The following is a 245315-nucleotide window of genomic DNA, read 5'->3' as shown; positions in this document are numbered from 1 at the left end:
GCTGCTTCTCTTGGTGGCGGAGATCAGCCTCACGCACATCTTGCGGCTCCTGGGCTCTGAGAGAAAGGCTGAGGAAGACCCTGGAAAGGCTGCGTCCTGCCTTCCGCCGCGTGCGTTCCCTTGAGCGAAGGTTTTTCATTTCCATTCTGTTCACAAGCCCTCATTTCTCTGCCCTCCTCAATCAAGTTACCAAAGCCGCTTCCAAAGCAGAGACCCACGGATCCTCGCTTAGGGAGGGCGTCGTGAGGCCTGGGTGGCCGCATTCAAGCCCAAGTCCTATGTCCCAGGCACGCGGGGGCCTGTTAAAGTCTTTCCACGAAGCTTTGTCTTCTTACGCGCGCGGGAGGGGATGGGCACCAGGATCCAAACCCCTGCTCCCGAGTGTTGGCAGGGAAGGGCGCTGGCCAAGGTCCTGCCGTAGACTTGTTGCAAAGCCGGCTGTGTCTGGAAGCCTGCCTCCAGCCGCGGGCACTTGGTGGGCATGGGCCCAGGCCTCAGTGTGGCCACCTTCTCCGGCGCTCTCGGCTTCAGAGGACCCAGGTTACAACGCCAGGGTGTAAAGATTCCGTGGTTCAGCTGTCTGCGCGCGGGGAGGGCAGCTGCGCGGCTCTTGCTCCAGAAGTGCAGAAGGGAGCTGGAGAGATCAGTTCTTTGTTTAAATCCACGCCAAATCCTGCAATGTTCTGCTTCAACCCAGCATGCTGGGTTGCAGAACTTCTCTGCCATGGATAAGTGGTCGAAGACATAAAGATTCTTTAAAACAAGCTTTTAAAACACTCACAAAGCCCCAAAGGAAGAAACAGATTAAAACACAGGGAAGGTAGAAACCACAACACCTGTACTTAACATATATATATATTTTTTAACGCGGCATAAAATCCCACTGTTTAAACTCGATTAAATCCCACAGCTCTGGAGTACTTTGAATCTAATGGTGGTATTTAGATTTTTTATTTAACACACCCTACTTCACTGCACTCAGGGATCTGATTTGTCTTCCCTTAATGTGGTCCCTCCCTCGACGGCAATTTGCTTCATAAAGACTTTGATTTCGAAAAGGAGCCCACTCCCCCCACTCCGGGGTTTGGCACGGGAGATAACAAAAGAGCTCAGCGAGGTAATAATTACAGTCATTAGTTCACAAAGGAGGCAGCCACAGAATGGGAAGGGGAGGGGGCAGCACTCTGGGGAAAAGCTTTAGAAGACTCTTTCTCAGCAGGGGGCGAGAGACCCAAGCTCCGGGTGCTGCTCTCCTGGGCAGGTTTCCTGGGTTGACCTATTTTTTTTTTGTCTGTGGGTTATACAGAGATCGAACTGCAGGTCTCCCAAAGAAGAATGTCTGCTGCAAGTTTTCCCTTGAGTCTTCTCAGGGCTCAAATGTCAAAGGGCAGAAAAAGGGAGATGGAAAGAGAGAAAGAAAAAGGAGAGAAAACAAAGAAATTCAAGAGAAAAAAAGGGAAATAAAAACACTGAAACCTTTCCCCGTGTGTTTGCGATTCCCTTTTTCAGTTCTACTCAAAAAGGGGGTGGAGAGTTTAGGGAGGGCGTGTATTGCCTCCCAGTCTGGGCTGGGCTCCAGTTCTCTGGTCCACTGCGGGTCACCTCGGAAGCTTGACGAGGCCTGGCAGCGCAGTGGAGCTCAGCTTTCTCCCCCAGAGGGCCTCCCGGTGGTGGGTGGATGCATGGGTTGGGGCGTGGGAACTCGATTCACCTCGGGTCCCAGAATCTCTCCCCTCCTTGACAGTGGGGAGTGCACCCTCGTGCTGGTTTCACTGGTGCCCGTGCTAGGCCCAGCCTGCAGCCCGTCACAACAGCTCTCACCCCAAGGGCTGGCCCCCAAGCAGAGGCGGCAACCAGAACCCAGAGAAGGAGCAGGGCCTAAGTGCACTTGAACTCGGAGCTCCGCCCTGCCACAGCCGGGAGGTTCCCCTTGAGCTGGTCTCAAAGTGAGGAGGCTGAACGAGTTGTATGTCGGGGAACTTTTCGGCTTCAGCATTTTGGGTTGGAGAGTACCTCACATCTGGTGGGAGAGCTGAGCCAACAAACACTCACCCACCCTCACTCGATTTCCAAAAATTTCCCCCAAGTCTCCTGGTTCTGGGCGGCAGGTGCGACATGCCCCATACCCCAAACCCGTCTGTGAAATCACCTCACCCTCCTTCCTGACGCTCTTCAGACAGCGTAGACACGGACGGGGTCAGTGCCACAGAAGAGCTTACCCAGGTTTTAAAACGAGATGCAGTCAACTGGGGAAGGCAAACCTCTATCCAACCCGTCACCCTCCCCTCTCTCTCAAATACACCAAATTTCGCAGCCGAGGAGACTGCCTTAAATCTGCAGACTAGGAGAACCTAAAAAACTTGACAGTTGGCTCAATAGGGCTAAAGGAGTGTGTGCTGGCGGGAAGTATGGGGGGATCTGGGGGATCGACCAGAGGCCATGTTTGGGTGGCAAGGCCCGGGGTTTTAACGTACAGGGTATGTTTGTTTGGGACGATTGGAGACGGGGGCTGTTCGCTGGAGACAGGCACCGTCGCCCTCCTGCCTGGGCACCTGCACCCGCGCAGCTGGACAGAAGTCGTCTAGTCCTAAAGGGGAATATCAGTGGACCAGCCCCGAAAGCCACCGACTTTCCAAGGCACTTCCTTTATTTAATAACCTCAGTAACCGCGGGAAGGGAAAGCGCGAGTGTGAGATGAAGTTCCATCTTCCAAACCTTCCCCCGTCCTCGCCTCTCCTCCCCCCCGGGCTTTGTTTTGCTCGACCCTCGAGTGTCCCGCGGGCCTGGGAGAGCCGTTTCCAAGGGAAAAGAAATCTGTGAAGTCAAGCAAAACGACGGGGAGGGGTCGGCGAGAGCTCAGGCGCAGTCGGGTCCACGGGAGTTGCAAATGGGTGAACAAAGAGATACACGGGGGTCAGGGGCTGGGATGCCCCGACTGGCGGGCTGCTGGGAGTGGAGGGTGCCGGAGAGCGGAAACACGGCGGCCGAAGAGCTCTCACTTCTCCGCCTTCGAAGAGGTTGGGCCGGGCTAGAGGGGCGAGGGCAGCGGGCAGCCCGTGCCAGGGTCAGGGCCTCGGCTTCAGCTCCCTGTGTTGCTAGCGTCCGAGGGTCTCCCGCTTTGGCCCCTGCAAAGCCCCGCAGTCTGCGCACATTCCCACGGGGTGGCCCCCAGAACAGCCGGACTACACCTGCTGCACGAGGCGCTGCCGCTGGGAGGTCTTGCGCAGGAGCCTCCTGTAGTCGTAGGGGTTGGCTGCGGAGTCCTTTTCCTCCTGCTCCTGTTTCTCCTGCGCCCAGCACCTGCAGCGAGACCCAGAGTCAGCGGCGCCACGCGACAGCGCCGCCCCGCCCACCCAGCTAGGCGGTTCCACTCCTCACACCTCCCACCAATGGCCGACATTTAAGGGCCGCACACCCAGAACGTCAGGATAGTGGCCAAATGCAACCGCCTAATTTTCTCAGGTTTTCAGTTTTCCCCAAGCAGGCAGGGGAAGCTGGTGACTCTGTCTTCAGATGACAGCTAGGGAAGGCGTCAGAACGTGTAGTTGAGAGAGCTCAGCTTCCCTCCGTCTGCAAGAACTCACAACCAATAAACAACTATTTGTTTTAGTACCTTAATTTTCTTTAAACACATTTTGGTCAAGCAGGAAAGTGCAAAGTGCCTAAATAGACAACCGTCGTTTTGCATTTTAAAACCGCTCAAACATTTTTCTGCAGCACTCCTCCCACATCTGATCCACCATTGCTAGCTGGGCGTCGTGGGGTCAGCTCTTGCAACCAGGACCTACCCCTGGGAAAGCCTCCCAGCTTTACCGTCAGATCCTGCAACTTGCCTGAGGAAGAAGGTGCTCCCTTACGCAGCTACACAGATGTATTCATTTACTTATGCCTACTAAGTGTTAGCCTTCAGCATAGGCTAAAGGTGAACTAAAGTCCTCGGGCTCACGGACTTTAATCTAGTATGGGATACTAGATTTAATCTAGTATGGGAAGGACCACAGACAACCTTCATGTGCCACGTGGTAAGAGGGGCAATGCAGACAAGTAAGGCAGGCTAATGAGATAAGACTGATGCGGTATACAAGCAATTACATTGAGGGTGACCAGGAAAGGCCTCTCTGATAAGGTGACAGTTGAGAAGAGACCTGAAGGGAAGAGGAGGGGTTGGGCAGGCAGATCTCTTAGGGAAGAACAGTCATTCCAGGGCAATGGGTCAACCAGTATAAAGGCCCTAAGACTACAGCATGTATATTGTGTTCTTGGAATGACAAGGAGGCCATTGTGGCTTGAGCAAGGATTGAGAGCAGGAGAAATGAAGGGACAACTGGCAGATAATTGAGTGCTTTGGGACCATGGCACGGATTTGAATTTTACTTAGAGCTAGACGGACATCGGAGGGACATGAGTGGAGGAATGGTTCATTAAAGGATATGGTTGCTAGAGTAAGTAAAGTAAGGAGGTCTGTTACAAGATACTGCAATGGTCCCAGCCAGACTGACAGTGGCTTGGATGAGGCTTACAGAAGAGGAAAGAACTGATCAGGTTTGAAAGAGTTTGCTGATTCATCGGATGTGGGGTGTAAATGAAAGGGATCAAGAAGGTCTCCAAGGTTTGGGGCGCCTGGGTGGCTCAGTGGGTTAAACCTCTGCCTTCGGCTCAGGTCATGATCTCAGGGTCCTGGGATCGAGCCCCACATCGGGCTCTCTGCTCAGCAGGGAGCCTGCTTCCCCTTCTCTCTCCACTTGCCTCTCTATCTACTTGTGATCTATCTCTATATATCACATAAATAAAATCTTTAAAAAAAAAAAAAAAAAAAAAAAAAAAAAAAAAAAAAAGAAGGTCTCCAAGGTTTTTGGCTTAAAACTGGAAGGATAAAGTTGCCATTTAATGAGAAGAGGGCAGGTTATAAGAGGAGTATATTTGGGGGAAAGAGGAGGATAAATATTTGGGTTTTGGTTTTGCAAAGTCTGAGATATTCATTAGATAGTCAAGAGAAGATGATGAATAGGGAGTTGGATTTATAAATCCTAATCCAGAGTAGAGATTGCAGTTTAGGAGTTTTAGGTACAGAGATGATATTTAAGGTCATGACAGTATGTGTTGATAAAGCAAAGGACTGGGACATGCTCATGAGGAGAGGTTAGTGAAATGAGGAGATATCAGCAAAGGAGAACGAGAAGGAGCAGCCTTTGTGGTAGGAGGTAAATCAAGGAAAGTACCGTCTTAGAGGCCAACGCAGAAAATGAAGAAAATTTCAAAAGAAAAAATGAGAAATGCTTCTGATGGGACAAGATAAGGATTGAGAATAGATCGTGGGATATGGCAGAACTGAGATCATTTTTGACTTTGGTAGGGACCGTTTCAGTGGTGTGGTGGGGAGGGAATCCTGTGAGCAGTGGCCCATGAGGGAATGGGAAGCAGGAACATTGAGGAGGAAGGACGGCTCTCATAGAACTCTCTTTTGCTATCATCAAGAGCAGGAATACGGGGCTTGGAAAGGGGAATGAGTCCAGGGAGTTTTTTGATGATGGGTCCAATTGCATCAGTTCACAGACTGTCAAAAATGGTGCCGTAAAGAGGACAAACACTCAAGATGCAGAAGAGGGAGGGGACAGCTGCAGGACGATGTTCTTGATGGATGGAAGGACCTGGATTCAGGGCACATAGCAATGTCTGGCCTTAGATAAGATGACAGACGTCCTCCGTAGTAAGCTGAGGGAAGTCTATGGGTAAGTGGTAGATTTGGCGGTGGGAGTATGTGTCTGTTCTCTATTATTTCCCAGTAATATAGGAAAGAAGGTGAAAGCAAGGAGGTTTTGAAGGTTTGAGGAGAGAGGAAGGGGTCTGAAAGAGTGGACTGGGAAAGCGGCACAGCGGAATTTTAGGGAAATATTGCAAAATAACTCTAAGGGCCTGCCCCTGATGTGTGCTCATGTAACTTGAGTGAGATTTGGTTGTGTTCTTCTCTAGCCCTTTATAGCTGTGTAGGTACAGGGATGGATTGGGTAGAAAGTTGGGTTTACCCAGTGCTGGGGTTTGTGGGTTGACTATAACTGAGGGAGAAAAGGGTCACTGAAGGTATATGCCAAGCAGTGAAAATAATAATGAAAGGATAGGGTCAGACTTCTGCTTGTAGATGAACATGCCCTTATTCTGGTCCATTCTGAATAGGGAATTGTAAAAAAAAAAAAAAAAAAAAAAAAGACACCTTTGGGAAGGTCTTTAGGGCATCTTGAGCTCAGTGGATACTTGACAGGGAAGGTCTTTGGGTAGCATCATCATGGGCATCTACGGGGCAGCTGATCATTCTCTTCTGATTAACTTGAATTCTCATGCCTATTCAGCTCATTTCTGTTATGAGAATATTGAGTATCAACCCTCTGCTAGGTACACCAGACACATTATCTCGAATTCTAAGGACAGTTTGGCAAGACCTGAGGTTCTCCTTAGCCTTGATCTGCATATGAGGAAACAGACCAGTTCTACCTGATAGAGCAAGTGAGGAGTGGAGTGAGGGTTCAAATCCACCGCCACACCACTCAGATCCGTACTTTCCCCACTATATTCCTGTCTCTTTGCTGCTGGTGCTTCCTTCATGATTTTCCTATCCCTTAACCAAGGCACTCTTGTTCCAGTTTATTTCCCTCCCCCATTACCATCCTCCCTGTAGCTCCTTGTTATAATGACGACCTGGCTATGCCTTCAAAACCCCACCTCTCTCATTATTGCTCAACACAGACCCCACTAAGATCCACCTTGGGAGGACAGGAGGGGACATCAGTTCTCTTGTCTTCTAATGACATTCTCTAATCACTACCTGCTACTGCTTTTACTCATTTAAAATTCAGGAGACTCAACTTCATCACTGCTGTGGTCCCTGATTCCCAGACCCACTCATACCTTCCTGGGTGATATGAGTACTTGGTGTGTATGTGTGTGCACATATTAAATACATGACATGTAAAGTATTATCAGAATAATATATTCATAACTATATAAAATAATATACTTATTTATATATGATATATATTTGTCATAATTTAATGTATATAATAATTATATATATTCTTTCTGCAATAATATCTTCCAATATAAGTCTGATGCCAAGTTTCTCTGTCCCCAAATGTCTTTTAGAGCTATTTTTTTTAAATTTTCTATTTTATTTGTTTGTTTGTTTTAGAGGTAGAATTCAGTGATTCATCAGGTACATATGACACCCAGTGCTCATTACATCAATTGTTTTCTATTTTAAATCCAAGATCCCATCAAAGTTTACTTAGGGCACTTGTAGTTTTGTCTTTGTAGTCTTCCTCAGCTCAGAAAAATCCCCTCTTGGAATTACCTTGTTTAGCTTTGTTTGATCATTTACTCTCTCTGTGGAGTCAAGCTCCTTGGTGATAAGGATGACTTTGTGTGCCCTGCTGTGTCCACGCCTTCCTCAAGCACACAGCACAGGGCTTTGATCGTGGAGGCAACAGAGTAGTGATCCAAGTTGTTGACTTGAAACTCCAAAAGGCCTGTGTTCAAATCATGGTTCCTTCACTTTCTATCTGGGTGACTTTGCAGTCATTAAACGTTGTCAACTTAGCGTCCTCATCTCTAATATGGTGCGCTAAGAGATACTGCCTCAAAGTTTGCTGTGAGGATTAAATAGCTGAACAGCATCGTGTCCAGGCCAAAGGAAGCACTCGGCCAATGGAAGCTTCTAGCATTCTCATTCTAGTGAGTATTAACTACACGTCCACAGACACCGCTGGAACCCCAGGCTGTATTTCAGGGACATAATGTTTTTACAGCAGATGTGTGTCTGTTGTTGGGGGAAGGGGAGAAAGAATATACTAGAGAGGAGGCAGATTGGGTTGTTAAAATGGGAAGCAGGTAAGTCAGTGGAAAACAATTTGAGCAAGAAGTGAAAAACCTTGGATTTTAGTTCACTAATGCAATGTGTAGCTTGGGGCTAGTCGACTACTTAATCTTTCTGGGCCCTTGTGTAGAACCCTGTGACTAGACTAAATTCTAAGCTGCACCAGTATGTTACAGTTCTTGACCTCAAGATGCAAGAAACACATCTCCTTTTGGAGACAGGGGGCAGAAATCAAGTAGGTTCTGGAAAAGCAAATGAAGATGAAGAAAGCCACCATCCATGGAACCACTCCCCTATGCCACATGTCCTTCCCATTTTGCTTAATCTCTAGGACAACGCGGTGAGACAGTTATGAGTGAATCCTTTTCCAGATGCGGAAACAAGCCTCAACAGGTCTGGTACTATTGAGCAAGGTCCCTCAACTACCAAGTGGCAGAATCAGGATCCAAATCTAAGACCCACTGACTCTAAAACCTCTTAACTACCAGGTCATACTGTATAAAAGAGATGGGGAGGGTTGTGAGTGCCCGAGGCTCACAGGAGCTTGACTTAGGATTTGGAAGAACAGCTTTCCATTGGCTGTCATTACTCCCCTTTCTTGAATACCACATTTCCATTTTACTTTGTGCCCTCAATTTCAAAACTTCACAAAGAATTTTTTTGGGGGAAAAAATTCCCAAAGTAGTAGTAAGTAAGCTACAAATGGTCTAAGATACTTCGTGTCAAATAAAGTTAGAGGCGAACTGAGACGTCAAGTCCAAAACATGCATTTCGGAGCACCTAGGTAGCTCAGTCAGTTCAGTGTCTGCCTTCAGCTCAGGTCATGATCTCCAGGTCCTGGGATCAAGCCCCGCATCGGGCTCCCTGCTCAGCAGGGAGTCTGCTTTTCTCTCTACCTTTCCCCCTTTGCACCTCCCCACCGCTTGTTCCCTCTCTCAAATAAATAAATAAAATCTTCTAAACCCTCCCCAAATCCCACATATTTCTATATGAATCTCTCTTCCAGATATTATTCTGGTCTGATGTCATGGATTCTGAGAAATTATACAGCATAACTGGGAAGGCAATAAGAGTTCAAGATTACACTGGTTAGAACTTAAACACAGATCTTAGATGTGGTTTATTGCTTGTAATCAGTATGACCGTTTAATTTATCATCCAAAGTGAGGTATTTCTTAAATTAAATTTTTTTAAAAAAGATTTATTTATTTATTTGAAAGAGAGAGCGAGAGAGCATGTGCACATGCAAGTTGGGGAAGGGGCAGAGGGAGAGAATCTTCAAGCAGACTCCCCGCTGAGCACAGAGCCCACCATACGGGTCGGGGTCGGGGGCCCCATGGGATCAAAGCCCATGGGATCCTGACCTGAACTGAAATCAAGAGTCACCCAGGTACCCCTAAAGTGAGTTACTTTTAAGAGAGGGTGCTATTAACAATGACATCAAGAAAATAGGTATGAAACTGGGTTGTCTGAACACCTACCATAATCTTTGAGTTTACTTTTAATGCATCAGTCTTTTTTTTTTTTTTTAAAGATTTTTTTTATTTATTTATTTGACAGATAGAGATCACAAGTAGGGAGAGAGGCAGGCAGAGAGAGAGAGAGAGGAGGAAGCAGGCTCCCTGCCAAGCAGAGAGCCCGATGTGGGACTCGATCCCAGGACCCTGAGATCATGACCTGAGCTGAAGGCAGCGGCTTAAACCACTGAGCCACCCAGGCGCCCCTTAATGCATCAGTCTTAAGAGGCAGTATTCAGTGAGAATATTTTGCTCTAGTCCAAACACAATGGCAGTGCTTTAGAAACAGAACTGGGAGTAAACCAAGGAGAAGGCTGTTCTTTAGGAGGTCGCTGATTACCTTTCATTAGCATTAAAACCTTGATGCTGGTGTTCTCCCTGTTGTCTTCCTTCTCTTAACCCAGGGTTATGTTCCTTCGGTGCCGAATGACTGGGCAAAAATTCCTTATAATAGAAATCTTCCAGGTCTAATAATTTTCCCTGACTGTAAATAAACACATAAACACATCATAGTTTCAGTCTACTTTTCCACTCAATCTTACAGGATACTGGTTTTCTTCTTTTATCTTGTATAATTTAGAAGTAACACATCCATGCCAACAGAAACAAGAGGAGTCCTGGCATGCATACAACAGTGTAAACCATAAGTTAACGAGAAAAAACGAAACCCTCATCTCTCACTTTTACGAGAACATTAGCTGCTATAGCAGGTTTTCCTGGCTTCATCTCATTCACCTTGGCACAAAACCAGAAGCTGCTAGACAGCCAGTGACTGCAAAGTTCTTGTTTGGCCACTCTAGGGCAGGTTTACAATGGACCCTGGGGCCAGTCTGAGAAAAGCTAACCTTTAGGTGCCAGCACACAGAATCTTCCAATTTCCTCAGCCATCGTTAAGTACGCCGATAACAGTGTTTCATGATCTCACCTTCCTTCCTTCATAGGTTACTTCCTGTCCTCTCCTTATGGTTGGCCTATAGTAGGCCAATTTTTGTGCTAAATTTTAATTCCTGCACATGATATACACACCGGTGTGTGTGACCATCTTAATTCTTGGATTTACCCATAATAGTTCTGGTTCCTGCGGTGCTCAGTCCCTGTAGTCTGATGGGATTTCATACAAGCCAGACAGGTAGAGGTCTGGAAGACGACCACATGTTACAGTGTTTTTGGGGCAAAGTGCTTTTCCAGTGACAGATACCGATTTACAAATGAACTTTCAGAATGCCACAGATGCATAAGTCAAGCGCTCAGTGTCCACTGGTGTTTACTAGAAGAACCCTCGATTGTCCTTAGCACTCTCTGGAAGTCTGTTAATTGCAATAAGGTTTTAACATTAAAATGCAAAAGGACTGGTGGGCTGAAACGTTACAGGAAAAGGGGACTAGTGTGAGTCTAAGCGGCCGCAGGCGACACGAACCTTGTTTCCTGACAGATCCATAAACAGTACAAGGAGTGAGATTTAGCATGTGTTGAAGAACAAAAAGCAAAGGAGTTTGGGGAAAGAAAGTTCATGGACACAAGCATGTTCAAACTGTCTGATCAAAACCACATCAATGGACGAAGAAAAGCAGATTCTGTATTGGGACAATACAATTCGTTCATAAACCACTGGAGTTCTTCATGTATGCCTCGCACTGTGCCAGCTCAATATATTCCCAATAGGTAAGATGATCTTCTAAATGACATACAAAGCGTATGTTTATAATATAAGTAAGTGTATTGATAGGATGTTACTTTCCAAATCTATCCACATAAGACAGACGGTTTTTTTAAAAGGTGATTTTCAATCATTATTTGAACATATGGAATTATATTTTGGTTTGATGACACTGAAATCTAGAAATAATAATTTACCTATCTTTCCTTGGTCTTCGTTTTTCTTCTTGGATTGACTTCTAAAGGGAACAGAAAAAAATTAAAAATCAATACAATAATAGGACTGAAATAATGTAATGAATAGAAAATAATTGATATATTTACTATAATCTTAACATATAAATATATTTGTTCCTATAAAGCCAACTTAGAAAGGAGCAAGTGGATACAATGTTTTAAAAATCGAATGAAATACGATTCACTCAAAATTTGCTAATTATGAATTTGTGATTATTTTTTTTACCAGGTCTGGACTGTAATTAATCTTTGCATTCCATGCCAAAGAAAGAGTTTACCACATAGTGGCCAGTATACACAAGATTACCTAAGGCATCTACCCACCAATGAGAAAACATGTATCAGAATTCCTGGAAAACCCGTCTATCACACATACAGCTGTGAGTTAGGCAGGTTGATTCCTTTGCATTCTTGCCTCTATGTCAATGTTGTCCCCTGGCAAAGCAGATGGGTGGACAGCGAAGGCAGGTGTAACAGTCCACAAAAGAATGGAAGTGTGACTTCACTAACCCACAAAAGCCCATTTATGGCATAAAAGTAAGAGCACAGATGATACACGTGTTCCTTTGCAAAATCTTCTCCCAGTTGAGAACTTGGTGTATCAAGGCACAAATCATAATATGTAAGTCTGGATTTAATTGGATACATTTTAATCAAGACCTCAGTCTGAAATCTAAGGAAAGGTACTTCAGTTTACGTTACATACAAAGCAATATCGCCTTTCGAATTGTAACTCCAGTAATGTGTTTCATTACGTGTGCCAGTGCAAGGTATCTGGACCCACCTATTTATATGTTGCAAGAGCCTGCCTGACTGTTAGGCTGAGACAACAAATAGCACTCACCTTGAACAAGCTAAAGATACTGCAATATGCAAATGTTAAGTCGCACGATAAAAATGCAAGACAATAAAAATGGCAACTGACAATTGTTTGTGAATATTGAAGGTTGTGCCCAGTATTTTTAGGCACACTAAATCATTTATTTTTCTTATAATTTATCCTTGGTCATACACAAAATGTCAGATGAGTCAAACAGTTCATAGTTTCATCTCTTCTTGGTTGGTGTTTTAGTGGGTGGAGGAGGTAGAATGGAATGCTTAAATGTATCGAGTCTAGGAGCGGACCATTCAAGAAGTAACCATGTAAGGGCAGGAGACCAATTACATCCCTGTCCTCCTTCCCATTTCCTATTACAGTCTTGATCCGATGCCCTGGGCCAGGAGGTGCTCACAAATAATTATACTGCTGCTGCCATAGGTACAATGGCCCCCAAGTGAATGATCCCTGCACCCCAGGTGGTGTTTTTGGGGGTTGTTGTTGTCCTAATATGACAAAGGTCTTGCCTCCTTGATCCATTATCTGAAAAGATGTCCCTTGTTCTTGGTAACCATTTTCTATAACCCAAAGTTATGCTTAACTTTGGTTATGCAACAGTACGGCATTCTGTTGAGTGATGGAGATCCCCTTTACACCACCACGAATCAAATAACCTTCTGCCCTTGAATTCTGAAGCTGGTGACGACCCCTTTTTATTCGGGATCTGCATTTCCCTCTAGGAGGCGGTGATTATATTTGGTTCTCAGTTACAGGAATTCTTAGTAGAGGGAATACCATCCAGGCTTATGCTTATATTTCACTCTTGGCTGCGCTAGAATATTCTAGTGAACTATCATTCAATACTATATTTTTTTCCAAAAATATTTAAGGTGGTTTATCATGGAAGCAATTACACAAGCAAGGTAATAAAGTGGAAATTGTAAATAAGGAACAAAGAGGCCAAAAGTGTTAGGATGGAGCCTTACGTTTGTCCCTCAGTGTCCTGACGGCTGGGGCCAAAGGGACACACGAAACCGCACTCTTCATCACGAAGACAGAAGCGAACTGTCCCTCAAGGGAGAGACCTTAATACTAATTTTATCACCTGGAGTTTATATTAGTGACATTTATTTAAAACAATGTTTTCAACGATAGTTCTGAAATGACAAATCACTAACTTGAAATTTGAAATGAAAAGAAAGAAGCAAATGTCCAGTGGCAGTTTCTTGCAGAGCTAGAGTAAAGAAGGGACTGCAAGAAGGAGATAAAGATGGCGCAAGGAGAAGATGTTCTGGGGAGGCTATTTCTTTTTTTTTTTTTAATTCGTTTATTTGTTTATTTACAGCATAACAGTGTTCATTGTTTTGGCATCACACCCAGTGCTCCATGCAGTACGTGCCCTCCCTATTACCCACCACCTGGTTCCTCAACCTCCCACCCCCTCCCGCCCCGCCCCTTCAAAACCCTCTGGTTGTTTTTCAGAGTCCATAGTCTCTCATGGTTCATCTCCCCTTCCAGTTTCCCTCAACTCTCTCTCCTCTCCATCTCCCCATGTCCTCCATGTTATTTGTTATGCTCCACAAATAAGTGAGACCATATGATACTTGACTCTCTCTGCTTGACTTATTTTGCTCAGCATAATTTCTTCCAGTCCCGTCCATGTTGCTACAAAAGTTGGGTATTCATCCTTTCTGATGGAGGCATAATACTCCATTGTGTATATGTACCACATCTTCCTTATCCATTCGTCCATTGAAGGACATCTTGGTTCTTTCCACAGTTTGGCGACCGTAGCCATTGCTGCAATAAACATTGGGGTACAGATGGCCCTTCTTTTCACTACATCTGTATCTTTAGGGTAAATACCCAGCAGTGCAATTGCAGGGTCATAGGGAAGCTCTATTCTTAATTTCTTCAGGAGTCTCCACACTGTTCTCCAAAGTGGCTGCACTAACTTGCATTCCCACCAACAGTGGAAGAGGGTTCCCCTTTCTCCACATCCTCTCCAACACACGTTGTTTCCTGTCTTGCTAATTTTGGCCATTCTAACTGCTGTCAGGTGGTATCTCAATGTTGTTTTAATTTGAATCTCCCCGATGGCTAGTGATGATGAACATTTTTTTCTTGTGTCTGATAGCCATTTGTATGTCTTCGTTGGAGAAGTGTCTGTTCATATCTTCTGCCCATTTTTCGATATGATTATCTGTTTTGTGTGTGTTGAGTTTGAGAAGTTCTTTATAGATCCTGGATATCAACCTTTTGTCTGTACTGTCATTTGCAAATATCTTCTCCCATTCCGTGGGTTGCCTTTTTGTTTTGTTGACTGTTTCCTTTGCTGTGCAGAAACTTTTGATCTTGATGAAGTCCCAAAAGTTCATTTTTGCTTTTGTTTCCTTAGCCTTTGGAGACATATCTTGAAAGAAGTTGCTGTGGCTGATATCGAAGAGGTTACTGCCTATGTTCTCCTCTAGGATTCTGATAGATTCCTGTCTCACACTGAGGTCTTTTATCCATTTCGAGTTTATCTTTGTGTACGGTGTAAGAGAATGGTCAAGTTTCATTCTTCTACATATCGCTGTCCAGTTTTCCCAGCACCATTTATTGAAGAGACTGTCTTTTTTCCATTGAATATTTTTTCCTGTTTTGTCGAAGATTATTTCACCATAGAGTTGAGGGTCCATATCTGGGCTCTCCACTCTATTCCACTGGTCTATGTGTCTGTTTTTATGCCAGTACCATGCTGTCTTGGTGATCACAGCTTTGTAGTAAAGCTTGAAATCGGGTAACGTGATGCCGCCCGTTTTGTTTTTGTTTTTCAACATTTCCTTAGCAATTCGGGGTCTCTTCTGATTCCATACAAATTTTAGGATTATTTGCTCCAGCTCTTTGAAAAATACTGGTGGAATTTTGATCGGAATGGCATTAAAAGTATAGATTGCTCTAGGCAGTATAGACATTTTAACAATGTTTATTCTTCCAATCCAAGAGCATGGAACAGTGTTCCATCTTTTTGTGTCTTCTTCAATTTCTTTCATGAGTGTTCTGTAGTTCCTCGAGTACAGGTCCTTTACCTCTTCGGTTAGGTTTATGCCCAGGTACCTTATGGTTCTTGGTGCTATAGTAAATGGAATTGATTCTCTAATTTACCTTTCTGTATTTTCATTATTAGTGTATAAGAAAGCCACTGATTTCTGTACATTGACTTTGTATCCTGCCACATTACTGAATTGCTGTATGAGTTCTAGTAGTTTGGGGGTGGAGTCTTTGGGGTTTTCCATATAAAGAATCATGTCATCTGCGAAGAGAGAGAGTTTGACTTCTTCCTTGCCAATTTGGATACCTTTTATTTCTCTTTGTTGTCTGATTGCTGTTGCTAGAACTTCTAATACTATGTTGAACAAGAGTGGTGAGAGCGGGCATCCTTGTCGTGTTCCTGATCTCAACGGGAAGGCTGCAAGCTTTTTCCCATTGAGGATGATATTTGCTGTGGGTCTTTCATAGATAGATTTTATGAAGTTCAGGAATGTTCCCTCTATCCCTATACTTTGAAGCGTTTTCATCAGGAACGGATGCTGGATTTTGTCAAATGCTTTTTCTGCATCAATTGAGAGGATCATGTGGTTCTTCTCTCTTCTCTTATTGATTTGTTTTATCACATTGATTGATTTGCGAATGTTGAACCAACCTTGCAACCCAGGGATGAATCCCACCTGGTCATGGTGGATAATCTTTTTAATGTGCTGCTGGATCCTGTTTGCTAGGATCTTGTTGAGAATCTTTGCATCCATATTCATCAGTGATATTGGTCTGAAATTCTCCTTTTTGGTAGGGTCTTTGCCTGGTTTGGGGATCAGGGTAATGCTGGCTTCATAAAAAGAGTCTGGAAGTTTTCCTTCTGCTTCAATTTTTTGGAACAGCTTCAGGAGAATTGATTATTTCTTCTTGGAAAGTTTGGTAGAATTCCCCAGGGAATCCGTCAGGTCCTGGACTCTTGTTTTTTGGGAGGTTTTTGATCACTGCTTCAATCTCATTACTAGATATCGGTCTATTCAGGTTGTCAATTTCTTCCTGGTTCAATTTTGGGAGTTTGTAGTTTTCCAGGAATGCATCCATTTCATCTAGGTTGCTTAGCTTATTGGCATATAACCGTTGGTAATAATTTCTGATGATTGTTTCTATTTCCTTGGTGTTAGTTGTGATCTCTTGGGGAGGCTATTTCTTGAGGAGGCCTTTGCTTAGAGGACTCTCAAGAATCTGTCCTCAGCCAGCTACACTCCAACCCCTCCTCAGAATTTTAAAATTCGTATCCGTCACATTATGGTGGACACAATCTTACATTCCTTTTGGAAATACACAAACACTTTATTTACTTGGATGGCTTCACAAGGATGGAGGAGGAGCCAAAATGTAGAAGAAGAAAAAAACTATATCCCAAGAGCTAAACTACCTACTCCTCTTACCTACCTACTAGTTTAGGGAAGATACTAGAGAAAATAATAAAACTGGAAGGACCTTTGAAGTGATTGTGTTTAGTTCCTCAGTTTTGGAGGAAACTGTGGACCCATCACTTTTGCTGATGGCTGCACAGCTGAGTACTAGAAACAACAGGGTGTGTGTGCTTCCCTCACTCTGATTTTGGATATAAAAATAGCAACATTTCAGGGGCACCTGTGTGGCTCAGTCAGTTAAGCATTAACTCTTAATTTTGGCTCAGGTCATGATCTCAGGGTCCAGAGATCAAGCCCCATGTGGGGCTCCCTGCTCCATGGAGTCTGCTTCTCTCTCTTTCCCTCACTCCCTCTGCCCTTCCCCCTGCTTGTACTCATGCCTTTCTCTCTCAAATAAACAAATCTTTAACAAAGTAGCAATGTTTCCTAGATGTACGAGATTAAGAGCCTCACATCATAGAAGAGAGCTGGTATTGGTTTTGGGTAGTTGGAATGACCATGGAAAGAAGGGACCTCCAAGGAGAAACAAGAACTATACGAAAAGGTGAAGCAACAGGACACAGAGCTCTTTGTGTGGGGAGGGGCAGGGGCTTGAAAGTTGGAAAAATTCCAACTATCTGTAACTGCTAGTGAGTCCCTGCCTTCACAGAGCACATAGTCTGGAGTGGAGAGGCAGACAGGAGGAGAGAACATGTATATTTCTTCATCTCTGAAGAAAATGAAGCAGGGCCAAGAGAATACAGAGAGATGGGATGCTACCTCGTGAATCTAAATAAATACAACCATTTTTCCCTCAGTGGCCTTGGGTCATGAAGAAAAGGTTTACAGTGTGTAGTATAATTTAGAAAGAGTATCATGGAAACAATTTAAAATTACAGGAAGTGTTTTTGTTTTTGTTTTTCGAAACACAGATCTTTTATTATGTGTGAATCATGAATTCATGTTCCTCCTTCAATTCAAATGCTTTACCGGAAGTGTCCATAATGCATAATCTTCACTTATCGCATACCTCATTCCCTAGAGCCACATTCCTTGTGTCTGTGGGTGTCTCTGTGTGGTATGGTTGTTTCTTATATGAGGAAGGGGTTAGGCATGGCAGTTTTCTGGGGGTTTCCAATGCCATAACCATTCTTTCTTTCTTTTTCAGAACTATATCCAAATCTTTGTTTCATTTTCCTCAACAGAAATCAGGTACTTGGTTTGTATTTTACATCTTCTCTTTTTTGGATGCAGTTGGTCATACTACATATAATAAAGAATACAACTCTTCTAAAGTCTTGAGATTTATAGATCACACAATCCCGTCCTATATCCCATTACAACCTCTGGAAGAAGTAGACCATGGTCCATCAGTAAGCCACTCAAGATGGCCCAAAGGAGAGCTTTCAGTTGATCTTCAGGGTCACTTTAATTGTCCGAAAATTTGATGTAAGGACAAATACCGTAATGAGTCTGGGAAACAGGAGTGTGTTGTCATGTTCCCAAATGACAGCTGGAAGTAGTAAGAGTTTTCCACAGCTAGATAATAATAATAATAATGATTTCAACAACAAAATGAAGTTGAGTTTTTTTTTTTTCTTCCCTGCTGTCATCGTTCATTCTACCCACAGGAAAGTAAAAATGCCAACTAAAAAGGCAGTTTGTTCCAGAGAAGCAACTGCAAACATGTTGGAGAAATCCTGCTTCCTGGTATATCTGATGAAATCATCAGGTTCAGTGTTCTGGTTTGAATCTTGCAGCCGCCACCACCTTAGGAATGTTTCACAAAGTAAACAAAATGTACAGAATATTTCCTGCACATTTGTTTTAGTACTGAAGAGAAGATGCCTCTAAGACCTGGGCTTTGCATAAAATAGCATTAATCAAGATGATAACAGGATCATACTCGATACATCTGTCTACAGGTTTTCTGGCAGGATTTGCTGACAGTTATCTTCACTCCACAGTTACACAGTTGTCTTGGTACAACTCCCTGGCCCCCTAGTTGCATTCAATGCACTTGTACTAGCAGCAGGCCAAAGCATCCATGGCAATGGCTGCCTCCCTCTCTGTGTTCCCCTTGCCCAGCGGTTACCACTCCACCTACTGGTGCTCATTTCCATGCAATCACAGCCAACCTAAAATTCCAGAAAGTGTTTTTCTGGTTAAAGCATGTGGGTCCCACATCTAGAGCTATAGATTCCGCTCTGCGTCAGGTCCCAAATTTGGGTAAGGGCCAGATAAAGATGACCATGTTGTATGTTATCGCTTATACTAATATCCTGGGTTTCGGTGCTTTATTTTTCATGGAAGCCACAGATTTCAAGACTTAGGGTTATAAAAAGAATTCAAGCCCTTAATAGTTGAAGAGGTATGAAACCCTCTACATTGACTTAAAAAAGAGTAATAGGAAGGCAAAGTCAACTTCTGGAGGACAGGGACTCCTCTGTGAGGGTCAGGATCTGGTGCATGATTCCCGCTGAGCAGGTGGTTGTCGGTAACAGACACTGCACCTTATTTCAATCTCTTATCAGCTCTCATGTCGAGAGTGGCGTCCGTTGTTGAAACCCTTGCAGTCAATGGTCATTCTGGCTGCAGTTAATAAAGGTCACTGAGCACCATTTACCACTTCCATTCAGGGTTAAGAGGGAACGTCTGGTAATTTCTAATCTGCTCTTCTTTCCATTTCACCACATAAACACATGTCAGGCTATATGCCTCCTTTTGGGGTGAACAGTGTAGAAAAAAGTCTGTTTTCAGGATTTTTATAATGTAAGAGTCAAATGGACCTATCTGGAACTTCTGCCTCCTTGATTTACCTTTTTTTAAAAAGATTTATTTATTTATTTGACAGAGAGATCACAAGTAGGCAGAGAGGCAGGCAGAGAGAGAGAGGGGGAAGCAGGCTCCCTGCTGAGCAGAGAGCCTGCTGTGGGGCTCCATCCCAGGACCCTGGGATCATGACCTGAGCCGAAGGCAGAGGCTTTAACCCACTGAGCCACCCAGGCACCCCAATTTACTTTTGATTGTATTTTGCTCATACTGCTTTGTGCTTGTCTATACCACAAATATTTATTGCACGCCGACTATGTGTCAAGCTAAACACAACAGGCAAACTCCTTGACCTCATGGAAACCACCTCGGTCACTCTTTGGCGGGATACAGTGTGGTGACATGGATGTGTGGGCAGCTTCGGGAGGACAAAGGAAGAGCTCCTTTGGGATTTGGGAGTATCAGGAAGGTTTCCTGAAAAAAAGACATCGAGGCTGGGGTATTTTGTTCCCGTAAGGTGAGAACAGGAAAAGGAAGTGGTTCTGGGCTGAGGACAGAGCATGTCCGGGAACAACTGCCTACTGACAACATGAAGCTCAGGTATAGGTTAATGAGAGGGAATGGCTGGAGAGGAGAGAAAAAAGGGGTGAATGAATGTCAGGAGGCTGGGAAGGTAAGCAAGGCCCTGACGTTGACCAGCCCTTCTATCACAGGACACTAGGAAGTCATTATGAGGTTTTCCATCAGAGGGTGCTGCCACCAGATGTTAATTTTAGAAACCCTACTGTACAGTGTGAAAGATGCATTAATGAGAAGCGGAGCAAAACAAGAGAACTGAGAGGGAGGACAGATGCAGAAATATCAACTGGGAATCCTGGGCACATGGTGTGGAGAGAAATAGAAATTCAGGAGATACTTGAGAGGTAGGTTTTTGGATATGAAATGAGAAAGGGGGAGGAGTCAGGATTTTATTCTGATTGCTGTTTTGTAAAAAGAGCTGGTCGTTCATTCGCAGGGACCACATGTCACACATTTCTATTTATATGAATTGTTCAGAACAGGCAAATAGAAAATAGGTTAGTGTTTGCCTAGGGCTGGAGGAAGGGGATGGGCAATGACTGCTAATGGGCATGGAGTTTCTTTTGGGGGTGATGAAAATATTCTAAAACTGATTATGGTGATGGCTCTGCAACTCTGAAGATAATGAAAACCATTTTATTGTATATTTTAGGTGGGTGAATTGTATGGTATATGACATATCTCAGTAAAGCTGTGTGTGTGTGTGTGTGTGTGTGTGTGTTGTGTGCGCGCGCACGCGTGCGCATATCCATGTATAGTATGAAAGACAAACACTAGCCAGTTTGAGATCTGAGTGTGGAGCTTGAGAGAGATCTGGCCAGAGGCGACAATTTGGGAATCGGTAGTAACTGAGGTCATGAGATTGTCCAAAGGTAATGAGAGGAGAAGAGAGCCTAAGGTTGAGTGCTAGGCAACACCAATGTGGAAGGGGAGCCTTCCAAAGACACTGGAGAGAAACCCCCAGAAAGAAGAGAGGACTAGGAGACTGTTTGACTTGGAAATCAAGTGGGAACTCCATTTTTTGCCCAAAAGCTAGGAAAAATTCCAACAGATGGGAAGCATTCTCTGGGTGTGTGGGGGAGAATCCTTGCTCTCTCCTTGTGGCAGTAGGGTGGAAGAGGGAATAAGCATGGCAGAGGGAAGGATCAGCAGGTGCAAAGGTCTGAGGAATGTGAGAGAAAAGCCGTGGCTGTCGGGATTTCCGGTAGTTAGCCGTGGCTAGTGGACATGCGGCCCGGAGAAGGGGCTGATGAGTAGTCCTGAGGTCCATGAGGAGGGCCTCTCCGGCGTCTGGACTTCCTGCTTAAGGAACTGCTGAGCTCTCAGAAGGATCAGCAAGGAGGAACACTCACAAGATGGTCTAGAGAAACATTTTGGTAGGGGCTGGAGATGCCAAGGTTGGCAGCCTGAAATATTTTAGTCCTCACCTAAAATGAAGGTGGTCTAGAGTGTCACCCCTGGGGTCAGAGATACGGCATGCGTGGGAGGGAGCCTTGGCCAGGAGAAGCCCTGCTTTAGGTGACAGATTGGATGTCAGGAATGAGAGAGAGGGCAAGATCCAGGACGATTCCCAGGTTCTTGGTCTGGGTCACCAGTGGATGATGGCGGCATTTCACGGAGAGCAGGAGCAGGAGAGGAAGCACGGGCTGGCAGGTTGCACACAGGGAGTAAGCAGGAGCTGTGTAGTAACCTCTTACTGCACATAGCTAATGACCTGAGCATAGCGGATGACCCCGGCAGCTCTGGGGTGCCTATCTGGGTCTGAGTCCTGACCAGCAAGAGGAGGACACCACCTGAAGGGCTATTCATAGGATTAGATGTCACAGTGTGTGAACACCCCTCCTTCTAGGCCTGGAATTTAAAATGTACTTAAGTAAATGTCTTTCTTCCTCTTTCCCTTTCTTCTTTTCCTTAAGCTCGCCCTTTGACCAGAGGTGGCTCTCTGGAGAGCTCCTGTTAACGACCACTTCTCTTTCTGGGTTGGTATTTGCATCTCAGCTCAACTAATGTACGCTCAGAGAAGACTGCTGGAGGACGGGGGTGGGGGTGGGGTTACAGGACTGTGGGGGCAGGCTTGGACCAGGACAAAGAGGGGTGTTAGTGGATGCTATGGCTCCCATCTGGTAGTAAGAGTGAGCCACTTACATGTAGCAGGTAATAGTATGTGGAGTCCTCAGGGCTATTTAATGTTTTGGGTTTCCGGGGCCGTCTTGGGGGTCTCAATATTTTTGGCTCTTCTTCTTTAGAGATACCTATGAGAAAGGTGATCATAAACAAGCATTCAATTACAAGGACGGTTATCAGGCAATGTCTTCTTTTGGGGTAAGTAAAAAATTATATACATACAACTAGGGCTCAAGATGGTAGAAAGAGGAAAGACCTTTGTTCCCCCAAACAACCTTTGTCATATCTCTTGCCACACATTCCTTCTGACTGTTTGGTGGTCTGGGGCTTTGACAGGTAAGGGAAAGGAAAGAAGGGGAAGAAAAGAAATGCATAGTTTGGTAATGTGGAATGGCATACAGAAATTCAGAGGATGATGGGGAGAGGAGTTGAAGCTACCAGAAAATTCTTCAGAAGGGGTATTATGTCACACATTTAAAGAAGAGTTAAGAACTTCCAAATTCATTCTATGAGGCCAGCATTACCCTGAGAGCAAAACCGGATAAAGACATCACAAGTAAGAAGAACTACAGGCCAGTATTTCTGATGAACATAGATGAGGAAATACTCCACAAGATACTAGCAAACTGAATCCAACAATACGTTGAAAAAAATCACTCCCTACGATCAACCCAGGGATTTATTCCTGGGGTTGCAAGGGTGGTTCACTAGTCACGAATCAATCAACATGATACATCACATGAATAAAAGAAAGGGTAAGAACCATATGATCATTTCAATAGATACAGAAGAACAGCTGACAAGGTACACACGTATTCATGATAAAAACCCTCAACAAAGTAGGTTTTGAGGGCACATACCTGAACATAATAAAGGCCATTTATGAAAAACTCACAGCTAATATCCTCAATGGGGAAAAGCTGAGTTTTCCTCCAAAGTCAGGAAGAAGACAGGGATGTCCACTCTCACGACTTTAATTCAACATGGTCCTGGAGGTCCTAGCCTCAGCATCAGACAACAAAAAGGAATAAAGGGCATCTCAATTGGCAAAGAAGAAGTAAGACTTTCACTCTTTGCAAGGTGACAGGATACCCTACATAGAAAACCCAAAAGACTCTGCTAAAAACACGCTGGACATGAAAATTCCGTAAAGTCTCAGGATACAAACTCAATGCACAGAAATCCATCCAAGCTGTGCTCCATCCAATCTCTACTTCAAGGACCATCTCCTAATTTGTGCCCGAATAAGAACACTGCTAATTTGCAGGTTTGGCTCCCTTCTAAATGTAGAACCTCAAGCTATTAGGGTCTTCAGACCTGACTTAAAAAACCTTCACCAAGAAAGAATAAAATTTGTCTTCTGCTCTTTTTTCAATATAGCCAAGTTCTTAAAGCTGCAGCAGCATCATTAGTTTCTGACGCTCTGTGCACTGGGTTGGTAACACTTGTCACACGTGGCTTTACATTTACAGGGCCAATGGGCATCTCAGCAAGTATTTGTCTGTTTGTCATGATTCATGACCACTGCATCCTCTGACTGCTTTTGTGCAGAAATGTCTGTTCAATGGATACATGAAGATCAAGATCAAGATCAGGGTGGGAATAGGGTAGGGGTGCTTACTGGAGAATGACTTACATTCAACTTACATCTGACCATATGTTTGTTGGCTGGACTTTAAAGGCAATAACAGATCATGACTTTGTGTAATAAAGGGGAAGGAATGATTCCTCATCTACATGTAGAAATACACAGAGAAACTGAATTTCTCCAAACCATACTAACCAACTCAAGTCAAATAGATCAAATCAATGAATATCTCTACTATGTGTAAATAACCATGACTGGTAGTGCAAACCAGTTTCAACCAGGATAGAGACTTTCTAGTCTCATGCCCAGTCCACTTGGTGAACGTGCTTATCACAATGGCATTCATATTCTCACATAATCTAGCTCATTCACTTCAGAGTCTACGAGAAACTGCGGGATGGCAAAGATAGATCAGCCAGCTGGGAGTACTTTGTAGACGTGTAATGCATGGAACAATCAGAGACAACCCCAGAAATCCTACATTCTTTTTTGAATAAGAACAAAGAAAATGAGATCTTCGTTCAGGAGACCCTGTTAACAGAGATCAGTGATAGGAAGAGTGAAAGCCCTTTCCCACCTAATCTCTGGAGATTTGTCTCCTGTTCCCTCTCTCCGTTCCTCTCTACAGGGATAGAAAAAGGAGTGGAGGGAATCCAAGTATCTGAGCCCTTTCGGATCCTGTCCTAGATTTTCACAAACACCAGGAAAGACGATAAAAGCTGGATTCTTGCCACCAGCACAAATAGTGGTCTTTTAGTTTTTTCTTTCTCCTGCTCATCATTTCTCAGTGCTTATTAAACAGCTTCTATGGCTCTTGCAAAGTCTTATCATTGTAAAATGTTTTGGTTTTATCCTCTTATTTTATTCATTTGAATCTGAATGGCAAGAAACGTAAACATATGGTATGAAGATATTATGTTTTTAGAAGCATGAAACTGCCCTGTGACTAAATTTTAACTTGACTTTATTTACTTATTTTTAAAAGATTTTATTTATTTATTTGAGAGACAGATACATATATATATATAGAGAGAGAGAGAGAGAGAGAGAGAGAGAGCAGGAGCAGGGGCAGCAGCAGAGGGAGAGGGAGAAGCAGGCTCTCCACTGAGCAGAGAGCCCAATGTGAGACTTGATCCCAGGATCCTGAGATCATGGTCTGAGCTGAAAGCAGATACTCAACCAACTGAGCCACCCAGGTGCCCTAACTTGATTTTAATGTTAAAGTCTGAATTATAATATCAGGGTTTTACTATTGTAACAGAAGTTAATTAAGCGGAAGGTGGCAAAGAATCTGAATAAAGGCCAGGAGAGTGGAAAACAGAACCAGTTCTGGCAATAAAGAGAGACCTGCTCTTGTCTCCACTGTCTCATCAAAGGTTTCCCCATTCAGTCTCATTTCTATTACCAGACTATTGAAACTGCCTTCTACAAAGTCAAGGGTGACCACTTTATTGACAAATACAAAGGCCCTTTATCTGTCCCTCAATGGCTGACTTCATCATTTAACATTATCGACCATCTCTGACCTTCATGATTGAGGGGGAGATTTCGGAGGGGCGATCCCTTATCTGATTTATCTTCGTATTCCTGGCACTTAAGGACATGCTTGACATACAGTCAGTGCTTAATAAAATGTTGCTGGATGAGCAAATAATCCCTTTGCCTCCAGGACTGAGTCACTTCCCTCTTCATTCCTTGCACTTCCCACAGTGGACTCCATACTGAAGAGCTTACGGATGCCCAGCTTAGGGTTGACGTTCTCCCCCTGCCAGAGCTCTCGTCCCAATGTCTTATGCCCTGTTGAATACTTCCGTCTCAAACTCTTAGGCTCAAATGCACTGGTGGTCACTTTCTTCTCCATGCAGGATTCTATATATCACAAGCTCCATGGCACGGCATCATCATTTCTGTCCCCCACCCCCACCCCGCTCCAGCTCAAAATGTGGACATCGCCTTTGCCTTATCCCTGTTGCTCATTTCCTATAAACACACAATCATCAACTTCTGTCAATTTTTGGATACATACTTTGAGATGTCTAATAGTCACCCACTGTTTCTTCCTGTCTATCACTGCTACCGCTCTGGGCTAAACTGCTCATTTAATAATTATGGCACAGCCTTCACCTGTTCTCCATGTTTCATCTCACAAATGAACACCAGCTTTTTCCCCCTTTAAATATCATTTTAATTATGAGGTTTTACTTTTCAAAAGTTTATGATGCTTTTTTTTTCTTCTTTGATTAAGCCTAAACTTCTCCTACTAAATCTAGGTTACTTAGAATCTTGGCAGTTCCAATTTTATAACCCACTTCCCCCCAAAATGAACTATCACCTCTGGTCAGTCTGCTTACCTCACTGAACCCTGACACACCATGTCTATAGCCATCACTTTGTTTATTCTCATTTTCTCACAGAAAAGCTTCTCATGGCCTCACTGAAATCTTAAGCCTGCTCTTCCGTGAAGCTCTCACTGACTGTCCATGACCCCCCTTTCAGGGACACTAACAGTACTCAGAGGCTGTACAGATCATTTGAAATGAATTGTATCCACTCAAAATTCACATGTGAAAGACCTAGTCCCCCGTACCTCAGAATATGACTGGAGAAAACGTCTTTATTTTTTTAAAAAAGATTTTATTTATTCATTTGACGGAGATCACAAGTAGGCAGAGAGGCAGGCAGAGAGAGAGAGGAGGAAGCAGGCTCCCTGCTGAGCAGAAAGCCCGATGCGGGGCTCCATCCCAGGACCCTGGGATCATGACCTGAGCTGAAGGAAGAGGCTTTAACCCATTGAGCCTCCCAGGCACCCCAAGAAAACATCTTTAAAGTGAGGTGACAAGGATGGGTCCTGATCCATTATGACTGTGTTCTTGTAAGAAGAAGAGATAAGGACACAGACTCACACAGAAGGAAGACCATGTAAAGGCACAGGGAGAAGCCAAGGAGAGCGACCTCAGAAGAAACCAATCTTGCCAACAATAGGAAGCATAGGAAGGTGCCTGTGCTGGCTAGTAGACAAGACAATATAGGTTAAAATAACAAGAAAATATCATTTTACTTCAGGGACATTTAGCAAAGATTAAGAAGAAGGTTAACAACAGTACTGAATGGGATGTAAAAAAAAAGTATGTTCTCACAAATTGTTGAAGAAAATGTTGATTGATAGGGCTTTTGGGAAAGCAGTCTATCAAAACTAAACATACCTTTCAACCCAATAACTCTACCCTGGAAACTTATCCCACAAAACTAAAATCCTGGCATACTGGGACATTCTCCCAAAGATGTTTACTGCAACCTCCTTCATAGTGGCCAAATATTGAAACAGTGAATGCCTAGCAAGAGAGAAAAGTTGACTTAAGTCACTGTGAAATACACATGAAATATTATCTAGCCAGTAAAAAGAATGAGTTAGAGCTATGCCAGCTGATGTGCAGGGAATCCTGCTCAGGAACTGAAGGAGAAAAGCAAGATGTGTAGGCATTTATATTATGATCTTATTTATATAAAACAATGACAAAAATCTCTGTATGTGTACGTGGGTATGTGTGCATGTATGTTTATCTGTGTATATCTGCAAAAGCAATGAAAGAATACAGACTTTAGGATAAAGGTTGTCTTGAGGGGGCAGGCAGTGTGGGTTGGGGAGGGACAACAGGGGTAAGGAAACGGGAAAAAGGGTATATCAAAAAATACTTCATTTATGGGGCACCTGGGTGGCTCAATGGGTTAAGCTTCTGCCTTCGGTTCAGGTCATGTTCCCGGGGTCCTGGGATCGAGCCCTGCATCGGGCTCTCTGCTCAGCAGGGAGGCTGCTTCCCCCTCTCCCTCTGCCTGCCTCTCTACCTACTTGTGATCTCTCTCTGTCAAATAAATAAATAAAATCTTAAAAAATACTTCATTTATGTAAAATTACAAATAGGCAAGTGGGTATGTATATATTATAGAGATAAAAAATGTCAAAATGTGTTGAATTTTAAGAATTTCTGTTTAATTCTTGTCTCTTGGAGAATCTGTTCTCATGTTCATCCACGGACTTTTTTCCTTCACTAGGATAATGAGAAGCAGAGGGCTGAATGTTCTTTTTAAAAGGGTGTCTCACTTAAGATATTGCCATGCAAAGTGGCCAGCCAGTAAGTGAAAATTATTGATGAGTGTGTTCAACAGGGTCTGATTGCATTTAAATTAAATTTCCCCAGACTATTTTTTATTTTTGAAGACCAAACTTCCCATGAGCTATCAGCATACAAATATTCCAGAAAGGCAAGTTGATTTTGCCCTCTAAATTTTTGTTCTTTTGGGAGTGTACAAACACCGTCTGCTAACGTCATTCTAACCCCTTAATTACATAAGTGACACAAACATTTGTAATCCCAAATTATCAACAAGTATCAATGTTGGCAGTAGCAAAATTAGGTTTGTGACTGTTTTGTGTGATGAGCATGATAAATATTAGCTTGTAAAGGTTATTGCTACATTAAATAGCCAGAAGGTAAAATATTTATTTATACTGTAGTTCTGGTAATATTTAGGTGGTTTAGTTTACCAGGAATGCACATTTCTTTGAGTAATGAAAGGACAAACAGTTCAATATTTGTTTTTTTTTGGAAGAAAGCTTAAAAGTCATTAGCAATATTTGCTTTAGAAACTCATTATCTCCGTATTATTCTCATTTTAATAATAATTAACTATTTTTACTTAAGCATACACTGAGACCATAATTTGCATAAGGATCATCTAAATCAGATATTAGCAGAATGGAAAGGCACTTCTGTTATTGTAATTGTTTAAGAAATCCATTTTTTAGTCCTTTGTAAATTTCCCATTTACTGCTGACAGTCTGTGAACTTTAAGCAATACATTTGACCTACAGAAATCTTAGAAGGGAGGAATATTCATTGCTGCATGTCAAAGGCAGAATTCATGCACTCAGGATTGCAACCTGCCTTCCAGAAGGTACTGTTTCCATAGCCAGGCCAGCCAGTGTGGAAAAGACAAGATATAGTTCAGTCTACACTGGTCCCCTCTCCCTTGCACTGCGCACGCTCTGGAGATATTTTCATTTCTTGTGGTTACCCTGGGTTTGGCCACTTGCTTTCCTGTATGGTCTGTCTGTGCTCTCTTGAGTCAACCTGAGGGGAAGGGTTGTAAGGGGAGGTGCTTCTGCTATTCTGAGTGTCCTTACCGCTCTGGGGATGCTTTACCATTCCCTGGGTCTGACTCACAGGCTTCCTCTGACCTTCTTGATTGGCAGCTACTGGCCTCCATCCCCATTTAGGACTGCCCAAGTGACTCCTTTGGCTTGTTCTTTTCTACCAACCAAAAACTGATGTCCCAGAGCCAACACGCATCTGTGCTTATTCTGTAGGGCATGGGCTTTTCAGCTTTTTGCCACTCCCCGATGTAGGCACATTGCACTAATATCCAGAACCTTGAGAAGTGAGCATTTGGTTTTTAAATTGTGTTCCTAGGTTTAGGTAAGGTTTAGGTGCTGCCCTCCAAGCCTGCCCCTCATGTCTATTCTAGTTAGGTCACAGAAGAAACAGAGGAGAATAAAGCTGCTCTGTTTAGGGTGGGGAGGGAGGGGTTGTGGAACGAAGAGACATGCCCTCTAGATTATTATTGGCTCTTGGACATGATCACTACATATCTGCTTTTGGTGGCTGGCACCCTCGTTGGGCTGAGGTCTTGGACTAGAGTCCTCAAAGGCTAGCTCTGTTCTAGTCATGGGGTTGGTTATGTCCTTACGCGCAGCTGTCTTGCACACTCGTGCACAGTCATCCAAGCAGGGCATCCTAAGAGAGAATACACATGGTGACACTGATGATCTCTCGAGAGTGCCTTCTTCATGGGGGATGGCGGGCCATCATGCCGAGCGACTGTCCACGGGACTATGGACACGGTCAGACAACAAAACACAAGCCTACTTGCCCAGAGAACCGTATTTAAGGCCCCTTATTACATCTTGGCTGTTTTTGAAGGACAGGATCTTAATCTATCTGAAAAATATCTGCATAGATAGCCTGAGGGGGAACCAATGTTAATTTTTCCCAAAGATTCCAATTTTAGATAGACTGATCACAGTCATTTTCTCAGATTGGCCTTTGGAAAACACAGAATAGAAGAATGTTATCTGATTCTAAACACACAACGTTTAGTCTCTTCTTGCCCTCTGCTCCTACTTGGTAACACGCAGATTAGGTGGTTCCTGTCAAGGTGGGGTGAGAAAGGCTCAGAGTTTTAGTTAAGCCATTATTCCTGACTAGAGCCTGTCTGGTCCAGAGCATGGCTGGAGGAAATGTCAAGAAGGCGCTCAGTGACCCAAGCCAGCCTGGCAACGAAGAGGACGTCTCTGGAGATGACACTCTAGTCTTCCCACACATCCACTGGGGGCTCTGTACCAGGCTGCAGTAACATCATTCAGATCTTAATTTAATGCAGAGGTGGACTCTGAAGGCCCAAGTGGAGAAAGTCCACTCTCTGGAGAGAGCACCTCGTTTTCCCTCAGCCAGTGAACCTGGCTTTTCTGGAGCCTTTTGTCCAGGTGCTCTTCTTAAGGAATGGCCTCACAGGGAGGAAGGTTAAGCTGATTATTCACAGCATTCAAATTCCAATTCTGTAATATTTTATCCAGTAGTTAGGTTAGCTAGCCGTTTGCCAAGGTTATTCTTTGAAAAATGAATTTTCGGGGCTGTTAATATTCGATCTATGGACGTGTCATTATTTATTAATCATTTTCTTCTTGTCTCATTTTATTTTTTGCCAGTACATAAATTTTTCTTCTTGCAGTTGTTTCCTTAGGCTATGTCCTCATAAGTGGGTTTATTGGGTCAATGATGCACACCTATTTCCATTTTTTTCTATATTGCCAAATTACTTTCGAAATGTTGACTCTACAGTCTTACCATTAGTGCTTGAGAATAATTAAATGAGAATAATTAAATAATTAATTTAGTGTATGAGAAAAATTAAATTTTCTCATCACTGTTAAACATTTCTTCATCCTTGCCATTTTGCTAAGTAAAAAAACAACAACTTGCTCTAACTTGTATTTCTATTTCTAGGGTGATCACATATATTCTTATTTGTCACTTGCATTGATTAACGTCTTGTGCTGATTTTTCCATTGGGGATGTTAATGTTTTTTCTGATTATTTATAAGAGCCCTTTGGGCAATACACATGTTCACCTTTTCCATTTGTTCTAAGTTTCTTATCTTGTGTTTGATTCTTTAACTTCTAATGACACTTGATAATCTCTCGAAGGTTTAAACGTTAATGCAGTCCAAAGCTAGCCTATCTCTTCTTTTAAAATTTAAAAATTCCTTTTATTACTTCTTATGTTGGATTCTTTCCTAAGCAGAGATTGTGCAGACTTAGTTCATATCATTTGGTTGCTTTTGGTTTATTTCTTACAATGAAATCATTAACGTATCTGGGAAATATTTGCATATCCATCCTGAAGTAGGATTATCTTATTTCTTCTCTCCACATCATAAAAATTTTACAAATTATCTGTTTACCTCTTATTGTTCTGCTGTGTATCTTTTTGTGACAGGTTTTGATATATATTAGGGTTAATTTTAGGGCTATCCTACTTCTTTAGTTTGTGGTTGATTTTTATGACAGAAGCCTCTGGTTTTAATTATTAGAGCTTCATGTTATTCATTTTACTATCTAATAAAGAAAGTCCTCCTTTGTAATTATTCTTTTTTTCTGAAATTTACAAATGATCTTTAGGGACATCTCAAGTTCTAAAGAAAATCTCATAGAGATCGAATGCAGCTTTCTTTTTCAACCTAGAAATGAATTTTAGAATAGTCCTGTTTACAATATCTTATGTTCCAATCCAGAAACAGTGTGTCATTCCATTATCCACATCTTTTTTTGCCTCTTTGTGGTTTTCTTGCCAGCTTTATTTCAAGCTCCTCCACCCTTTTGGGTTATTATTTCTAATGTGCGCTTTTCCCATTATACACTTTTACAAGATCTACTTACCTATTCACATATATATCCTTGCTGAATATCGTTAATACCCATCATTTTGGTTCACCCCTTGCATTTTTAAGACTGAAATTCATGTCTTCTACTAATTCCCTTACAACTTCTCCTTTTCAATAGCTATGCTTTTATAGTAACTTCTGTTCAGTGGGGTGCCTGGGTGGCTCAGTCGTTTAAGCGTCTGCCTTTGGCTCAGGTCATGATCCCAGGGTCCTGGGATCAAGTACCTCATTGGGTTCCCTGCTCAGTGGGGAGTCTGCCTCTCCCTCTGCCCCTCCGCCCCAGACTTGTGCTCATGCTCTTTCTCTTTCTCAAAAGTAAATAAATAAAAATTTTTAAAGAGTTAAAAAAAAAAAGACTTCCTTTTCCTGTTTCATTACATCAGGTAGAAGTTCCCAAATAATGTAGAATAGTATAGTCACTAGCATCCTTATCTTAATCCTACTTTCTAACAGAACTGTTTCCAGTGTTTTACAGGAAATAATGGCGTTGACAATTGGCGTAAGAAGTGTGGTCTTCATATTATTAAAGAATCTGCTCCTATTTTTAATTTGCTTTTCATCAGGACCAGGTGTTATTTTATTGAAAACTGTTTCAGTGTTTATCAAGATGGCTTTTTTCTTTTGACCTTTTGATATCATGTTCCATTAATATGTGCTATTTAGAGAGTCTCTTAGTGTAATATTTCTTTCAATTAGTATCGCACTTAGGAGTTTTACCTCTAAATTGTGAGATTGGCTCATAGCTTCCTTCCTTTCCTCCCTGCCCCTTTCCCTCCTTCCTTTCTAAAACGTTACCTGTCAGACTTCAGTTTCAGGATACATGACCTTCATAAAATAGGTAATTTTCTACATTACCCTTTTTTTCTCAGATTACATAACATGGGAATTACTTGTCTCCTGAACTTTAAATGTAGTTGTCTAAAACACTGAGTTCTAGTCAACTTTTCTTTGACAGACACATCATCATGTTGACTGACTTCTTTTCAGAAATTTATATTTCATCCCCAAGTTGTTTTTGTGAAATTGACTGCATTTATAGTATGATAGGATTTTGGTATTATCAGCTGCATTTGTTATAATGTTCTTACTTCTAATTTTTTGTGGATTCTTTTTTAAGCAGTTAGGAATTTATTTTGTTGTTTTATTTGCAAATTCTTACCAAGTTATTTTCAAATAAAACTATTAGCTTAGCTTCATTTAGATATTTGGTATATTTTCGTTATATCGTAATTATTTCCTTTTTCTGTTTTTCCTGGTGTTGAATAACCTTGAATCTCCTTTAAAAATTTCTCAATTTCTCAAAATTTCTTTTTTCATTATTTTTTCTCAGTTAATAATGAAAACATTTAAGGATTTGAATTTTCTTATGCGTATAGACCTGGATGCAACCCATTCATAGTTTTTATATGTGGCCACTCCCATTTTTATTAATTAAAAATAATTTATAGCTCTAATTATAATTTATTTACTTCATATTATCTTACTGATTTTTAATTTGCTGATATGTGTTCGTCAATTGTATCTCAATTGCATTATGGTTAGAAAACATAATCACATTTTATTACGATTTTGGGGAGTTTGTGGACTGGCCTAGTGTGTCTAGTTAGAAGAAACAAAAGAGATTGGGGAAGGGAGAGAGACCAAGAGAGAGGCAAAAAGCAAAGGAAAATATTAATAATATTCAATCTGTGGTGAGTACTAGGTGTTGTATGGAAGTACTGAATCACTATATCATACCCCTGAAACTAATATTACACTGTATGTCAACTGGAATTAAAATAAAAATGAAAAAAAAATTTTTTTAAATACACCAGATATTTGAAAAAAAAAAAAAGGTATTGTCTCTACAGGATGTGAAATTAGGATGTGAAATTAAAAAAAGGTATTGTCTCTACAGGATGTGAAATTATCCTCTACAGGATAGACATGAATTTATGGTGTTGATTATACTATTGTATTAACTCTGCTATATAATTTCTCTGTGAATTGATCCCACGTAGCTAAGTAGTACGGTGTCAAAATAGGTAAAGAAGAAACTCAGTTTCCAGTGCTGCTGATATTATTGCATTTTTATGTGCATTTTAATCAAAACTTTAATGAAAGTTGGGGGAAAGTTTATTAGCTACATGGTAGGAAGTGTATTAGCTACCTCCACAGCTTAGAGCAGATAAAAAGTGTAGAATGAGGGGAAATATTTTGTGTGCCAAAAGTGCAGCTGTTTCCATCAGAGGCTTCTGGGTCAAGTGTTTTGTCTGAACGAATTCAGTTAATTCATCAGAAATCCATAATTTAGACTGTAAACTTATGTGAAATAAGCTCCTTTATGTGATTAGTATTTAGTATGTAATTAAATGATCTTCACTGAATTGTAAGATTGTAAATAAAGTCATTTAATTTTATATACTGACTTCTCTTCTTAAGAGACTTGGAGAGTTAGGATTACTTCTTATGAAGAAAGAGGAATAGCAAATAAACTCAGGAAGAGAAGTACTGGGTGGGAAGCAACAGAACTTCTGAAATCTCTTTATTTTTCACTCTTACTGAGAAAATAATTCTATAAAATACACAAGCCAACATTATTTGAGCTAGCTGGCTTTCCCATGGGTGTGAGCATGTGGACAGACACGGGTGGACGTATATTCTTGGAGAGTCTGCAAATGCATTTCTAGGTGCTGGCATCACAATGGCGAGGTGAGAGGCAATCCTAAATAATCAAGCAGATCAAATCTGCATCACAATAACTGAATGAATCACGGGTCATTGCATGAGTCTAAATGCCATAAAAATTTAGAAATCAATGGAAAATTGTGATTTTTTCCCCCCTGATATTTACTCTCAAAGCAACCTAAAAGCATCTGTATTATATCCACTGCATGTGTATATGGCAAGGGGCTGCTCTGATCTAGTGTTGAATATCCTGTCGATATTATGTAAATGAAGCATGAGAATTACAATAGCATCCTTATTTGTTAACCTTGCAACCCATTAAAAAATTACAGCCTGTTGGATAGTCACAGCTTCTTTGTAAACGGAAAGAAAGAGAATATGCTTTTGTGTTCCCAGAATTTGTCCTGCAATTAATCTTTTCTCTTCTCTTCACAATGGTCAAAACAAATTGCCAGGTGTACCATAATTAGGAAGCAAAACATCTCCCCCACACACCAAGCAGGGAGAAATAACGCAATGTCATTGTATACTTATGAACACAACAGAATGTATTAGGACAACGGCTACGCTCTAGGTATACATACCTTACACTGCCTTTCTCTCAACAGAAATGCAAGTGCAGTTAGAACCCGTCGGGTTCAATTTATTGAAACTGCTATCAAAAGAAAGATATAAAATAAGTAGTTCATGTACTTACCTTACTTTATTTTGAAATTTCTTAGCTAGCTGCTCAGTCCTCATTTGGACAACATTTTACCTTGACACTTGTGCACATTAAAAAATACATCTCAGAGAGAGAGAGAAACCTTACAGGGAAAGGTTATAGCTTATTAAAATTAACTTGAACACTTTAGTTATCGGGGCACCTGGGTGGCTCAGTAGGTTAAGCGTCTGCCTTCGGGTCAGGTCCCAGGATCCCAGGGTTCTGGAATCCAGCCCCTCAACAGGCTCCCCGCTCAGTGGGGAGTCTCTTTATCCCTCGCTTTCTGCCCCTACCTCTCTGCTCGTGCGCTCTCCCCCTCTCTCAAATAAACAAATAAAATCTTACACACACACAAAAAAGAAAAAATTAATTATCTTTGCACACTATCCATGTTTTCTAGGGCTTTTTAAAAAAAAACTAGGTAAGACATTCTCCCAGGCCACTTTATAGAATCCAGCTAAAGCTTACTGAGTCCTACAACAAGTCTGGAGTAGCAGATAGTTGGAGATGCCTATTGATTTCTGAGACTCATGAGAGAATTAAAATTTCAGGTGAGGGGGGCTGGGTGGCTCAGTGGGTTAAGCCTCTGCCTTCGGCGCAGGTCATGATCTCAGGGTCCTAGGATCAAGCCCCGCATCGGGCTCTCTGCTCGGCAGGGAGCCTGCATCCTCCTCTCTCTGTGTGTGCCTCTCTGCCTACTTGTGATCGCTGTCTGTCAAATAAATAAATAAAGCCTTTAAAAAATAAATAAAAAATTAATAAATAAAATTTGGGGGCGCCTGGGTGGCTCAGTGGGTTAAGCTTCTGCCTTCGGCTGGGTCATGATCTCAGGATCCTGGGATCAAGCCCTGCATCGGGCTCTCTGCTCAGCAGGGAGCCTGCTTCCCCACCTTTGCCTGCCTCTCTGCCTACTTGTGATCTCTCTGTCAAATTAAAAAAAAAATTTCAGGTGACTCTTAGGCTTATTTTAATGATGGACTTACTTATAAATGAGCTTGACTTTGATTTCCCAACTGAAATTCTTCGTGCGGAGGCACAGTTTGCCACAAGGTCCGTACTGCAGGGGTGGACTGAGGAACCTGAGCTAAGAGTGCATCAGCTAAATCCGCCTCCACAGGTGAGGGAGGCTGCCAAAGTTGGCGCTTAATAATTCTGATGATCTAAGGAAACAGGACTTCTATATATATTATAGGAATGTTTTTACCTGCGGCGCCTGGATGGCACAGTCAGTTAGGCACTCGACTCTTGGTTTTGACTCAGGTTGTGATTTCAGGGTTGTGAGATCAAGTTGGGCTCTGTGCTTGGCACAGTGTCTGCTTGAGTTTCTCTCTCCCTTTCCCTTTGCCCCCGCCCCCTGCCACGCTCTCTCTAAAATAAATAAACAAATATTTTTAAAGATTTTATTTATTTATTTGTGTGTGTGAGAGAGAGAGCAAGAGTGCAAGCAGGGAGAACAGCAGCAGAGGCAGAGGGAGAAGGAGGCTCCCTGTGAGCGTGATGTGGGACTTGATCCCAGGACCTTGAGATCATGACTGCTTAAGGCAGACACTAACTGACTGAGCCACTTAGGTGTCCCATAAATAAATCTCTCTCTCTTTTTTTAAAGAACTTTTTTTTTTTTTTGTTTTGTTTTCCCCCTGACTGGAGGGGTTGAAAATCAGATAATATAAAAATCAATGAACAGGGGCACCTGGGTGGCTCAGTCATTAAGCGTCTGCCTTTGGCTCGGGTCGTGGTCCTGGGGTCCTGGGATCGAGCCCCACATCTGGCTCCCTGCCCTGCGGGAGGCCTGCTTCTCCCTCTCCCACTACCCCTTGTTGTGTTCCCTCTCTCACTGTGTCTCTCTCTGTCAAATAAATAAATAAAATCTTAAAAAAAAATCAATGAACATTTAAAGAATGTAATGTTGCATTTTTTTGTTCTTATAAAATCCATAGGTTCAAATCTTCACTCCACTGGCCACTAAACTTGTTCTACTGTAATTCTTGCAGGAAATTAAGCAGCTTCCTGGCCAATTAATAAGCAGCTACTGAGTGTCTACTGTGTGATGAATGTGTAATAAATAGGGTAACAGAAAAATGAGGAGAGAGTAGTATATGACATGGTCCTGCTGGCTGAGGGCTGAAAATCTATTTGAGGAGGACAAAACTAATCTACATAAAATGACTTTGAGGATGAGTAAATGCTGACTGCTGTAGTCACAATCCACTCCCTCCAACACGTGTGCACCTGTGCGAAGTTTGTGATGCCGATGGGCGTCGGAAGATATCGGGGAAAAACCACTAGAACTGGAGAAACAGGGAATGGGATATGGGAGTTCTTGGCTTAAATGTGGTTAGGTGATTAGGAAACTTGGCTTGTTTTATAAAGAGAATCCGAGTCTAAGACTTAGACTGGAGTTTGCCTCTTCTGAAGTAAGAAAAACACAGGTAAAGGCACAATGATGGATCTAGAACCAGGGCAGGGATTAAATATCGACAATTGACAAAGCAAAATCTGGCCCAATTTGTGATCGCAGCTGGAATTCTTTTCTCTTCCTTTGTTTTGTTTTTTAAAGATTTTATTTATTTTCAGAGAGGGAGGGAGGGAAGGAGAGCGTAAGCATGGGGTATAATAGGCAGAGGGAGAAACAGGCTCCCCACTGAGCAAGGAACGCGGGGCCCTATCCCAGGACTCTGGGATCACGACCTGAGCTGAAGGCCAATGCCTAACTGACTGAGCCACCCAGGCACCCCTCAGTTGGAATTCTTTAAACTATATTTGCCATAAACTTGCACGAACTATTCAAGAAATTTTTTAAAAAGTTGCATAGATCTTTAAAGTACATGAATATAGATTCTCTCCAATGATAAAGCCTAGCAGATGTTGTGGGTGAAATTTCCCCAAAGGTAGCACAATGATTATTTGCATCCCCCTTTCCATTTGTATCTATTCTGACATTAAAAAAAATCTGTGAATTTAGTAAGTAGTTGTCAATGCATAGGAAATTCAATGGAGAGTTTATAATTCTCTTCTTAATTGACTCTGTCAGCATCATTCTATATGACACCCCAAAAATCTTCTTCATGGACCTTCTAGGGTATTGGGACCCCCATGTTCTTCCCCCCTCCCCAGTTGCTCCTATTTGCTGGTGCCTCTCTCCCTGATCTGTATGGGTCTGAACTCTTACTCTAGGCTCCCTTCTCTTCTCACGGTCAGTGACTTCCTGAATGATCTCGTGGCCCCGTAGCCACATACTTCTCCACCTGCCTAGCTAGTAGGTCTTCTATAGACTAAACTTGGCCTCTAACAGTCCCCACCTCAGCCACCACTGCATCCAAACCACCAGCATCTCTTGCTGGCCTTCCACGTGTATCCTTTGTGCCATCAAATGCTATCCCTACAACACAATAGGAATGATCTTTCAAAAATGCAGTTGTCTATTGCAGGGTTGAGTTTTCAGTGTACAACAATTCAGATGTACAAACATGCAACCTGATTTTCCTAAAACTAGACTTAATTTTTACCCTTTAGTGCTCATTTCCATTTTCTAGTGTTACATTACTATTTTTTTAAAAGATTTATTTATTTGAGGGAGTGCGTGTGTGTGAATGGGGGAGGGGCAGAGGGAGAGACTCTCAAGCAGGCTCCCTGCTGAGGGCAGGGCTGATGCGGGGGGCTGGATCCCATGAACCTTGAGATTATGACCTGAGCCGAAATCACAAGTTGGCTACTCAACCGACTGAGCCATCCAGGAGCCCCAAGTGTTCCATTATTTTTAATGAGTCTGAGTTAAACTCAGTCTCTTTCAATTTTCTTAGTGTCTTCTGAGTAAATTTAGTCATCTGAGGTTTCTGACCCTCCTCTTTTCTCTCCATATCCAGGTTGGGAGTGAGGGTGGGGGGCTTTTGCAGCCCCACAGCGTCAGTGAAGTTAGTCCTTCCGCTCTGTAGCTACATCTCAGACTTTCACTGGCGTCCACATAAACTGAAATTTTATTCCTGGCGTTTTTCTTATGTCCATTTAAAAAATGTCAGATTGAAAAATAAAGTGAACGAATCAACTTTCTGATAATCTTCTGCTGCTTTAGTTCTCTCCAAAGTCCTCAACAGAGAATTCTGAGAGAGAAAAACAGGGTTGGAAGCATCATGCTTCCTGATTTCAAGCTATATTATGAAGTTAGAGTAACCAAGAGAGTAGGATGTTGGCATGAAAACAGACACCAAGATCAATGGAACAGAATAGAGAACACAGGAATGAACCCAAGTATCTATGGTCAACTAGTTTTTGATGAGGGCACCCAGAAGACACAAAGGGGAAAGGATAATTCCTTCAACAGGTGGTGCTGGGGAAACTGGAAATCCGCTGGCAAAAAAATAAAACTGGACTCATCTTACATAGCAAAAAAAAACAAAACAAAAACAAAACAAAAAAAAACCCCACCTCAAAACGGATTAAGGACTTAAACATGAAAGCTGAAGCCATATAAATCTTAGAATAAGACATAGGGAACAAGCTCCTTGACACTGACTTTGGCAATAGTTTTTTGGATATGACACTCAAAAAAGCTTCTGCTTGGCAAAGGAGACCATCAACAAAATAAAAAGGCAGTGTATGGGATAGGGGAAGGTATTTGCAAGCCATCTATCAAGTAAAGAGTGAATATCAGATAAACAATTAATATCCAAAATATATATGGAACTCATACAACTCAACAGCAAGAAGACAAGCAACCCCAGTTTAAAATTTGGCAAATGACCCAAAGTGGCATTATTCCAAAGAAGACATACCAATGGCCAACAGTAAATGAAAAGGAGTTCAATATCACTCATCATGCAGAAAATACAGATCAAAATCCCAATGTGATATCATTTCAACATCTGCTGGGAGGCATATTATCAAGAAGGCAAGAGAAACAACTGTGGCGAGGATGTGGAGAAAGGGGACACTTATACACGGTGGGGATGCAAACTGGTGTGGCCAGTCTGGAAAACAATAGGGAGGTTCCTCAAAAAAAGAAAACTAGAACTACCCTCCAATCCAGCAATCTCACGTCTGGGTACGTAACCAAAGGAAACAAAATCAGTTACCTTGAAGAGACGTTTGTGCTCCCATGTTCACTGCAGCTTTACTCACAATAGCCAAGACATGAAAACAACCAAAGTGTCCACCAACAGGTGAATAAAGAAGACGCGGCGTGCCCGCACCCACGTACACAACGGAGTAGTATTCAGCGATGAGAAAGAAGGGAGTCTTGCCATTTGGGACAGTATGAGTAAATCAGGAAGACATTAGGCTAAGTGAAATACATGAAATACAGAAAGAAGAAAAATGCATGATCCTGTATGTAGAATCTAAAAAAAAACATCAAATGCACGGAAGCAGAGAGTAGAACTGTGGTTAGCAGCCACGGGGAGGCGGGAGGATATGAGATGTTGGTTATGGGGCACATGGTTGCAGTTACATACGATCACTAAGTCTAGAGATCTAATACACAACATGAGGATTAGAGTTTATAATACTGTACTAAATACTGGAAATTGGCTAAGAGAATACGTCTTGGGCACTAACATCATACACACACCCAATGGTAACTGTGTGAAGAGAAGGTATGTTAAGTAGCTTGACAGTAGTAATCATTTCGCTGTGTATATTTTATATCAAATCATCAAGTGGTACGCCTTAAATATACACAATTTTTATTAAACACACACACACACACACAGTCCTTGAGATGTTTAAAAGTGTAAGTCATAACAAAACATCCTCCCTCCCTATCTCCCCATCCCTAGGAAGCCACCTCCCTGCCCCATCCCTCCTTTCTCCTTAAGCACAGGGCTGAGCTGCTTACACAGGGAGCCCTGCCTGGCAACCCTTACTTCCCCGACTCACCAGGCACTGCCCTGCACTCACCAGGCCTGCTGCACATATAACCAAGAGGGAAGCCAAAGTCCCCGCCTTCCCCCTCTATCAGCAGACCATCTGCGCATGCGTCATAGGAGGCCATCAAACCAATGGGCATCTGGGCTCCAACGTGTTAAGTTGCTTCTTATCAGCAAGGGGTTCTGGGCCAGTGCCTGAGAGCAGTGGCCAGAAAGTGCCAGACAGCCACTTTTTTTTTTTTTTTAAAGCTTTACTACAGCTTTTGACTTGAAAATAATGTGACAGCATAATTGATTGAAGCATTAAGATATTTTCCCTTCCTCTCCTATCGGACAAATAGTCAGGCTCATCTTAGTATTTTCCTGCCTAAGGGATTTTCACAGAAGCTGCGTGAGGGGAGCAGCATTTCCAGGTGAGGGGAGGGAGGTGCTGAGAGAGTGTGAAGCCTCCAAGAATGTGAGGGATAAGAAATACAGATTCTCCCAGACAGAGGTTGGCAGGGGTGGTGATAGGGCTTCAGAGATGATGGCTACTCGGAGCATGTGTGGACCAGGTGAGACTCTCGACCTAACTGTTTCCAGGAGCCTCCTGCAGTTTCCAGGTAGAGGAGCAGGAGCTTCTGACTTGAAGGGGTTATGAGGGCAGTGAGGAGATGGGTGTCCTAGCAGTAACTCTGTGGGTAAATAACCAGTGACCTCAAGCTCTACCTGATCATTGGGTGGGTATATAATGCCACAGGGCCTTTGCACGGTCTTGGAGAGGGGAAGGTCTGATAAATACGGAGTCTGAATCCCCTACCAGTTTGGTGAAATGGGAGCAGAGGGTGACTTAGGTTGACCAGAAGAAAATGTAATAATGCATTTGGGTTTGTACAACGGAGTGGAACTGAATTTGAACCTTCCATACTCTATTTAAGGTTGCAGACATTGACAAAAGGAATGGATATGTTTTATTTTTTGCTCCCTCTTATCAAACCTGCACCCTGCCCCACTCCCCCAAACTCCATCCCTTTCTATTCCCTTCTGGTGTCATACGCCAAGTTCTAGTTAAAGTGTATATAAGGGGAAAAAAGAAAAAAAGAAAAGAAAAGAGAAGAGAATGAAGTCAGAGAAAATAGGAGGTATGTGGAACATTCTGGAAAGGTTTTTATCTATTTTTGAGAAATGGAATGAAATGAAGGTTCTCCCCAAAACAGAACATTAGATACCTCAAACCTGCCAGAGAATAAAGGTCAGAAACAATAAACATAGTATCTGTAGTATCTGGCACTGCCTTTCCCATCAGGAGGTTCTAACTCTACTGATTTTTACCTGAGAGGCACTGCTGAGAAGAAACTCGTCTATTAATTGGCTTATGAGGACAGATACCCAGATAGAGAGGCTTCAGTTGCTGTGACAAAATCATTTCATTCAGTTTTTTCTGCAGAATGAAATATTCTTCAGATAACTTTGAAATCTAAAAAGAAGGTCATGTGTCAGATTAAATCAAGGAAAAGAATTCACAGGGCTCCACAGGTACCCTGGGGGCTGGTAAATCCTGACTGACAGTCCCCCAGACTCTTCTCCAGAACCCACCCTGACCCTGGTCTGAAAACCCAGGGTCTGGAAAAGTCCTCGCCTGGCCAAGCCTCCTCCCCCTTTGTGCTGCTTGCACGTCTCACATTTTCCATTTAAAACTGCCAAACGTGTCATGCTACTCGAAGGATTCCATCCTGATCAACTCCTCCTGGGGTTCCTGAGACCAGGCTCCTGACCCTGTCCCTCTGCAGCAATTTTGCCTGTAGAAACCCTCTTTTGCCTTACAGTGTGTTGACCCCGTCTTTTCCTTTCCAGTGTTCTCAGCCTGACTTCAGGCCACTCTCCTCTCCTTCCACCTGGGCCCTCTGCCTCCGTCTGGTCTGCCTCCGGGCTCTGTTACACAGATGTCCTGCTGGCCGCATGTGGGGCTCCTGCTTTTTTGCCTCTAGCTTCGTCCCCGTGGAGCACTGAAGCTACTCCTGGGGCATTATTAGCCAGCTCCAGGGAGACGGCTTGGAAATTCTACATCTCCTCCACATCTCTGACACACAGTAGGTCAGGATTTGAATCTCCAATCTGGTCTTTAGGTTGAGAAAACGTATGCACCAAGGAAAAGAAAGACCGTATGTGTATTAAACTCTCTATTCCCATGTACTTAAAAAAAATAGAGCAGGAGGGCGCTGGCAGAGCTGTAGGAACAGCCAGACGCTGGAGATGTTTGGGCCACACCTCTAACGTGAAAGAGGGGGCCAGGAGCAGCTATGGTGTTTTCGTATGGACTCACTGTCAGAGACAAAATGCAGAGTTTAGGGCCCATGAGTATTAGGCAGTCCCTCTTTGATCTAACTCATGATGAGATCCATCCCTCCAACCCTCCATCCATCCCTCCCTCCCTCCCTTCCTTTTTAAAAGTAGGTTCCATGCCCAGCACGGACCCTGATGCAGGGCTCGATCTCACAATGCCGAGATCAAGACTGGAGCTGAGATCAAGAGTTGGATGCGTAACTATCTGAGCCACCCAGGTGCCCCTAATGATATTTCTTCCACGATTTTATATGCTATTGACTATTCCGGTAATGCATACTTACTTATAATATGCATTTTAGAGGCCATCTAGTTAAAATCCTTCACTTTACACAAGAGAAAATAAAGGTGCCCATGCACAAAGTGATTTACTGCAGGTTGAACGCCTAGACAGAAAGCAAGATCTGGAATTGGCATTTCCAGGAGCTGCTCGCTGTGGTCTCCCTCCAGAGCACTGATTATCAACGTTCCATACCCAACCCATGAGAAGCCCTAAAGCCACCTGCTCCTTCCAAAAACAGCTGAAACATGCCTACTCATGGCACAAGATATTCTCCAACAGGAAATCTTTCTTTGTGGGTTTTCTTTATGGTTCCTCATTGTCATGGTGTAACACGTAGAGTTTCATCTTCGTTGCACATATGTCTGAGTAGAGCTATGCCTAATTTTGAAACATAGTGAGGTCTACTCAAAATTTGGGGCAGAAAAAGCATAGACTTCAGAAGATTTATAAAACTTTTTTTTTCTTTAGCTATAATGAAAGATCTCAGATATGGAAATTTGCATTGTCAAATGCCAACATTTTAGTTAGCTGTAGGACTACTGGTCTCTTTACAAGATTTTTGTCATATCATACATAATTTCTTATGACACATTGTTATAAAAAATGATGGCTATTTGAATAGCAAAACCCTTGAGGCATTACAAAAGAGGTTTGCAGTTTCATAAAAACAGATGAAAGAGGATATCAGTTACTCATGAGCTGTAGGTTTACTTCAGTCACTGTGTGGTTCCCCGAGATTTCTACTAGTAAATCTATTTACATACCTGTTTTGAAAAGATGGCCAAATCACATGCTTCTTTCTCTAAAACTGCTTTCGGGTCTTTGTCATTCTTTGTCCTGAAATTACAGGATTCCTCATGTTTTGTGGGACAGGAATATAGATCGTGAGTATTTCTTGCCACTTCGGTTGGTGTCGCAACAATCTTTTGATTTTTAAGAGAGGACGTCCTGTCCTTCCTTACTTGCTGCCTTCTCTTGTAGCCCCGGAATTTGCTCTGAATGAACACGGCTGCTCTATCTTCTTCCTGCACTTGGACTGTTGCTTCAGACTGTCTCTCTTGGGCCATCCCCAATCTCAGATGGCTGCATGCTGGTGCCTTCTGGGTGACCACCGATGTCTTCTTTTCCTTTTCCTTGCTCTCTGCGTTTTGGTGGACTGACTGTTGGCTAAGACTAGGTTCCAATGTTTTTTTAAAAGAAGGCTGCTTTGTCTCATTTTCCACTGACCAAAGTCCTGGGGAGCTTGGCCTTTCTGACAGGGCCTTCCTTTCTAAATATATTGCTTTGGATTCTTCAAAATTCCTTTCCTCTGCATACCTCTGGTAGTAATTCTGGACCACAGAGTCCTCCTTCTCCACTCTCCTTATCTTATTGTTCTCTTCCGGGTCTCTCATGCACTTCTTTTTGGGGTGTCCTTCTGCCCAAGGGTCTCCCACCAGTTGTGGTTCTCGTGTAGCCTCTTCCCCAAACAAGTTATTCATTTTGTTCTGAGTTTGATATTTTCTGTTGTTATTTTCAATGGCCCGAGTGCCTTCCTCTTCAGCTTTGAAAGTAGACATCGTCACTACAGATGTACTTCCCTTATGGTTTGGAGCTGGAATGACTATTTCATTAGCAGAGATGGCATTTTCTGTCTGTTTCTTCACAGAAGATTCCCTGGGAGAAACAGATTGCATCTGAGTACAGAATACTGAACTGGAAATTATTCACCGCTTCTGGCAATAGCTATATACTACGTGGTGTTGGGACCACAGTCCAAGGGGTGAAACAAGCTCAAAGTAAAAACTTCTCAAGTCACGTTAATCAAGCCCTTCCCAATCGTTCTCTCTGGCAGCAGAAGTTTAATGATAAAACCAATTTCAACTTTGGGTGAGAAATATCCTAGTGTATTTTCACCCGAGGTATCAAAATTCTAGGAATTTAATCACTTCAAGACATGTCTTTTTCAAAAGGAAGCACCTACAGGGAGGAGAAGTTGTGGAAAATATGCCTAAACTTGAAACTAGCAAGCCAGGTGTGTTCACTAGGCTGACGTGCTGTATAAGCATGAAGTCTGCTGATCACAGGAAGTATTGAACAAAATTAAAGGGAAGCAATGTTCCCGCTACAGTTCATGCTCATGTAATATGCTGACCAAAACTGCACAGCTGTTACTTTACCAATATCCTTCCAAAATGATTTCCCCTTACCTTGAGGATAACATCTTCTCTACAGCCTTTTTTTTTTTTTTAAGCCACATTTTTTTGTTTGTTTTTGTTTTTGTTTTGGTGAGGACAAAACCCTCACAAGAGCAATATGGCCATGAAAAGTGTGCTAAGGTACAGTGAAAAAGTCATAACCTGACATGCTACTTGGGGGAGTTTTGCCAAAAACTTTTGATTTTTAGCTCAGGAAAGCCATGGAAGAGTTTTGGTCTTTTGCAATCTGTTTGTACATAAGGACCTGTCTTGAAGCTGAACTTGGAAAAAGTCACTGGAACTCAAATTTCCTAATCCCACTGGCTACTTCCTAGGCCAATAATAGCATCTTTAGGTTTATGTGGGAGGCACAGTAGAGTCTCTTGTTACTCTGCCAAGGACGGAGAACTAGGTGGGGTACCAAGAACCCATCATTTCAATGAGTGGCTACATTAGTATTTTGAATACTATGAATACTTTGAACACTAGGCTTTGAATATTTTGAATACTTTGAATACTATGCTAGTATTTTGAATACTTTCAAAATACCCCCAGAGAATGCCTATCCTAGTCAGAATAGAAGTAATGAGAAAAAGATAAGCAAACTATATCACAAAGCTATAGTAATCAAAACAATGTGGTACTGGCCTAAAAACAGACTCATAGACCAATGGAACAGAATAGAGAGCCCAAAATAAGCATGCACATTTATGGTCAATTAATTTATGACAAAGGAGCTAAGAATGTACAATGAAGGTAGAATGGTCTATTCAATAAATGGTGTTGGGAAATTAGACAGCCACACGCAAAATAATGAAACTGGATTCCTGTCTTACACTACTATAAAAACTAACTCAAAATGGATTAAAGACTTGAACATAAGACCTGAAATCCTAAAACTACTAGAAGAAAACGTAGGTAGTAAGATCCTTAACTTTGGTCTTGGTAATCGTTTTGTTTGTTATTTATTGGATTTGATACCAAAAACAAAGGCAACAAAAGCAAAAAAGAACAAGTAGGACTACATAAAATGAAAAAGCTAAAAAAATGAAAAAACAAAAAACAAAAAAACAAAACCCACAAAAAAACAAAACCAAAAACCAAAAAAAACAAAAAACAAAAAAACAAAAAGCTTCTGTGCACCAGAGGAAACCATCAATAAAATGAAAAGGGAGAATGGGAGAAAATATTTGCAACTCATATATCTGATAAAGGGTTAATATCCAAAATATATGAAGAACTCATGCAACTCAATAGCAAAAAATAACCTGATTTAAAATGGGTGGAGGATCTGAGCAGACACTATTCAAAGAAGATACAAAAATGGCCAACAGGTGCATGAAAAGGGGCTCAACATTACTAATCACCCAGAAAAATACAAATCAAAATCATGATGAGATGTCACGTCACACCTGTGAGAATGGCTATTATCACAAAAGACAAGAGAAAACACATATTGGTGAAGACGTATGCAATGAGAATGTTGGATGTTGGTGGGAATGAAAATTGGTGCCATTACAGAAAACAATATGGAGGTTCCTCAAAAAAACTCAATACCAGCAATCCGACTTCTGGCACTATATTTAAAGGAAACAATGATCTCAAAGAAATCTCTGCACTTCCATGTTCACTGCAGTATTTCTCACAAAAACCAAGAGCTGGAAATAACCCAAGTGTCCATTAATGGATGAATGGATAAAGAAGTTATGGTATACGTATACAATGGAGTATTATTCAGCCACGAGAAAGAAGGAAATCCCGCCTTTCGTGATAACATGGATGAAATAAACCAGACAGGGGAAGAAAAATACTGCACAGTATCACTTATGTGTGGAATCTGAAAAAGAAAAGAAAAAAAAAAAAAGAAACAGAGAGTTTTGGCTGTGAAAGGGTTAGGTGGGGGAAATAGGGAGAGATTGGTAAAAGGATAGAGCCTTCCAGCTATTCGATGAGTAGGAGTAATCACTGTTCAGTAGAACTGAATTTTGCTAAGGGAGTACAACTGAAATGTTCTCACCAAAAAAGCATCAAAGAGAACTAACTATGTAAGGTGATGGATGTTGTAATGAATTAAATGGGGAAATTCTTCCACAACATCTATGTATATCAAATCATCATGATGCACACTTTAAATATCTTACAATTTTATATGTAAACCACGAATTTTCTATGTAAATACCTCAGTGAAGTGGAAATTTTTAAAAAGATGAACCAGTTCTTGGGATCTAGCGTACAGCGTGGTGGCTCGTGATGATACCGTATAATGGACTTGAAAGTTGCTAAAGGAGGTGTTCTTACCACACACACAGTTGTAATTACGAGGTGAGGGAAATGTTAACTAACTTCACCGTGGTAATTATTTTACAATATATAAGTGCATCAAATCATCATGTTGTACACCTTAAAATGACCCAGTGTTATATGCCAATTCAAGCCCAGTAAATTCAGGAAAAAAAAAAAAAAAAAAAAAGACAAGGGGCCTGGGATTGGGGCTGGAATGATCTCTATCTCTTATAGAGAGATACAATTTAGGCATCTTTTGATTAATTCAAGTTTTATCAATGAGGCAAAATCTACATATTTGCATCCCTTCCTCTTTATCCCTTAACCGAGATCTTCCACATCCCTACTGTACCTTTGCATATCTTTACAGCAGAGTTAACTCGTGTTTCTGGAATCATGCATTTATTGGTTATATTTCTTTTCCAAGATTCTGTGAGCAACTGTTAGGACTAGGGTTTTGTCTTAATTATCTGTGTGTCCCCACAGCTTAGCATAAAGCCTTCTGTATGAATGAATTCAGGTGGATCTACGAATAGCACTTAGAAATATGATATGCAGGCTCAAAAGAAGAAAGGGCCAAGTGCCATGTTTTGAAGATTGGATTACGGCTTAGGAATTAATGGCATATTGGATATTAAGGCCATGGGAATGAATGAGAGAGGCCAGAGACGATGATATTTAGATGTGAAGGAGGATTTAAATATGGGGAGAAGAGGAGGAGTTAGCAAAGGATACTTAGAATTAGGAGCAGAAATGTAGAGAGAAGTCTGGCAGAAGCCTAGGAAGAGAAAAGCTGTGGAAGGAAAGGGCGGTCATCAGAGAGAAATGCCAGTGAACTTCCCAATAGGATAAAGAACACAAGAGCGGCCACTGGGTGTTCACTGACATTTAATGGTTCAGTATTCGGACCTGATTAGGTGCAAGAAAGACTGTGAACTTTATTTTGACTTCACAGATTTGGAAAAATTGTGTAATGTCAAAATGGCATAAGAATGAACATTATTATACCTTTTATTTTCAAAGTTTTTCTTGTAGTCAAATTCCTGATCATAGGTTTGAATGGTTGTTGCTGCTGTGTTTTTCATGTTAACATTTTCTTTTCTTTGTTTCCTGACTAGATGTCCTCTTGCAGCTGAAACATATAAGGTGGGGAGCAGTGCTAATTAGAATAAAGACAAAGACACATTACTTAAGTGAATAGAAACACTTTTTTTTTTGACCATCAATGTCAAAGAGGAAAATTAAAGACTCCAAATAGAACATGTTCGTTGAAAATACTGTTCATTAAAAGTATTGTTCATTAACTAGATTCTTCTAGATGACAAGCTATAGTAAGAAAATAACTAAGGCACCTTTTGTATTAAGGAGAGTCTGGGGATGAAATTGAAATGAAAGAGATTGGCTAAGCTGATGAAAAGGAGAAAATGTATTCATTTGCTTAAAATCTGCTGATAACTACTTCGGCTATTTATGGGAGAAAGTCCCTATTATCTGAGTGTGATGTTTTGGACTTTCTGGGCAATTATCCTTGGAGCTAGATACATTTCAGAATTCAGGTTTAAATTTTTTTATTTTATAAAGGTAATTCAGAGCAAATAATATACATTCCATAACGTTCTCCATGCCAGGGAAGCATTCCATAATCAAAACCATGAATATTTCTCCGGAAAAACTGTATTTTTACCACGGGCGATGAAGAAAGGGCTATAAATATTAGATCATGTTTCACTGCTGGATGAGGTATGATAAACCTTTTCTTCAGTGTTTTACAAATTTTGGAATTGAGGATAAAGAATTTGGTCCCAAATTATAGGGATTTGAATTTTGATGTTTCAGTGAGAAGTTAAGGGCTTTAAAAATCCCCAAAGACATGAACCATTACGAATGGACAGACCTGCGACTAGAACATGGATCTTTCAAATGTTAGTCAACAATTCTGCCCACCATGTCCGTGTTCTCCAGAAGGCAGGCTGCAAATCCATGGTGGATTAGAGAATCAATTTAATGGGCCAAACCTTGTGTCTAAAAATGAAGTGAAATAAAGCAGAATAGAAAACATCAGAGTGCCTTGCTTGTAGTAGGAGTGTGTATCAGGCTGCACAGTAAAATATGGTTTTTACTATGGAAGTCCAAGTAACATATTTTGAAAGATACTGGATTAAACCATGCCAGGTTCTAAATTTAGTTTCTCCTAGAAAAATGGAAAGTGAAATCTAAAGTCCACTGACACACTTTAATAAAAACATGTGAAATAAGATTATAAATATTATTTGCCTAGAGTTAACAGAAAGAAATGGATGCCCTTGAACAAAATGAGATTTAATCAAGTGGTCAAAAATTAGGTCAAGTGTAACCTTTGGAATAAAGTAGGAAAAATGTTATTGTCCAAGGGATTGTAATAATATGATTCCTGTAATTTGTAATTAATTCAATCACTTGTTGTATCTCGCACAATAGGTCAACTGTGTTTCACTGATGCCTGACAGAAAATTGAGAAATTGAATTATTTTATCTAAAACAAAGCATTCAAATATTAAAAGTGCCCATCACTAAAACAATGTGATTTAGATGTGGTATAGAGAAAATATCAACGTGACAGAGTCTGAAATAAAACACAAAAGCTATGTAAGAATGGAGGTTTGTATATATGATTAGATTTTATGTCCATCCCCAAATGTAACATTATGTCCTGTTACATCGTGAGACCACCTAAGTGATTACCTGACTGTATTACTATAGCACTCTCTTTCCTTTTCTCCTGTATTTTTTGGTATCTTCTTGAATCCAAGAATCCTCTGACACAGGCTTGAATCAAAATAAGCTTGTCAATGGCTTCCTTTCGCATTAAATTTAACTGTTCCACATGGTAATATTTCAGGAACACCTTAGAAGAATTAAAATGAAATACAAATAAAACGATGACACAAATGTGAACATGTCATGTGCTATGCTTTGCCGAACAGACTGTATTCTGACTCTCTTTAGATTTTAGACATCACTACCTTTCGCTTCTTTGGCTTGGATTTTGCTATAACATTACGGATTTCTATTCTTGAAGGAAACCTCTGTTGGAGAAGGAATTCTGTCTAGCAATCGTACTGTTATTTGCAACAGGTTTTGTGGAATGGGCCAGTAAGCGTGGAGGATGTTCAGCTCTTTGACTGAAGTTTTAGCATCATATATTTGGAGCAAAGCTAATTTTTGCGTTTCTTAAAAACTGTATTTCCCAAAGTTAAAAAATCTTACAAACCTAGTTGCAAGATAGAGGAGACTTACAGGTCTAGTGATTCATCCATCAAACCTTTATTGAGACCTGCTGTTTCGTACTCATCTGCTGGGGATACAGGGTGAATAGGGCAGGGGCGCTGTCCCTCAGGGCTCACAAGGGGAATGAGGCAGAGCGATGGCCCCAGACACAATAAACAACATTCTCACTAGACCGGTGGCCACCATCGAGAAAGGAGGGCTGACTTTTCAATCACTGTATAACCAAAATGAATCAGGGAAATACAGGAGCCAGAGGACTGGAATGGTTCTCATTTAAGAGTTTTCTTCCTCCTCCAGGAAATACGAAGATTTTTTTTTCTTTTAATATATTTACTAATAAAAGTCACCTCAAAGAGAGTCGATGGAACACACTAAGAGAGTTACTTCAATTCAAAAGTAAGAGCTGAGTCATGAGAACTGGAAACACGGAAAGTTAACTCCATTACTTGAAAGCTTGTCACCACAGGCAAACAGTCTTGCACTATAGGTTCCGATGGAATCCAGTTTTAATTTCTATGGGATTCTACATGTTAATATATTTAGTCCATTCTACTGTTGACAATTGATTTAAAATTCAATCTGTTTAAAAAGGTCATCCTTTTATTTCTTCATTTATTTTGCACAGCGTTAGAAATGTTTCTGTATTGAATACTTTTATCCATCTTAATGTGTTGGAAAAGGTGAAGTGGAAAAATACAAATAGCTTTCAAATGCTACTTAAATACCATGCAGAACTGGAACTGCAAAGGGCCTTTTTACAAGTTAGAACTCCGTCGGAAGTCAGGCATGTGTTTCAGATCACTGTCATCTCAAAGACAATGGTGTAAATAGGGGTGCATGGGTGGCGCAGGGGGTTAAATCCTCTGCCTTGGCTCAGGTCATGATTCCAGGGTCCTGGGATGGAGCCCCGCATGGGGCTCTCTGCTCAGCGGGGAGCCTGCTTTCCCCCACACTCCGCCCTGCTCTGCCTGCCTGCCTCTCTGCCTACTTGTGATCTCTGTCAAATAAAAAAAATAATATCTTAAAAAAAAAAAAGAAAATGGTGTAAATAAAATATGCATCTTTTTGGTGCTCAGCATCTCTCCTTACTCAACACTGAAGGAAATATGGATTACTGAATACGTAGGGCATTCAGCCAAAGAGAAATATTTTTTAAAATACCTTAAATTGTTACGGGAGTAACTTCTTATGTGAACATTGTGAAAATTCTCTCTGGCATCTTCCACCCCAAGATACAACTCATGTGGAAGTATGTTTCAGTCTCTGTCGGTCTGTGGTAGGGCTGACACCAGTTATTCTGGAGCGCTCAGTCTCTGAGTACTTCCTTTCTTTAGACTGGCTCTTTACTCCACTGGCCCCCAGTGATACGTTTAGTGTAGCCCTGAGACACTGTACCCTCTTTATTTCCTTATCTCCCCATTTTATCATGCTGGAGGGTATCTGAAAAGCCATCCTTTCCCCAAGCTGCAACCTGTCTTACTTCCATATTCAAAATTTATTATGGTTTTTTTACTTCATTCTCAAAGGGATTAAGTAAATTAAGATCTCTCCGGTCTCAAGTTCAATACATAAACACACCGATCTCCAAATACATACAGCAAGTTTACTAACAATGGTGAATAGTTTGCTCCAGATAAATTTCAAGTTTATAGCAGAAGCATATTTGAGAATTAGGAAGAAAAAATTAGATAATTATAATTCAGATCATTACGATTCTCCACAGAAAATATTCTGCATCTATATTATATGATATTAATATATATTAATATATTCTGAATATTTACTCACTATATTTGGTGGTAATAAGATAAAATGTGTTGATATGTTTTTAGTACTATTTGCAATGAAGAATTTTATTTGATAAATTTTTTTGTTTTTTGATAAATTTTCAAGAGAAACTTTTCTTGAATTTCTTAAAAGAAACCTTTATAACAACAAAGTGTTTTATTTTGCTGAAGAAAACCTTTATAGATTTATAAATTCTATCTACACTCCCTGTTTTAAGCTAGAGATTCGGTAACACAAAAAAGTCATAATATTTTCAAGTACTGTATAATGTTAGAATGCTCAGTAAAGCCAGCACAATTGTTAACTTTTTTTCTTAAAAAATTACATGCAAACATTACTTTTGTTTTTCCAAGAGCCCAATTATCCAGACCAGCTTTTTCCAAAATGGCGGCACAGGAGTCAGGGCTCACTGGGGGCTCTTCGTTCCATTTGTAGCAGAGAACATGGTACCTTCAAGTGGAAGAAAGGGCTGGTTAGTATTTCACAAAGTTTCCACACCTCAGTAGCCTGGTGGACACTTGACAACTCTGTGCAGGGAAGGAAGAGACTCCCAGACTTAATGCAGGGGATTCTGCTGGCATTCTCAGAACTCGCAAGTAGACTGACAAAAATTCAGACCAGTCTGTTCGTGTACATTTGAGGACGGTTTTCGCAGCTAAGCGATTACTTTTCAACACTTACCACTGAAATCCCCCACAAAAATCCCATCACTAAAAAAAAAAAATTAGTTGAGTATTTTTAAAAATATTTTTATCATTTATTTGACGGAGAGAGAGAGAGAGAGCGCACAAGCAGGAGGAGAGTCAGGCAGAGGGAGAGGGAGAAGCAGACTCCCCACGGAACAGGGAGCCTGATGTGGGACTCGACCCCGGGACCCTGAGACCATGACCTGGGCGGAAAGCAGACACTTAACTGACTGAGCCACCACTCCTAGTTGAGTATTTTTAAAAAAGCAAACTTTCTCTGTGTACAAAAAGCAGAAGGACTGCAGTGGCAAGAAGCAGAGGGAAAGATTTTATTCTTTTTTTTTTTTTACCTTCACAAAAACGTTGGAAGCTGATCTTAAAATTGGATGAAGGAGTTTAATTATCTGCGAACCTCCCACCACTGTATATATGCCTTCAATCACTGTTTTTCCTTGAACTACACTATGTCTCTCCTTGGACATTTTCTCTATTGGTTTAATACATATAATTGAGGAAAGGAAGCAAGTAAGGGCTTAATGTAGGAGAGAACTGAAACAGGCCCAGAGGTTTTCAAACTGACCAGGTGAATGAAAGGAAGAAAATCGGTTTACCCTGGTAAACAATCTTGTGCAAAAAAAGCCGTTTTCTAGAGTTTTCAACACTCTCTTATTTTTATTTAATTTCTTGGTGCAATATTAACCTGCCAGTCCAGAGGAGACAAAGCATTGAGTTTTGGTAGGTTCTGAATTTCAAAAGAGAGGTCATGGTGCGTGGAAGACTGGGGTAGCATGGTCAGGAGAGTTGAGTTCTGATATTGACTAATTACATGTGTAAATTGAGACACATCAGGGAACCTCTTTAAGTACCAATTTCTTCATCTAAACATGAGCCTGTATATAAAACCTCTAAGAAGAACATATTCATAGACATAGTGTCATCCTGTTAAATACGCAGATGAACCAGTTTCTGTTAGGCTCTTGGGAGAATCCTGACTGAGAATGGTCTAGAAAGACATGGTCATCATAGTTTTTGCTTCCTGTGTAAATAATCTTGGGGGGGGCGAGCCCATTAGTGGGCCCTTATTCTTCAGGCTTGCCAACTTCAGGACTAAACTGACTTGTGGACACCTTGTGACTGAGGAGCTACTCTGTCCTCTCAGCCTCCCAACCATCTCCTGGATTTGCTTCTTTCCAGATCCAGCCAGGATCTCATGGTTCATCATATGAGCAACCCTTAGTGAGCTCCCTCTTCTATTTGTAGAGTGGCAGCTATCCTTTTCTTATGTCTCCCGTTGAGTTGACAGGTGTTCAGAATGATTTGGAAGCTATCTAGCTGAATTCCTGGGACCAGACGAAACTAAGGTCTCCTACTCCTCCGCCATCTTGGACTCCTCCTCTCCCTCTTGTTCTTTTGTTGCATGTGCTCTGCAAACATGCAAACCTGGACACCCCCCCCCCCCCCACCAGTCATTGTTCTCTGCCTTCCTGTCAGGGTTTGGAAACCTGCCAGGGAAAATCACCATTCATTACCAGTGTTCTCCCCTATAAGCCTGCAGTTTCCTGAGTCAGCCTAACCCACGGCAACATCAGAATCCTGACTGGTGTCCACGACCGTGTTCCTCACTCAATCCTCACAAGTTTAATCTCTCCTGCCCTGTTCTCCTCTCCCTGCACTGTTCTCAGCAGGTAAATATGACTGCTAGTTTACCAGAGGCCTCCAGAGCTAAGCTCTACTGATCTCTTCCTCAGCTATGGATCCATTTGTCCACTCTTCCCTTCTTCTTCTTCAGAGGAGATCTCCACCCTCCACCTGCCTGTGTTCTAGATGCCACCTCCTCCTTCTCTTCTCTTGTGTGTATTTTCAGTCCCTTTTCTCTCTCCTGGCTCCTTCCATTTAGTACAAAACAAACCCTTTCCACCTGTCTCACCTGAAATGATTCTCTGTCTCCTACTAGCTTTAGAGATCAGTTGAAAGGTTGCTTAAAGTAACTCTCCATTTCTCCACTTCCCATCACTCTGCAGCTCCCGGAATCTGATTTAGTCACACGGTAAGGAGGACTCTTGCTCCAACACATAAGATGTTTTAGAGATGAAATCTAAAGGGATGTCTTCCATCCTAGTCTTAAGTGTTCTTTCTGTAGCATTGGATATGGTTGACGCCTTTCTCTGGCTTGAGTGTCCCCATGATTGCATCCCACGTTGTTCCTGGCTTCTTCTCCCTGTTGGTCTCCTGCCATGCCTCACAATTAGACTTGCCCCTCAAATGCTAGTGTTCTCCAATGTCCCGTCTCTTTCTAAGCTCTCCCCACAGGGATCTCATCTACAGCCAGAGTTCTGACCATTCTTCACTGGAGGAGTCCTGAATCTTCCTCTTCTACCCTCTTTACACAAACACGAAACACATCACCTCTGCCGGCCTGCTCTACACCTCCCTGCTCATCCCATGGACACTCCAAACTCAGCAAGTCATCACCTTCCCTCTCCTCTGCTAGTTTCTGTCCTTGTGAATGATATCACCTCCTTTTCCAAGGCAATAAAGCTAGAAATCTGTGTGTCATCCTATATTCTTCCTTATTCTCCACTCAGTGCATCCAACAAGCTTAAAAACTGTCTGAAATCCATTTCTTTCTGTCTATTCCTACTGCCATTGCTTGAACCTACTCATCATCTCCTCCCCTCCAGCCTTCTGTAATTGCCTTCCAACTGGTCATGTCCACCCTCCCCCAGCTCTGTCTGGACTGTCTTAATAAGATGAGAATCTGATCATGTCCTTTCCTGAATTGAAAGTCTCCAACAATATCCCCAGTTCTAAGCCGTGATGTCAAAAACAGGTGCTTTCAAAGGCTGGGCACATAACGTATGTAATTTGGAGAGCGGCAGAAATGTAGGAAATAGAAAGGTCATACCTGCCAAAAAGCAGTCATTTAAAATGAGCTGACATGTATAAAGATGGGCATGAAATCACCCTCCTCCTCCATATCCCTGACTGCCTTTCCAGCCTCACCTTTGGCTAGTTTCCACGGACAGCTCGAGGTCCAGTCATAAAAGCTATTTAAAATTATGCCAAAAGGCCATGTTTGCTCATGCCTCCGTGCCTTTGTACGTCTTATTCTCTCTGCCTGCATGTCCTTCATCCTCACAGCTTGTTCCTTTATGGAAGACTCACGCTTTCAATATTCTAGAAACTCTCCCTAATGTATCTTTTTTCTTAATTTAATTTTTTGTGTTCCAAGATTCATTGTTTATGCACCACACCCAGTGCTCCATGCAATAAGTAGCCTCCATAATACCCACCACCAGGCTCACCCAACCCTCCAAGCCCCCTCCCCTCCAAAACCCTCAGTTTGTTTCTCAGAGTCCACAGTCTCTCATGGATCATCTCCCCCTCCCTCATGTATCTTTGATGAACAGACTAACTGGGTTAACTGGCATTCTCTTTCCCTGGGTAAGACACGTCGGCTGGGGTCCACGGTACACTTGGAGCTCACGGGTGGCAGCACTCACTCGTGGGCCTGTGTGCTTCCCCTCCTGCCACAGAGCTGTGTTTGCTGCCAAACCTGTTTACGCCTGCACTTGAGATGACATGATTCAAAAACATATTACATAAGGGTCACCTGGGTGCCTCAGCCGGTTAAGTGTCTGCCTTCGGCTCAGGTCAGGTCCCAGGGTTCCTGGGATCGAGCCTCTCATCAGGCTCCCTCTCCCAACCCCCCTGCTTGTGTTCCCTCTCTCTCTCTCTATGTCTCTCTCTGTCAAATAAGTAAAATCTTAAAAAGAAAATCCACTATTCTTTCATTCACTTGATAAATGTTTATTGAGTACCTGCTATGTGCCAGGGACCCTTCTAAGTGTTGGGGATCCGGCAGTGAACACAACAGATGGGCACCCTTGTCCCTGGAGTTGACATTACATTGTATGGTAATGTACATGATTAGGTCCTTCTTCCCACAACTAGTCTGTGAGTTTCTTAATGTCAGAGGCTCTTTTATTAATCTTTGGATGAAGATTGGGGTGAATCTTTTTTTCAAGGACTAGGGCATCATGGGTGCTCAGTTAAATGTCTCCTAAAGGACTAATGACCTGCCTCTGGGACTTGGGTTAATAACCATCCAGACAGACCAGTTGCTATGGAGGAAAGTCCCCACACCCTCGCTTGGTTGGATCCTCCATTTTAAAGGCTCATTTTAAAGCCAACATACTGTCTTCTGCTTTGCTTTTAATGGGCTAGCTTTATGGGTTCTGTTGTGGGATTCAAGACCACAGCACTGTAGGTTAAAAGTAATTTGGGGAGCTTGGAGCTGAGGCAAGAATAATAATGAAAATAATTATAACTAAAATGTATTAATGACATTTTGTTCTATGAATAAACACCATATATAGTATTTTGTTTAGTGCTCATAACCACCTAACAAGTAGATACTGTTATCATCATCTTTATTTGCAGATGAGAAAGATTGAGGCTTAAAGCTTACAGGAGTTACTCAAAGTAACTTTGAACAGGGTCACACAGTTTGATAGTGATAGAATTGGGGTTTGAACTTAGATTTTCTTTCTTTCTTCCCCTACCCCCCCCCCCACCCCAAACCTGGGTTTTCTGACTTCAAAGCATGTGTACTTCCCTACTTCCCTACACTACTGCCTTCAATGAGTCCTGGTTGCGTTAGAGCTCCTGAAGCTGAACCATGGTGTGTAGGTGCCTTGTGGAAAAACGGAGCCCACTTCGGGGCCTCTGAGTATAAGGGTTCATTTGAAACAACTAGAGTAAAAACCCTGTGCAAGGTAAGTGCATGTAGTGTATCTTCCCCTACGATTATTTCTTTTTCACAAAACAGAAGAGTTTATCTACAACAGAACAGACAAAGCGTCTGATGAACTTTGCATCTCACACGGAGGGTTAGTCAAAGGCGAAGGCAGGACAGAGGAGAATGATTTCGTCCTATTTACACCTCCACGGGGCCTCTGAAAATTGTTCTGCCTCCTGAGAGTCTGCTAATTTAGATGACAGATTTCAAATTAGTGACAGAGAAAAGGTTTAGCCTTTTAGTTCTGGAACTTCCTGTATTCAGAATAGCTATTCTTGTGTTCTTTGTATATTTAGTTTTATCCCCCTTCCTTATTTATCATGTAGTAATTTGGTATTCTATATAGCATGGGACTTTGAAATACATTTATGAATTTATTCTCACTTCTGACCTTCTAAATAAGCATCTTTCAAATACAATATCATCAAGAAAATAGGCTTAGTTTTCCTTACTGTCCATAGTGTAAAACCAGGAATAACTGAAACTATAATTAACATGGCATTCAAGGCTCTCTCGACCTAATTTTAACCTGATCAGTTTTCCCATCTTATCTTCTGCCAATTTTTGTCACTGCATTAATGCCCACTGTGGTAATTCAGACAAATCCAAGACCCTCTAAGCTTTTGACATGCCAAACAGTATGCTGAGAAAGACCTTTCCTGTCTTTTCCAGAAATGGCACCTACCGTTAGATTCTAGTTTAAACCTTCTTCCCTGATTCTCTTATGGGTCCTCCTGGAGATAATCTTTTTCTTCTCTGATCTCTTGCACTGTGTATATCATTCCCTTGGATCTTGGTATTTATTACCTTGCACTGCTTATTAACTTTCCATGTCTATGACTCTGATCATCTTAACTGGATGGTTAATTCCTGAGGTTCAAGACAGTTTTAAAATATGGTGTCCTCTGCAATGCTTAGCATACTTCCAGCATGGAGCCAGCATGGGTCTTGAACTCACGAACATGAGATCAAGACCTGAGCCAAGAACAAGAGTCAGACACTTAACCAACTGAGCCACTCAGGAGCCCCAGCAGAGTACCTGAGAAAAGGTCACTGAAATGCCATGGTAACTATATTAATATCATATTAATATTATTTATATTAATTTTTCAGCAAGTTAAACTCTTCTCCTAAAAAATGAAAAACATGGGACACCTGAGTGGCTCAGTCAGTTAAGCCGCTGCCTTCGGCTCAGGTCATGATCCCAGGGTCCTGGGATCGAGTCCCATATCGGGCTTCTTGCTTGCGGGGAGCCTGCTTCTCCCTCTGCCTTTGCCTGCCACTCTGCCTGCTTGTGCGCTCTTGCTCTCTCTCTCTCTGACAAATAAATAAATAAATAAAATCTTAAAAAAAAAATGAAAACAGGTCACCTTTTGATTTTAATTTGACCTTTGCAAGTATCAAGTACTTTTTAGGTTCTCTGCATTCATGTACAGGATGGAGAATTTACTGATAGCCATTAAGAAATTCCAGTATTTTTTATTTCTTAGTTTTGGATATAAAATTGGGTCTCCTCTGTGAGAAGGGAAGTAAGTCAGTGATTGGATGACCACTGTACTTATGAACCCTACAGTCTGAGCCTTTAAATTTTGTCTTAAATGATCACTGAAGATTTGCCGATTATGAGAGTTACCATATTTGCGTAATTTGGCTCTCCACCATGAAGAAGTGGTAGGGTTTCCTTCACTTTAAGGTGCTCAAAATGAATACATTTCTTATCTTTTTTTCCTTAATTATAAATAAAAATGAAATATTTATTTATTTATTTACTAGGTTTAAAAACTTATTTCTTAAAAATCAAGCTAGGTAATAATTACCGAATACCTGAATGCTTTCAAACTTTTCTTTTTCTTTTTAAAAAAATACCTTTCTTTTCTTTTCTTTGTCAGGTTTCCAAAGTCGGGGGGAGGCAAGAACTACCACAGATTGCTGAAGATATAATAATTCGCAAAAATAATTAGAATTTTTATTTTACAAATAAAATAAAATAAATAAAAATAAAATAAGTAAGTGAGGGTCTTGGTTATCACAAGTGAAAGGGTGCTTGACATAAGCCAAGATGTTGTTTTGTTTGTTTTGTTTTTGGGGGGAGCGGTTAGAAACTGGTTAGTTCTTAATCCTAATTTGTACACTCTGAAAAAGGCCAGAAAATGTTACATATAGGGAATTTCTCAAATGCTAGATTTCACCTGAAAATTGTTATACTTTGGAAAATTGAAACTTCAAGTTTAATAGCTAATAGTAATCATACAATTGAGAAATATCAGAAACAGGCATTTGAAATATTAAATAAAGTACTGAAACTCTATATCACACAAATGTATTCCTTAATATAGAGCTACCCTATGACCCAGCAATTGCACTACTGGGCTTTTACCCTAAAGATACAAATGTAGTGATCTGAACGGGCATGTGCACCCGAATGTTCATAGCAGCAATGTCCACAGTAGTCAAATGACGGAAAGAACCTAGATGTCCATCAACAGATGAATGGATAAAGAAGATGTGGTATAGATATATACAATGGAATACTATGCAGCCATCAAAAGAAATGAAATCTTGCCATTTGCGACGATGTGGATGGAACTAGAGGGTATTATGCTGAGCGAAATAAGTCAATCAGAGAAAGACAACTATCATATGATCGCTCTGATATGAGAAAGCGGAGATGCAACACGGGGGATTTGGGGGGGTAGGAAAAGAATAAATGAAACAAGATGGGATCGGGAAGGAGACAAACCATAAGAGACTCTTAATCTCACAAAACAAACTGAGGGTTCCTGGAGGGAAGGGGGTAGGGAGAGGGTGGTTGGGTGGTATGGGGATGGTATGTGCTATGGTGAGTGGTGTGAAGTGTGTAAACCTGGCAATTCACAGACCTGTGCCCCTGGGGTTAATAATACATTATATGTTAATTAAAAAATAATAAATAAAAATATGTAATATATAGCTTAATTCATTTTACATTAATTTCAAATATTAAAAAGGACTGCTTATACCTAATTGTCTTTTTTTCTAAATATTGTTATTCACTGTTTTTTTTTTTTTAATTTTTAAAGGTTTTATTTATTTGAGAGAGAGAGAGCATGAGAGGGGAGAAGGTTAGAGGGAGAAGCAGACTCTCCGCGGGGCAGGGAGCCTGACGCAGGACTCGATCCCAGGACTCCAGGTCATGATCTGAGCCAAAAGGCAGTTGCTTAACCAACTGAGCCACCCAGGCGCCCTTACTGTTGTTTTCTAAATACTGTTACTGAGATAAAGTCTCATTTGATCCTTATCACAATTCCATCCGGCAGTCATGACAGATTTATTAAGTAAGAGGAAAAATGAGGTTCAGTACAGGCCAGGGTTTCCCAATCTCAGCACAGGTAACATTTTAGGCTGGAAAATTATTTGCTGTGGGAGGCTTTTCCATGCTATAGGATGCTTAGCAGTCTCCCTGGACTCCATGTTCTGGATACCAACAGCAACCTCCATCCTATCAGCTGTGACAACCAAAAATGTCTCCAGATATTAACAAACATTCTTCGAGGGGCAAAACCTCCCCCTGTTGGGAATCACTGGTACAGCCCAAGGGTCACCCAGCATGAGCACTGAGATGAGAACCCAGACCTTCTAAGTGCTCAGTACAGAACTGCTTAGGCCTTTCGATCGTCCTGCTCATGACACATACCCTATGCAACCCCAGGGATCTCCCAGCGGACAACAGAAACTTCCAGCCCGTTACCTGCTCTTTCAGTGCAAAATCATTTGCAAAAACAAAATGCCTCCATCCTAGAACAGATGAGTGATTCCCTTTCCTATCTTGTTCCCTGTAATTCTTCTGATGAATTTCTCTATGAACTGTACTTGGAACCTCGAAAAGAAATCCACGTACCGCTTTATGAAGTTGGAGAAAAGTATCCGATGAGAGTAGCCCAGCCTCCGAATTCTTGCTGTTTCCAGAATTCCAGTGTAGCGCAGCTGCAGGAGAACTTTCTCTTTGTCATATTTTCTTGCCTGACGTTCGTTATTGGGTTTGATGCAACGGACAAAGTGAGGTTGGCCCACCACCATTTTGGATAACAAATCCATCAGGGAGTACTGTAATATGCAAGAAAAATAAAGTTCCCGGTGTAACATACATAAACTTAGAGGCTTGCAAGTCTTTTTATTTATTTATTTAAAAATATTTTATTTATTTTTCAGAGAGAGAGAGAGACAGAGAGAGAGCACAGGCAGGCAGAGTGGCAGCCAGAGGCAGAGGGAGAAGCAGGCTCCCCGCTGAGCAAGGAGCCTGATGTGGGACTCGATCCCAGGACTTCGGGATCATGACCTGAGCTGAAGGCAGCTGCCCAACTGACTGAGCCACCCAGGTGTCCCAACTCTTTCTTTTTATTATAAGAAAAAAAAAAAACCCTGAAAACTGAATGTTACACATGTTCACATTAATTCACAGTCAATGGAGAAAAATCCATATTAATGAAAATTTTATTTATAGCATATTTTAAAAAATACAGATCTACTCAAAAAATGTAGAGGCAATAACTCAGAACTTAGCTATTAAAAGGTTACCTATACATTCTTAAGGCAACTTTAATTAACAGATAATATTACTTTTCATATATTGGGGCGCCTGGGTAACTCAATGGGTAAGTCTCTGCCTTCAGCTCACATCATGATCCCAGGGTCCTGGGATGGAGCCCTGAGTCGGGCTCTCTGCTTGGCAGGGAGTCTTTCCCCCGCCGCAACTGCCCTGCCTGCCTCTCTGCCTACTGGTGATCTCTGTCAAATAAATAAATAAAATCTTTAAAAAAATATATTACTTTTCATATAATTTGTTTGTAAGTAATTATATCCCTTCACGGAAGCTTGCTGATATATAATATTTAGGCATATGACATAATTTCTTGCTTATACGATTAATTTGTCTAATTCCTTCTTTATAGAAAGTATGACAGTAAACCCTTCAAGGCCTGTCAGAATCATCTCCTGGGCTAACATAAGAAATGAGAAGTGAAAGCAGTTTACTATATAGGGTGTAGGAGTTACAAAAAGAAGCAAAGGGATACTGCTCCAGTTTGATAATTTTCTTATTCGTTTTAGAATTTTCAAAGTCACATAGATAGGAAAGTAGTAACATGACAGGACAACTAAGTATAACATTAGAATAATCACAGCTCACCTAAAAGGGGAATCTTAGAAAATGATGTTGAGACCAGCGCTGCTATTCACTGGCAAGAAAACGAATGTGTGAGCACAGACATTTGGTGTTGGTTGGATTTGCTTTTAGTGTTGGAAACATAGAAGCCTATGGTTACAAAGCCAGAGGAAGCCAAATATGGGATTACACAAATGACAAAGCCTTGGATTTGCTCAGCTTCTTTTTGAGCCCTGAAACTCGGAGGTGATCCTCTCACAGCTGGGCTTGCCACTTGGGAGCCCCTTTTAAACAAAACATTATGGGGTGCCTGGGTGGCTCAGTGTTGTTAAAGCCTCTGCCTTCGGCTCAGGTCATGATCTCAGGGTCCTGGGATTGAGCCCCGCATCAGGCTCTCTGCTCTCTGCTTCCTCTCCCCTCTCTCTCTCTCTCTCTGCCTGCCTCTCTGCCTACCTGTGATCTCTGTCTGTCAAAAAAAAAAAAAAAATCTTTAAAAAAAATAAAAAACCCATTATATACTATGTGGAATTATCTTCTATCACCTTTCGCTTCAGCTTGAGGAGGAAGATGATTTTACGAACTAATGTTTTAAACATACGCACAGTCTTGGACACCAACAACAGTGGACTGATGATGGTCTTGGATAACTCACTTAAAAAAAAGGAAGATAATCTGTCTGTAAGCACACTTGCTAATTTAGCTCTGCTGTGGCCTTGATGGAAGGTACCAGCAGGAAATGTGAGATAGGAAGCATATAAACGTACTACGCACTACTCAAAGATGATTAAGCACACACTCTCTGCTATGAGCTTACGACTTGAAAAAGTATTTAATAAGACGACCCAGCTATTTTTAAAAGCATTTCATGATTCTGTTAGAAAACTGAATTTAGTCACTGAACACTTATAGTAAATTTATCCTAATTTCCTCCCCTTCTGCCTTAAGTTATGCTACTAATAATTTCCAATTTTTAGCTAGTATTTTCTTCATTTTCATTGGCTGTTTAATATGATTTGTTATTAATTTTTTAATTTTTTAAAGATTTTATTTATTTATTTGAGAATGAGCGAGTGAGTGAAAGCATGAGAGGTGGAGAGAGGCGCGGAGGGAGAGGACCCCAAGATCATGACCTGATAGAGGCAGACATTTAACTGACTAAGCCACCCAGGTGCCCCAACACGATTTTGTCTGAAGACATAAAGAAGAATGGACACCAATAACGAGGGCAGGGGTATCTAGAGTTCTTCAGAGAACAGAGGAAGTAAAGTATTTCTTATCTTCCTTTTCTCCCCTATTGTCCAAGGAAGAAAGGTAAGATAAGGTCACCTTGACCTCATGCTAAGAACACAGTGGCTGACTTTCCTGGAATGTTACTATGTTTCCCTGATCTCCTTTCTCCTTGCCCCACACCTATACTTGTTCTTCTTTTGAGGTTTTCATCTTGTCTATGTGCAGGGAGATATGGAATGGACCTGGATGCTCAGCCTTGTCCCATCTGCCCAGCCCAAGATCATTCAGGAGTGGGAAGAAGAAGTGATAGGTATTTACCATAGCACTGAATTAAAAAACCTGTCAGGTTTTGTTCTAGTGGAAATGTGTTTGGTTCTTTGGATGAATCTTAACCAAAGTAGAAGCTCTGATTAACCTAGCATGCAATAATTTTATAGATAAAATATCAAAGCAAACCAATCCACGGGTTTTTGACAGTACTCCCTACTATGTTCTGTAGCTAACAAATAGTAAATGGAATACAATGAGAATTATCTTTTGCTAACAGTACTCTGATATTTATTACTAGCTTTTGAATTGTAACTCTCATTTAAAATAAATAACAGGGGCATCTGATGGCTCATTCAGTTAAGTGTCTGCCTTTGACTCAGGTCATGTTCCCAGAATCCCGGGATGGAGTCCCATGTCAGGCTCCCTGCTCAGCAGGGTGTTCTCCCTCAACCCTTACCCCTCCCCCTTCTGTCTCCTCTCTCACTTTCTCTCTCTCAAATAAATAAAATCTTAAAGAAATTAAAATAAATAAAATAAATAACATTCCTGGGGTGACTGAATGACTGTCAGGTAAGTCTCTGACTCTTGACTTTGGGTCAGGTCGTGATGTTATGGGTCATGAGATAAAGCCCTGCATTGGGCTCTGTGCTGGGCGTGGAACCTCCTTAGGGTTCTCTTTCTTCATCTCACTCTGTGCCTCCCCCTGTCTGAAATAGATAACATTCCTAAGCACAACACACCATTAATTTAATAACTTACTCTAAAATATGATGCCACTGTTTGTGTCTTCATGTTGGTTGTCTCTATGGCATGATGTGTGGCTTCTCCACTTTGATCCTACAAAGACCAAGAAAGGCAGTGATGCTTCAGTATCCACTGTACTCTATGATCTATAAGGATCCCACAGAATTTCCTTTGGGTTATCGTGGTCTATGCTTTCAAATACATAAAATAACAAAAGGTTAATATTTTTGCTTAGGGTAATTGTTTTGTCAACACCACTGGAATTTTAATTGGTCGAGGAATGTGAGTGTCTTAGAACTTAACTAATATATTTTTAGTTGGTCTTAGTGTAACATTAAAATGAGCTATAAAGGAAGGGTTAGGAATATATCATAACTGCATGATTCTTTTAGTGGCTAGCAGTAATATGAACATAACATATCTGTTTAAGCAGAAAAGAAAGATCAAAGGGAGAAAACCTAATAGGTAAAATGCTATTTACTTTTAGGAGCACACAAACACTGTTGTTGTCAAGGTTAGATTTTTAGACTCACTGTCGTACAAAATGCATGTTTTTACCTTGGTCAAGTTGATTGATTTGTCTGAAGTCCTCATTTGATAATTTATTATATTTCCAGTTTTAGAATGTGGCAGATTACCTACAGGAATGTGGATGAAATTAATATACATTTTAGAATTCTTAATCACTAAAAGACTTTCTTCATTTAGTTAAGTATTAAAATAAACATTGTTGATGTTATAATAGTTATCCTTGGTTAAGTATTTATGAGAAATTTAAGGATAAAATAATATTACAAAATAATTTTAAATAAATTTTAAATTCAGAAAAAAACACATCTTGGAGTTTAGAAAAAATACACGTAAGTGTTGGATTTCCTTTAATTGCTACAAGATATGATGATATCAAGTAATTTGCTTTGTGTGTGTGTGCGCGCGTGTATGTATGCACGTATGTGTTAAATGGCTCTGAGATTTTCTTTAATGCAAAGGTACGCTTTACGATGGGCCTTAAAAATAGCATCGATTATTAATTCATACGAAATGGTTATAAGAAAATCAAGAATGGTTGAAAGCAATGGATATGTTCAATCTAACATTCAGAAATATGTGCCTGTTACTAGGACTACTTAAATGTGCACAACTCAAGGCCTTGAAAATATTCTGGTGTAGTGAAAAATTATGGTCCCAGAAGCCGGTCAGACATGGATTTGAATACTAGCTCTAGTACTTAAATTGTGTTGCCTGTGGATCATTTGCTTAGTCTCTGAGTTGCATTTTGAAACCATATAATGGTGATAAATGTTGCCTGCCTCACAGAATTTTGAGGACATATGACAGTATGTGTCTGGTGCATGGTGCGTGCCTGGAAATGTTCATTCTTCTTCTCTCTTGTCCCACACCTCACCAAGCACAATAAACAACCAACCCACAATCCAAGAGTTCATCATCCCACCAGTAATGTTCAAATATATCTCCAGAATTCAGTATCACTTCAGAAAGATTATTTCTTTTCATTCTCATTCTTTTAGGTGAGAAGTAGAGGTGATGTGTTCTTTGTTTGTGTGTTTTTTAGAGAGGAAGAGAGTGTATGTGTGCATGCCAGGGATGGGGTGGGGAATGATGGAGAGGGAGAGAGAATCTTAAGTAGGCTCCCTGAGATCATGGCCTGAGTCAAGATCATGAACTGAGCTGAAATCAAGAGTCAGCACTTAACCAGCTGAGCCACCCAGGTGCCCCAAGGAGACATGTTTTTGACAAATCCTTCACATTCTTTGTGGAGGCGAAAGGCTGCCTCTGAAGCGATGATGCAGGTGGGACCCTGCCTGGGATGAAACTGGCAGTGTTTCTGCTATGCTGTTGTCCCCCTTCCCTCGTTATCAGGAAAAGCGCTGTGATGGGTGTGCACACTGGCTTTCACTGCACTGTTCACTCTTCAACTGTGAGACTTACTGCAGACAGCAGAGTGGACAGAGATGTAACACATGGTCTTCAGAGGGGCAGCTGCGGACTTTCATTTTTTTGTTTGTTTGTTTTTTTTTTTAGGGAAAGTTTTAGAAAAAATTACTAAAGTTACTACAGAGTTATACAAAGGGCTAGTAGCACATTAACTAGAATAGACCCAGTACTTAATAGATACCATTACTTAACATTAGCCAAATAATTCTTTTTTTTTTTTAAAGATTTTATTTTTTTATTTGACAGACAGAGATCACAAGTAGGCAGAGAGAGAGGAAGGGAAGCAGGCTCCCTGCTGAGGAGAGAGCCCAATGTGGGGCTCGATCCCAGGACCCTGGGATCATGACATGAGCCGAAGGCAGAGGCTTTAACCCACTGAGCCACCCAGGCACCCCAACATTAGCCAAATAAGAACTAAAAATTTTTCTCTGAAAACTAAAAGACTAGAGGAAATTTACTAAAGGATTAATAATTTCAATGTAACAAAATTTATACACTAGTCATCAAATTATTTAATAACGAAATAAATGAAAGCCTTCTAAAAATTCATTATTGCATATCAACAGGAACTAAAATTAGCATAGATCTTAATTTCAGAAAATATATCCACTTTGCCTTTATAGCTGACCTGATGAACAAACCTGTAATAAACCAAGGTAGTGATGTGAGCTATGAGGAACTGTAGTACATTTCCTCTTAATAATGGCTGAACTGTATTTCATATTTTAAGTCATACATGCAATGGGTTATCTTAGAACCTTGGAGACAGCATTAATGTAGGATTGAAAAATCCAAGCCCACTTCTAAGACTTCGCACAGGGGCAACACTGGGAAAGCTGCTGAACATTTCCAAGACTCAGTGTCTCATCTGTAAAAGTAGTTCCTCCTCAGAGTGTTGCTATTAGGAGTAAATAAAAGTAGTCAGCACAGGGGATGCCCGGGTGGCTCAGTTCGTTAAGCAGCGGCTCAGGTCATGATCCCAGGGTCTCAAGATGGAGTCCCACATCTGGCTCCTGGCTCAGCAGAGAGCGGGCCTCTCCCTCCCACTCTGTCTGCTGCTCTTCCTGCTTATACTCTCCCTCTCTGTTAAATGAATAAACAAAACCTTAAAAAAAAGTTAAAAATAAATAAATTAAAAAAGTAGTCAGCACAGTGCCTAACACATTGCAACTTCTAAACAAATTTATGTATTTTTATTGTTGTCATTATTATTATTATGTTTGCATATCTAGGTGAATATAAAATCCAAATGCCTCTGATAGCTTTGAGATTCAGAGTCACTGAAACACCTTTGATTATGAAATTCTCTTTTCCCTGGCTAATGAAACATGGTTCTGCTGAGTCAGGAGACAGAACATAGTATTAAGAAATTGGTTGCATATTTTATAAAGGTAAAAAACATGACATTAAGTGCACAGATGCAGTTGGTGGATATAGAAAGAGATGACAATTGTTAAATTCAAAACTGAAGACATTTGTTTCTGGGCAGGATAAAACAACACAGACTGGATTAGCTGAAATAATAAAAAAAAACCATACAAAATATATGAGTCAACAGTTTTTCTTCCTTTTCATTTTTTATTGTAAAACTTATATAACATAAAATTTAGCATCTTAAACATTTTTAAGTGCAAATTATTAAATACATTCATAACGTTATGCAACCATCACCACCATACATGCCCATAACTTTTTTCATCTTGTAAAACTGAAACCTTATACCCATTAAATACTAGCTCCCCATTCCTCCCACCCCCAGCCCCTGGCAACCACCATTCTGCTTTCTGTCTGTATGATTTTAACTGCCCTAAGTACCTTATTCTAAAGAATCATACCATATTTGTCTAGGAATAACAGTGTTTATACACTGTGCATTAAACTGTACAGGACACTGATCCCCGAATGAGGGGAAATAAATGAGGTGAGCCCTATGAGTATCCAAGCTTTCTGTTTAAAGAGATTTTACACTGTAAGGAGGGGAACTCAGGTGAAGGCTAGGGAAAATAACAGATGTAACCAATAGAAGACATGTCAAATGGTAGAGTCTGTCAAATCCAACATATCAATAATCACATTAAATATAAATGGTTTGATCACCTCAATTAAAAGGCAGAGATTTTTAGAACTTAAAAAGACCCAATTACATGCTATCTACAAAAAAAGCCCTCTTTAAATAAAAATAAGATGAAGTTGAAAGTATACAAAAACACATACCATTCAACCACTAATCCTAAGAAAGTTGGAATCTCTATATTATTAAGCAAAGTAGATTTCAGAGCAAAAACTATTACCAAGGATAAAAATAGTAATAATAAAGGGGTCTGGTCATCAAGAAGCTATAATAATTCTAAATGTTTATGTTTCCAATAATAGATCTTAAAACTATATGAAGTAAAAACTGATAAAATGAAAGACAAAAATAGATAAATTGGATTATAATCAGATATTTCAAAACTCTTATTTTAGTAACTGGTAGAACCAGGAGAGAAAAAACCAGTAAAGATATAGGAGATTTGACCAATACTATCAACCAAGTTGGCCCAATTGACATTTATATAATTCTCCATCCAACACAGTGGAATACACATTGTTTTTAAGTGTAAATGAAACATAAAATAAGATACATCATATTCTAGGCCATAAAGCACGTCTCAGTAAATTTAAATGGATTAAATCATACAAAATATGCTTTCTGAGCACTATGTAATTATATTAAAAGGCCACAACCCAAAGATATGGAAAATCCCAATATTTTTAGAATTAAAATATAATACTTATAAATAATCCTATAAGTACTTACAATAGAAAATTTTTCTTGAATCAATGCCCTAAGGTCTCATCTTAGAAATTAGAAAAAAAGGAGACAAAGTAAAACCCTACATAAACAGAAGAAAGGAATAAAGAATGAAACCTCCCCCAAAAAAGAAAGAAAGGAGGGAAAAAAAGTAACAAAATAGAAAGCAAAACCAATGGAGAAAAATCAGTGAAACTATAAACTATATGCTGGTTCTTTGAGAAGATCAGTAAAATTGACAAATCTCTACAAAAATCTATCAAGAATAAAGTGAAAAAGGACACAAAAGATTTAGATCAGCAATGAAAGAGCTGATAAAACTCTAAGATCTATAGATATTAAAGGATGATAAGGGAACACTGTAATCAAAATTATGTCAATGAATGTGACTACATAGAAAACAGACAAATTTCTTAAAAGATACAACCTACTAAAGCTCATTCAAAAAATTAGGTAATTAAATATTCTAATATTGTTAAAGAAATTGATTGAATTTGTAATTCAAAACCTTCTCACAAAAAAAGCCTTTTGGCCCAGATGGCTTCACTGGTGAATTCTACAAAGGAATTCAGAAAGAAATAACACTCCATTTTTCCTGGAAGCAATACTTCTCAATTCATTCTATGAGGCCAATATTACTCTGATCCCAACATTAGAAGAAAACTATAGTCCAATATCTCTCATGAACACAGATACAAAAATTCTTAACAAAACATCAGCGAATTTAATCTAGCAATACATAAAAGTCCAATGCATTGTGACCATGTCACATTTTTCCCAGGAATAAAAAGTTGGCATAATATTCAAAAATCAATCAATGTAACTCATCATATTTACAGATTAAAAAAATAAATGAATGATCATCTCAATAGATGCAGAAAACGCATCTGACAAAATTCAAATATGCATGCCTGGTAAATACTCAGGAAACTAGGAATAGAAAGAACTTCTCCTGAGAAAGAAGGTCTATGAAAATCCTACAGGAAACATCATATTTACTGGGGAAAAACTGAAAGCTTTCCCCTCCAAATGAGGAATAAGACCAGAATGTTCTCTCTTAGCCCTTGTATTCAATATTGCATTGGTGATTCTAGCCAGTACAACCAGGCAAGATGAAGACATAAAAAGTAAACAGAATGGAGAAGAAAAGGGAAACTCTTTTTTCACAGATGACATGATCATCTATAAAGAAAAATCCTATGGAATTTACAAAAAAAAAAAAAAAAGGTTACTCTAATAAACGAGCTTAATGGGGTTCCTGGGTGGCTCAGTGGGTTAAAGCCTCTGCCTTCAGCTCAGGTCATGATCCCAGGATCCTGGGATCGAGCCCTGCATCGGGCTTTCAGCTCAGTAGGGAGCCTGCTTCCTCCTCTCTCTCTGCCTGCCTCACTGCCTACTTGTGATCTTTGTCTGTCAAATAAATAAATAAAATCTTTAAAAAAAAAACGAGCTTAACAACACTGCAGGGTGGAAAATTAATACACAGAAATCAACTGGATTTCTATATACTAGCAACAAACAGAATTTGAATTAAAATTACCATTTATAATAGTATAAAATGTGATATATTAGCAGATAGTTTGACAAAGATATACAAGTCACACACACTGAAAACTACAAAATATTACTGAGAGAAATTAAGGAAGACAAATAAATGGAGAGCTATATTGTGCTCCCTGATTGGAAGACCTAATATTGTGAAGATATCAATTCTCCCAAAATTAATCTATAGCTTTAGTGTATCCCAATCAAAGTCTCACCAGGATTCTTGGTAGAAATCGACAAGCTTATATTAAAATTTATATGGAAAAGCAAAGGAATTATAATTGCTGCGTCAACTCTTAAAAAGAAGAGTTTTGTATCTTATACTACCTGATTTCAATTTTTTAAAATAAAACTACAGTAATCAAGAAGTGTGGTACTGCCTTAAATATAGACAAATATCAGGGACACACAACAGAAAAGTCTAGAAGGAGACCTACATGTATATAGTGAATTGATTTTCAACAGAGCGCCCAAGCAATTCAATGGGGGCAAGAATGATTCTTTCAACCAGTGGTGCTAGAACAAATGGAGAGGGGTCGGGAATGGGGATGAGAGGGATTCCAGAGTCATGAGGAAACATCATCTGGGGGTGATGAATATGTTTACTACTGAATGTGGTGATGGTTTTACAAGTATATGTGCCCGTCAAAAACTTATCACATTCTGCTGTCTAAACATGTCTTCTTTATTGTATGTCAGTTATATTTCAATAAAACTGGAAAAAGAAATGCAAAATAATAAAACAAACTCCAATAAAGAAAAATAACCCAAACTACAGTTTTTTTCTACTTAAAAGCAAACGCAAACATGTATATGATTGGGTGGAACAAAAGCATGTAAGGTTTTAACCAATAAGGCAGAGCTCACTAAACCTATAGAGCCTTAAACACCACCCCCAAAGCTGCCCAGTCCTGAAACAGAGGTCACTCTGAACTTTTCAGAGGTGAGCATGTTTTTCTAGTGAGTAGCTAAAATACCACCATATTTTCTGGTTCGTTCTACAGACACTTTTCTTTAATGAAAACCTAGTTTGTTTATATTCACTTTTACATGTTCTTTAGACAGTTGGGGCAGAATGTATTTCAAAAATGCATATTTAGTGAGTGACAAACAAACCAACATAAAAAAATTGAGGATTATACTCATGCAAATCACAGTCGGAAACCACAGAATTGGGCCCGAGGAAGTTGCCTTAGCTTACCTGTTTTTGTCAGAGGGTGATTGACGAGTTGGCGAATCACACTGTTTTCTGATGACCTCAAAAGGAGCACAATATCCGTTGGAAGAGTGTCTCTATTCTTAGCTAAGAACCCACTTGCGTTATAGAGTACCTGTTGACAAGTACATTTCAGTTTCACAGTCAATGTCATCCCCATTGTCATCATCACCATCAACAGTGGCAGGGGCAGAACCATCAATAGGTGTTTACTGAGAACTTCCTCTGTGCTGAGGGACAGGTATACAAAGATTTACAAAGGCAGTCCTTTACAACTTGGTTGGAGGAGCAAACTTTTCCAGGTCTACAGTTTATTTTGTCAGAGAAAAATCTGTGTCTCGCTAATTTTACTTGGGTTGAAATCATGGTTTGATTCTTCTCCTTTATTATGCAGGAAATTTGGGATTGTTTCCTCTCTCTATTTGGAGGGTAGAGGGTGGCATAAAGGAGGCACCTGGGGCCACCAGGCATTCTCATTTCCATGATACCTGAGTCACGCACAGTGAATCGGCCATTATAGATTTTCATCTCAGTAAGGAGTGCGGTCTAACTACACTATGAACATTCACGTTTCTGGCACTTCTAAATAACTTTAGGGCTTTCTGAAGATCAATGTAACCCAAAGAGTTCTGTAGGATGATCTAATATGGTTGTTGTTATGGGTTGAATTGTGTCCCTCCAAAATTAAAATGTTGAATTCCTGATCCCAAATGTGACTGTATTTGGCTAGGGTCTTTAAGGAGGCAATTAAAGTTAAATGTGGTCCTAAGGGTGGGACCCTAATCCCATAGGACTGGTATCCTTCTAAGAAGAGAAAGACACACTGGAGATTCCTTTCTCCTTCTCATGTACTCAGAGAAAAGGCCACAGGAGGACACTGAAGGATACACCCATCAGCATGCCAGGGAGAGAGGTCTCACCAGACGGTGACCTCGCTGGCACCTTGATCTTGGACTTCTAGCCTCCAGAACTGTGAGAAAATAAATTTCTGTGCTTTAAGCCACCCATCCTGCATTATTTTTCTTATGACAGTCCAAGCAGGCTAATACAGCTCTTAAGAACAACTGGATAATGATCCTAGGAAATTCTTAATGGATTTTTTTAATAAGGCTTGTTTGGAAAAATCATATGCTGAACACCATGGGAGAGGCCATAACTATAATATTGAAGGCAGATTTTATTTTTTCAGTGACAGAAGCCTGTAGAACAGAGAAATCTTAGTAGACATGAATCTTCCAGGTTCTGTGTTATTTTATGTTGTTCATGTGTTTCTCATTCTAGGCATTTCTTTAATTTTAGTATCTTCTCAGTCCTCCAATATTCACCACGTCATGTGAAGGAGTGACCTCTGCAGAAGGGAGACAGAGCATCCTCTGGGTTTAGGTTTATCGCTGAGGTCTGCTCTGCTGTGGGAATTTGCATAGACAGCCAACTGCTGAACAGCCCAACAGGCAGCCCTACCTAGGCTAGCTCCATTATCTGACCACACCTCCAATCTGGCACTTTCTCCTGTTGGGCAGGAGGAGAAACAAAGTCTTCTGTGGAGAGAGAAGCACCTCAATACTGAAAAAGGCACTTGATGTAAAAGGTTCCCCGCTATCATTCAAAGAAGCAAAAATAGGTCCCCATTACCAGCCAATCTCGCCCAACGCCAGATCTTAGGGTCAGAAAGATGGAGGCTTTGATGCTTGTCTCTTTGTTTTCCTTTAGTTTCTTAATAAAAATTCCTCTAGAAAAACTAGAACATTTGTGTTTGAAAAAGTAGGAGAAGGATTTTTTGGTTAACCTTTCAGGATAGATGTTAGAGCCGGACGTTCTGGAGTGGGAGTGGCTGCCAGTGGATCGGACAGATTGGAGGAAGCTGGAGAGCAGTCAGGGCCAGTTTGGGGCAGAAGAAGGTGGCCCTCTCATTTTAACCATCTAAATATTTTGGGCCATAGCTTTCATGTTTGTCATTATTATTTGATAAAGGACTAAGAGAAATCCAGTCATAATTCTTCACAGTCCTTACCTTTCCTGCATAATGGTGAATTCCAAAACTAAGTTCCATTCTTTTGGGCCTCCAGAAGTACTGCGATTTCAGGTTCCCTTCAAATTTTTCTATAGAGAAAAAAAAAAAATTGAACTCCACTACCAAGTCATGTAAGGAGATCCTCAGAAATTACTGGTTGAATCATCTCTTTCACTGTAAAATGGACAATGTGCAGTGAAAAGACAATTTTACATGGCTGGCAAATGCAGATTGGAGCAAAAATGGTGAGACCAAACTCAAGATCGTGGCTGTAATCATTCTATTATGATCTAGAGCAACAACTCTTAAACCTTGGCAAGCAATAGAACCGCCCCTGGAGGGCCTATTAAAACACAGACCTGGGGCTCCTGGGTGGCTCAGTGGGTTAAAGCCTCTGCCTTTGCTCAGGTCATGATCCCAGGGTCCTGGGATCGAGCCTCGCATCGGGCTCTCTGTTCGGCCGGGAGTCTACTCCTCCTCTCTCTCTGACTGCCTCTCTGCCTACTTGTGATCTGTCAAATAAATAAATTAAAAAAAAAAAAACAACACAGACTTTCTGACTTAGTAGGTCTGGGTGTGGGGGGAATCCAAGAAGTAACATTTCTAGCAAGTTCTCAGGTTCCTGGTAGGGGAACACATTTTTTTTTTTTTTTTTTAAGATCACACTTCTTTATTTGACAGAGAGAAACAGAGCAAGAGAGTAGGGAGACTGGGTGAGGGAGAAGCAGGCTTCCCGCCAAATGTCCCCAGAAGGGACATTTTAACCTCAAAATCAAGTGACTGCTATGAGACAATTATCCCCAGAACTTTGGGGTTGTTTTGCTTTCCATTAGTATTGTCCAATTAGAGGAGAGAATAAGCCAATGAGTGAGTCAGCAGGAAGCAACCTCACATTTTAATGGTAAGAAACAGACTCTGTCACCCAAAGTAAATGAGAGAAAATGTGAATCCAAATTTTCGGCAAATATTTATTATATATAATCAATAACTCCTACCATCAGGGAATACGGTATTTCTATATTAAAAATGATTTTTTTACCTGAACGAGCTAAAGTTTTATTTTTTAATCTAAGGAGTAAGACATTTTAAATTTTAACCATTTTAGATGATAATCATTTAAACATGGCATACATAACTTTGCCTTCTTAAACAGAAGAAAATGAATATGTTTATGCTTTCTTTGATGACTCAGGATTATTGTGAATATTTATTAATGTACTGTAATTTAGAGATTATTAAGGTACTGGAGGCTGTTTGCCTCTATTAGTCAAGTGATGAATTGATTTCCTTCTCATTAGCTATCTCTTTTCAAATTCTAGAGCTGGCCGCGTGACCTGCCCTCCAATTTCTAATTTGGAGCTGGGTAGTTTCTTTTTTTGAGGAGGGGGGTTTGATAATTTCTAAGGTTATTTCTAACATAAGATCCTACGACTGAGGCTCTACCACTGTAAGGAAAAGTCCAATATCAAACTTGTTTAATTCATCACTAAATATTCCATTCTATTTTAAACATTCACTGGTCCAGAAATGAGACCTAGAGCCTCATCTTTAAAGTTACATATGCAGGGTTTGTGATAGCTACTTTCTCCCAGATAATTAAAAAATATATTTTTAAGTCATTCAGAGCATTAGATGCCTGCAACACAAAACGAGGCAGACATACTGGATTTGAAACTCACCCACAAGGGTCTGGTCTGTGGCCTTGGGAAATCGACTTTCTTCATCGAGTAGGGATAGTAGACCCATTGGCTTCTGCAGAAACATATCTAGGAGGGGCAGGTTATCTTCATATTCAATCACTCTGGCATTAACACCTTCATTTAGGTATTCATTCTGTAACAGGACATGACACATGGAAAAAATTCACTAAAAAGTGTGTGAATTGTGACATTGTGAATTTTTGATAGGTAGCTTGATGGTAATTACCCCAAACTCTCTTTTACACATATTATAATAAATTGCTTCCTATGACATTGCCCTTAAACTGAGGCTATCATTTTATTTTTCTTTCCCTAAAACTGCTAGTTCATTAAAGTCACCGCTGACTTGGTAATAATAAAATTTTCTAGTCTCTATACCAGAATTATAGACATCTGAGTTATTCAAAATGCAAAAGAATGTGTTGATAACGAGCAGTAATAATGTTACGCTCCAGAATTTATAGAATATCAATTAGGTATATCTTAGAGTTATATTATCCCCAATTTAAACCTCTGATCTAGTTTCAGAATCATATGGTTTCACTTACTTGTGCAGCATAAGGAACAGCAAGGAGGACATTAGGAGAAGGAAAAGAAAAGTAAATTGGGGGAAATTGGAGGGGGAGACGAATGATGAGAGACTGTGGACTCTGAGAAACAAACTGAGGGTTTTGGAGGGGACGGGAGCGGGGGGTTGGGTGAGCCTGGTGGTGGGTATTAAGGAGGGCATGTATTGCATGGAGCACTGGGTGTGGTGTATAAACAATGAATTTTGGAACACGGAAAAAAATTAAATTAAATTAAAACAATAAAACAAACAAAAAAGAAAACAGATGAACATAGGGGAAGGGAAGGAAAAAATAAAAGTAATAAAAATAAATAAAAAATAAAATAAGATAAAAACAGAGAGGGAGGTGATCCACAAGAGACTCTTATATATAAGGAACAAACTAAGGGTTGCTAAAGGGGCGCTGGGTGGGGGGTAATCAGGGGATACGCATTAAGGAGGGCACTTGATTTAACGAGCACTGGGTGTTAGATGCGACCGATGAATCTCTAAATTCTACCCCTGAAACTAAGAATACACTACATGTTAACTAACTTGAATACAAATAAAATCTAAAAATAGTGGAGTAAAAAGAAAAGAAAAGAAATGGATCTCTCAAGAACATTTACCTAACTTCTCAGTCATGATGACATCTACATTCTTAATAGGGTGGACAACCGTGGGTCACAGGAATGACCAATGGATTTAGAACCAAGAACACATAGGTTCATATCTGGGCTCTGCCTCTTAACTGGCCATATAATTCTTTTGAAAAATTTTTTGACTCTATAATCTCCCACCGTCTCATTTATCACATGGAGGAAACAATTTCCATCTAGCAAAGTAAGTCTATCTGGTACATTAATAACCAGTTGTTATTGAGTATACCATAAGTTGCATAAAATAAAAAGGATGAATAACAACTAGTGTTAAGATCATGGTGCCCAGGCAACATGGGTATTGATGATCTATTTTACCAAAGGGGCATGAAGAATGGTGCTCTTGGGGTGCCTGGGTGGCTCAGTGGGTTAAAGCCTCTGCCTTCGGCTCAGGACATGATCCCAGGGTCTTGGGATCGAGCCCCGCATCGGGCTCTCTACTCAGCAGGGAGCCTGCTTCCTCCTCTCTCTCTGCCTACTTGTGATCTCTGTCTGGCAAATAAATAAATAAAATCTTAAAAAAAAAAGAATGGTGCTGTTGCTCCGTTCCTATGACTCTTCCCTCACACTGGGCCCCTACCCCAGTGCCGCAGGCTATTAGAGGACATGCATGACCCTGGGAAGACTTGAAGTCATGCTCCCATGCACGGCGCTCATCAGTTCTCAGGTGATAACGCAGCTATCACTGGGAAGTGTAGGAAATAACTCTTGCCTTGGGCAGAATATTCTACACCATTCAGAACTACAAAATGACAGGGTATTTTCATTATTATTTTAACTTAAAAAAATTTTTTTTTTAGATTTTTATTTATTTATTTGACAGAGAGAGAGATCACAAGGAGGCAGAGAGGCAGGCAGAGAGAGAGAGAGAGGGAAGCAGGCTCCCTACTGAGCAGAGAGCCCGATGCGGGGCTCGATCCCAGGACCCTGAGACCACGACCTGAGCCGAAGGCAGAAGCTTAACCCATTAAGCCACCCAGGCACCCCCTTAAAAAAATTTTTTTTTAAGGAGGCTCCATGCCCAGCATGGAGCCCCATGCAGGGCCTGAACTCACAACCCAGAGACCAAGACCTGAACTGAGACCAAGAGTTGGACGCCAGCTGAATGAGCCAACCAGGGGCCCCTTCGTTATTATTTTAATATAGTCTTTAATTCATTAAATATTTTCACTGAACATCTTATAATAAGGCATCGTGATGGTTAATAAAGAGATGTTTAACACAAACTCCCTGTCCTCAGGGGGATTTAAGATATAACTTGAGTGATAAGGTTAGTAAATAAATAATCAAATGCAAGGTAACATACGATAGATAAACGATACAACATACTCTATGGAGTTCAGAGAAAGATAATCAATTCCCGGCAACTCTGGGGAGGAATTTAACCAATGGCAGGTGGGGCACATAATAAGCCTAAACTTATAACCAGTATTTTGAAGACTTATGAAATTGAAATCTCATTTCAAGGGCGTCACCAGGAAAAAGGAATGTACATTTTTAAGACAATAAAATTAATACGTAAAAATTTGGCCGTGCCCCTTGGCCTGAAAGGTAGACCACCTGAAAGCCATTTGGTTTATCCAGTACAGCAAAATGGAAACAATGTCTGGAAGTTTCACAGCCTTTGCATTTGAAGGTAACCTTGGGAGCCACAGGCAGACCCAGAAAGACTTTGCTAGTAGACGTATCAGGCTGACAGCACATTACAGCTTAAGTGACAACCGCGAAGTTCAGAAGAGGTTTTGTATGTTTTGTATAGAAAGCACACAAGGTTAAGATCTCAATCAGTGCATTTGTCATTTCTATTTGCCCGTGTCAAAATCCACGGAACGCTTTTGTGGCAGGTCAGACAGGAAAGAGATGAGTAACGTGGAAAACAATGGGCTCCCCTTGAAGATACTTGTAAGTATTAGGGACTCCAGGCAAACCAACAGAGAGAACATGCTATTATGGAGGAGTTATAAAGCATTTCAAGTAAAATGAGCTTGCACAGAACAACCGATTATGTATTTTTTGTAGAGGTTATGACCTCAAAATACTTAGTTGTTTTTAAGCGTAAGTGGAGCAACAAAGCTCTTACAACTCTTAAGAAAGTCCTTTGCTGTGTCCTGTATGTTAAAAATACATTTAGAGCAGAAGATAAGTGGAGTTATTAACTTCAGTAAAGGACTGCTTAGCATATATTATCTCTGCTCTGTTCGGATGGCCTGAGTTCCCTTTTGAGAAGGGCAGATGAATAATTATTTAAGTATAAATCAAGGAGGGGAGGGAGATCAGAAGACTTGGATGTTAAGGAGGCTTCATGCCGAGTCGAGGGCGTCCTTGTTTTTCATTGAGTTTTCAGGGCGAGTTGGGAAAAGGACATGGTGGCAAGGAAGCACGTGGAAGGTGCCCCCACGCACAGCTCTGGCCTAGACACAGGGCTATAAAGCATCCCCGCAGGAGAGATTCTCGATGTCGAAGGTGAGTCCTCCGCCTTACACAGCAGTGTGGAAGGGTGGCTCCCGTAGGCTGAGAGGCGGCAAGCTTCCATGTGGCTTGGAAAGTGGATGGGGACGTTGGTTTCCACCCCTGGGCACAGACTGTCACTCAGTAGAGGATGGACTCTCACCTCCTCGGGAGACCTTTCTCCATGGTCCAGACTAATTCAGCAATGCCCCCTCCCGCCCCGCCCCACCATTCATCAGTTGGTCACTCTATCTCTCCGCCGCCATGTTTCAAATTCTTTCACAGTATTTCTAGCATTTTTATTGGTTTATTATTCTCCTTCTCTGGTTAGAATGGGAACTCCAAGAGGACAAGCACTTTTACTCACCTCTCTGTTTTTGAGCTCAGTATCTAGGGAGACCTGAGCGTATTAAATAAATGACTTTGTGTTAGGGATTGAACTGCTCCCTGCTCCCGCCCCGGCCAAGTATGAATGTTGAAGCCTTCATATCCAATGTGACTGCATTTGGAGATAGGGCTGTTCAGGAGGTGATTATGGTCAAATGAGGTCATAAGGGCAAGGCTGGAATCCCACAGGATGGGTTTTCTTCTAAGAAGGGAAGAGACCCCAGGCAGGTGACTGCACAGGATGAAAGTCATGGGAGGTCACAGGGAGAAGGCAGCCAGCCATCTGCGAGTCCAGGAGCTGGGCTTCAGGAGACACCAGACCTGTCCCCGCTTTCATCTTAGACTTCTAGCTTCCAGAACGGTGAGGAAATAAACTTATCGTTTCAGGTCTGTGATACCTTATGGCAGCCCAACAAAGGAATACATGAGTTTTCTGGATTCCTTTTGTTAAAGTCACTTTGAAAAAATGTTTTCCAGATAGAGGAAGACTGGGGTGAAAACAATAAATCATGTGTGTATGCGTAATCCTCAGCTTCTGATTATAAATATAATACATGCTCATATAAAATTTAAAATATGGAAAAACCGTGAGGACCTCAAAATTCACACACAAATTCATCGCCTCTAAATACTGGCTTAACATTTAGTGGAATTTTTTTAGTCTTTCTCTATGCATAATATTTCTGATAACAAAAATCATACTATGTATTCAATTTTAATTTTACTTTATTTCCCTTGGTAAATGGAATGGAAAACACATAACTAATACATTTTCATGAACATTATTTGACTGGCTACCTGAGATTATATGTTGTAGTTTTCTATTCCATTCTCTTATTTGGAGACATTTTAGATTATCTCTTTAACTATTTTATTTATTTATTTATTAAATGGCTTTTTAAAAAAAAAGTTTTATTTATTTATTTGACACACACAGAGAGAGATCACAAGTAGGCAGAGAGGCAGGCAGAGAGACAGGAGGAAGCAGGCTCCCCGCTGAGCAGAGAGCCACACGTGGGGCTCGATCCCAGGACCCTGAGATCATGACCCGAGCTTAACCCAATGAGCCACACAGGTGCCTTTGTTTTTGTTTTTTTTAAAGTAATCTCTACACCCAGCATGGGACTTGAACCCACAATCTTGAGATCAAGGGTCCCATGCTCCACCAGCTGAGCCAGGCAGGCACCCCCTATCTATTTTAAATAGTGCTGTAATGTACATTGTTGTGCACCAAGTTTCTCTGTATGTTGGATTTTATCTTTAGCACAGATTAGCTGGTTAACTCGTGAACGTTTCACAGGCTCATGATGAGCATTTCTAGACTGATTTATTTTAAAGCGTGCAGCAAGGTGCTTTCTAATCAGCTCTGCACATACACTCCAATGTGTAGGCACTTGCTGCATCCTCGCCAGCACTGAATATTCTCATTAAATAACTTTTTCTGGTATTTTTGAGAGGTGAAAATGATAGCGCATTGTTGTAGTTGCATTTCTTTGACTGGATCTTAAACTACTTGAGAGGATGTTTGGAGGGGAAACAACGTATGTCTATGCGTGGCACATATTACACAATGCCTGCGGGCTACTATGAAGAGTGTTATTTTTCTGGAACGGATAATAACGAACATAATTTAGCTTCTTCTTGGGCTCAGAGGTAACATCACACCACCATCCATTGTTGTGATACCGCTGAAGATTCATGAAGGAAGAGATCGGAGTTGAAACAGAGGAAAAGCTAAGGGGCTTCACTGAGAACATCCTGATGTCAGGTTAACTTTTTAACTTTTGTTCTTTTGTCTCTTCCGTATTTCTTTCTACATGTTCTCCTGGTCATGGGCTAATAACTCCATCTTCCTTAGGAATTCATTCTGAAGACGCCTGGCTGGCTTGGTCAGCAGAGAATATGCCTCTTGATCTTGGGGTTGTAAATTTGAGCCGCATAGTGGGTATAGAGATTACTTAAAAATAAAATCTTTAAAAAAAAAAAAAGGAATTCATTCCTGAAACTGGATTCTTAGTGGCTTTCCTGGGGCAATTATCTTCTTTTTCCTCCCCCAGCTTCATTGAGATATAGCAGGCATATAACATTGTGTTAGTTTAAGGCGTATTGTGGACTGACCTGACGTATATTACAAAATGATCACCACCATAGAGTCAGCGAACTCCTCCATCACATCACTAACTACTAGTTCTTTTTTGTGGCGAGAACTTTTAAGATCTACTCTCTTAAGAATTTTCAAGAATATGGTTCAGTTTTATTGACTGTAATCACCACACTGTACATTATTAGGCCCACAGGGCTTACTCATCTTCAGACTGAAACTTTACTCTTTGACCAACATCTCCCCATTTCCCGCAGGTCTCAGGCACTGGTGACCACCATTTTAGTCTCTGATTTTCACTTAGCATAATGCCCTCAAGTTTCCATCTATGTTGTCACAATTAATAGGATTTCTTTCTTTCTCATGGCTAAACACATTCCAGGGGGTAGGTGCGGTGTGTGTTTATGTGTAAGATTCTCTATCTAGTTATCCTTTGATAGAAACCATTGCTGTTGTTTCCACAATTGTGAGTAATGCTTCAATGAACATGGGAGTGCAGACATCTCTCACAGATCTTGTTTTGATTTCCTTTGGATATATACCCAGAAGTAGGATTACTCAATCATATGGCAGTTCTATTTTTAATTTTTTGAGAAGCCTTCATACTGTTTTCCATAGTGGTTACAGTGATTTTTATTCCCACCAATAAGGCACAAGTATTCCCTTTTGTCTACATCTTCACCAACACTTGTTATCTTTTTAAATGATAGCCATTCTAACAGGTATGAGGTGATACCTCATTGTGGTTTCGATTTGCATTCTCCTGATGATTAACAATGTCAAGCACCTTTTCATGTACTTGTTAGTCACTTGTGTGTCTTTAAAAAAAGGTCTGTTCAGATCCTTTGCCACGTTTTAATCAGAATTTTTTCCTTTTTCTTTGTTTTTTCTCTTCAGTTGTATGAGTCTATATGCTTTGGATATTAACCCTTTATCAAATATATGATTGATAAATATTTTCTCCCATTGCATAGGTTGTCTTTTCATTTTGTTGATGTTCCCTTTCCTGAGCAGAAGCTTTTTAGTTTGATGTAGTCCCACTTGCTTTTTTTTTGGTTTTTTTTTGGTCAAATCCAAAAAACCATTGCCAAGAATGATATCAGTGAGTTATCCCTTATATTTTCTTCTAGGAATTTCACAGTTTCAGATCTTGTGTTCAAGTCTTCTAATCCATTTTTTTTTTTTAAAGATTTTATTTATTTATTTATTTGACAGAGAGAGATCACAAGTAGATAGAGAGGCAGGCAGAGAGAGAGAGAGGGAAGCAGGCTCCCTGCTGAGCAGAGAGCCCGATGCGGGACTCGATCCCAGGACCCTGAGATCATGACCTGAGCCGAAGGCAGCGGCTTAACCCACTGAGCCACCCAGGCGCCCCTTCTAATCCATTTTGAGTTGATTTTTGTGCATGGTGTAAGATAGGGTCCAATTTCATTCTTTTGCATATGGCCTCCCAGTTTTCCCAGCACCATTTATTAAAGAGACAATCCATTCCCCATTGTGTATTCTTGGGACCCCTGCCAAAAATTAATTGACCATATATACTTGGGTTCATTTCTGGGCTCTCTACATTGTTCTATTGATCTATGTGTGTTTTTATGCCAATACCACACTGTTTTGATTACTATGGCTTTGTAATGTAATTTGAAATCAGGATGTGTGGTGTCTCCAGTTTTGTTCTTAAGATTGCTTTGGCTTTGGGGTGCCTGGTGGCTCAGTGGGTTAAAGCCTCTGCCTTCAGCTCAGGTCATGATCCCAGGGTCCTGGGATCGAGCCCCACATTGGGCTCTCTGCTCCGTGGGGAGCCTGCTTCCTCCTCTCTCTCTGCCTGCTGCTCTGCCTACTTTTGATCTCTGTCTGGCAAATAAATAAATAAAATCTTAAAAAAAAAGATTGCTTTGGCTTTTTGAGGTCTTTTGTGATTCGATACAAATTTGAGGACTGTTTGTTCTGTTTCTGTGAAAAATGCCATCAGAATTTTGTTAGGGACTGCACTGTATCTCTAAATTGCTTTGGGCATTTTAACAATATTAATTCTTCCATTTATTTATGCCTTCTTTAATTTCTTTCCTCAATGTATTATAGTTCTCAGTATACAGATCTTTCACCTCCTTGGTTAAATTTTATTCCTAAGTATTTTATTCTTTTTTTTTTTTTTTTTTTTTTAAAGATTTTATTTACTTATTTGACAGATAGAGATCACAAGTAGGGAGTGAGGCAGGCAGAGAGAGAGAGAGGAGGAAGCAGGCTCCCTGCCAAGCAGAGAGCCCGATGCGGGGCTCGATCCCAGGACCCTGGGATCATGACCTGAGCGAAAGGCAGAGGCTTTAACCCACTGAGCCACCCAGGCGCCCCTATTTTATTCTTTTTGATGTTATTATAAATAGGACTCTCACCTTAATTTTTTTCCTGATAAATTGTTGTTAGTGTATAGAAAATAAATTATTTTTTATATTCATTTTGTATTCTGCAACTTTACTGAATTTGTTGAATTAGTTCTCATAATTTTTTGGTGGAGTCTTCAGAGTTCTCTACATGGAATTTCATGTCATCTGCAAATAGAAATCATTGTACTTCTTCCTTTCCAATTTGAATGCCTTTTATTTCATTTGCTTGCCTAATTGCTCTGGCTAGGATTTCTAATACTATGTGGAATAAAACTGGTGACAGCCGGCATCCTTGTCTTATTCCTGATCATGTAGGAAAATCTCTCAGCTTTTCACCTTTCAGTATGGTAGCTGTGGATTTGTCCTAAATGGCCTTTATTATGTTGAGGTATGTTCCCTCTATATCCACCTTGTTAAGACTTTTTTTTTTTAATCACAAATGGATTTTAAATTTTGTCAACTGCTTTTTCTGCTTCATTCTGTTAATTTGGTGTACCATATGAATGATTTGTGTCTGTTGAACCATCCTTGTACCCCTAGAATAAATTCCACTTGATTATGGTATGTGATAGTTTTAATGTATTGTCAAATTTGGTTTGCTAATATTTGTTGAAGGCTTTTGCATCTATTGTTCATCAGGGATACTGGTCTGCAATTTTCTTTTCTGGTAGTGTCCTTGCCCAGTTTTGGTATCAGGGTAATGTTTGCCTTGTAAAGTAAGTTTGAAGTTCCCTTCTCTTTTACATTTTCAAAAGAGTTCAAGAAGAACTGGTATTAATTTTTAATTGAAAATATATAAATAATTATGTATAATTAATATATTATCAATGAATATTAATTAATCACCACAATTATAACCATCAAATATTATTCGTTATCAATTATTATATTAATTAATTAATTAATAAGTATATGATTGAATATCTTAATTGAGATTGGTTAATTATTAGTTATTATTAATTCTTAATAACTCATTGGTAGAATTTTCCAATGAAATCATATGGCCCTAGGCTTTTCTCTGTTGGGAGATTTTTAATTACTGATTCAATCTCTTTACTAGTAATTGACTTGTTGATATTTTCTATTTCTTCATGATTTAGTCTTGTTAGGTTTTGTGTTTCTAAAATTTGCCCATTTTTTTCTAGGTTTTCCAGTTTGTTGGTGTATAACTATTCATAGTAGTCTCTTACAATCATTTGTATTTCTGTAATATTAGTTGTAAAGTCTTCATTTTCACTTCTAATTTTATTTACCTCAGTCCTCTTTCTTTTTTGGTTCGTCTTCCTGAAGATTTGTCAATTTTATTTTTTTTTAAAAACCACAGCTCCGGGGCGCCTGGGTGGCTCAGTTGGTTAGGTGACTGCCTTCGACTCAGGTCATGATCCCGGAGTCCTGGGATCGAGTCCCCCATCAGGCTCCCAGCTCCATGGGAAGTCTGCTTCTCCCTCTGACCTCCCTTCTCATGCTCTCTCACTCTGTCTCTCTCTCTCAAATAAATAAATAAAATCTTAAAAAAAAAAACAAACAACAAACCACAGCTCCTGGTTTCATTGTTCTCTTCTATTGTCTTTTTAGTCTCTACTTCATTTATTTCTGCTCTGATCTTTGTTTTTTCCTTCCTTCTAACTTTGAGCTTAGATTGTTTCTTCTAGTTCACTGAGGTATAAAGTTCAATTTATTTATTTGAGATCTTTTTTTTCCCCTTAATGTATGTGTTTATTGTTATAAACTCCCTCTTAGACCTGCCTTTGCTGCATCCCCTAAGTTTTGGTATATGGTGTTTTCATTTCCATTTGTCTCAAGGTATGTTGATTTTTTCTTTCCATTTCCATTTGACCCATTGGTTGCTCAGGAATATATTGTTTAATTTTCACACATTTGTTGAAAATAGGCAGACTGCATCAGCACCGCCTCATCATTAAACCATGGGAGAATACTTTCTACTACCATCTAGTAGTTTGATCTAAGTATGACATTTCCAGATGATTTTCCTGAAATCACCAGGGTTTCAAACAAGGAATCTGGCTCAAATGATATTTTTCTTTTATGAAAGATGGGCATATGTAGCAACAGGAGGCAATGGAGTCTTTTACTGAACTTATACATGTGAAATGAGGCCATAGGTGAGTCTATACTGTTCTATAGTTTCAACTATTTAAGAATCTACAAATATTTTAAACAGCTGGTATAGATGATCATCAATATTTATTTTCTTGTTTGCTGTTTGAAAGTCAAATTTCAGTATCTGTTTTATTTTTAAAAGGACAGTCTGCTTCATACAGGATTTATATCAAGGGATGGTATCGGGAATCCATTTAGGTTTGCGGCATTCTGGATAGACCATTGTAGAAGATGGCACATACCGACATTCCTCAAACATCTGTGGAACACCTACTACATATATGTTTAAGAGAAGGTGGGCCTGGTTCAGGTAGACATGAAGACAAAAAGGTAGAGTCCCAGTCCTTTAGGGCACAGCGAATAGTCTCTCTGCCTTTCCATTGTAACCCTCAAGTCGCATCCTAGGATTTCTTTGCTGGTGCTCTATTTTCTTTTTCAATTGTTCCCTTAGTTCCATGTCCTTCTTTTCAGATGATTTCTGCTTCCTCCAGTGACCCAGTCTCTTCCCCCACCACCGCCTGCCCCAGTGCTGATGCTCTCTCCAGCTTCCTTCTTTCCTGCCTTACGTGGAAGCCTCTTAGCCTTTCATGTGAAAGGCTGCCCCTTCTCTCTCTTTTCCTTCCTTCCTCTCTCTTTCAAATCAACGGAGCACCCTTCTCTTCAACTTTGCCTACTTGCTTGTTTGTGAGAAGAACCCCAGATATGCAGCAGAAGATCTGGATTCTGGTCCTGGCTCTGTTTCACCAGACTGTGACTTCAAGTAAGTCACAAGGAGTCATTTTTATCTATGACATATAGAAGACCTACCTAGGTTTCTTTTGATTCAAACATTTCAAAATGTCCAAACTGCCTGAACGTGTTGTGAAACTTAATGAATGAATGCATAAACCTTCCGCTGACGGAACATGTGCAAGGGGTGGGTGGTGGTGGGGGAGGAAGCCACATAAACACATTTATCCCTTGATGTCTGCCTTTTAGGAAAAGAATTATTACTCACCAACTGCTCATGTGAGTGTTCACATTTATGGAAACATTGTCCCCAGAGGAAAGAAACCATTGAGAAGAAGTTACTCATTCTAATAATCTTCGTTCTAGGAAAAACATTTTAAAGGTTGAAAATCTAGGATTTAGGGGGCTATCACTGCTCAAGGTGAGTTGAGTATTTTTATGATAGTAGAAAGAGAAACTGCTGCCTTTCATTTTGAAGTAAGTTCAAATGTAAAGAAAAGTTGTAAGAATAGTACAAAGGACTCCCGTGTGCCCAAAGTTCCCCCAATTCTCCAACTGCTAGTATTTTACCACATTTACTTTATCACTCACTCTCTTTCTATATACACACAGTATTTTCAGTAGGAGCATTTCACTGAAGTAACTAAATATTTGTAAAAACTAAAAAGGAAGAAAACAAGGTAGTGATATGCATGCTGTAAAAATCTAAACTCTTGATGTAAAATAATAATTATGATTTGAAATCTATTTCCTTTGTTTTCTATCCAAAGCAGATCTTAACGGTCCGGTTGATTTTTACATTAATGTTAGTGGGAAGCCACATCATTAACTTAGGAAGACACAGGTCAGTGATTCAGAATTCATCAAGTAAATTATTGAGAAACTATTTTGGATAATTTGTAATAAAACATACTTGTTTTGGGCGCCTGGGTGGCTCAGTGGATTAAAGCCTCTGCCTTCGGCTCAGGTCATGATCCCAGGGTCCTGGGATCAAGCACCACATCAGGCTCTCTGCTCAGCATGGAGCCTGCTTCCCTTCCTCTCTCTCTGCCTGCCTCTCTGCCTACTTGTGATCTCTGTCTGTCAAATAAATAAATAAAATCTTAAAAAAAAACATACTTGTTTTATTTTACATATATTTAATGAAATTTGGGGGGAAATGTTTTAAATGGCGATTCCTAGAGTAGCTTCCTTTAAGAAAAACAAAAAAGGAAACAATGTATGTTAACGTGAACATTCTTTTTTTTAAAATGAGCATTTTTTTAAAAAGATTATTTATTTATTTATTCGACAGACAGAGATCACAAGTAGGCAGAAAGGCAGGCAGAGAGAGAGGAGGAAGCAGGCTCCCCACTGAGCAGAGAGCCCAACGCGGGGCTCAATCCCAGGACCCTGGGATCATAACCTGAGCCAAAGGCAGAGGCTTTAACCCACTGAGCCACCCAGGCACCCCTACTGTGAACATTCTAACGTAGGCACTTTTTGTATAGGATACCTACTCTTGAAAACTCTTCAAAGGCCATAAAAGATCTTACAAACTTATATTCTACTGGCAGGTGACAGGTATTGGCTTATAAGGATCAGTTTTGTCAACAGCAGGCTTGAACCTGACATAAAGAAAACTAGAGTCACTGAACAGATCTATGCTCCCAATCATGTATTCCTTTAAAAATTATTTTATATCATAATGAAAATATTTTTAAAATGTTGAAAAAACACCAATTTATCAAAATAAGTGCCGCAAATCCTCACATCACATTAGAGGTGCTCACCCAACTTCACTGATAAAAGAGAAGCAGTGCGTGCAGCATCAGTGTGGGGCAAGGGATGAGGGGGGACACGGGAGCCCAGAAGGCAGCGTGCCAAGAGCCAGCAGGAGAGCTGCGAGCTTCTGTAGGGATGCTCCACACACGGACCCAGTCACTTGGATATCAACTTCCAAACTCGCTCAGTATGTGAGAAGTTTAAGGAACATTTGTATGTGATCTCAAGTAGTAACCCAAACCTTGGCTAAGCATTTAAAGAGCAAGATGCTTTGTATCAAGGGTTTCTTTGTTTTGTTTTTCTGAAGATTTTATTTATTTGAGAGAGAGAGAGAGCACAAGCAGGGTCAGGGGCAGGGAATGAAAGAGGGAGAGGGACAAGCAGACTCCCCACTGAGCACAGAATCCAACAAGGGGCTCAATCCCACAACCCTGAAATCATGACCTGAGTCGAAGTTAGATATTTAACTGACTGAGCCACCCAGGTGTCCCTTGCTGTATCAAAGGTTTCTTAAATGCATGGTTGTTTTAATGCTTAAAGAAAATGCGTATAAAATGGCCTTTATCTCTTGGAGAGCTAAAGTAAGACTAATGCTACCACCACTGCACACATACGGTTTGTTTCACGGGGAAGAAATTTGGATACGAAATAGAAATTCACATTTTGCACGCAAACCAACTTGACGAGATTTATAAGGGGTCTATTTTGAATTACCCACACATATTTTTTTTTATCAGATGACTGACTCTTCTTGCTTTGTAATGTAAAAAAAAGTTGAAAGTGTAGATACTGTATAATGGATGGATTTTTGTTCTTTGTCATTGCCACAAGTTATGTGTTGGAGCCCACATTCAACATCTCAAAAGCTTCAAACTTTAGGCTATGAACAGCTGGAGAGGAAAGTCATATACATTACTTACTCCAAGAGAAGCCAGAGCCGTAATTGCAGTTCTTGTTTCCATTATGTGCTGTAAGTGGTTTCCTGCTTATAAAATGACTTCTAACTTTTAATTCTAAACCCACGGGTGGATATATAAATGATATATGTGCATCCTTGTACAGAGCAAATATTCATAGCTCACTTTAAGAACGAATTTTAGTTCCGTTAATAGCCAGGAAGATGTGTTCCAGTAATGGATAAGCATGTTCCCCTTAGGTGTAAGTAGGAGGAGAAGCAAGTAGAGTGAATCTTCAAGATTCTAGAACAACACTTTGTAGGATACCGAATGGCCCCAAAGAACAATGGCATTTGTTCCAACTCAAACAGATGCCCATTGGTGACTCATGAAAGGTTGGTTGGTCATTCCCCTTGATTTGAAACAAACTTCTAGGGAACAGGGTTCGTTTCTTTTGAATGTGCTACACCACAATCGTTACACCGTAGTGTCTGATGGAAAGAACAGACAAAACCCTCCAACTACAGCATCAGCTTGACTCCAACTTGAAGAGAACTCCAAGCTTTCTATCACACTTTGATTACTGGTGTCCTCTCTCTGACATTGAAGAAAGGTAGAAAACAAACAAAACCAATCAACCAGAGGCAGAATCTTGGCTAACAGCCAGTGTGGAGATTCAGTGTGAAGGCTACTGTAGAGAGGCCTCCCTTATCAGACTTGGAGCTACGTGTTTGCTGCCCTTTGAGCTGCTAACTAAAAGCTTCTGGAAAAATATGCGAGTAGACATCCCATAATAATGCCAATACAAATATAATAGGGAAAGCTGATCCATGAACACCTTATTTGTCGAATTAAAAAAATTGACAGAATTAATGATACATTTTTCAGCTGCAACTCATTTAGAAGAGTTTGAATCTTGAACATTAAAAGGTTACAACTATACTCTTAATGTCTATTTGTAGGGGCAGGGGCTGCGATTGTTATTTGATTTTCAGACAATTGTTTTTAGATAAAAACTGTCCCTTTAAATTTTGTTAAAATCAATATATTTAAAACGGTTCACCTAGTGCTGGAAAAGTACGGCAGCTTCAGCATCCAACTCCAGAACAATTTCAGGAGTTATGTGTTCTTGAAAACTGTCCACCCAGCCAACAATGGATTAAGTCAGTGCCATAAATTCATTCATTAAAAATTTAATCTACTCTCGAATAGCCAAAGGAATATTGAAGAACAAAGCCAAAGTTGGTGGCATCACAATTCCGGACTTCAAGCTCTATTACAAAGCTGTCATCATCAAGACAGCATGGTACTGGCACAAAAACAGACACATAGATCAGTGGAACAGAATAGAGAGCCCAGAAATCGACCCTCAACTCTATGGTCAACTAATCTTCGACAAAGCAGGAAAGAATGTCCAATGGAAAAAAGACAGCCTCTTTAATAAATGGTGCTGGGAAAATTGGACAGCCACATGCAGAAAAATGAAATTGGACCACTTCCTTACACCACACACGAAAATAGACTCCAAATGGATGAAGGACCTCAATGTGAGAAAGGAATCCATCAAAATCCTTGAGGAGAATGCAGGCAGCAACCTCTTCGACCTCAGCCGTAGCAACATCTTCCTAGGAACAACGGCAAAGGCAAGGGAAGCAAGGGCAAAAATGAACTATTGGGATTTCATCAAGATCAAAAGCTTTTGCACAGCAAAGGAAACAGTTAACAAAACCAAAAGACAACTGACAGAATGGGAGAAGATATTTGCAAACGACATATCAGATAAAGGGCTAGTATCCAAAATCTATAAGGAACTTAGCAAACTCAACACCCAAAGAACAAACAATCCAATCAAGAAATGGGCAGAGGACATGAACAGACATTTCTGCAAAGAAGACATCCAGATGGCCAACAGACACATGAAAAAGTGCTCCACGTCACTCGGCATCAGGGAAATACAAATCAAAACCACAATGAGATATCACCTCACACCAGTCAGAATGGCTAAAATTAACAAGTCAGGAAATGACAGATGCTGGAGAGGATGTGGAGAAAGGGGAACCCTCCTCCACTGTTGGTGGGAATGCAAGCTGGTGCAACCACTCTGGAAAACAGCATGGAGGTTCCTCAAAATGTTGAAAATAGAACTACCCTATGACCCAGCAATTGCACTACTGGGTATTTACCCTAAAGATACAAACATAGTGATCCGAAGGGGCACGTGTACCCGAATGTTTATAGCAGCAATGTCTACAATAGCCAGACTATGGAAAGAACCTAGATGTCCATCAACAGATGAATGGATAAAGAAGATGTGGTATATATACACAATGGAATACTATGCAGCCATCAAAAGAAATGAAATCTTGCCATTTGCGACGACGTGGATGGAACTAGAGCGTATCATGCTTAGTGAAATAAGTCAATCGGAGAAAGACAACTATCATATGATCTCCCTGATATGAGGACATGGAGAAGCAACATGTGGGGGGTAGGGGGATAGGAGAAGAATAAATGAAACAAGATGGGATTGGGAGGGAGACAAACCATAAATGACTCTTAATCTCACAAAACAAACTGGGGGTTGCTGGAGGGAGGTGGGATTGGGAGAGGGGGAGCGGGCTATGGACATTGGGGAGGGGAGGCGAACCATAAGAGACTATGGACTCTGAAAAACAACCTGAGGGTTTTGAAGGGTCAGGGGTGGGAGGTTGGGGGAACAGGTGGTGGGTAATGGGGAGGGCACGTTTTGCATGGAGCACTGGGTGTTGTGCAAAAAGAATGAATACTGTTACGCTGAAAAAATAAATAAAATGGAAAAAAAAATTTAATCTACTGATTATTGGTATTACTGTAGTCTATTGATTATTGTTTTAATGGAAAGTAAAGGGGGAGAGGCCCCTGGGTGGCTCCAGGAGTCTGGACTCTTGACTTCCGCTCAGATCTTGATCTCAGGGTTGTGAGTTCAAGCCCTGTAGCAAGGCCAACGCTGCCCATCCAGCACAGGTTCTCTCAATGGTAACATTAACAGCAACAAAAAGGAAGTAACGGGAAAATGATATTCAAAATACCTTTATAACCAACTTTGCTGAAGTGTCCCATATTATTTTTTTTTCAACTGTTCCAATGGGACAGATTAAATTTTATTATAGCTTTGGAATGTTAAAATAATTCTGATAACATCCGTATCACAGGGCTTGGGGGAGGTAGGGATGATCCGGCAGAGCAAAGAAGAGTTTTAGGGCCATGGAACTCTTCTGTACGAGTGTCCCATATTATTAATTAATTAATGAATACATTACAAATACAAATAATACACAGGAGTATCCTGTATATGACCTATCAGTTAACTCAGGCTAAATAAGGAAACCCTTTTCTTATGTATGCTCATTGGAACATCAATAAAGGTTCTGATGTTGTAGGACTGGCTGTCTGTAGAGATAATGTCTGTTGGTTTAAATAGAACCAGAAGCTGTTTCTTCTGTGAAGGTGTTGCCCGAGGCTTCTGTCTTGCTCAGACTGCCCAGATTATCTGAATGTCCATAAAATCGAGAATGGTATGTCTTACCGATAAGCAATAATGGCATTATTAAATCAAGGCGCTCTTGGGTCAAACCTATGATTATATTGGACCAAGAAAATGTGACCATGATTTTAATTAGTGTTTTGGCTTAATAGCTGTTTCTCACTTGCAGAAATCAGAATAAGCGCATTCTTTTTTTTTTGTTTGTTTATTTATTTAAGATTTTGACAGAGAGAGAAAGAGATCACAAGTACGCAGAGAGAGAGGGGGAAGCAGGCTCCCTGCTGAGCAGAGAGCCTGATGCAGGGATTCATCCCAGGACCCTGAGATCATGACCTGAGCTGAAGGTAGAGGCTTAACCCACTGAGCCCCCAGGCGCCCCAGAATAAGTGCATTCCCGACCTGTGATAGCTACAACATGCAGCTGTAGTTAGCATTTCTCAGTTACAATATTTGCATTCACAGAGAAGTGACAGAGTGGGGAGAAACAACAAAACAAAACAAACACGTGCATGCACATGTTAAAATGTAGAGAATCACAGACTAATCCCATATCCAGCAGATCACACATCAATGACCAGATCATTCAGCTGCCAAGGCCTGGCCCATAAGATTAGGAAGCAGGGATTCTTGGGTAGTTACCCCAGGAAGGCACTTGAAAGGATTGTGAAGGGCCTGGATTCTAGTTGAAATTTTAACTTTTTGGGGCAATTTTGAGTTGTTTTGTATTGAAAGTCTCTCAAGGATATTTAAAAGAGCCTTCCAGAATAGTTTCATTTGTATCAAGCCCAAAGGCAAAAAGCGTTAAGAGCATTAGGATCATGGATAAAATTCAAGACTATCAATCAAAGTGCACTGTAAAATACAACAACCTATAAAAAGTGAAAAGCAAATAATTATTGAAAATTATGGGGGCGCCTGGGTGGCTCAGTCATAAGGCTTCTGCCTTTGGCTCAGGTCATGATCCCAGGGTCCTGGGATCGAGCCCCAGGTCAGGCTCCCTGCTCAGCAGGAAGCTTGCTTCTCCCTCTCCCACTTCCCTTGCTTGTGTTCTCTATTGCAGTCTCTCTCTCGCTCTCTCTCTCTGTCAAATAAATAAATAAAATCTTTTAAAAAAAGAAAACTATGTACATTTGTTTAAAGGTTAGTTCCAATAAAACCAGGTTCTAACCTCAACCCCAAAAGAAAAGAATCACAGAGATCTCCCAAGACAAGCTGTTCATTAATCAGTCAGGAAATACATGAGGATGTACCCAGTTCCACGAGGGAGGTAATTCTAATAGAAGCCTATCAAAAAGTCCAAACAAACAGACAAAATTTACTTATTTCAGGCTCTGGTTAGAAAGGATTCTGTGAACACTGTGAGGAATTAAAGCAAGATGACACTAATTTAATGAATATTCACTGAGCACTCGCTACATGTTGGGCTCTGAAGATACAAAATTAATTAAAACATAATCCTTGACCTCAAGGAGTTTGCAGCCTAGTGAGAAAGGCAGAATTATAAACCAAATATTTTTACTGGAGCATAGAGGAGGGAAGAACATGAACAAGTCACATTAATTTTCTGGATTTCGGTAATGAGAAATGAAATGTAACACGACATTCTGGCATGAGTAAGTGGGTGGACAGAGATGTCACTCACTGAAGAAGAAAGATGACAAGTTCAGTTCTGGGTAAAGTTCTGGAAACTAGCTTAAATGGAGGCGAGGAATTCAAAAAGTGGGGTGGGTGGGAGACGGGGGCTTGAGCATCACTAGCATGAATGGGATGACTGAAATAATGGAAATAGGTGATCTTTCCTAGTGAGTTTAAGAGGGTCAAGGACAGAACACTTCACAGCAGTTAGCGTATAGGACAGTAATTCCCAACCTTGGCTGTATGTTGGAATAGAGTGGGAAAATTTAGAAGATATTGAGGCCTGGGTCTCATCCGAAGAGACCTGATTTAACTGGTCTGGGAGAGGGTCTGGGCACTGGGATTTTACAAAGTTACCCAAGTCATTCTAATATGGAGCCAGGATTTAGAACTACTCATCTATGGGATGGTACAGGAAAAGTAACAGAAAGATGGTATTTGGGATGCCAAAGGAGGGGTCTTCCAGAAACACGAACCTGCCAACCACATTGAAAATTACAGAAAGGCTGATAACGTAGAGACTAAAATGTTTCTGATACAAATAATGACTGATGAGATTAGGAAGGCCCATTCCAGTAGGGCGGGGGATGTCAGAGCCAGTGCTACAAACTCAGTGTATGCGGGTGGGGCAGAAATCAATCCAGCGCAATGAATTCTAAACATGCTTTCAAGAAGTTTGGCTGTGAAGGGAAGAGAGAGGCCATAGCTAAGAGATAAGCACATTGGAGAAGGGCTTTTTTTTTTTTTCATGATTTTTAAAGATTTCATTATTTATCTAGACTGAGGGACGGCACTAGCAGAGAGAGGAGTAGAGAGAGACAGACAAAGCCAGAGACAGAGAATGAGAAAGAAGAGAAGGAATGAATACTTGGTGGACCAGATCCTGGGGTAGAAGAAAGCTTTGCAAACACAGATAAAATCTTATATTTTTGTCCCCCCCCAACTTTTTGGGGGCCCAAGAAATGTCAAGATCTAAATGTTTTCTTTTGCTACTAGTGTTTTCACAATGCAATTCTAAAGCAAACACTCAATAAACCTATTTTGAATTGAAGGAGGTTTATGTCCCTCTAATATATCTCAAAATTAAATAAAAACTTTGGTTCTAATCTGTAAGCACAAAACAATTTCATATTATTAAAGGGAGCCCAATGACATACGAAATGATATAAAATACGACCGCTTCTCTTAGACCTGATAAAATAGTTCAAATAATTTCAATACTACAGCTTTGTCAAATGCAATTCAAGTGAGTCCCTGATTTTTGAAGCTGAATCATAAATTACATGTTGTACCCTGACAAAATTGCCATTTCGTGGCATTTGCATCAAACCCATTATCTTGTGTTCTGTTGCCTGGTTACCGGAATTCTGAAGTTTAATGCATTTTAGATGGATATTTAAATTTCATACAGAATTTCAGCTATGCAGTCTACAGAAAGAAGAACAGTTGGACACATCTGCTTCCTTAAATTTTCAAAGGAAACTTCTATGTTTACACGGGCTCAGACCTGCTAGGTTTTCTGGCAGGGTACATTCATTTTCAATGGAGGACATTCAATATTACACTTTGAGACACAACAAAATTATACTTGTTTTCTGGTTTTGTTTTTGTTTTTTACTACGGGCACAAAGAAAAGAAAATCTTTCCTTTGCCTATCTGTTTAAGGCTGGAAAACTGTGAAGTTCTGCTTCATTGGTAGAATTCTGCATATAACACATACACAGGCATGCCTCTCTATAGGGGCTTGACTTACCTGTTCCCAGGTGAACACGTGTTGATTGAAATAATACTGAATTTGTTCATTTGCAATATTAATGCACAGCTGCTCAAAGGAATTTTTTTTGAAATTTTCAAAGCCAAATATATCCAGAATGCCGATGCTCAGCTCATCACCATTCCCACTGGAAAATGAAAGAGGCAGGATTTTGAGTTCTTACTTACTTTCTCAAGAGGGAATGTATAGCGGGGTATCTTCAAGGATACTTTTGTGATTTAGCTAAGAAACTACTACCAAGATGAAGTGTGAAAATTTCTCCAATGAATATAAAGTAGGTAGCATTAATTGTAATATGTAAAAGATACACGATTTGCCTTGTACTACAGACACAGCTCCTTCACTTTCTCCTGGAGGTTCATGGGGGTAAAATCATAGCCCTAAGTCATGAATCATAGGGAAAACCTGGCCAGCACTCCAAACACAGCAAAAATATGTTCAGTAAAAATTATAGCAGAAAAGCAAAAATTCTGTGTAAGAGTATCTTTAGTCTTCCACTTTAGGACAATTAAAACATGTTGCTAAAAATATTTACCTCTTTTAAAGAATCAATATTTACTTTTGAGTTATTCATTCATAATTATTTAATATAGAATAAACAGTAACCTGGAGAAAGATATAAATACATTTGGATTATTTTATAATCAAATACTTTAAAATGCAATTAAATATTATTTTATTATTTTTTAAAAAGATTTTATTTATCTGAGAGAGAGAGCATGAGCAGGGGGAGGGGCCAGACTCTCTGCTGAGCGGGGAGCCAGACCTGGGGCAATCCTAGGACTCCAGGATCTTGACTACAGCCAAAGGCAGATGCTTAACTGACTGAGCCACCCAGGCGCCCTAAATAACTATTTTATAATTAAATATTCCAAATGCATGCTTTTCCTTTTCCTCCATAATAATTAATTCCTCTCTGTTCATTAAAAGTTAGATACTTGGTCAAAAGTTTACCCCTCCCCCAAGAAATATAAGCATTGCAAAGTTACTTTCATGTCAATTTAAAAAGGAGAGAATAGCAGTGCCTGGGTGGCTCAGCGGGTTGAGCGTCAGACTCTTGGTTTCAGCTCAGGTCTTGATTTCACGGTCATGAGTTCAAACCCAGTGTGGAGCCTACTTGAAAAAAAAATTGAGAGAGTACAAACATCTCTCTGTACTCACTATTTATGTAACCTAGGTTAACTCTTGGTGCTGTGTGAGGAAGTGATTTGGAAATGACTGCCGTCAGCTGCACGCTGAGAAGTGAAGTATATTCTCTGTATTTGGAAGAACTGACTGAACTTAGAATGCAAAGTTCCAGAACCCTGTGATGGGATCTACAAACGGAAAGTACTACGGAAAATTCCTATTTATGAAGAGTGAGTATACATTTTTGCTGGTTTAGTCGAAATTATCATTCTTTAAAAAAACTGTTGTCCCCCAGGATCCCACTGAGATAGATATTTAACTTGTCTAATAATGTGTTAGAACCAGGAGGACCTTGGAGTTGACCTTGTTCAGGGATTTTTTTTTTTTAAAGATTTTATTTATTTATTTGACAGAGATCACAAGCAGGCAGAGAGGCAGGCAGAGAGAGGAGGAAGCAGGCTCCCTCCCTGCTGAGCAGAGAGCCCGATGTGGGGCTCGATCCCAGGATCCTGGGATCATGACCTGACCCGAAGGCAGAGGCTTTAACCCACTGAGCCACCCAGGCGCCCCTTGTTCAGGGATTCTTAAACTGGGATCTGCTAATGGCCATCAAGGGTCTAGAGTCACAATCACGTGCCATATTTTGGTGGGTAGGTGTCCATTTTGTATTTTGGAGTGAAGAATGTAGTTTTCAAGAGATTCTTAAAAGGCTCCAGGTTACCTGCCAACAATTAAGACCACTGACTTGTCATTCCACGCCTTTGCTGAACACGGTGAAGAAGACAGATGCACAGAAAGGTGGTGACTTGCCCAGGGCTGCGCAATAAGTTAGCGGCAGAGCCTGGCAAAGAATGCAGGCTCTTCGAAATCTTAAATGTAAATCTTTCCAGATTGAGCTAAACTATTTGAATAGTCTTATTTTGGTTTCTTAAACATTCTGTAAAAAAATTTAAAAATCTAAGATTTGGATAGCTTCCTTTATTGTAGGGAAAGGAAAGTGACTAAGGTGGGACTAGGCTCTAGCTGAATTTTCAGCGGATCGCCTGCTTGGGTCGTACTCTTCTGGGTACCACTGAGGGGCCAGACGTGCAGATAGTAACTAACACAATGAGGCTGTTTGTGGAATATACCGATACTAAAAATTCTCGAATGTTTCCATTTTCATCTGAAAGTGTGGCATCCTACAGATGGCTACACATGAACATACAAACTATCTTGACCGTTAAATCCAATGGGCAAATTGGATTTGATTTGCAGACCCAGTCAGATAGGCTACAGGGAGGCAAGAAGCAGTTCCAAGGGATCCAGAGTTGAAAACATGGAGGAATAATGGACACTCTCTGAGGCGTTTTGGATAATATTATGGTGTGGTATGTATTTTAGCGGAAAAATGAGAGTGAGTTACTCATCTGAAATGTGTATAAAATGGTCTTTTATGCTTAGCAAGCAAATGTGGGCAAGGTAACTTAAGGTCGACGGCTATCTTATTTTTTTGTATACAGATTTCTACAGATTGTATAATTTGTGGCAGAACAAAGTTTTAGGTGTAAATGTAGGAACTTACATCTACGCGCAACTCCTGGTAGGTACACAGACAGCATTCAGTTAATGGTGGCTGTGATTCTTTATTTCTAAGATGAGGGCATAGACTTATGGTCAAATAACATTATTGTTCATATATGGGTTCTATCATTTACTATTTATTTAGAGTGTATCTGAACCAAATTTCATTACAGGTTATAAGACCTACCCTTACAGGGTTATGGTGACAGTTAAAATATAAAGTTTTCCTTTGTCTTCAAGATTTAATATGATCCCTTAGAACAAAGAAAACATGAAAAAAATCCTGCTAAAATGGCATTTCATGCAAGTATCAAACGGTTTATACTTCACAATACATCCTCTTATTAAAAGAACATATACATGGTAAGATGTCACATGAATAATTCACTATTATATTTGCTCATGTTGCTACTATTTTATGTTCCAGCACTTTAAAAATTTTATAGCTATTTAGCCCAATAAAGTGCTACTAGGAAATAAAGCAGATCTATTGAAAGAGAACTTTAATAATGACACAGTAACAATTAGGAACATCCTCGGAAGGACCCCTATACAAATCTGTAAATTAGAAAATAGATCCACATCACCTGACATTTGGGGAAAAAATGTCTCCACAGGAATTTTACCTTAGTGAGGCGCCATGCTTCAGCAAGCTGTTGATATGATTGACTATCCAACTAAAGAGCCGCCCATATAAAGTTTTCGCCATGGCATCCCGGACGTCAGTGGCTTTTTCTACGGTATTGGGTCGTATGATGGTTTCTCCTCTGGTGACCACACAGTGGGAGGTGAGAGCTTCTTGGAGCTCATCTGCCTGAATGCAAAGCAGAGAAGCAGCTGGAAGGAAGAAACAGAGATGCTGTTAGAAAAAGTCACGGCCATGCAGTCACTTCCCATAGAATGAAAATGTCTCAGTTTACCTTCTTCCGATGACATGAAATAAATATGGGAAGATTTCATAATGTAAAAATAAGTTCCTATACAGTAGCTGTCCTAGGTCTTCTCGATCATTTTTCTCTACTTGACTGGTCAAATGTAGGCTGCCGTATAATACAGCACAACCCAGACCGAACTGGCTGACAGAGGGGAAAACACTCGCACCAGCTAGTGGTTGTTTATGTAATGCCAAACACAATTTCACCGAATTATGCTAAATAATGTAAAATTTAAATTATTCATTTAAATAAAGAATAGATTTGGAATAATTTCGATACCCATCATTACATACATATTTTTAAAATGCAGAAATTAATTGGAAGACTACTTAGACTTCAGGGATAAACCCAAACAAATGTATTTTATGTAACTTCTGCAATATTTAACCAAAAAAGCATAAACCTTATCTTGACATACATATATATATATATTTAATCATACTACTTTTCATACATTTTAATTACTGAAGTTTGTTAAAATGTGACGCCTGGAACATTTATTTATATTTAATGATAAATATCACAGGGAATTTTAAATAAATACTATTTAAATTCAGTGGAGAAAACTCATTTTTGAATATAGTAAACATCTTTAACCCAAACTATTACATAACAGACTATTTTTTAAAATCAGTGGATCTCCTTTTAAATTATTTTCAACATTTTGAACTTACTTTTAGCATTTGGGACAAGCTATTTCGTGGCTATGTGGCTAGGATCATTGAACCTTACTTAAATAATTTTTTTTTTTTCAGGGATGCCTGGGTGGCTCAGTTGGTTAAGTATCTGGCATCAGCTAGGGTCATGAGCCCAGGGTCCTGGGATCGAGTACTGCATTGAGTTCCTTGCTCTGTGGACAGCCTGCTTTTTTCTCTGCCTGCCATTCCCCCTGCTTGTGTACTCTCTCTCTCTGACAAATAAATGAAATTTAAAAATCTTAAAAAAATTGAAAAAAATCTTTTTTTTTCAAATTGTGGAAGTAACACAAAGTCACTGCAGAAATCTTACCTTTGAAGTTAACATTCTGCATTTTTTTCCTGTAAGCATGTTTATTGCTGTTATCCTGCACATACATTTCATCTTAATAAAATATCTTAAGCATTTCTCATTTTGTTAAGTATTACTTATAAACAATTTAATTTGCTATGTAATATTCTGCTCTATATCAAAATATATAAATGATTTTTTTTTAAAGATTTTATTTATTTACTTTGACAGAGAGAGATCACAAGTAGGCAGAGAGGCAGGCAGAGAGAGTGAGAGGGAAGCAAGCTCCCTGCCGAGCAGAGAGCCCGATGCGGGACTCGATCCCAGGACCCCGAGATCATAAACCGAGCCAAAGGCAGTGGCTTAAACCACCGAGCCATGCAGGCGCCCCTATATAAATGATTTTTAAGTTGTTGGCTGTTTAGGTCATTTCCATATGTTCATAATTATAAAGAAGGCTGGGATAAATATTTGGGGCACGAAACTGTGTTCTTATATTATTGTCTTAGCATAAAGTGCCTAAGTTCAACAACTCGTCCAGAGTATACAAACATATTTAAGCCTTTTGATATATACTATTTAGCTGCTCTTCAGAAACTCTCAACCAATTACATTATTATCATCCAAGTGAAAAACCAATAATTTCAATGCAATTTCACGGACACCACAGATTATTATTTTTGAAAATGATCAATTTGATAGGAAAAAATGCCTTTGTTTTTCAATTTGTTTTTGACTGACTCCTAGTGAAGCTAAATACTTTCTTCTCTTCATATTTTTATTAGTGATTTGTGGTTTTATTTTATAAACAGCCTTTTGTCATTGATATATTGGTCTTTTCCTAATCAGCTTAAAAGAGTTCTTTATTGCTCACGCATGTTGCTTATATATGTGTTGGAAATATTTTCTCTCATTTTTCACTTGTATTGTAATTTCATTCATTTTTCTTTGTTAGTATGAAAGAGTTTTTAATTTTTAAGTAGTCCAATATCCATTAAAAAATTCTTTCTGCTTTTCTTTTCTGCACATAAAATCCTTCAAATCTTTTCTCATCTCAGAATTATATAAATGTACTTTGTCTTGTACTTTTATGATTTTCTGCATTTAAATTGATAAAGGTTTGGAATTTATTTTGGTATATGGTATATGACAAGAATTCAGACTCTTCTCCCAAATGGCTAGCCAGTTTACTGTCCCTACAGCACTGATTCCCTAGTAATTTTGTGATGCCATTTCCAGCAATTCTACGTGGACCTATTTCTGAACAGAGTCTCTCATTGATTAATATGTCTGCTTCTATTCCTACATTGTTCATTCACTTGATGTGTATTTATTGAGTGTCTACTATATGCCAAGCATTCTACCTGGGAATATATTACTAAGTATAATACCTTATAAGACAGACTTCTAGTTTTGATCATCTCTATCCAGAAGGAATGGGAGACTAATCAAGAAATTTAAGTGGGAAGATAGAAGGAGAAGAGGGAGAGGAAGTAGAAGGAGGGGAAGAGGGACACCGAGAGAACCCGCTGCTACATGCACTCAGTGGTTTCTGAATGATTGTGGAGAATGGCCTGGAAAAGTTCAAGAGGTGATGTAGAAGGGACAATTGGGAGGTCCCTTAGCTCAGCTGAGAGGTGATGTTGTCTTCAGTGAGAATGATGATAATGGAGATAAAGAGAAGTGGTCAGTTTTGAGAGATATTTATAGGATAGAATAGACAGAACAGGTGCCTGATTGAAACAATGCACCTATAAATCCATCGGGAAACATGGCCTTGGTTTGCAGATAATTCCTTGCAACTTTAATTACAAACGATTTTAAGTAAGTCAGCAAAAATTTCTATTTTCCATGAATGGCTATTCCAGAAAGCACTTTAATTAATTTTAACTATATTCCCATTAATATTAACCTTCTGTGACCCATTTGACTGTCTCCTTCTATCCAGAAGAAGGTTCTCACTTATCAAAGTCATTTCTTAGTTCAGTAGTTTCCAAGTATATGCATATCTACAACACAGCTCTATTGTAAATCATTCTATTCACTGCTGATAACTTTTCTAATTATAATCAATGGTGAGATTTGAATCCATCATTGGAGTTTCCTGTTTTTTCCTTCTACTTCTGATAACTGAGGACTGCTGGGAGCTCCAGATCAGCTCAGAGCTACTGGCTCACGGGTGCCAAAAACTACTAGATTTGCTGAATGAAGGCTCAGCCTGGGATTTAAGCAACCTGCAGCACATTGGCTAAAAGAAGGCCCAGCTTGCTGATATCAATAAATATCAGTCTAAAACCTTCTGTGCCAATTGACTTTATTTATATATGAAAAATCAGAACAGGTTCCCAAGTCTATGCCGATCATTACATGCCAAACTCAGTCCTGCCGTATGACCAAGCTGGTCCCAGAGACACGGTGGGAGGGAGATGATAGGGATCTGGGGACAGGTTCAGGCCAGGATGCTTGGCATCTGGTTCCCTAAAACATCTCATTCTGTTCCTCATTAAGTATAAATCAGAAAAAATATATATAAATAAAAATTTATATCATGATTCCCTAAGTTATGAATGAAACTTCTAACAAATCTGGAATTATGGGGGCTTATGACCACATTAAAAATAAAAACAGTGTATATTATAAATTTTTTAAAAGATTTTATTTATTTATTTGACAGACAGAGATCACAAGTAGGCAGAGAGGAAGGCAGAGAAAGAGGAGGAAGCAGGCCCCCTGCTGAGCAGAGAGCCGGATGTGGGGCTCCATCCCAGGGCCCTGGGATCAGGACCTGAGCCGAAGGTAGAGGCTTTAACCCACTGAGCCACCCAGGCGCCCCATGTATATTATAAACAAAAAAGCTATATCAGGGGTGCCCGGGTGGCTTAGTGGGTTAAAGACTCTGCCTTCGGCTCAGGTCATGATCTCAGGGTCCTGGGATGGAGCCCCACATAGGGTTCTCTGCTCAGCAGGGAGCCTGCTTTCCTCTCTCTCTGCCTGCCTCTCTGCCTACTTGTGATCTCTGTCTGTCAAATAAATAAATAAAATCTTTAAAAAAAAAAAAAGCTATATCACCACAAGATCAATGGGAAAACTTAAGCTATTGGAATAATTCATCAAACTTGGCTAGTTAGAGAAAAAAGTTGATTTGAAGCAAATACCATGATGCACTTTTCTTACATAGAAAATGATCACAAAATCAGTCAACCCAGGATGAGTGAGTATAAAAACCACCCAGTATGAAAATAAATATACAAGTCTTTATTACTTATAAAATGATATAGATGCTAAATCTATAAAATAATAGCTTTTACTCTTTTCAGATCAGTTTACTAAATTTTAGTGATACTTTCTGTATTTTTACATTGAAACGTCAATAGCTCCTAAAATAGGAAAGCCTAGTCTTGAGAAAAGTTCTCTACAGTAATCAGTTAATTTGTAGGCATGAAGATCTGTTTCAAATATTGGCCTTTAAAAAGTTCATTTATGCAAATTGAATCAGAGTATCCTTTTTTTAGGATTCCAGATAAGTACAACTGCCTGAGATTATCTTTATGAGACACTTAACAGTATTTCATTAGGCGTTTTTCAAGAGTTCAGTTTTGAGCGGAAGATAGTAACACTCACAGTTCTCCAGAGCTGCATGATTGGAAATGTGGCTCTTGTCAATCTGGTGTTCAGTAGCCACGGAAGAAAACTCAATGTTGCCAACATTCAAGATTGCAGCCAGTATACTGTATATACTTCCAAGTTGCTGAAACACACCATACAAATGTTAGCATCACCTGCCCTGGAGGACAGCAAGGCGGTGGCGATGGTAGGGGACAGAGCAGGCAAAAATCCTAAGGCTCCAGCACAAGGTCATTCCGCAGAGGATGATGTCAGCCTCTGAGACCCCTGTAGGCTCAGTCTCCTTAGTCACTTTAGTATGAGAGGTGGGCATGGTGCCTGTTAGCCAGTGAGCACTAAAAAAATATATTATGAATGCAAATACCAGTAAAAAATAGAAACGAGGAGTTCCCCTAGGAGGAAGTAGAAATCATTGAATTCCTTAGGCCACAGGTCAATCTGTCTAAGTGAAACTGAACTTCAGAAATTAATATGGTCATGTCCAGATGTTCCTTTCCCTTGAGGCAATCTTCAAAGCAACTTTTGTAGCAACATGGACGGGACTGGAAGAGATTATGCTGAGCGAAATAAGTCAAGCAGAGAGAGTCAAGTATCATATGGTCTCACTTATTTGTGGAGCATAACAAAGAACACGGTGGACATGGGGAGATGGAGAGGAGAGGGAGATGAGGGAAACTGGAAGGGGAGATGAACCATGAGAGACTATGGACTCTGAAAAACAACCAGAGAGGCGGGGGACTGGGAGGTTGAGGAACCAGGTGGTGGGTAATAGGGAGGGCACGTACTGCATGGAGCACTGGGTGTGGTGCAAAAACAATGAACACTGTTACGCTGAAAATAAACAAATAAAAAAATAATAATTAAAAAAAAAGTGACATTATATGTGTGGATAAATGAGAGTGAGGAAAGAGAAATCCGAAGAGCCCAGTGCCCAAATCAAAGGATATGTGAGATTTAAGTTTAGGCATGAAAATTTTGGACACCAGCTTGGAGTCTATAGTGGTAAAACCCTTTTAAATAAGGTACATCAAAATACATCAGAAACACACACACACCCACAACTCTTCTTGGAGGTACTGGAGGCATTTTGCCAAGGAGACTATGGTCACTGTAGTTGTCATTCCAACTATGTTCAAGGTGCGGCAAAGTATAGGAAAGAGACAAAATCCTTTATTGTTGTCTTATGTTGCTGCCTTGATTCTAACCCAGCTCCTACACTTATCAGAAATGATTATCCCATCCGCTCCAACATCCCAATTCATGATAAAAACTGGATATGAAAAAAATCTTCAGGGATATTTATTCATTCATCTATAACATATATATGAATACAGATTAAATGAATATATAAACATTAAGATAAATATATTTATTGAATGAATATACAGACATATCTTCGACTATCTATGTTTTCACTTATCTGGTGCAACATATACTGTATGCCAGGCCTGCTCTAGTCACAGGGGTTTCAGCAGAGGCAAGACAAAGACATTTGTTTCCTTGGGGAACATTGTTCAGGCAATGAGAAGGCCAATATTAAGAAAACAAACAAAGAGATGAACATGACATTTTCAGTAACTAAATGGGCTGTGAAGGAAATAAAACATAGAGGAGTGAGAGTGACTGGGGACGGCAGGGAGGGCCTTTTGAGGTGGGGAGATTAGAGAAGGCATCCTTTGGGAAGCAGAGACCTGGATAACAAGGGAGTCAGCCAGGAAAGAACTGGAATCAGACTGTTCCAGGCAGAGGGAACAGCAAGGACAAGGGCTTGCTTTGCAGAAAGAAGGCCAGAGTGGGGCTGGAGGATGGTGAGTAAGGGGCAGGGATGTGGGTGTGATAGGGGCCACAGAGGTGAGCTTGGACAAGACCAGCCAGGCCCTCTGTGCCACCAGAAAGGGTGCGGGTTTCATTCAAAGGGCCATGGAGAGCCACTAGAGATTCCAAAGTAGGCAGCTGTGATATTTGAAACATGACTCTGCCAGGATGTGGAAATGAACGGATTGGAGGCAGATGGAAAAGTAGAATGGGCAGGAGGCTGGGGAGAGGTGGTGGCTTGGACTAGGACGGTGGCAGAGATGGAAAGCAGAAGACAGACTGGGGCACATTTTGGAAGTAGAGCTGTAAATACGCAGATGGGCTGGTCTGAATCAATTTTCTATGAAAATTCTCTAGGTAAGGAATTTCCATTTGTAAAACGCATAACTTGTAAAGAACCAAGCGGCCTGGGCTTCAGTGGCAGGTGGAGAGTTAAACAGAGCCTCTGACATCCTGCTCTACTTTTCGCGAGGCAACGACAGACCTCGTGGATAATCTACGCCAGGAATACTTCATAAATAGTTGTTGAAGACTGTGTTCCTTCGACACTTTATGTGTTTGTCAATTAGGGACTAGAAAGCTCAGATGCATCCGTTCCAAAGTAATATTTGAACAGTGTCTTGAGATCCGTACTAGAGAATCACATGCTGAATCGATGGACATTCAATTCTTATTCAGCTGTTTATGAAAAGGGCTGAGTAATCCTCCCAGGCGGGGGCTCTCCTTGAGATCCTATAATTACAGTGTCCATTTGGATTAAAGTTGGAGGCAAAAAATCAGGGCCCTGGCTCAATTTGGCTTGGCAGCTAGTTTGATGGGGCTCAAAAGGGCCTGACCTCAGGTATAGGTATGACCTTGACCAAACACTTGGGTTATTCATGGTACAAAGACTAATCATCCCTGATGTTGGTCACCCTAAGGAATTCAAACAATTTTTGTTTGATGGTTAACAATAAAAAGCAAAAGAACATTTTCCCATATAAAGCTACCGAGGCAATCTAACAACTTCCCATGGGCTTTGAATGAGCTGAGCTTTGAATCCTGACTCCTAGCCCATTGAATGTGTTATACCTTCCCACCGAGGAAGAGTGGCTTGCAGGAAAAGTGTGCTCTCCAAGTGCTCTGCAGGGTCTGGAAAACACCCACAATCCCTTCTACCCACTCCACCTCCTGCTGTACAGCTCTGTCTGTCCTTGAGGGAGCTGGACTGCTCTTGCTTTTGCTATATTTGCAAGGACAAACACAGTTCTGGTTTGCTGGAGAGTCAGACCTTCATGGTTCTGATGCATCAGGCTCCAGCCTATTTCACTGTGCTCTGGACATTTCTGCTCTGCTCTGTGCTTGTACACTAGGCTGGTCTGCTAGGTAGACAGCAACCCAAAACTATGTGTGTGGGCAAGTTCACTTTCCTCTCTACGCTGAGTTAATCTGCCCAAGGCAAAAGAATTCTGTTAGAAGGACTCTCCCTCTTATTCAGTCCTACCCCTCTTATTCAGTCATCCACCCATCCGTTTGTTCATTCAACCGTCTTCTGTTGACTATTTATTAAGCATTATGGGAGATGCTGGATATATACTAAGAAATAAGAATAATTTCTGCTCTCAAGTACTTTACATGTTCCTAGAACCAAAGGGCATGGATCATTTCCTATACTGAATTTCTATATGGATCATGTCTACTTTCTGTATTTTATTATAGTTTTAAAAAAATTAATAGACTTTATTTTTACAGTAGTTTTTGGTTCACGACAGAAGTGAATGGAAGTGCATAGTTCCTATGTAGCCCCGGTCCTCCTGACTCCACACACACAGCTTCCCCCATTATCAATATCCTGCATTAGAGCGATACATATGTCATAATCAATGAGCTACACTGACATTATCACGCAAAGTCCATAGTTTATGTTAGAGTTCACTATTGGTTTTGTACATTCTCTGGATTTTTACAAAGGTATAATGACACATTTCTACCATTAGAGAAATCCCATTACCCCAAAAGTTCTCTGCGCTCTGCCTGTTTATCTCTCTTTCTCACAATCTCTAACCACCACTGGTCTTTTACTGTCTCCATAGTTTTGCCTTTTCCAGAATGTCATATAGTTGGAATCCTACAGTACACAGCCTTTTCAGATTGGCTTCTTCCATCCAGAAATGTGTATTTAAGGTTCCTCCATGTCTTTTCATGGTTTGACAGCCCATTTCTTTTTAGTGCTGAATAATATCCCATAATATCCCATTGTTGGGATGTACCATAATTTATTTATCCACTCACCCACAGAACTTGACATTGCGATTACTGCAAGTTTTGGCGATCAGGAATAAAGCTTCTATAAACATTAGTGCACAGGTTTTAGTGAGGACATACGTTTTCAACCCCTTTGCGTAAATACCAAGGACCTTGATTGCTGGATCACGTGGTGAGAGCAGGAGAACTCTTCCCATGGAGAATGTCATGTGAAGAAGAATTTTTTTTTTAAAGATTTTTATTTTTAAGTCATCTCTACGTCCAATGTGGGGCTCAAACTCATAACCGTCATAACCCTGAGATCAAGAATCACACGCTCTACTGACTGAGCCACCCAGGCACCCTCTGCCATGTGAAGAAGAAGACAGAAATCAAGGTGAGGCATCTGCCGTCCGAGGATCACTAAGGATTGCCAGGGAATCACCAGAGAGTAGGAAAGAGGCATGGATCTCCCCTCACAGCCCTCAGAAGAAAGCAACCTTGTCTCAAACTTCTCAGCTCTAGAACTGTGAGGAAATACATTTCTGTTGTTTAAGTCACCCAGTCTGTGGTACACTGTTATGGCAGCCCCAGCAGAGAAAAATAGTATCAATGCTTTTTTGTTACATTAATGAACAAAATATGTAACTTTGGGATAAGCAACATATTTATCTTTAACTGTTTAAAACGCTTAAGGGAAATATCAAAGACATAGTAAGACAATCTGACAATTGCTTTTGTGACCTGAATGTAAATACTCATTTGATAGTACACTTATAATTTTAATTTGAAAAGCATAACATAATTTGATTGCAAATTATTTTCAAATGTATAAGATAACTTGACCTACTACATTAGTAATTTTGTATTATTATATCTTCAGGGCTAATATATTTAAGGGTTTAGGAAGATTTAGTTAAATGATCAGGAAGGTTAGAAAGTCCTTATCATTCTTTGTAAGATTGCTGTGTCATCATTCAGAATATTTGAAAGACTGAGACGCACTAAATTTTTATCTGGTTTCAGGGGTTTAAAGAACTTAATTAATTATGTCGGGTTAGGAAACTTAAGGTTCTATTTATGAGTTAAGTGAACAGAGTTACTGAATGTTGTTTCTATTCTTATACAAACATTGTTAGATGCACAAATTCAAACAAAAGCTTTGTCAAGAGAATGAGAAGACAAGCTCCAGATTGCAAGAAAATATTTGCAAAAGGCACATCTGGGAAAGGACTGTGATCCAAAACATACAAAGATTTTTTTAAAAACTCAACAGTATATGACGCCTGGGTGGCTCAGTTGGTTAAGCGGCTGCCTTCAGCTCAGGTCATGATCCCGGTGCCCTGGGATCAAGTCCCACATAGGCTCCTTGCTCAGCAGGGAGCCTGCTTCTCCCTTTGCCACTTTGCCTGCCTGTGTGTGTGCGCTCTCTCTCTCTCTGACAAATAAATAAATAAAATCTTAAAAAAAAAACCTCAACAGTAAAAAAATAAAAAAAATAAAAAAAATAAAAAAACCAAGTTAAGGACCTTAACAGACACCTCACCAAAGAAGATATACAGATGTAAAACAAGTACGTGAAAGATGTTCTAGATCATGTGCCATCAGGAAAACACAAATTAAAAACACAAGGGCAGGGGCGCCTGGGTGGCTCACTGGGTTAAGCCTCTGCCTTCAGCTCGGGTCATGATCTCAGGGTCCTGGCATCGGGCTCTCTGCTCAGCGGGGAGGCTGCTTCCCCTTCTCTCTCTGCCTGCCTCTCTGCCTACTTGTGATCTCTGTCTGTCAAATAAATACAGTCTTTAAAAAAAAAAGACATATGACTCGGTGCAAAGAAAAACAAATAAAACTTCCTGTCATGACACAGTAAGTACCGTCTCTAAAATAAGCTGAATCATAAAACTAGTCATCACTTATTTTAAATACTGTGGCAGGAAAATGGCTGAGGAAACCATATGTTTTAAAGAGTTTTAGAGTTTGCCAATTTGTGCGATTTTTAGAGGCTATCTGATTCGGCTTTGCCTGCCTTTCCTTTGGATTATAATGACTCGCCAGTGCACAAGTGAATTACAGCCCCTCGGGACACGAACCCCATGGGTGCTATCAACACCCACCAGAGAAAGCTGGGGGGGAGGGGAGATATGGAGAGAAAGATACTCATCTTGGAGAATCACCATAACTATGCTGCAGCCTCTGACATAGGACACACCAAGAGAGCCAGTGAGATAACAAAAAAAAAAAAAAATAAATCAGGACTTGGATAAAAAGGAAGTAAGCACCTACTCAGTTTAAGTCCACGGTCTCCAAACCTGGTCAGTCTGCCCCGTTAAGGCTTGGGAGTCTCTGCTTTCAGATGGGAGACACCATGTCTTAGGAGAGTCATGCTGGACTGGACTAAAAGTTATTATTTAGTAGGGACTGCGTTTCACTTCAGTCACAGATTTTTTTTATTTTCCTTTATTATAAGATGTGTGTTTTGATGTTCCTGTGTCCGATGAACGCTGAGCATGTTTAAGTTTGGAATATGATGTTTGAAAGAAACAAACTTGACTTGTCAGTAGATGTTAACCACAAGGCTGGTTTAATGTTACTGAACATTGTTCTACCACGCAAGACGAAGGAGCTGAGCCAAATATAAGTAAAACCCTGCCTCTAATGAGGGGGACTTAGAAGTAAACAAACCAATTAAAAATGATTCTCTGTTTCTAAGATAGCAGCCTCTGGGGGAGGGAACTGCTAAGATCGGGTCTTCTGATGGCAAAGAGCAGAGAAAAGAACTACAAAGGGATCCAGCCCTGGCCGGAAGCAGGAGCTGTCTGTCTGGTGTATGACATGCCTCCAGCTTGGAGAAGGCCCTGAGATGTGGTTAACCTGTGATGTGCCCCCCAACCAGTCAGCCAGTAGGGCCATACCACAGTCCAGAGGGGCACTTATCACTAGCAACACTCATCTTATGACCAAGGACTGGAGAGGAGGGTAGATGGCTGCTTTTTTCTTTATCCGTAGCACTCACCAATAAACTGGCTTCTGCTTTGAGAGCCAGGAAACCCCTCCTTCCCCCCAGTGCTGAAATCAACTTGTCCCCATGGGTATAAGCTGTGGGTGAGGGCAGGGTTAGGGAGGGCAAATGACAGAGCAGAAGGGGAGGAGCCAGATTTGAATGGGAATTTCGCCAGGCAGAGTAGGGAAGGTGCTCTCGGCAGTGCGGAGGGACTGGGGTTGGAGTAGGGTTAGAGTTAAACTAATTCCTACCACGTCAGCAGGCAGAGCAGCAAACATCCTATTACTCATGATGGAGCCAATCTAGGATTATACTGTGCTGAAACACTCAGGAGGACAAGGTTTTGGCCCTTTGAGTCAGAGAGCAAAAGACCCTAGTGGTCACCTGTGATGCTCCGGGCATCAGAAGTAGAACATAAGAAGGGGAGCTGGAGTATGGCTGAAACACATTTATTTTACCTATCATAAAAGTAAGTTATATTAGGAGACGTATGCGGGTTCTCTGTGACCTTGGACATGACAGTTCAGGTGTTGTTCTTAAAAGGCAGTCAGGTGGACACAATGCCACACCCAGACCTCAGAGCACAGAGCGGGTGGACGGCACTCTACTCCTTCCGTGAGAAGCCACAGGAAATTCTGTCTGCTGAAGTGTCCCTCCGCTGTCAACCCCTGGGCCGTCCTCATTGTTTCTCTCCCAGCTCTCCAACAAAGCCTGCTACTGGTCAAGCCAATTCTCCCATCCTCATATATCCATTCAGTCGCCCTGCCAACTCTGCTGTGACTGTTGTCTTCTCTTGGGAGGGTGGAGCAGGGGGATGAGATTCACACACGGGCCACTGTAAGAACCAGGCAGCTGTCTCCCAGGAGAACGTTCATCACAGTAACGTTATAGCTAAGAGCAGAGTACAAGCTTCCTCCAAAACCTCCGAAACCAAAACCAAACCAAAAATGGATTCTTTGTTCCATTTTATGGCCTAAAAGCTATCTAATGCATCGACAGAGAGAAGGCCCCCGGTCATCTCCTTTCTGCCCAGGTACCTTGGAGCCACCGAGTTTCCCTCTCTGAGCTACAGTTTACTGGTTCTGGACTTGACAGCTTGAGTTGTAAACCCATAGCTCCAGGCAGGGTCCGTGAATCTACAGTGGGCAAGCTGAAGTCTCTACTTTTAAGCTAAAGAGTTATTCAACTTCAGCTCAAGACCTCTCAGGATAAAAGTATTTGCCTCAGGCTGATTCCACCTTGGCTTGCATTGTTTTCCTCCTGTCCATGTAATTCATAGTTGTCTGGCAAAAGCGGAGAAGTCTTTGGGGAAAGTCATGTGATAACTCCTCTGTGTTCGAGAAAGAGTTATTTCTCCTTGGTTGGTCCTGGAAACAGCTTGCCAGTTTCCCTATGAATGCTCAACCTTTTAGCCACTTCTCCCCACAACCAATTAATTCATCAAGGAAGATTACATTAAGTTTATTCCAGAAATGTAAGGATACTTACATATTAAGAAATCTATCAACATAGTAAGTGATATCAACAAGTTGCTGCAGAAAAATATAATCATGTCAATACATGATAAAAAGACATTTGATAAAATTCTACAGGATTCCTACGAGAAGCCCTAAGCAAAGCAACAATAAAAGGAAATTATGTGATAGGGGGAGGAGTCAAGATGGCGGAGAAGTAGCAGCCTGAGACTACATCAGGTAGCAGGAGATCAGCTCGATAGCTTATCTAAACATTGCAAACACCTACAAATCCAACGGGAGAGCGAAGAGAAGAAGAACAGCAACTCTAGAAACAGAAAATCAACCACTTTCTGAAAGGTAGGACTGGCGGAGAAGTGAATCTAAAACGACGGGAAGATAGACCGCGGGGGGAGGGGCCGGCTCCCGGCAAGCGGCGGAGCAACGGAGCACAAAATCAGGACTTTTAAAAGTCTGTTCCACTGAGGGACATTGCTCCAGAGGCTAAACCAGGGTGAAGCCCACGCGGGGTCAGCGTGGCCCCAGGCCCCGCAGGGTCACAGAAGGATTGGGGGTGTCAGAGTGTCGGAGAGCTCGCAGGTATTAGAACGGAGAAGCCGGCTGCAGAGACAGAGCCGAGGACTGAACTCTCAGCTCGGGGTTACCTTGAACTGGTCGCGGGCTGGGTGAGCTCGGAGCGCGGCTAGAGGCTGGGGATACGGGAGTGTTTGGGTGCTGTCCTCTGGGGGTGCACTGAGGAGTGGGGCCCCAGGCTCTCGGCTCCTCCGGGCCGGAGACTGGGAGGCCGCCATTTTCATTCCCGTCCTCCGGAACTCTACGGAAAGCGTTCAGGGAACAGAAGATCCCAAAAGCGAACCCGAGCCGATTACTTAGTCCGGCCGCCGGTAAGGGCGGTGCAATCCCGCCTCGGGCAAAGACACTTGAGAGTCACTACAACAGGCTCCTCCCCCAGAAGATCAACAAAATATCCAGCCAGGACGAAGTTCATCTATCAAGGAGAAAGCAGGTTCAATTCCTAAGACAGCAGAGCAATTCCAGAGGAGGAGAAAGCAAAGCACGGAACTCATGGCTTTCTCCCCATGATTCTTTAGTCTTGCGGCTACTTCAATTTTTTTTTTCTTTTTTCAATTTTTTTTCTTTTTTCTTTTTTCTTCTTCTGCTAAATTTTTTAAAACTTTTACCCTTTTCTTTTTTAACGTTTTTTGACTAGTTCATCTAAATATATATATTTTTTCTTTCTTTTTTATATTTTTTTATTTGTTTTATTTTTTAAATTTTTTTCTTTTTTTTCCCCTTTTTTTCTCTTTTTTTTTTCAGAACCTGTTTTTATCCCCTTTCTCCCCCCCCACAATTAGGGGTCTCTTCTGATTTGGTTACAGCGCATTTTTCTGGGGTCTTTGCCACCCTTTTAGTAGTTTATTTGCTCCTTCATATCCTCTTATCTGGACAAAATGACAAGGCGGAAAAAATCACCACAAACAAAAGAACAAGAGACAGTACCGAAGGCTAGGGACCTAATCAACACAGACATTGGTAATATGTCAGATCAAGAGTTTAGAATGACGATTCTGAACATTCTAGCCGGGCTCGAAAAAGGCATGGAAGATATTAGAGAAACCCTCTCTGGAGATATTAAAGCCCTTTCTGGAGAAATTAAAGAACTAAAATCTAACCAAGTTGAAATCAAAAAAGCTATTAATGAGGTGCAATCAAAAATGGAGGCTCTCACTGCTAGGATAAATGAGGCAGAAGAAAGAATTAGTGATATAGAAGACCAAATGACAGAGAATAAGGAAGCCGAGCAAAAGAGGGACAAACAGCTACTGGACCATGAGGGGAGAATTCGAGAGATAAGTGACACCATAAGACAAAACAACATTAGAATAATTGGGATTCCAGAAGAAGAAGAAACAGAGAGGGGAGCAGAAGGTCTATTGGAGAGAATCATTGGAGAGAATTTCCCTAATATGGCAAAGGGAACAGGCATCAAAATCCAGGAGATGCAGAGAACCCCCCTCAAAGTCAACAAGAATAGGTCCACACCCCGTCACCTAATAGTAAAATTTACAAGTCTTAGTGACAAAGAGAAAATCCTGAAAGCAGCCCGAGAAAAGAAGTCTGTAACATACAATGGTAAAAATATTAGATTGGCGGCAGACTTATCCACAGAGACCTGGCAGGCCAGAAAGAGCTGGCATGATATATTCAGAGCACTAAACGAGAAAAACATGCAGCCAAGAATACTCTATCCAGCTAGGCTATCATTGAAAATAGAAGGAGAAATAAAAAGCTTCCAGGACAAACAAAAACTGAAAGAATTTGCAAACACCAAACCAGCTCTACAGGAAATATTGAAAGGGGTCCTCTAAGCAAAGAGAGAGCCTAAAAGTAGTAGATCAGAAAGGTACAGAGACAATATACAGTAACAGTCACCTTACAGGCTAATAATGGCACTAAATTCATATCTCTCAATAGTTACCCTGAATGTTAATGGGCTAAATGCCCCAATCAAAAGACACAGGGTATCAGAATGGATAAAAAAACAAAACCCATCAGTATGTTGCCTATAAGAAACTCATTTTAGACACGAAGACACCTCCAGATTTAAAGTGGGGGTGGAAAACAATTTACCATGCTAATGGGCATCAGAAGAAAGCTGGGGTGGCAATCCTTATATCAGATCAATTAGATTTCAAGCCAAAGACTATAATAAGAGATGAGGAAGGACACTATATCCTACTCAAAGGGTCTGTCCAACAAGAAGATCTAACAATTTTAAATATCTATGCCCCTAACATGGGAGCAGCCAACTATATCAACCAATTAATAACAAAATCAAAGAACACATCAATAATAATACAATAATAGTAGGGGACTTTAACACTCCCCTCACTGAAATGGACAGATCATCCAAGCAAAAGATCAACAAGGAAATAAAGGCCTTAAATGACACACTGGACCAGATGGACATCACAGATATATTCAGAACATTTCATCCCAAAGCAACAGAATACACATTCTTCTCTAGTGCACATGGAACCTTCTCCAGAATAGATCACATCCTGGGTCACAAATCAGGTCTCAACCGGTATCAAAAGATTGGGATCATTCCCTGCATATTTTCAGACCACAATGCTCTGAAGCTAGAACTCAATCACAAGAGGAAAGCTGGAAAGAACCCAAATACATGGAGACTAAACAGCATCCTTCTAAAGAATGAATGGGTCAACCAGGAAATTAAAGAAGAATTGAAAAAATTCATGGAAACAAATGATAATGAAAAAACAACAGTTCAAAATCTGTGGGACACAGCAAAGGCAGTCCTGAGAGGAAAATATATAGCGGTACAAGCCTTTCTCAAGAAACAAGAAAGGTCTCAAGTACACAACCTAACCCTACACGTAAAGGAGCTGGAGAAAGAACAAGAAAGAAACCCTAAACCCAGCAGGAGAAGAGAAATCATAAAGATCAGAGCAGAAATCAATGAAATAGAAACCAAAAAAACAATAGAAAAAATCAATGAAACTAGGTGCTGGTTCTTTGAAAGAATCAATAAGATTGATAAACCCCTGGCCAGAATCATCAAAAAGAAAAGAGAAAGGACCCAAATAAATAAAATCATGAATGAAAGAGGAGAGATCACAACTAACACCAAAGAAATACAGACAATTATAAGAACATACTATGAGCAACTCTATGCCAACAAATTTGACAATCTGGAAGAAATGGATGCATTCCTAGAGACATATAAACTACCACAACTGAACCAGGAAGAAATAGAAAACCTGAACAGGCCCATAAGCAGTAAGGAGATTGAAACAGTCATCAAAAATCTCCAAACAAACAAAAGCCCAGGGCCAGACGGCTTCCCAGGGGAATTCTACCAAACATTTAAAGAAGAACTCATTCCTATTCTCCTGAAACTGTTCCAAAAAATAGAAATGGAAGGAAAACTTCCAAACTCATTTTATGAGGCCAGCATCACCTTGATCCCAAAATCAGACAAGGATCCCACCAAAAAAGAGAACTACAGACCAATATCCTTGATGAACACAGACGCAAACATTCTCGCCAAAATAGTAGCCAATAGGATTCAACAGTACATTAAAAGGATTATTCACCACGATCAAGTGGGATTTATTCCAGGGCTGCAGGGTTGGTTCAACATCCGCAAATCAATCAATGTGATAGAACACATTAATAAAAGAAAGAATAAGAACCATATGATACTCTCAATAGATGCTGAAAAAGCATTTGACAAAGTACAGCATCCCTTCCTGATCAAAACTCTTCAAAGTGTGGGGATAGAGGGCACATACCTCAATATTATCAAAGCCATCTATGAAAAACCCACCGCAAATATCATTCTCAATGGAGAAAAACTGAAAGCTTTTCCGTTAAAATCAGGAACACGGCAGGGATGTCCATTATCACCACTGCTATTCAACATAGTACTAGAAGTCCTAGCCTCAGCAATCAGACAACAAAAAGAAATTAAAGACATCCAAATTGGTAAAGAAGAAGTCAAACTATCACTCTTCGCAGATGATATGATACTATATGTGGAAAACCCAAAAGACTCCACTCCAAAACTGCTAGAACTTGTACAGGAATTCAGTAAAGTGTCAGGATATAAAATCAATGCACAGAAATCAGTTGCATTTCTGTACACCAACAAGACTGAAGAAAGAGAAATTAAGGAGTCAATCCCATTTACAATTGTACCCAAAACTATAAGATACCTAGGAATAAACCTAACCAAAGAGACTAAGAATCTATACACAGAAAATTATAAAGTACTCATGAAAGAAATTGAGGAAGACACAAAAAAATGGAAAAATGTTCCATGCTCCTGGATTGGAAGAATAAATATTGTGAAAATGTCTATGCTACCTAAAGCAATCTACACATTTAATGCAATCCCTATCAAAATACCATCCATTTTTTTCAAAGAAATGGAACAAATAATCCTAAAATTTATATGGAACCAGAAAAGACCTCGAATAGCCAAAGGAATATTGAAAAAGAAAGCCAAAGTTGGTGGCATCACAATTCCGGACTTCAAGCTCTATTACAAAGCTGTCACCATCAAGACAGCATGGTACTGGCACAAAAACAGACACATAGATCAGTGGAACAGAATAGAGAGCCCAGAAATCGACCCTCAACTCTATGGTCAACTCATCTTCGACAAAGCAGGAAAGAATGTCCAATGGAAAAAAGACAGCCTCTTCAATAAATGGTGCTGGGAAAATTGGACAGCCACATGCAGAAAAATGAAATTGGACCACTTCCTTACACCACACACGAAAATAGACTCCAAATGGATGAAGGACCTCAATGTGAGAAAGGAATCTATCCAAATCCTTGAGGAGAATGCAGGCAGCAACCTCTTCGACCTCAGCCGTAGCAACATCTTCCTAGGAACAACGGCAAAGGCAAGGGAAGCAAGGGCAAAAATGAACTATTGGGATTTCATCAAGATCAAAAGCTTTTGCACAGCAAAGGAAACAGTTAACAAAACCAAAAGACAACTGACAGAATGGGAGAAGATATTTGCAAATGACATATCAGATAAAGGGCTAGTATCCAAAATCTATAAGGAACTTAGCAAACTCAACACCCAAAGAACAAACAATCCAATCAAGAAATGGGCAGAGGACATGAACAGACATTTCTGCAAAGAAGACATCCAGATGGCCAACAGACACATGAAAAAGTGCTCCACGTCACTCGGCATCAGGGAAATACAAATCAAAACCACAATGAGATATCACCTCACACCAGTCAGAATGGCTAAAATTAACAAGTCAGGAAATGACAGATGCTGGAGAGGATGTGGAGAAAGGGGAACCCTCCTCCACTGTTGGTGGGAATGCAAGCTGGTGCAACCACTCTGGAAAACAGCATGGAGGTTCCTCAAAATGTTGAAAATAGAACTACCCTATGACCCAGCAATTGCACTACTGGGTATTTACCCTAAAGATACAAACATAGTGATCCGAAGGGGCACGTGTACCCGAATGTTTATAGCAGCAATGTCTACAATAGCCAGACTATGGAAAGAACCTAGATGTCCATCAACAGATGAATGGATAAAGAAGATGTGGTATATATACACAATGGAATACTATGCAGCCATCAAAAGAAATGAAATCATGCCATTTGCGACGACGTGGATGGAACTAGAGCGTATCATGCTTAGTGAAATAAGTCAATCGGAGAAAGACAACTATCATATGATCTCCCTGATATGAGGACATGGAGAAGCAACATGGGGGGGTAGGGGGATAGGAGAAGAATAAATGAAACAAGATGGGATTGGGAGGGAGACAAACCATAAATGACTCTTAATCTCACAAAACAAACTGAGGGTTGCTGGGGGGAGGTGGGATTGGGAGAGGGGGAGGGGGTTATGGACATTGGGGAGGGTAAGTGCTATCGTGAGTGCTGTGAAGTGTGTAAACCTGGCGATTCACAGACCTGTACCCCTGGGGATAAAAATACATTATATGTTTATTAAAAAAAAAAAAATTTGGAAGGGGAGGCGAACCATAAGAGACTATGGACTCTGAAAAACAACCTGAGGGTTTTGAAGGGTCAGGGGTGGGAGGTTGGGGGAACAGGTGGTGGGTAATGGGGAGGGCACGTTTTGCATGGAGCACTGGGTGTTGTGCAAAAAGAATGAATACTGTTACGCTGAAAAAATAAATAAAATGGAAAAAAAAAAAAGAAAAAGAAAAAAAATCCCCCCCCCAAAAAAAAGGAAATTATGTGATAAAAGCTCATTATCAGAAATAAGAGCAAAACACTGAAGTTATTTTTATTTAAAATCAGAAAAGAGACAGGGAGGCAAGTTATAATCCTTATTAATTAATATCGAGACCCTAAGTCTTAGATGCTTTAAGTACACAAAAGAATAAAATGACTGATATGAGAGGAAAAAAGTATAAAACTATTCCTTTTGCTGTTGACATGATTATATATTTACAAAAGTCTACCAGCAGAAAAAAATATTTAGGATGACACTAAAAACCATGACCTGGTTAGAAAAAAAAAAACAAAACCTAAAAACAGAGCTTAAGTTCTAGATAAATAAAACTATAAATTATTTAAAAAAACTCAAACAACATTTAAATAAATGGAAAGACATGTCATGATCTGGGATGAGAAGACATAAACAACATTATCAAAATGACAATGCCCCAAAAGTTAATATATAAATTTAATACAGTTCTCCTTAGAAGTCCAGCTGGGGGTTTGAGAGTCAGATAAGTTAATCTTAAAGTTTCTATGGAGAAACAGATACCACCCAATAGCTAAGGCAAGTATTTGAAAAGAAGAAATTGAGAACAGGACTTGCCTTCTTGGTAGGGATGCGTTACTAAAAATATAGTATTAAACCACTGTAATCAAGTCAACAGAATATTGATATAGAGACAGAAACACAGATTGATGGGTAAAAGAGAGACTCAGAAAGAGATTTCATGTTATATAAGACCTTAATATAAGAGAGGTCAAGCCAATAGGCAAAGGGTAGTCTTTAATATAGTGAGGCATGACTGGCTCATCATTGGAAGGAAATAAAAGTGATGCCCCATTTGGTACTATGTGAAAAGTAAATTGCAAATGGATTAAATATATTTAATACAGTGAATATATTTTTTAAGCTTTCTAAAAAAAAAATCTGGGAGACTACACGTAGTAAGGGAGATGGGAGAATTTTTACACCAAGTTGAGACCTCTAATGTCACAACAAAAAGATAACCTGTCTGAAAACATAAAAATTAAAACCCCATTTTTGTATGGTAAAAGATGTGACTTAAAAGTAAGTATGTCATGGGGGTGCCTGGGTGGTTTAGTCAGTTGAGGTCTGACTCTTAATTTCAGCTCAGGTCATGATCTCAACGTTGTGAGATCGAGCCCCTTACTGGGCTCTGCTCAGTGTGGAGTTTGCTTGAGATTCTCTCCCTCTCTGCCCCTCCCCAGCTCGTGCACACACCCCCTCTCTCTCAAATAAAGAAATACATAAAAGTTTTTTAAAAGTAAGCCAAAACATATTTGTAACACAAATGGTAAAAAAGTCTATAATGTGCAATGAGAACTTACAAACTGACTCAGAAATGGCTCAATAAAAAGGGCAACATAAATATATAGTTCATACAGAAGGAAACCCACGTAGCCAGCAAACAAATGGAATTAGCTCAAATTCACAATTAGTCAAGGATACGCAAACTTGAAACGAGTTGGTACCCACACCCATCATCAGATTCACAAATATTTAAAAAGCTACAACACAAGGCAGAGACGGTGATGGTAAAGGTAGTCACATACATTGCTGGTGGAAATATGAAGTAGTTCATAGTTGTTGGAAGGCAATGTGGTCATTCATATTCATTTTTTTTAAATTTTTATTTATTTGACAGAGAGAGAGAGATCACAAGGAGGCAGAACAGCAGGCAGAGAGAGAGGAGGAAGCAGGCTCCCCGCTGAGCGGAGAGCCCGATGCGGGGCTCGATCCCAGGACCCTAAGACCACGACCTGAGCCGAAGGCAGAGGCTTAACCCATTGAGCCACCCAGGTGCCCCGGTCATTCATATTCAAATTTAAAGTACACATACCCTTTGACCCAGCAATCCCACTGCTAGGGACCTATCCTATAGAAATAAATAGCACCAGGAAATAAAGGCATTATTTTGGTTTTGCTCAGAGTGACAAAGATCTGGAAACATTAAGAGCTGTATGCCCAGTCATATGTGAATGGCAGAATAAATTATGGTAGTACACACCATGGGACACTATGGTGCCTTCAAGAGGACTGATTTAGGGCTATACTAGTTGAGTTGAAGGGATTTCTGGAAGGTATTGCTGAGTGAGAGAAACCAGGTATAGAAAAGTTGTGTGATATAATGCCGTATTAATAAACAATGACCATCCCCCCAGAGGCATGTGTATGTTATATGTGTGTACATGTATGTATGTGGTGTCTACAGTGTTTTATGAGCAGTGAGACAAATATGAAATTTTGGATTACGTATGCTGAGTTGTTAACATCCATTGGCTGGGGAAAGGGAAAGAGAGAAGATATGGATGGAAGGGGTGAGATGGGGAAGAGAGAGCTGAACAAGGCAAAGTTTTACAATTCTGCACTAGAAAGTGATAAGCTGATCCTAAAATTTCACACAGAAATTTGAGGGACCCAAAACAATCTTGCAAAAGAACCCACTCGCTCCAATTTCCGAACTTATTATAAAGACACAATAATCAAGACAACATGGTGCTAACATAAACACAGAGAGGTCACTATCTTAGAATTGAGAATTCAGAAGTAAAGCTCTACATTTATACATTTATCACCAACTGATTTCCACCAAGGATGCCAAAACCAGTCAATGGGGACAGAAGAGTCTGCAACAAATGGCTGTGGTATGACTGCATGTCCACGTGCAAAAGAAGTTACTTCACACCAGAAACAAAAATTAACTCAAAGAGCAACAGCGATCTGTATGTAAGAGTGAAAACCATGCAGCTCTTAGTAGAAAACTAAGGCATAAATTTCTGTGGCTTTAGATCAGACAATAGTTTCTAATCTATGATACCAAAATAAAAAGCAATAGAAGGGAAAAAGAGGTAAACTAGACCCCATAAAAATTAAAAATGTATATACTTCAAAGGACACCATCAAGAAAGTAAAAAGACAACTAATGGGAGAAAATTTCGCAAATCCTATCTCTGATAAGAGACTTGTATTTACAATATAAATAATTCTTACAACTCGATAATAATACAAAACCTGTTTTTTTAAAAGGTAAAGTATATGAATAGATATTTCTTCAAAGAAGATATATAAATGACCAGTAAGTACATGTAAAGAAGTTCAGGGTCACAAGCCATCAGGGACATGCATATCAAAACCACAGTGAGATATACTTCATACCCACTAGGATGGCTCAAATATAAAAGGTAGATGGGATGTGGAGAAAGGGGAACCCTCCTACACTGTGGGTGGGAATGCAAGCTGCTGCAGCCACTCTGGAGAACAGCATGGAGGTTCCTCAAAAAGTTGAAAATAGAGCTACTCTACAACCCAGCAATCGCACTACTGGGTATTTACCCTAAAGATTCAAATGTGCTGATCCGAAGGGGCATGCACACCCTAATGTTTATAGCAGCAATATCCACAATGTCCCAAAAGAACCTAGATGTTCATCAACAGATGAATGGATAAAGAAGATGTGAGACACACACACACACACACACACACACACACACACAATGGAATACTATGCAGCCATCAAAAAAAAAGAAATCTTGCCATTTGCAGCAACAAGGATGGAACTAGAGGGTATTATGCTTAGCGAAATAAGTCAATCAGAGAAAGACAATTATCATATGATCTCTCTGATACGAGGAATCTGAGAGGAGGGCGGCAGGTGGTGGGGGGATAGGGAGGGAAAAAATGAAACAAGATGGGGTCAGGAGGGAGACAAACCATAAGGGACTCTTAATCTCACAAAACAAACTGAAGGTTGCTAGGGGCTGGGGGTTTGGGATAAGGTGGTTGGGTTATGGACACTGGGGAGGGCATGTGCTATGGTGAGTGCTGTGAAATATGTAGGCCTGATGATTCACAGACCTGTACCCCTGGAGCAAATAATACACTATGTTAATTAAAAAAATAAAAAATAAATAAAATAAAAGACAGATGATAGTAAGTATTGGGGAGGATATGGAGAAATTTGAACTGTCATACACTCCTGGTTAGGGTATAAAACAGTACAGCTGCTTTGGAAAACAGCCTAGAAGTTCCTCAAAAGGTTAAACACACTGTTACCTTATGACTCAGTAGTTCTACTCCTAGATTTATACCAAGGAGAAAGAAAACTTACGTCCACACAAAAAAGTTGTACATGAATGTTCGTAGCAACATTATGCCTAACAGCCCCAGAATGCACCAACCCAAATATCTATCAACAGATGAATGGACACATAACAAGAGGTAAATCTGTAAAGAGAAATATTATTCAACAATGAAAAGCAGTGAAGTGCTGACCCATGTTATAACTTGAAAACTTTAGTATGTTGAATGAGAGAAGCCAGTCACAAAGGATGATATATTGTATCACTCTGTTTTTGGGAACTTTCCAGAAGAAAAAAACTCTATGGTGATAGGAAGCAGAGATGAGGCAGGAATGGGGAGGAACTCCTAAGTGCTAGCATGTTTCTTTTGATGTTTCTAATTTTGAAAAATTTAGAGCATGGAAATATCCTAAAAAATGATTACAGTGATGTAGGCACAGCTGTGACTACACTAAAAGTCACTAAAATGTACCCTTTAAAGGGCTGACTTGTACGGTATGTGAATTACATCTTAATACAGTTGTAGTAAGAAAGTTGCACTGTGGGGCACCTGGGTGGCTCAGTGGGTTAAGCCTCTGCCTTCAGCTCAGGTCATGATCTCAGGGTCCTGGGATCGAGCCCCACATCGGGCTCTCTGCTCAATGGGGAGCCTGCTTCCTCCTCTCTCTCTGCCTGCCTCTCTGCTTACTCGTGATCTCTCTCTCTCTGTCAAATAAATAAATAAATCTTAAAAAAAAAAAAAGAAAGTTGCACTGAAAACAAGACTGCACTAAAAAAACAACATGTCATTTGCTCCCATTTATGCATTTATGTAAAATGTTAATTATACAGGGAGAGGCAAATGTAAGCAAAAGATTAAGAACAAAACCAAATTCAATTATATGTCAAGACCACTGTTTCTTTATGTATAAAGTAAATATTGTAACATTCTAGCAAATGTTCTAGTTACTTCCTGATGTTGTTTCAGTAACTAAAAGGATGATTCACATAAAACACTTGATACAATGTCTGGCATACATTAGTCACTCAATAAATGGTCATTCTTACCATGAGCGATGACAAAAAGATACTTCCTAAAGAGGTTCGATGTCTTCCAAACTTACCTCCATCGTAAAACCTATGACTTTGAAACATTGCTCAATTAATTCATGTTGGGATTTATAGAAACTATTATTCATCATGTCCTGTACTGTTCTCAGGTGGTCATTTTGTAGGTATCTGAAAAAATATGAGAGGATGAGTCAAAATCTAAAGTGCAATGGAAAGTGAAAGCATTACTTTGTTATGCCACCGGCTGTGTTACCTGGGAGGCTTATTTTCAGGCAACTTGTAATGGGCTAGTTTCTTCTTTTCAGCTAATCCAGCGTAGATGTAGTAAAAAATATGAAAATTTTTTTCTCCACTGAAAAAATAAGACATTTTCAGTAAGGCGATTAGTAAGAATATTTGCTAATTGTTAACATCACTTGAAAATATAATTATCAAACAATGAATACTGTTACACTGAAAATAAATAAATTAATAAATAAATAAATAAATAAGAAAGTGTAATTATCAGAACAACTATGAGTGCCACCATGGGCTTCCCGGAGTACTGAATTTTGGCTTGTTATTGTCGTCATCACTATTTTCAACAACCACTGTCATTAAATTCCAGACACTGCTAAGTACTTCATAGGAATCATTCAGGGCACATGTGTGAGTGATTACCAGGCATTGTTCAAGAACTGGAAATGTGGCAGGAGTGAAATAGTCAACAATTACTAAACTCTTGGATTTTACATGCCAGTGGGAGCAGAGAGTAAAAGAAACAACTTTATGATGATATATCAAATGGTCAGAAGGGCTACATTATCCCATTTACCTGCTGTAACACCCTAGTTACTCAGAGGAGTCCCTTATTTTATATACATGGATACTAAGGCTGAGAGGGGGTACCATTCTCCCCTCAGGTCACAGAGTTGATGACTAAATTGGATTCAAACCAGGGCTGTTAACTTTTTAAAATTTTTTGGGGTTAGTTTTATTTTCTTTCCTTTTTATTTTTTAAGATTTTATTTATTTGACAGAGAGAGATCACAAATAGAGAGGCAGGCAGAGAGGCAGGCAGAGAGACAGAGGGAAGCAGGTTCCCTGCTGAGCAGAGAGAGCCTGATGCAGAGCTTGATCCCAGGACCCTGAGATCATGACCCGAGCTGAAGACAGAGGCTTAACCCACTGAGCCATCCAGGCACCCCTCCTTATTTTTTAAAAAATTTTTGTTGTGTTATGTTAGTCACCATACAATACATCATTAGGTTTTTAAATTTATTTTTTTTCAGTGTTCCAAAATTCATTGTTTATGCACACATCATTAGTTTTTGATGTAGTGTTCCCAGAGTCATTGTTCACATATAACACCCACTGTTCCTTGAAATACACGCCCTCCTTAATACCCACCACCAGGCTCACCCATCCCCCACACCGCTCTTCCCTCTAAAACCCTCAGTTTGTTTCTCGGAGTCCACAGTCTTTCAAGGTTCATCTCCCCCTCTGATTTCCCCCAGTTAACTTTTCCTTTCCTTCTCCTAATGTCCTCCATGTTATTCCTTACGTTCCGCAAGTGAAACCATATGATAACTGACTTTCTCTGCTTGACTTATTTCACTCAGCATAATCTCCTTCAGTCACACACATGTTGATGTGAAAGTTGGGTATTCATCCTTTCTGATGGCTGAGTAATATTCCAATGTATATATGGACCACATCTTTATCCATTCATCTATTGAAGAGCATCTCAGCTCTTTCCACAGTTTGGCTAATTGTAGACATTGCTGCTATGAACACTGGGGTACATATGACCCTTCTTTTCACTACATCTGTATCTTTGGGGTAAATACCCAATAGGGCAATTGCTGGGTCACAGGGTAGCTCTATTTTTAATTTTTCGAGGACTCTCCACACTGTTTTCCAAAGTGGCTGCACCAACTTGCATTCTCACCAACAGTGTAAGAGGGTTCCCCTTTCTCCACATCCTCTCCAATATTTGTTGTTTCCTGCCTTGTTAATCTTTGCCATTTTAACTGGTGTTAAGGGGGTATCTCAATGTGGGTTTGATTTGAATTTCCCTGATGCCTAATGATGAACATTTTTTGATGTGCCTGCTAGCCATTTGCATGTCTTCATTGGAGGAGTGTCTGTTCATGTTTTCTGCCTATTTTTTGACTTATCTGTTTTTTGGGTGTTGAGTTTGAGGAGTTCTTTATAGATCTTGGATATCAGCCCTTTGTCTGTAGTGTCATTTGTGAATATCTTCTCCCAATCGGTGGGTTGTTTCTTTGTTATGTTGACTGTTTCCTTTGCTGTGCAGAAGCTTTTTATCTTGATGAAGTCCCAAAAGTTGATTTTCGATTTTGTTTCCCTTGCTTTTGGAGGCCTGTCTTGAAAGAAGTTGCTGTGGCCCACGTCGAAGAGGTTATTGCCTATGCTTTCCTCTAGGATTTTTAGGGATTCCTGTCTCACATTGAACTCTTTCATCCATTTAGAGTTTATTTTTGTGTATGGTATGAAAGAACAGTCAAATTTCATTCTTCTATACATAGCTGTCCAATTTTCCCAGCACCATTTATTGAAGAGACTGTCTTTTTTCCACTGTATATTTTTTCCTGCTTTCTCAAAGATTATTTGACCATAGAATTGAGGGTCCATATTTGGGCTCTCTACTCTGTATCACTGGTCTATATGTCCGTTTTTGTGGCAGTACCATGCTGTCTAACCAGGGCTGTTTAAGGCCAAAGCCTTATCTTTAACCACCTTGTTAACAGCTTTTCTGGGGTTCAGTTTTCTCACTTGTACAAGAAATCTCTGTGGTCTATGTATAAACAGCATTCCCCAGCTTCTGGAATAATACAAATAAAGGAGTAATAGCAACAACATATTCAATTATGTATGCTTATGTGTATATCTAATAGATATACATGAGAATACATTATGTATGCTTATATATGATGAAATCAATCATAGCAATGAAATGGGGGACTGGAAAGTAAAACTAGAATTATTTTGTTATTATAAGATGTTATTATAAGGTACTGTCTATCGTGTTATTTGAAGGAAGACTTGGATTAGTGATAAGTATATATTGAAAACTCTAAGGCAACCACTAAAAAAGTGAAAAAAGAAATATCATCAAAATATGCTAAGAAAGGTGAGAAAATAGAATCATAGAGAATGCTCAATTAAAAACCACAGAAGGCAAAAAAAGAGTGGGAGACAAAAAAAGGAACAAAGAATAAGGGCAACAATTAGAAAACAGTAATATGATAGCTATGAATCCAATTATATCAGTAATCACTTTGAACATCAATGGTCTAAATAATACCAATTGAAAGACAGAAATTGTCAGAGGGATCAAAAAAACAAGACTTATACATATGTTGTCTACAAGAAACATACTTTAAATATAAAGACACATATTGATTAAAAATAAATGGATAAAGGGGCACCTGGGTGGCTCAGTCATTAAGTGTCTGCCTTCAGTTCAGGTCATGATCCCAGGGTCCTGGGATCGAGCCCCACACTGGGCTCCCTGATCAGTGGGGAATCTGCTTTCTTTCTCCCTCTGCCTCTCCCCCAGCTTGTGCTCTCTGTCTCACCATCTCTCTCAAATAAATAATATCTTTTAAAAAATGGATAAAGAAAAATACACCATGCTAACACTTATCAAAAGAAAGCAGGAACAACTATTATATTTCATACAGAGCAGGCTTTAAAGCAAGGAATTTATCAGGGATTAAGAAATATATTACATAATGATAAATGGTTAAATTCCCCAAGAGACATAATAATCCTTAATGTTTATGGACATAACAATGGAGCATAAAACTATGTAAGGCAAAAACTGATAAAAGTGCAAGGAGAGGGGCTCCTGGGTGGCTCAGTAGGTTAAAGCCTCTGCCTTCAGCTCAGGTCATGATCTCAGGGTCCTGGGATCGAGCCCCACATTGGGCTCTCTGTTCAGTGGGGATCCTGCTTCCTCCTCTCTCTCTCTGCCTGCCTCTCTGCCTACTTGTAATCTCTCTCTCTGTTAAATAAGTAAGTTTTTTTTAAAAAAGTGCAAGGATAAAGAGAAGAATCCACTATTGTAGCTGGGAACTTCAACACACGTTTCTCAGAAATGGACAGATCCAGCAAGCAGAAAAGCAGTAAGGGCACAGCTGAATGCAACAATAATATCAATCAACTGGACATAACTTATATTATCTAGACTTGATCTTAGCCAAAAGGCCGAGAAGCGATAACTGATATTATCTAGACTACATCATCTAAAAGCAGCAGAACTCAAATTCTTCTCAAGCTAATATGGAACATTCATCAAGACAGACCACATCTTAGGCCATAAAACAAACCCTAACAAATTAAAAATAATTGACATCATATAATCTCTTCTCTTAGATCACAATAGAATGAGACTAGAAATCAATAACAAAGATAGCTGGAAAATTCCAAAATATGTGGTGATCAAACACTGCAGTTCTAAATAATACATGGTTCAAAAGATAAATATTAAAAGAAATTTTAAAACATTTTGAACTAGGTGAGAATGAAACCACGACTTACCAAAATTTGTGGGATGCAGTAAAAGTAGTGTTTAGAGGGCAATTTAGAGCCTTCAATGTCTCTATTAAAAAGAAGAAAGAGCTAAAAACAATAATCTAACTTTTCATTTTAGAAAGCTAGTTAAATGAGCAAATTAAATCTAAAGTAGAAATCCAAAGAAATCCAAAGCAGAGGACAAGAAATAATCAATGAAATTAGAAATCAGTAGAGAAAAACCAAAGACTTTTTTTAAAGATCAATAAAATCAATAAGCTTCTAGGCAGGCAATCTAAGAAAAAAAAAAGAGGACAAAAATTACTAATATCAGAAATAAAAGAAGGGACATCACTTACCAGTTCATGGAAATTAAAAGGATAATAAAAGAATACTATGAGCAACTCCATTCTTCAAAACCTAGATGAAATGGACCAATTCTTTGAAAGGTACAACTTGCCAAAACACACACAAGAGGAAATAGACAATCTGAAGAGGCTCAAAAATCTATTACAGAAATTGAATCAATAATTATTAATCTTCCAAAATAGAAAGCTATTGAATGGGTTCACTGTTGAATTATGCCAAATATTTGAATAATGCCACATGGATTCACTGTTAATTATGCCAAATATTTCCTGTAGAATTTATGCCAGTTCTCTACAGTCTCTTTAAGAAGATAGATGCAAAGTGAATACTTAACTTGCTCAATGAGGCAGCATTATCCTAATACCAAAACCAAATAAAGATATGAGAAAACTATAGACCAATAGCTTCCACGAACCTAGATGAAAAAAATCCTCAACAGAACTTAAGGAAATTGAATCTGGCAATGAATAAACAGAATTATATACCAAGACCAAATGGTATATACCCCAGGTATGCGTGGCTGTTTGAACATTCAAAAAGTAATTCATCATCTCAGTAGGTTAAAGAAGAAAAATCACATGATCATACCAGTAGATGCAGAAAAAGCATTTGACAAAACCCAACAGCCATTCATGACAAAAGCTCTCAGTAAACTAGTGATAGAGGGAGACTTCCTCAACTTGGTAAAGAATATCTATAAAAAACACTACAGGTGACATCACACTTCATAGTGAGAAACTGAAAGCTTTCACACTAGGATCAAGAACAAGGCAAGGATGTCCCTTCTCAGCTCCTTTTCAGCATTGCATTGGAAGTCCTAACTCGTGTATGCAGTTTGAGAGGGGGAAAGTAAAACTGTATTTCTTCACAGATGACATTACTGTCCATATAGAAAAAGCTAAAGAATTGACAAAAACAAAACCCTCCTTGAACTAATAAGCAATTATAGAAAGTCTGCAGGATACAGGTTAACCCATAAAAGTCAATCTCATTCAAAATCAGAGCAAGTTATTTTGTGGATATTGACGTTTAGATCCTAACGTTTATATGGAGAAGAAAAAGACCCAGAATAGCTAACAATATTGAAGAAGAAAAAGTTTAATGGACTGGCACTGTCTGACTTCAAGAATTCTTAGAAAGCTGTAGTAATTGAGACAGTGCAGTACTGACAAAAAAAAAAAAAAAAAAAGACAAACAGATCAATGAAACACAGAAACACAGAGAGGGCCCAGAATAAATACAGCCCATTGACTCTTGATATACGAGCAAAGGTAACACAATGAAGCAAAGACAACTGGACATCCATCAGCAAAACAAACAAGCAAAAACAAAACAAAACAAAACAAAAAAAACCCCAGGAATCCAAAGACCTTACACCTTTCACAAAAATTAATTCAAACTGGGTCATAGACCTAAATATGTAAAACACAGAATTACAAAACTCCAAGAAGATCACGTAAGAGAGCAACGAGCTGACGGTGGCTATGTGATGACTTTAGGTGCGACACCAAAACCATGATCCCTGAAAGACAAAAGTGATACATCAGACTTCATTAAGGCTGAAAACTTCTCTGTAAGAGAGATTTTCAAGAGAATGCAAAGATAAGTCAGACTGGAAGAAAATATTTACAAAGGACACATCTGATAAAGGACTGCTTTCCAAAATATAAAGGGCTAGTATCCAAAATCTATAAGGAACTTAGCAAACTCAACACCCAAAGAACAAACAATCCAATCAAGAAATGGGCAGAGGACATGAACAGACATTTCTGCAAAGAAGACATCCAGATGGCCAACAGACACATGAAAAAGTGCTCCACGTCACTCGGCATCAGGGAAATACAAATCAAAACCACAATGAGATATCACCTCACACCAGTCAGAATGGCTAAAATTAACAAGTCAGGAAATGACAGATGCTGGAGAGGATGTGGAGAAAGGGGAACCCTCCTCCACTGTTGGTGGGAATGCAAGCTGGTCCAACCACTCTGGAAAACAGCATGGAGGTTCCTCAAAATGTTGAAAATAGAACTACCCTATGATCCAAAATATACAAAGAATTTTAAAAACTCAACAGTGAGAATACAAACAACCTGATTTAAAAATGGACCAAAAGCCTTACCAGACACCTCACCAAAGAAGAACAGATGGCAAACGAGCACGTGAAAAGATGCTCCCTGTCATATAATTATGACATGCGAGATGCGAATTATGTCATGGGAGATGCGAATTAATCCCACAAGGAGGTATCCCTATACATCTATCAGAATGGTCAAAATCCAAAATGCAGACCAAACCACATGCTGGCTGGGATGCAGAACCACAGGAACGCTCGTTCACTGCTGGTGGGAATGCAAACTGGTACAGCTGCTCTGGCAGTTTGGCAATTTCTTACAAAACTAAACATATTCTTACCATATGATCTAGCAGTGGAGGTCTTTGGTTTTTACCCAAAGGAGCTGAAAACATGTTCACACAAAACCCTGTGCAAGGATGTTTGTAGCAGTTTCATTCATAATCGCCAAAACTTAAAACAACCAAGAAGTTCTTAATAGGTGAATGGATAGATAAGCTGTGGTATATCCAGTCAATGGAATATTAATTCAGGGCTAAAAAGTAATGACTATCAAGCTATGAAAAGATAAGGAGCACCTTTAAGGCATATTACTAAGGGAAAGAAGCCAGTCGGCAAAGACTGCTTTTCCATACAATCAGATTGTATAATTCCAGCTCTCAGACATTCTGGAAAAAGCAAAACTATGGAGACAGTAAGATGATCAGTGGGTGCCAGAAGGTAGGGGAGGGAAGGATGAACAGGCAGAGCAGAGAAGACTTTTCAGGCAGTGAAAATACTCATATATAATACTATAAGAGGAGATACCTGCCATGCATTTGTCCAAACTGGAAGACAATATACCACCAAGAGTGAATCTTATTGTAAACTATGGACTCTGGGTGATTACAACGTGTCATTGTAGGTTGAAACGTAGCACTCTGGTGTGGCCTGTTGATAACGAGGGAGGTTATTCGTGTATGGGGTAGGAGCATAACTGTACCTTCCTCTCAGTTTTGCTGTGAACCTAAAACTGCGTAAAAAAAAATAAGGTCTTAAAAAAATTTCCTAGGTCTTCTCCTCTTGTATGCGATAAATTTCAGCTGACATAGAAATTTTACCTTTGTTCTCTTTACAAATTATTTATTCTTTCAGTTCACAGAAGTTTTCCTTAGAAACAAAGATGAACATGTCCACATACATTTACTTTTCTAATGATGCAGTGAAAGATATTTGGGGTTGTAGAATATCTGTGGCTTTAGCTTATAATCTCTAGGTTTGTTTCAAGGCTCTGTCAAAAACCATTAGAAGAATAATTTTTACAAAAGCTCATTTTGGGCTCCAACACACAATACATGTAGGTTTAAAATAACATGGTTAAACATTTGATACTTGTGCCTCATCAATAACTCTGTAAGACACTCTATTCAGTCTTTAACAAATAAAAATGCTTAATATGAAGGTTTGTGACTTGATGAAGTGATGAATGCGGATTCTTGCTTTCCTTGTTAGTATTTCAAAAAGAATCCAACATTTTGAAAGAAAAAAGTAACACTGTTTTCGATTATTCTACCTTCCCGGTTGAGACTCTCCCCTAAGTCTGGGACAGTATAATATCACCGCACCTTGGAAGAGAGTTCAAATGGCCAGGAAGTCCAAACCTTTCAAATGTCAATCAGAGGGAACAAGGGCTTGAGACAAAATAGCAGCAGAGGAAGGGAAAGCAGAGAAGAGCTGTGAAAGTCTATTCTAGAGATCGACTCCCAAGTCTTTAGACATGGGGAGTGAAGGGAAGGTCAGAGGTTTTCTATAAATGGAGGAGGATGGTTTCCTACCCCCAAAAGGGGACCAGTGGGAAAAGAAAGACATTTAGGACTATACATATACAGTTGAGTTCTAGGGCATCAGGATATCTAGGTACATGGAAATGAAAAATGTGAACTTAGGTGGGAGTGAGAAGTACATCTTTGGGGGTCAGTCACATAGAACTAGTTGTTGGGGCCATGACAGCAGAAGAATTGCTAAGTGAGAGAGTAGAGAGAGAAAAGGGAACACCCGGAAGACCATGCTTTGGTAAATACACATTTGGGGAATGGATGGATGAATCAAAGTCAGAGAAAAAAAAATTCAGAGAAGTAGGAGAGGAATCAGGAGAATCCAGTCAGGGAACCAAAGACAGGTGAGCTTTTCAAGCAAAGGGTGGTGCATGGGCTCGGACGTTGAAGCGAGGACCGCATGTCCTTAAGAATGGATGTTCCCTGCCATCTTGTGCAGTCCCCAGTAACGCTTCAGTGAACACCAGCATTGTGCACGAGCAAGGTCAGAACCAAGCTACAAGTTGACTTCTTGTCTTTTCTCACCACAACAAAAGTTCTCGAAGACTGGCACAGCACATAATTTAGTCTGTTTTGTTCTAACAAAGTCACATCGATTGCTCTACGCGTCACACCTTTAATGCTTAAACGGTTGCGGTGTACAATTAGAGATGTGAGTCATAAATGTAGACACACAAAACTGCTGGTTTTCTCTTTAATTATCAGTTTACACTTACTGAGAATTGTAATTGGACAGGCCCTGGAGATGCGATAGGAAATACATCAACCTTCGGTTGGGTAAACAATCAGAGAATTAAAGAAAGAGGAAAAGAAGATACTGCCAATGATTTCCTATCTCATATGTTGCCCCAACTGCATCAAAACTGCATTTCAGAAGACAGAAGACCACAGCATCCCATACATGCTCATAGGACCAGTGGTTCCCAGGACAGAATGGCTGGGGACAAACACAGGGTCTCAGCAAGTTACCAAGTAATATTTCTCCATCCCTAACTGGATCTTCTAATACTTCTTCAGAGTTCCACTCAGCCATTTGCAGAAGGGTCCTCAGGTCTGTCTCATGTGTATTGACCTGCTTGGTGTCTGGGGGTCACCTACACAGCCAAGACCTATAACACCCTCAAAACTGTGGCAAAGTTCTCACAGGGGTGTGGCTTACCCCAACCGTGAAACTTCTGAATCTTCAACAAAGTGGCCAGCGATAAGGCTGGAAAAGCCAACAGTGCAGCTTTGCCTTCATAAGGCCTCATAAGATATTCGTGAAACAGTGTTTTTAATTTTCCATTTAAATTAATTTTTAAATTAATTTAAATTTAATTAATTTATTATTTAATTCATTAAATATTTAATATATTTATATATTTATAGATATAATATATAATAATAAATATGTTATATATTTATATATTTTATATATTATATCTATAAATATATATAATAATAATTATTATTTAATTTAATTTAATTTAAATTTTAATTCCAGCTTCCTCCACCAAGGACTCCTTCCTCCAAGACACATAGTCTCCTCAACCCCTCTCCTTTACCCCTTGGCTGCTCACACTGAGCAGATGAACTCATTGCCTACTTTCCTGGGAGACTAGAAACCAACAAGTGGTCAGCAAGCTTTGTTTCTAAGCACATGATCCAGAAGCCTGAACTGCTCTACTGGGGGAATCCTATCTCACTCAGCTTTATATCTCCTGTGCCCACTAGAGCTCCTGGCACATAGTAGCACTCAATAAATATTGCCAAAAGGATGGATGGACGGATGGATAGACGGATGGACAGACAGACGGAAGAATGGTGGATGTTGGAGTCAGACAGAGACATGGGTTCAAACCCCAACTCAGCCATTTATTGTTTTTTGGTATTATGTGACTTATTACAATTCTCAGTCCCAGTCTCCTCATTTATAAAATAGACAATAATATCCATCCTATCACTGTTAGAATTAAAATAGATAATGCATATAAAGCACTTAGCACAGTGCCCAACACAGTAAGTGCTCCATTAACAATATTTTCCTTCCTCCACAGAGACCACAACTGACCACAGCTGCCACTTCGTGGATGCCTCCTGCAGCATCTCGTGCAGGGCTGGGCCTCTGAGAGGAGCACAGTCAACGCTTGTTGCAGGAAACTATAGTAACGGGGGGCAAGGGCAGTGAAACAGCTATAATTTCTCTTCGTGAGAATTACTGGGCATTGACTTCAATGTGCTCCTTTTCTTCTTGAAATTAAGGAGCCCCTTTTAAGATTTCTTCTTTAAAATCTACATTTATTTATTTATTTATTATGTTACGTTAGTCACCAAATGGTACGTCATTAAGCCACAACTGACATGATTCTGCCATCGTTAGAAATAAAAAAAATATATAACAAACATATATATTTATAAATACTTAAATATAAAAGTATATATTTATAAATTACTTATAAACTATTTATAAATATTTAAACATATACAAATAAATATAACTATCTATAAAAATAAATGTGGCCAGAGATTAGGGTGAGACAACATGGGCAGAGGCAGAGAAAAAAGAAATTATTCTCTTAAGGGGCACCTGGGTGGCTGAGTTGTTAAGCGGCTGCCTTTGGCTTAGGTCATGATCCTAGAGGTCCTGGGGTCCTAGGGAAGCCTGTTCTCCCTCCCCCACTCCCCCTGCTTATGTTCCCTCTCTCACTGTTTCTCTCTCTCTATCAAATATATAAATTAAAAAATCTTAAAAAAAAGAACTTATTCCCTTAAAATAAAGAGTAGGTTCATTTTAAGACATAAACGTCTATTCTGGATATTTCCTGCCTCCTCGGATCTATTCTTTACTCTTTGTCTTATGCTCTGTGACCCAGGAATTCTTCAATAATCTACTTGGTACTTCATTTTCAAAGACCACAAAAAGCTTCTCTAGAATTTACAAATGCTATTGAAATTAAGTAAAAGAAGAAAATGCGGGTAAAAACATTTAAAGAATGGAAAAACTATAAGGCAGCCACGCTCCAATGACAAACTGAGTTGCATTTCAAGTTGATTGTGAATTTGGAACTTAAAGTGTTGATTGGGGGACCCAATAAACAACACTATAAAACTAGAATAGTTCTTTAGGATAGTTGGAAAAAAGCTTCATTAATTCATGGTATGTCTAAAATATAATCCCAATTGTACCATCTCCTAAAATTTATCCTATCATATACCAGTCAGTACTAACAAGTACTGTTAGTACTTGTACTAACTGTTAGTACAGTACTAACAAGATTATGTCTATGTCTACGTCTATTATGTCTATGGTTACAAACCCAGGGCTTCAGTGGGGAGCTCTAGAAGTTATTGTTCCCAAATTCCCAAGGAATTTGTGAATGGTTCCCCAGCACAGAGCTCCAGAGAACCTGCTGTGAATGGTATGCCCTGACACTGTGTATCACGGTGGTCCCCCCAAATCTCAGGAGTCCAGCCTATTAGGTCTTTCTTCCCCAGAGGCCTCAAGGAGAGTCTTACACAGTTAAAAGAAAAGGACAGATTACTTTGAGAACCGGTTCCATCTCCCCATCTGGGTGAGATCCCCGAGGTTCCTCTAGGTGGCCGAGGGGCTGACATGCATATCCAGTAAGTTCTGGGGACCTGGCACACAGCGCTACTAGTGGCTGTCATTTACCGAGCATATTCAGTGTCCCATGTACTGCGCTAGGTATCATTTCTAAACTTCACACAGCTATCCACACTATCACTGCTAACAATGGCTTAGGCTTATGGGGTTTTCCCTACGTGTCATTCATCGTGCTACATACTTCACAGGCATCCTCTTACCTGAGAAGTAGGTACTACTGTTATTTTCCTTTTTGTGATGAAAAACTGAGATACAGAGAGGTTAAGTATTTCAAATCACATACACACAGGAAATTGCAGAACCAAGTTCCTAGAAGGGTTTTTAGGGTTTAAATAACTTATCCAAAGCGAACTAACATGTATGTGGTGAAGCCACAATACAAAATATTCATCTCGTAATCATTCCCTGGGTATTTTGAATTGAGGATCAAAGCATAATTTTCCACAGTGAAAGCCGAGTTCAGGAGGTGGACTCCAGGCAACTTACATTCACAATTTATTCATAAATTGAATAGTAGCAAATTTGAAGGTATTTATATTAAATTTAATAATGTACTAGTATATAATAAGACTTGTGTTCCCATGATTTTAACAAAAGACATATTTCTTTTTTTTTTTTTAAAGATTTTTTATTTTATTTATTTGACAGTGAGAGAGAGAGAGATCACAAGTAGGCAGAGAGGCAGGCAGAGAGAGAGGAGGAAGCAGGCTCCCTGCGGAGCAGAGAGCCCGATGCGGGGCTCGATCCCAGGACCCTGAGATCATGACCTGAGCCGAAGGCAGCGGCTTAATCCACTGAGCCACCCAGGCGCCCCAAAAGACATATTTCTATAGTAATATAGATATGCTTGGTGTAAAACCTACATGAGAACAAATGAAAGACTTGACCTTGCCACACTTTTTAAAAGGTTTTTTAAGATTTATTTATTTATTTGAGAGAGAGAAAGAGCCTGCATGAGGGGAGAGGGGCAGAGGGGGAGGGAGAGGGACAGACTCCATGCTGAATGTGGAGCTCAATGTGGGGCTTGTTCCTAGGATGCTGGGCTCACAACCTGAGCTGAATTCAAGAGTTAGATGCTCAATGACTGAGCCACCCAGGTGCCCCTAACTTGCCACACTTTTTAGAAGTAATGTAACAATAATGTAACAACTAAATCCAATGTTTTGGCTATAGTTTCCACATAAGAACAACAAAGATATTTTGGAATCATTAGGACAGTAGAGAAATTTTGTCATTCAGCTACAAACTACCAAAAGAAACTCAGTCAACCTAACACCGAAACATTGTATTGGTGGCTGAAATCGGCTGGAAATTAACAGGACAGTACAATTAAGTCCGTACCTGAGACTTTTATTTCGTCTCTTATATATAACTGTAGGAAGGACAGAATTAATACAAAGATCTATCTATATATTCTAGCAATAAAAAGAAAAAAGACTCTTATTTCTAATTAAATTTCACATTAGTTTTATGTAAAGAAACATATTCTCTTCTACTTCAGAAATCTCTACAATTTATCCTATTGGCATCTATGATGTTTATAGGTTTTATATCTGGTATCATAAATTCAGGTGATTTATTACCTCTTCTACTAGACGTAATATGTGAGAATAAGAGGGATCTCTTTGATTCTAACAGTAAGTGCCATTCACATAGAGGATAATCAATAAACTTTTGCTGAGTTTTTTGAATAAGTAAGACATTCTGCTATTAAAACAAAAGCATTCTTTGCTTGTTTCCCAGAAAAAAAAAATTTGACACTGACTTACAGAGCTTGGCGGATAACTCGCGATTTCTCCAGAAGGTATTCAGAAATCTGTGCTCCCACGACAGCTCCGGAAGAGGAAAATTTCATTTCTAAGTATTTCCCAAATCGGCTGGAATTGTCATTTATGATAGTGGAGGCATTGCCGAAGGCTTCCACCAAATTGTTCACTTGTAAAATCTTCTCTTGCAGGGTTCTGTTATTAGCCTAGAGAAAGTGTCAAGATATTTTTTTAATGTAAAAAATTAATTTTGTATATAATAAAATGTCTCTTCGTTGATAAGCACTACATGTAGACGTAAAGGTCTTGAGAGCACATTCTTGGCATACTGCCAGATGTTACAATATCTGGTCCGCTTTTCCCTTCCTCTAGGTGAGTTCTCACTTGCTTTCTTCAAGGGGCAAAGAGATGTTTTTTACTGTTTCAACTGAAATATAGTTCTGTTCAGCGCCCGATTTACAAAGACAATTTGTAAGCAGTCTACGCACGGTGGGGTACACCTCTCATTTTGTTATTCCTACTCTACCTCTCTGGGGCCCATCCAAATGCTCCCCAAAGCCGGAACCACTTCTGTTGCTTCCATGGAAGCTCCTACAGCTGAAAATCAGGGAGTAAAGATTATTTTGAATTCAGAAGCAGGGGAAGTGGAATTATTGTGAAAACTGAGAACAGCTCAACAGTGCGGATGGAAGCGGGCCTGCTTGGCTGCCCTTCTATTTTCTCCTACCCCGTCTCATATATTTCTTCCCCCAAGCAAGCTTGTTATGATTATTATTCGTTCCTTATATACCACTTTACTGGGAGTTCCACCAAGTAGAAATTTATTTGGTTAAAAATCAACCTCTAGGAATGCCTGGGTGGCTTAGTTGTTAAGCGTCTGCTTTGGCTCAGGTCATGATCCCAGGGTCCTGGGGTTGAGCCCCATATCCCATCGGGATCCCTATTGAGCAAGAAGCTTGCTTCTCCCCCTCCCACTCCCCCTGCTTGTGTTTCCTCTCTCTCTGTGTCTCTCTCTGTCAAATAAATGAATAAAATCTTTAAAAAAATGATTTCAAAAAAATCAATCTCTTTTAGAATGCATTTTCCACTCTAAATGGTTAAGGAGATATCGGTCATTCACATCTTGGTAGAAATTAGATTGAGTAGATTATGTTTAGGGTAATACCTTGTTGAGATCAGCTATGTTGAAGGTATGCAAATTATATAAGTAAGGGAGAGGAGCAGTTGGTATTTCTGGAACATAGGCCACATTAGTACATAGACGGGCTAGAGGGGGCATTCACAGTGAGGGTCTGAAGGCCTATAAAGCATTTTAGTATCTTCTAAAAGAGGCAGTAAACATCGAGAGAACACAGTAATGAGCACTGGGATAAACATGGCTCTTCAAAATGTTTGGGGCTAGTCTTGCGCTCCTGAGAAAGATGAGAAAGCGTCTTTGTCCGCCTGTATTAAAGAGCAGTGCCCTACTAAGATTTTGAGGCCTGCATATTACAAATGCAAATTTACTCCACCAAACATCCCGTTTTTGTATCTGGCAAATCTTTATTGAGGAGAAAAGTTAAAAAGTAAAGTAATATCTAATAAGGGTAGGATTCTGGGAAATGGAGATATATATATATCTCCAATTAATATTAAGTCACATTTTTAGATCTAGGAAAAGAGAACGTGATTAAATAAGTCTGCTGACCTCTACAAAGCAAAATTTACATACAAGTTAATCCATCTTTGACGAGACCCTCTATCAAGCCACAAACCAAGAAGGAATAGCAAAGGCCCTCGAGTAAATTAATTCAGGGGTTCGACTGTTCTATATGCTGTGCCTCCCTCAAAATGACATCTCTTTTTCACTGTGATGTTTGTTCTGGAATTAAGGAGGGGAAAGTGGATGGGCAGTGAGCTGGGAAAGGGACGGAGACGACAGTCCTGAGCACTAGCTTCCTGATCTCTACTGGCTCTTCTAGTGGTGAGGGGGTCACAGGTCTGGTTCGTGGAGGGCAAATTAACCCAGTGAGCAAAGGTATATTTCTATTCCATATCTACAGAAGAGATTGAAAATACTAAAATTTGTTAATTGACTTTTAATAAAAACCCAGAAATCTTTCAACTCATTATTCTGAAACAAATTAGACTCCATTAAGCATTTATTCTGATAAGATGAAAAGGCTTCACCCTTTTATAGAGAGATTGGTTCTGTCCTAGCACACAGAGTACTTTGTAACCTAAGATTCCTAAATCACAGTGATGGCAAGAATTTTAAAATAATGCTATATAACTATGTAGATCATAATAAAAATATTCACAGGGATAAGTTGTATACAATGGGTTTTGAGGGGCTCTTTTGTTTGGGGTGTTTTTTAGTCATCCTAATAAAAACATATAATTCTTGACTTATTTCAAGGACCCTATCTGGAAAATCAAGCCAAATCTCTATCATCAACTTCCTTTTTTCAAAACTTAAGGTATATTTTATATACAGTAAGTTTCATCCTCTATAGAGGACTGTTCTAAATGTTTTTTATAGATAATTTTTTAAAAAGATTTTATTTATTTATTTGACAGAGAGAGAGATCACAAGTAGGCAGAGAGGCAGGCAGAGAGGGGAGGGGGAAGCAGACTCCCCGCTGAGCAGAGAGCTCCATGTGGGGCTCGATCCCAGGACCCTGAGATCATGACCTGAGCCGAAGGCAGAGGCTTAATTCACTGAGCCACCCATGTGCCCCTTATAGATAATTTTTTAAAGTTTTATTTATTTGAGAGACAGAGAGAGCAAGCAAGAGCACAGGGAGAGGGAGAGGGAGAATCAGACTCCCCACTGAGCAGGGAGCCCAATGTGGGGGTCGATTTCAGGACCCTGAGATCATGACCTGAGCCAAAGACAGATGCTTAACCAACTGAGCCACCCAGGTGTCCCTAAAAGTTTTTATAAACATATACAACCATATAACCCTCACTACAATCCACACATAGGACAGTTCCATCACTCCCCAAAACTGTATCATTACCTTCTGTAGCCAACACCTCCCTTCATCCCCAGCCTATGAAAATGACTCATCTGTTTTCTGTCTCTACAATTTTAATTTTTCAGGAATGACATATAAAGTGAATCATATAGTCTATAGTCTTCTGAATCGGACTTCTTTGACTTAGCACAATGCATTTGAGCTTCATCCAAGTCTTATCTAATGAGATCCATTCCTTGTATCATTCTTTGCTCCTTTTTGTTACTGGGCAATATTACACTGTACACATGTACTGGTTTGTTTACCCATTCCTGGAGATTACAAATAAAGCCACTATAGATACTTGTTTGTGGTTTTTGTGTAAATATGAGTTTTCATTTTATTTGGATAAATAAGTAGGATTGCTGTACAGTAAGTATGGTTTAATTTTATAAAAAACTTCCAGTCTGTTTTCCCAAGCGACTGCACTGTTTTGCATTTCACCAGCACATGACAGTTCCAGTTACCCCACGTCCTTCTCGGCTGTTGGTATGGTTAGACTTAACAAAAAATGTAACCATTTTAATAGGTGGATAAGGATGTCCCACTGTGTTTTAATCTGCATTTCCCTAATGACAACTGATGTTGAACATGTTTTCTTTTTTTAAGATTTTATTTATTCATTTGACAGAGAGAGAGAGATCACAAGTAGGCAGAGGCAGGTGGGGGTAGGGGGAAGAAGGCTCCTCACTGAGCAGAGAGCCCAATGCGGGGCTCGATCCCAGGACCCTGGGATCATGACCTGAGCCAAAGGCAGAGGCTTAACTCACTGAGCCACCCAGGCGCCCCAAGAACATCTCATTTGTTTATTTGCCATCTACATATTGTCTTTGGTGAAGTACTATTCAAATCCCCTGTTTATTTTTTAATAAATTTTATTATTTAAGTATAGTTGATATACTCTTTTGTTCATTTTTTTGTTATTTGATCTATTATTGAGTTTTTAAGAGTTTGTTTTTTTTTTACAATATATGCTTTAAGGATGCAAGTATTTTATCAGATATGTGACTTGCAAATAGTTTCTTTGAGGATGTACGTTGTGGTTTCATCTGCTTATAAATGTCATTCAGAGAGCAGAAGAAGTTCTTAATTTTGGTGAAATATAATTTTTTTCTTTGTGGATTATGCTTTTGATGTTGAATATACTATTGTAGCTTTACAGTAAGTCTGAAAATCAGGTAGTATTAGTCCTCCAACCTTGTTCTTTTTCAAAATTATTACAGCTCCTTTGCCTTTCCGTATAAATTTTTAATTCAGCTTGTCAATTTCCACACAAAAAAAATCCTGCTGGGACTTTTATTGTAACAGCACTGAATCCACAGATCAATTCGTGAAGATTTGGTATAATGATATGGGTGTTTTAATCCATAAACATGGTATATCTCTCCATTTATTGGGGTATTCTATGATTTCTTTTATCAGTTTTTTCTACTTTTCAGCATACCAATTCCATATATGTCTTATAAGACTTAGACTTAAATAGTTAATTTTTTGGTGCTATTATGAGACTTCTAAATTTCAGTTTTCATGAGTTGATTATTGCTGAGATATATTTATATATATATAATGCAAATTAACTTTTGTATTATATGTACGTTTATAATGTATATAACATATATAAATACAATTGATTTTTGTATATGAACCTGCAAGCAACAAAAGGAAAAAAGTAAAGAGAGTATTCAGTAAATGTACTTGGGCTAAAAAGGGAGAAAATCACATTTATAAAGCCTTCCCTAATAAGAGCGACAAAAGTTAGAATACCCTCAAAACAGAGCATACACTTTTTCTACTGTTTGCTATATTTTAAACTCACATAAGATAGCAAGCGTGTGGGTGTGATGCCAAAACAATGAACACTGTTATGCTGTAAATAAACAAATAAATGAATAAAAAAAAAAAAGATAGCAAGCGTGTTTTATAATTTCTGTACCTTATTTAATGTGGGAATCCGTGAACATTAATCTAATCAGCTATATTAGGCCCTGAAATATAACAAATATTTCTGTTAGGATAGAGAAAACATTGTACCTTTCCAAGAACCGTCAGCTGTTGAACCAAAAGATGAGCACTTTCTGTCTTTCCAGCACCACTTTCTCCAGAAATAACAATGCACTGCACAGTGAGAAAAGGAAACCACGAGAAAACTTTATCCTCACAAGATGTGGCTCACACACAAGAAGCTAAGAGGGGAATTTCTAAGATGTGAGACTCTCCTTACCTGATCTGAATTGTATGTTACCATTGACTGGTATCCCAAGTCAGCCATTGCAAAAATGTGAGGAGGATTGGCTGTTCTCTTTGCTCCAATATACAGTCTGGAATGCTAAAGGTTAAAAAGAACACGTTTTGTGGGGCTTTTCTTTTTGTTTTTGTTTAAGTCCTAGATTATTTATAGGCAGAACTGCCAATTTTTTAAAGCAAAACATAAGTCAAAATACATTTTCATACCACCAAAACATGACACACACTCCATACACATACTATACACACATGTATGCACAATTATATAAAATAAAAGCTTGACATAAAAGAGCCCGGATATATGATGTAACATAATAGCATATATCATTCTGGTAGCAGTATTTAAAAGAAGACTCTTAGAAATGCATAACCACTTCCAAAGCAGAACTTAATGTTTCAAAATACTATTATCTCTTTAAATAAAAAGATACTATAAATAAGACAACCAGGTATCATCTTGTTGACTATTCCCTGGATATAATCCTGTCTGACATACGATCACCACTTTTTTCTTTTCACATCACTTGACATATAGTCTGTCATTTGACTTGTCCAAATCACCAAGTTAACTGATAACAGAATTTAATGAAAGCCCAGACTTCTGGAACTTAAGTTCAAGGCTCATTAATTTACCATTATTCTTGTAAATTTTAAGGTGGTAGAGAATGAGAGAATTATTTATTTCTTACATATAAAAAAGCTATTAATCATAATATTAACCGATTTTATAAATACACAAATTGCTAAAAGAGAATAGGTCCAATTAAAAATGAAAGACAGCTTAACTTAATTCCAGAAAACTGTTCTATATTTAAACCAATAGGGCTTGAATCATGGATAATTATATACTCATATTCATAAAACACACACTACCTGACACTAAAAACCAATTTGTCAAAAAGAATTTTTAAATTCATAATGACAAGTTTCATAGCCACTAAGTATATATTACCTGTGAGACAAGGTAATTATACTCTTGACTCTCCCATACTTGGTTCAGAGAGAGACAATACCCTGCACTTTTATAGGCATCTGTTTATTATTATGATGCATCATATAGACCAGTTACCAGTGACTGGAAGTAGTCACCATTCTGCCATAGAGTTTTGGAGGAAGGAAGACCAGGAACCACATCCAGATAGATTCAGCTCCTATTTTTTCCATCTCTCTGTTTTAGCAGAAATTACTTGTTTTTTCAAGGCACTGAATGAAATTATCTTCGGCCTCATCTCAATTAATTTAAAATTTGAATAGTATAATTATTAGTACAAAGTAGAAGAATGCCAACCACACCACATACCTGTGTGGAATAAAGACCCAGACTCTGAAAAGGATTCAGAGCAATGAGTATATCTCCCACATACATATAAATCTGATCTCTGCAATAACACTTCTCAAGTTGTTCTGAGACTGTATTCTAAAATAAAACAAAAATAATTTTTTCTTAAAAATCATTTAAGGTCACTTACAACTTAAAATGTAGACAGTAATAAATTAAGCATCTGGAATTTGGACTGAGGATCAGAAAGGAATAGACACATGGAGTCTAACACTGGGTCAGCAAGTATCTTTCCACTTGACAGACATTTTCTGTTTTGAGGGCCACAGAGGGATGGCATTGTTCTCCGTGTTTTCCAAAGGCCATCTGAGATATTACACGGGTATTATGTGTAGAGAACCTTCCAGAAAATAAGTAAATTCAGAAGATGACATAAAGAGAAAGACCAATAGAAAAGGAAGGGGAGGATACAGAGAACAGGACTTTATTGCAAATCAAGGTTATTTAGTGGTTCTGTAGAACGTCCTAGCCCTTTGCTGAGACGTTTGGCTTTATGAGACACAGCAAAAGGTTCAGAAAAGTAACTTTCATAGTTGATAAATTGTGCGTACATGAAATCAATTTTAACAGTGTCAGAAATCATCATTTACAGTACGACACAAGAGGAAAGCAGAAGATGAGAGCTCAAAAATGAGACAAAAACAAAAGCACAGACAACAGAAACAAACAAGCCCCATGTCTAACATATAGGTCATCAATATGATGAGCAAAGTCTTCTTTATAATCCACAAGCCTAGAAACTCCCATCATTGGAGAATTTGGTATGAAAAGATTTATAAAGGTGCTGGCAATCTTTGACTCGCAAACACTACTTGATTACGAGATGTTTGATGCTCTCAAGAAAGATTATTTTGAGGAAGTACTCGAGTTGTTTCAGCAACCCGAAATTTACCAAATGACTACCTCTGTTCAGAAAATGTCTCCTGATGCTGAATTTCTAAGCAAATCTCAGGCATTTATTAGATGTATTTAAAGAACGCTGTTGATCAGGCAGGATAGAGATCCTAACCTTTTACTGAAAAGGAGCTATTTATTTCTCTAATGATCTGATTATCCAGAATAAAGGGAGATGAGGGGAAGGGAGACTGAAACTGTAATTTACTGGCTTGCATTTGTACCTTCGCAAGAGATGCTTGAAATAGTTCTGAGGTCACTGGGATAAGGAGTTTCAAGCAGAATTCTGTGCCCTAATGGGCTAGCCCTGGGAGAGTAGGGACTCTGGGATCCCACGAGGGGGACAATGGCCATCGTAAAAGAGGCTCTCAGGGTTTCCTAGAGGCCTCTGGGTACAGCCACTGAGAGTGGAGCAGAAGAGAAAATAGAGGGGAAAGAGCAGAAGAGAAAATAGAAAAATGCTCTGTGGAGATTGTAGGAGGCAGACCATTTTCCGACCTCAGTATATCATCCCTCTGAGACTCCCAGAATGAATTCAGCGGGGGAAGGGTCTGTAACTTATAAGCAACTCAGCTACTGGGAATCCATACCTTTGTAATTTGACTATAAAAGAAAGAAAGAAAGAAAGAAAGAGAGAGAGAAAGAAAGAGGAAGGAAGGAAGGAAGATGGACATCAGGCTGAAGAGATCTGGAAATCTGAGTTACACATATTCAAAGTGAAGACAGGAGAGATAATCAGGAAGCAAAGAGACAAGCAAAGCTTACAGATATTCCAACAGCCTCCTGCGCATATCACTTCTATAAATTAAACAAAATCTAGAATGTTTAGGTTTAATTAAACTGAGTCTCTTACCTCATCCAAAACTTCTAGGGTTGCTAAATCGTCTACATCCTTCAGACTGGACATTAGTGATCTATTGAAGTTACTTTTCTTGGTGTGAATACGTTCATGTCTGTAGAGCAGTACAAAGAGAGAAACCCCTTCTGACTTGAGAACTTATTACTGACCACAGTGGAGGTAAGTTTTAGATACATACGAGACTACAAAACTTCTATAAATCTGGTTTTCCTAAATTTAACGCTAACCATTTCCCAGAAAATAGCCTAATATATTTGGTCTGTTTTCTCCTCTCTATAGGAAAATTACAACATGTCAAACTTCCTCACCGATGATGAAAAGAGTTCATTATTTCTATCAAGAACTCTCCTATATATAATTTGCTTTAAAGCTTCCTCCACATTGTGATTTAATCTGTTACAAAGTGGTGAGTCAGAGAGATGTGAATTCATTAGATTCCCAACGGTGTCTGAGACCGTGTCAGGCCATTGGTGGCTAAGCAATGGTAATATTAGAAATTATTATTCAGCAGAATTTAAGAGGAATGCAAAATCAACTCCACTGTGGATTTTCAAATGGTTAAATGGATGAGGGAAATTGGTTTCAGGCACTGGGAAGTTTATTTTCAGGGAAAAACATTTCAGCAACTTCTGATAACAGCCAGAGGATCTTGATTTGACATGAAGGCTGGAGAAGCTGCTGAGATAAACACCAGGGTTCGTTTCAACTTTTCTGGACATGAAATTATCATCTGCTTGTTATTTTGAACAAAACTGTACCTTCAGTGTTTATTTTTGGAGATAAGTGGACTTTTGAAACAACATGGGGTTAGAGGTGCCAAACCCCACGCAGTCAAAAACCCAGCTATAACTTTTGAGTCCCCAGAACTGGACTGCTAATAGCCTTCTGTTGACCAGAAGCCTTACCGATAACATAAACAACTGATGAACACATATTTTCTGTTTTTTATATATATAATATTCTTATAGTAAAGTAAGCTAGGAAAAGAAAATCATACAGAGGAAATATACTTAGAGTGTTATACCATATTTATCGAACAAATCTGCATTCAAGTGAACCCATGAAGCTCAAACCTGTGTTAATCAAGGGTCGACTGTACTGTCAAGCATTTCAATTTGTCCATTAGTAAAAGGAGTAAGTAGACTGTGAGGAATAATTAGAACCATACCACTTACTCAGCAAACTTTGCTTAGTGAATTAAGTCACTATTTTTTTTAAAAACTTTAATTCCAGTATAGTTAACATATGGTGTTGCACCCATTCCAGACGTACAATATAGTGATTCAATGATTCCATATAAGACTCAGTGTTCATCACCATAAATGTGCCCTTAATCCCCTTCACCTAGTTCAGCCACACCCCACCCACCTGCCTCTGGCTACCACCAGTTTGTTGTCTACCGTTAAGAGTCTGTTTTTGGTTTGTCTCTTTTTTCCCTTTGCTTGTCTTATTTCTTAAATTCCGTGTATGAGAGAAATCACGTGTTATTTGTCTTTCTCTGCCTGGCTTACTTCATTTAGTATTATATAAACTCTCTAACTCCATCCATGTTGTCCTCAATGGCAAGGCTTCGTTCTTTTTAATGGCTGGATAATACCACATCTTCTTTGTCCATTCATCTACTGATGGACACTTGGGCTGCTTCCAGACTTTGGCTATTGTAAGTAAGGCTACAGTAAACACAGGGGTGCATGTATCCCTTTGAATTAGTATTTTTGTATTCTTTGGGTAAATACCCAGTAGTGTGATTACTGGATTATATGGTAGTTCTACTTTAGTTCTGTACTGTCTTCCACAGTGACTGCACCAGTTTGCATTCCCACCACCAGTGCATGAGGTGTCCTTTTTCTCCACATTCCTATCAACACTGGTTCTTTTAAAATTAAGTCACTATTGGGATGCCTGGATGGCTCAGTTAGTTAAACGTCTGTCTTTGGCTCAGGTCATGATCCCAGGGTCGGGGATCGAGGCCTTCATGAGGCTCCCCGCTCAGTGGGGAGTCTGCTTCTCCCTCTCTCTATACCCCTCTCCCCTGCTCATGCTCTCTCTCCCTCTTAAAAAAAAAAAGAAAAAGAGAAAGAATTAAGTCACTATTGATAAACTGTCCCCCCTCTATCCTCCGCCAGCCCTTCCTCTGGTTCACTGGATTCTACCTTCTTTCACTGACTCAAGGACACCAAGGACACCACTGGTTCCTCTCTCATCCTAACGTCCCTCAATTTTTCCTCCCAGCTATCATAGTACTTGCCTCAAAAGTCTCAAAAGAAACAAGTACAAACACCCTTCCTTGACTTCCTTTTTTTCCCCTATCTACTGTTCTATTTCCTTGCTTTATAGCAAAAATCCTCATTAGAATTATCTATACTTAATTTCTTTCCATCCACTAAGAAAACGCATTTCAGTCAGGCTGCCATCTCGCACCCCATGGAAACAGCTTTTGTTAGGAATATTAATGGTCTCACGCTGCTAAGTCCAATGGGTAAGTCTAAGACCTCATTTTATTTAACAGACTGGCAGCACAGACCAACTCCTTAAATACACTTGGTTTGGTGTCTTGTCGACCTCTCTTGATTCTCTTCCTTGCCTCCCTGGCATCTCCATCTGAGAATCATTTTCTGGTTCCTCCTCATCTTTCGATTACATTTGGGATCTCTGGAGCTTCAATCCTTGCGGTTGTTTTCTTCTCTATCTACATTCACTTCCTGCTTTAACTACCACCCACACACTGACAGCTCTGCTGATCTCCAGGCTTAAGCATCCAACTGCTTACTCAACACTTCAGCTGGAAGTCTAATTGGCAGGCTTAACACATCCCAAACCATGCTCCTGAATACGCAGCCCCAAACCTGCTGCTGCCCCATGATTCTCCTCCCAGTAGGCGGGGACTCCCCTCTTCTGATTGTTCAAGTGGTCCTTGGATCTTCTCTTTTTCTCATACCCTTCCTGCAATCCATATATAAATTCCATCAGCTCTACTGCCAAATTCTATCTAGAACAAACCATTTCTCACTGCCATCACCTCCCCCTATTGCATCCCACTACCACTATGGCCTCCTACCCCACTGCCACCTTTGCCTTCCACACTCTTCTCAACATTACAGTCAGTAAGATTTGTCCTTCATTTATATTAGTTCCTCCTCAGCTCCACCTGTGCAATGAAACTTTATTCATTTTTCACAGCTCACCTCAAATGCCACCCCTTTAAAGCTTCTCAGCATAATTCTATACAACCTTCAGAACAAATATTTTAGTTCGATCACTTCAACCAATCATTTGTATATGGGTCTTACTCCCTTTACTAGATTGGGAGGTTCCTTGGGATGAGGAAATCTCTTCAACCTATGGAGCTGGAAAAGCTGGACATCCATATGCAAAAATTTAAAAATGTAGACACTAACCAGGCCCCTTTAACAAAAATTAACCCAAATGGATCACAGACCTAAATGTAAAATGCAAAATTATAAAACTCCTAGAAGATAACATAGAAGAAAATCTTGATAACCTTGGGTTTGGAATGAATTCTTAGATACAGCATGAAAACCACCATCCATAAAAGAAAAAAATCAGTAAGTTGGACTTCATTAAAATTAAAAACTTCTGCTCTACAAAAGATACTGCTAAGAGAACAAAAGGAAAGGCACAGACTAGGAGAAAATATTAGCAAATCACGTATCTGATAAAGGACTTGTATCTAGTATGGATAGTTGTACTCCTATTTTCAATTCTTGGGTTCCTCCATCTTTATGGCATTTATAAAAATTCACAGATATGCCATTATTGGTATGGATAATTTAGTTACTATTTGAATACCTTACTACACTATAAATTCCAAGATACACGAGACTATTATGCGTCTTTGGTCCCTCCACTGTATCTGGGGAATAAGCAGATTATTTAAAACATAGTAGGTTCTCAATAAATGTTAGCTGAATAAAGTAAGTCAGAGTATATACCAACAGTTTCTGGCATAGAAGTTCTACATAGCTGGTCTCAGTATTTGCTGAATTCAATAGGTATCATCTTACTCATGCCCCTATTTCCAAAGAGACTCATATTATTTTTGAGAAAACAGAAAAAGGAGTCCAATTATCCATTTTAAGTGAAGAACCCTGAATTTTTCATCTGTTTTTTATGGGTCCATTTGGCAGCTAAAGACTATTCCTGGAGAATTACAAGAAGCAGGTGGTGAAGAATTGGGAGATCAATATTTGGCTGGCTAATACTCCTGTGAATCCATCCACTCCTGTGAATTCATCCTCCTTGATGCTTCTGGTATTAGTTTGCAAAAACTTAGAAAAGATGTTGTTACTGTAATGATTGAAAGTCTCTGAGGGCTCCCCGTTTTCTACAGCATGACTTAAAGACTTCTTGGCATGGAATTCATGTCCCTTCACAGCCTTGTCTCAAAGAGCCTTTCCAGCATCATCAGCCATCATCTCTGTACAGAACATTCTCCAATATGCCAATTATTCTGAGATTCAGTGCTTCGCTCATTCCATTTTCTTTGCCTGGAATTAGTTTCCTTCCATGTCTAGTGAAGTTCTACTTATCATGCAAAGTCAGGCTCAAGTTTCACCCTCTCTGAAGCGGTTGCAGGACTTTTAAGAGAAAGAATGTACCCGTAGCAGGGTAACTTTCATCTTTAACTAGGTATGTTCACCATTTTTACCATTCACCATTTTGTGGGCAGAGACCAAGTGTTATTCATCTTTCTATGCCTGGCTGGTATCAAGGATACAGAGGTATGAAATACCCAACTAGCCAGTGTGCAAAGCATAATAACTCTTAGTGTAACCAATCCTGTGTCCTTCCCTTTCAGTTCATATCCTGTGATTTCTGGCAAACCTTTTAATAAGTCAGCTGACACCAAAACCTACTTGACCTACCATCTTTCAGACCTCTTACCAATATCCACAGAATTAAATTCCATGATTCACAGGTTCTTTTTCATTTTGTTTTGAAAGAGAGAGTGAGAATGTGAGTTGGGGTTGTGGGGGGCAGAAAGGGAGAGAGAGAGGGAATCTTCAGCAGGTTCCACGTTCAGTGTGGAGCCTGATGTGGGGTTTGATCTCACGACCCTGGGATCATGACTTGAGCTGAAATCAAGAGTCAGATGCTTAACTGACTGAGTCACCCAGGTGCCCCCTGTGACTCACAGTTTTAATGGAAAATATGAAATTTAGCTTTGGTATGTATGTACCCAAGTGTGGAGAAGTTGTCAAGGTGTTATCTGCTGGGAAAAGAGGAAGGAGCACGTGTGAAGGCCTGATGACAGGCTATAGGATATGCCCAGGAAGGGCCCTGTCGCTGAAACAGTGAGAGGGACCCTGGTGCCCAGTGAGCCTCGACTCCAGTCGTAATGGGAAGTTAAAGAAATATTTTAATCAAGAGGGGGAGCCTGGAAAGAACAGAGTGGAGTAGCATATTCTAGTCAAGGAAAAAAATCATTTTACTGTACTCTAAAAATAAACATTATCACTAAACATCATCACACTTAGGACAGCCAAGAAAAGTTAGAATTCTAGTAGTAAATATCTTATAATTTAGGGTCATACATTCTAAGAACACATTATAAATGTGGCATTTCAAATTAGTAGAGAAAAAAATTCAAGAAATTGTGCAGGAACAGCTAGTTAAAAATTTGGGAATCATGTACCTTATGTAAAAATAAAGCCCAAGTGTATGAACAAATGCACAGATTTAAAAATATACTCATAAAAGTTCTGGAGAAGATACAGAAGAGTTGTATAATAATAATGGGGTAGTAATGGAATTTGTAAGTATGATAAGATAGAAAAGAGAATAAAAATATGGGATAGATTTGGCGAGATAACAATTTTAATAAATGGATATAATAAACACCTAAGTTAAAAGGAAAAAAAAATTTGCAGTGTGTATGATGGACAAAGGATTCATATGTTTAATATTTCAAGAACTTTTGAAATTCAATAAAAAGAACACTGAAAATGAGATATCCTAATATGATATATTAGGATAGTGAAATTGTACTGAACACATAAATTTTAGGCTTTTCTATTTTGATTTGGGAAGATAAACCCATCACTATCATTTCCTAAAAAGACATGTTATCACCAGAAAATACTGAAAGCGAATAATCTTACCTAGACTGATGGTGTTAAAATAGCTGAATCATAATCTCTGTTGACTCTTTCAGACCTGGAATTCTATAATTTGTCAACCTAATGGGCTTGATAATTCTGTGTATTGATTAGGTGTATTACCCAGGAGATGGGCGACTGCTTCATTACGAAGAGAAAATGAGGAACCATTTTCTGTGCCTCTGAAAAACTCATGGCTTTGTTTGGTTTGTCACTTACAAAGACCTTATCAGGGTAATTGTGGAGATGGCTTGGCCCTACTCTAAAACATGACTCCTCTATTAAGATTTCTCTTCAACTCAAGGGTAGAGAGGCTGATGGATTCAGGGCATGGTTGAGCCAGTAGCGATAATGGGTATAAAGTCAGGGTAGATTATGGATTGACTGATAAATTCTTACACATGGAACTGAATTCTGAGAAAGTTGATGGAAAATCAAAAGTTATTTCTCAAGCTATATGAACCCTTGCCTTGGTTTGGATTGTGGTATTCATGATACCAAAGTAACATCAGGATAAGTAAAATAGATTATTTCATGGAAATGCTCATTTGGAATGGGCGTAGGAAAATGTCTAATACATAACAGCTACTATTATTTCAGTTGAGGTTCTGTCACTTATTAGCCATGTGACCTTGGGCACGTAACTTACTCCGCTTTCTCAGACACAAGATGGGAATAATACAAGTCTATTTCATAAGGCTGTTGTGGGGTGAAGTTACATAACGTATGTAAAGTCATTCATTCAGCACCTGCTACGGTTAATAAATTTTAACCATTAATTTTATGGTCATGTATTCAAGCCTCATCTATATTTATATTTATATTTATATTTAATATTTACTTTTAATTTAGATTTAATTAAATTACATTTATATTTATAGAAACTTTATATTGAGTTGTCTCCATCCTCTTCTCATTCCACAGACACCCTCCTGCCTTCAACAAACACAAATCGTAAATACGTAGCCCTGCACTCAGGTCAAACCCAGCAACAAGTGGGAAGAATTTGGGCCCAGGTCTTGTGAAGGATTTCACTGTATTTATTATTAAATCCTATGTATACCCAGAGGGTAGTAGCTCAGCAGGAATCAGGCATTCTGGGAAACAAGCAAACTCTTTTTTTCCCCCTCCTCCCTATTTTCATAGCCGTGTTTCAGGCTGACTTTACAGAATAGAGCTGAAGTTTAGTTCGGTTCACAGTGAGAAGATACACAGCTGTCTAGCACATCTGGGCTCCCGCACACCTCCCTCCCACCACTCACTGATCAGGACCGAGCGCTGCTCTCTGCCAGGTCAGTTAAACTGGAGAAGAAACCCCGTGGCCACTGGACTTGGCCGTCCATACTTCTCCCCTCTCTGTATGCCTGCACCGTCAGTTCCTGTGAGACAAGGCTATCACGATGGGCTGCTCTGGAAAGCAAGGTCAGCACTGTTGTCACTTGGTTGGGCATTACACAGTGTGGAGACAACACACACACACATACACACGTTCCAGCTGTCACAACAAAATAGCAATAGTGAGTGACTCACTTTTGTACTCTTTTACGCGGCATTGATACATGACTAGCTGAGTCAATTACATCCTTGTTCAGCTTTAAAATTAGCTTAACATTGAAAAAGCCACTCAGTTAACAGTACATAAGATCAAAGGGCATAAGAGAGAAAAGAACAGTTAAATATATTACAGGCCAATCTCCTTTCATTTTAAGAATTGTGAAAAGCAAGGTCAGCAAGCCTGTGACGTGTCCAACCTTGTATCAAAACACAATGAATCAGGTGATTGATATGACATCTCCATTCCCGTTCTAGTTTGTTAGACTTTTCCCCTCAACACACACACACACACACACACACACACACACCAAACCCCAAGCAGAGCCTTAAATTATACATGTTTCAACATCTATTATTGCATTCATTCATTCAACAAATATTTACATTTCTGCAGCATCCAATATGTTTCAGACAATTTGGAGCTGGGATAAAGCTAGGAAGAAAACAGATAAGGTCCGTGATCACACAAAGCACACACATCCTGATGGAATAGTTAAACGTATAAACTAAAAAGCTGGGATAAGTTGAGCTAGGCCATGTTTGCACAGATTCATTTTTGAAGAAAAATGTGCTAAAATCCAGTAGCACTGGTTATTGCCTCAAATTCTACTCAGTTAATGGACAAAACTATTTGTTCACGTGGGAGGACCACCCCACACTGCCCTACGGGTGCAGGGTGAGTCGTGTGGGGTGGGTGTCTTTGGTAATCACCTGGGACCAACAAAGAATAACCAGACCCTGAAAAGGAAGTAACCCACTGAAGGTGTTATCAGTAGGGATGTAAAGGTTATCAGTTTCCTTGGTTAGCTGTCTATAAAAGACCAACACTAAAGGCTCTTGTTGGCAGCCCTGTTGGAACCCCTGTCACTCTTGAGAGCTTTTTTTATATCTTTACTTAATAAACTTTTATCGCTTTACTCACCAAAAACACCCACAAAAAACCAAAAAAAAAAAAAACAAAAAACAAACCAAAAAACCATGTTATTCACAGTTAATTCAGGTGCATGCAATTAGTGTATAAAAGCTTTCTCTGTAAGTTAAATACTTTGAAAGCTATTCAAGTTGTAATGAATGATTAAGAAAAACTGAATTATACTGTATGAACAAAAATTTTAAAAGAATTGGCAACTGTGAAAATATTTTACACCTTACATGTCTCTTTTGGTCACTAATATATCGTAAGGCACCCAAACAGTAGCTGGGAGATAGTAGATAATAATAGAATTTGATTGAATAAATGAGAGGATAAATGATTATCTGTCCAACGAAGATGTCTAGTTCAACCCGTGTCACTACCTTAATATGATATCCATGTTTGTCTGAAACAGACTGAATTCTTTGGAGTTTGTGTAAATAAAAGCTTTGAATTTTTCCTAGTATAATATTGGGTATTTCTTTTTTAAAAAAAAATAATTATTCATTTATTTGAGAGAGAGCAAGAGAGGGAGCACAAGCAGAAGGGGAGGGGCAGAGGGAGAGGGAGAAGCAGGCTCTCCACCCAGCAGGGAGCCAGACTTGGGACTTGGTCCCAGGACCATGGGATCATGACCTGAGCTCAAGTCAGACACTTAGCTGACTGAGCCACCCAGATGCCCCAATATTAACTATTTCTTAAAATGAGGATGCATACCTAGATTTTTAAAAGAACATCTAACTGTTTCTATAATTTTATACACTAGTGGGTATTTAATTAATCATCACTGCTATTGTTCTGGTCAACTTTCATTTTTCTGGTATCAAATTTTAAAAAAAAATGCACACAATGATTTGTTAGATTTAACTACATACTAAACACCTGACAGTAGCATTGTTTGGCAAAAAATTTTTTCATAGTTCAAAAACACACACGCTTACAGAAAGGGATAGCTATTGATTTCAGAAGCACATTTCCTTTAGAATCTTCTTACATCAGTGTCATTTTAATAAAAATCTAACTGTGCGATTCAGTCCAACCTGTATTTATTGGGACCCTGCTATGGGCAGAGCATTGTCCTAAGTGGTGTGGGGTTACTGTAGGTGAAGAGGAATCCAGACCCTACGTTCAATGAGTTTCAGTCAAGTGCAAGCTATAAAAACATTTAAAACAACACAAGGCATATGGTTAAGTGCCAAAACTGAAGTAAAAATCAAATATTAGAGAAATAGCAAGGAGGCAATAATTCCCTTCTGGGGAACGGGGAATGGGGCTCTGCAGGTCTGGCACTCAGTCTCGGTATTTGAGTAGGAGCAGGATTCCGTGAGCTGAGGAAGAGTATTTGTAGGTGCAGTGGTCACTGGTGGGTGGTCAAGTCTGTGGGAGCAGCACGTGGGAAAGGGCGACGTAGGCAGGTGCCCCACAACAGTGACGATCTGTCGCAGCCAGAATGCAGAACGCTAATGTGGGAGAGGCTGGAGGCTGAGGAAACTAGGTTGGGGAGGGCATGATTGTTGAGAAACATAGACCTCTTCCATGCATTCAAATTCCAAATGTCCAGATAGCAAAGCACGGACTTCTGTAACGAAGCCTAGAACTCCTCCGACGTTTCTTGTCTCACTGACTGACCCCCCCATCTGGTTAGCTGCCCACGCCAGAGATCTGCCTCCCTCTCACCTCCTATATCCACGCCATCACCAGATTACTTTGTTTTCTTCTCCTTAAACTTTGCTGGGCCTCCGTTTCTCTCCATCTCCAGTGAGGAGAGGGTGGCCCGTTGACTGAGGTTGGAAACAATAAGAAAGGCAGGGAAAAAACCAATCGGAGGTCATGAAAGCTACAGAAAACATGTAAGAACAGCTTAGAAAGGTGCCTGGGCTGCTGATTTGATACGGGGCGGGGATGGTGGTGGTGTTATTTCTTACAACTGAACACTATTCTGCTCTCCTACTAACTCCTCAGCAGAGAGGTATTCAATCAGACCTCAAATGTCTATTTCTGAGGTAAAACCTCTACCCCTATTCCTTGAAGATCAAGCCACCACTATTTTTACTTGGATTATTACAAATAGTGACAGTGACTTTTCAGAACTTCAGACAGGTCACTCCCTGGTCAGTGCCCTCCAATGGTCCCATGTCACCCAGAGAAAGGTCCCATGTAAACCCACACAACCCTACCCTGCTATGTCAGACCTTGTCTCCTAATGCTGTCCCCCTGCTTCCCTCCTGGCAGGGCTTCCAACACCTGGCACACTGCTGCCTCAGAGGCCTCCAGACTCTGCCTCCACCAACAGACCCACTCCCCCCCACCCCTGCCAGGACTCGCAGTCCTCCTTCCCTTCCTCTATACTTCCTCCAGCGCACACTGCCATCTAATATACTACCTCATTTACTGATTTATTTTATTCTTTGTCTAAGTTTTCTGATATGTAAGCTCCACACTAGGTTTTCTGTTTTAGTTTGGTTTTTTGTTTTTTAATCTGTTGACTGATTTACCCCTTAATCCTAGGCTAGATTCTTGCAAATAGTGGGTTCTCAAAATGTTTCTTGGATAAAGTAGTGAATAGTTTGTTTTACTAAACGTTCATTGACCGTGGAGCCAAAGAAATTTTATTGTTTTGTCCTCTGGTTATAAACAATTGAGATGATCAGAGAAAAGGGGTGTGTGTGTGTGTGTGTGTACACACACACACATATATATATATATACACACATACACACAGATACCCATATACACACACACATATATATACGTAAACACACACAGATACACATATATACATATATTTCAAGATAATTTTACACTTCTAACATTTTCCTTTGACCTTCATTTTATAGAACTGGTTTCCATTCTTGTCACTTTATTAAATATTTTACTTCTGAAAGACTTGGAAAAAGCAAAGTCAGAATCCTTCCCTAAGATTTTTGTCCTTTTGTGAAAAGTACAGCTTGTTAAACAGATTATATTTTTCATTTACTCTGTCATACTAGAGAGACATAGTTTCAGACTATAAATATTTTCTCTCTGCGTTGTCAAAGGTCACAAATACCCCGAGGGTGCTTATTATGGCTTCACTTGCATTTCAGTTCTGCTCACGGAAAAAAGAAACAACTACTGCTGCCCGATGTTAAGTTTTTATCCTGCCTCTACAGTTGTACTATTGTCATGCAACAGCTTTATTTGCTTTTACTTCGGTAAAATATACTCTTGTAAATATCAAGCCTTGTCTTCTAAGGTAATGCAGGAGCCACCGGGGCTGTAGTGAAATCCTTCGTCAAACAAATCAGTGGCTTTGTTTTAGTTTCCTTATCCTTCTTTAAATTCCAGTACCTAAGTCACAACTGGCGGTACCATGGGAGTGTAGGCTCTCGCTGGTGCGCCCTGGAAGGCCAGTTTTATTTATGTGCACTTGTGGCCCTTTGGCCAAGTATGTAGTTGTGAAACGATGGTGGCGAAGGGAGCACACGCCAGGCCGGCCAGCCAGATCAGCAGGCCAACTCTGGTCATGACTGCAGTGACGATGTCAGAGTCACCCAGCCCCCAAGACATTTGTAATTGTCTTTTTCATTCACAGAGCTCTTCCTCTCTCACATATAATTTTGTAAAGATGTGCTTTCATCTGGACTGTACAGATACACACTTGTTCACAAATCCGGCAATGCTAGAAGGACAAAGTTGGGAAAATGATATGTGAAAGCAGATGAAAAATCTATACTGACGTCTTCCTTAATTTATTCCAAATCTCTGCACTAACTCTCCCTACTATTTTCTCCCTACTATTCTAAACCTCTCTACTACTTTGCCTGGGGACTGAAGCATATGAAATAAAAGACACCCAAAGATACTGTCTATAATTTGCATGTTGTAATATGATATTCTGTACCACTACAATTTCATTATTGACACGTTTAAAAATCACTCCTTGATTTTTCTATTCTCTAATGCTATTTGCCCATTCATTACCATGACCGAGATTCCATACTCTAGAATAGGGATTGGCAAATTTTCTCTGTAAAAAAAAACTCAGATAAATAAATATTTTCAACTTTGAAGGCCATCTGACCTGCGTCACAACTACTCAACCTTATTACAGTGTGAAAGCAGCCATAGGGATAATACATGAGCAAATAGACATGACTCTGCTCTAATAAAATTTCATTTACAAACTAGGAGGCAGGCCAGTTTGGCCTGTAAGCCGTAGCTTGGGGACCCTCTGTTAGGCAAGAGATCTGGGCAAAAAGAAGGGTCTAGAAGACAGGGATGGCAGATATTACCAATGATCAGTGGGTCAAAAGATAGTTTTTTTTTAAAAATAAATTTGTTAAAGATAAATATATGCTTGATGACTGAGAATGAAACTATTTTTTTAAAAACTAAACCGTGAAGTGCTTAGTATTACATTAAAACTCACAAGCTAGTTGCAGAACACGTGATGCATATCATTTAATATAATTAATGTGTCCATGAAAGAGCTATGGGGGATCAAGGTTTTAGAAAGTGAATCTTTTCTCCAATCGCTCACACTTTAATTTCAGAAAGATAGTAACCCTGACTACTATTTTTCAGTGGCTTCTAACATTATAGGTATCCTTGATGTTTTAAGTGATAAAGAATGTTAAAATGATGTTTAAGAGCCTTGTTAAACTTTCCATTCGTGCTGTAGTTAGTTGCTTGTACATAAATATGTTTTCAGAAAGACACACAAAACACTGGACATATCGGTTGCCTTTTGGAAGGGACATAAGTAAGGAGACTATTTTTCCCGATGGCTCTTTTGCACTAGTTCAATATGCATGCGTTACCTATTCAAAAAACAGAATGAGGGGCGCCTGGGTGGCTCACTGGATTAAGCCTCTGCCTTCAGCTCAGGTCATGATCTCAGGGTCCTGGGATGGAGCCCCGCATCAGGCTATCTGCTCAGCGGGAGCCTGCTTCCCCCCTTTCTCTCTGCCTGCCTCTCTGTCTACTTGTGATTTCTGTCGTCAAATAAATATATAAAATCTTAAAAAAAAAACAGAATGAAAGAAAACATAGTTTATGTTCTAGTATAGATTTTGATTTAAAACTACAAAGCAACTGCATCAAGAGAAAGTATATGGGGTGCCTGGGTGGCTCAGCGGGTTAAGCGTCTGCCTTCAGCTCAGGTCATGATCCTAGGGTCCTGGGATCGAGCCTCAAATCAGATTATCTGGAAGCTGATGAAAAATGTTCCCAGTGGGAAATCTTGTCTCTTTCTGCTGTAAATGTGACTTCTCTGTGCTATTACTTTAGATAGAGTGACCTGTTTTTAGATGTTGAAATAAGACCGACATCTTAGTTTGCAAGACTATCTGATGGTTATTGTCCATCTGCCAAGGGCTTCTTACCTCTTTCTTCTCCTCACTCTCAGCTTATAAACAGGAGAGTAGAGAAGAGCCAGTTTCTATAAGGAGACTTCTGTGGCAATGAAGGAGAGACTGGTTCCTTCCATACGCAGAATTACCAATGCCACAACTGCCATTATAGAAAGTTAATCTGGTTAAGAACAAACATGACCAGGGAGTTTTGTGTAGTTTGCCTGGTTGAAGAATGATGGCATGAAGGGTCACTAGAAAGTGTGTGATTATCTTGGTTACATTCATTTTTTCTCCCAAATATAAAAATAAACTACATTCTTTGTTTAAAAAATGGAAAAATGTCAAAAGGTGAAAGAAACAAAATCACCTATAGCTCCATCACCAAGAGATAACCGCAATTAACATCCTGGTGTTTCCTTTCAGTCTTTTTTCTATATACTTGTATTTTAAACAAGTTAGACTTTTCTCTTGGCCTCCTTTCCAGTTGGAATGGATTAAAGTGTCTCTACTCTGAGCAAAGGCCAACTCACCCATTCTTCCCTCCCACATGCACTGTCAGCCTCTTCCTGCCGGGATCTCAACACGCTCTGCCAGCCCCCAGCTTTCAACTTCTCTCCTTGGATGCTCCATGCCTTCCAGCAGCTGCGCCGCATCTGCCCCTTTCACAGCCAAGATTCCTGAAGGAGTAGGCCCCGTTCTCGTCTTCCTCAGACACCTCTCTCCTTAACCACACCCAGCCGGGGCTTCCCTTCGCCCACTCTGCTGAGATGGCCCTTGTCAGGGTCACGGAAGAACTTCCAGTGTCTGAACTTTCGGTCTATTTTTGAATTTGCAGCACTATTTCTCCTTGAAATACTTGGTTCATGTGTCTTATGACAGATCACACTCCCTCAGTCTCCTCTCCCTCTGCGGGATTCCTAAATGTTGGTGTCTCCCAGAGCTCTGGCCTAGGTCCCCTTCATTCCTCTTTCTAAACACTCACATTCAGTGACCTCACCCAGTGCCATGGCATTTGTTCTATAAGCAAATGAAAAAAAAAAAAAAAAACAAAAAACCATTTCAAACATGAACTTCCTCCCTGAAGTCCAGACCCCTCTATCCAGCTACCTACTTAGTAGCTTTACTTTTATGCTTCATTGGCAAGTCAAATTTAACATCCCCCAAACAGAATTCATGACCATCCTCCATCTATTTGAATAAATATGGGGGAATTATGCTATCCTCCATAGACCGTGAACAACACCTACAGTTTAGGCCAGGCCGCCCAGGTAATGTTTAGATAGATAGATAGGGCATCAATAGAGATAATTTTTTTTTTTTTTGAGGAACCTGTGGTACAGTAATAGCCATACAGAATCAACCATGACATAATAGTATTCCATTTCAGTTTCTATCCCCAAGACTAGAATTGTCATAGTTAAGTATTATTTATTTCCCCTCCTTTCCTCTTTTTGAAAAAACCCTGAGCATTCTGACTTCAGATTTTTCCCTCAAAAAAACAAAAAACAAAAACAAAACCCAGCTGTATTTATATAAATGTATAAAAATCTAACTTCAAAGTGAATCATGATCTTCCAAAAACTAAAAAAATTCCGTTAAATACAGCTTTTTTTTTTTTTTTTTTTTTTGCAGAGATTACAAAACTAAATGGGGAAGCAAACAAGATTAGGGCAGCTGAACAGCCAGAGATAAAGCTTTGCGTGTTTGGCAGTGAGAAATGAGGGGCATGTCATTTTAAATTCTACTCAGAAAGACTGAAATATTGTGCTCTAAACCTTGACTTCTATCCTTAAAAAATATTTCTCTCCTCTAACATGGCAAAAAGATGGTTACAAGTTTTAGCTCATTTAAAGCACAAAATTTTCCAAGTTATGCTTGGTCGTCTTTTACTGCCTTTGACATGATGCTGAAAATATAGTTAGAGGATAAAAATGTGAAGACACTCAGGGAAAATGGTATGTCTGCCCTCCACACACCCTGTGCGTCTTGCCTGGCTGCAAAAAAGTGAGTATCATTCACACGGGTCTCCTGCCTCCTTGTGAGACACTGGAGAATCCAATAGTTAATGTAATTCTATGTAAATGCATCTCTTCTTACGGCAACACCACCAAAAATGGATGTATTCAAATCCTAGGCCATTGCTAATTAAAAACAACAACAACAACAACAACAAAAAAAAAACCCAAAGAGATAATATTGCAGCATTTCTTGCAATCTTTAAAAAGTAGGTCAAGGCTCTTGACAATCAAAAGACAACCAAAACACAAAGGGTATTTTTCCCCCTGTAGAATAAAAAAATTTTTAAAGGCTAATGCCTTTGAATGAAAGACCAAAAGATGTATATGCAGAATTTTTCAGGAAATTTTGTTCTTTTTAGAAAAATGTGTCATTTTTTGCTTTATTTAAGTACATGCACTGTTGGATTTATACCATTTTACCCCATAAAATCAAATGCAATCATTTTCAGCAAACTCTTTAAATAAAATAATTATAAAATTATAAGAAAAAGTATAAATATTTTTAAAACAAGGGGTTGAATCAGTTTAATATATCTAAAAATGGGTAATGCTATCATTAAAATAATGATTTCTAGGGTATCATTGCCAAATTAACATTACAGGAATTTGGGAATCTGATACAAGCTTTCAGAATCTGTAAAGTGGTCCTAATATCTGACAAAATTTAAATTACCCTATAAATTACATATATACTATAATTAGCATATTTTAATACTAAACGCTAATGAAAAACGATTTTCCACTAACTGAAGCTAAAGATATCAAGAAAATGATGTAAATCAATTCACCTGAACTTCAAGGAAATATCAGAGGACTTCATCCTCGTATGTATTTGCTGAAAACATTTTTATGTGAAAGCAACTTTATGTCAAAGTACTGAAGGGGACAACATTTTTCAGGCTAAATCTGGACCCTGATAATAAGCAATGAGCCAGAGAAACCAGGGAGAGCTTTTTATTCTACCTAGTTCTCTGCCTGTCTTAACGTCCTATCCACACAGCTAATATCACAGATAGTCTGGGTTGTAGAACAAATGCACTCAGAATTTTCCCGGGCTCGTGATCCACAGTTCACACTGCACAACTCCAGAGGGCACCATGAATCTTGGATCTCGGGGCTCCGGGGTGAAAGTGTTCGTGTAATCTATGACATCAATTGTACCTTCTGGATTTGTCCAGCCTGGGCCACCCCATATCACTTAGAGGTACAACAGGGGTCGTAACACAAGCCATCCTAGTTTGCTGCTTTATTGCATCACATGGGGCTTTTGTTGTCTTAGTCCCATAGGGATGTGTCACAATTGCTCATCCACTCCAGCTAGACATCGCTGTTACTCAGCTCTTGTTTGGCTGAGTATCAGTCTCCTTCCTACTTTGCCAGGCAGACCGTGGCTGCCTCGCTGTTGGTCCCTCGGCACCACTGCAACTCTTCTGTGTGTGGAGTCCTTGCCAGTGAGGCTGTGGGTGTTTGGCATCACTCATCAGGCACAGTAGTGTCTCTGGGTGCTGCACCCTTTGCTCCTCTGCTGATAATCCTCTGGTTCATCGTGGAAAGGATGTGTCTTTTTCCCTTGTGTTACATGTGTTCCCTTGTACCCCATTTATAGCCTGAGGGAAGCACCTCTTTCAGTTTCCACTTATAACATCGCCCTTCGTTAGGTCCCAGAGATGTACCGGTGTGGCTCGGCTGGGCTTGGGATGGCTTTCATTAACAGCCAATACTTGTATTCAGAGTTGTGACTCCTTCTAACCACTAGGGCTTTATGATTGGGTCAAATCCATGTTCTTTCCCTTAGTGTCAGTCATCTCACAGAAGATTCTATGACCCTTGGCAGAAAAACTCCTGCTGGGCCAACCCACCACCTACAAGAAATGCTTGGCTTGCGGAAGTTGGCACAGTTTTAGTTCCTTTCCCAGAAGGCCTGGGTGTCCTCCACCTATGTGAACAGCTCTCCTCACTGGTTGCCGAGACATGTCTGAATCTCCCTTCCATGCAAGGTGGGAATTGTTACATAAGCCATCCAAGGGTTTTAAGCCACATTAGTACTATGAATATTGGTGATTTCAGTAAGGTTCAGATCCTCCTGTTCTAGTTATTCATTGCTGTGTAACAATTATCCCCAAACTCTGCAGCTTCGTTCAGTGATTTTATATCTCATGATTTGTGGGTCAGGGATTCATGCAGGATTCACAGGTAGGAAATTCTTCCGCTCCATGTTGTATCAGTTAAGGTCATTCAGTGCTAGTCACCTGGTGGGTAGGCTGGTCTGAAGGAGCCAAGATAGCGTCACTCATATAGTTGGCACTGGGAGGAGGCTGGGCTCAACTAGGATGGTTGCTCAGGGTGGCTGACGTGTCTCTCTCCAGCATGGCGACCACGGTTAGTCACACTTCCTTCATGATAGTTCTGGGATCTCAGAGGTTGTTCCAAGAGACAAGAAGCAGACAATGCCAGTTTTTTAAGGGCTTAAGACTGTCATAGCCTTACTTCGGCTATCTTCTATTAACTGAGGATGTCATAGAAAGTACTGGGCCGCAGGGATGGGCAACATAGACTCCCCAAGAAGAAGCATCCAAAAACTGTGGCAATCTCTAATCCACACCCTGTCCTATTTTATCAGGAAGCTGAAGAGTTACTTCAAGTTAAAGATCATAGAGTAAAGTAATTATTCATTTCCTTGACAACTCATTAAACAACAAAAAAGAGGAAGAATTGAAAAGTGTCTTTCTTTAATGAAAAAACAGAAATGGCCATAGTCCCAAAGCATAGTCATAATGGTCAAGTAATGAGAAATCTGTATTAAAATGAGAAAGGAAGTTGAGAACCAACATGTGACCCTTAGGCCTCCCCTTTTCTGAGTTCTTTATTTTAATTATTCTCTTGGGTAGCTAAATTGTGACACCACATGGTTATTTCCAGAAAAGAGACTTTCCTGAAAGAAAGTGCACCGCCCTGAGAGTGGGATTCAATGAGCCTTTTCTCGGAGTTGTCGGTTCCAGGGGCATGAGAAGTTCATAGTGGGAAGTGGGAAAAAGTTCTGAGAAGACCTGGTTCACATTCAGGAAAGCAAGGGGTGGGAGAAGACCAGGGAAGAATGACCTATCATCTACTCATCAGTAAAGGAGTGGCTGGTGGCCAGGGGGTAGAGGGAGCAGGGAAGCAGCAGCAGTCGATAATCGAGATATGACATGACACAGAGAGACTGTCATTAGAGAGACCACGGTATGAATGGTGTTCCCTGGGCTGGTGCCGGCCAGTGGCCTTGTACAGTGACTTCTTAAAGGCTCAAAACTGAGGGGAGAAAGCAAAGAAAATACAGATTTGGTAGGAGGGTGTTCAAGAGAATCAACCTAATCCAAGATGAAGATGTTTCAAATCATCCTTTTTCCATTCCCCCTTATTTTTTTGGTTAGCACACAGCTATTTCCAATCCCACTTGGAAGACATTCATCACCGTACATACTTCTAACCAAAAAAAAAAAAAAAAAAAAAAGGGGAGGGGAGAAAGAGGAGTAATTAAGGATTGATTATAAGCACAAGGTAACTGAAGAATATATATTTTCAGACAAATGTTCTCTATCCTTCAAAGATGTTTCTTTTTTTTTTTTTAAGATTTTATTTATTTATTTGACAGAGAGAGAGATCACAAGTAGGCAGAGAGTCAGGCAGAAATTGAGGGGGAAGCAGGCTCTCTGCTCAGCAGAGAGCCCGATGCAGGGCTCGATCCTAGGACCCTGAGATCATGACCTGAGCCGAAGGCAGCGGCTTAATCCACTGAGCCACCCAGGCGCCCCCTTCAAAGATGTTTCTTATATGATCTCATTAAGACAGCAAACTCTGAAGATTTTTTTTTTCTCTTGAAAGAGAAGGTGGGAAGATTTAATACACAGGTTATAAGACAATAGAAAGAGATCAAAACTGAGTTGTCTGTGATCAGAAAAGGGATGGAGGAAAAAATCATGACCGAAGAAAAGATGGGGAATAAACTTGACTGAATTCACAGACAGGGTAAGCCACATGGGTTAAGTACACAACATGAAAGAGAAAAGAACAAAGATTCAGTTGGCTCTCATGAGGCAGTGGGAGTTGGCTCCTGCACGTGGCCCAGTGTAAATGAAACGGATCTGGAAGAATGGTCGTTAAGACACAGCTTCGTGAAGCTTCTGACCCTCCAACAGACATCCTGTGAAAGAACCAGTCATGAACAAAGGGAGGAGGCTCATTGCCTTGGTTCTCTCAATAGCAATACACCTGCCCTAGGCAGAGTGGAACAGGGTTTGCAGTGTTTTGAGGAAAAGAAAACACGGACCTAAGTCTACTTTACCTAACTAACCTGAGCTTCGAGCTCAAGAAAGCAAGAATTTCGGGTTTGAGGCTTTCTGGAAATAATTAGGGGATGACATGATTTACTGACCCAAGAGAATAATTAAAATAAGGCTCTCAGAAAAGGAAGGGTATAGTCGAAAAGACTTGAGGTGTGCATTGAATCAACTTAAATTCAGAAAAAAGATTAAACAGCCCTAGAAATTAGGCTCACAGGTGAACTACAAACATGAAGCATTAATTACATAAAAGAATGGGTAACAAGTCCAGGATGTGGAAATCAAGGGGATGGGAGGGAGTATAACTATGCCAACTTCATTCTTCAGAGCAAGGAGGTAGCAGACGTTGTCTAGAACTGAATCAAAATGAATCTAACCTTTTAACTTAAGCAAAATCCAAAAAGTCTTGAGGTGAAGAGCTAAACATTTATTTGACTTTCTACAATTTTTTCCGTTTTGCCCTAAGTTTCTCTTTCTTCTGTTAAGTTTGAGTAAAATACTTCAAAGAGTATATAGTTTTATGAAATGTAACCATTGAGGGAAATTGGGCAGATGATACATGGGTCTGTCTGTATTATTTCCTACAAATGCATGTAAATTTATAATATGTCAATAAAGATTTCAATAAAATAGCACTTATAGAAGAATTCCATATTTGTAAAATCTATCTCTCTTGCTACACACACACATAGAGAGAGAAATTTAGAATTGTGTTCATCAAATGTTTATGTTGGTTTTTTTTTCCCCACTCCTCTTGGTGCTGTGGTTTCAAGGGATTTCCTAAAACTTCTTTTATATTTTTATGTATTTGTTGGGTTTTTAAATAATAAGTAAGGGTCACTTTTACAAATAAACTAATATCCATATTCATTATTCCTTCAAAAGAATTAAGAAGCAGAGACAATCAAAACAAGTTTCAAAGCAAAAGTTTCCAATGGCTCCCATCTGAGAAAAGTAATGGAGTGAGACAGGCAAAGATTAAGTGGAAGCATGTGAATAATTGTGTTGGCAAAATTGTTAAAACCAGAGTGATAATGAAAGCTTGAGTCCTTTAAATTGGAGCTTCAAACAGAATATGCAATATTCTCTTACAAGAGGCAGAATCGACATCGTAGAACCTCATGTGTTGGTTATAATAAGACATGGCATGCCCAAATCCATTCACTCCATAACTTCCACTATCAAAACACCTCTAAAACACATGATTTACCCTCAGGGTATTGGTTAGATTCTCTTGATGAATGAATAACTGCATTTCTAGAAAAAACACAGAGATGAAAGTTAGAAGTTTCAGTCCTACCTCTGCAAGGGCTCACTGTGCCTCAATGGTGTTATCCTAAAAGAAAGACCATGACCCATGAACACACAACTTCACAGAGATGACTTTAAGAAACAAATAAGAGGATTGTGTAAATTTGATTATTTTTCCCAAGTCCTCTGTTTCTGCCCCTACCCCAGCAAGAAAACTATAAAAAGAAGTTTTCTCTAGGAAAAAAAAAAAAAAGAAAAAATCCTTCTCTCAAGAAAAATCTTTCATGTTGGTTCTCCATTATTTTTATAGTTGAGTAATAAATAGTTAAATGCACTATTAATTGTGTCTGTTAAATATATAAAGCCAGATGAGGGCTTTCTATACCATTCAACCCAAACCCTTCAAGTCAAGATTATATACAATTGGGACACCTGGGTAGCTCAGTCTGTTAAGTACCTGCCTTGGGCTTAGGTCATGATCCCAGGGTCCTGGGATGGAGTCCCGAATCCAGCTCCTTGCTCAGCTTTTGAACCCTCTGCCTGTCACTCTTTATTTGCATTCTCTCTCTCTGTCAAATAAATAAATAAAATCTTTGCAAAAAAAAAGTTTATATACAGTTGATCCTTGAACAACATGGGTTTGAGTGCATGGGTCCACTTGCACGTGAACTTTTTTTTCAAAAAATACAGTACAGTACTTTAATGTATTTTCTTTCCCTTATGATTTTCTTCTTCTAGATTACTTTATGGCAAAAAATAGAGTATATAATACATATAACATGCAAAATGTGCTAATTGACTGTTTATGTTCTTAGTGAGATTTCTGGTCAATGGTGGGTTATTAGCAGTTCAGTTTTGGGGGAGTCAAAAGTTATATTTGGATTTTCGACTGCACAACCTCATGCTGTTCAAGGGTCAACAGTATATTTATTGAGCACTTACTGCTTGCAAAGTCCTGGACCCAGCACTGGAGATACAAAGATGATTAAGATTCACAAATATATTGTATATAAGTACCATTAAGTGATGGTGATAGCTTATACTGTGGCCAGGTACCATGTCCATGCTTTTTAGGTCTTATTACATTTATCCTCACGGCTTCATGGGGTAGGCATTATTTGCATTCCCATGTCATAAACAAGAATTAACTGGGTCCAAGAGAGGTTCAATTACGTGCCCAGAGTCACAAAACTGGTACATGGCAGGACTAGTACACGGAAGGATGAGGACTTGAATCTAAGTCTGTCTGACTCTGAAGCAGGAACAAGGGGCTGCATGACCACAGAGGACAGAAAATATAAACACACTTGGGGATTGGGGGAAGGCATCTCAAAAGTGCTGAACTGACTTTTGGAGATACAGTTTTGAAGTATATTTTCAAGGAGAGAATGAAGAGGGGAGATTTCGAGCAGAGAATACTGCATGAGCCCAGAGATGAATGAAAAAGCATAGCCAGTGCCCTTGTGGCCAGGGTGAAGATGGGGAATGGGGCAGGGAAGGGATGGACACATTGGTAGTCACAGGCCCACACACTGTCACCAGTGACATGCTAGGAGCCCCTGAGAATTTGTCCTCTCAGACCTCAATGAAACTAAAGACTGAAAAATAGCACACTAGAAGAAGTCTTGGAGTGTGGTTTAACTTCAAGTAGCAATTACCAGAGAAATGGGACAAAGTATTTTATAAGTTAATTCAGTTTTGTTGGTCCTCGCTGTTCACTGGCTTACTAATAACAAATGCAAATCCTTAAACTCATTGCAGAGATGAGGGGCTCTTTCCAAGAGAAATGAAAAGACCATGACATTGATGATCAACTTTTGTCCAGCTGTCACTAAAATCAAGTTAGTACATGACTGTATCCCAAATATTTCAAAGATGCTGTCAATCAGACTGCCATCTTAGACTTATTTATTTCTATTCTCTACCCTCTTAATTAAAACAAAGAAGTCTAGGGAAATGTGAGCAAAGATTTCTTGACCCTTGAACACGCTACTCAGTAAAGCACAAGATCGCAAAGAAATTGGTACAGGCTGAAATGTCCATTAGGAGTAAAATCATACAAAGCAGTCCCCAAAAGTCCAACAAAAACTCTTTGTATCACCAGTTTTGTGAAGGCCAATTTCTACTTCCAGTGAGAGATACAGAAACCAGTAAGAGTGTTGTTCTGAAAATCCTGGGATTTGAGCTACAGCCCTCTGCTGGCCACAAGCTTGCTACTGAATTGGGAGGACTGGATTTCTACGGGCTTCCATTATGGTCTCTCCAAAAAGGAACCAGAAGAGAAGTTCCCTTCCAGTAATAGTAGTCTCTTTTAGTATGACTATTCTCTGGAGGAAAAAAAGGGGGGGGGGGCAGTATGATACAGACAGAAACTGAACAAGGTGTTAAGACAAATGGGTTCTGGACAGAAATGGGTTCATGACAGAACAGAAAATGACCCTGAACAAGTCTTTTTTCCCCCCACCTTGGTTGACAGTTATTTTTCCCCTGTCCTTGGTGGTTTTTCCTGTTTGTAGAGAATTTTATTCTGAAACATCAATGTAACTTATTCCTAGGCATTATTCACAGCTTGTTAGGACATTTTAACAACTTCTTCTTCCTGTTTATTTGAATTCCTTTATTTATTGAGACTTAAAAGCAGAAATAAGCATAATGGTCTTCCCTAGGGAATGCTTATTCAATAGCCTGTACCTTATAAAATTCCTTAGGGGACCATGCTTAGAAGCTATTTAGCTCTTATGTGGGAGCTTTTCTGGAAGAGGAAGTAGTAAAGAAAGGCATAAGGATATATTTCAAGGGGGAAGGAAAAGTTATCATTTGTTTTCTAAATTTCCTGGCACTAGATGGGCCCTTAATACATTCCATTTCCACCTGTCATTTTTCTCGATTCCTTATCTTGGCCAGATGCTGTCACCTGTTTGTGCCTTAAAAAGAACTTTTCTCTGAGACTTTTATATGGACAATTCCTTTACCCCTTATTTTGGCCAAGATAAATCTGGAATTTTCCAAAATAAAATTTACTTAGAATATAAGCATGCGTACACAGACGCATACACCAAACGATTAAAACAACACACAAACACATAGAAATAAATATATCAATTGATTTGTCATCTCCAAATAGCCAAACACTAGCCACTAATGTCTTGGTCATTCAATATGATGGAGACCAACTTCTTTCACTAAAAAAAAAACAACAACAATAGCTTTAAGTTAGGAAGAAATACTGGGGACAAAAAAAGCATCCAAAAGTACTGCCATAAACAGTCTTGGTGTATCCATAGTTTACCTTTCAGGACCAATGAAAGGATGGAGCACAGCAGGGCCCAGGTGGCCTCGGGGCATCCCCAGTGCAGACTGCCAAGAACACTGGTCAGGCCTCCCGTCTGACTCTCAACACTCTCTATCTGTGTGGTCGGCACTCTGTGGGTATCTCCAACCACATTTCTTGAGTTTTCCCCTTACGATTGATTAAATGCTTGCCTTTCTGTGAGCATTGCCTTTCTCCTTGCTTTCTTGATTTTGCTCAGGCTGTTCTTTCTAGAAATAATGTTCAGCAGGTGGTAACTCCATTTTCACAGGTGACTAAGTCCTGTTTATTCCAGTGGGGTTTCGAAGGCCCCCTCCTGGATAAGCCTTCCTATCTCTGTGACCATAAACATTCTCTGCTTCTTCTCTCATAGGACCCGGTTTGTATTCCTTTCATCGGACCGGATCATCTTATTTTGTATAATGGCTTTTTACAGGCTTGCCTTATCCCTTTTATTAAAACATAAGCCCCCAGGTGCACAGACTATATATACTTCAGCCGTCAGCTCCCACATGGTAGCATGTGGTCCAGGCCTCAATAAACACTGAGACAACATCGGCATTATCTCAATTCATGATTTCCATGGTAGCAATGATTTTATCACCATTGGTGTTGGGTTGAATGGGGACATAAGAAATTTAGCCGTCCTCTGGACTAAACACAGAAAGTAGGAAAGAAGAATACTTCAAAATAATCCCTAGATTTCTGGTTGGCATAAGGAATTGAGCAGTGGTGCCATTAATAAGTAAGGGACCAGGGCGCCTGGGTGGCTCAGTAGTTTAAGCCGCTGCCTTCGGCTCAGGTCATGATCTCAGGGTCCTGGGATCGAGTCCCGCATCGGGCTCTCTGCTCGGCAGGGAGCCTGCTTCCCTCTCACTCTCTCTGCCTGCCTCTCTGCCTACTTGTGATCTCTCTCTCTGTCAAATAAATAAATAAAATCTTAAAAAAAAAAAAAAGTAAGGGACCAAAGAACTAATTTTGGGTGGGACAGTGTAAATTCAATTTTGGACATGTTCATTTTGAAGTGTCTTTGCAGTATTCATGTGGAGATGGGAACCCAAAAGAATGGTTATTATACGAGCAGCCAGGATAAGCATTTTAAAAGCCCCACATATTAAGAGAAATAAGTAAACGTTCCAAATGGTACATAATTCTCACAAAGACATAGTTACAGCCATTAGAGAAAAATTATCATGTCCAGAAAATAGAATAAAATAGAATCATGCATTGTAGCATACTGAAAAAACCCTGTTATTACTTCCTACTAATTTTTCTGGGTTTCTTTCTTTTTTTTTCTATAAAATCAGAATCCCATTCAACTGAATTTTCATGACATAAAGTCTTATACCTAAATAAAGAATTGACAGCTTGAACCAGGATTTCAGTCCTGAAGAGTTGGAAAACTTAGTTTGTCTTTCATGTGTTAATCCTTTCAGATATGTCTCAAAGTTGCCTTATATCCTGGTTTGAAAACCATATATGCTGGGACAAGTGGGGTGATTTTAAGACCACCACAAATACAGCCATTATTTTTGGCTTAAGAAATAACTATGTTTGAATTACTTAATTCTTACAAACATTCCTTTTTGCTTCTATAAAATTATATGCAAAACATAATTTATACACATCAAAGTTAATCACCACCAGCATATCGAGGGTATTGAGCAAAATATTAAAGTTATTTTGCTTTGTGTATAAAGCAAAAGAAAATGTTAAAGGTAACATGTTAATAATATAACCACCACAAAATGAAAATTTTAAAAAGACTGATTGATTGATTGATAGCTAGCAAGTGGGAAGAGAGGCAGAGGGAAAGAATTTTTCAAGCAGACTCCCCTCTGAGCATGGAGCCTGATATGGGGCTTGATCCCAGGACTCATGAGATCTCAACCCATGAGATCATGACCTGAGCCAAAACCAAGAGTTGGAAGCTCAACCAACCAAGCCACCCAGGCACTCCACAAAATGAAATCCTGGTTTGGGATTTACCATTCAACTATGTACTGGGGTAGTTTTTGCCTTTATTTATAAGGAATGCACATCGTACCTTAAATAACACTTTTAGGTAAAGGTTCAAGATACATAAAAGAAAGAATTTCAGGAAACTGTTTGCATATTCCACATAATTTATTGCTTTAGTATCTCAAAATAGCTTTCTTTTGTGGGAAGAAATTCCAAGACGGTTGCAAGAAAGGATTCTGCCTCATAGATACCAGAAGTAAAGAAGCAGCAAGGGCTTCTCACTGTACTTTCTTCACCTGCAACATGGATTTGTGACCCAAGAATGGGAACCAGATGGTCTTGTATGGAACTTAGAGTCTTGAGGGAGTGACAAAGCTCAAGGTCAGTTTACAAATATTTTGAGGTGGTTGTGGCATTTCAGAAACCAATGTTGCTGCAGGACTTGGAGCAGGGAGGGTGGGTGTCAGTGGTGGCTTCTTAGCAAGCAGCTCTTGGGGAAGGCTATCTGAGGCTTTCTTTGCTTCAGGCGAAAGCCTGGCACTCTGCCTTCCTCTCAATTCTCTGAGCCATCCAGCATTTTTCACTCAATTGCTTTTCTTCTTAAATTGGGCTGGATTGTTTTTAGTCAAGAAAGCTTAATAGTACATTTCAAATACAAATGACTTCATCTATTCCCATGAAATCAGGCAATAGAATACAATACTGGATTCAAGAGCCAAACTTTTCCTTTTTAAAGATTTTATTTATTTTTCATTTGAGAGAGGGAGAAATTGAGAGAATGAGTAGGAGGAGGGGCAGAGGGAGAAGCAGAGTTCCTGTGGAGCAGGGAGCCCAATGTGGGACTTGATCCCAGGACCCTGGGATCATGACCTGAGCCAAAGGCAGACGCTTATCCGACTGAGCCTCCCAGGCGCCCAAGCCAAACTTTTCTTTTAAAATATTTTACAATTAAAAATTCTTACTGATTCAGTCTGCACAGTAACACTGTCAATTTAACTCCTGTGAAAATGCATTTCCATGGTTTGAGAGTTAGTCGTGGAAGCAATTGCGGCTTCTGTGCATCTCAATTCCTCAGACTAGTTAAGTAAGTTATGAGAGTGACTTGTTATATTCAGGCCTTGACTTAAAAAAGAAAGTTCTTGTATCCATCCCACAGTGCCTTCTAACACTGCCCCCTGGCCCTTATTGGGAAATTTAAAGTACTCAGTTTGTATTCAATTTACCATAGGACAGTCTTCTTTAAAACCAAATTAGGATTTTTAAAAAAAATTATCCAGCCAAATACATATATCAATCCAATTTCAAAATGTCAATATCACATACAAAAAAATGTCAGCTTTGAGTTAGCTATGTTGATTTAGTACAGTCAGATTTTGGATCAACTTTACCAGTGCTGGGAACTGTACCAAATCTAATACTTCTGTCTGATTATGAAGACTACTTTTTCCCAAGGTGTTGCAAGTGGCTCCCTGCAGTGTCTCTTCTTTTGCCTGAATATGTTTCACACTTTGGAACTAGTATACAAGTGCTGAGAGCAGGAAAATACTTCCTCCTCCTATGACCTCAGACTAAGATCTGTGGCCCAAAGTGTGTTGTACATTAATGATTCAAACGCTACTCTCACCCCCTCCAAATATACACTTGTGAAAGATAAAATATTTTTCCAAATATTTTTTAAGTCGAATTAAAATGACAAAGACCTTCTCCAAAACAAGATGATCATGACAGTGGACCTAAAAGGTCAGATACACCCTGGGAAGGAGAGCAGAAACCACAGGCTGACACAAAGTCCAGGACTAGAGAAAGGCAGAAAAGGCCAGAGCAGTAAAGGAAATGAAATACCCCACTCACAGTGAAGGGCCTGACGTAGGCTGGGAGCTGAATGTGGGGAGGGTTGTCTCTTACCTGAAAGAGAACACTGAAAAAATTCTGCATCTTCTTCCTTTTTTGGACCCAAGTGCCTGTGATGGCAAGACCAAGCACACACTGGGTCTACTTCCTACTGGTTCCATGGCCAGAACTGCAATATCCTCCAAGTCCTATTGGGCAGAAAGACTCCTGAAGCCATATTACGGCTAAGGCAAAACTTTCAAAATAGGAGAAGAGAATGCAGAAGAAAAGAAAAAGCAGAGAGAAACCCCTCCCGTTCAAGACAGGAGAGCAAATCAAAATTCTAAACCCCAGAAGGAAACCAAATATTAAGGAAGCAAATAAACTCAATAATCAGGACAATTCACCCTGGTTGGAATATAAATAAAAAAATGACTGTTAAAGAGTCTATAGAGAAAAAGAAAAGAATTACATTCACACACAAAAAATAAATAAATCAGCCAGATATGAACAGCCAGATATAAAGCCAGAAATGAATAAAGAACGTTTACAAAAAGTAAGAAACTGTAGAAATGAAAAATACAGCTGTTGACAGAAATATCAGCCTGAAAAAAAAGTTTACAGGGTAACTCTAGACTAGTCCTATTCTCAGAATTGAGAAACAATTTTGAAGAAATCATCCAAAATACAGCAGAGGTTTGATAAAGGAAAGACAAATATAAAGGAGAAAGCATAAGACACATAAGGTATATTGGGACATTGCATTATTTATCTCTTAGAAAATAAAAAGAATAAGAGAAGATCAATATTTAATGGAATAATGACTGAAAATTTTCCACAATTCTGAGTGAAACAGAAGTTCTCACATTGAAAACATATTCTGAATTCTTAACAAGATAAACAAGAATCAATTTTGTGACTCAGAAACACAAGTGTTGAATCTAATGTGGTGTCCAACGTAGAGTTGTTTTCAATAATTTTTTTTCTTTGTTTTTATCTCTGGAACTTAGAGCAACAGACTTAGAATCTAAATATTGTTTAATTCAACCATTCTTACGATGTTTGAATGCTGGGAGACAATTATCCATGGGTCTCTCTCGTTTCTGCATGTCTTACATTAGCTTTTTTTCCAGACTGTATTTCCAAGAATGCTTGCATAGCAAATGGTGGAAATTAGAGATAATGTCTCTCTCCATGACAGATGGAAGTTATTTGCTTAACAAAATAGTAAAGATAATGTCTGCTCCAGGACAAAGTTTGGGCAGGTTCACTAGCCCTTCCCTTTTCAAAGATTGGGGTTTCCCAAGCTCAGGGTCCCTACACCACCTGGCAAGCCCACTGTATACACCAATCTATCTAGGTCATTCCATATCAGCACTAGGATTTGTGGGACAAGAATAACCATCATGAATATAAAACTTATGTTCCCGGCTTAACAAGAATAATAGGGTCCTTTGTCTCTGATCCTGGAGTCTCATATCTTCTGCCAATATGCTTGTAACTGGCAGGTCAACTTATTAGCTTGCAAATAAGGTAAAATCTCAAATTATCCATAGTTCTTGAGCACCAACACTCAATTTCTGTTCACTTTGTTTGTTTGCTTGTTGTTTGTCCACTTGCTCTGGGAAGTATGGGATTGTGGCTGACTATGGAACTACAGTCACAAAAAGAAGGAAGGAAGGACATGTATGAGCCCAGGGCCATCTCCTCACTGTAAACTACATGCCCCCTTCCTTCTTCTCTGTAATTCACTCCACTCACAACGTAATGTTTCCTCACTAAGGTATATGAGTGCTGTTTCTCTAGCAAGGCTGTAAACTCATATAGGCAAGGCCTAACCTCCAGAGATGTCTACTATCATTACTCTGTTTACTCATGTGAATAAAGCCTGGGTTTAGGAACCAGGATTTGAATTCCTGCTAGGTCATTCATTGCCTGTGTAGCCTTGTAGAAGTTAATTAGCCTCTGTAAACTCTGGTTCTTCTCAGCTGTGAAAATGGAGTGTCCTATATCAGGGATGTTATAAAATCACATGAGATAATATAAAGTCCTAACAATGTCTGGTACACAGTTAGGCATTAAACAAATAGGAATGAAACATGTGACCCCTGACAGGAACTCAAATAGAATCACCTTTTAAGTCATGCACCATTTTCTACTCACTTCTCCTCACTTAGCCCTTAAATAATGATATGTTTCCTTAAATGAAACTAATAGAATTCTCAAGAATAAACTGAAAGTACAAAAGACTACCCTTTGACTTAGCACTGTGTCTAGGAACTTATCTTAAGGAAATAATAAAGGATTTGTGTACAACTCTGTTCATTACAATGTTACTTATCAGAGATAGAAACAATTAGTAACAACCTAAATATCTAATAATAGGGGATTATTTAAATCAATCATTGAAAAGTCATACAAGGTAATGCTGGCAGTATTTAAAAAAATCTTTCGCAGAATAATATGAATGACATGGATTTAATGACATGGCTATTCACTATTCAGTGGAAGAAAGCAGGCTCCAACACATAGATCAATGGGAGAGGATAGAGAGCCCAGAAATAAACCTACTCTTAAATGGTCAATTAATCTATGAAAAAGGAGGCAAAAATATACAATGGGATAAAGACAGTTTCTTTGATGGTGTTGGGAAACTTGGGGAGCTATGTGTAAAAGAATGAAACTGGACTACTTTTTTACACAAAAATAAAGTCAAGATGGATGAAAGACATGAATGTGAGACCTGAAACCATAAAACTAAGAGATAACACAGGCAGTATTCTCTTGGACATTGGTTTGGACATTGGCCTGGACATTGGCCTTAGCAACATTATTTATGGACATGTTTCTTCAGGCAAGGAAAACAAAAGCCGAAATAAATTATCAGGACTACATCAAAATAAAAACCTTTTGCACAACAAAGGAGACCACTAACAAAATGAAAAAGCAACCTACTGAATGGGAAAAGATATATGCAAATGATATATCCAATAAGGGATTTAATATCCAAAATAAAGAATTTTTACAACCCAACACTAACAAATAATCTGATTAAAAATGGAAGAAGACATGAATAGACATTTTCCCAAAGATATACAGATGACCGACAGACACATGAAAAGATGTTCAAGATCCCTAATCATCAGGGAAATGCAAATCTAAACCACATTGAGATATCACCTCATACCCATCAGAATGGCTAGTATCAAAAAGACAAGAAATAATGTGTTGGTGAGGATGTGGAAAAAAGGGACTGTTCACACACTGTTGGTGAGAATGTAAACTGGTGTGTTACTCTGCAAAACAGTATGGAGTTTCCTCAAAAAATTTAAAATAGCAATACCATACAATCCAGTCATTCCACTAATAGCTATTTACCCAAATAAAATGAAAAACTAATTTGAAAAGATACACGCACCCATGTGTTCACTGTGGCATCATTTACAATAGTCAAGATATGGAAGCAACCCAAGTGTCTACGGAAAGGTGGATGGGTAAAGAAGATGTAGTATAACTATATAATGGAATATTACTCAACTATAAAAGGAATGAGATCTTACCATCTGAAAAACATGGAGGGACCTAGAGGGTATATGCTAAGTAAAACAAATCCAACAGAGAAAGACAAATATCGTATCATTTCACTTACATGTGGAATCTAAAAAACAAAACAAACAAACAAACAAAAATCCCCAAACAGACTCATAAATACAGAGAACAAACTGGTGGTTGTCAGACGGGACAGAGTATGGGGGATGGGTGAAACAGGTGATGGGGATTACCAAGAAAAAAAAAAGCAGGCTCCAGAACACATATAAATAGTATTCTAATTTTTAAAAAACGTATATCCATTCATAAGATACTATAAGGTTATAGATTAAAATGATATATTTGATTTATTTTGTTGTATACTTCTCTGTATCTTCCTAGTTCCCTGAAATAAACATATATACTATCTATAATAAATAAAAGACATATTCAATATTACATAAACTATACATAGTAGATTATTAGAAACCCAAATAGGAAGTAGGAGTAATGATATTTAAAATATTTCTGAATAGAGTTCAGCCAGAAAAAAAGGACACCAAGAAATAATACTTACCAGAAAGCCTTTTCAGGTTTATGTCTCTTTTTAAGTCTCAAATATAAGATACCTTAACTTTACAGAAGATCAGAAAACACAAGAAGATGTATGCCAACGTTAATCATCTACTAAAGTTTACATTCTTTATTCTGATGAAGTTGTTTAGAAAATGCTGCAAGCAACGTTACCAATACCGGGATGCAACTCAACACATGAATTCACTTTTCATGCAAGTATCCCCTTATCTCAGAACCCACAGTGCACTAATTTAAATGAGTTTTTTTCTCACCTTCAGCACTACTGCATTATAAAACTGTACAGTGTCATTAAGTGATGTTTGGACTTTGTGAATGAAGATGTTATTGGATTACCTGGCCTTTTCTGTGCCTCCCATGCCTTGATGAATGCCGATGAATTCCATGAGCTGTTTTTGCAACATCACATCTTTGCCCTCGATCTGAGTAATGAATTCATGCTGTAAAAGATCTGACACTGTTGGGCGCTTTTCATAATCTTTAGTCAAGCACCTGCACTGGCCAAAAAAAAAAAAAAAAAAAAAAAGAGAGAGAGAGAGAGAGAGAGAGCAAGAGAGAAGGAAAGAAAGATGTAATTACTAAATCAGTTCGAGTTTTGACGTTATTATTCATATTCCTAACAACTAGCGTAACACAAGAGAGCAACGCTCCTCACAGTGTTCATCCTGAGAGGCATGTCTCAAAGCATGTTAACCTGCAATATGGCAGAATGCATGTTTGTGAATGAGGACACGTCTGGGAGCAAGGCCACGTGGCCTTCCCAACTGCCGACTAAACACGGCCCCCTTGGGCAAGCATGCTGGCATAGTGGTAAGGAAATGCAATCTCCCCTGCAGGCTCCTTTACAAGCCAGCAGCTAACAAATGAAGGATTGAAGTCATTACAGTTTGAAAGCTTATCTAAAATTAAAACAAACTTTTCCGTTTCCCTCCCCTAATGCTTTTTTTTTTTTTTTTTTAAAGATTATTTATTTATTTATTTGACAGAGAGTGAGAGATCACGAGTAGGCAGAGAGGCAGGCAGAGAGGAGGAAGCAGGCTCCCTGCGGAGCAGAGAGCCCGATGTGGGGCTCAAGGGAAGCAGGCTCCCTGCGGAGCAGAGAGCCCGATGTGGGGCTCGATCCCAGGACCCTGAGATCATGACCTGAGCCGAAGGCAGCGGCTTAATCCACTGAGCCACCCAGGCGCCCCTCCCCTAATGCTTTTAAAGGCTTCTCAGTTGATCTATTTCCTTTCTACGGGATAAAACTGCTAAATTAATGTGCCAGGGATGTTTAAATTCCACATCAGTGCACATCTTTGGGGGTCTAGATTGTAGCATGAGAAAGGATAAAGTTAGTGAGAACACTTGAAACAGCATCACAGGAGGGACAGTTGAACAAGTGGGACATTGAATCAGCCATGACAGCTGTCTTCAAATATCTGGAAGAGAGATTCGACTAGTTTTCAGTGGTCACAAGAGACAAAGAACCCAGGATCGATTTGTGGAATTATGAGAGAAAGAGGTTTGAGGGCAGCATAAAGAAGAACTTTTCAACAGGGAGGCTTCTCAAAGTTACAATGGGCTGCTCTGGGTAGGATCACCTTGATTAGGGATGAGGACATCCTGATGGGATGGCCACTCAGTGTGCACGCTCGGGAAGGATTTACGCTCCGGATACGGCTTGGACTGTGTCAGTTTCCAGTACCCTTCTCACCCTGGGATTCAGAGGATCTGTGCTTGTGAACCAACTGATCAGTGTTGGGCTGGCACTTGGTGACATAGAGGAAAAAAAAAAAGAAAGAAGAAGCAGCCCATGCCTTGACTTGGCAGTGGCATTTCTAATCTGTACTGTCACTCCTCCTGGGATGATGATTTGGCCATTTACTTTCCTGGGCTTAACCAGTAACATATTTCCCAAGGATGGTAAAATACACTAAGGAACCAGGATGATGATTTCTGAGCATTAAGAACAAGTGTTCTTCGTGATCATTTAGTTTAACAGAATGTAACCTTTTCTGACATCTGGAGCTCTTGGTCCATGGATTGAGTGTAGTCACATATGCGACTCTTTTCTCCAAGTAAAAGTGTAACAAAGAGCTGGTATGTACCAGGCACTCTGCAGGATGGAGGCATTACAGGGACAAGTAAGGCATATCCGGTGCCCTGAAGTTCCTGCCTGGGAAGAGAGGCTTCCAAACAGCTGTTCCTCACGGAAGAGGAACAAAACACAGCGAAAGCACCCAGGGCAGAATGCTAACTAGCTGCTGGGAGGAAGTCGGGAAATGTTTCCCGGAGGTGAAACCGTGTGGAATGCATCAAAGCCACAAGCTCCACTGAGGATCTGTGTGGAAGGACCGCAGACGTGGGGCACAATTACGAATTGTCGGAGCCCTTCAACGTTCTCGGTGATTCTCCCAGAAGATGCGTAAGGTCTAACTACACATCATCCAATCTTCTGTACTACACAGTCCGTACTCAGTAACAGATGCTCATGTGAAAACTGGGGAACAAAATTTGACTATCAATCCCCAGGTTTTCATACCCCTTAACTCTAAGCCTTTTGTCTTTACAGGAATAAGGGAATAAGCAGATACTCTTGGTAGAAACACCAATGACTCTAGTATGGGTATGACTGTGTCCTCCACTTTCTTTGCCCTTTCTACATTTTCTGAGTAGTGTCCAACACACATAATCTTTTTTGGGGGAAGGGGAATTTTATTTATTTATTTGAGAGAGAGCATGAGCAGGGGGAGCAGCAGAGAGAGAAGCAGACTCCCTGCTAAGCAGGAAGCCCAACCTGGGGCTCGATCACAGGGTCCTGGGATCATGACCTGAACCAAAGACAGACACTTAACCAACTGAGCCACCTAGATGCCCTGACACATGTAATCTTAATGTCCCCTGTCTCCCATTTACAACCTGGAGTCATCCCTTACCTTATTTATTATCATTATCAATATTATTGTTATTTACGGTGAGGACATAACAAAATTGTGATAACAGGTTTGTGGGGCAGATATTCAGAAACTGTTGACTCATATCTTCCAGTGGCTTGCGCAGAGGCACTGCCCTTGTGCTAAATATTTGTCAGATTAAAAATGTTCACTGAATTTCAAATAATAAGTATTTTATCGAACAATTATCTGATTCAGCGACTACAATGAAAATTCCAACTGTGAAGGGAATGAGTGATGCAGATAAACAAAGGGTTAAAAATAGTGGGATGTAAACAAAGGGTTAAAAATAGTGGGCTGAACCAACGGTGGGTGAGTAGGTGGGAGATGGGAGGGTGTGACTTGGCAAAAAGCAGGTAGATGGAAGGATGTGTTCATGGACCATGAAGCAACCTCAGAGGCATAGTTATCTTTAAGCACATGAACATGACCCTAAGATCATTATTTGAGCAATAATGGATTCACCGAACATTCAGAAGACAGTACAAATGCTAGTTTTGTAGACAATAGTGGACACCCTCTGGGGCTGTTCAATAGGTAAGAAATAAGGAGGAGATTCAGAAGTGTTGTAAAAAGCACATTTCCAAGTTCTAGCAGATGGTATCTCTTGGTTTTTTTAAAGAAGACTCTATTGTTACTCACTTGCTAATGAAGTCATTGAATTCTGCTGACCATATCTCAGGCTGCCTTAGTTTGGGGGGTGGATTCCTGGAAAAAATAAGAACCAAGGTTGGATTGTGCACATTGTTCAGTCGGTGAGTCAGAGCTGAACAGACTAGAGCATGAGAGCGACTGGGGGTTCTGCCAGGCATAATCAAGCATGACCACAATTTTCTGATTCAAAGACAGATGATTAGTTATTAAGCTTTCTTTGTATAAAATGACAGCTTCCTTGTTTCTCAGGGAGCACTTAATATATGACCCAATTTTTCTGATAATTTTTTTCTTTTAAGGAATCTTTTTCCTTTTACCTGAGTGCCCTAGAGGGAAACATCTAAACTTGGCATAGAAATAGAAACAGCGAATACTGGGGAATTTTAAAATTTTTATTATTTTTTTTAACTTGAGTCCTGCAGCAGTCTCTGAGGAATAGCCAGGGTACACAGAGGTGACCTGAAAGGTGGATCATTCAGAGTACAAGGGACACCGTAGCAGACAAGAGCAGAGTAGAATGCCTTTAGTAGGAGTTGTTCTGTTGCTGCTGGAAACGAGGTTATGGAAGTAAGGAACTGGAAAATATGATTAGCTGGAAACCTCTGAATGCCACTTAAAATATTTTGTTATCAGTTGCCGTTATTTTAAAGCCAAACAAATCTTGTTCTTCTTTGGCATGTTCATGAATACGAAGGCACATCCCTTGGAAATGAGGCTGATCTAACCCTGTCATCAAGCAGCACTGATCAACCATAATGGCTGAATTTGCTGAAATACTTCTTTCCACTAATCCTAACAGCTCCTTGTTTTCATTAGTGGGATCAAAACACTTTGTCTTCAGTTCTGCATTACTCCTTAAATAGCTTATAATGAAATTAGTGTACAGTTTGTACAGGCTCATTAAAGAAAAGTGCAGCCACTCATCTACCCTAGATCATGCCTCGAGCTCATTGTACAAGTCTTAGGACTATCTGAAGATTGCTGATTTGCACATTAAAAGAAGTCATTCTCTTCCCCAAGAGTCTTGCTTTGCTTCTTGTCCTCCTGAACATTTCCTAAGATTTATTGGCTTGCTTGGAGTACAACAAAGTTTTGATGATTTTAGAACATTCAGAACGGGGTAGCTTTTCAGAGCCCTTATTTTTTTTTCTCGTTATTTCTATAGCTCATGTTCCAAGACCTCCATGCTAGGGATACAATGGTGGCGGAAGTAGGAGGACGTAAGTAAAAGGATATGCAATTTCCAGAAGCACCTTGTTCACAGGTACAAGAAACCTCAATGGTGTCATTCCTTGTCCATCCAGGGTCATCACCAAGAATCACAGCATCCAGCTGACTCTGGTAGTTTAAACCATAAATAAACATCACCAAGAATCACAGCATCCAGCTGACTCTGGTAGTTTAAACCATAAATAAAACGGCTCAGGAAGTGTGGTGCTTCATCTTACAGACTGAATGACGACACTACGAGTCAGGAAATGTACATTTTTTCTTTTCTGTTTTCCTCATATTTAATGAAATGCCTTAGACTTGGCATAGGTTTTCTGTTCTTTTTTGTAATCTTATTTCCCCACTTACCAACCAAGCAGCATATTTCACAAATAACTAGACCTGAGATGTACTTAGAAATTGTTATGTAAAGGATGATAAAGTCATGATAATTCAGAACATAGGGATCAGAAAGGAAGTTCAAAGATAAAATGAAAAATGCATTCAAATTCTTTGGTCTTCTACTGATTTAAATACGTGCCAAATAGTCCAAATAGACCCCTTTCGACATGAATGTAACATATTGGCATTATTTCTTTAGAACGGGAGAACTGTTCCCCAGGGCTTTGTGTATATGGTTCTAAGTGCTATAGGCATTAGGGTGACAAAATTTGTTTGAAAAAACTATGTAACTTATCACCTTTCCACTGCCTTGGACCCCTGTCACCCCAGACCCTGGGTGTGCATTCTACTGGGGCTATGGTACCAGGCATAATCCTTAAAACAGTCCTCAAAAGGGAACACACATATAATAAAAATAGGCAGTCTTTTCAAATCAGTGTTCTGAAATGTCTAGGAACTAACCAAAACATATATAAAATAATATTTAATGAGTAATAGCATAGACAGGGTGAACGTTTGTCAATATATCCACTGAAGGGAAAGGTCTACACAGAAAGGAAAGTGCTTTCGTGACTCCAAAGGGATTATTCTAAGTTTACTGCTTTATATGAATACGTTCAAATATTAACATATTTAAAGTCTTCGCTATTGTATCAGTAAATTTTGTGTCTCATTTTATTAATGATATTATTTTAAACCTCCAAAGAGAAGTCTTACAAGTAGTTAAAAAAAAAAAAATCACTGGATTGATAGAGCGAAGCAAAGTCAATCACTGTAGCACTAAAGGTAGCCCGGGGCCTGACTGACAAATTGGGGAATAGAGAAAGAGTGGGAGAAACTGCGGCTCCCAGAGCTCAAATCCCTGCAAAAGGAAGACACACCAAGTATCTAGAGAAAGCTCTTTCTTAGATTAGGGAAATGAAACCGCTGAATACATACAGCATTTCAGAAGATATCCCAGGCTACTGTGCTCCCACTTTGCTAAAATACATTGAGTATTTCCCTGATGAGCACCGGCTGAAGGGAGAAAGATGGGCTACAGAAACCGTACCCCCCACGTTAGTCCTCTGACCTTGGAATTTTGAAGAGCGCTCTCATCGGATGCAGGTCAGCTAGCGGAGGCTCTCCATCCCCTAGCTCGATGGCCGTGATCCCCAGGGACCAGGTGTCACACCTGGCATCATAAGTGGTATCCAATTGCTGTTCACATGCAATCACCTAGCAGAAAATGCAAAAATAAATAAATAAATAAATAAACAAAAACAAACCAGGGTGAAGTTTGTGATTTTAGCAAACACTGTAGAAAAGTAAACATGAAATTTCCCAAGTTTTATATTAAAAATTCATGTGACAAATATTTACAGAAGTTTTACTCACAATAGCCCCAAAGTGGAAACAAGTCAAATGTCCATCAACTGGTGATGGGTAAATAAAAATACTGTGCATACATACAATGGAATATTATTCAGCCATCAAAAGGAACGGACCACTGATGTATGCTACAACATGTGTAAACACTAAGAGAAAGAAGCCAGACACAAAGGTCACATACTGTTATGATTCCATCTACATGACATGTCCAGAAGAGGCAATTCCATAGACAAAAATCAGATTAGTGGTTGTGTAGCGTAGGACAGCTTGGGAGAAGATGGGGAGTGACTGCTAATGAGTAAGGGGTTTCTTTTTGGGGGAAAGAAAATGCTCTAAAATTAGACTGTGATGATAGTTGCACAACCCTATGAACATACAGTTAATAATCATTAAACTGTACACATTAAATGAGTTAATTCTTTGGTAGATGAATTATATCTCTATAAAGCTGTTTAAAATAAAAAACACATTCAGATGAATTTTCTCTTCTGTTGGGTCTCTTGGTGTTTCTTAGTATAAAAATGTATTTTGCCCCACCAACGTTTTTTGTTGTTGTTATTTTATGACTTCATATATGTGGTCTAAGAATAGCTCGCCAAAGGCTTGGGTGAATTTACGCTCCAATTTGCCTAAAAAATCCTTAGTTTATGTTTTCCTAGTGTTATTGTAAATACTATCCCCTTTTTCTCGGCAAAGTATCGTGGCTTGTAAAAATGACAGGGTCACCTACCATGGTCACTCTTTCCCTAGTCCCTTTCATCCTGAAACATACACGGACTCCAGTCTGGGAAGGATGGCTTCCATCCTTCAGAGGAAGCAGAACTAGAATTTGTTTGGAGGCTTACTAATAATAAATAATGACTTATCAGTAAAATGACAGTCTCGTAATTACATATTAAGGAGTGTCAATTTTAATTATTAACTCATTAATACTCTGGTAATTAAATTTTAGATAGATCAAAATATTTTCTCTTACTTAGACAGTGGTTCCAAGATCCACTAATCAAAATTGCTTTTTTAACTAGAAGAAAACTTAAATACCTAACAATGGCTTTGTTACTATAACATGGAAAATACAAAGCTAGGTTATTAACTATTTAATATTAATCAAGTAATAACATAATTATTATATAGCATAGTATTTATATTATTGTTTCTCTATATTACTAAAATACATAAATAAGCTGCACTGTTTGATATTATCCCTATATTTTATTAATTTCCCATTTTTAAATTTTTTTCATAAGCTTTTAAAACACTACTGATATATCAGAACAAACTGAAGAAACTCTCGCTTGACATTCTCTTACTCAATTTTGGTTTTCTTTATATGACCACACTTCCTATTTCTATTCCAATGTACACCCAGTTTAAAAGTTTTGAATCCAGGGCACCTGGCACCTGGCTGGCTCAGTTGGTTAAGTGTCTGCCTTCGTTTGGCTCAGGTCATGATCTCAGGGTCCCGGGATGGAGCCCTGTATAGGGCTCCTTGCTCAGTGGGGAGTCTGCTTCTCTCTCTCCCTCTGCCTGCCATTCCCCTGTTTGTGCTGCGTGCTCTCTCTCTCTCTCTCTCTCTCTCTTTCTCTCTGTGTCAAATAAATAAAATCTTAAAAAAAAGCTTTTGAACCCACTGGAATTTTTAAGATTCTAAAGATCATGTATACTTTCTCCATGTTTTATATTCCATTTACATTTCACTTTCTTGCAAGTACTAATTGAATTAATATTAAAATAGAAACAGTACACAAGGGTTTAATCCCCAAACACATTTCATTCTAAGGCTTTGCAATATTAATGTAGTATTTGAATCACTTCTTGCCCTTGACTCCCTGGAAAACGGTAAATAAATAGCAGAATATTTCCCAGAGGTTGAAGAGAGAGCTTTCAAACATAAGTGTTCTTTATGGATAAACATAATTAAAAAGATTAAAGGCATTAAGAGTGGCTGTGGAGAGAAGATGGGACTCTAGAAAACTTTTTCCCTCAGCAATTTTGGCAGTTCATCCACAACTTCCCAAAGGTAACAGTTTGAAAAGAGTCTATTTAAGTTCAATGTTGCCCCCAAGCAAGACAGGCCCAATGTAGGAACCTGTGATACAGGTTAGTCACCACAAATTGGATCTTAAAGGCTAGGGATTTTCCTAATATTTTTATTATAATATTAATAAAATGGATTCATGTTAAACAATTAAAAGCAAATTTAATTTAAAAAATTAAGGCAGCAAGCAGTTTCTCTTTACCTCAACTGATTCATTCATTCACTCCTTCATTTATTCATGCTCATTCATAGTCCATTAACTGAACACCTCCCATGTTCCTTCTCATACACGCAAAAACCTTACATAAAAACAACTGACGTTTTCTTCTAGTACCTTCCAAAACACATATGGAGATAGAGTATGCATGAAAAGGAAAGTCAGGAAAGATCAAATATTACATCTGTCCCTCTCAAAACTATCTGACCTCAGGAGCCATCCAAAATGGCGTTCCTACGGAAGTGTTCCGACGGTGCCGAGTGCTGGTGAGCTGTGCAGACACACCTGAAAGAAAGACACAAGACTTCAATTCTTGCATTAATTACTCAGGCAGAGAGACTCCAACGGCAGTATATTTCCTTACAAACTACCATTAAAATTCTGTTCCTTTAAAGCTGCCATGGGACTCGAACTTCATATTAAAGTATTCTAAGTCAGGATTTCCTCATCACCAAAATACAGAATGGTCCTCTAATTTTCTATTTCTCATATCCAACATCTCTATCCTTAAAGCCCCATTTCAAGTTTTATTCCTCTATGCTGACAGCTGGTCCTGCTCATACTAACCTTTATTTTTTGACCTTCTATATTTTTAACTGTCTGTCTATATTACGTAGTTTGGCATGTAATTGTTATTTGAATGATAAGACTCCTCCCCTCTCTCCTCCTCCCTTTGCCCACTACCAAATTCTGGTGAGTTTGAAAATTTTTCTATGGTGGTACACACATAGTAGGTTATTCGTGAATGTGAATAAAATTATTTTCCATCACAGGATCAACTCTGGAAAAATCACACCTGTCTAGAAGTTTTAAATTAACGGTATCTATTTAATCCAATAATGTAAATACAATCAGTTCTACTCCTTTAGAGAGATTATAGAAGGAAGGACTACAATGAAGAGCTATAACCAAAAATTTCAATCATGTCATCCTACTAATTACACCTGATTAGATATAATCATAATTGAACTTTAAGAAGATTAGGAGTAAAGTCTGTCCTTGCATTTTACATTCCTGTTCCTCATGCAGACAGCAGGCCTGGCCTGGTTACCTCTGGCTGTCCAGTGCTCTTCCCTTAACCTGCTCTGAACTTGATGGGTTACACCCAAACCATGGACTTCCCTTCCCTGATTTCCCTGTTTTGAAGATTTTATTTATTTTAGAAATAGAAAGAGTAAGAGTGAGAAGGGGGAGAGGCAGAGAGAGAGAGAGAATCTCAAGCAGATTCCATGCTGAGCCTAGAACCCAATGCAGGGCTTGATCTCACAACCCTGAGATCATGACCTGAGCTGAAACCAAGAGTCGCACGCTTAACGGACTGAGTAACCCAGGCATCCCCTGGTTTCCCTGTTTTGAAAAGTACCTCCCAGGTTGTCACAGTTATTGTAGGCTCTGTCTATTTATCTTACAAGCCAAGTAAGACAAAGGCATTCATTAAGATTTAAATTTGGATACATTTGATTCTTCCAAGTTGGCATTTGACATTTATCATGAAACTCAAAGGCCATATTCAGCCAAAAGCGTATTTTGGCGGTGGAAATACACTTAAATATTTGTGGAATATACTTGGGCATAGGGGTAGACAGTATGTTTCAGTGCCATATTAATTGCATCTCACAACGACCTAACCTACTTATTCCACCGATGTATAGTATAAATCCTGCCCCAAACAGAATCTTAATCTATGGCCTTCAAATTCTGTCTTTGGAAAAGTTAATCTTTTGACAGAAAAAAATATCCTCATTAAATAATTTTTCAAATTCAAGGGAGATGATCTAATCTGTGCATGAAGATTGTTTCTTAAATATTTTCTAGCAGTTTATCTGAAGAAGGAGCATCATCGCTTAACAGCACATTTCTCCAGAATATACCCCCTACCTCCACCTCTACTCCAGGCATTTTAACCTTTAGAAAAATTAAATTTAAATCTAAACATTTCATATTGTCTTTTTCTATAAATTAAAAGAAGTGATTAAGCTCAGATTTTATGAGACCATCAGAATATTGTAATTTATTTACATGAGTGGGAAAAGCACATGGATTTTATTTTATTTTATTTTTTTGAGATTTTATTTATTTGAGAGAGAGAGAGAGCATGAGCAGTGGGAGGGGCAGAGTGAAAGGGACAAGCAGACCCCGTGCTGAGCACGGAGCCAGATGTAGTCTGATCCCAGGACCCTGGGAACAGGACCAGAGCTGAAGTCAGATGCTTAACCAACTGAGCCCCCTGGGTGCCCAGCCAATGGATGTTAAAATCTATTCAATTTAAAACTGATTCTAAATTTACTGAGATTTATTCTAAGGTATCTATCTATCTAGATTTACATTATACTTGATCCTGTTGCACATTTTTGTCTCAACTTCTTAAAGTTTAAAAATTCAAATGTCATTTAACTGAAATGTAAAGGGAAAGGAAAAAGAACACAACCAAGTAATAAATAAAAAATCAGAAGTTTTGCTCCAGGCAGGAAAATGACCTTTTAGAGTAATCATGTGATATATTTATTTTCTTTTTGAATATGAAGAAAAGATTACATCACTAGGGTGACATTTCTCAGCAAGTAGTCATGTCCTGGTGTCTGAATTTATAACCATGGATGTTTGGAAAGGACCTTCCTGCCACACTCCACAGGAAATAAATACATGTGGAAAGATACTAGAAAAAGGTTTTTTAGGGTGTGATATGTGACCCAAGGTAGTCCATTCAGATTCTTTATCTTGGAAATGTGAATCTTGAGTGGAATGGACTCTCAGGGAGGAGGTAATTAGAGCATAGTCATCCAATGGCAGGGCCTGAAGGTCAAAGTGATGCTGCCCCTGAGGACAAGGGCTGCCATGGCCCTTCTTAGGAGGACAGATGGCCCAGCTTCTTCTCCCAGTGACTTTGTAAGCCTGTCGGTGTTGTCTTCAGTATCCTTGCCTCAGTTGGTCAGAGTTAGTTTCTGCTGCTCACAAGCAAGGAACTCTAACTAATATAAGACCCAAATGATTTTACACACAAGGAGCAAATTAATAAGAGTAACAGTCAACAATGGGTTTACAAAATCTATGAGTTATTAGGTTTTATATTAATATGAGACTATACTACATTTATATGATACTATGAGATTAAAAATTTTCTAGGACAGCATTTGGCCTCCAAACTCTTTATTTTTTTTTAAAGATTTTATTTATTTATTTGACAGACAGAGATCACAAGCAGGCAGAGGCAGGCAGAGAGATAGAGGAAGGGAAGCAGACTCTCCACTGAGCAGAGAGCCCGACGTTGGGCTCGATCCCAGGACGCTGGGATCATGACCTGAGCCGAAGGCAGAGGCTTTAACCCACTGAGCCACCCAGGCGCCCCAACCTCCAAACTCTTTAATCACACATCCCAAAGAAGAAGAAACTTGTAAGTAAACATACAAATATACATATGGCTATAGATATTCTCCATATATTTACTATTATATTAACTTTTGCATTCTGAAGCACATAAAGATAATTTTAAAGAACGAGATTAAATAACAACTGTATTATGACTGTGTCATAATTAGTATGGGTATTTCTTCTGCACCCCCATGCCCTGCAAGCATGCTGGCATTGACACCCCCTTCAAAGACCACTGGTCAGAATGTGGGTTAAGGAATTACAGTGTTCTTGGGGTCTCACATATCATTAAGTGGCTTTTGGGATCCTGCACAAAGAATGTTTTACACCTGATTTCCATACAGGAAAAAGACACTGTAAAACTATCAACAAGAAAACTGTAGCCCAGAATGTGAAGAAGAAAAACAAAAAGTCTCAAATAAGTGAAAAAGGAACAATGCCACTAGGTAGAATAAAAAACCTGTGGGTCAGGGCACCTGGGTGGCTCAGTTGGTTAAGCATGTGTCTTCAGCTCAGGTCATGATCTTGGGGTCCTGGGACTGAGCCCAGCATCAGGCTCCTTGCTCAGCAGGGATTCTGCTTCTCCCTCTTCCTCTGTCCCTCCCCCTGCTTGTGTGCTTTCTCTCTCTCTCTCTCAAACACCTCTCTCAAAATATAAATAAAATCTTAAAAGAAAAAGTAACACTTGAGTCTGATAATATTGGATGATATTAACATTAAAAACAAGACACACAACTAGGAAAGAGTGACAGAAGACCTTTGCCAGGGGCGCCTGGGTGGCTCATTGGTTTAAAGCTTCTGCCTTTGGCTCAGGTCATGATCTCAGGGTCTTGGGATCGAGCCCCGCATCGGACTCTCTGCTCAGCAGGGAGCCTGCTTCCTCCTCTCTCTCTGCCTGCCTCTTTGCCTACTTGTGATCTCTCTCGGTCTGTCAAATTAAAAAAAAAAAATCTTAAAAAAAAAAAAAAAGAAGACCTTTGCCAAATTTCATGTGTGTGTTGAATGTTTCTGTAATCTTTCTTAAACCTCAACATCATTTTACCAACACAACCAAATAGCTTTGACGCTAGAGGGCAACTTATCGGTCATAAAGTCTAATGTGTTCATTTTCAGCTTAGTAAACTTCAGCTGAAGAGAAAAGTAAGTTTCCTGAGGACAAATGGCATTTTGATTTGGTATGAATTCTCACAAGAAAAGTAGCTAAGAAGGTAGAAAAATGCAAAATTCTATTAACGATTGCCATAAATTACTTTAAAAGGCAACAGGAATCCAAATTACAAGTTCAGGAGGCCTAGGAAGTAAAGAAGATTAGGAAAAGCATCTTGTCCAGAGAGGAAATAATGGACTAAGTCACCAAAGTAAACAGTTATGTAAGCATTTCAAGGGGTAAGATGCTAAAAGGTTGGAAAATTCCAGGCAGAAAGTTGGGATAGTGAGAGGCTATTGGAAGGAACAGGAGGCCAGAGGGAAATAGTGCTGAACAGAAAACAGGCTAGAAGAGAGAACAATGATCCATTGAAAGTCAAAGCCTCAGGCACATTAAGAAGGTGTATGTTAATGATTCTTAAGCCCTGTGCTTTGATTATATTGAAATTTTCATGCTGTTTTAGGCCCTTCCAACAAGGCTTCCTGGCTGTTTGACTGTTGTACAGCAACTCTGTTCCCTATTGTCTAAGTGCTACTTCTAGGAAGAAAAAAACGTGCCAAGAGATCTCTGAGAGCCTTAGGGAGTCAGAAGAAACATGAAATATATGGTTTCCAACGTGGTTTCAACAGACCAGACAACTTCGGGAAACCTGATTTGCTATAACCATACAGCAAACCCCCTGACATCTAAAGAGGGCAAAGGGAAGAGCATGGGATTTTGTTGTTGTTGCTAAAAATAAAATACTGCAGGAATGAGAATTGAAATTCTAAAAATACGATTTTTTTTCAATAAGAAGAGTCCTTAAAATTTATTATACAATTCAATATCCTCATTTTTTTTTAAAGATTTTATTTATTTATTTGACAGAGATCACAAGTAGGCAGAGGGGCAGGCAGAGAGCCCGATGTGGGCCTGGATCCCAGGACCCTGGGATCATGACCTGAGCTGAAAGCAGAGGCTTTAACCCACTGAGCCACCCAGGCGCCCCCAACATCCTCATTGTGTTGAGGAAGTTAAGACAGTGTGAAGATGAATCTGGGCATGGTACCCAAATATTTGGTCAACCATTATTCCGGATGTTTCTGTGACGTATGTTCTGGATGAAATTAACTGTGAATTAAGCAGATTATCCTCCACACCATGGGTAAGCCTCGGTCAGTAAGTAAAGGGCCTTAACAGAACAAAGGCTGACCTCCACTGGGTAAGAAGGACTTCTGCCAGCAGCCTACCTTTGGACTCAAACTGTAACTTTTCCCTGGGTCTTCAGCCTGCCAGCTTAACATCACATTTTGGAGTCCCCAAGCTTCCATAGTCACATGAACCATTTCCTTAAAACAAGTCAAACTCCTCCCCCCCCGCCACCATAGTTTGTTGATTCTGTTTCTCTGGAGAACTCTGGCTGATACAGATTCTGGTACTGAGAATAGTTCTTAGAGGAACAGAATCTTAAAGATGAGTCTGGGGTATGATGTGGTGATAGAGGTACACAAAATGCCAGCACTGGAGACTTCTAATTAAACACTGACAAGAGGCATGGTTCAGGGAGGTATCGCTGGGCATTTTGTCAAAGTAATGAATATAATGAAACTGGCTGGTTTCTACTCATGTCGCTGGACAAAGTGAGGAGAAAAAGAAGGATGAACTCAGGGATTCAAATTTCCAGCTCCAGGGCTGCATAATGACCTGAAACCTTCTATGTCTGCCCTTGAAAGAGCCCCTTCTCTCCAGTCGATACAGAGTTGAGATTAATGAAAGCCAAACCTAGAATCTCCCTATTAAGGGGGTGGGATGATGGAGGAAGGAATGACTTGGATCAGGCTGAACTTCCCGACAGACCCACTAAGCAGAGACTTTGCATTTAATATTGCAGCTTAGAAAGTCAGAAAGTGTTGGCGGGTTGGCTCGGACATGGACGAAAAAGTTGACCTAGTAAATGATCTTGAAATGCCAGAACCATACTGGTTTACTCTAGAGGAGAGATTCAAAGACTTAGGAAGACTAGAATTTTAGAGTGGATTCTTCATTTCAGAGCTACTCACTTCATTTCAGCTACTCACTGGATACTACGAGCATCCAGAGGACGGCTTTCAACATAACTGTGAGAAACCCATTTTTGAGGGGAGCCCCAGCATCCTTGAGAGTTCTATTACCATTCTTCCGTGTAGGCTAAAACTTACATTAGGAGCTGCTGCCACCAAATTAGGAAAGCTAAGTGCGGTGGGAGTAATTGGATCACAGAGTGGCAGGGGCCAGCTGGTGGTCCTCAGTGGCCAAGTACAAGGTGGGCAGTTACCATAACGGGTGGCAGGGCCAAAGCAGTCATCAGAAGTCTCTGAACTGCAGAGACCAGTGCTGTTTCCTAGCTGACCTTGCTGTTAGGAAAAGTGAAATAGATGGGACGCCTACTAAATTCTTTCCTTAATTTGAACAAGCAAAATAATTCCATGTTAAATGAACAAAAGGCTCACTTGAATCATCAAACCAGTCATGGCCCCTCCATCAGTCCCAAAATTTGAGCTGGTTTACAGACCCAGAACCTCTCGAAGGGGAGGTCACCCCTTGAGAAAGGGACCCAAGTATATTGCCCAAAATGTACACTGTTAAACTGCCTCCCAGCCTTCCCCAAAGGGACCAATGGCCTTTTACCAGGGTGTCTGTGCACTGGGGAAAAGGAAATAATCAGACTTTTGCAGGATTTCTAGAGACTAGATCTGAATTGACACCAGTTCCAGGAGACCCCAAATGTCACTGTGCTCTACCAGTCAGAGCAGGGACTTAACAGAGGTCAGGTGAGCAACGAGGTTCCATTCAGATCCATCTCATGGTAGGCTCAGGCTTCTGTTTCGTCATTGTTAGGTCAGGAGACTGAGGTTAATCAATGACTCTTTATGATTTTGGGGGTCACAAACTGCTTAGTGAGTTTTGTGAAAGCTTTATACGTTCTCATTAGGAAATTCACATTCACATAATGTTTTGCATATAAGGGATATCAAAAAACCTCCTGACATTCTTATACTTAATATACCCAATGGCGTTCAAGGTTATCTCCAGCTTTAGCTTTTAACAAGTCTAAAGAAGATACAAGGTAAGTGACTCTGCAACCACTACTCCTATCCATACTAACATGATTTCCCTTGGAAATCTGTCCTCTCTCCAGTCTACCTGGCACTAGATCTTTCCCTTTTTTTAATACTCAGCTCACACTGTGTATGCAGAGTGTGTAGTGCTTTCTCTAAAGACATCAAGATTACCCTGCTCACTGCCAACTCCTTGGCTTTGAACAGATAAACCACACACTTTGAGCTGTATGTGTCATTTGATTCCATATGACTTTGTGCGTGTATATAGAGGCATAGCATTGAACCTCAGTTACAGAGAGTTGAGTACAGTCGACCCTTGAACAATGTGGGGCCTAGGAGTGCCAACCCCCACATATAGTCGAAAATATGCATATAACTTGACTCACTAAAAACTTAACTGCTAATAGCCTGCTGTTGACCTGAAAACTTACCAATAACATAGTCAATTGCCACATATTTTGCATGTCATATATGTTATATACTGCCTTTGTACGGCAGAGTAAGCTGGAGAAAGGAAAATGTTATTAAGAAAATCACAGGGGTGCCTGGCTGGCTCGCTCAGTTAAGTGACTGACTCTTGGTTTTAGCTCAGGTCATGATCTCAGGGTCTTAGGATCGAGCCCCACATCAGCTCCGCACCGAGCATGGAGCCTGACGGAAATTCTCTCTCTCCCTCTCCTTCTGCTCCTCCTGCTTGTGCTCTTTCTCAAACAAATAAAAAAAATATTTTTAAAAAAGAAGAGAAATACACTCACATTACTATACTGTATTACAAATAAGTGAATCCGTACATTCAAACCTGTGCTGTTCAAGGGCCAGCTGTATATAGAATACTCCTTACATATGGTCCACTATGATCACTGGTCCCTTCTTATTTTTTCCTTCCTTTTTATTCCCAATTACCTCTCCCATTGTCCTGTCTTCTGTTCCACCATAGAAGTCTTTTTGCTTAAAGCTTTTCAGGAATTGAAATTTTAGAATTACAGATTAAGATCATATAATTTTAGTCTGAAACAATTACTTTATAGTAAGAAAAACTGGGGGTGCCTGTACGGCTGTTGGTTAAGCATCAGACTCTTGATTTCTGCTCAGGTCATGATTTCAGGGTTGTGAGGTCAAGCCCCACGTCAGGCTCCATGCCTGGCTTATGATGCTTCCTCTCCTACTCCCTCTGTTCCTCCCCTCTCCATCTCAAAAGAAGAAAGAGAGAAAGAAAGAAAGAAAGAAAGAAAGAAAGAAAGAAAGAAAGAAAGAAAGAAAAGGAGAGAGAGAGAAAGGACAGAGGAAGGGAGGGAGGGATGGATGATTCTTAAAAATATATAAGAAAAGTCCTCTTTAATTCACCTAAAGTCATCAGACTTTACTATTACTACAAGAGAGGCATACCTGGTACTCTTATTAAAATTTCTACAGCTGCACTGAGGTAAGTAGATTGCTTTATGTTGGGTAAGTCTCTAGATATAAAGTTTTCTCTGTTACCAAATAAAAACTCTTTCAAAACATTGGAAATCCATTCTTGACTTCATAACAGAATTTTTTGGTATACTTCATGTAATTTAACTTCAACAATTAAAAACTAAAATTTTGACCATCTTTTGGAATATACGGCCATGCACATCCATAAGAAAACAAGTTATCTAGAATATTTAGAAAATATCTTTGTCTTTCCTTTTTCACAACCCTCTTTTTAAAAAATCTTTCTTTATTCACAGCTACTTGCAAAACGGGATGGCTCAAGGAGGCTTGCTTGTACCGTGTCACCCCATTCCCTGGTCATGATTAACTGAATCAAAGGAGAGTATCTGACCCAGCTTGTCCAACTGAGCTCCTTCTTCTACTCCAAACTCCTTTTGCTTGGGGTGCTAAAAATCCAGGCCAGGTTAGCTATTGCCATTGGACCCAGAGGCCACAGAGACTGAGAAGGCTGAGGCTACTCTTTCAAGTAGCCTTGATGGGCAACATGAAAACTCCAGAGGCTGGTCTGGAGAGAGACCAGAGAGGAGAGATTTGGTTTCTCCAGTGAGAAAGCAAGAGACAGCAAGTGGTTGTGGTTCTTGCCTTCCATTTTTCTGTCGGTTCCAATCCTTTGAGTCCTGTTCTTCCTATCTTGTCCTTTGTGTCTTACTTTTGGGGAGCTCGTTTGGTTTTCTTGTCCCTACAACTACAAGACCCTTGACTGAGACATATAACATAACCTATGATGTTAAATAACTTAATTCAGCTTTGGAAAATGTTCAGTTTGGAATACGTAAGCCTATAGGTTCAGCTGGAACCACAAAGCCATAAAACAAATAGCCCATTTAGTCATGGTTCTGCTGTAGATAACGAAGGAATTACAAATGTCATTTCTTTCAAATAAAGGTCACCTCCCCAAAGTACAAAAAATAAATTCTAGCTGAGTGAAATATTGGGTTTTTTTATAAGTATGAAAATTCTAAAGCTCTGCCAACTTTTAAAAATGGTCCTTTTTCCTCATTTTTTCCATTATTTCTTTCTATAAAGCACTAAATCTCACATTTTCAAGATTCATAACACCCAGCTACCAATACACACATATATATACACACACATATACATACATATGAAATATCTTTAGACCTGTATATAAACATCTTTCTACTTCAGTAGTAAATCTCCAACTCTATTCCACAGTTTAAAAAGTTTTTTGATATAATTTCAACCTTAGAGAAAAGTTGGTCGGGGAGGTACAAATAACTTCTTTCCTTCACCATTGAAAAGTACGTAGGCCATGGGATGTCCCTTTACCCCTCAAAGACTTTAGTGTATGACTGCTACAAACAAGGACATTCCCCTACATACCAAGTGTATGACTAACAAAGTCAGGAGATGAGCACTGATACATTTCTACCATCTAACCTACAGACCCTATTCAAGATTCATCAATTGTTCCACATATGTCTGTCCTTACAACAAAAGGATCCAATCCGGGATCACGTGTCACATTTAGCTGCCATGTGCATTTAGCTTCCTTCAATCTGGAGGAGTTCTTTAATCTTTCCTTGAATTGTGTGACTGTGACACTTTGTAGAATGTTCCTGAATTTGGATTTATCAGATATTCCCTCACGAGTGTATTTCTGGTGGCGATATCATGACAATGACACTGAGGTCATTCCATTGCATCCTAGCAGATGGGAGGTGACTGTCACTTGCCCCATTCCTGGCTGTGTTCATGCTGATCAATTGATTAAGTTTTGTCTGCCAGGCTCCTGTTCTGTAAAGTTTCTTTCTCTCTCTCCCTCTCTCTTTCTTTCACCCTGCCTCCTTCCCTCCCTTCCTTTCTTTTTAAGATTTTACTTATTTCTTTGACAAAGAGAGAGCACACACAAGCAGGGGGAGCAGCAGGGGAGCAGAGAGCCTGGCCTGGGGCTGGATCCCAGGACCCTGGGATCGTGACCTGATCTGCAGGCAAATGCTTAACTGGGTCTGAGCCACCCACGTGCCCCTTCTGTAGAGTTTTTGTTTCTCTTTTGTAATTATGTATTTTATGAAATATTTTAAGACTATGTAAATAGACTATTTCTAGTCAAAACTTAAAGCATTAGTTTAGGATCCACTGAAGTTTTAGGATGAATTAATTATTACTACGATGATCGCCAAATGATAATTTAAAAAACTTCGTTATTCCTTCTGTATTTATTAGTTGGCATTCTTCTGCAAGGAAAAGTTTCTTTCCATTCATTTATTTATAGATATAAGTATGCAGCTATGGATTAATAGATATCTGTTTTATTCAATGGGTTACCATCATTACTATCACGATTATTTTGCGGCTCAAATTTTCCCAGATTTGCTCAGTGAGAATTCCTTTAATTTGGCTTTGTGTCCTTTTGATATGTCTCCATCATTCTTTTAATATTTCCTTCTTTTTCAGCACATTAAGTTCCAGGTTCATCCTGTATAGTCCATAATAGCCAAGAACCCTGGCTTCCTCTTGGTTGAGAATTATATTTAAAAAAAACAAGAGCTAGGTGCTTGATGGGTTTGCTCTTAGGGCATCAATGTTTGCTAGTCCTCTTAGTGGAAAGAGCTAAATAATATGTACGCACACACCCATACATGCCCATCCTACATGCACATTCCATCATATTTATTTTTATATTTATTTTATATTTGTCTGTATTTTGAAAGCCATGAGTTCACACTGACGCCTGTGATTCCAATCTCTAACACCCCTGGGGGTTCAGTTTTCTTCCTTTCCATATTTGTAATTCTTTTCTACAACATTAAGAAACCTGGCTCCCATTGTTCTTATTATATTTCCTGATGGTATTAATTCCCCTTCATGTAACAATCTCTTGTGTCCCTCTTGACCCCCTACACAGACGTCCTTCGTATCTAGCTTCGGCTCTGACAGTCTGATGTGGGGTCATCACTATCTCTCCAGACAGATGCTCTCCTTGCCCCACTTGGGGGCTCAACACTCCATGCCAAGCACGGCTACCACCCTCCTCCTGACATGGATGCCTTTCTCCTCCCCTTCAGGCCCAAACCACAGGGCGAGCCCACCCCACACTCCTCTGCCTGCCCACCAGCACCCGCCCCCAACTCTTTTATTCTGAATGGTTTGGGAAGAAAGGAAGGAATGGAAGGAACTTCACAGTCTTTAAGTTCAGGTACGACTGCCTCACTGGATGCTAGAAGTGGGTGATTAATAAATAAATCACAACTTCACTTTGACCTACATTACTCATGGGGGATTTGGTCTAAAATTGGGCATGTAGGTAATAAGAGATTTAAAGCCATAAAATATTCTGTCATAAGAACAGTGTCTAAATAAATCACAAGAAGTACGTTCTGTACTTTTGTATTGAAATGTTAACTATCCTATTAGAAATGAAGTTCCCCAGAGAGAAATCATTGAAATGAGAACCGGGAACTGCCCTTCAAATTCTGTCTCTCTTTCATTTTCCAGTCCAGATAAGGACTGCTTTTCCAGACATCAGTCTATTTGCCTAAAGGGGTTTACCTCCTGGGAGATCATATTATTTATTGATTGATTATATACGAGTGACTGCTAATGTATTTCATTAATAAACATTTACAAGCTCCCTTGTCTTTTTACTTTCTGAGGTGTCTGGGGGATTTCTATAAAAACATATCCATTGAGCAACAACAAAAAAGGTTTTCGTAAAGGCTATATCCATAAGGAGCATTAGCCAACTGAATCGTACTTTTAGTATAATTAAGTAGTTTAATATAATACTTAAAATAATGCCAAATTTATTCTAGCAAAGGACTACTTTTTATTTTTCAAACAGAAAGAAGTTATTTTGGGAACTCCTATTTTCAGTATTTAGCAACTATTTTTAAAAATATTTAGTTACTATTTATCAAGTACTTACAGAGCTCACAGCACTGAGCTAGGGGTTAAGGGAGAACTCGAATTCATGATAGTGGTAATAGCTCACGTTTTTACAACAATAAAATGTCAATAATTATACTAAGTAGTTTGCTTGTATCATGCAATTTATTTTTCTTTTTTTTTTAATGCAATTTATTTTTCACAGCAATCAACCATCTGAGATAGAGAATACTCTTTTTCCTACTTATAGATGAGCATTTTGAGGTCCTGTGGAAAATTTTGCCTCTCATTCATCCACTCATTTGAAAGTATTTACTGAACACTTTCAGGGTGTTGGGACCATGTTTGGCTCTGGGGACCAAGTGCTAGACCAGAGACCATGGCACCACGAAGCCTCCAGCTTAGCAGGGAAGGTGGTCACATTAAACATATGAGTACAATCAAGTGTGACAACTGTTGGCTAAACAGAGTGTGGGATGTTGGGGTACTCCGCCAGGCAAACAGAAGTCAGCTGGGTGTAGGGGTGAAGGGAGGTTTCTAGGCAAGGAACCCATCATGTCTGTAACCGGTCACAACATTTAATAACACTGCACTAAGACACCAGAGCAACTGTAGTTTCTTCCATTTGCCTCTGCTGTGGCCTCTCTTTATGCCTCTACCTGCTGGCAGGGAGGGCAGGAAACCTTAGTCAGATCTAATAAACCTATAAAGACCTTTCATACAGAATCCAGTCTCCTTTGGATAAAACTATCTGGTCCATCTCTCCGATGGCATCCCGACTCCTTCCTCCCTCCTGAAGATGGGACCATGTGTACAGGATGAGGGAGGGTCCTTGGGTGTGGAGGGTCTCTAACCGTGGGGACCTCGTGCCCGTGTGTCTGCCCAGCTGCCAGGCACCCTACTGGCCTCCCTGGCTGGTGCTGGCATCAGCTGAGTTTGCGGTCCACTCTCTGCATGCAGGCGGGGCTCCCTGGGGCTCCCTGGCAGACTCAGGCTCACGCTGGCTTCAGGAATCGCTGAGAACACTCCGCGGTCTGGCTGTGCCTGCTGTTCTGACCAGCCCAGGGGATCTGCTCTGCGCCTCACTGCCCAATCCGAGCAACCCGTCTAGGAACTTCCCAGGTCCTCAGGGACTTTTGGGCTTCTGGACACTAAGGGCAGGGTTGGAGGAAGCTCGACTTGAGTACTTCTACTGAACCACTTTACAGGTCCAGGTGTAAACGACAAGGACATTGCTTGCTCCAGTCTGCAGCAGTGTCCTCCCTGGAACGTGGATGACGAGGGTGGGGAGCATGTGGGTGACCGCCTCTTCCCGCCCTCGCTGTCAGCTTCACTTTTAGAAATCTCTTCTCACTCTCCTGCCTCTTTCTCTGTTTCATCTTTCCACAATCTCCCTAGAACTGGAAAGGGTTCCCCTCTTCTTCCTGCTCTCGCTTGGGTGGAACACTTTGGGGTATCCCTGGAAATTTCCCCTGTATGCTAAAGAGAAGACAAAACAATTCAGACAGACTTTTCTCGAGAGGTAGCCTGGGTCTTGCCACAAGACAATCATAAGGCAAAGGCCTACGCAAGGGCTGGTGGACGCCAATGACCAGAATACTGAGCAAGACCGGACCAGGATCAGCCACACTTTCCGAAAGTGTCCCCCCAGGTTACAGTGCAGAGAATGGACTGGAAGGAAGGGACAAAGACTGGACGTAGGGAGTTTAGGAAAGTAAAGCGGAGGAGGTCAGGTGGGAGATGATGGCCAGGACTAGAGAGAAGCCAGAGAGGTGGAGTCTGGGGACACATGTAATAGACAGAGCTTTGGACTAGTTGTAGATGTGGGAGGCGAAGAGGAAGGAAGACTCGAATGAGCCTACGATTTCTGACTTAAGCCACAAAACCAGACTGGTGACTTCTTCGAAGAGAAGAAACTCGGGGTATGAAGCAGATTTCTGGGGATGGCTGAGTTGGTGAAGCTCCACTGGGACATTCCGAGGACTGGCAGGCATCTGGGCACAGTCCTTTGGGAGCCAATAACGAGCTCACTGTTGATTTTGTGAGGTGAGAAATTCAAATGAAAGGTATCCTAAAACGCTTTACTGCCAGCTGCGGCCTTCCCTGAACCTTTGATTTCAGCGTTACATGAGGACATGGGTTTTCAGTGTAATTCTGCCGGTTGTGGCTTATCACACCTGGCCCCTTCTGCCCTTGAGGAGTTTCACTAGGCTTGCAACTCCTCCCCCCCCCAGGTTTTAATTCCTTTGGAAACCGACAAATGGTTTTAGGCAAACTGAATCCAAGCCCTCTTACCACGGAGAACAGAAATATAAGCATTATCTTATATGCAAATAATAGCATTTTAGTATCCGGCGCTGTGAACACACAGAGTAGGTGACTGGCCCTCTTTTCTAACTGTTGCTGAAAATAAAGTCTGTAACTCAATTCGTCCAGAACCAAAGCCCTCCCTTTGTCAGTTTCCCAACTTGCAATTATTTACAAAGGTATCACATAAAAGGTCACTTTATTATTTAGGTATATGATTTTAATCTCGGCTACTTTGGAGGGTGCCCCAAGAAGGTGCATTTCTCAAAGCTACTTGGTTTACCAGTTTTTCTTCCATGACTGAAGAGAATGACCCTTCCTCTGGAGCAAGGTAAAATGTTTTGTTGTTCTTTTCCACTTCCAGCACAAGTTGCTCTTAGTATCCTAACGCAGCCAGACTGTTCAAACACACAGCTCTGAGCTCAACCAGCAACACAGACTAGCTGCATCCCAGCTGTTCATCAGAAATTCACTGTCAAGGGGCACCTGGGTGGCTCAATGGGTTAGAGCCTCTGCCTTCGGCTCAGGTCATGATCCCAGGGTTCTGGGATCAAGCCCCGCATCGGGCTCTCTGCTCGGCAGGAAGCCTGCTTCCTCCTCTCTCTCTGCCTGCCTCTCTGCCTACTTGTGATCTCTGTCTGTCAAATAAATAAATAAATAAATCTTTAAAAAAAAAAAGAAATTCACTGTCAAGCTCACTGTTGCTCAGCAGTTTTCAAAAGCTCACTTGAGGGGGAAAAAAAAAGGTACATGCATGGCTGTTTGAAGGACATGCGATTCATTGGCTCCTCTCTAGATGCTCTGGAATTCATTCCGGGGTTAGCCAGATGACTATGGAGCTACACACTCGAATATTAAACTCAATTAACTTCCACCTTCCCTAAGCTTGTTTCCAAAATGCAAACTGAAGTAATATTCATTCATTCAACTATTACTCCCTGAACTACTACACCCAAACCATTAGGTCTACAAAATAAAATAAGACAAAACTCTACTTCTGAAAGACCCTATCTACATTTCTAAGTATTTTTATCAAAGGAAAAGGACCTAATAGATAATGAAAATCTTATGAGATAAACACAAAATGGGAGGAATATAAAGAGTAAAGAAGCACCAAGAGGAACACCTTCCCCAGTTAGAGTAAGGGAAAGGTGACTGAAGGACACTCAACATGGACGTGTTCTAGAATCATGCGGCCCACTGTCCCGGGAGCAGCACACTCACAGGAATCCAACAGGAGGAACTGTGGAAGGACATGGTCACACTGCTAAGTAACCACCCAGATGAACAGGGGATAACTGATGTGTTGTCCTTTGGCTATGACACAGAAACCCATCTGGCTTGGTAAATACAGAAATTTATTTTCTCACATGACAAAAGGTCCAGAGTTAGGGCAGGTACCAGAATGAGTTGATTCGGTGGCTCAATTCTACCACTGAGGACCCTCGTTCTTCCTGCCTCTCAGCTCTGCCTCTCTCAGGACAGCTGTCTTTTTGGGATGGAGCAGCTCAGGATGAAGGAAGATGGCCGCAGCATGTTCACACATGGCAGCAAGACAGACAGGAACCCGAGAAAGAAAAGAGACAACCTCTCCCGGTGCCTCCTTAGGACGGAAACAATTTTCCTAGAGACCTTTCAAGGTTTCCCCTCATGCCTCAAAATGCTGCATTTGGACCCATGCCCATTTGTAAAGCACCTAATAAGGGCCGTGGGACTACCACACAGGGCCTAGTGTAATCATTTTGGGGGCTGTCGATTTTAGACCATCAACCACGCCGACTACCACCGTGGTGTTATGGGCACAAGTTCGCTGGCTTGAAGAGTCACCCTTTCTTCTGGAAATCTCTCACTGAGATTCCCAGAAGATAATTTACAAAAATATCTGTGCACTTTCTTACCTCAGTGGGACACTATTTTTTCTCCACTTTCTGTGCCTAGAAAGCGAGGCTGATGGAAAATGATCAAATCTTTATTGTAACTACTCATTTTACAGAAAACTCATGCATTTTCAGCCACACTTACCAAAGTCTACGAGTTTGACTCCACCTTCAGTGGTCAACAGAATGTTATTTCCTTTTACATCGCGGTGGATGGTTTTGTTGTTATGCAAATGCTGAAGTCCCTAAGGGGTGGGAAATAGAAGACTTTTACAGAAAGCATCAAACATTTTTCAGAGGGTTGCATTTGTGCAAAATCAATCAGAAATACATGTCAAAATTAACACTCAAAGAGTCTTAATATGTTTCGCAATGAATGAGTCAAATCAAAGTACCTCATTTCTGCTGTGGAGTTTATATAAATTCATAAACTAGAGCACCCTCTTCCTTAATTCTTATCAAATACTTCATTAAAAATGTGTTGATCTCAGTAGAGGAAACATTCTGTATATTTATTTTAAATAATGGCAAATAAAAACCAATTAGTAAAAAAATACACAGTATCTGCCTTTATCACAATCAGTCTCGGAAGTATAGGTAGGACATGAGAACTCAGGGTTGTGCTAACATGTAGGGAGGGTAGGTTTCTGATAAAACAAGGAAGTAGTAATGCCAAACATTTCAGATTCTGCCTATACTCTTGCATCAATCAATACTAATGCAGTGATATTTTTCTAAAATTGGGATCCACGTTTTTTATTGAACGAAGACTGCCTCATAATTAATGCATGACCAGTTTAAATTGCCTTACCAACAGTGCTTCATGTAAAATATAGGCAATTATGGGTTCACTCATTCTTTGGCCCCTCTTCAGAAATCCCTTCACAAGATCAGCTACTGATCCTCCATTGCACAGCTATAAAGGAATATTCCAAGATATTAAAATGGATATGACATTTTAAGTACTTGCTCTAAAAGGTTTTCTGAAAACAACTTTTTGAAACTGTCTCGATGTTTTGTTTCAAATGATTACTCTCACCATCTTTACGGTGATACCATTTATGGCTTCATAAATGAACATGCAAATTGTACTAACATGCAATTAATTATTAGAAAACAGTTTTCATGTGAGTTACTTTTTTAGAGAAGCCCTGGGCTTGATTTTTAAATTCAAGGAGAATAATTGATTCCACAAATTAGTCCCCAGTTTTAGGATCTAGGGCTTAAAAAAAAAAAAGTAGTCCTGATTTCTGATTGTTTCATTAATAGTGCAAGAAGATTCCATGACCTCAATACAAGGCTACGTACTATTTTGTGTATACATTCATTTAAAAACACGCCCCCCTTTCTGGCAAAATTTCAGAATGCATAAAATAAGGACAACAAATAACATTTCAGGTAACTCTTTTAAATACCATGCTTCTTCAGGCTCTTTCGTTTCCTCCCTCCCCACCCCCACAAAAGTAGGGGAACCTAAGTGAAAAAACAAAAGGAAGACCACGGTAAAGGATTTTTCATACAAGGGTTATGCTAGGTACACAGAAAAGTTTCAAAAGACCTGCAGATTTGCAAAACAGAAAAGCACCAATATTAGCCCTGGAATACAAGAGGGACAATAATTAGGTAAATAGTCCCAGCAAAGCTTGGACCCCATTGAGTACTTGATCTTTTAATCTCTGACCCTTTAGCCTCTACCTTCTGCCCTGATTCTCCTCTGGGGCCCTGGTCCATGGTCTGACCCTGACCTTTCATCCTCCTCTCCTGCCTGCCTTTGTTACCAGTGCCTAGAAGCTAAAAGCCATAATTTCCCTGACTCTCTAACCTAAATAGAGGCAGAGAAAATAGGTCAGAGGACATCATAAACCCCTGGCATCCTAGTTTGAAATACTGAACACATTTTCTCCCCAACTTTTTCATAACATGGTAATTTGATTTTTACCCAACACTTCTGCTGCATTATGGATTAGGTAATCATAGTTCAGATGTGTTGAGTGCATACTTTGTGCCAGGGACACTTCTAATCCATTCACATGCGTTAAGTCTATACCTCATCTCTCCCTAAGTAGGGTATGATCATCTCCGTATTAAAGACTGGGAAAGTGAGACACAAAATGATAAAGTAACTCGCAAAAATCATGCAGTAGTGATAGAGCTAAGAGAGGCACTTGGACAGTCTGATTCTAGAATGGAGCCTTCGCACTTAACCAATTTGCAGCTCATGTCTTTCTAATTCAAAGAAAACTTCTTTCAGCTCAGAAAGGAAGTACAGCCCCAGCATTCCCAAACCTGCATTTTCTTCTGCATCAGGAAGGGTAACAATGTTTCGTGGGACAAACAGAAGACCCTTGCTGTCTAGGCAGCAGAGAACAGGGTCACACTGCCCCCATTGTGGCCTAGCATGACTGGCTCAAAAAATTACTCAAAATTGAAAAGAAATTCAAAATTCTTTCAATTGCATGGCACTTTCAAAGAATCAAGTTTTAGGGGTGCTGGGGTGGCTCAGTTGGCTGTGTCTGACTCTTGATTTCAAAGCAGGTCATGATCTTGGGGTCATGAGATCAAGCCCTGCATGAGGCTCTGTGTTAGGTGTGGCACCTTAAGATTCTCTGTCTCTTTCTCCTTCTGCCTCTCCCCTGCTTGTTCTCTCTCAAAAGAAAGAAAGAAGAAAAGAAAAGAAAAAGTACCAAATTTTAGGGCCAGTTTTAAAATATCTAAAAATCACTGTGGAGAAACTAAATGTCCTTTCCAATTTCTCCAAAGTGTGGGTTCTTTTTGGCTGCATCTTCTGGGGCTATTATGTTAACTCAAGAGGAAGGAGCTGGAATGTTGGGGGTGGGGGATAAAGGAACCCTAAAGCATGTGCAGGAAATAAAGTAAAAAATGAAATACAGGAAGAACTAATGCAACCTTGTAATTCACACTGAGCAGTTTAAATTTTATTTTCTCTAGTCAACTTTTATTTCAAACCGTTGTTTTTCCCATTGAGTCAAGGTTAGAATACAGGATTTTTTTGTAATAAATTCTCACTTTGTTTTTTGAAATGAGGTATATTGAGATATAATTTACATAAAATAAATTTAACCCAATTTAACTGAAATTCTGAGTTTTGACAAGTGCATTCATCATCTAACCACTACCACAATCAAGATACAGAAAAAACTCAGGACATAAAAATCTTCCTTGTGTTTCTTTGTAGTCAAACCCTTACCCAGCCCCTGGAAACCACTAATCTGTTTTCTGTCCCCATGGCATTGCCTTTGCAAGACTGTCATAGAAACTGAATCATAAGGTTGAAGCCCATTGAGTCTGGTTTCTTTGACTTAATATATCTAAAATTCATCTCTATTGAATATTACTTTTCTAGAAATTTTTTAAGAATTTTCTAGAATATTGAATATTCTAGAAAAGAACATTTCTTTTTGATGTTTTAATGTTGTTCATTCCTTTTTTGCCTGTTTGTTTTAGAGAGAGGAGTGTGACAGAGCATGGGCAGGGAAAGCAGCAGAGAGAGAGAGAGGGAGAGAGACTCTCAAGCAGACTCCACACTGAGTGCCGAGCCTGATGTGGGGCTCAATCTCATGACTGAGAGACCAAATCAAGAATACAATGTTCAACCAACTGAGCCACCCCAGTGTGCCACTGTTCATTCCCTTTTTAATGCTGAGTATTCCACTGAATAGATAAGCCACTGTTTGTTTATTCATTAACTGAAAGACATTTGAAGTATTTCTAATTTGGGGCCATTATGAGCAAAACCATTGTAAACATTGCATATAGGTCCTTACATGAATATACTTTTCATTTCTCTTGGGTAAGTACCTAAGACAGGGGACTGTTGAGTCCTATGAGTCATATGTTTTACCTTCTAAGCATCATCCAAACTATTTGTCAAAGTAGCTATCTCATTCTGCATTCCCACTAGTGGTGTAATATACCTTAAATGCATATTGTTAAGAACAATCCACAATCATTTGAGCTAAAACTGACAGCCCAAGACTGAAAAACTCTGCATTAAAGAGATTAAATAACAATTACCAAGATTCTATGTTAAGTCTTGAATTATTACATGGGAAAATTATATTATTTACATGGGAAAAATATATTATTTACATGGGAAAATAATAATGAGCAAGTACTGTGGAATACCATAGATGTACTGATAACATCAAGTTGGAAGGGAAAAAAGGAGAAGATTTAAAGACAGGCTAGAATCTGCCCTTGAAGATGTTGACAAGTTTTCTTCTGCCGTTCTGGTGTACTGACTTTGGTTATAGTGTCTTCTGCAATTCAGAAGTGTACTTTGGGGAGAGGCAGATTCAAATTTATCAACTTTTTTCTTAATGTTCCCTGTTTTACTTGGTCATGTTTAGAAGAAAGGCTTTTCCTTAAAGTAAGGTCATTACAAAATTTTTGTGTTTTCTTTTTATGATTTTATGTCTTTTAACATATTTTGATCTTTAATTCACTTAAAGTATTTTATTTTTTAATTTATTTCATTTCTTTAAAGACTTATTTATTTCAGAGAGAGAGAAAAAGAGAGAGAGAGCAGGGGAGGGGCAGAGGGAGAGGGAGAAAAGGAATATTAAGCAGGTTCCACGCCCTACGTGAAATTGACACTTGAGCTGAAATCAAGAGTCAGACTCTCAACTGACTGAGCCATCCAGGTGGCCCTCACTTCCAGGGTTTTAAATGTGTAATATTTAGTTTGTTTCTAATAGACAGTCTGCTGCTGTATGAGATGCCACCATTGCTATACGCTGGATTCCAGTGAATGCCTGGGCCTTTCTCTAGATTATCTATGAAATTCCTCTGATTTCTCTGTTCTGGTGAAGTATCAACTTGTTTTAAAGCTTGTTTAAGAGTTGGTTTATCAAATAAGTCATCTCTTATTATCTTTCCAAAAATTTCCGGGCTCTTGCTGCACCTGTACTCTTCTAGATGAAATTCAGAATCAGCTTCTCAAAGATAGGACTATAAACAATTTGAGTAACACAATAAATTAATTATTTCAATAATGTAATTATTTCATATGACATTTGAAAAAGAATGATCATTGATTGGTTGAAACTTTTAACCATATGAAGATAGAATGACCAAAATTTTTTTAAATATTTTATTTATTTATTTTACAGACAGAGAACACAAGCAGGCAGAGACAGACAGAGAAAGAGGGGGAAGCAGACTCCCCGCTGAGCAGAGGGCCCGATGTGGGGCTCGATCCCAGGACCCTGGGATCATGACCCGAGCCGAAGGCTTAGGCTTAACCCACTGAGGCACCCAGGTACCCCGAGAATGACCAAAATTTTTTTAAAAATGACCAATTACCAATCAATGAATAAAAGTTAAAAAAAAAAGAGAGAAGAAAAGAAAACATCTAAAGTGGGGAGTATTTTAAAAGCCCACTAAAATCCTTAAATTACCGATCAAAAAGAAAAAGAAAACTCCAAAACATTATTTGAGTTTAATATATGGAAGGACTAGAGTAAATTAAAGAGAATAAATAAATTATGAAAACCAGATATTCGTGTTTTACTTCCAGATAATGTGAATTTGAGATAACAGAAGCTTTATTTTTTCCTTTTATATCTTTTACTGTACTGTTTGCAATATATTGTGATTATTAATAATATATGTGAAACTTGTTTTCAGAAGTATTATTTAAAACAAATATCCAAATACTTGCGGCTTTTAAAATATCTAGTTTCTGATACTTAGGTTTTATTAAAAATCCAAGCCCAATTTAACCATTTGCATACCATCATTGCTTTTCCAGGATTTCATTAAAAAATTAGTGCCTGGTTAGAGAGTGCACTTGAACTAAAAATATTTGGTGCCTATTACATGCATGACCCTATGACAGCTATTGACGGTCTACATCAAGCTGAGAGTCTTGAAGACTTCTTGATGAGGGACAGAACTGGTCCCTTACGCACTGCTTAGCATGGACCTCCTATCAGCACCCTTCCGTGGGAGCATCTAGTCTGTTTTCAATATTCATCTGGGCCTCACCTTCCCAAGATCCCAAACACTACCCTCACAGGGAAAGAGAGATTAAAGTACATAGACCAAAACTAACTCCTGTTTAGAAACCAGGAGGAAAAGAAACAACAAAACAACATAACATTGCAAAGGGATGGAAAGCAACAATGAAATCAGAGACAGAACTTCTCCAAAATACAGAGACTCTGCTGTGTGATATTTTTATCAGGAGGTCTCATTCTCCGTCTGGGAGTAGTGTTAAGGTGGGAAACGAAGAGAAAGGGGAAAATGCCTTTTTCTTTTGTGTACCTACTTTGCAAAGGATAGGTACCTCAGATTTTATATCTTCTAGTATTTATAGCTCCAAAAGTTAGAGTGTGTAAATCTAGACGCCTGCCCTTTGAAGTCATAAAATTCCCATTTTACATAGCTTGAGGCACAGACATTTTGCCCACTTATTCACTGATTCATTTTATTTTATTTTTTTTTTGATTACTTATGCTGAAGAAAAAAACTGCCTCCAAATAGTGGTTTTTTTAAGAGATTAATGATAGAGAAAATCACAAATGATGAAATATTTTTAAATTGAAAATCCTCCCCCTCGTGGAATCTATGCTGGTTCTCTGCTTGACTGTGGTCATGTTTGCTGGTAGGGGAAATTACTACATGAGGCTTTGTGTGGACCTTGACCAAGAGGAATTGAAGATGTGGACGATTCCCTCTTCTTGGACCCTGCCCAATGCCTCCTACCCATGTTCTGTATAGAGAAGAGCAACGTTTGTTTCTCTGGCTGCTGTGGTTTAGTCTCTAGGATAGAAAAGAGTCTTCTGAATGAAGGTTTAAGAAAGTGGGTTGAGGGGAGCCTGGGTGGCTCAGTGGGTTAAAGCCTCTGCCTTCAGCTCAGGTCATGATCCCAGGGTCCTGGGATCGAGCCTCGCATCGGGCTCTCTGCTTGGCAGGGAGCCTGCTTCCTCCTCTCTCTCTCTCTCTGCCTGCCTCTCTCCCTACTTGTGATCTCTATCTGCCAAATAAATAAATAAAATAAAATAAAAAAAGAAAGTGGGTTGAAATGAAAGCCCAACGGGGGAAGAAGGCAAATATAACAACCATGGAAATTATGAAACAGACTATAGGTGCCAAATGTTGATAAACCACAAATTAATGTGTAGTTGAACTGTTCCTAAAGATGCTCGAAATGAAACAGCACCTTGAATTCTCAAAACCTCATTTAGAATAAGTGATATTTCAAATACGCTCTTGGTGAAATATGCTTTTCCTCAACTAGCACAAAATGCCTTTCTTTCGTATAAAGAAAAGTAAAATCAAATTTTAAATTGAAGTGATCATGAAGGATTAAAATATAGAAAATGATGTTTCTGAATTAGGCAATAGATCATTAAAAATGAAATTGACCTTAGGTTTTCCTTTACAAAGAACTGCAACCAGATGAATGAATTGTCATATTTAGCTTATGCAATTCTTAAATCACCATCATAAACTAAGATGGGGACTTGTAATGGGGGACTGAAAACCTTAAGTATAGTTTTGAAACACAATGCTATCAGGAGCCCTTAGTGTTCTTTAATTGAAAAAAACTGAAGTATAATTTTCTTAAACCAGAGTTACACTAATAACAGAGCAGCACTAAAAATGAATTCTCTAATTAGGCTACAGCCGAACATTTTAAAAAACAATATAAATCAAAAGGGATCACATTCTATAAACAGACCATTACAACTAACTTCCAAAGATGGCCTTTATAAGTTTCCTAAATGTATTCTGTCTACACGATGTTTGGAAAGCATATATTTCTACTCAATTTTCTGAAAGAAGGCTACTAATCTATAATTGGCATTTCTGACCATTGCCATTTTTCAATTTTTTTCCCATTATTGGATCTGTTTCTGGATTCTTTGTTCATTGCATTCATCTATCTAGCTTTTCCTGCAACAATATCCACCATATTAATAACTATAGCTTTTTAACAAGAATTTTATTTTCTCAGGCTAGTCTTTGTGATGTCAATTTTTTTTTTCATTCATTCTGGGAATGCTCTAAGACCACAGATAGTCTAAGACCATATTCTGTGGGAGGCCACAAAAGCAGAAACTCGTATTCTCTAAAACTTATTTCTAATTTTCACTTTGCTTATCAACATTCGTGTTTGAATATTTTTGTAGAAACCAGTCTTAGTGAATGCCTACAGGTGAAACTTGGATCATATGGGTTCATGTGTAACATTAGAAGACACCGTTGTACCATATGCAAAGTAGCTGTGCCATTTCATGTTGCCTGAGCAAAATGAAGAGTTCAATGGACCCCACAATATTCTGTTTTATTAGTCTGTGATTATAGTCACTTTAGTGGATGTGTAGTACAGTGTGATTGTGGTTTTAATTTAAATTTTACCAAAGATATTGAACATATTATATATATGCTTCTGTGAAGACTTCAAGCTTTTTACTTATGTCTTAAAAATTTGGGCATAGGCACTTTGTTAGGTGAAAGTTCCATCTATTCCTCATGTGCTGAAAGTGTCTTATCACAAAGAGGTATTGAATTTTGGCAGGTGTTTTCCATGTTTTTTTTCTTTGATTCTTCTAATGCAGTGAATTGTAATGCAGAAAATTTTAATTTTTTATTAACGTTTTAGTAAACTTGTGTGCTAGGGACAGAGCCCGTTTAATCATGATCTATTAACATTTTCATATATGTTACTGAATTTGTTAATATTTTATGAAGGATGTTTACATATATACTCATGTGGAATGTTAGAATATAGTTTTCTTTTTTTGTAATATCTTCACTTTCTTTTGTCAGTATAATGCTGGCCTCATAGATGAGTCAACAAGACTGACTCTTTCTTAAATATGTCTTAGGATTGGTTTTCCCCCCAGAATGGAATTGTGAAGAACTCTGTGGACCTATTCCCCCATGAAACAAGAACTGGTAAAAATTTAAAAATAAACAACCATTTAATGTCTTCAGAAATGGTTATAAGGACATATAGCAAATGAAGAAACATTTGAGAACAAAACTCAATCTTGGTAAGAATACGAAGAGTCTGTGGTAACCGAACCACCCTGCTGTCCTCACCCCCAACCACGGCACAATGACAAAAGCTCTACTCAGCGTGAACATAACCAAGAAGATAGGGTGCCCCTCCCATCAGCTCCCATTCAAGGTCTATGGTATCTTTTTTGGGAGGGACAGACCACCAGCATTTCTCACCCCTGACCCAACTCTGCTACCAAGCCAGCTACAGAGTCCACCTCCCTAATCCACAGTGCTGCTTCTCAAACAGGATGATATGGGCCACTCTCCAAGACATGCTGCCAGTTCCAGAACAGTGGCTCAGATATTTTGCCCAGGGAGAAAGGCAGGCCACAAAAACAGAGAACTCCAAGGCTGGACCTGACATCTGAGAGAGAGAGGGGGGATCAAGCCTAAGGATTTTCTTGAAAACAGTGGAGGCTTTTGTAATTACAAGGAGGCAGGTAACTCCATGAGAACAAGTAGGTAACCACAGACCAGCTAGCTTGACAGAGAGATTCAAGGAAAGAAACAGCTAAGAATAACTCTCTTGGGGTCATAAAAATCTCAAAAGACTCATCTCAAAAAGCACCCAGGCATAGACCCAAATTAATTAGATCAGACTGGGAAGCAATTTTTGCCCCAAGACATTGTTGAAAACAATAGAGGAATCAGCTGGCAATTAGTGGAGCCTAATAACTGAGTGTTCACCATAGAGACAGAAAGCCTTCTAAAAAGATCAGGGAAGGAGAGGTGGAAAGCACTGTTAAACCCATTGCCATCTGAAGGTGACCGCACATGCCCAAAGCGTACCCTCTGAGGAAGGACATCAGAGGCTTCATACCATGGGGGATAAGTCAAGTTACTAAACAAACAAGCAAACAAAAAAAATTAGCTTCCCCTTATCGATATCTAGAAGTCCTATAATACATGAAATATATGACATAGAATATCCAGTTTTCAATCACAAAAAATTATGATATGCAAAGAAACAGAAAAGTGTCACTCATACACACATAAAAGAGCAGGCCACAGAAACTGCCCATGAGAGATCCCAGATGATGAACTCAGTAGACAGACTTCAAAGTAGGAATTATAAATATGTTCAGAGGACTAAAGGAAATCATGCTTTAAGAAGTGAGGAATGGTATGATGATAATGTCTCATCAATAAAGAGATGGAACTCATAAAAAAAGAACCAAATGAAAGTTCTGGAGACGAAAATTATATTACAGTAATGTATATGATAAATTCAACAGGGGACCTCACCAGTACATTTGAAGTGGCAGAAGAAAGAACATGCAAACTTGAAGTTAGATGGATAGAGATTATGAAATATGAGAGAAGATAGAATGAATAAATGAACAGTTTCAAGGAAATGTACGGATGCCCATATAAATGTATGGGTACGCCAGAAGAAAGAGATAATAAGGAGCAGAAAAAAATAGTGCAAGAAACAATAGCTGAATCTCCCCAAATTTGATAAAAACAGTATTATTCTATATATCCAAGAAGTTCAATGAACTCAAGTAGAATAAACACAAAGAGATCCATAGTCATATAAAATAAAAATAACCTAAGATAAAAAAAAAGAATATCTTGAAAATAACAGGAGAAAATTAATTGTTATGGGAAAAAGAACCCTAATAAGATTAACTGTTGACTTCTTATCAGGAACTACATCCCAGAAGGGAGAAGGAAGATATATTTCAGGGGCTCAATAAAAAAAATCTGTCCACCAAGAGTCTTATATCCAGCAAGAATATCTTCAAAATTAAAGAGGAAATTAATACATGGCTATGTAAACAAAATCGAGATCATTTGTTGCTAGCAGATCCAACTTAATAAGAAATACTAAAAAAGTTCTTTAGGATTAAAGCAAGTCATCACAGAGAGTTATTTGAAACCACATTAGAAAATAAAGAGCATTAGTAAAGGTAATTTTTAAAATTTTTTTTATTTTTTAAAGATTTTATTTATTTTTTTGACAGAGACCACAAGTAGACAGAGAGGCAGGCAGGGGAAGTGGGAAGCAGGCTCCCACTGAGTGGAGAGCCCAATGCGGGGCTTGATCCCAGAACCCTGGGATCATGACCTGAGCCAAAGGCAGAGAGGCCTTAACCCACTGAGCCACTCAGGCGCCCAGTAAAGGTAATTATTTTATCATAAAAGACAGTATACATGCTTATTACTTTTTTCTTCACTGATTTAAAAAGAAATCCTATAAAACAATATGTACACAATTGTATTATTTGGTCTACAGTATATAGAAATGCAATATGTTTGACAGTAAGAGCACTAAAGAGGTGGGCTGCAAGAAAGTTGGATTGATGCGATGTGATACCAGAGCGTAACTAGGATTCACAGGAAGAAATGAAGAGAACTGAAAATGTTTAAGTGAGAAAGTTAATATTAAAAACTCTATGATTATATACTTGCTGTCTTTCCTCTCTCAACTTTGTCAAAATACATAAAATTATATACAGTAGCTATGAAAATTATTGTACCATTTATTTATGTGAAATGTATAACAACGATAGTTGTAAAAATGAGTAAGACAGACTAGAAATATACAGGAAGAATAATTTCTATATCTCTCTGGAATTTAGTTGGTATAAATATTTGATAGAATTTACTAGTGAAGAAACTGGATCTGGTATTCTCTTTATTCTTTATGGGAAGAATTATGAATTAAGTTTCTTTTATGAATACAAAACTATTTATGTTTTCTACTTCTAGTTTCTTTTATGAATACAAAACTATTTATGTTTTCTACTTCTCATATCAGTTTTATAGTTTGTGTCTTTCAAGGACAACATCAGATAATCAGTTGCCAAATTTATTAACATAAAGTTGTTTGTGGGGCGGCTTGGTGGCTCAATGAGTTAAGCGTCTGACTTTTGGTTTCAGTTCAGGTCATGATCTTGTGGTCATGAGGTGAAGCCCCACAACAGGCTCTATGCTCAGTGTAGTCTGAGAGAGATTCTCTCTCTCCTTTCCTCTCCCCCCACAACCCGCTTGCACACCCTCTGTCTCTAAAATATGAATCAATAAAAAATCTCCAAAAAATATAAAGTTGTTCATTACATTTCATTACTATCATGCTAATGTCTATAGATACAATAGTGATTTTCCTATTTGATCTCTAAAATTGGCAATTTATATGTCATCATTTTTTTCTGGATCTATCTAGAGAGATTTGTCCAGTTCATTAAAGACTTCCAAAGAACCAATTTTTGCTTTCATTTTCTCTGTTTTTGTTCATTTTCTATTGATGCTTATTATTATCTTCATTATTTATTTTCTTCAGCTTTCACTGGATTTCATTTGCTTTGATTTCTTTAGCATCTTAAGACAAAAAAATGACAAAACTGGTATTAAACCTTTCTTTTCTAAAATAAGCATTGAAAGGAAGTATAAATGTCCATCTAGCCACCACCTAACTGAATCTCAGAACTTTGATATGTCATGTTTCCATTACCATTTCAAACTATTTTCTCATTTTCCTTAAAATTTCCTCTCTGAGCTAAGGGTTACTTTTGAAGTACATGGTCTAATTTCCAAATATTGGGGAGTTTTTCTGATATCTTCATTTTTAATTTAATTCTTATGATCAGGCAATACACTTGTCATGATTTCACTATTTTTAAATTGGTTGAGATTTGTTTCATAGTCCAGAAAACTCAAGTGCCCTTTGTTATACTGATTTTCTACTTATTCTTTAAATTACTGTGGATAGAATGTTGACTTTTCCATTTAACATTGTGAATATATTGGGCTCCCTGCCTGGCAGGGAATCTGCCTCTTCTCCTCCCTCTCCCTCTGTATGCTCACTCTCAATCTCTCTCTTAAATAAATACATCTAACGGAATATGTCTGTTTCTTTTTTCAATTCTAATAGTTTCTGTTTCATGTATTTTAAAGCCTTGTTATTGAGTACATATTAAAGCTTAAGTATATTTGATCTTCTTTTGTTTTTGACTTGTCTATCATCCCTCCCTCTCTATCTCTGTTTCTCTATATATTTCAAGTGTTTGTATTTGGTCTTGCTTTTCATCCAATTTGACCATTTCTGCCTTTGAAATGTAGAGTTTAGACTATTTTCATTTAATGTAATTACAAATAAGGTTAGGCTTAAGTCTACCATTTCCTACTTTTTTCTGTTTTCCTTTTAATCTTCTTTTCCAATTTTCCTACTTTCTCTGGTTTGAATGTTTGTAGTATTCCATTTTATCCTCTATTGGCCTATTAGCTATACTTATTCATTTTATTTTATTTTTTTAGTGCTTGCTTTAGTGTTTTCAATATGCATCTTTAACTTATTATAGTCTCCTTAAAATAATATTACAGTAGATCACAATAATGTAAAACTCTTAAAACTATATATTTCCATTTTTCCTCTCTAGTTTCTTTGTTATTTTTGCCATACATTTTAGTTTTACATGCTAAAACCCCCAAAATATATAGCTATAATTGTGGACTTCACTCATGATTTCTCTTTTAAAAATACTGAAATAATATTACTAAAAATATTTTTAATATAAGATAAAAAGTTTCTTATTTATCCTTATATTTACCACTAATGGTATTTTTCTTTTCTTTTTGTAGATCTGAGTTTCCATCTTTTTTTAAAGATTTTATTTGCTTGTTCGAGAGAGAGAGAGTGAGCACAACTGGGAGCAGAGTGGAGGAAGGGCAGAGAGAGAGGGAGAAGCAGCCTCCCACTGAACAGGAAGCCTGATGTGGGGCTCTATCCCAGCACCGAAGGATCATGACCTGAGCCAAAGGCAGACACCGGCCAAGTGAGCCATGCAGGCACCCGTCTGAGTTTCCATTTAAAATCATTTTCCTTTGGCCTGAAAGTTTTTCTTTGACATTTTCTATAGTACATGTCTCTGGTAATAAGTTCTTGTCCTTTGGTGAAAATGCCTGTCTTTATTTTGCCTTCATTTATGAGTCACATTTTCACTGTACACAGAAATGTTGAGAGCGCTTTCTTCCCCCATTGCTTTAACGATACCATTCCACTGTATTTGTTGTCAGCAGCAACTCTTACCTTTGCCTCCTCAATGTAATGAAATGTTTTTCCGCTTGGTGCTTTTATATATTTTTCTTTATTTTGAGTGTTTGACATCTTGATTATGGCATATCTTCATGTAGTTTTGTTTCTCCTACAGTGGAGATTCTGGGCTCCTTACATCTACAGGTTCTCAGTGTTCACAAAATTCAGAAAGATTTCAGCCATTACCTCCCCCAGCCCTCACTCCTGTTTTCAGAATGCAATTACATGTAGCTTAGAATACTTGGTAATGTCCTGTAGGTCACAGGGCCTTTTTATCTCCCCCTTTCATTTCTTCTATCTGGTCGGTCAGGACAGCTTTTATTTTATTTTATTATTTTATTTTATATAAATAAAAAATATTTATTTTATTTTCCTTTTATTTATTTTATTTTATTCAAGTTCACTGATCTTCACTTCCACACACTTTACTTCTAATCTGCTGTTAAACTCAATATTATATATTTCTCACTACTGATATAGTTTTCAGTTCTAGCAGTTACATTCAGTTCTTTCTATAGTTTCCCTTTCAACATTATGTTCAGGTTCTCCTTGAAATTCTTGAACATACTTGTAATATTTGTTTTAAAATTCTTACCTGCTAATTCATCAACTTTGTTATTTCTGGGTCTGTTTCTATTGATTAATTTTTCTTCTGATAGTGGATCACATTTTCCTGCTTCTTTGTATATTGAGTAATTTTTTACTGGATACTAGATTTTATTAATTTTATATTTGAATTCCTAGATTCTGCTGTCTTCCATTAATGAATGCTGAGTTTTGTTCTGGCATACAATTAATTTACTTATGGACCAATGTGAACCTTTCAAGCCTTGTTTTTGAACTTTTTATGGGTGTGCCTAGGGTAGCTCTTTTTCTAGGGCTAATCTAGCCTTTCCTCTAATGCATAAGCTTTCAAGGCGTTTACTAAATGCCTCAGGTGTTTGACAAAGTTTCTCCATTTTGGTGGGTCAGAACCCAAGTATCTCTCAACCCCGCACAAACTCTGGTAGTTGGTTAGATTACAACTTTTCCCTGATCTTTTACCCAACTACCTGAAATCTTGCTCCAGATATAACTAGCTTGGTTTTCGGTCAAATATCTCTTTGCAGATTTCTGAAGATTTCTTTCTGCTTATCATCTCTTTGCAAGTCTCAGCCACATCTGCTCTTCCAGTCTTTTCAGTTCTGCAAGACTGCAGTGATCTCCACGGGAATGTCCTAGAGCCTGTGGTCTGGAAACTGCCTCCAAGAATAAAGCTGAGGTGATTGTAGAACTCCCCTTGTTTATCTCCTTTATCAATGTCATAGTCCTAAGCTTTTTTCTATGTTTGAAAAGTGTTTTATATATAAAAATATATTTTATTCAGTTCTCTAGTTATTTGTGGTATAAAAACATGAAGACAGAAGTTACTATCAAAGCCAGAAGCAGAGAAGTCCACGATTATTATTTTTTTTTAAATAACAATTGCTGGGGCACCTGGGTGGCTCAGTGAGTTAAAGCCTCTGCCTTCGGCTGGGCACCTGGGTGGCTCAGTGAGTTAAAGCCTCTGCCTTCGGCTCAGGTCATGATCCCAGGGTCCTGGGATCGAGCCCCGCATCGGGCTCTCTGCTCAGCAGGGAGCCTGCTTCCCCCTCTCTCTCTGCCTGCCTCTCTGCCTACTTGTGATCACTGTCTGTCAAATTAATAAAAACAAAATAAATAAATAAATAAATAAATAAATAAATAACAATTGCTTCAGTTCAATTTTTACAATTTGGTATCTTAGGATCTTTTTTTTTTTTTTAAGATTTTATTTATTTATTTGACAGACAAAGATCACAAGTAGGCAGAGAGGCAGGCAGAGAGAGAGGAGGAAGCAGGCTCCCCGCCGAGCAGAGAGCCTGACGTGGGGCTCGATCCCAGGAATCTGGGATCATGACCTGAGCTGAAGGCAGAGGCTTTAACCCACTGAGCCACCCAGGCGCCCCCAGGATTATTTTTATGTACACTGAAATTTGAGAACCTCTGACAGTGTTTTCTGAACTTTCTTTTGATAAGAATCACTTTGGCACTTGTTATAAAAAACAGTTTCCAGGAGCTCATTCTCAGAGTTTTTGCTTTGAGATGAAGATGATGCTTATCATCAAAGTATTGGAGGAAATATTAAAAAATAAAAGTAATCAACTATCCTTTCTCAGGCAGCACACTAAAATGTTACCTACTCAAATAGGCTTTCTTTGACTTGTCACTTCATAAAAAGTCTTCTCTTTAATTATTAACATCTCATTTATATTCTTCATAGCACTAACGAAAATGTATAATCATTTAATTAGTTTATTTAGCCTATGTTGTCTTTCTCCAACATTAGACTATAAGCACCATGATGACAGCGTTTTTTCTGGTTCTCTATTGGATGCCCCAAACCTACCAAAAGAGAAAGGGGCACTAATAGGTATAGATCATTCTAACTTGGGCCTGGTCCAAAGTAACAGTATACCTATGGAATTAACAAATGACTGTATGAGAAAACTTAAATTCTGTACACTTACGCACACATACCTACACACATACCAAATGACAGAAAGGCATCTTTTCACATGGTCTAGAAAGTACCTCTTCAAAGTGTGGATGTCTGATTAATTTCAATAAAATAATGTACCAAATTCTGTATTCCAATAAAATACTGATACAATATGAATTAGAATGGCACTATCACCTAATAGATGTTTCCTAATGGGTAGTGTCTAACATCAGTTTTCACATTACTTTTCTAATGCGGAAGCTAGAAGCAGTATTTTTCAAGGTATCATTGACACATAATATAATTGACTCATTTAAATATGCAGTTTGATGTTGTTTGGTAATTTGTATAAAATCACATAACCACTAAATCAAGATATAAAACAATTCCCTCATCCTAAAAGGTTTCAAAATTCTTAGAAAAATGCCATAAAACTCTGGTAATGTTAGAAATAAGAAATCTATGATAAAAAAATCAAAAGAAAAGAACTTAGCAGAAATATTTTAGTGGCTGGTAAAAATATACTGATTTGCCAAGTGGCAAAATATCTCTGGTGACCTCATGATTTTCCCCCTGAAATAATACTACAGATTTCAATCCCACTCAAAGAGCACATGGCTTTTGCAATCACTGGAGTACCATGAGGGAAGAAAGACTTAGAAGTGTGGTATTTATTATTTATATATTTCCTGCGATAAAAGAGGATGAAGAAGTTTAGACTTTTACACTTTTTCCATCTTGCCCTTTAAATAAAAAAATAAAATGGAACGACTCTAGGTAATTTGTTGTCTGTTCTGTTGCAAGTACACCAAATAAGAGCCTTTTACAGGAGAGCGGGAAGGGTTGTTCCAGCCCTAAGAACATGAAAGGAGTCATCCTGTCAGCCGGCTGCTCCACTGCAATTGAGCACAGCTAAAGGAAGGAAGGAACAATGCTGTGCCATTAGGGCAACTCAGCCAAGCTTCCCACTCCTGCCCTGCTTTCCCCTGACCCCTCCCACACCGGCTTTGTCACCCGGTCTGTGTACATGTTCTCTCCAGCACGGCAACATTAAAGGGTTAACTGGGCAAATAAAAACCACTTGTTCGTGGTGACTCATGTTCTTTCCATCAGCCTATGCTTCCTTTCCTCATGACAGGTTTTATCATACCGACGAGAGGGAAGTGTAAAAATAATGCATGAGAATCAGAGTAGTATTTATTGTCTATGAAAACTGTGTTTACCTGAAATGTGCTTTTACGACTAGTTACTGAATTTTTGTGCTTCCAAATACTACCTGCTAATTTCTAGTCTTTGATCTCTTGAAAGGGATATAATTTTAAAGAGAAAAACTGCTATAATTGGAAAGCGATGGGAGAAAGCGATGTCACTGTTAAGAATGAACAAATCAGAACCGATTCAGATAACTCACAGAATGCAATCTGTAGCCCCACCGGAAAAGGAGCAATTATAGCTAGGATGGGATTATGAAGGGAGGGGTCTCTTCACAGAAAGGTGTCCGAACTCTGAATTTTGACTCCATTATGGAAGAGGGCACACTAATAAAAAGCCCCTGGGACAGACGGCTGCATTCCTTACATCCTTAAAACGTGGCCGTTCTTCCAACGAAGAAGGGGGTAATTATCGTTAAATCTCAGTTCCCTTTGTGTCCATCAGTAGCAAATGCTTAATACTAGACTGATTTAACTCAATTTTGACTCTTCGTTTTTAGTCTCCTGGGTCAGTGATCAACATATGCAGAAAGCTGACCACCTCCCCCCTCCCCCCTCCCTGGTCCCCTCTGTCTCCACTACTGACGCTCAGAAAAGATACTAGCACACGAAGCACAAAGACAAAAAGAGGTATCTACATTTTACTAAGCAGGGCAGTCAAGAAATATGGTAATAATAAGTAAACATGAATATATGTATGGTATTTTAAAATGGGATATAAGTAAAAGAAATATATTAGGTTCTCCCTTTATGCCTACATCATTAGAAAAACCGAAAATACTAAGTGAAAATAAAAAGCCACATAGACATTGTATCAGTTCCCACAGCAGAAAACTTTCCACCGCATCTGTTATGGGACAGCTCCATTACAAATATGCAAGTGGAATTTCCGAGGGCTCGCAACTAGCGCCCTTTTCCTAAATCTGGGCAACAATTAGCCCGTCTGAAAGTGAACGTCCAGAACTTAGTAGGAAATAATTCCCAGAAAGGGCTCTGTGTATTATTAATGCTCAAAAATTTAAAACAACATGAAAGTACAAAGGGAAAATACAAGATAGAGAAAAACTGTATCAAACTGAAAGAAATAATTCAAGAATCATAACTAAATAATGGAGAAAAGAGGCCCATGAGATTAGAGTAAATCTTATTTTTCTTATTTGGATCGAAGCATAAATAAAATGATTTTTCATGGTGAAATATCACTGAGCAGGAGTTTGTTCAAGCTGGGGTGGCCTCCCCACATGCCAGGCTGGCAATGAGGGGTGTCTCCAATCACTCACCACCCGCCCCCTCCCAGAGGACACCACCTTCTCCAAGCAGATTCACGCCAGAAGCCCATCGCTGTTAACATGACTCTGAGGGAATATCACAGCCTCTCCCTGGCCACTCTTTGGTTATCCTCGTGCAAAATAATTTATTTGGGCTTTGTTACAATAAGAGGTATAATTAGCAGTCATTTTGTAGAACAAGGTATTGATGCCACACAAGCCAATTTTCTGAAAGCGCGGTACTGCGGCACCTGTACTGTTCATGTTTATAAATCAGGTAATTGTACATCAAGCCACTTCAGTGTGTATGTAATTAGTCTAATTTACATATGTAAATCAATTATCTTATACACAGTTTGCCAACTTCTTGCTTTCCTTTATTTTCCCCCCGTGTTGCAAGTTCAGATAGATCAAATTTCCAAAATACCATTTTAATAAACTAGCAGGTTTTTTTTTTTTCCCCTCAAGACATTTAGGGATATTTCCAATTCCTTCATCTGATAATAAAACACAAGGACAAAGTTCAAAGAAGCTGTTAAGTCTCTGCTGATTCATTATATCAGGAAGCTGCTTTACTTGTACTGGATGTTCCAAACCCTTTTAATCAATCTTTTCTGCTCTCACAAAACAACATTTCACTATGCTCAGGTGTCTCCAACTCTCACCTAATTTCAAGTGACAATACTGAGAATTGACAATATAATTAGAATACAGATTTGATAGGCATAAAAGACAATGACTGATCTCATTCAATTTTTTTTAAACTCTGGGCAAAGATCTATACCTTGCACCCTGCCCATTTAGGCCTACCTGACTCTCCATTCAAATGCTAGTCTACCAATGATTTCACATGGAAAAAAAATTGAAGATGCATTATTGACAATGTTTCAAAGGATGTAAAGGTACAGAATTGTATTCAAGACCACATTAAGGATCAGCACAGCATTAGATTTTAAATATAAACAAAAACATCTAAGCTTCAAAAATTCTCCATTTATTTTAGGCAAAATGTTTTAAGTTCATAATGTACATTCTATTACTTAAGTTTAGATGACTAAAAGTTTTGCTTTGTTTTAATATGTGATTTAACTACAAATATAAAGTGATCTTAAACTTAATGGAGAAAAACAGTAATTCTCAAATGATAATACACTGCCTAATTTTTAAAGAACACAACTGGTTATTTAAAACATTTTTTTTTAATTTTTTTTTAAAGATTTTATTTATTTATTTGACAGAGAGAGATCACAAGTAGATATAGAGGCAGGCAGAGAGAGAGAGAGGGAAGCAGGCTCCCTGCTGAGCAGAGCCCGATGCGGGACTCGATCCCAGGACCCCGAGATCATGACCTGAGCCGAAGGCAGCGGCTTAACCCACTGAGCCACCCAGGCGCCCTATTTAAAACATTTTTAAACTTCCATAAGATAATGTAATACACAGTTTCAGATTCTGAAAGTGTACTTGAAAACACTTTCAGAATTCTGAAAGGAATTCTGAAAGCAATTAAAAGAATTAAAAGTAGTTGATTAAACATATAAATGTATTTCCTCTCACTCATTTATCTCCATTAAAATGCTAGTAAGGGAATCAAAAAGTATAAACCACAAGAAAAAAGAGAACAGAAAAAGAGAGAGCAGTAGACGAATAAATGAAACAAGATGGGATTGGGAGGGAGACAAACCATAAGTGACTCTTAATCTCACAAAACAAACTGGGGGTTGCTGGGGGGAGGTGGGATTGGGAGGGGGGGTTATGGACATTGGGGAGGGTATGTGCTATCGTGAGTGCTGTGAAGTGTGTAAACCTGGCGATTCACAGACCTGTACCCCTGGGGATAAAACTACATTATATGTTTATAAAAAAAAAAAAAAATTGGAAGGGGAGGCGAACCATAAGAGACTATGGACTCTGAAAAACAACCTAAGGGTTTTGAAGGGTCAGGGGTGGGAGTTTGGGGGAACAGGTGGTGGGTAATAGGGAAGGCACGTTTTGCATGGAGCACTGGGTGTTGTGCAAAAACAATGAATACTGTTACGCTGAAAAAATAAATTAATTAAAAAAACAATAAAAAAAGATTTCAACAAAACTTTTCAATATGGAAAGACTGAGTGATGATGACTGATTTGGTAATGAGGGAAGCCACAAAATAAAGCACTAGGTGAGAACTATTTTGTGGTTACCTGTACACATCAACCTAGGAGTTGGGAAGGGAGGGGCAGGAAACAAGGGATCCTTTGGAAGTGTCTAATCAAAACACTTGACACCTTCTTATCTCACATACAAAATATCAACATCCAGGAGCCTGTCCCAGCACTCCTCACATACTTACACATTCAGGCAAGAGACTGGAGGTTTTATTCCCTAGAGAAACTGAAGGAACTCGAGATTTGGTGGCATCAGTACAATGGATAATGAGAAGAAGGTGTATGAAACAGGGAAGTGAGCTTGGAAGCGGGAGGCCAAAGGATTCAGGGAACAGTGGGTTCCATGTAAGTGACCAGCAGAGACACCAGAGAGCTCGGTCTGATATGTGGCAGAACTCCACTGTGGAGCAGGATGACATAGGGTTCCAGAAGCATGATGCTAAAATTCAGAACGCAGATTATAAAATGAAGGAGTAGAGAACCTCAGCCATGTATTTCCAGATACACTTCACAAGCACAGACCTGCTCAGGAGAAGCCAGCCCCACTAAGCCGAATCGGCATTCCTACTACTCTGTATTACAAGCATTTTGGTTCTCCTTGCTTTTTGTTAACCAGCTGAATGTATTTATTTTGCAAAGAGTAAAAATGATTAAGTCTCTCTGAAATGATATTGAGTGAAAAAATAGGATAAGTTCATAAATAATACCACCAATCATTTTAAACATACAAAAAAAAAAGATGAAGGAAATATGCTAAATGTTGAGAGTGGTTCTTAATGTAGTTTCAAGTATTTTCTACAATGATCAGCTATTTAAAATCATTTAAAGAATTATTTAAAAGGCATAATAGAAAAAATATAAAGTATGAATACCATACAATTTATAAGTGTGTCACTGCAGAAAAAAACAATAAAACTTTCTGAAAGAAATACAATAATAAAATGCTAATAAAATCATAATGAACATAATAAATATATATTATTATAGTGAACCAATGAAGGTTTTACTAGTCCTGAGTTTGATAAAAGCAACTATTTAAAACACTTGTGAATTTTACCAGAATTAATTAATTTTACCAGAATTAATCTTTGATTACCTCACTTTAATAATATTCAATGAAAATTAGAAAAACTACATTCTTTTAGGAGACAGTTACCTTAACAGGGCACCTTCCTGTATGTATTCCTGCATCAGAGAGAACTTTCCAAACCCACTCCCAGGAGACTCGACAGCTTCTCTTTGGGGACTTACTTAGTATTCAACACCATTTCTGATAATGGTTTTTTCCCGCATAAATGTAAATACCTGGTTCTATAGTTTATGACATTAGTATTCAATGAGGACAGAAAAAAAAAACACAGCTTTCCATTTTTGTCTAATGAAGCCTCACTCACATTAATTCTCTCTCGTACCCTAGCACCTGGCACAGAGCCTCTGTCACGTGTTAGCTGAACAAAATACGGATGACTAAATCAATATTGTAAAAAGTCCCTTTCCAGCTTGTTCTTCTGCAAGGCAAAGAACCCCTGTTTCTTGAGTCTTTTATTGTGGAGATGTTTCCTCTTAGTCGTTAATAGTCTTTGTGGCTTTTCTTTAATTCCCTAATTTGTCCTAAAAGGACAAGGCCAGAACAGGGCACAACATTCTGCTAAGCTTGTGACCAGTTAGGAACAAATTAAAGGAAGGGTTTCCTGGTGTCCATGTTACTTAAACATTCAGTCATCCCAAGGCGACACTGTAAATTTCCACACAGAGAATAATGTTGAAACACTCACCTCAAGAACCAACCACAACTTGTCTCCATTTATTTTATCCTTCTTAAAGTACATCCCATAGAATCTGACCACATTGGGGTGGTCGGAAAGCGCCTTGAAGATGTTATACTCTGCTTCAATCTCTTCGTCAATGTCCTAGTTTCAAAAAGTCAAAGGAAGAAAACCATGAATTACATCAAAGAGACACATTAGAGACCACCAAATAGAGAATTTAATTTTATCAAAGCCAGGTTATAATAATGGCTTTTATTGTGCTCAATAGTACATATTAAAATTTCTCATGCCATTATGTAAGGGGAGAGATTGTGATTTTCCTGCTAATCAAATTCATCTCTAATTATGTTAATTTCACTGAGTTAAAAAGGGACAAATAAAAGACTATTTTTGTATGCAATTAGGAAGAAACATACGTGAAGAAGGATTCCAAAGGATATTATTCCTTTCTTGGCAGTGTTAACTTTGTTTCTGTGGCAAAGCCATGGGCTTGAAATAAAAACTTTTAGGTGGTTCATTTTGTGCCTTTGAAATAGACAATATTTAGAAGTTTTCAAAAAGTAGTCATACAAGCAATAAATGCCTATCTTTCCAAAAAAATAAAATAAAGTTACACATAAGATGCCATTTAGCCTTCAGTTCACTAAAGGCTCATCTGCCAGAAACAGAACGGGTTGCTACCCTTGCCAACAAAATGCAAGATAAACACTTAGTCATGTTTGTAGAAAACCACAACCCATGAAACAACTCAGAGTAATAATAAGAGGAAGGCTTCGAACACTGTTTTTACAGCAACATTCAGTGTCCACGTTGTTTTATGACAAAATCGTGTAATCACAGAGCCGGAAAGAATTTTGGACCAGAGCTCTAATTTGAGAAAAAGAAGCGAAAGCTCAGAGAGTTTGGTCACAGAGAGTTTTGGTTAGTGTAAAATCAGGGCTAGCCTGCAGGTCCCCTGCCTCCTTCTTTCTAATCCCATTCATTGTATCTCGTATCAAAAGTTATAATAATAAGACTCTCTTAATAAAAAAAAAAAAAAAAGCCACTCTATAAAATGCTTAGGATGCATTTAAATTTATTTCACGAAGATTATAATCTCTTGGTTATAAATCTTTTTTATTTGGCTTGTGACATTATGAAGGAAGAGGAAATAGATAATTCTGAGAAAAACATACATGTACTAGGACAAGAAGAAAAGCAGCAAAAGAGCCAATTTCATACCAGAGTTAAGAAACCAATATATTTTATGAAAGCAATAGAATAAAACATGATTTTAATGGTTCATAGGATACGAAACAGGAGTAAATTATAAAAGAATAATGTCCACATGTATTCATAATCCATTTGTCCTTCTCCTTTAAGAAGTGGAGGAATGGGAGAGACACGCTGGTTATAGCACCAGACACGGGATCCGGCTGGAGCCCTTTCTCTTGCCACCATGAACCCCAACCTATACTTGCAAAGACCAGAGGAGATAGGTACAGTCACTCTGGTACAGCTTCATTTGTATTTGTGTCTCTTGTCCTTCAGTTTAAATGGCAAGGACTGCCTGGGTGGTTCAATTGGTTAAGCATCTGTTTTTGGCTCAGGTCATGATTTCCAATAGAACTCCATCTCGGGCACCCTGCTCAGTGGGGTGTTTCCTTCTCCCTTTTCCCCTCCCGCCACCCTTAATCCCCACTCATGCTCTCTCTCTCTTTCTTTCAAATAAACAAATAAACAAAATCTTTTAAAAAATGGTGAGACCTTTCCAATAGGGGAATATGAAAACATTCAGCATCAGTTAAGCCTGGACGTAGCTGTCTCTCTCTTTTTCTTCCCCTAGCATATGTAATTTATTGCTTGAAAATAAACCCCTACTCTCCCTCTCCTCTGTTCAAAATAATATGAAACGCTGTGGTTATAATGGGTTTAGTAGGAATAAACAATCAAAAAAGAAAGTGCGACCCTGGAGACCTTTTGCAGAGTCCTACAGTTTGTTAGTGTAAGAGCTGTGACAAGGACTAGGAGTCCCATGTCCTTCCCAAACACATCAGGTCATCGCTGTCATGTCCCACCCCATCATGTGTGTAAGGGTCAGGTAACTGGAGAAACTGCTCTCCATAGAAGTTCGGGGATTATGGGATCACTGGCCTCCTTCTGGCTCACCCAAGTGCTGCGGGAGAGCTACATATTTCCCAGGAGCTGAAAATGTTCCAAAACAGCCAGTTCTCATTCCCAGAAAAAAAAAAAAGGCAGGAGGGCAATTCATCAACTTCTTTACACTCTTCAAGGCCCCCCCCCCCAAAAAGCCTAGAAGATTCCCTTATCACAACTGCTATTCCAAAAAAAGCAAAAGAGTACCCCTACTGGGGCATCACTTACAGAGGCCAAAAGACTACACATGAAATTTCAGTTCTTCACAAGGAAACTTACCCTGATCATAAGGGAATAACATTTCTGCTTTGGAAACATTTCAGCAAACCTGAAAATTAATTTCCCATCTCTGAAAGAAATATAATTTAACATAAAATATTTCTGGGTTAGCTTAAGAGATATTCTGCCTGAAGCCTAAATAAAGGCAGGAAGAAAAAGAGAAAAAATGACATCTGAGAATGACTTCTAGACCCTTGAGTCTGTTCTTACAACCTTTTTGAAATCTAAAATAACATTAAATCAACTGCCGAGCTATTAAGAGCTGTATTTATTCATTTACTTATTTGTATTACATGTTTGTTCAATTAAATATTTATTGGTCCCTACCGTGTGTGTTAAGTGTATAAACAAGAAAAACCTAACAAACAGACTTTTTTTTTTTTTACATTTTCTTCAATGGCAATTGACATTGTAACAAATCAATAAAGTTACTGTAGACTTTTTAACTTCTTAGTACAAATAAAAACAAAGTTAATCCGCAGGAAAAAAACTGAAAAATAATGTGACATACATGAATCGGGTCCAGAATTTTCACTGCTGCTTTTTGGCCATTTTTCTTATTCAACACTTTAAAAACTTTCCCGTAAGTTCCTTTGCCAATTGTTTCGGTGATTTCCCATGTATCAGAAGGATCAGGAAAGTTATCAAAGATGATTGTTTTTCCAGTTAATGGAAGCATCTCACAAGTCTAAATCCTTAGAGAGAAAAAGTACAGTTTCAGCTACATTTGATTGGGGATATTAAATCGCACACATAAACTCATGGGAAATTATCTAACATTTCACTGACATGATAGAAAATATACAGCAGTAACGAAATGTACTCAGAATTACAGGAAATTTTAATTTCAATTCTTTTTGCAAATAGATTAATATGAGTTTAATAATCCTTTGTAAACAGGGCTTTATTTCTACATTTAATACAGTCCCATATTAATCGCTCTTCATTCTTCTTATATTAAAATAAGAGGCACATATTTAAATGACTGCTTTATATTCAGATATTAATACAATGAATAAAAAAATTAAAATTAACCTTAGAGATGATAAAATTCAATTTTGTCAAGGCAAATCCCACACTTTGAAGTGACTGTGTCTTACATCACTCCTCTATGTAAAACCCAACAACGGGTCCCCTCATATTGCTTTTAGGAGTTGGTTTTTTTTTTTTTTTTTTTTTTTTTTTATATTTTATTTATTTGACAGAGAGAGAGAGCACAAGCAGGGGAAGCAGCAGGCAGAGGGAGAGGGAGAGGCAGTCTCCCCACCGAGCAGGAAGCCAATGTGGGGCTCAATCCTAGGACTCTGGGATCATGACCTGAGCTGAAGGCAGATGCTTAACTGGCAGAGCCACCCAGATTCCCATACTGCTTTTAGGATGAAATTTAACACAACCTACCAGGTCCTTTAAAGTATGGCCCTGGCTTAATGTCGTAGCTTCATGTCTCAACTCTTCTTCTCCCAGACACTACACACCAGTCACTCGGGATCATTTAAATTCATTTCTTTCTTGCTTAAGGATCTTAGCAGACATGAATCCCTCCCACTTCTGCCTGTGGTTTCTTTACTAAATTCCAACACCTTCTTATCTTTTCGATCTTGGCTTAGATGTCATTACCTCTGAATGCGACCACTCTCCATCCCATGTGGGTTGCATGCCCACCCCTGCACTCATGTAGCACTCTACCCAAGTTTATCAGATCTTACGATATGCCCAACACCTGGCACAGTGCTGAAATAATTAGAATACAGCCAATGAGGTCAGGTGACTTTTAAAAGCAGATGTTATGTATGACCTGAAATAAGATCCCAGGTTTCTTGACTTCTCAGTAATGTTTTTAACCTTCTATGTTCTTCCTATATTATATTCAACAACTTATATAGAATTACCAAAACAAAAAACAAAAAAAAAGTAACAGAAAGAGCTCCCACAACTTCTGGTGGCCCTTACATTTTTTCACTTATCTGTGCAAACGCTCACTATCTTTCATGTTAAAAAGTTGTGTGCAATTATGCTTGTATGTGTACGCATACACGCAGAAACATATCTTTTAATAAATAGGTATCATTGCTACATAACAATGTCAGCCCATGAAATTCATTAGTCTAACCACAATTTTGTATCTCAGCTACACCACTGATCCACTGAGTCCTCTCTTTATAGCTATCAACCCTGTTCATTTTCATTCCTTCTTCATTTGCTTCTTCCCAGCATAAATTCTACAGCTTGAATTATTATAATTTCCTTGCAAATACGCTCAACTCTCTTGTTCCTCTTTCTCCGCCATCAGTCTCCCAGAATAAAAAAAGCCAAGTCTGATTAAACCCTACATGTCCTCACACCTGTGACTGTAGCTAGACAAAAACTACACAACCGTATTGACTGGTTTCACTTCAAATTCAGAATAACAAACCTACAAATAGAACCTGGACACTACCTAGAAGTCCTACTGTGTTTCCCTGGTTTGTCTATTCCTTTCTCATTATTTCACAGTGATCTCTGTTCTCACATTTTCCTGTCCTCAAATTGTTCTTCTTTATTCTCTATCCCCTTCCACAAAATTTCCCAATTGATGCCCTTACTTAGTAAGTAATTGAAAAGACAAAAGCAACAATAAACTCCTTAAAACTACAAATTTCTCATCCTGAAGACTACAAACCAATGTGCATCAAACATGAATTCATTCTCATTGATTCTATCATCTATTTTTGCTCTTCGGCCTCAACTAGTCTCTTTCTTCAGTTCCTTCTCAGCCTTCAGATCCTGGCTAAAACATCATTTTCTTAGAAGGGCCTTTTTTGACCAACCTACATAAAGTTTCAAAAGAGTATAGGCTTTATTTTTACTACTGTTACTGCCATTCCCAGAATAACGCCTAGCAAAAAAATAAGGATTAGGGAGAGCAGAAAAGAATTTTGAAATTCTAAACAAAATAAGGATCATGTTCTGATTCATTATACTTAAGGACACATCATCTCATAAATGGCTATGAATGGCTCTAAAAATTACATCACTACATAAAAACACCCTCATGAATAGTTCTTAGAACACTTAATCTTTCTGAAATTTGTGCCTTTGATCCAAAATGCAATGGAATAAGTAGGAGGTAATCAGTAATAATCATCCCCTTTAGTGATTTCACAATCAGTGACATGATAACTATTTTTTACATCTATGTACTTGAGTCATGCAAATAAGCATTTATGCCATCCACATAATGTAAAAGTTAGACCAAAAGACCAAATTAAATCTTGTTAAATGCCTGAAATAAGCATTTTTACCCACAAGAGACATTCATTATACAGAATACTGCTTTTCAAGTGGTAGCGTTATTCAACATGATTTTAATTTCTGTGACATTAATTGTTAGGAATTAACTATTGGTATTTAAATATATTCATAAGAATATATTCATAAGGCATAAGAATGACTGAACACCTAATGTATGCAGAGTATGTTAGAGTCTTGGGGATACAAAGATAGTCAACTCATGGATATGTAAGTAATATGAAAAGTGACAGATAATGGAAACAAGCTTAAAGTGCTATAGAAGCCCAGGTGAAGAAGCAATTAATTCTGGAGTGATCATAAAAAGATACAGAAAATAAGCAGGACTGGAGCTGGACATTAAACATGAATGGAAGTTTGTCCAAAACATAATTTCCTCTTTAACGAGTCTAAGTAAGATAACTATTTAAAGCAGTGCATCGTTATATTATAAAAAATTATAAAACAATAATCACAGAATAACTAAAGCCCAGGTGTTTGGGAAACAGAATACACTTAGTCAAATGTCATTTAAAAAAAAAAAAACTCCCAAGAAGTAGATGAAATGAAGTCTGAAATGACATCCTCAAAATTAAACATTAAAGAATTCAAAACCTTAGAATAGAAACAAGTCTTCTGAATTTTACACTGTACTTTTTCCAGTACAGATAGGTTATTATTTAAGAATAAAATATCAGTTAGTAAACAACTAATTATTTAATGATTATAGTAGGTTGTATCCTACATGGCAATCATTGTTCATTTTTTTTCTAGTCCTTTACCACTCATGGAATAAAAAATAATTCTCTAGCTCATAAAAATGAATAACTTCTTAATTATATGATCATATATGCTAAATATCTTTTTGGCATATATTCAGTAAGTATATATTTTATACACATGTATGTACATATGTATTATAGTATATATTATGTATATATTTCAACATATGTATTTACCATAATTCAAAAAGGTACTTCCATTTTAAAAGCTACATTTAAAAAATGAAAAATCATCTTTTTGAATTGATTTATTATATATTGAGCTGCTGAGGGACTTTTTTCATGATTAAAAAAAGACCATACTATAATGAAAAAAGTATCTTACTTCAGGATCTTATCAGTCATCTTAACATTTATTTATTTATTTATTTATTTTTTAAAAGATTTTATTTATTTATTTGACAGACAGATCACAAGTAGTCAGAGAGGCAGGCAGAGAGAGAGGAGGAAGCAGGCTCCCCGCTGAGCAGAGAGCCCGATGCTGGGCTCGATCCCAGGACCCTGGGATCATGACCTGAGCCGAAGGCAGAGGCTTTAACCCACTGAGCCACCCAGGTGCCCCTTAACATTTATTTCGAACTGCTTTTGTAAACCTTCCTTTCATTCTTCTTTACTAAAATAACCAAACTGACTTCATGCTCATTCTAAAACACAGCAGGGCTGATCTCCCTTTGGGCTATGTTTTCCCTCTGCCTGGAATGCTCTTTCTCCAGATATCCATGTTGCTTACTTCCTCACTTTCTTTAATTCTTGCATCAGCCATCACCACCTCAGTAAGTCTTATCCTAACCATCCTGTTTAAAATGCCACCTTACCCCCCTCCACCCTATCCTATCTCCAAACTCCTGGTCCCTCTTTCCCCCACTATATTTTCATAACATTTTTTATCTCCTTCATGCTACAACACTTCCTGTCTATTATGTTTTAATTATTGGTTTTCTATACTACTAGAATTTAAGCCCATGAGCACTGAAATTTTATCCAGGTTGTTCACTGATATATCCCAAAGACTCTAAACCCATAACTGGCACAGAAGAAGTACTCAATAAGTACTTGTTGAATACTGGATAGAAACGAATAGAACACAGTAACCAGAAAAATTTCAGGTGATTTTACCAATGAATTCAATAAAATGATTAAGAAAGAAAGAATGTCATCTGATGCAAGCTTTTTTCAGAGACTAGAGATAGACAGAACACTTGAAAGCACCTACAAAGAGACAGAAGTTTTTTTTTTTTTTTTTAAGAACCAAACAGGGGCGCCTGGGTGGCTCAGTGGGTTAAAGCCTCTGCCTTCGGCTCAGGTCATGATCCCAGAGTCCTGGGATCGAGCCCCACATCAGGCTCTCTGCTCTGCAGGGAGCCTGCTTCCTCCTCTCTCTCTCTGCCTGCCTCTCTGCCTAGTTGTGATTTCTCTCTGTCAAAATAAATAAAAAATATTTAAAAAAAAAAAAAAAGAACCAAACAGAAATTCCAGATACGAAAATTAAAATAATTGAATTGAAAAATTCCCTAGATGGGTTTAGTAACAGACTTGCACAAGCAGAAGAAAACCAGCAAACTTAAAGCCAAGTAATTTGAAATTATCAAGTCTGAGGAAAAAAAAGAAAAAGAAATGTAGAAAAAGGAACAGAGCCTAAGGGACTTATGAGATCCCATCAAGAGGACCAATATAAGCATTATGAGTAAGAGAAGAAGAAGAAGAAAAAGAAACAGAATGAGACAAGGAGAATATTTGAAGAAATGATGGCTGAAAACATCATAAATTTAAGTAAAAGACATGGCTATACAAATCCAAGTAGATGGATCTACAAACCTAAGAGGCCCAAAAAACTGCAAAGATAAATCCCAAGAAACCCACACTGAGACACATTATAATGAAGTTGTCAAAAGACAAAGACAAAGAAGGGATCTTGAAGGCAGCAAAAGAGAAGCAACTCACCATTTAGAAGATTTCCCAGCAGAAATCTTGTAAGTCAGAAGGTAGTGGGACAACATAGTTAATGTGCTGAAAGAAAGACTTGTCAACTGAGAATTTTATATGCAGCAAAAGTGTCCTTCAAATATGAGAGAGAAATTAACACTTCCCCAAATAAATAAAAGCTGAGGGAGTTCATTGCCACTAGATCTGTCCTACAAGAACTGCTAAAAAGAGTCCTTCAGGTTGAAGTGAAGGATGCTAAACATTATATAATGATAAAAGGATTAACTCACCAAGAAGATATAACAGTTATAAATATATATGCACAAACATCAAAGCTCCAAAATATATAAAATAAACATTGATGTAATTGAAGGAGAAATAAACAGCTCTACTATAATAGCAGGAAACTTCAATACATTGCCTTCCATAACAGATAAAACAAAGAGACAGGGGCCAGTAAGGAAATACAGCTCTTGAACAACACTACGGCCCAACTGGATCTAAAAGACACGTACAGAATGCCCACCTAACGATAGCAGAATACACATTTTTCTCAAGTGTAGATGGAACATTCTGCAAGATAAACCACATGTTTGGCCACAAAGCAAGTCTTAATAAAATGTAAAAGGCTGAAAATATATAAAATACCTTTTTCAGTCGGAACATGATGGAACTAGAAATCAACAGCCAAAGGAAAACTGGAAAATTGATATATGCATGGAAATGAAACAACACACTATTAAATAATTAATAAGTCCTCTAAGAAATCACAAGGAAAATTAGAAAATATCTTGAAGCAAATGAGACTACAACATAGCAAAACTTAAGGGATGCAGCAAAAGCAATGTTCAGAGGCAAATTTATGTTAAATTTAACAATATTTATGTTAAACATAAATTTATGTTAAAAAAAAAAAAGAAAAATCTCAAGTCCTAATTTTATACCCTAAAACTAGAATTAAAGGAAGAGGAACGAATTAAACCCAAAAGAAAAGGAAATAATAAATACTAGAGCAGTGATAAATAAACAGAAAAGACAAAACAACAGAAAAAATCAACAAAGTCAAGAGTTTATTCTTCAAAAGATAAACAAAATCGACAAACCTTTACTTAGAAAGAAAAAAAAAGGAAAAGAAACAAATAATCAAAATCAGAAATGGAATAGGGGGAATTACTACTGATTTCATAAACATAGGAAGGATTGAACTAGGAATAATTACATGCCCACACAATGGATAAATTAGATGAAATGGACAAATTCCTAAAAACACACAAGCTACCAAGGCTGAATCATGAAAAAATAAAAAATCTGAATAGGCCTACAACTAGTGAGGAGACTGAATCAGTAATCAAAATTCTCAACAGCAAAAGAAGCTCAGAACCATGTAGATTTGCTGGTTAATTCTACCAAACATTGAGGATAAATTAACACCTTAAACAAAATTTAACACCTTAAACTCTTAACAAGCAAGGACTAAGAATTCTTAAACTTCCAAAAAATTTAAGAGGAGTGAGCACTGCCTAACTCATTCTGTAAGTCCAGCTTTATCCTGATACCAAAGCCAGGCAAGGAACACTGCAAGAATACCAATATCCCAATAAACACTGATACAAAAATCTTCAAATAAAATACCATCACTCTGAATTCAGCAGCATATTCAAAGGGTCTCAATAGCATATTCAAAGGATCATACACGATGACCAAGTGGGATTTATTCCTGGAATGCAGGAATGGTTCAACATATGCAAATCAATCAATGTAATACATGATATTAACAAAATAAAGGGTAAAAATGATCATTTAAATTGATGCAAAAATGTGTTTGATAAAATTTAATATTCATTTAAGATAAAAAAAAAAAACCTCAAACTAAGAAGAGAAGAAAATTCCCTGGACATAATAAAGGCCATGTATGAAAAACCCATAGCAAACGTCACACTCATTGGTTAAAGACTGACAGCCTTTCCTCTTAGAACAGGAACAGGAAAGGAGGTCTACTTTTTCCATTTCTATTCAACACAGTACCAGAAGTCCTAGTCAGAGCAAGTAGTCAAGAAGAAAAAAAAAGACATCCATGGATAAAGAAGATGTGGTATATATATATAATGTAATATTAGTCTGCCATCAAAAAAATGAAATTTTGCCATTTGCAACGATGTGGATGAAACTAGTGGGTATCAGAGAAAGACAATCATCATATGATTGCACTCATATGTGGAATTTAAGAAACAAAACAGACGAGCACAGAGGAAGGGAAGGGAAAATGAAACAAGACAAAATCAGAGAGGGAGACAAACCAAGAGATACTTAACTACAGGAAACAAACTGAGGGTTGCTGGAGGGGACGGCAGTGGGGGGGTTGGGGTAACTGGGTGATGGGCATTAAGAAGGACACGTGATGTAATGAGCACTGGGTGTGATATAAGTCTGATGAACCACTGAACTCTACCTCTGAAACTAATAATACACTATATGTTAATCAATTGAATGCAAATAAAATAAAATTAAACTTAAAAAAAAGAATAAAGCCTCCCATAACAAAGGTAAAAAAAAAAATCCAAATTGGAAGGGAAGTTTAAAATTATCTCTATTTCTCTATTCACAAATGACTTGATCTAATATGTAGAAAACCCTAAAGAAGCCACAAAAAGACTGTTAGAACCAATCAATGAATTCAGAAAAGCTGTGAGATATAAAATCAGTTTCATTTCTATACACTAACAATGAATCTGAGAAGGAAATCCAGAAAACAATTATATTTACAATAGCACCAAAAAGAATAAAATACTTAGGAATAAAGTTAAGCAAGGAGGCAAGAGACTTGTACAGTATAAAATATAAACCACTGTTGAAAGAAATTAAACAAGACACAAAGAAATGTAGAGACAACCTGTGTTCACATATTGGAAGACTTGATATTGTGAAGATGTCAATACTGCACCAATCTACAGATGCATTCCCTATCAAAATCCCAAAAAGAAATAGAAAAAAAGTCCATCTTAAAATTCATATGGAATCTCAAAGAATCTCAAATAACCCAAACAATACTAAAAAGAAGGATAAAGTTGGAGGTCTCACACTTCCTGATTTCAAAACTTACTGCAAAATTACAGTAATCAAAACTGTGTGATCCTGGCAGAAAGACAAATACATAGACCAAAAGAATAAATGAGAGAACCCAGAAATAAAACCTCATATATAGGGTCAAATGATTTCCAACAAGACTGCCAAGATCATTAAATAGGGAAAGAACAATCTTTTCGACAACTAGTGTTAAGAGAACTGGATAACCACATGTAAAAGAATGAAGCTGAATTCTTCTGTTACACCATATACAAAAAATTAATGTCCCCCCCACATCAGGTTCCGGGATCAGCAGGGAGTCTGACTGGGAATCTCTCTCTCTCTCCTCCTCTGCCCTTCCCCGATGCATGCTTGCTCTCTCGCTCTTTCTCGAGTAAATAAAGCTTTAAAATTTAAGAAAGATCCAAAAAATTAACCCTAAATGTATCAAAGACTTAAACCTAAGAGGTAAAACTGTAGTACTTAGAAGAAAACATAAGGGAAAAGCTTCATAGCAGTGGATTTGGCAATGACTTCTTGGATATGACACTCAAACACAGGCAACAGAAAGAAACAGATAAACTGGATTTCATAAAAATTAAAAACTCTTGTGCATCAAAGGATGCTATCAACAGAGTGAAAAGACAACCTACAGAAGAAAATATTTGCAAGTCATATATTGTATCAAGAGTTAACAAGAATATAAAAAGAAGGGGTGCCTGGGTGGCTCAGTGGGTTAAGCCTCTGCCTTCAGCTCAGGTCATGATCTCAGGCTCCTGGGTTCGAGCCCCGCGTCAGGCTCTCTGCTCAGCAGGGAGCCTGCTTCGTCCTCTCTCTCTGCCTGCCTCTCTGCCTAATTGTGATCTCTCTCTCTCTCTCTGTGTCAAATAAATAAAATCTTAAAAAAAAAAAAAAAGAATATAAAAAGAACTCCTAAAGGACAACAACAAAATAACCCAATTTAAAATGTGGGCAAAGGACTTGAACAGATACTTGTCCAAAAAGATACACAAATCGCCAATAAGCAAATGAAATGATGCTCATACCTACTAATCATTAGGAAAATGCAAATCGAAACCATAATGAAATACCACTTCATACCCATTAGGATGGCTATTATAAAAAACAGAAAACAAGTGTTGTTGAGGTTGGGAGAAATTGGAACTCTTAAACATTGCTGGTGGGAATGTAAACTAGAACATTTGCTGTAGAAAATGGGATAGTGTTACTCAGAAAATGAGTAACACAGAATGAACAACAATTCTACTTTTGGTTATATACTTAAAAGAACAGAAAGATGGTTCTCAAAGAGATACATGCATATTCATGTTCATAGCTGTATTACTCACAGTAGCTCAAAAGCAGAGAAAGCCACATGTCCATCAATGGACGACATGCATTAATGTTGTATGGATCTACAATGGAATATTACTCAGGCTTAGAAGGGCAAGGACCTTCTGACACATGCTGCAACATGGATTAGCCTAGAAGACCTTATGTTTACCGAAAAAAGGCCTCCAAAGACCCTACCTTCCACCTGCTGGTCAGGATTTCAACACAGGAATTTTGGAAGGACACAAATATTCAGACCAGAACACCATCTGAAGTTCCCTGTTGAACTATCTGGTATTAGCTGTTTTCCAGACTGACTCAGTCCAATACATCCAATCCATTTGAGGAGAGGCTACAGAGAGTGGAGAAAAGCCACAGGTAATGGCTGAGAATTTTCCCAAATAGGTGAAAGGTGTGAACACTCAGAATTAGGAAGCTCAAGTAGGGTAGATAAAGAGAAATCCAGTTAGACACACACCACAGTAAAGCCATGGAACACCAAAGACAAACAAAAGCTCTTAAAACCAACCAACTAGAAATGATATATTACATGCAGAGGAAAACAATTAGAATGACTGCTGATATTTCCTTTTTTTTAAGATTTATTTATTTGAGAGAGAGAGAGAGACAGCTGGGGGAGGGGCAAAGGGAAAGGGAGACAAGCAGACTCCCTGCTGAGAGGGGAGCCCCACGGAGGGCTCGATCCCAAGACCCTGAGATCATGACCTAAGCAGAAATCAAGTCAGACACTCAGCGGACAGAGCCTCCCAGGTGCCCCTTGATGGCTGATATTTTAATAGAAAGCAGAAGTATGGTATATTCAAAATGTATATATACATATTCAAATGAAAGAAAATAATTGTTAACCTAAAAATAAACAAAAATATCCACAAAAGTATCTTGCAAGATAAAGACATTTTCACCAAAAAAAATTTGTGTTTAACAATATTGACCCCTGAGAAAGAGTTCTTTCAAGAACAATCAAGATCCACAAGAAAGGTCTGAATTGTCAAAAACAGCAAAGAAACTGTTACGCATGTGTATAAATCTAAACTAGCACTGTCTGCAAGACACAGTAACACATAATAATGAATGATAATAATAATGAATGAATGATAATAATAATGAATTGAATAAAATGAGTAAAACGAATAATAATGAATAATAATGAAAAGTGCAGTAATGGGATTTCAATGTTCCTAAATTCCTTATATGGTTAAAGAGGCAGTTAGAAGTAATAACTTCAGACTTTTAAGATAGATGTTAGATACATGTTAAATACCTACATTAAACATGAGAACCTCAAAATACCATTCTATAAAGAAAACAGCAGGTGGGGGCGCCTGGGTGGCTCAGTGGGTTAAAGCCTCTGCCTTTCGCTCAGGTCATGATCCCAGGGTCCTGGGATCGAGCCCCGCATCGGGCTCTCTGCTTGGCAGGGAGCCTGCTTCCTCCTCTCTCTCTGCCTGCCTCTCTCCCTACTTGTGATCTCTATCTGTCAAATAAATAAATAAAATCTTAAAAAAAAAAAAAAAGTGAATTGAGCCTTGCACATTTCTTTAAAAAAAAAAACAAAAAAAAAAACAGCAGGTGGCTTTACTCGAGGCCAAGCAATATTGTAATACCCCGATTCTTACTTTTAAAAAAATATTCATCATATATATTTGCAGAACGTTACTGAAGGGACCTTCCCTTAACACACTCATGTCCACCAAGCTGGTTCAACTTCCCCGCATAAAGTTTAAGTTAAATTCCAAAGGAA

The 245315-nt window shown here is 39.4% G+C and overlaps 1 protein-coding gene and 1 pseudogene across 1 annotated transcript; both read right to left on the bottom strand.

The window, feature by feature from the left end:
- Positions 1–3182: 3182 nt before the first annotated feature.
- On the bottom strand, positions 3183–233865 carry MYO3A (myosin IIIA). Its single transcript, XM_046012977.1, has 33 exons — positions 233698–233865; positions 230778–230912; positions 208617–208721; positions 207951–208050; positions 190909–190985; positions 188147–188292; positions 185452–185517; positions 182210–182365; positions 149131–149230; positions 147345–147461; positions 146022–146126; positions 145832–145915; positions 140805–141007; positions 126907–127005; positions 126707–126821; positions 106227–106353; positions 101310–101520; positions 97972–98119; positions 77004–77157; positions 75325–75413; positions 73299–73428; positions 66361–66440; positions 65818–65895; positions 62296–62501; positions 53270–53381; positions 50598–50760; positions 48885–49008; positions 44181–45072; positions 42123–42267; positions 22015–22121; positions 11236–11276; positions 9722–9865; positions 3183–3300 (listed from the first exon to the last, which is right to left on the bottom strand). The coding sequence occupies exons 1-33, from the start codon at positions 233863–233865 to the stop codon at positions 3183–3185; spliced, it is 4845 nt and encodes a 1614-aa protein (XP_045868933.1).
- On the bottom strand, positions 17727–18567 carry LOC123945922 (annotated as a pseudogene).
- Positions 233866–245315: the final 11450 nt, after the last annotated feature.

Source organism: Meles meles, chromosome 7, assembly GCF_922984935.1.
Source record: "Meles meles chromosome 7, mMelMel3.1 paternal haplotype, whole genome shotgun sequence".
NCBI lineage: Eukaryota > Metazoa > Chordata > Mammalia > Carnivora > Mustelidae > Meles > Meles meles.
Note: the sequence above shows the minus strand (reverse complement) of the source record. Positions and strands in the feature narration are given on the sequence as shown.

What these genes read in the sequence shown, in the direction of transcription:
- MYO3A (XM_046012977.1), bottom strand. Translation starts at nt 233,865, where the DNA reads ATGCTTCCATTAACTGGAAAAACAATCATCTTTGATAACTTTCCTGAT. An exon ending in TTCAATGACTTCATTAGCAA is followed by an intron (nt 182,366 to 185,451) that starts GTGAGTAACAAT and finishes TGGCCAGTGCAG; the next exon opens with GTGCTTGACTAAAGATTATG. An exon ending in GGTTTTAATGCTAATGAAAG is followed by an intron (nt 3,301 to 9,721) that starts GTAATCAGCGAC and finishes GTCTCGCTGCAG; the next exon opens with GTGCTGGGCGCAGGAGAAAC.